The sequence below is a fragment of the Mirounga leonina genome, unplaced genomic scaffold (genome assembly GCF_011800145.1).
Source record: "Mirounga leonina isolate KUSES-001 unplaced genomic scaffold, KU_Mleo_1.0 Mir_177, whole genome shotgun sequence".
NCBI classification, from domain to species: domain Eukaryota; kingdom Metazoa; phylum Chordata; class Mammalia; order Carnivora; family Phocidae; genus Mirounga; species Mirounga leonina.
Genome location: NW_023270459.1, coordinates 2,713,068 through 3,001,425, shown reverse-complemented (window position 1 = coordinate 3,001,425; position 288,358 = coordinate 2,713,068). Strand labels below are relative to the sequence as shown.

General features: G+C 37.7%; 6 protein-coding genes across 17 annotated transcripts; 4 read left to right on the top strand and 2 right to left on the bottom strand.

Annotated features, from left to right (window-relative positions):
* Nucleotides 1-31,719: 31,719 nt before the first annotated feature.
* LOC118022885 (zinc finger protein 420-like) lies at nucleotides 31,720-91,754 on the top strand. The gene is given in 4 exon segments (XM_035023856.1): nucleotides 31,720-32,795; nucleotides 46,629-46,854; nucleotides 46,947-47,431; nucleotides 90,321-91,754. Coding segments are annotated over 4 exon segments (3,159 nt in total). The 5' UTR covers nucleotides 31,720-31,772; the 3' UTR covers nucleotides 91,746-91,754.
* Nucleotides 91,755-99,924: 8,170 nt separating this feature from the next.
* LOC118022882 (thymosin beta-4-like) lies at nucleotides 99,925-101,207 on the top strand. Its single transcript, XM_035023853.1, has 2 exons — nucleotides 99,925-101,086; nucleotides 101,134-101,207. Exon 1 carries the CDS (start codon nucleotides 100,872-100,874, stop codon nucleotides 100,998-101,000), a length of 129 nt encoding a protein of 42 aa, XP_034879744.1. The 5' UTR covers nucleotides 99,925-100,871; the 3' UTR covers nucleotides 101,001-101,086; nucleotides 101,134-101,207.
* A 17,939-nt stretch (nucleotides 101,208-119,146) lies between these two features.
* Nucleotides 119,147-159,664, top strand: LOC118022796 (zinc finger protein 420). Of its 3 annotated transcripts, XM_035023609.1 has the most exons (5): nucleotides 119,147-120,415; nucleotides 121,784-121,834; nucleotides 133,866-133,954; nucleotides 135,456-135,585; nucleotides 156,550-159,664. In XM_035023609.1, exons 3-5 carry the CDS (start codon nucleotides 133,946-133,948, stop codon nucleotides 158,478-158,480), a joined length of 2,070 nt encoding a protein of 689 aa, XP_034879500.1. In that variant the 5' UTR covers nucleotides 119,147-120,415; nucleotides 121,784-121,834; nucleotides 133,866-133,945; the 3' UTR covers nucleotides 158,481-159,664. The 3 variants fall into 3 exon arrangements, with proteins under 3 accessions (XP_034879500.1, XP_034879501.1, XP_034879499.1); XM_035023610.1 differs by lacking the exons at nucleotides 119,147-120,415; nucleotides 121,784-121,834 and having other exon boundaries at nucleotides 133,453-133,954; XM_035023608.1 differs by lacking the exons at nucleotides 119,147-120,415; nucleotides 121,784-121,834; nucleotides 133,866-133,954 and having other exon boundaries at nucleotides 135,309-135,585.
* Nucleotides 159,665-171,250: 11,586 nt separating this feature from the next.
* ZNF570 (zinc finger protein 570) lies at nucleotides 171,251-195,535 on the bottom strand. 5 transcript variants are annotated; one of them, XM_035023697.1, is made up of 6 exons: nucleotides 195,355-195,535; nucleotides 194,432-194,617; nucleotides 189,346-189,472; nucleotides 188,919-189,014; nucleotides 175,678-175,707; nucleotides 171,251-173,189 (listed from the first exon to the last, which is right to left on the bottom strand). In XM_035023697.1, exons 2-6 carry the CDS (start codon nucleotides 194,462-194,464, stop codon nucleotides 171,832-171,834), a joined length of 1,644 nt encoding a protein of 547 aa, XP_034879588.1. In that variant the 5' UTR covers nucleotides 194,465-194,617; nucleotides 195,355-195,535; the 3' UTR covers nucleotides 171,251-171,831. The 5 variants fall into 5 exon arrangements, with proteins under 5 accessions (XP_034879588.1, XP_034879589.1, XP_034879590.1 ...); XM_035023698.1 differs by having other exon boundaries at nucleotides 194,432-194,613; XM_035023699.1 differs by having other exon boundaries at nucleotides 194,432-194,515.
* Nucleotides 195,536-207,081: 11,546 nt separating this feature from the next.
* Nucleotides 207,082-268,967, top strand: ZNF569 (zinc finger protein 569). Of its 6 annotated transcripts, none has more exons than XM_035023623.1 (6): nucleotides 207,082-207,177; nucleotides 208,863-209,016; nucleotides 224,486-224,543; nucleotides 257,519-257,645; nucleotides 257,961-258,056; nucleotides 265,723-268,967. In XM_035023623.1, the coding sequence occupies exons 2-6, from the start codon at nucleotides 209,012-209,014 to the stop codon at nucleotides 267,543-267,545; spliced, it is 2,109 nt and encodes a 702-aa protein (XP_034879514.1). In that variant the 5' UTR covers nucleotides 207,082-207,177; nucleotides 208,863-209,011; the 3' UTR covers nucleotides 267,546-268,967. The 6 variants fall into 6 exon arrangements, with proteins under 6 accessions (XP_034879514.1, XP_034879515.1, XP_034879517.1 ...); XM_035023624.1 differs by lacking the exon at nucleotides 207,082-207,177 and adding an exon at nucleotides 207,269-207,341; XM_035023626.1 differs by lacking the exons at nucleotides 207,082-207,177; nucleotides 208,863-209,016 and adding an exon at nucleotides 255,611-255,675 and having other exon boundaries at nucleotides 224,484-224,543.
* On the bottom strand, nucleotides 262,898-263,651 carry LOC118022922 (P antigen family member 3-like). The gene is given in 2 exon segments (XM_035023890.1): nucleotides 262,898-262,988; nucleotides 262,990-263,651. Coding segments are annotated over 2 exon segments (336 nt in total). The 5' UTR covers nucleotides 263,235-263,651.
* Nucleotides 268,968-288,358: the final 19,391 nt, after the last annotated feature.

The window sequence follows — 288,358 nt, the reverse complement described above, 5'->3', positions numbered from 1 at the left end:
AAAACTTTAGCTAGACTAAGAAAAAAGCAAAAAGGGGCACCTGGGGGGCTCAGATGGTTAAGTGTCTGCCTTTGGCTCAGGTCATGATCTCCAGGTCCTGGGATTGACATCGGGCCTGCTCAGTGGGGAGTCTGCTTCTCTCTCTCCCTCTGCCTCTCCCCCACCCCCACTTGTACTCTCTCTCAAATGAATAAATAAAATCTTAAAAAAAATAAATAAAATTATTCTAACAACACATTATATATAAAAAAAGAAGAAAAGCAAAAGGGCCCAAATAAAATCAGAAATGAAAGAGAAAACATTCCAACTGATATCACAGCAATACAAAAGATCATAAGAGACTACTGTGAACACTTGTATGCTAACAAATTGGATAATCTAGAAGTGGATAAATTCCTAGAAACATATGACCTATCAAGACTGAATTACGAAGAAATAAAAAATCTGGAGAGACCAATTTCCAATGAAGAAAAGCCCAGCACCAGATGGCTTTGCTGTTGAATTTTATCAAACATTTGAAGAATGCCAATTCTCAAACTCTTACAAAAAATTGAAGAGGAGGGAACATTCCCAAGCTCATTTCAAAAGGTTAGCCTTACCCTGATGCCAAAACCATACAAGGACACCACAAGAAAAAAATTACAGGCCAATAATCCTGATGAATATAAATGCAAAAATTCTCAAGAAAAATATTAGCTTACTGAATTCAGCAGGACATTAAAAGAATCATACACCATGATCAAGTGGGATTTATCCCTGAGATACAAGGATAGCTCAACATATTCACATCAATAAATGTGATATACCACATTAATAGAATGAAGAATAAAAATCATATGATCGGACTCCTGGGTGGCTCAGTTGGTTAGGCAACTGCCTTGGGCTCAGGTCATGATCCTGGAGTCCCTGGATCGAGTCCCGCATCGGGCTCCCTGCTTGGCAGGGAGTCTGCTTCTCCCTCTGACCCTCCCCCCTCTCATGTGTTCTCTCTCATTCTCTCTCTCTCAAATAAATAAAATCTTAAAAAAAAAAATCATATGATCATCTCAACAGACGCAGAAAAGCATTTGACAAAATGAAACATCCCTTAATGGTAAAAACACTCAACAAATTTGAGTATAGAAGGAACATTCCTCAAACAATAAAAGCCAAATATGACAAACCCATAGCTAACATCATACTTGACAGTGAAAGGTGGAAAGTTTTCCTTCCAGTTCAGGAATAACACCAGGATGTCTACTCTCACCACTCCAATTCAACATAGTACTGGAATTTCTAGCCAGGGCAATCATATGCGAAAATAAGTATAAGGCATCCATATCAGAAGGGAAGAAGTAGAATTGTCTCTGTTTAGATAATATGATCTTATATAGAGAAAATCCTAAGGACTCCACCTTAAAACTGTTAAGAGCTAAGAAAAAACTAAAGTTGCAGGATATAAAATCAACATACAGAAATGAGTTGTGTTTCTATACACTAGCAACAAAATACCTGAAAAATAAATTTTAAAAAATCTTATTCACAATAGCATCAGAAATAATAAAATATGTAGAAATAAATGTAACCAATGAGGTGAACAATCTGTGTGGTGAAAAATACAAGACTGATTAAAGTAACTGAAGAAGACACAAGGGCGGGGGGGAAAGATGGCGGAGGAGTAGGGGACCCTATTTCAACTGGTCCCCAGAATTGAGCTGGATATCTACCAGACCACTGTGAGCACCCACGAAACCAGCCTGAGATGTAAGAAGATCTGGATCTTTAAAAACAGAATATCGCAGGTGGTTGGTTTTGAGGTATGAAGCAGGGAGCCCTGATTCTGCGGGCAGATATCGGAGGATAAACGGCAGCAGGAGGGTGCCTGGCCGTGGGGATCCTACACAGCCATTGAGCAACAGGCTCGCACGCTGTGGACAGGGCACAGACTCACAGACCGGTAGCAGTGGGGAAAGGACTTTTGGGCAGCCGCTGGGACAGAAAGCCAGAGAGGCGGGGTTGCGGGCGTGCACGAACTGGGAGCGGCTGGCGGTTTTAGAAGCACAAAGGGCAGAGACATGCCCCGACCTGGAGGCAGGACTGGGAGTGCTGCAGATGGGTGCACAACGCAGGACGCTGCAGTTTATAGCACGGACAGAAGCAGAGACGGTGTGACCTGGAGAGCTCACTGAAGAACAGACTGCGATCTCTCTGCTCTGAGGCAGAGGGTTGGAAACGGTCTCTTCTGCTCTGACTCGCGCAAGAGACGCAGAAAGCCCCCAGGGAAAGCCGCCAGAGAACAAGAGCTCCAAAGACTGATTCCCACTGAGCCCATCCCCCGCCACAGGGGGGCAGGGCAACTCCACCCAAACAGGGTTGCCTGAGTAACAGCGCGGCAGACCCCTCCCGCAGAAGACAGGCTGGGAAAACAAGAGGCCAGCAACCCTAAGGTCCCAAGAAAACAGGTGCATCTTGCTTGGGTTCTGGTAAATAATTTGGACGCTATACATTCCCTCAAACACCCATCAACAGAATGACTAGGAGGAGGAGCCCCCAAAACAGAAAAGACTCAGAGATTATGACTTATGCTGCAGATTTACAAATGGATGCAGATATAACCAAGATGTCGGAGATGGAATTCAGGCTAGCAATTGTGAAGACAATGGCTAGAATGGAGAAATCAATTAATGGCAACATAGAGTCTCTAAGGGCAGAAATAAAAGGTGAATTGGCAGAACTTAAAAATGCTATCAATGAGATCCAATCCAATATAGATAATCTAACAGCTAGGGTAACTGAGGCAGCAGAACGAATAAGCGACCTGGAAGACAATATAATAAAAAGGGAAAAGAGGAGGCCAGGGAAAAACAACTCAGAGTCCATGAAAATAGAATCAGAGAAATAAGTGACACCATGAAGCATTCCAATGTCAGAATAATTGGAATCCCGGAGGGAGAGGAGAGAGAGAGAGGACTAGAAGATGTATTTGAGCAAATCGTAGCTGAGAACTTCCCTAATCTGGGGAATGAAACAAACATTCGCGTCCTAGAGGCAGAGAGGACCCCTCTCAAGATCAAGGAAAACAGGCCAACACCCTGGCATGTAATAGTAAAACTTGCAAATCTTAGAACCAAGGAAACCATCTTAAGGGCAGTTAGGGGGAAGAGATTCCTTACGTACAGAGGGAGGAACATCAGAATAACGTCAGACCTATCCACAGAGACCTGGCAAGCCAGAAAGGCCTGGCCTGGCAAGACATATTCAGGGTACTAAATGAGAAGAACATGCAGCCAAGAATACTTTATCTGGCAAGGCTTTCATTTAAAATGGATGGAGAGATGCAGAGCTTCCACGACCAGCAGAATTTGAAAGAATATGTGACCACTAAGCCGGCCCTGCAAGAAATATTAAGGGGGGTTCTATAAAAGGAGAAAGACCCCAAGAGTGATATACAACAGAAATTTACAGGGACAATCTATAAAAACAATGTCTTCACAGGCAACATGATGACAATTAATTCATCTTTCAATAATCACTCTCAAGGTGAATGACCTAAACGCTCCCATAAAACGGCACAGGGTTGCAGATTGGATAAAAAGATAGGACCCATCCATATGCTGCCTACAAGAGACTCATTTTGAACCTAAAGATACATCCAGACTGAAAGTGAAGGGATGGAGATCCATCTTCCATGCCAGAGGACCTCAAAAGAAAGCTGGGGTAGCAATTCTTATATCAGACAAATTAGATTCTAAACTAAAGTCTGTAATTAGAGACACAGAAGGACACTATATCATTCCTAAAGGGTCTATCCAACAAGAAGATCTAACAATTGTAAATATGTATGCCCCCAACATGGGAGCAGCCACCTACATAAGCCAACTGTTAACCAAAATAAAGAGTCATATTGATAACAATACATTAATTGTAGGAGACCTCAATACTCCACTCTCAGCAATGGACAGATCATCTAAGCAGAGAATCAACAAGGAAACAAGAGCTTTGAATGATACGTTGGACCAGATGGACCTCATAAATATTTACAGAACATTCCACCCTAAAACAACAGAATACTCATTCTTCTCGAGCGCACATGGAACTTTCTCCAGAATAGACCACATACCGGGTCACAAATCAGGTCTCAACCGATACCAAAAGATTGAGATTATTCCCTGCATATTCTCAGACCACAATGCTCTAAAACTGGAACTCAATCACAAGAAAAAATTTGGCAGAAATTCAAACACTTGGAAGCTAAAGACCACTCTGCTCAAGAATGTTTGGGTCAACCAGGAAATCAAAGAAGAACTTAAACAATTCATGGAAATCAATGAAAGTGAAAACACATCGGTCCAAAACCTATGGGATACTGCAAAGGCGGTCCTAGGGGGGAAATACATAGCCATCCAAGCCTCACTCAAAAAAATAGAAAAATCCCAAATTCACCAACTAACTCTATGCCTTAAAGAACTAGAGAAAAAGCAACAAACGATGCCTAAGCCACGCATTAGAAGAGAAATAATTAAAATTAGAGCAGAAATCAATGAATTAGAAACCAGAAACACAGTAGATCAGATCAACGAAACTAGAAGTTGGTTCTTTGAAAGAATTAATAAGATTGATAAACCACTGGCCAGACTTATCCAAAAGAAAAGAGAAAGGACCCAAATTAATAAAATTATGAATGAAAGGGGAGAGATCACGACTAACACCAAGGAAATAGAAACAATTACTAGAAATTATTATCAACAACTATATGCCAATAAACTGAGCAATCTGGATGAAATGGAGGCCTTCCTGGAAACCTATAAGCTGCCAAGACTGAAACAGGAAGAAATTGACAACCTAAATAGGCCAATAGCCAGTAACGATATTGAAGCAGTGATCAAAAACCTCCCAAAAAACAAGAGTCCAGGGCCTGATGGATTCCCTGGGGAATTCTACCAAACATTCAAAGAATAAATAATACCTATTCTACTGAAGCTGTTTCAAAAAATAGAAACAGAAGGAAAACTTCCAAACTCATTCTATGAAGCCAGCATTCCCTTAATCCCCAAACTGGGCAAAGACCCCATCAAAAAGGAGAATTTCAGACCGATATCCCTGATGAATATGGATTCCAAAATCCTCAACAAAATCCTAGCTAATAGGATCCAACAATACATTAAAAGGATCATCCACCACGACCAAGGGGGATTTATCCCCGGGATGCAAGGGTGGTTCAACATTCGCAAATCAATCAATGTGATAGAACACATTAATAAGAGGAGAGAGAAGAACCATATGGTCCTCTCAATTGATGCAGAAAAAGCATTTGACAAAATACAGCATCCTTTCCTGATTAAAACTCTTCAGAGTATAGGGATAGAGGGAACATTTCTCAAGTTCATAAAATCCATTATGAAAAACCCACAGCGAATATCATCCTCAATAGGGAAAAGCTGAGAGCCTTTCCCTTAAGATGAGGAACACGTCAAGGATGCCCACTCTCGCCACTATTGTTCAACATAGTACTAGAAGTCCTAGCAACAGCAATCAGACAACAAAAAGAAATAAAAGGTATTCAAATTGGCAAAGAAGAAGTGAAACTCTCTCTTTTCGCAGATGACATGGTACTTTATGTGGAAAACCCAAAAGACTCCTCCCCCCCCAAATTACTAGAACTCATACAGCAATTCAGTAATGTGGCAGGATACAAAATCAATGCACAGAAATCAGTTGCTTTCTTATACACTAACAACGCAACTGTAGAAAGAGAAATTAGAGAAACGATTCCATTTACAATAGCACCAAAAAACCATAAGGTACCTCGGAATAAACCTAACCAAAGAGGTAAAGGATCTATACTCTAGGAACTACAAAACACTCTAAAGAAATTGAAGAAGACACAAAAAGATGGAAAAAGATTCCATGCTCATGGATCGGAGGAATAAACATTGTTAAAATGTCTATGCTACCCAGAGCAATCTATACCTTCAGTGCCATCCCGATCAAAATTCCAATGACATTTTTCAAAGTGCTGGAACAAACAATCCTAAAATTTGTATGGAATCAGAAAAGACCCCGAATCACCAAGGAAATGTTGAAAAAGAAAAACAAAGCTGGGGCATCACGTTGCCCGATTTCAAGCTATATTACAAAGCTGTGATCACCAAGACAGCATGGTACTGGCACAAAAACAGACATATAGACCAGTGGAACAGAATAGAGAACCCAGATATGGACCCTCAACTCTATGGTCAAATAATCTTTGACAAAGCAGGAAAAAACATGCAATGGAAAAAAGACAGTCTCTTCAATAAATGGTGCTGGGAAAATTGGACAGCCACATGCAGAAGAATGAAACTCGACAATTCTCTAACACCATTCACAAAGATAAACTCAAAATGGATGAAAGACCTCAATGTGAAACAGGAATCCATCAAAATCCTAGAGGAGAACATAGGCAGTAACCTCTTTGACATCTCCCACAGCAACTTCTTCCAAGATACATCTCCAAAAGCTAGTGAAACAAAAGCAAAGATGAACTTTTGGGACTTCATCAAGATAAAAAGCTTCTGCACAGCAAAGGAAACAGTCAACAAAACAAAGAGGCAACCCACAGAATGGGAGAAGTTATTTGCAAATGACACTACAGATAAAGGGCTGGTATCCAAGACCTATATAAAGAACTTCTCAAACTCAACACCCAAAAATCAAATAATCAAGTCAAAAAGTGGGCAGAAGATATGAAGACACTTCTCTGAAGAAGACATACAAATGGCTAACAGACATATGAAAAAATGTTCATCATCATTAGCCATCAGGGAAATCCAAATCAAAACCACATTGAGATACCACCTTACACCAGTTAGAATGGCAAAAATGGACAGGGAAAGAAACAACAAATGTTGGAGAGGTTGTGGAGAAAGGGGAACTCTCTTACACTGTTGGTGGGAATGCAAATTGGTACAGCCACTTTGGAAAACAGTGTGGAGGTTCCTCAAAAAGTTAAAAATAGAGCTACCCTATGACCCAGCAATTGCACTCCTGGGTATTTACCCCAAAGACACAGATGTAATGAAAAGAAGGGCCATATGCACGCCAATGTTCATAGCAGCAATGTCCGCAATAGCCAAACTGTGGAAAGAGCTGTGATGCCCTTCAACAGATGAATGGATAAAGAAGATGTGTCCACATAGACAATGGAATATTACTGAGCCATCAGAAAGTATGAATACCCAACTCTTACATCAACATGGATGGGACTGGAGGAGATTATGCTAAGTGAAATAAGTCAAGCAGAGAAAGTCAATTATCATATGGTTTCACTTATTTGTGGAACATAAGGAATGGCATGGAGGACATTCGGAGAAGGAAGGGGAAAATGGGGGGAGGAATTGGAGGGAGAGATGAACCACGAGAGACTATGGACTCTGAGAAACAAACAGGGTTTTAGAGGGGAGCGGGGAGGGGGGATTGGTTAGCCCGGTGATGGGTATTAAGGAGGGCACGTACTGCATGGAGCACTGGGTGTTATACGAAAACAATGGATCGTGGATCACCACATCAAAAACCAATGATGTATTGTATGGTGACTAACATAACAATAAAATTAAAAAAAAAAAAAAGACACAAATAAGAGATATCCCATGTTCATGGATCAGAAGAATTATTATTGTTAAAACGTCCATTCCATGGGGCGCCTGGGTGGCTCAGTCATTAAGCGTCTGCCTTCGGCTCAGATCATGATCCCAGGGTCCTGGGATTGAGCCCCACATCAGGCTCCCTGCTCGGCGGAAAGCCTGCTTTTCCCTCTCCCACTCCCCCTGCTTGTGTTCCTTCTCTCGCTTTGTCTCTCTCTGTCAAAAATAAATAAATAAAATAAAATAAAATAAAATAAAATAAATAAAATAAAATAAAATAAAATAAAATAAAATAAAATAAAATAAATAAAATAAATAAAATAAAATAAAATAAAATAAAATAAATAAAATAAAATAAAATAAAATAAATAAAATAAAATAAAATAAAATAAAATAAATAAAATAAAATAAAATAAAATAAAATAAAATAAATAAAATAAAATAATAAAATAAAATAAAATAAATAAAATAAAATAAAATAAAATAAAATAAAATAAAAAAATAAAATAAAAAAATAAAATAAAATAAATAAAATAAAATAAAATAAAAAATAAAATAAATAAAAAAAAAAATAAATAAAATAAAATAAATAAAATGTCCATTCCACCCAAAGCCATGTATGGATTCAATGCCATCTCTATCGAAATTCAACTGGCATTTTTCACAGAAATAGAAAAACAATCCTAAAATTTGTATAGAGCCACAAAAGACCATGAATAGCCCAGGTAATCCTGAGTAAGCAGAACAATGCTGAAGGCATCATACTGCCTAATTTCAAACTATACTATAAAGCTATAGTAACTAAGACTGGTTGGTACTGGCATAAAAATGGACATATATTCCAATGGAACAGAATTGAGAACCCAGAAATAAGCCCTTGCATATACAGTCAGCTAATATTTGACAAGGGAGCCTAGAATATTCATTGGGGGGAAAGATAGTTTCCTCATTAAATAGTGTTGGGGGCGCCTGGGTGGCTCAGTCGTTAAGCGTCTGCCTTCGGCTCAGGTCATGATCCCAGGGTCCTGGGATCGAGTCCCACATCGGCCTCCCCTCTCTGCGGGAAGCCTACTTCTCCCTTTCCCACTCCCCCTGCGTGTGTTCCTACTCTCGCTATGTCTGTCTCTGTCAAAAAAATAAAATCTTTAAATGAATAAATAAATAAATAGTGTTGGAAAAAATGGATATTCACATGGGAAAAAAATGAAATTAGACCCATATCTGTACCACCCACAAAAATTAACTCAAAATGGATTAAAGACTTAAACATAAGAACTAAAATCCTAAACCTCCTAGAATAAAACAGAAAAAACCTCTTTGACATTGGTCTTGGTAATGATTATTTGGGTATGGCACCAAAAGCACAAACAAAAGCAAAAATAAATATATGGTACTAAATAAGTGAAAGTTTCCTGCACAGCAAAAGAAACAGTCAACAAGATGAAAAAGCAACCCATGGAATGGAAAAAAATTTTTTGCAAATCATATTTCAAAATAAGTTAATATTCAAAATATATAAACTCATACAGCTCAGTAGTTAAAAAAAACCCAATAAATCTAACTAAAAAATGGGCAGAATCGAGGAGACACTTTCCCAAGGAATACATAAAATAGGTAACAGGTACATGAAAAGATGCTCAACACCACTAATCATCAGGGAAATGCAAATCAAAACTACAGTGAGATATTCCCTCACACCTGTTAGAATGGCTATTACCAAGAAGTCCAGAGTTAGGGGCGCCTGGGTGGCTCAGTTGTTAAGCGTCTGCCTTCGGCTCAGGTCATGATCCTGGGGTCCTGGGATCGAGCCCCACATTGGGTTCCCTGCTCTGCAGGAAGCCTGCTTCTCCCTCTCCTACTCCCCCTGCTTGTGTTCTGTCTCTCGCTATGTCTCTCCCTGTCAAATAAATAAATAAAATCTTAAAAAACAAAAAAAGTCCAGAGTTAACAAGTGTTGGTGAGGATGTAGAGAAAACTAAATCCTTGTGCACTGTTGGTAGGAATGTAAGTTTGTACAGCTACTATGGGAAAGAGTATAGAGGTTCCTTAAAAAATTAAAAATAAAACTTCCGTATGATCCTGCAATCCCACTTCTGGGTATATCAAAGGAAATAAAAACAGATATCAATGAGATATCTATACTTCCATATTCTTTTTTTTTAAATGCTATATATATTTTTTAATGCTATATTTCTTTTCTGTTTCAAGTTTTTATTTAAATCCTAAGTTAGTTAACATATAGTGTAACATTAGTTTCAGGAGTAGAATTTAGTGATTCATCACTTACATGTAACACCCAGTGCTCATCACAATAAGTGCCTTCCTTAATACCCATCACCCATTTAGCCTGTTTCCCTGCCCACCTCCCCTCTAGCAACCCTCAGTCTGTTCTCTATACTTAAAGAGTCTACTTTATGGGGGTGCCTGGGTGGCTCAGTCATTAAGCATCTGCCTTCAGCTCAGGTCATGGTCCCAGGGTCCTGGGATGGAGTCCCTCATCGGGCTCCCTGCTCAGCGGGAAGCCTGCTTCTCCCTCCCCCGCTCCCCCTGCTTGTGTTCCCTCTCTCTCTGTGTCTCTCTCTGTCAAATAAATAAATAAAATCTTAAAAAAAAGGAGTCTACTTTATGGTTTGCCTCTCTCTTTTTTTTCTTTCTCCTATGTTCATCTCTTTGGTTTCTTAAATTCCATATATGTACACGTCCATATCCTTGCAGCATTATTTACAATAGCCAAGATATGGAAACAACCTGAGTCAGTCAATGGATGAATGGATAAAGAAGAAGTGGTATATATACAGTAGAGTATCATTCATCTGTGAGAAAGAAGGAAATCTTGCTATTTGTGACAACTTGGATCAACTTTGAGGGCATTATGCTAAGTGAAATAAGCCAGAGAAAGAAAAATACTATAGAATATCACTCATATGTGGAATCTGAAATAGGTGAACTCATAGAAACAGTATAGTGGTTGTTACCACAGAGTGATGGGGGATATGGGGAGATGTTGGTCAAAGGGTACACACTTTCTGTAATAAGATGAATAAGTTCTAGGGATCTAATGTACAGCTTGGCGACTAAATACTATATTATATACTTGAAAGATGCTAAGTGAGTAGATAGTAAATTTCTCACTGCAAAAAAGAAATGGTAATTATGTTACATGATGGAGGTGTTAGCTAACCCTGATGCTAATCATTTCATAATATATGTGTATCATATCAATATGTTGTACACCTTAAACAGTATTATAGTCAATTATATTAATACAATTGGAATTAAGTTTAAAAATTTACAATCTATACAAAAATAAAATCACATATCTTGAATTAATAGGGAGAAATTATATTTTATGTATATGTGTATGGCCTTTCTTATGTTGAGGTATTTCTTCACTATACCCCCCTCATTAAGAATTTTTATCATAAATGGATGTTGAATTCTGTCAAATGCTTTTTCTGCACCTCTTGGGATGATTATATGATTTTTATCCTTTATTTTCTTGAGATGGTGTTTCTCATTGATTTTTGGATGTTGAGCTATTCTTGTATCCATGGAGTAAATCCCACTTGATAATATTTGTGAATTTTCCAGTGTTCTTCTTGTAATTGATTTCTAGTTTCATAACATTGTGGTGAGAAAAGATGGTTGATATGATTTCAGTCTTCTTAAATTTATTAAGACTTGTATTGTGGTCTACCATATGATATAGGGAATGTTTCATGTGTGCTTGAGAAGAATGTGCATTCTGTTTCTTTTGAATGGAATGTTTTGTATGTCTGTTAAGTCCATCTGGTTTATGTTTAAATCTTTAATCCTTTTTCAGTTATTTTTTGTATATGGTGTAAAACAAAGGTCCAGTTTCATTGTTTTGCATGTGGATATCCAATTTTTCCAACACCACTTATTGAAGGAGACTATCCTTTCCCCATGTTATATTTGTGGTGCCCTTGTCAGAGATTACTTGACCGTGTATGTGAGGGTTTATTTCTGGGCTATTCTATTCCATTGGTTTATGCACATGTTTTTGTGCCAGTACCATACTGTTTTGATTACTGTAACTTTGTAATGTGTTGTGAAGTCAGGGAGCTTAATATCTCCTGCTTTGTTGTTCTTGCTCAAAAATGCTTTCACTATTCAGTGTTTTTTTGTGGTTCAAATGAATTTTATAATTGTTTTTTTCCTATTTTTGTAAAAAATGCCATTGGTATTTTGATAGAGATTGTACTGGCTGTAATTTCTATGTATTTATAAATTTTCCCATTTTCTTTCTATTACTGATATATGGTTTTATTCCATTGTAATAGGGAAAGATGCTTGGAATAATTTCCAACCTTCTTAAATTTATTAAGACTTAGGGGCACCTGGGTGGCTCAGTCGTTAAGCGTCTGCCTTTGGCTCAGGTCATGATCCCAGGGTCCTGGGATCGAGCCCCGCATCAGGCTCCCTGCTCAGTGGGAAGCCTGCTTCTCCCTCTCCCACTCCCCCTGCTTGTGTTCCCTCTCTCACTGTGTCTCTCTCTGTCAAATAAATAAATAAAATCTTTAAAAAAAATTATTAAGACTTGTTTTATGACTGCATGTGATGTATCCTGAATAATGTCGCATATATGCTTAACAAGAATGAGTAATCTGCTGATGTTGGGTGGCATGCTCTGTATACGTGTGTTAGATTCATTTAGTCTATTTTGTTGTTCAGTTCGTTTTTTTATTGGCTTTCTGTCTGGATGATCTATCCATTAATGACAGTGGGATGTTGAAGCCTCCAATGATTATTATATTGCTATTTTTCCCTATAGATCTGTTAATATTAGCTTTATATGTTTAGATGCTTTGATATTAGGTGCATATATATTTATAATTGTTATATATTCTTGTGTATTGTCCCTTTTATCTCTTGTGAACATTTGTGTCTTAGTCTATTTTGTTGATATAAGTATAGTCTCCCCTGCTTTCTTTTGTTACCCTGTGCATGAAATATCTTTCTTCACCTCACACTTTCAGCCAATGTGTGTCCTTAATTCTGAAGTGAGTCTTTTACAGACAGCATTTATTTGGGTCTTGTTTTTCTTTTTCTTTTTTTCAGTCTATGTTTTTTCAGCCACTCTATGTCTTTTGGTTGGGAAGTTTAGTCCATCTACATTTAAAGTAATTATTATTTTTAAATTATTTTATTATTATCATTGAACACTACATCAAAAACTAATACTATATGCTGGCTAACTGAACATAATATTTAAAGTAATTATTAATAGGTAAGGACTTCTTTTAATTTTGTTAATGTTTTGTCTGTTTTGTAGTTCTCTTATTCCTCTCTTGTTTTCTTCATTGTAGTTTGATGATTTTTTGTGCTGATATGCTATAATTCTTTTCTCTCTAAGTTTTGTTTATCTACTATAAGTTTTTCCTCTGTGGTTACCATGAGGCTTAAATCAAATAATTTATAGTTATAACAGTTATTTTAAGCTACTAACAACTTCAATTGCATACATAAACTCTACACTTTATTCTCTCCATACACACTTTATGTAATTGATGTTAGATTTTGCTTTTTTTATATTGTATTTCCATTAGCAAATTTATGTGGTTATGGTTATTCTATTTTTTTTAAAGATTTTGTTTATTTATTTGAGAGAGAGAATGAGAGACAGAGAGCATGAGAGGGAGGAGGGTCAGAGGAAGAAGCAGACTCCCTGCCGAGCAGGGAGCCCAATGCGGGACTCGATCCAGGGACTCCAGGATCATGACCTGAGCCGAAGGCAGTCGCTTAACCAACTGAGCCACCCAGGCGCCCTGTTATGGTTATTCTAATACTTATTATATCTTTTAACTATTTTACTGGTGTTAAAATTTACATGGCACCATTACAGTATTGCAATATTTTTTCTTTGTCTTTTCCAGTGAGATTTACATTTTCATGTGCTTTTTAAAATTAGTTTCAGAGGTAGAATTTAGTGATTCATCGGTTGCATATAATACCCAGTGCTCCTTACATCAAGTGCCCTCCTTAATGGCCATCACCCAATTATCCCTTCCACACACACACATCCCCTCCCCTCCAGCAACCCTCAGGTTGTTTCCTAGAGTCTAGCATTTCTTATGGTGTGCCTCCCTCTCAATTTTCATCTTATTTTATTTTTCCCTCCCTTCCTCTATGTTTATCTGTTTTGTTTCTTAAATTCCACATATGAGTGAAATCATATGGTATTTGTCTTTCTCTGACTGACTTATTTTTCTTAGCATTATACCCTCTAGTTCCATCCATGTCATTGCAAGTGGCAAGATTTCATTTTTTGATGGCTGCATAATATTCACACACACACACACCACATCTTCTTTATCCATTCATCTGTTGATGGACATCTGGGCTCTTTCCATAGTTTGGCTGTTGTGGACATTGCTGCTATAAACATTGGGGTCCCTGTGCCCCTTCGAATCATTATGTTTGTATCATGTTGCTTTTTAATATCATTTCATTAAAACTGTAAAACTTCCTTTAGCATTTCTTGTAAGTCAGGTCTTACAGTGACAAAATTTGAGTTGTTATTTCTTGGCACATGGCTTCTTCATAGATTCACACCCACCTATTGCTGCTGGGGTGTGTGTGTGTGTGTGCATGTGTGTGTGTGTGTAAGACTATTTTTTTAGAGCAGTCTTAGATTCACAGCAAAATTGAGAAGAAAGTACAGATGTTTCCCATATATTCTCCTGCCGTACATGCATAGCTGCCCCCATGATCAACATCCCTCACCAGAATAGAACATTCATTATAATTAGTGAGCCTACATTGCCATATCACTATCACCCAAAGTCCACAGTTTCTATGAGGGTTAGCTCTTGGTGTTGTACATTCTGTGGTTTAGGACAAATAGATAATGACACATGTCCATTGTTACAGCATCCTATGGAGTATTTTCACTGCCTTAAAAATCTGTGTTCTGCCTATTCATCTCTCTCCCATTGCCACAACTCCTGGTAATCACTGATATTTTTACTGTCTCTATAGTTTTGCCTTTTATAGAATGTCATATAATTGGAATTATACAGAATAAAGTCTTTTCCTTTTGGCTAAGTCTTTCACTTAGTAATATTCACTTAGAGTTCCTACATGTCTGTTCCTGTCTTGATAGTTCATTCCTTTTTAGTACTGAATAATATTATATTGTCTTAATGTACTATAATTTATTTACCCATTCATCTACTGAAGGACATCTTGGTTGTTTCCAAGTTTTGGCAGTTGTGAATAAAGCTGCTATAAACATCCATTTGCAGGTTTTTGTGTGGACATAAATTTTCAACTCCTTTGGGTAAATACCCAGGAGCCCAATTTCTTTCTTTCTTTCTTTCTTTCTTTCTTTCTTTCTTTCTTTCTTTCTTCTTTCTTTTCTTTCTTTCTAAGATTTTATTTATTTATTTGACACAGAGAGAGAGAGCACAAGCAGGCAGAGCAGCAGGCAGAGGGAGAGGGACAAGCAGGCTCTCCGCTGAGCAGCGAGCCCAATGCGGGGCTCAATCCAGGACTCTGGGATCATGACCTGAGCTGAAGGCAGCCGCTTAACCGACTGAGCCACCCAGGCGCCCCCAAGAGTCCAATTTCTTGATCATATATTAGAAGTATGTTTGATTTTATAAGAAACCACTGAAGTGTGTGAACCATTTTGCATTTCCGTTAGTAATGAATGAAAGTTCCTGTCACTTTCCATCCTCACCAGCATTTGGTGTTGTCAGTGTTCAAGACTTTGTCCATTGTAATAAGTGTGTAGTAGTATCTGATTGTTATTTTAGTTTGCATTTCCCTGTTGACTTATGATGTGGAGCATTATTTCATGGGCTTATTTTCTATCTGCCTATCTTCTTTGATGAGATTTCTATTAAGGTTTGGCCCACATTTTTAAATGTGGTTGTTTATTTTCCTATTGAATTTAGTGTTTTAAAAAATATTTTGGACAATAGTCTTTTATCAGATGTATCTTTTGCAAATATTTTCTCCCACTCTGTGGCTTGTGTTCTCATTCTCTTGAAATCATCTTTCAACAGAACAGTTTTTAATTTTAATGAAGTCCAGCTTATCAGTTATTTCTTTCATGGGCCACATCTTTGGTGTTGTATCTAGAAAGTAATCACCAAACCCAGAGTCTTCTAGATTTTCTACTATGTTAACTTCTAGGAGTCTGATAGTTTTACATTTTACATGTAGATCTGTTGCCCATTTTTAGTTAATTTTTGTGCAAGGTGCTCTATCTAGATTCATTTTTGCGTGTGGATGTGTAGTTTTTCCAGCACCGTTTGTTTAAAAGTCTGTCTTTGGTCCATTATATTTCCTTTGCCCCTTTCTCAAAGATTGGCAATTATATTTATGTGCAACTGTTTCTGGACTATATTGTTCCATTGATCTTTTTTTATTGAATAAATTTGACATGTAATATTGCCTAAGTTTAAGGTGTACAGTGTATTACTTTCATACATTTATATATTGTAATATGATGGCTAATGTAGCAATATCTATCACATAATTATAGTATAATATGTCTATATTCATTATTCTATGCATTGGATTTCTTTTTTTTTTAATATTTTATTTATTTATTTGAGAGAGAGAGCACATGAGAGGGGGAAGGGACAGAGGGAGAAGCAGACTCCCTGCCAAGCAGGGAGCCCAATGCGGGACTCGATCCAGGGACTCTAGGATCACGACCTGAGCTGAAGGCAGTCACTTAACCAACTGAGCCACCCAGGCGCCCTATGCATTGGATTTCTGTGGCTTATTTACTACTGACTGGAAGTTTGTACCCTTAAACATCATTGTTCTTATCCACCCCCACCATTCCCTTGTACCCATTTTACTCTGTTTTTTACACATTTAGTTTTTTTAGATTCCACATAAAAGTGATATCATACAGTACTTGTCTTTGACTTACCTCACTTAGAATAATGTGCCCAAGGTCCATCAATGTTGTTGCAAATAGAAGGATATCCTGGGGCACCTGGGTGGCTCAGTCGGTTAAGCGTCTGCCTTCAGCTCGGGTCATGATCCTGGGGTCCTGGGATCGAGCCCCGTGTCAGGCTCCCTGCTCAGTGGGAGGCCTGCTTCTTCCTCTCCTACTCCCCCTGCTTGTGTTCCCTCTGTCGCTGTCTCTCTCTCTATGTGTCAAATAAATAAATAAAATCTTAAAAAAAAATAGAAGGATATCCTTTCTCGTGACTGAATAATATTCCATTGTGTATATGTACCACATCTTTTCTATCTGTTTATTTATTGAGGGGTATTTGGGTTGGTTCCATATCTTGGCTATTGCAAATAATGCTGCAGTAATCATGGGATTGTGTATATACAGTCAAAATCCTGTTTTCATTTCCTTTGGCTGTATACCCAGAAGTGGAATTGCTGGATCATATAGTAAATCTATATTTAATTTTTTGAGGAACCTCCTTATTGTTTTCCATAGTAGTTGGATCAATTTACACTTCCACCAACAATGTATAAGGGTTTACTTTTCAGCACGGTCTCACCAGCACTTGTGATCTATTCTGGAGAATGTTCCATGTGCACTTTAAAAGAATGTGTATTCTGTTGTTTTGGGATGGAATGTTCTATATATATCTATTATGTCCATCTGTTCCAATGTGCTGTTAAAGACATTGTTTCCTTATTGATTTTCTGTCTGGATGATCTGTCCATTGATGTAAGTGGGGTGTTATAGTTCTTTACTATTATTGTATTACTATCAATTTCTCCCTTTATGTCCATTAATACTTGCTTTATATATTTAGGTGCTCCAATGTTGGGTGCATATTTAGAATATTATATCCTCTTGTTGGATTGATTCCTTGATCATAACATAATGCCCTTCCTTTGTCTCTTGTTACAGTCTTTTTTTTTTTTATAAGTCTATTTTGTTTAATATAAGTATTGCTACACTGTTGTTATTTTTTCCACTTCCATTGAAGTGCAACAGATTTGTCGATATTAACTTTCAATCCTGGGACTTTACTGAATTCATTTATCAGTTCTACCAGTTTTATGGTGGAGTCTTTAGGGTTTTCTATATATAGTATCATGTCATCTGCAAAGAATAAAAGTTTTATTTCTTCCTTAACAATTGGATGCTTTTCGAAATAAGTCAAACAGAGAAAGACATGTATCATATGATCTCACTGATATGAGGAATTCTTAATTGCAGGAAACAAACTGAGGGTTGCTGGAGTGGGGGGTGGGGTGGGAGGGATGGGGTGACTGGGTGATAGACACTGGGGAGGGTATGTGCTCTGGTAAGTGCTGTGAATTGTGCAAGACTGTTGAATCTCAGATCTGTACCTCTGAAACAAATAATGCAATATATGTTAAGAAAAAAGAAGAAGAAGAAGAAGGTAGCAGGAGGGGAAGAATGAAGCGGGGGAAATCGGAGGGGTAGACGACATGAGAAACGATGGACTCTGAAAAACAAACTGAGGGTTCTAGAGGGGAGGGGGGTGGGAGGATGGGTTAGCCTGGTGGTGGGTATTGAGGAGGGCACATTCTGCATGGAGCACTGGGTGTTATGCACAAACAATGAATCATGGAACACTACATCTAAAACTAATGTTGTAATGTATGGGGATTAACATAAGAATAAAAAAAAAACAATTGGATCCTTTTATTTCTTTTTGTTGTCTGATTGCTGTGGCTGGGATTTCCAGTACTATCTTGAATAAAAGTAGCAAGAGTGGACATCCTGATCTTAAAGGAAAAACTCAGTTTTTCCCCACTGAGGATGATGTTAGCTATGAGTTTTTCATATATGGCCTTTATTATGTTGAGGTATGTTCCCTCTAACCCTAGTTTGTGAGGTTTTTTTTTTATCATAAATGGACGTTGTACTTTGTTAAATGCTTTTTCTACATCTAATGAAATGATCATATAATATCTATCCTTTCTCTTATTGATGTGATGTATCACGTTGATTGGTTTGTGAATATTGAACCACCCTTGCATCCTGGGAATAAATCCCTCTTGATCGTAGTAAATGATTTTTTTAATGTATTGTTGGATCAACTTTGCTAGTATTGGTTGAGAATTTTTGCATCTATGTTCATCAGGGATATTGGCCTGTAGTTCTCTTTTTTAGTGGTTTCTTTATCTGGTGTTGGTATCAGGGTAATGCTGGCCTCATAGAATGAATTCGTAAGCTTTCCTTCCTCTTCCATTATTTGGAGTAGTTTGAGAAGAGTAGGTTTTAACTCTTCTTTAAATGTTTGGTATAATTCACCCGTGAAGCCATCTGGTCCTAGACTTCTCTTTGTTGGGAGAGTTTTGATTACTGATTCAATTTCTTTGCTGGTAATCAGTCTATTCAGATTTTCTATTTATTCCTGATTCAGTTTTGAGAGGTTCCGCTCCCTTTCTCTTCCTTCCTTCCTTCCTTCCTTCCTTCCTTCCTTCCTTCCTTCCTTCCTTCCTTCCTTCCTCCCTCCCTCCCTCCCTCCCTCCTTTCTTTCTTTCTTTCTTTCTTTCTTTCTTTCTTTCTTTCTTTCTTTCTTTCTTTCTTTCTTTCTTTCTTTCTTCTTTCTTTCTTGGAGGTTATATGTTTCTAAGAATTTATCCATTTCTACTAGGTTGCCCAATTTGTTGGTATGTAATTTTTCATAATATTCTCTTACAATCCTTCATATTTCTGTGGTATTGATTGTTATTTCTCCTCTTTCATTTCTGATTGTTTAAGTTCTCTTTCTCTCTCTCTCTATCTCTCCCTCTGTCTCTCTCTTCCCCTGGCCCTCCCTCCCTCCCTTTGATGAGTCTGGCTAAAGGTTTATCAATTTTGTTGATCTTTTCAAAGAATCAGCTCCTGGTTTTATTGATCTGTTCTACTGTGGGGTTTTTTGGTTTCTATTTCATTTATTTCTTCTCTAATCTTTATTATTTCCTTCCTTCTGTTGGCTTTGGGTCTTGTTTGTTCTTTTTCTACCTCCTTTAGGTGTAAGGTTAGGTTGTTTATTTGATATTTTTCTTGCTTCTTAAGGTAGGCCTGTATTGCTATATACTTCCCTCTTAGGACCATTTTTTCCTGCATCCCAAAGGTTTTGGACTGTGGTTTTCATTTTAATTTGTTTCCATGTATTTTTTTATTTCTTCTTTGGTTTCCTGGTTGACCTGTTCATTATTTAGTAGCATGTTGTTTAACCTCCATGTATTTGCGGTCCTTCCAATTTTTTTCTTGTGGTTGACTTCAAGCTTCATAGCATTGTGGTCAGAAAGTATGCATGGTATGATCTCAATCTTTTTGTACTTGTTGAGGCCTGATTTGTGACCTAGTATTTGATCTATTCTGGAGAAGTCCCATGTGCAGGTGGAAAAAATATGTATTCTGCTGCTTTAGGATGAAATGTTCTGAATATATCTGTTAAGTCCATCTGGTCCAGTGTGTCATTCAAAGCCATTGTTTCCTTGTTGATTTTCTGCTTAGATGATCTGTCCATTGCTGTAAGTGTGGTGTTAAAGTCCCCTACTATTATTGTATTGTTATCAATGAGTTCCTTTATGTTTGTTATAAATTATTTTATGTATTTGGGGACTCCCATGTTGGTGCATAAATATTTGTAATTGTTAGTTCTTCTTGTTGAATTGTCCCCTTTATTATGATATAGTGCCCTTCTTCCTCTCTTGTTAGTCTTTGTTTTAATTTTTTAAAAAGATTTTATTTATTTATTTGAGAGAGAGAGAATGAGAGAGAGAGCATGAGATGGGGGGGGTGGTCAGAGGGAGAAGCAGACTCCCTGCTGAGCAGGGAGCCTGATGAGGGACTTGATCCGGGGACTCCAGGATCATGACCTGAGCCAAAGGACCCCGCTTAACCAACTGAGCCACCCAGGTGCCCCACAGTCTTTGTTTTAAAGTCTTTTTGTGGGGCTCCTGGGTGGCTCAGTCAGTTAAGCATCCACCTTCGGCTCAGGTCATGATCCCTGAGTCCTGGGATCAAGCCCTGCATTGGGCTCCCTGCTCAGTGGGGAGTCTGCTCCTCCCTCTCCTTCTGCCCCTCTCCCTGCTCATGCTCTTTCTCTCCAATAAATAAATAAAATCTTAAAAAAAATAAATAGTGTCTTGTTTATCTGATATAAATATTGTTATACTGGCTTTCTTTGGACAGCCATTTGCATGATAAATGGTTCTCCATCCCTCGTTTTCAATCTGCACGTGTCTTTAGGTCTAAAGTGAGCCCCTTGGGAGCACCTGGGTGGCTCAGTTGGTTAAGTATCTGACTTTGGCTCAGGTCATGGTCTTGGGGTCCTGGGATCAAGCCCATGTTAGGCTCCCTGCTCATTGGGAAGTCTGCTTGTTTCTCTCCCTCTGCCTACAGTCCTCCCTCTGCTTGTGCTCTCTCTGTTTCTCTCTCAATTAAATAAATAAAATCTTTAAAAATAAATAAAATGAGTCCCTTGTAGGCAGCATATAGATAGGTCTTATTTTTTTTATCCATCTTGACACCCTATGTCTTTTGATTGGAGCATTTTAGTCCATTTACATTCATAGTAATTATTGATAGATATGTATTTAGCGCCATTTTATTACTGGTTTTGTCATTGTTTCTGGAGATTTTCTCTGTTCCTTTCTTGGTTTTGTCACTTTTGGTCTTTCCTTTCCACTCAAAGAGTCCCTTGCCGGACTGATTTAGTGGTCATGAACTCTTTTAGTTTTTGTTTGTCTGGAGAACTCCTCCTATTCCGAGTGGTAGCCTTACTGGATACAGTATTCTTGGCTGCAGATTTTTCCCATTCAGCATGTTGAATGTATCATGCCATTTGCTTCAGCTTGCTAAGTTTCTGTTGAGAGATCTTCAGCTAGTCTTATAGGTCTTCCCTTATAAATTAAGGACTTCTTTTGTCTTGCAGCTTTTAGGATTTTTTCTTTATCACTATATTTTGCAAATTTAATTATAATATGTCTTTGTGTTGGCTTGCTTTTGTTGATTTTGATGTTAGTTCTCTGTGCCTCTTGATTCTAGATGTCTGTTTCCTTCGCCAGATTAGGGGAGTTTTCAGCTTTTTTTCTTCAAATAACTTTTCTGCCCCCTTTTCTCTCTCTTCTTCTTCTGGGACTGCTATAATACAAATGTGATTACATTTGATGGACTCACTGAGTTCCCCAAGTCTATTCTTGTGTTGCATAATTCTTCCTTCTCTCTTTTGTTCAGCTTCATTACTTTCCATTACTTTGTCTTCTATATCACTAATTCATTCCTCTGCTTCTCTCAGCCCACTGTTCATTACATCAAGCATGTTTCTAATCTCATTTATTGCACTCTTCATCTGTGATCAATTCCCTTTTAACTCTTTATCTCTGTGGTAAGGGTCTCATTGATGTCTTCTATTCATTTCTCATGCCTAGTAGTATCCTTATGATTGTTGCTTTAAATTCTCCATCAGGCATATTATTTATATCTGTTTCATTTACATCCCTTTCCCTGGCCTTATCTTGTTCTTTCATTTGGGATAAATTCCTCTATCTTTGTGCTTTGTCTAGGTCTCTGCCTTCTTGTCCATTGTTAGAAAGCCAGTTATATCTCCTTCTCCTGAAAGTAATGACTTTCTGAAAGAGGTCATGTAGTGCCTAGGGCCTGGTGCTTCAGGGAGGTCTCTGGGGTGTGCTGAGTATGCGCTGCTGTTGTGTTTTGGCTGCTTTATCCTTCAGGCCAGTCATCTGCAGAGGCTCTCCTTGCCTGCTGTGAGCAGTGTTTGGCCCCTGGCCTCAATGTAATGAGTTTTAATTAGGTGTCCTCTGGTGTGCTTGTGAAATCAGACCTGGCACTACTTCCACCAGAGCTGATGTCTTACAGAACTCTCTGGTTGGGAGACATGGTGTGGTCAGGGGTCTGTGCTGGTCTTCTGCGGGAGGGACCTGCTGTACTAGGACTGAGGCAGACATGACTGAGAAGGGCAATCTCTCCCGAGCACAGGGGGTAGGACTTGGTGTTTTCAAGTTAGGCAGCCAGTAGTAGAGCTGTGGTGCTTCCCACGGTTGGCTCTGTGTTTATGCTGAGGGGCAGGGGAGGGAAATGGTACCGGCCATTTGTTTACAGAGAGGTGTCTCTGTGAATGCTGTGTCTTATTGATGCACTCTGAGAAGAATGAATAATCTCCCCATTCTGTGCCCCAGGTGTTCTTCAAGTCACTGTTTCCATGCTGTCTGTTCCTGCCTTGTTTGCCTGCCTTCTCTCCAGGAGCAGTATGGTGCCCTCCAGGCTCTATCCCAACCAAGCCTGCTGACTTTTAAAACTCCAGGCTTTAAGCCCCACTGATTGCAAGAACTCCTGAAATTCAGCCCCTCTTGTTTTCCAAGCCAATGGCTTTGGGGAAACTTTCTCCTTATGTGTTCCCTTGTGTGCTCCTCTCTCTCACCCTTCTTTATAATCATGGCTCCCTCCCCTCTGCAGCACCAGTGATCTGTTTCTCCCATGAAGCATGTCTCCACACTTCTACCTTGTTCAATATGGCCTCGTTTCTCCCTTTAGTTGTGGAGTTTGTTCTGTCAGTCTCCAGGTTGATTTCTGGATATTTAGGATGATCTGATAGTTATCTACTGTGTTCATGGGACCAGGTGAGCCTAGGATCCTCCTACAGTGCCACCATCTTCCTCTGTCTGTGATTCTATTGAGAGTTTTATCATGAATGTTAGATTTTGTTGAAAGCTTTCTCTACATCTATTGATATGGTCATGTGATTTTTTTTTTTTTTTGTCTGTTCATGTGATGGATCACATTAATTTATTTTCAAAGTTTGAACCAGCCTTTTGTACCTGGGATAAATCCCATTTTGTTATGGTGAATAATTCTTTTTATATATTCTTGGATTCAATTGCTATTATTTTGTGAGGATTTTTACAACTATGTTCATGAGAGATACTGGTCTGCAGTTTTCTTTTTTTTGTAATGTCTTGTCTGGTTTTGGTGTTAGGGTAATAATGACCTCAGAATGATTTAGGAAGTAATCCTTCTGCATTTATCTTCTGAAAGACATTATAGAGAATGGGAACAATTTCTTCCTCAATTGTTTGATAGAATTCACCAGTGAATCCATTTGGGCCTGGTGCTTTCTGTTTTTGAAGGTTATGAATTATTGACTCAATTTGATTTATACATTTATACCTATTCAGATTGTCTACTTCATCTTGTATGAGTTTTGGTATATTGTATCTTTCAAAGAATTATTCCATTTCGTCTAGTTATCAGATCTGTGGGCATAGTTGTTCATAGTATTATTTTATTATCTTTTAATATTTATGCAATATGTAGTGCTGTCCCCTCTTTCATTTCTGATATTAGTAATTTATGTCTTCTGTATTTTTTCTTAGTTAGCCTAGCTAGAGGGCTTATTTATATTATTGATATTTTAAAAATATCTTTTGGTTTTGTTGATTTTCTATATTGATTCCCTGTTTTCAATTTCATTGAGTTCTGCTCTCTTATTATTTTTCTTTTTCTGCTTCCTTTGGATTTAATTTGTTCTTTTTCTAGTTTCTTAAGGTGAAACTTAGATTTTTGGTTTCAGATCTTTCTTCTTTTCTAATATATACATTAATTGCTATAAATTTCTGTCTGAGCACTGATTTTGCTGCATCCCATAAATTTTTATAGTCTGTGTTTTCATTTTCATCTAGTTAAAATATTTTTAAATTTCTCTTGAAAGTTCTTCTTTGACCTATCTATTAGAAGTGTGTTGTTTAATCTTCATATATTTTGGGACTTTCTAATTACCTTTCTGTTAATCAATTTCTAGTTTAATACCTTTGTTATTTGAGAGTAGACATTGTATGATTTCTATTCTTTTAAGTGTTAGGGTATATTTTATGGCCCAGAATGTGGTCTATCTTGGTGAATGTTCCATGTGAGCTTGAATAGAAGGTAATATATTTTTTTAAGATTTTATTTATTTATTTATTTATTTGAGAGAGCGAGAATGAGAGAGAGAGAGAGCACATGAGAGGGGGGAGGGTCAGAGGGAGAAGCAGACTCCCCGCTGAGCAGGGAGCCCAATGTGGGACTCAGTCCTGGGATTCCAGGATCATGACCTGAGCCGAAGACAGTCTCTTAACCAACTGAGCCACCTAGGCGCCCAGAAGGTAATTTTTTTTAATAATGCAAGTCCAGGAGTCCCTTGTGGAAAAGATTGACAAGTATCACTTTTTACCTGTCCTACAAGTGACGAACTATGATACATTTGTAGCAAATTATAACTTACTACTAATCTCAATAAGAGAAAAACATTAACCTCATTAAGAATTGGCCAGAATATTAAAAAAAATAATTCATACTATAAGAACTGCAGTAAGAACTAGGCAGAAGTAATCAACTTTATAATATTATAAAAATAATTATCAGTATAATTTGAAATATAAATGAGAACTTCCATTTTTACTACTCATATTGGCAAAGATATAGAAATTAGGTATTAACTATACCAGCTATAGTGTGGGGAAGAATATTCTCACACCCTCCTGGTAGGCAGGGTGAATTGGTAGGTACTGCCTCAATAGGGGTCAATTGGAAATTTCTTTCCAACTTTAAACTTCAGGTAGGACTACATCAAACTAAAAAGCTTCTGCATAGTAATGGAAACAGTTGATAAAATGAAAGGGCAATGTATGGAATGAGAAAAAATATTTGCAAATCATATATCTGATAAGCCATTAATATCCAAAATATATAAGGATTTCTATAACTCAACAGCAAAAAACCCCCAAATACGCTGATTTATAAATGGGAAAAGGACCTGAATAGACATTTTTCCAGGAAAGATATACTAATGGCCAGCTGGCATATAAAAGATGCTTAACCTCACTAATCACTAGGGGAAGTTGAAGATTGCAATGAGATATCATCTCACACCTGTTAGGATGGCTTTTACCAAAAAGATAACAGATAAGTGTTGGTGAGGAAGTGGAGAAAAAGGAACATTTGTACACTGTTGGTTGAAATATAAAGTGGTACAGCCGCTATGGAATACAGTGTGGAGATTTCTCAAGAAATTAAAATTTGAACTACTATATGATTCAGCAGTCCTACCTCTGGATATATATCCTAAGAAATCAAAATCAGTATACTGAAGAGATATCTGCACTACCATGTTCATTTTCACTGCAACATCATTTACAATAGCCAAGTTATGGAAACAACCTAAGTGTCCACTCACCAGTGATGAGTGATGAATGGATAAAATAGATGTGAGACATCTTTATAGACATCTAGATAGATAGATAGATAGATAGATAGATAGATAGATAGATAGATAGGCAGACAGTGAAATATTATTCAGCCATGAGAAGGAAGGAAATCCTGCCATTTGCAAACACATGGATGGTGTCTAGAAGACATTATGCTAAGTGAAATTAGCCAGAGGAAAGCAAATACTGTAATGATCTCACTTATATGTGAGATTAAAAAAAAAAGTCCAACTCACCCAAACAGAATAAAGTGGAGGTTACTAAGGACTGGGTTGGAGGAGATAGGGATATGCTGGTCAAAGAGTACAGCCTGTGTTTTGTACTTGAAATTTGCTGAAAGAGTAGACCTAGGGGCGTCTGGGTGGCTCAGTTGGTTAAGCATCTGCCTTTGGCTCAGGTCATGATCCCAGTGTCCTGGGATCAAGCCTTGCCTTGGGCTCCCTGCTCAGCAGGGAGTGTGCTTCTCCCTCTCCCTCTGCCCCTCCCCTCTGCTTGTGCTTTCTCTCTCTCTCTCTCTCTTTCTCTCAAGTAAATAAATAAAATCTTAAAAAAAAAAAAGTAGACCTTAAGGGTTCTCACCACACACACACACACAGACATACACACACACACAAGGTAACCATGTGAGGTGATGGATGTGTTAATTAACCCAATTGTGGTAATCATTTCACAAAGTATACATATGTCAAATCATCACGTTGTATACCTTAAACATATAGGATCCATTTGTCAATTATACCTCAATAAGCTGAAAAATCTGTTTTAAATAAAAGAATAATGTACTACATGTTGGCTAATTGAATTTAAATAAAATAAATAAAGAAAGAATAAAAGAATAAAAAACAACAAAAGAGAAAAGGTACATAGGAGATACATATTTGATTCTTTGCTTCTCTAGAAATGTATTACACAGCCATACATTTGTGTGAATTTTGGCTGGATAAATGACTCTAGTCAAGGGTTCATTCTCAGTATTGCAAAATTTGTTACATTTTTAATTTTGTTTTGTTTCTTCATTTCAGGGCACTGTTGAGCAGGGCAATGTGTTTCTATTTTCTGGTACCTTTCACATGACCTGCTTTCTGATTGTTGAAAATGTCAAGATCTTCTTTATATTCTTATTATTCTAAAATTTTATCCTCTGATACACTTCCAAGAGTTTACCAATTATTTATAACTTGATTTTTCAGGGGGGAAAGGGAAGCATAAGTGTACTTCTCTTTACTGAGAATATACTATATACCAGTTAGCTGTTTAATTGGATATTCCTCTTAATTAGATTTAGTATGTTTTTAAATGAGAATGGATCTTGGAATTCCCTCATTGTGCACAGGAGTTTTTATCTGCAGGGGTTGGGTTGTGTGAGGCCTGCTCATTGATTAACACTAACTCTAGTTTTCACCCACATCACAGGTATTGAGCCCAACCTGTTTGTGATCCATTTCTCTCCTTTCCTGTAAAACTCTCCTTTACTTCTTCTTTTATGTTTCTCATCTCTCCTTCTACCTTGAAGTCATTTATTTTCATTACACGAGTATAACTCAGGATTTTTGTTTCAGGGATTTGTGCTATTCAGGGATGTGTCTATAGACTTTTCTCAGGAAGAGTGGGAATGCCTGGACTCAACTCAAAGGAATTTGTACAAATATGTAATGTTGGAGAATTATAGCAACCTGGTCTCAGTCGGTAAGTATACCTTTCTCTAAAAACTCTAGAGCCCTTTGGAGTATATGCTTCCCCTGAGAAGATTTTCTCAACTCCTTTCATATATCCTATGCGTTTCTTCTCCCTATTCCTAAAGACATGCTTGAGCTTTGTAGAGTTGGGACTGTGTAGCTTCATTGGGCCTAAGGCCAAAACTCCACCTTCTCTCCTTTTTTGTGGCCCTGCCAATTTATTTGCTGATCATAGGATAGGATTTGTGTCCTGGGACACCTACAACATAAAAAGTCTCCTTTCTTCTCTTATGAGTAGGTCTTTGCATTCCCAAGCCAGATGTGATCTCTTTATTGGAGCAAGGGAAGGAGCCTTGGAGTGTTTTTGACAGTGAGCTGACAAGAGGCCTGTACCTAGGTAAGTGATTGATGATTATACAAAGGAAGAGGAATGTAGGATATAAACCAGCTGCTCAGTAAGGAGATCACATCTTTGCGATGTTTGGAGGAATCTCCCCTCAAAGGCCTACAACTATTAAGAAAAGTAAACTCATCATGAACTTCCAAATGCCCACACCTTCACCTTCAACCTTTTTCATGTATGCATGAGTCTTTAATGACCTTCTTGTTTTCTGGCACAAAAATATGTTTCAGTCTCATCTTGTATTTTTCTTTCCCCAACTTGGAATTAGCCAGTTCATTAAGAAGCCTTATTTTCTCGGGGTGCCTGGGTGGCTCAGTCGTTAAGCGTCTGCCTTCGGCTCAGGTCATGATCCCAGGGTCCTGGGATCAAGCCCCGCATCGGGCTCCCTGCTCTGCGGGAGGCCTGCTTCTCCCTCTCCCACTCCGCCTGCTTGTGTTCCCTCTCTCGCTGTGTCTCTCTCTGTCAAATAAATAAATAAAATCTTAAAAAAAAAAAAAGAAGCCTATTTTCTCTTAATAGGGAATGGTGTTCATTGACCAATATCAGTGTTCAGTGCACTCATTGCTACTGGATTTTCATTGCTTTTATATCTATTAAGTACAAAGAGACAGGGAACATATATTTTATAAGTGAATCATACTAATAACTGTAATTGAAGTCCAAAAGACAAGATTCTGTCTCACTTTTCTACATCTCAGTTTTGTAACTTTTTCTTGAACAGTGGAAAACCCTATTTCCCACAACACGAGTATATTTGTTCAAGCCTTCTGTTCCAAATGCCACAGAATACTTTCAAAATTAGAATACCAGCACAACTACTGACTGAAAAACCTACCTGAAGTCATGTTCAAGATTTATTACAGTTTCCTTTTCCTTTTTCCCTTAGAATAGGTTACACCAAGGATTTCCAGAGTACAGTTCGTAAAGTTGCTAGATTAATTCTTTTTTGTGCATTTTCAACTTAATATACCTATCTTTTTTTAAAGTCATATTAAGTATTATGACCTATTTTTTTAAAGATTTTATTTTATTTATTTGACAGAGAGATAGAGAGAGAGCACAAGTAGGCAAAGTGGCAGGCAGAGGGAGAAGGGGAAGCAGGCTCTCCGCTGAGCAGGGAGCCCAATGTGGGGTTAGATCCCAGGGCCCTGGGATCATGACCTGAGCCGAAGCTAGCTTGCTTAACCAACTGAGCCACCCAGGTGCCCTTAATACACCATTTATCTTAACTGTTAAGTTTAGATTATTTTTAGTTTAGAATTGGAATATATAAAACATTTATATGCTTTAAAAGTCAATATAAAAATATACTTAGAGAAGTTATGTTTGCAACCCTATCTGCTTCATTCATTGCCATCCTCACTCTAGGTATTTGGTGGTAGGGGGAGGGGGTTGGTTGAGGTAGTCTGGTTAATCCTTTCTGCCTTTATTTTTTCAGAAATAGAGCATGTTCACATTTATATTCCCAATTCTCCTTCCCTCTTGTACATAGGATAGTATTCTCTCTGCACTCTTTTTTTTTTTTAAAGATTTTATTTATTTATTTGACAGAGAGAGACACAGTGAGAGAGGGAACAAAGGCAGGGGGGAGTGGGAGAGGGAGAAGCAGACTTCCCACGGAGCAGGGAGCCCAGTGCGGGGCTCGATCCCAGGACCCCGGGATCATGACCTGAACCGAAGGCAAACGCTTAACAACTGAGCCACCCAAGCGCGCTCTCTGCACTCTTTTTTACTGTCCTGTTTTTTTTTCTTTTTTGATTGAGAGAGAGAGAGAGCGCATGCGCGTGTGCACATGCAAGTGGGGGGAGGGGCAGAGGGAGAGAGAAAATCTTAAGCAGGCTCCACTCAATGTGGAGCCTGATGCTGGGCTCCATTTCATAACCCTAAGATTGTGACCTAAGCCGAAATCGAGTCGGATGCTCAACTGAGCTACCCAGGCACCCCGTTCTGGTTTTCTTTTAATAATTATTAACAAGTTGTTGTGGAAATCATTCCATATAGATACGTTGGCAAAAATAAAAAAGATGTATAAAATTGACTTAATCTTTCTTGGTGTTATGTGTTGATTTTTGCCATATCTCATTAATTATTGGAATTGTTAATAGTAAAGTTTCCAAGCAGACAGTCACAAAATTTGTAAATATTTTCAGTTTTGTTTCTTGCTTTTCTGTGCTTGCAATTTTGATACTCCTTTTAGTCTTATTGCTGTGGCTGCACTATTCAGGAAGTGTTCAATAGAAATAGCACTACTATGTGTTTTCATCTTTTTTCATGATTTTTATGAGCATGACTTTTTCTTCTTTTTAAAAAAAAAATTTTTTTTAAGATTTTATTTATTTATTTGAGAGAGAGAGAATGAGAGAGAGCATATGAGAGGGGTTAGGGTCAGAGGGAGAAGCAGACTCTCTGCCAAGCAGGGAGCCCGATGCGGGACTCGACCCAGGGACTCCAGGATCATGACCTGAGCCGAAGGCAGTCGCTTAACCAACTGAGCCACCCAGGCACCCTAAAAATTTTTTTTAGTTTTGGAATAATTTTATATTTACCAAAAAAGTTGCAAAAATAGTATAGAGAGTTCCTATATTCCTCACCTAATATCAATTTCCTCTACATTTTTGTGGCATATTTGAATTTACCTCATCCCCATCATTTTAATTCCCTCCAACATAGTATATCTGTCATAAACTTCATGATTTATCCTTTCTTTGTTTTGCTTAATGTGAGCCCTTATGTATATATCTTCATATATCCCCTTTCTTTTATAAATGGTAGCAGCATATACATAGTTTACTCCTTCCTACCTGTTCTTCTACTTTAAAAAGTCATGAAGATCATTCAATAGGAATATATAGATACTTCTCATTTCTTTATTAAGTTACTTAGAACTCTATTGTGTGCATTTACGATACTGAGTTCAAGTAGTATTAAGTTGGTGGCTATTTGGGTTTGTTATAGTCATTTGCTCTTACACAAATAGTTCTGTAGTGGATAACCTTCTGCATAAATCTCTTCAGATTCTTTCCAGAAAGTATAGTTTGGGTTCCTAGAATTGGGATTGCTTGCTCAAGGGATAAATACTTATATAATTTTGCTAGAAACTGGCAAATATCCCCGTATGGTAATTGTACCATTTTTATTTGCTACACTGAATGTGTGAAAGAGGTTACTTGCCTATAGCCTTCTAACAGATTAGGTTATCAGATTTTTGGGTTTTTGCCGAAGTATACTTTGAATTTATTCCAAAATTTAAGAATCATTGACTTCGTCTTTTTCTGATCCCCTTCCCCCATGTCTTTCTATGTCTCTCTTCAATTTCTATACTTTATCTCTCAAATTGCACCACCATATAAGAACTGTAAATCCTATTTACATTATAAACATTGATGTCAATGTAATTCTGCCTTTTCTAAGTTTTGTGTCTTCTCCCTCCCAAAAAAGTGAATGTTTTTGTGTTTTCTTTCAGAATATAAATCTAGGTGTGAGAACAAGAAATTATCTCTGAAAAAGGGTAACTATAAAATAGATTCATCCCAGTGGGTTATAATGGAAGGATTTACAAAGCATGGACTTAAACAGGGATCTCAGGAAAGACATTTTAGCCAAATCTCATGTACCTCTGAAGACATATCCCCTTTCATTCAGCAAACATCTCTCCCTCTACATCGAACATTTAATACCAAAGAGAAATCTTATGAATGCCAAAAACATAAAAATGCCTATGGACAGGACTCAAAACTTACTACACATCAAGAAGGTCATAATGGCGAGAAATTCTATGACTATAAGGAATATGGGAACACCCTTAGTAGAACTTCAAAACTTAGTTCATATCATTCAGTGCATATTGGTATGAGACCCTATGAATGTGAGGAATGTAGGAGGTCTTTGAATAGTGACTCGGACTTTATGCAACATCAGATAAATTTTACTAGGGAGAAATCTAATGAATTTAGGAAAAGTGGGAAGGCCTTTACTAATGCCTCACAGTTTTTTCTACATCATAGCATTCATACAAGTGAGAAACACTTTAAATGTAAGGAGTGTGTTAGAGAATTTAGTAATGGTACAGCCCTTATTCGTCATCAGAGGATTCATACTGGTGAAAAACCTTATGAGTGTAATGAGTGTGGGAAGGCTTTTAGTACTAGTTCAATATTTAGAGTACATCAGAGGATTCACACAGGTGAGAAACCCAATGAATGTAAAGAATGTGGAAAAGCCTTTCGTCATTCCTCATACCTTACTCAACACCAAAGAATTCATACCGGTGAGAAACCTTATAAATGTAAGTATTGTGTTAGAGCATTTAGTAATGTTTCGGCCTTTATTCGGCATCAGAGGATTCATACTGGTGAGAAACCCTACAAATGTAAGGAATGTGGAAGAGCCTTTAGTACTGGCTCAATCCTTACAGCACATCAGAGAATTCACTCAGGTGAGAAACCCTATTTATGTAAGGAATGTGGGAAGGCCTTTCGTCAGTCTTCAGACCTTACTCAACATCACAGAATTCATACTGGTGAGAAACCCTATGAGTGTAAGGAATGTGGAAGGGCCTTTCGTCGTTCATCAGAACTTTCTCGACACAAGTTAATTCATGCTGATGAGAAATTGTATGAATGTAAGGAATGTGGAAAGATATTGAGTAGAGATTCAATACTTATACAACATCAGAAAATTCACACTGGTGAGAAAGCCTGGGAATGTAATGAATGTGGAAGAGTTTTTACTTGTGCAACATACCTGACCCGGCATCAGCGAATTCATACTGGTAATAAACCATATACTTGTAACAAATGTGGAAAAGCCTTTCTTCGTTCTTCAGACCTTATTCTGCATCAAAGAATTCATACTGGTGAGAAACCCTATGAGTGTAAGGAATGTGGGAAGGCTTTTGCAAGAGGCTCAAATCTTAATCGCCATCAAAAAGTTCATAATGGTAAGAAATAGTATGAAAGTAAGCTTTGTAAGACCTTTAAGCATGTCTTTCAGGTAACATGACATGAAAGAGAAATCTTAGAAATGTAATAGGAGAAATCCTAAAATTTATTGGTAAGAAAATATAGAAATATAATTAATATGAGAATGCCTTATGTGTTTCACAGTTTAACTACCATAAGAATAAAATGAATATTGGAAGTTCTCTATCAATAGCTCATTCCTTTCTAAATTTTAAAAACTTTCTAATCATGAGTGGAGAAAAGTGAAAAATCTTTTTTGTTGCATTTTTCATATTTTAAAATACTTTAAATCCACTTTATTTTTTATATAGCTGTAAGTAGTTCGGTTTATGCATAGCTAAAATACTATATTATTATGTTGTACATTAAATTTTTGAATTTATTTTGTTCTCACCAAAACTCTTATTACAGCACAACTTATTCAGTAACTATTTTCTGAAGCTATTTATGCACAGTTTTGTGACATTTTATATTTTTAATGTTATAAGCTTGGATATAATGAGTCTTTTTATACCCCGACATCCAATTTGGAAACTCTTTACTTGATCTTTTTATAATAAATTTATACCTGCATATCTTTGCATCTGTACCATTTTATTTATTTATTTATTTATTTTTAAAGATTTTATTTATTTATTTGACAGAGAGAGAGACAGTGAGAGAGGGAACACAAGCAGGGGGAGCGCGAGAGGGAGAAGCAGGCTTCCCGCCGAGCAGGGAGCCCGATGCGGGGCTCAATCCCAGGACCCCGGGATCATGACCTGAGCCGAAGGCAGATGCTTAATGACTGAGCCACCCACGCGCCCCTGTACTGTTTTATTTAAAATATCATTACTTTAAGGGGTGCCTGACTGGCTCAGTCAGAGGAGCATGCAACTCTTGATCTTGGGGTTGTGAGTTTGGTCCCCCATGTTGGATGAAGATGTTACTTAAAAATAAAATCTTTTAAAAATAAAATATCATTACTTTAAGATATATATTTTAATATTGATAAAGTGATTATTTGTATATATAAATTAATATTTTTATTTCATAAATGTGATATTTTATTGTAATAATTTTCTCTAAATTTTTTAATTCTACAAAGAAGCCAATAAAGTTAGCTTTCATCCCCCAAAGGGGCTATAACTATGGTCAAATTGTTGGAACAAATCCTTTTATAATTTTTTAAAGCAAATGTAATCATATTATTCAAATTGTCTCATAAATTGTCTTCTTAATGACAAGATATGTCATATAGGACATTCCATGTGATTAAGTGCATTAATAATGTTAATATATATGACTGTACCATTATTTTTACCAAACAGCTATGGTCAAATAATATGACTGACTCCACTTTTTTTGTTTGTAAGGAATGCCATGTTTAGCATCCTACTTGGCACGCTGTACTTGGTTGTCTTCTCTTCATTGTTTTTGAAATCTCTGCATACCTTTTGACATGTACATATTTTAAACATGACAGATTAAACTGGCTTCCTTTTTGACCATACTGTACTATGCCATTTTTCTCTCCTTCCCTCCATGTTACTTATCCTTGTGGACTTTTTCCTAATGATTTTGCCCAAATATAATGTAGGGACATTTAATTTTTTAAAAAATAATTCATTTCCATTTCAACATATTTATATTAAAAACACATTCCTATATGTTATTATAGTTTATGTGAAATGGCATGGCTATATTCACTAGTATATGTGGGTTTGGTAAGGATCAAATGAGTTAATTTACACAAATGCTTATAATTAAGACTTTAACATGCTCAGTAAATATAATCCATTATCAATATTATTTTTTTCCTTTGTCTATTTTATTATTTATGGAATGGCTCTTAACTATGGTGTATATTTTATTTAATATCAGAAATTTAATATTGGAGAAGAATGTTAAGCCTCTAGTGAATATAGCAAAGTCATCATCATTCATTCCTTCTTGGGCGTGAGATGATCCATCCTGAAGAAAAAAAACATAAGAATATAATGAATAATGCTTTTATTCGTATCTAACCTTGTATGTTGAATCCTAAAATTTATGTCAGCATGCAACATTATTGAGAATATTATTGCCCACATTATTTGACTGATTAAAAAATAATATTGGATTGTAGGAACATCTGACTCTTGATCCAATGCATGTTTAAGCCAACATTTGTCTAAGGATGAAATATGAACAAACTGCAATTTTTTGAACATAAAGGTTGCTGAGTATCCTACACAGCAAAACCTGTGGGAGGTGGGCAGAATTACTCACAGAACTTATAACTCTAAATCCAGACATGTAAAAAAATAAAAATAAAAAAATAAATCCAGACATGTATTACAATAATTAATACTTGAAATCTGGCCCTGGTGCTACAGGGATGTAGAGGAAGCTTCCATGTATCTGGGACTCAGACTGCCTCTAGAGTGGGGTTTAGCTTGGCTAGTGCTGGTGTCTCTGGAGGTATGATACAGGTGGATCTGAGAAGTTTGGAACAACTGCGAACTAGAATCAACAGCTTCTACTGGGAACTATGGCCACTAATAGGGCTTATCACTTTTCTATTGCTGCATAACAAATTGCCACAAGTTTGGCAGCTTAAAGTAATACACAATTATTATCTCAAAGTTTTCATGGGTACATGTGAGGGCCTGGCTTAGCTGGGTCCTTTGCTCAGGGTCTTACAAGGTGGCAATTGAGGTGTCAGTTGGGGATGGTGTCTCACCGAAGGCCCAGGGTCATCCTCCAAATTTACATGTTTGTTGGCAGAATTAATTTCCTTGAAGCGATAGTAATGTTGGCTTGTTTCTTCAAGGGCGGCAGAAGACATTTTTACTTCTGTCTCTGACCTATAGATCTTTTAAAAGGCACATCTCTCAGAATCTGCCCATTCAGGATAATCTCCCTTTTGACCCACTTAAACTGTTTAGGGACCTTGATTATATCTGCCAAAATCCTTCACCTTTGCCATATAACTTAACATAATTATGGAAATGATATACCATCACACCATCATTTTTGCCACATTTTATTCATTAGAAGCAGCGCATGGAGGTGTTAGGGTTGAAGTATGGAGATAAGATACTACTTCAGTGGCCTCATTGCTTGTTTTTGAGGCAAGGGGAAAGCAACCATCTTTTCCTTCGTGAAAGTGGGAATACAGCACACAAAACAACAATTTTTGTTACTGGGTCCCTTGGTTCTTGTCCCAGATGCACCAAAGAATTGGGAAACCTGAGACCAGAATGGGGAGATAGAGTTTATTGAGTAGATAAGTGTAGAACACTCGAGAGAAAGCGGGCTAGTCCCAGAGCAAGAGTGGCAATGGCCCCGAGAAGCTCTAGCTGCATCCTTTTAAGCCTGTTTTCTGCATAGGTAAATTTGGCTTTGATTGACAGCTGGTGGTTATAGAACATTCTGGCTTCTGTGCATGTGCCTACCCATGATGCAGTCTGTCATAATTGTATTTATTTATAATTGTATTTATTTACAAATGTATGAGTTTCTAGTGAGCTTTTGCTGTGAACTTAAAGTTACTTAACGGAAAGTTGCACCTTTTGTGCTCATGCTCAGTTCTTGGACGTCTCCTTGTGGTTTTTGAGCCAGCTCTGTGGCTAGGCCTTTCCTGTTTTGTTAGCCCTTGGTGGTGGCTCTGAAGGTGTGGCTGTTAACTCTTGGGGGTGGCTCCGAGGGTGTGCTCAGCATCTGCTTAATCCCTCCTTGCTCATGCCTAACCAACTGCCAAACACTTTTAAGTAATTCTTATCTCAAAGACAGTCCCACTTTTCATCATCTTTGACATCTTTACTCTTCAGTGTCCAATACATTAACCAGTAGACACATGTAGTTACTTAAATTTAGATTTAAAGTAATAAAATTTAAAATTCATTTTCTCTGTCTCATAGGCACGTTTCAAGTGCTCAACAGCTGCATGCAGCCAGTGGCCATTGTATTGGGCAGCATATTATAGAACATTTCTGTCGTTGCAAGAAATTATACCGCACAGTCCTATGACATAAATGACCTTTCAGTTATTGAATTATAGGAGAAAACTTGGTGTTCATTGGCTCTGTTGCATACCCTGCAGTGATACCCACAGACAGAGTTGGCACCAGTTATTTTGTGGCTTCATCTAGATCCAGGAGAAAAAAAGTTGTATTTTATCACCCTTTTGCACATTAAACTATGATGAGAGACCAATCTGAAGTTGCCTTGGTAGAAAATTAACATAGAGAAGTCAACAAACCCATGTCCAAATATTCTTTTTTTTAATTTTTAAAAATATTTTATTTTTGCGAGAGAGAGAGCATGAGGGAGGGGATGGAGGGCAGAGGAAGAATCAGACTCCCCACCGAGTGGATGTGAACTCTGGGATCATGACCTGAGCCGAAGGCAGACGCTTAACCCACTGAGCCACCTAGGTGCCCTCATGTACAAATATTCTTAAAAAATAGAAGATCCAATAGAAAAAAAAAAAAAAACTGCTTTTATGGTAGTCACAAAAAAAAAGCTATCAAGAAATAAAATTAAATAGAAATGTCCATAATCATTATGGAAAAATACTAATCCCTCCTTGCTCATGCCTAACCAACTGCCTAACACTTTTTAAGTGTGGAAAATAAAAATTTTCCAAAGCAATCGGGAAATGAAAAAATAAAAGGATATAACATCTGGGATTGCAGTACTGACATCGTTAAAAAATCATAATTCCTTAGCTTATAAATGTGATGCAATCTCAATTAAAAATACCCAGCAATTTTTTTAGATATATGAGCTAATTCTAAAGTCTATATGGAAAAATAAAGAAATCAGAATAACCAGTACAATTCTGAAAGAGGAGAAGAATTGGATAATTGGAACCATCAGATATTAAGACATACTATAACTCTATAATAATTAGGAGTATAGCTCTAGCAAAAATATAATAGAACACTAGAACTACTTAAAAGTCCAGCTATAGATCCAAACACATAGGAAAGATAGTATATGATAATGAAGGCATTTTGGATCATTTAATACCCTTTGAATCTTGAGGAGTTGGATGTATTATATGTATATGTTACATAAAGGTTTTTCAACAGATGTTTTTAGTAGCCACATGGCAAAGATAGGACAAATTTGTATCCATATTTATTCAAACAGTCTGAAAGCGCCACTCCATAGTTTACTCAAAAACAAAAAGAGAAGATATAGCTTTAAATAGGACTGTTGACTACAGCCTTAAGGAAATAAATTAACATCAGGAATGGGAAAAAGGTGACATCAAGTGGCCTCTGATATGACACATTAAGAAGGACACAATATCACCCATGGAGTATTCTTGTCAAAATATTTAGCCTAGGGGCCCCTGGGTGCCTCGGTCGGTTAAGCGGCTGCCTTCGGCTCAGGCCATGATTCAAGGGTCCTGGGATGGAGCCCCGCGTCGGGCTCCTTGCTCAGCATGGAGCCTGCTTCTCCCTCTCCCTCTGCCTGCCTGCCGCTCCCCCTGCTTATGCTCTCTCTCTCACCATCTCTGTCTCTGTGTCAAATAAATAAAAATAAATTTTAAAAAATATTTAGCCTGAAGGTCAACAAGACTTATATAATTATCTTTTATTTAGCCTATGCAAAAATTAATCAACCATGGACAAAAATTTTAAATCATTAAAAAAATCAGTCTTGGGTCGTAATCCGTTTCTAGTCTCTGGTTGTCACTAAACTTTTTTGACTCTGGTTTTCAAAGTCTATAGAAGAGAGTAATGATTCCCCAGATGGGATCGAGTGAGCCAAGGGCATTGGCAGCCTTCTGCCACTCAGGCAGTGGTCACTAAGTAACATTAACTTCTGATTAGCAACAGTACTCTGGAGAACACCGACCCATCCCACAGCGCTGGTTCACCAAGGAGGGCAGCTGGCCCTAGGCACAGGCAGCAAGAGCCGCCGTGGCGCTGTCAAGGGTAGAGAGCGCTCAAAGGATTCTGGAGGTTGTAGTTCAGGCCTCGCGAACGCCTCCAAGTCGCGCAGGCGCACATGCCATTTGGTAAAGTGGAATCAGTTTTGTCTTTGGCCTTGTCGATACCATTGCTTGTGGGGTCCGCTGAGCTCCAATCCCTTCTTCGCACCGGGGCGCCGGACTTCTTGGGGCTGAAAGGCTCACTGGTCCGAATGGGCATAAGCATAACCTTGCGATTGAAGGCCTTATATCCGGTAAGCTTGTGCATTTTTCGCCGCGGAGTTAGCAAGTTGGGCTCAGTTATCAGCGAGCTGCACCTTTAACATCTGGAGGTTGATTTACGTGTGGGGGCGACCGGGATTGACCAGCTGTGCTTCCGGGAGCCACCGCCTTCTTGAGGACAGAGGCGCCCTCGGGTCTTTGATATGGGACCTGAATTGGGGCACGTCTCTGGCTCAGGGTCTTGTCTGAGGCGGGCTTTTCTGCTGTAAGTCTAGTCTCCGGAGTCCTGCTCCTGGAGGGACAGAGGAATGCTCAGAGCAAGGTGGTGCGGGGTAGGGGGCATTCGTGCCCGCTTCTCCAGACACTGCCAGCTTCCCAGAGGCCATTCTGCTGCAGCCGGAGCCTTGGTCTCGGGCGGAATTAGTCCATTCTCTCTCCCATCCCTGTCAGTGTATCTGTGTGAAGTGGAGAGAGTTGACAATGGGGAAGCAGGGTAAAGGACTGCCCTTTGAACCGGGTTGTTCTGGGAACCGAGGCCAGCGTTGGTCTGCTAGCTCTGCAGTGTCAGGACTCTGCCCTTTTCCAGAAGGGGAGCCCCGAGGACGACTGCGCTTCGGGCAAGACTGAAAGCCATGACCCGAGGTGATGCTTCCTGAAACACAGTGAGCATTTGCCTTCCTTATCCTACCCTTTATTGGGTAAGAACATCTCTTTCAGGACTTCCTGACCATTTCCTTCCATCCCGTCTACTCAGCTGTGTTGCCTAGGGGCCCCTTCCGAATGGCAACAAGTGTTCACGACTTTTTTTCTATAAATCGTTATCTTTTTCCACGTGGGGTCAGGAATGTTGATTGAGCAGAAGTGCACAGGGAGGAAAATGAGGATATTATTTGCTAAATGAATCTGTTTTACCTGGACTGTGATGTGATGAGGTCAAGTTGAGCACTTGAGTGGGAGCTCATATCTGGAAAATCATGATCATCACAGACTGTAAGACAAAATGAGAGTTGGTGTTGTTCAGTCTTCATTTGACCTCAGCCTCTTTGTGAATCTTCATCAATTTTCATCAGATTTTTGGCAACTCAGGAACCAGGAACATTTATTACAGTTTAGTGATGCCTGGTTACAGGTTGAATTATACCAGAGCCTAAGTAGTTTGAGAACCTTATTGTTAGAGCCCAGACCGACAGACCTTAAAGGTCTTATTAGTGCCAAATACCAAAATGAGAAGAAAGATTAAGCCAACTAACTGCCTTCAATATTTATACTGGTATTTCCAATTATTCTCATTTTACTATTTGTGGAGGAATCAAGTGTAGTCATTATTCCTTGGCTTCTGTGTGTGTTGGAGTGGTAAATTAGCTTTTCCCCACTAGGGTTATAACATGATTTTTACTTAACTCTATAGTATATATATGTAGTTATTACTATGTAAGTATTAGAGCTGAGCCAAGTAGTATACTAAGCAGACATATTATTTCTAGAGTAATTTTTTTTTCCTGGAGCTAGTTATCTTTTTTTTTTTTAAGATTTTATTTATTTTTCTGACAGAGAGACACAACGAGAGAGGGAACACAAGCAGGGGGAGTGGGAGAGGGAGAAGCAGGCTTCCCGCAGAGCAGGGAGCCTGATGTAGGGCTCGATCCCAGGACCCTGGGATCATGACCTGAGCCGAAGGCAGACACTTAATGACTGAGCCACCCAGGCGCCCCTGGAGCTAGTTATCTTTTAAAGTTATTTGCTCAGTTTTCCACATTTGTGTTGCTAACCTATCAAAATGTGTAAACATCACTGTCACATGACTATCAATAATATTTTCCATACTGTCACAATCATCAGTCATTTAGTTCTTCAGTACTTTCTTCTGGTTTCCTTTGTGTTACTGCTCCTGTCTCCATTGGTTATGCTGCAGACTTGCTACACAGCTGTCATCCTGGTACTTTTCTTTCACAGTAACACTGACTCTTTTGTTCTCTTTCTCCTGTGACTCTTATTTCCCATCATCTGGATGCCTAATATACCTCTTGATGGTTTACTCTATAGATTTTATGGAGCACAACCAGTTACTTCCAAGCAAAGATGCATAGAAGCAGGAGGGGAATCTTTTGAACCTTTGCTTGTCTGGACTCTAAACTGGTTCTCAACCAGGAACAATTTTGCTCCTACCCTCACCCCTCCAGGGATATTTGGCAACATCTACAGATACTTTTGGTTGTCAAAGTTGGGAGGAGAGTGCTACCAGCATCTAGTGGAGGTCAGAATTGTTGCTAAACATCCAACAAACAGTGCACTCGACAGCACCCCCCATGACAAAGAATTATTCAGCCCCAAATGTCAACATTGCTAAGGCTGGGAAACTCTCCTCTAAACATGTCTTTATACCATTTTCTTCATTCTAACAGTGATATTTAGAAGTACATTACTTTTCTGATACTTTATATATAACCTCTTTTTTTCTGTCTTAATTTTTTAAAGGATATTCTCTTAATTTCTTTTATTCTCAAATTTTATTCTAAGATATTTTGTAGAGGTGGGTCAACAGTAGGCAGAGGGAATTACCTATTACTGACAATTATATACCAGATGTTATTAGACTAGATGATGGCTTATACTATTTCACATAATAGAGAAACTCTACTTAGCTGGCCTTTGTACATCCCAAACCTGCTTGGATACTGGAAATGTCCCTACTGTGATTGGGTGGTTTGATCTATCTTCAGGAACTGGAATGTTTGAGAACATAAATTAAATCATACTGACATTCAGACCTCCAGACCCAGCCTGTTTGTTCTATCTGTCCTTTCCTATAAACACTCTCTTTATCACCTGTATTTTCACCTTTTTCTTTTCTCCTCCCATTTAAAAGCTTTTGTTTTTATTATAACCTTAATACACAGATTTATTTTTTCAGGGACTGGGGTGATCAAGGATGTGTCTATAGACTTTTCTCAGGAGGAGTGGGGATGCCTGGATTCTGATCAGAGGGATTTGTACAGAAATGTGATTTTGGAAAGCTATAACAACCTGATCTCAGTTGCTAAGCATACCTGTCTCTAAAAATTCAGTCTTCCCTCTGGGATATTTGCTCCTCCCCTTGTGAATTTCTTAGCTCCTTTCAAATATCCTGTATATTCCATTTCCCTGTTGCCAAAGAGAAAGCTTAAGCTCTGTAGAGTTGAATATGTGCAGCTCTACCGGGGCTGAGACTGAAGCTCCATCTAACCTAAATAATGACCTTTCGTCTTTGAAGCTATTCCTAGCTTGTTGAGAGTTGATTTTTATGATTAGATGTTCAATTTTGTCAAATTATTTTCCCTATCTTTAGAAATAATCTTTTTATAATGGCAACCTTGTGTTCCTAGAATAAAATTAACATGGTCATATTGGTTTATTTTATATGACATTGTAGGATAGAGTTTGTTAACATTTTATTCAGATTTTGCATATCTATTTGGTAACTTAGATTGGCCTATAGTTTTCTTTCCTCATACAATTTTTGGTTCATTTTGTTTAAAGACTTTATTAGCTTCATTAAATGAGTGTAGGAGTGTTTCTTCATGTGTATATACATATACATACACGTATATATGTATATACATAGTTGTAGAAAATAATTTCAATGAAAAGTTGCAAGAATCAGAGAACTCCTTTATATCCTTTATCTAGACTCAGCAGTTTTCCAATTTTAATATTTTAACACATTTACTTTATCATTCTTTCTCTCCCCCTCCCCCATCCCTGTCTCTTTCTTTTTTTTTATTAATTTTTTTTTTTTTTTTTTTTTTTGAGAGAGAGAGAACACATGAGAGGGGATAGGGTCAGAGGACGAAGCAGGGAGCCCGATGCGGGACTCGATCCCGGGACTCCAGGATCATGACCTGAGCCGAAGGCAGTCGCTCAACCAACTGAGCCACCCAGGCGCCCATCCCTGTCTCTTTCTTGCTCCACACCCACATACACTCATACATATCATTTTTTTCCTGAACCATTTAATAATAGATTGTAAACATCATGGCCTTTTAGTCCTTAATACTTCTTTGTGTACTTCCAAAGAACAAGAATATTCTCTTACATTATTAAAACATCACTAGTAACATTTAAGAAATGTCACATTGGTAAAATATTTTTATTTAATTGACCATTCACATTCCAGTTGTGTCAACTCTCCCAATAATGTCTTTAGGGCATTTTCTCTCCCCATTTAGTACAGGATTCAGTCTGTTTTGGCTTTGCATTTTACTGTCTCTTTACTTTTCTCTTAAGTTGCAAAAGTTTATTAGACTTTCATTGTTTATAATTACATGATCATTTTTTGAAGAATAAAGTCCACTTTTTTTTTTTTTAAGATTTTATTTATTTGACAGAGAGAGACACAGTGAGAGAGGGAACACAAGCACGGGGAGTGGGAGAGGGAGAAGCAGGCTTCCCGCTGAGCAGGGAGCCCGATGGGGGGCTCGATCCCAGGACTCTGAGATCATGACCTGAGCCGAAGGCAGACGCTTAAGGACTGAGCCACCCAGGTGCCCCTCCACTTTCTTTTTTTAATAGAATGCTCTTCATTTAGCTTTTCTGTATTATCTTATGATTAAGTTCAAGTTATTCTTCTCCTGTCAGGATACCAAATATGTGATATTTTGTCCTCCTCAGGACATCATATCTAAAAGTATATGATTTGCTTCTGCCCCTCATTGATTATGTTAATTTTGATTACCTGTCCCAAATATTGTCCACTTTCTCTATTGTATAGTTTTTATTTTTTCTGCAACTTATCGGTCATCTGTGGGGAGGCACCATGGTAATATTGTATTCCTCATCAAAAGATGAGGCCTCATGGTTTTGTATTTTTTGCAAAGGTTTACAATTAATTAATTATTTTAGTGCCTAAACCACCCAGGTTTGGCAAGTCAGAACCCCTTCCAGGTAGCTCTAGGTCTTTCCAACATGCTGACATAATTTTTTAAGTGCTCACTTACTTTTTGGTACAAAAAGATGTTTAAAAGTCTTTTTCCTTTTAAAAACCCTTTTCAAATATTTTTGGGAAATATGTTGTATTTGTTTGCCAGAGTTGTGAAAGAGAATCTTTTCTATGCTTCTCTCCTGGCTTCCATTGACTTGCTGGCAATCTTTGGCATTCTTTGTCTTTTCCTGCATCACGCTGATCTTTGTCTTCATCTTCACATGTTCTCTGCATGTGTGTGTTTCCAGATTCACTTTACAAGAAGACTAGTCATATTATATTAGAGGCTCATCCTACTCCAGTATGATCTCATCTTAATTTAACTAATTTCCACATAAGGTCACCTTCTGAAGTAGGGGCATGGTAGTGGTGGTGGTAAGGACATCAACATATGGACACAATTCAACCCATAACATTTTCATGCGTATAAAAATTTTGAAACCAAATTGCACAGTCTGAGTAATAATACAGTGAAGACCCATCTTGTTACTCTGTTAGTTTAAGAAATAGAACATTGCAAGTACCTTCTAGGCCCCTTCTGTGCTCAATTACAGTTACTGTTTTTTCTTCACTATGGGGTTTGAAATAAAATTGACTGTGGTACACAGCTTGGTATCTAGTCATGCAAGTTCTCACATCCTGCTTCTTTGTTGGAACTATGGGTTATGATCCACTGGTGCTATACAGGTAGATTTCTGAATTTTGAAATGATCACCAATAGTTCTACTTGGAGTGTACCAAATTGATTATAAAACTAAAATCATGTTTAATTTGTTTTTGGTAGTTTGAGGTTTCTTTTGATTTTGTTTTATAATTATATGGAATATTTCCAAGATTCCAATGGCAAATCCATAAAATAGTGTATATTCAGGGAAGTCTAGTTTTTATCCCAGTCTATTGTACATTGCTCTCCATCTCTCTCTCCAGTGAGTTTACCCTTCCATTTTTTTTCTAAATAAAAGCAATTGTATATATCTTCTTAACCTCCCTTTCTTATTTTCATGGCAGCATGCTATATACAATTTAGTCCACCTTCCTTTTCTCACTTAACAGTATGTCCGGGAGATAACTTCAGGGAGGTATAAGGATTTTCATCCATTCAGGGGTGCCTGGGTGGCTCAGTTGGTTAAACATTTGCCTTCCGCTTGGGTCATGATCTCAGGGTCCTGGGATAGAGCCCCACATCAGGCTTTCTGCTCAGTGGGGAGTCTGCTTCTCCCATTCCCTCTGCTGCTCCCCCTGCTTGTGCTCTCTAACTTGCGCTCCTGCTTGTGCTAACTCCTGCTCTCTTTCTCTCTCAAATAAATGAATAAAATCTTTAAAAAAAGGGTTTTCCTCATTCCTTTTTATAGTTGGAAAATATATTCCACTTAGTAGATGCACCATAGTTTTTCAGCCAGTTATCTGAGAATGGACATTTGGGTTGGTTCCAGTAATTGTTATTATAAATTGTGCTTCACTGAATGGCATTGTATGTAAATCTTTTAAAATTTATGTCAGTATATCTTGAGAGTTGAGTCATGTCACTCAGATTGCTAGTTTATAAAAGGGTAAGTAAATATGTAATTTGGTTAGGGAATGCTGAAGCCTCCTCCACAGTGGGTATACCATATTGTCATCCAACTAGTAATGAATGAGAGAACCTGTTTCTCCTTAGCTTCCTGAAAGAATATGTTGTCAAACATTTAGATTTTTGCCATTCTGACGGTTGAAAAATGTTACCTCCTTGTAGTTTTAATTTGTTTCAAAATTTGGAAATTATCCATTTAAAATTTCCTAATCACCTCATCATCCAGTATGACTTCCCATCAATTCATGTGCTTTGTGCATTTATCAAATTCCACCAGTATATTTGATCACTGTATAAATCATTTACATCTCATATACATTAATTTCAAATTAATTCCCCTATTTATACCATAAAAGTTTCGTTTCTTCCAGGGGGGAAAAAGTGAATGTTTTCTATTATGCTTTCTTTCAGAACATGAATCTTGGTGTAAAACCAAGGAATTATCTCTGAAGAAGGAAGTTTATGAAATAGAATCACCCCAGTGGTTTATATTGGGAAGTCTTAAAAAACATGGACTTGAGTGTTCCTGTTACAGAATGACTGGGAATGTAAAAGAAAGACTGACAAAAAACAAGGATCTCATGAGAAAAATTTTAATCAAGTTATTTTCAACTATGAAAATATATACATTTTCAGTCATAACACATCTCCATATCAAAAATCATATATGGAAGAGAAAGACTATGAATGCAAGAACTGTGAGAAAGCTTTTGTACATGACTTACAACTAATTACACATCAGAGAATTGATACTGGCCAGAAGTTCAGGAACCATAAGGAATATGGGAAGGTTATTAGTAGAGGTTCAAAACATACTCAACATCAGATCATGTTCACTGGTGAAAACTGAACATAGGGAATGTGATAGGGCCTTATACTGTGCACATACTGTATTCATACTAAGGAGAAAATCTATGAAGGTAAAGAATGTGGAAAAGCCTTTGGTACTGGCTTAGTATTTCTATCACATCAGGGAATTTACACGTGTAAGAAACCCTGTCTAGTTAAGGAAGGTGGGATTTTTTTTTATCATTCCTCAGACCTTACTTATCATCGGAGACTTCATGCGAGTGAGAAACCTTATCAATGTATGTTATGTGGAAAAGCCTATAGTAGTAAATCAGCCATTACTCTGCATCAGAGAATTCACACTGGTGAGAAACCATATATATGTAAGGAGAGTGGAAAAGCCTTTCAAAGCAGTTCAATACTTACAGAACATCAGAGAATTCACACTGGTGAGAAAGCTTATATGTGTAAAGAATGTGACAAAGTCTTTCATTATTCCTCAGATCTTAAAAGGCATCAGAGAACGCATACTGGTGAAAAACCCTATGAATGTAAGGAATGTGGCAAGGCCTTTAAGAGTGCATTGTATTTTTTTTATACATCATAGAATTCATACTGGGGAGAAACCCTATGAATGTAAAAACAGCTAAGGCATTTGGAAGTTGCTCAGCCCTTAACTGACATCAGAGAGTTCATACTGGTGAAAAACCCTATATATGTAAAGATTGTGGAAAGGCCTTTTGTAGCAGCTCCAAACTTACAGAACATCAGAGAATTCACACAGGTGAGAAACCATATGTGTGTAACGAATGTGGAAAGACTTTTTGTAATAGTTCTATACTTACAGAACATCAGAGAATTCACACTGGTGAGAAACCACATGTGTGTAAAGAATGTGGAAAGGCCTTTTATCACCCTTCACGCCTTAGTCAACATTGGGGAATTCATATGGGTAAGAAACCCTACGAATGTAAGCAATGTGGGAAAACCTTTAGTAGTAGCCCTGCCATTATCCGGCATCAGAGGATTCATACTGGTGAGAAATGCTTTGAATGTAAGGAGTGTAAAAAGGCCTTTCATTGTTCCTCAGAACCTTCTCAACATCAGAGAATTCAAAATGGTGAAAAACTTTACGAATGCAAAGAATGTGGGAAGGTTTTTTACGTAGTTCAAATCTTAATATTGGAAAGATCATGCTGGTAAGACGCTCTGAAAATAATCTATGGGAAAGGCATTTAATTATGAATTTCATCTAATTTGAGATAGGACTTCATGCTGGTTAGATCCTATAATTGGTATGAAGAGCCTTTTATTTGTTTTTTACAGCCTAAATTGCCTAAGAATATAGTAAATATCAGAAGATCATCAGAAGTTCACTCCTGAATATCAGGAATTTATGACTGTGAAGGAAGAAAACGAAAACTTTGGTGCATGTCAACCTTAAATATCAGAGGATTTATCAAGGAATAATCCTAGAATTTCATTTTACTTTTCCTAATTTAACTCTAGGTATTTTTGCCTTACTTATATTTACTGGTCATTAAAATTGTTAATTGTGCTTGAGGCGCCTGGGTGGCTCAGTCGTTAAGCGTTAAGGGTCTGCCTTCAGCTCAGGTCATGATCCCAGGGTCCTGCTCCGCAGGAAGCCTGCTTCTCCCTCTCCCACTCCCCCTGCTTGTGTTCCCTCTCTTCTTGTGTCTCTCTCTGTCAAATAAATAAATAAATAAAATCTTTTTTAAAAAAATAAGGGGCGCCTGGGTGGCTCAATTGGTTAAGCAACTGCCTTCGGCTCAGGTCATGATCTTGGAGTTCTGGGATCGAGTCCCGCATCGGGCTCCCTGCTCAGCAGGGAGTCTGCTTCTCCCTCTGACCCTCCTCCCTCTCATGCTCTCTGTCTCTCATTCTTTGTTTCTCAAATAAATAAACAAAATCTTTAAAAAAATAATAATAATAAATAAATAAATAAAATTGTTAATTGTCCTTACAGTTCTGGATTGACTTCTTTTTTGCCAGGATTTTGAACCTATCACTACTTATCCTTTCCAGTTGCTTTTCCTGCCATTTTGGTGATATATTCTAATTTATATAAGTTTTTTTTATAAAGTTAAGTTTCAGGGCAACAATTTAAATATCATTCATATGTGTATGTTTATATATGTATATACATATTTATATATCTGTAATTATACCTGTACCTTCTTTGTTATTTTTACTTTTTTTGTATCTTAATACAAATAAAACTGTACTGCCTTTTTTTTTAAACATTATATTTATTTATTTGAGAGAGAGAGAGCACAAGCAGGGGGAGCTGCAGGCTGAGGGAGAGGGAGAAGCAGGCTCCCCACTGAGCAGGGAGCCCAATGCAGGGCTTGATCCCAGGACCCTGGGATCATGACCTGAGCTAAAGGCAGATGCTTAACTGACTGAGCCACCCAGGCGCCCCTATACTGCCTTTTTGAAGAGAATTCCTTTTAATATTAACATTTTATTGTAAATTTTTCAGATTATTTCAAAAAGCACAAAGAAACCTTTATTTCTGTCAACTGTTAGAATACCCACTCTCAAAATTATCAACACAAATCCTTTCAGTAATGTTTAAAAGAAACTCCATTTCATAAATTACTTTTTCTATGGTAAAATGTATCATGAACAGTTTTCCAAGTTATTAAATATTATAACACTGTCCTTATTGGAATAGAGTTAGTGTTTATCTCTGTGGCTCTACTATTATTTTGATAAAATGTTTGCCTTCTAAATTTTGCCTTATAAACAATGCTTCTTTCAACATCCTGTTTGCATTTTGTATACTTGTCTCCTTTTTCTATTTTTTATTTCTGAAATAATCTGTGGATGTCTTATACATACAAAATTTTAAACATTGCAGAAAAACTAAACTCCCGTTTGCCTATTTCCCTTTCCCTAGTTTCTCCCCTAAATTTACTACTGTTGGCAGTTGTGTTGATTTCATCCTTAATAAAAGGGTAACTTAGATGAGAATCGAATCAGTATTCAGATATTTTGGCTACCCAATGTGTTCTCTTATCAGTCAGATAATGTGTTCTATATTATACTTTTTGTAATAAACCTCATTATGCTGTGACAGTTGTGATCTCAACCATCCCATAGAACTTTATATACACTTTCTCTCTGGTATAAATGTTATGATCAGCATAAAGATTGAATTCTGTAGGAAGAGCTTATTACATCTTAACATCTTTATTTTGGTTTTAAGTTTTTTCTTTTCCAATATGGAGTGTCTCTTATGGTTAAGCACCATTCCATAAATAAAATAGATGAAGAAAATACTAACATTTACTAAACAATTCACTAGTTACATTCATGCATTCATAACTCATTTACTCCTCATTACACACCGATGACAGTTATCTTAGTCATCCCATTTTGCCATACTTGAAGTGAAATACATAAGATTGAAAGCAGTATTATGTTTCTACTGAATATGTATATTAATCTTCATATCTATATATAGATATATACATTGTATGTATAGTGTTTGTGTGTGTGTGTTTAATTGCATTTAAAAAGGCTCTTGAAAGAAGGGGTGGGGCAGAGTCCCAAACTGACTCCAACAAAGGGCTCAATAACACAACCCTGAAATCGGAACCTGAGCTGAAACCAAGAGTTGGATGCTTAACTGTCTGCATCAACCAGGCACCCCACAAATGGTGTTTCTTAAAAGATTAACAATGTAGCAATTTTGGCAAAAAAAAGATAAGCATTAGGACTGAGAAACTGATGTTGCTACAAATTATAGATTTTATGGGTAAGAGATACACTCTTTTTGCTAATAATTTCAAAAAAGTAAAATGCATGATATTCTTCAAAAACAAATCTCCAGAACTCAGTCAAGAGAAATATAAACATCCACTAGTCCAATAAAAACTAAATAAATTGCCCATAGCTAAAGAAACCACCTGATCTTTTTTTTTAAGTTTTTATTTAAACTCCAGTTAGTGGGGCGCCTGGGTGGCTCAGTCGTTAAGCGTCTGCCTTCGGCTCAGGTCATGATGCCAGGGTCGTGGGATCGAGCCCCGCGTTGGGCTCCCTGCTCCAAGGGAAGCCTGCTTCTCCCTCTCCCACTCCCCCTGCTTGTGTTCCCTCTCTTGCTGTCTCTCTCTCTGTCAAATAAATAAATAAAAATCTTTAAAAAAAATAAATTCCAGTTAGTTACATACAGTGTAAAATTAGCTTCAGGCGTACAATTTAGTGATTCATCACTTATATACAATACCCAGTGCTCCTCACAAGTGCCCTCTTTAATCCCCATCACCTATTTAACACATCCCCCCACCCACCTCTCCTCTGGTAACCATCTGTTTATTCTCTATAGTTGAGAGTCTATTTCTTGGTTTTCTTCTCTCCTTTTTTCCCTATGCTTCTTTGGTTTCTTAAATTCCATGTATGAGTGAAATCATATGGTATTTGTCTTTCTCTGACATTTCACTTGGCATACTAGCTCCAACCACATCATTGCAAATGGCAAGGTTTCATTCTTTTTCATGGCTGAGTAATATTCCATTATTTATATTTTTATATATATTAATATATAAGTGATATACATATATCACTTCTTTATCCATTCATCAGTTGATTTGGGCTCTTTCCATAATTTGGCTATTTTGATAATGCTGCTATAAACGTAGGGGTGCACGTATCCTTTCAATTTATATTCTTTGGGTAAATACCTACTAGTGCAATTGCTAGATCATAGGGTAGCTCTATTTTTAACTTTTTAAAAAGATTTTGTTTATTTATTTGAGAGATAGGGAGAGCATGAGTGGGGAGGGAGGGGCAGAGGTAGAAGGAGAAGTAGACTCCCTGTTGAGCAGAAAGCCCAATGCAGAGCTCGATCTCAGGACCCTGAGATCATGACCTGAGCTGAAGGCAGATGCTTAACCAACTGAGCTACCCAGGTGCCCCTCTTTTTAACTTTTTGAGGAATCTCCATACTGTTTTCCAGAGGGGCTGCACTAGTCTGCATTCCCACCAACAGTGTAAGAGGGTTCCCCTTTCTCCACATCCTCACCAACACCTGTTGCTTCTTGTGTTGTTGATTTTAGCCATTCTGATAGGTGTGAGGTGATATTTCATCGTAGTTTTGATTTGTATTTCTCTGATGATGAGTGTTGTTGAGCATCTTTTCATGTGTCTGTTGGCCATCTGTATGGCTTCTTTGGAAAATGTCTATTCATGTCTTCTGCCCATTTTTTAAATTGGATAATTCGGTTTTTTGGCTGTTGAGTTGTTTAAGTTCTTTATATATTTTGGAAACTAACCCTTTATTGGGTATGTCATTTGCAAATATCTTCTCCCATTCCATAGGTTGCCTTTTAGTTTTCTTGATTGTTTCCTTCGCTGTGCAGAAGCTTTTTACGTTGATGAAGTTCTAATCATTTATTTTTACTTTCGGTTCCCTTGCCTCAGGAGACATATCTAGTACCTGGTTTTTTTTTTTAAGATTTATTTTTTTATTTTAGAGAGAGATAGAGAGCACACACAAGCAGGGGTAGGGGCAGAGGGAGAGAGAGAAGCAGACTCCCCACTGAGTAGGGAGCCTGACACAGGGTTCACTCTCAGGACTCTGAGATCATGACCTGAGCCAAAATCAAGAGTCCAATGCTTAACCAAGTGAGCCACCCAAGTGCCCTGTACCTGATCTTTTTTATAGGTAAAATTCCCAAAATTCTGAGGAGCTCCTCCTAGTTTATCTAAACGTCAAGTTTGACATTTAATTTTATGACTCTTGCATAACCTTGATTTTACATTTAAAGGGCAAGACAAAACTTCCGGTAACAAATATGAATATTTGTGTAACATCCTGAATAAATTGGTCATTTCAATTCACAAATCTATTCAGGAAAATCTAGGTGATTGTTCATTCCAAAAAAGTTGAACAATATTTCTATACTTTAATAAAGTCCAAAAGGTTCTTTTTAAAAGTGTTGATCCAGGGGCGCCTGGGTGGCTCAGTCATTGAACGTCTGCCTTCGGCTCAGGTCATGATCTCAGGGTCCTGGGATCAAGCCCTACATCGGGCTCCCTGCTCGGCAGGAAGCCTGCTTCTCCCTCTCCCACTCCCCCTGCTAGTGTTTCCTCTCTCACTGTGTCTCTCTCTGTCAAATAAATAAAATCTTAAAAAAAAAAAAAAGTGTTGACCCATTTGGTATAATTTTGTTTTTACATCGTACATTTTCTTTGGGGCACTTGGCTGGCTCAGTTGGTGGAGCATGTGGCTCTTGATCTTAGGGTGATGAATTTGCACCACATGTTGGGTATAGGGATTGTAAAGTTTCATTTAGCATTTATTTAGTTCAGGTTTCCTGCTAGTCAATTATCTCAGCTTTTCTTTGTCAAAATAAGTACTTAATTTTTGGAAGATATTTTTGGGGCATAAAATTCTCAGTTGACAGAATATATATATGGTCTCTAGTGGTTCTGTTTTACTGGAGAAGCCTGTTTTACATCCAAGCTGTAAACATCTTTGTGGGGACATTGTCTTGCCTTCCACATGCTGCCAGTTTTGCAAAGTGGCTGTAGTATGTTGAATTCCCACTAGCAATGTATGAGAATTCTATTTGGTTCATATCCCATCAACAATTGATAATGTCTTTTCAATTTTATTTATTTTTCTTTTTTAAATATTGTATTTATTTATTTGGTTGGGGGGGGGAACTGCTGAAAAGGGAGCCTGCACAGGGCTCAATCCCAGGACCTGATCATGACCTGAGCTGAAGGCAGATGCTTAACTGACTGAGCCACCCAGGTGCCCCTGTCTTTTCAATTTTAACTATTTTACTAGGTATGTAGTAGATTAAATTGCAGTTTTAATTTGCATTTCTCTGAGAAGTACTGACCTTTAGCATCCTTTCCTGTGCCATTTAAATATACTCTTTAGTGAAGTGTCTGTGCAAGCCTGTTGCCCACTTTTATTGGGTTGTTTGTCACCTTTTTCTCATTGATTTGTAGGAGAGTTGTTTTTATATTTATAATACAAGTCTATAATGTATTACAAAGGCCTTTTTCAAGTCTGTGGTTTAACTTTTCACTCTCTTCATTGTGTCATTTGATGAATGATATTTCTTCATTTTAATGAAGTCCTACTTACTTTTTCTTTTATGGATTTGTAAACCATAATAGGACATACTTATTATGTTCTGTTTAATAAATCTTTCCTTTTCCCAACAACATGAAGATGTTTTTCTACATATGTATTCTTTTAAAGTTATATTATCTTAATTTTACAGCTAAGTGAAAACTTCACATTAGGCATTTTGTCAAAGAAAATCTTGCATTAATTTTGTGTACTATGTAAGGTAAGGATAAAGATTCTTTTTTTCCCTTGTGGATGTTTAATTGTTCCAGCACCGTTTACTGAAAAGACTATCCTTTCTCCACTGAGTTAATGTGGTATTTTTCTAAAAAGTGGCTATCTTTTTATTTTTTTTATTTCATTCCCTTTGTCCATGTTTTATCCTTGTACAAATACAACACTGTTCTGATTACCATAGCTGCAGTAGGTAGAATTCTAAGAAGGACCCCATGATAAACACTCCCCGCTATTACTTCTTTGATAATGTTATAATACATGGCAAAAGAGATTTTGTGAATGTATTTAAAGTGATTAATCAGAGACCTTAAGATAGTTTATTTGGGCTGGCCTCATCTAATCTAACACGAGCCCTTTAAAAACAGTGTTTTCTAGGGGCGCCTGGGTGGCTCAGTCGTTAAGCGTCTGCCTTCAGCTCAGGTCATGATCCCAGGGTCCTGGGATCGAGCCCCGCATTGGGCTCCCTGCTCGGCGGGAAGCCTGCTTCTCCCTCTCCCACTCCCCCTCTGCTTGTGTTCCCTCTCTCGCTGTGTCTCTCTCTGTCAAATAAATAAATAAAATCTTAAAAAAACAAAACAAAACAGTGTTTTCTCTGACTACTAGCAAAAAAGGAAGTCAGAGAGATGTGTTCTAGCTGGCCTGAAAGAAAGCAAACATACATGTTGTGAATTGCCTGTGGGGGCCATTTGGAAAATATCTGAGAGTGGTCTCCAGCTCACAGCCTAAGGAAATAGGGACTTCAGTCGTGCAACACAAGGAACTGAAGTCTGCCAAAAAGAGTGAGCTTGGAAGTAGATTTTTCTCCAGATCCACTAAGAACTAAGGCCAGCTAACACCTGGATTAAGCCAAAGGGGCCAGGTGACTGAATGGGGTATCCCCAGTTGCTGAGGAGTCAGTCCTAGACTGCAGCTAAGCAGTTCAATATTTTTATAATAACTTTTGTTTTGTTTTGTTTTGTTTCAGCTCTATTCTGAGGGGTGGAGGTTGGGAAGAAAGCCCCATACTTCACCAGAACCTGAATGGTGATGAGAAACTATCACAAAACAGTCTCCCAATGTCTGACATATAGAGGCATATGGGAGATGATCTTGTAGCAGCTCCTTAATGGTTTCCCTTTCTCTCATGTTTGGGGAGAATCATAAGACATTCTGCCAAGACTCAAATAAGCTATATTTCTAGCCTTTGCCTGCATGGGTACATGCAAGGTGGCCATGTTGCCATGGTGGGGCTGTTCCCTACAATACTACCCTCTGACCTTTCAGTATCCAGCTAAGCATTCTCAGGATTGCAGGCTACCCCATGGGCTACTCTAATTAATTTTACAGATAGGGGCTTGGACCAAATATGTTCCGTTGTCTTAAGCAACATAGTGACCACAACTACAACTTCCAGTTTGGGGCCAAGTCAGCTAAATATGCCCCAGCTGCTATCAGGATCAACCTTAGAGAGCCGCATTACTTTCTAAGGTGAAAATGGGTTGCTCTGTTTTTCCTTATTCATTGATCAACTGTAGCAAGAAATGTTAGAAATTGCCCACATATCGGCTGTACTGGCCGGCAGGAAGTCCAGGGCAATACAATTGTCATTACCACTCATCTTAGAGTGTTTAGAACCATCAACAGTCTGAAAAACAAGAAAAGAGTCTGAGAACAGGTTAAAGAAAATCATATCAGTGTCCAGAATGATAGCCTTGTTCTGTCATCTCAAGCGGAGGCTCTTACTTTCTGAAGTCAGTAGTTGCGTTTATCACTTACTGGTCAACAGTTAAGTTGAGGTGATGATGGCAGTTTGAGATAAATTGGCCAAATGCCAGGCAGGGATAAGAGCTGAGAAGGATCACTGGTCCTTACCTCTACCCAGACCTCAAAGGGTCTAAAGTGCTCTCTCCCCACAGAGAGTTGTTCCTTTTTTTCTACAACTATATGATTGGTCCCCCACCAGTCTCTGCAGCAATCACTTCATTCTTTTTCCAACCTTCCCCATGTCTTACACCACACAACTGGTCCCCGAGTGCCTCTGTGGTTTCTTTCTATACCTTGGACCATCCTAGAACAGCGTCCCCACCCTGATGTGTATGCCAGCAAACATTACCTTAGCAGTCATCACCTCATATTCATGATCATTGTCATCAATATCCATAATTGCCAAATCCAATAAGGACAGCCAGTAGACAAAAGAAGTACTAGGTTAGAGTTTCCCAACCCCCTGTTCTCCAGGGGTAAGTGTGGGAGGAAAAAATGTAGAGCGAGAAGTTGTTTATGTGGATTGAGTTCTTAGAGCCAACTCGACCTCTTCCCTCCTCTTCCTTATAATCAAACATTTTATTATTTATTTATTTAAAATTCAATTAGCCAACATATAGTACATCATTAGTTTCAGGTGTAGAGTTCATACACATTCTATTTATTTATTTTATTATTTTTTAATTTAATTAATTTATTTTTTTATTCTTATGTTAATCCCCATACATTACATCATTAGTTTTAGATGAAGTGTTCCATGATTCATTGTTTGTGCGTAACACCCAGTGCTCCATGCAGAATGTGCCCTCCTCAATACCCACCACCATGCTAACCCATCCTCCCACCCCTCTCCCCTCTAGAACCCTGTTTGTTTTTCAGAGTCCATCGTCTCTCATGGTTCATCTACCCCTCCGATTTCCCCCGCTTCATTCTTCCCCTCCTGCTACCTTCTTCTTCTTTTTTTTTTTCTTAACATATATTGCATTATTTGTTTCAGAGGTACAGATCTGAGATTCAACAGTCTTGCACAATTCACAGCGCTTACCAGAGCACATACCCTCCCCAGTGTCTATCACCCCGTCACCCCATCCCTCCCACCCCACCCCCCACTCCAACAACACTCAGTTTGTTTCCTGCGATTAAGAATTCCTCATATCAGTCATACACATTCTATTTAAATGAAAATTACCATTTTGGGGGAATTGCCACATTTAGAGCCCAAATTGCCTGTCTAAAGTGTGTGCTCCACGGGGAGTGGGGCTTGGTTGTCCGATTATCTTTTCCAATTTCTCTTTTAAGAGTCCATTTCATCTTTCAACAGCACTTGCTGCCTAGGTATGCCATGGCCATGAAAGTTCCAATGAATATCCCCCATTGCTGCCTACTGCTGCATATTTGTCATTGTTGTTGTAAGGTGGCACTGTTGTCTGACTGGATATGTTTAGGGAATACAAATAGATAACAACATAACACTGTCCATCTAAAACCCCTGAATAGTATGGCTGCCCATCTGCTCTGTGGACAGGGATGGAAGTATTGGACTCTGAAAAGGTGTCTATTGTCATCAACACTCAGCAGTACCCGTAGGTGGAGGGAAGAGAGCCCATATGGTCTATTTTCCAGCACCGGCCAGGTTTGGTATCCTTGGTTATTGGTCCCAGAGTTCTCTCTGCTACTCAACTGCATAGCTGACAGCCTGGGCATATTTGCTGGGCTTTCTTGACCTCATGTGCTGGAATCACTGTGTCTTATTTTTAGGCTTAGTCACGAATGATAAATTCTCATGCCCTGTGTGATGGTGTGTCCAGGTGGCTATGGTCCTTACCTGGGTCCTTATCTGATCATCTTGTGGATTCTGTTGATGTTCATCTTTGTAAGGTCCTTTACCATGGGCATCCACATGGTCACAAACAGGATGTGGGTCTCGTGCAGTCTGCTATCATAATGCTTCATCCCCAAAGAGGCTAAAATTTGATCATTCAGTTGTCCCACTGCCAGGCACCACACCACATTGCCAGTCCATTGGCTACTGCCCATGAATCAGTGAAAATGTCACAAGGTGCATTTGGGGGAATATTTTCCAGGGGAGCACAACAGCCTACAGCTCCTCCCATTATGCAGAATTCTCTTAGCCACACACAGTTTTAAGCAGTTTTCTTTGAGGCTGCCCAGTGGCAGTGGTCTACTACATCCTTAGCTGGTAAGTACATGAACCAGGCCCAGGAATACTCAGGAATGTTAGTGTTCCAAAGCTCCCAAGAAGTCCAAAGTGCTGGGCCAGACACCGCATCTGACACGGCTGCATCTACAGTGTGACAGGGCCTCTTTTGAGCGATCCGATACGATGAGTTCAGCAAGATTCTCATCCTCGTGTGAGGTATGGAGAGCCTCCAACACCGGAACAAGCCAGCAGATGTTGTGCCTCATTTTTGTTTGCTAGAGGTATTAAGATCAACAGTTTTTCTTTAACAAGGTCAGGGCTTTTTCTCTGAGCATCAGCCCACACGGTTCCCAAGTGGCTTACTTGCGTGGTTAGCCCAGGTATCTTGTTGGGATGTTAATCTTCCAGCTCTGGTTCATATATTGACTCATCTCATGAAAGGCAGTCTAGGGGCGCCTGAGTGGCTCAGTCGTTAAGCGTCTGCCTTCAGCTCGGGTCATGATCCCAGGGTCCTGGGATCGAGGCCCGCATCAGGCTCCCTGCTCGGCGGGAAGCCTGCTTCTCCCTCTCCCACTCCCTCTGCCTGTGTTCCCTCTCTCGCTGTGTCTCTCTCTGTTAAATAAATAAAATCTTTAAAAAGAAAAAAAAAGAAGAAGAAAGAAAGGCAGTCTACACGCTGTCTTTAGCCCTTTCAGTCAGAATAATGCCATCGATGTAAGGGTACCAAGACATATCTGGTGATATTTCAGCTTTTTTTTTAGGGCTAAGCCTATCCACTAGTGATAAATTATAGAGAGTTTAGGATAACCTATGGCAACATGATAAAATAAAGGTAATTAAAACCTGTGAAGGCAAATTGGCGCTAATCTTCAGGAGGCAATGGGATGCTGAGAAAGCATTAGCAATGTCTACAACTGCAAAACAAGACCTTCGGTCTGCATTATGGATTCTATGATTGTTAAATCTGGAACTGCATGTACCAGTATATTACTGCCAAATTGAGCTTGTGGGAGTCCATGGTGACGTGCCAAATAATATCGGCTTTTCCCCCGGTCACTGAGGGCTGTTATGTGATATAGTGTCTTTAAACACCTCTGCCTCCATTAGCTATTTGATCATTATAGTGACCTCTGACCCCTTCTACTCCCCTGATCCCCTTCCCTGGTCTCCTGTACGGCTTCACAGTAACTATGTGACTACACTGGAGAGGTCTCATAGGCTCTGGGTTGTGTCCTTGTGCCACAACCATTATTCTAATTGTGGCATTTCCCCATTGGGAACATCCCTTATGATCAAGAGAATTATTACCTATAATTAACACATCTATTTCCACAATACATTCAGCAATATCAGTCACAACCACCTGAGTTGATACTGGCCCAAAAGAACCCACCTATAAGTTTATACTGTCAACTGGAAAATTATTTCTAAATCCAGTTCAAGTAATTTTTCTGACCATGACCAAGGGCATTTCCTGGCATCATAGTAACTTAGGTTCCAAGTCCATAAGTGCTTAAAATGTTTGGCAAACTTGGTCACTGTCAAGTCCCCAACATACTTTGACTAGTGCATGTGGTTTGGGTCCCTCCTCAGGAAGGACAGACCTTTGCCTTTTTTTTTTTTTTTTTTTTTATTCATGAGAGAGCGAGAGAGAAAGGCAGAGGGAGAAGCAGGCTCCCAAGGAGCAGGGAGCCCGATGCGGGACTCGATCCCAGGACCCTGAGATCATGACCTGAGCCGAAGGCAGACGTTTAACCATCTGAGCCACCCAGGCGCCCGACCTTTGCCTTTTTGTTACTCCTTTTTGTTACTCCTTTCCTTTTTGTTCTTTTTTCTTTTTCTTTTTAGAGAGAGAGAGTGTGTGTGCGTGCATGTGCACAAGCATGCACAAGCAGTGGAGGGGCAAAGGGAGAGGGAGAGAATCTTTTTTTTTTTTAAGATTTTATTTATTTATTTGAGAGAGAGAGAATGAGAGACAGCAGGAGAGGGAGGAGGGTCAGAGGGAGAAGCAGACTCCCTGCCGAGCAGGGAGCTCGATGCGGGACTCGATCCAGGGACTCCAGGATTATGACCTGAGCCGAAGGCAGACGCTTAACCATCTGAGCCACCCAGGCGCCCAAGAGAAAGAATCTTAAGCAGGCTCCACACTCAGCACAGAGCCAAAGCAGAACTCCATCTCTTAACCCTGAGATCATGACCTGAGCTGAAATCAAGAGTTGGAGGCTTAACCAAATGAGCCACCCAGGCACCCCTCCTATTTGTTCTTAAAGGGTACGGTAAGGTTTGGAGAGGCAATATTGAAGGCGTTGTATCAACATCAATATGTACAACACAGACCTCTGCAAGGGGATCCTCTTGGTCCTTTTCTTTGTCCACAATAAATGCTAAAGCTGGTTGGGTATCTTTGCCTGTTACAGAAGATATACAAATGTATACATCAGGGGAATTCAAATTAAAACAACCATACACCCACCAGAAAGTTAAAAAAAAAAAAGGCATACAATATTACGTGTGTTAGGATGCAGAACAATTGGAACTATCATACAGAGCTGGTGGAACTGCAATTGGGAAACCACTTCAGAACACAGTTTGGCAGTATCTACTAAAGCTAAATATATGTGTATCCTATGACCCAGCAACGCCCCTCCTAGATATATATGTAACCAAGACGACACGTATACAAAGCAAAAGACTACAAACAAGAATGTTCATGGAGCACTATTCCTAGTAGCCCCAAGCTGAAAACAAGCCAAGTACCGTCAACAATGAGAATAAACAAACTTTATAGATTAATCTCACAAACGAAATATTTGTCAAAAGAAGTCAGACTAAAGGGGGGAAAAGTGTATACACAATATGATAACATTTATGTAAGGTTCAAAATCAGGCAAAACTAATCTATGTTGTTGTAAATCAGATGGAGACTTTACAGGAGGCAGGTAGGGGACTTCTGGGATGCTACACGAGTACACAAGTCTGAGCAATCTATGGAAATGTATCCAGCTTTACTCTAATGATTTGGACACTTTTTTGTGTGTTACATTCAAAAACTGTACTTTAAACACCCAACTTATTTTTTATTATTTAAAAAGAAATCGTGAAACAGTCTCAGGCATAGCAACACAACCACACCCGAGGTGATAAACCGAAGCAGACGCACTCAGACCAGCACTGAAGCGTCACTTTCCCCCTCTCCTTCCCCACAAGCCTGGCTGCAGTTAGGGCCCAGGCATTCCTCTTCTTGTCAGACTCCGATCGCCCCCGACCCCCGCAGGTCTTCTGGACTCTGCGGCGGCACCTCCCGCAGCCTGCTCCAAGCTGCGGCTGAGGGTTCCTGACCGCCCCGCTCCGCCCTCCAGGGCTCCTAGGTCACACTACAAGTCCCAGAAGTCTCCGGGGCGGAAAATAAACTTCCGGCTGAATGCGAGTTGGGCTGCCGGGTGCGCAGCCGGGACTGCGCAGTCGCAGTGCTTCGCCGTAGAGAGTGGAGGAGCAGGGGTCGAGGGCTGGCGCCGGGGGAGGAATACTCGGGTCGAACCTCTTTGGGGGTCTTTCGTGTTCTGGACTACACTTTCCAGAGGCCTCCGGGAGTGACGTCACTTCCTTCTAAGGTGGTCAGCGCTGTTGTGCCGGAGCGAGCTGCACAGCGCCCCGGCGCGGGAAGCGCGGCCCGTGGGTTCGTTCAGGTCTGGCGGAACGTGAGGGGAACGCCGGGGAAGCTGAAGGTGAGGCGTGTCTGAGCCCGGGGACCGAGGCCGGCTGTGTGCGGAGCCTCAGCCATTAACACGTCAGAGTGTGTGTGTGTGACGTAATGTGCCTGTGGGACTGCATGATTATGTGTGACCACATGAAGGAGTGGTAATTGTGTCTCCAGCTGTGTGAGTGCTTGTGTAAAGCTGTGAGATCGACTCCTCCTTTACTTGTGTCATTGACTTTTTATGAGTTCGGCCCCTCCCAACTGTGTCTGGCTGGGAGCCGAATTGGGGGGGGGGGGGGGGGGAGGGAGCAATGATAGAGAAATGGTCACCCTGAGGCCAATTGTGGGTTTGAGGGTTTCTGGAAGCTTGTGGTTGTGGGGTCTCTGTGGCTGGCTGCGTTGCGGAAACCCAGATTGGCCTGTCGGTGGCTGGAAAGGCCAATACTCAAGAGTTTTGACTGGAAAGGAATCAAATTCCTTTTAAGGAAGGCCGGCCACTGGGGAAGGAGGCAGACTCTTGTCCAAAGGCCAACTCAGGTTTCTTCCTGGCCCAGAGATTTTTATTTTTATTTTCTTTTTTTGTTTTGTTTTGTTTGTTTTGTTGTTTATTTTTGGCCCAGAGATTTTTAAAGGGGTTTAATCGGTTAAGGGAGCGCGGTGGTCTGTGACATTTCTTGATGACACGCAGACTTGATGCCAGCTATAGAGTTAATCTTGGTCCTTGGAGGTTGTACAAGAAATTCTAGTTCCTTGGTGCTCTGCTTTTTGCTGGATTGTGCGAGAAGGTCTTGTTCCTTCGTACCCAGGGGTTGTTCAAGAATACTGTTTTTTCTGAAAAGGAGGGCAATATCTACAGATGCGCAGAGGGAGGTCAGTAAAATCATTTGTGTGACCTTAAAAAAGAAAAACATTTTGCTAAAAGATTTCTGGGCTAATCAGAGAACTGAAGGGACTTCAAACAGACTTGCTGGCCTCTGTGGCCTGGGAAGGTTCCCGTCCTTTATTCCTGAAGGCCAGTGGTCTGCCTGTCTCAAAGAAAGCAAACTAGTTCTGTCACAGATCAAGGGACTTAAGTCAGCAAGCAAGGAGTGTGTTAACTTGAAGCAAGTAAGCCTTAAGACTGGCTGGAGTGCTGTTACAGCTGCCCCCTCTCCTTGTAGTCATGGGGGCCCAGGCTCCCTGGAAATGTCCCTGTCTGATGTGGGAAGATAGAAAGGTGAATCCCAGATTAAAGATTCCAGATAAAGAAATTTATCTCCAAGTCACAAACCTGATTTCATATTGAGATTTAAGAGCCAGAAACAGGGGGCACCTGGGTGGCTCAGTCGTTAAGCGTCTGCCTTCGGCTCAGGTCATGATCCCAGGGTCCTGGGATGGAGCCCCGCATCGGGCTCTCTGCTTGGCCGGGAGCCTGCTTCTCCCTCTCCCACTCCCCCTGCTTGTGTTCCCTCTAGCTGTCTCTCTCTCTCTCTCTCTGTGTGTCAAATAAAAAAAATAAAAAATAAAAAAAAAATCTTTAAGAGCCAGAAACAGCCCCAAGTTCAGGGGAGAGCCTGAGAAAAAAGGAGGAAAAAAGCTGGGGTTGTAAGATTCCAGTCTCTTCCCTCAGGAAATCACCTGGGGAGACTTGTGGGGATTCTCCACTTCCACTTTGGTTCTCAGAGAGGGCAGCATTGCTCAAGTCTCTCACTGACCTTCCTCTGGATGTTTATTTAGTTCAAGAGGGGTGGGAGTGGGGTGGAAGTAGTTGCTTGTTTCTAACAAGTTAGTCTGGGCTCAGATAAAGGCTTGGTGTCTCACGATTCTTTATGTCTTACCAATTAATGGACTTGTCTTACACAGGTGACCAGAGACTAAGGGAAGAGCCGCTGTTGGACAACTGAGAGTTTTATCCAAGGTAAGCTGTTATTCTTTCTTCTGTCTCTGAAGTGTTTTCTGGTTTTTCACCATACGGGAACATGGCTTTCTTTCTTTTGAAACTCCATAACAAGGATCCTTTTACTGTTCTGCTCTTTGGGCCTGGCTATTCCAAAGAATAATGGGGCCAAGAAGGAATGGACCCAATGAGGTTATTCCACTCCATTTTGTTCCTTATGACCTGAGGTACACATATTCACTGGGCAAACATTTCAATTCCATTTTTATACTTAGTCTTTTTCTAAGATTTTTGAAGGAATGGAATACATCTCTCAGAGTGGAATTTGAAAGCCTTGACTTTGAGTATTTTCTTTTCAATTTCATTGTTTAAGAGATCATCTTCTAAGTATTTAAAAGGTTCAGAAGAGTATACAGTGAATTCTTCTTCCCAGCCCTGCCCCTAAATATGAGCTTTTCCTCCTTAGAAAGCAACCAGTGTGCCTAGGTTCTTGAGTACTTCCAGGGGAATTCTATATATCCTTTAGTACATGATTGACTTCTTCACTTTATGGCTGCACGATATTACATAATTCCATAATTTTAAGAACTAACCCTTATTAATGAACTTTCAGATGGCTATTAGTCTTTTGCTGTTATAAACAATGGTGGGATAAATATCCTTGAATATATGTCATTTAGCCTATCAATGAGTTTGTTGGTAGAATGAATGCTAGTTTTTCAACAGTGTTTATGTGGACTTTAAATTTTCATAGTTTTTGCTATGTTGTCCCTTGTATTATCACTTTTCTAACAATATTTTCTGATTTTATGTTTTATTCAAGGTATTTTGCTGGTTGTTGGAAAGTTTAAGGAAATTATTAATATGCTGTTACAGGGTTTTTCAAGCTGTGGTGTTGTTACCTGATTTTTGTGTGTGGTAAAATCAGTTTACTAAGCCCTGATCAGCATTTTCCTTAACTCTTCATTGTAAAAAATTCAATCATGTACAAAAATAGACAAAGCAGCAGTGAACATCTGTGCACCACTTTGCTCAGTTTCAGTAATGACTGACTCATGGCTGATCTTGTTTAATCTGTACCTCTACTTACCAAGGATTATTTTGAGGCACGTACCAGAAGCTGTATCGTTCCATCCATAAATATGTATATCAATGATGGTCTTTTAAGAACTTAATCAAATACTATTAATCTCCATAAAAAAATAAATAATATTTCCTTAATATCAGATTTCCAAGTTAGAGTTTAGATTTCCCCACAGGGCAAATAACTTTGTTTTTAATTTTAAGATTTCTTTGAATCTGGGCCCAAATAAGATCCATGCATTGTGATTGGTTCATAAGTCTTTTTAAAGTCTTTTTAAAAATCTATAGTTTCTTATTCTTGTTTAATTAAGAGAGAGAGAGAGCAAGCATGTGAGTGGGGGAAGAGGCACAGGAAGAGGGAGACCAAATCTGAAGCCGACTCCCTGCTGAGCATGGAGCCCGACACCAACTCCAGGCTCTATCTCACGACCACCAGATCATGACCTGAGCTGAAACCAAGCGTCAGATGCCCAACCGATTGAGCCACCCAGGCGCCCCTCTTTCTTTTTCTTTCTTTCTCTCTTTCTTTTCTTTTTTTTTTAAAGATTTTATTTATTTATTCATGAGAAACAGAGAGAGAGAGAGAAGCAGGCTCCCAAGGAGCAGGGAGCCCGATGCAGGACTCGATCCCAGGACCCTGGGATCATGACCTGAGCTGAAGGCAGACGCTTAACCATCTGAGCCACCCAGGCGCCCTCTCTCTTTCCTTTCAACGTATTTCTTGAAGAAGCTGGGTGATTTGTCCAGTAAAGTTTCCCACAGTCTGTCATCATTAACATGTTCTTCTATATTTCTCTAGTTCAAGGTTAGATCTAGAGGCTTCATCGGGTTTAGTGTGTTCCCTCCATTTCCACTCCCCCCTTTTTTTGGCAAAATGACTATATTGATCCTAGTGTATACTTCCATGAAGAGGCACATAATGTCTGCTTGCCTCTTTTTGTGATATTTTCTATTATTATTTCATTAGAGATTGCTAAATAGTTATAGTCTAATTAATTATATCTCTATTAATTATATAAAGTGAAAATTCCCTGTATGAACTGATTGGTTATCTTGAGGTACAGATTCCTTAAGGTAGGCAAGACAGATTTTTTTTCTCCTAACTTAACAGTTTTCAAAATGAGGAAATAATGAATCATAATGAAATAATGGTTTGCTAGCATTCTCTCCTGGGGAACAGTGATTGTTATTTTTTACTATCATTATAACTGTGGATTTTGATACTTACGTGTTTCAATCTGTTGCAGTTATTTATGTATACTTAAGTTAGTATTGTGCCATATTTGACCATTTGGAGCCTTTTCAGGTTGACTCAGGGGTCCTTTTGACTTGATCTTAGTAGTCATTGCTAGCTTTCTTGGTTTTCAGTAGATCTTCTTAGTCAGGAATCGACAGACTGTCTGCAAAGGACTATCTAGCTAATGTTTTAGGTTTATGGGTCATACATTCTCAGTTGCAACTACTCAACTTTGTTGTAGAGTGAAAGCAGCCATAGAGAATACATAAGCAAAAGGATGTGGCTAAGTTCCAATGAAACTTTATTTCCAAAATGAGACAAGGGGTGTACCAAATAGGAGCAGAGTTTAAAAGGTGAAATTCAATATCTGATTTAGTGCACGCTAATAGAGATGATTTCATTTTTACAGAGAGTAGGTGCCAGCTGTAATTTTTAAGCAAGCACTGCCCACATACCTGCCTTCTAAACACACACTTAATGGACATCAAATTTCCTGTAACACCCATGAAGGAGAAATGCTATTACTTTGTTTCTAAACAGTTGTCAGATTTCTAGTACTATTTCAAATCAGACCCTCACCTTTTATGTGAAAAGGCCTCTTATAAATTTGATAGCTTGTTCAGGAAAAAGAAATGGGTAGATGGAATTTATTGGAGTTAAATTTGACTTTAGAAAAGGAAAAACAGAAGACTCATAGTGTTATTTTATCATTATGCATTTCTACCCTCTGTTCCTGAGCTCATTGGCTGAATAATGCCCCAAATAGGACTTGTCCTATGGCAGGGATCCGGAGTACCTGAATTGTATTGAATTAAATTTAATTGAAATTGTAAACATAAATTGTAAACAAAACCAAAAATCAAGAATTATTACCCTGTTAGAGGTTCTTGTCCATTTCCTGATTCAAGCCTCCTTCATATTAATGGGAAATGGCATTTCAAGACTATATTCTAGGTGCTAGGATATTCATTGCTACAGGGTTGATCATTGTTTCTGTGGCTTTACAAAGCTGGTATATATGTATCTTTTAGAAGATTAAAAAATAAATGTCACAACCCCAAGGAGCCTAGACATATGAGAGTTAATGTAATGTGTTCTGGATGAGATCATGGAACAGAAAAAGGACAGTTCTTTATTCCACACTTTATAAAATATGGAATAAATACTATGATTCTTCCACACTTTATAAAGAACACTCAAAAATAATACTCAGTGATTTGATTACTGAAAACAGTTTTCTGTTTTTGTTTGTTTCTTTGTTTATTATAATCTTCTTGTTCTTTAAGGTATATTCCACTGGGGATATGGAATCAATTACTGTATGCTAGAGTCATTTGGAATAGTTCTTCTTGAGATGTGCCACAAATTGGAATCAAAGATTTGTTTTAATTTTTAGAGATTGCTCTTTTAAAATTTAATTTTTTCCTATAATTATATAAAGTATTTATGTGGCCCCAAAGTCAAATATGCAAAACAAGGTTTAATTTCATCTCTTCCTTCAAAAAGTAGTCACTTTTTTCTCTTATAGTTTATTCCATCTTTTAAAATGTACTGTAAGAAAGCACATTAGTGTGCTTTAGATGTATTTATATTTATATATACCACAAGCAACAAAACAAAAAGTAGATAAATGGACTTCATTAAAATTAAAAACTTTTGTGCCTCAAAGAACACTGTCAAGAGAGAGTCAAAGACAACCCAAACACATTATGGGGCAAAATTATTGCAAATTATTTTTCTGATGAGGGACTTGTGTCCAGCATATATAAAGATACATTACCACCTAATAATAAAAAGTTAAACAACCCAATTAAAAATGGACAAAGTATCCTGAATAGCATTTCTTTAAAGGAGATATACAAATTGCTATTAAGCAAATGACAAGGTACTCAACATCATTAGCCATCAGGAAAATACAAATCAAAACCACAGAGCAATATCACTCACCCTGACTGGAATGGCTACAATAGAAAAGATAGACTGTAACAAGTGTTAAGAAGGATGTGAAGAGGGGCCCCTGGGTGGCTTAGTCAATTCTTGAGTTCTGCTCAGGTCATGATCTAAGGGTCAAGAGATGGAGCCCTGCGTAGGCTCTGCCCTGAGCATCAAACCTGCTTGAGATTCTCTCTCTGCTTGCCCCTCTACCCCCTACCCCCACTCCCGTTCACATGCATGTGCTCTCTCTTAAAAAAAAAAAAAAAGTGAATAAATTAGAACCCTCACACACAACTGGTGAGAATATAAAATATACAAAGAATATCACTATAAAGAGAGAATATAAAATGGTGTGGTTGCTTTGGAAAATGTCTGGAGGAATGGTGACCAATGGTTGCAGGCTTTCTTTTGGAATAATGAAAATGTTCTAAAACTGTGGTAATGGATTCTGTGAATATACTAAAAACCATGGACTCGTACACTTAAAAATGTGAATTGTATGGCATGTGAATTAAATCTCAACAAAGTTGTTTAAAAATGTATGCCCTTAAGGAAAAATCAGGAAAAAAGAATGATGTCCCTATTTTTATCCAACATTTATTTCAGATTGTAGGCACTGCACTAAGACTAGAGGAAAAAAGTAAAAAGTCTAACCATTGAAAAGCAACAAAAAATTGATTAGCAGATAATTGTCTACAGGGAAACAACAAAATGTGGAAGTATTCTAAAATTAGAAATTATTAAGAAAAGAAAAATCAACAAAATATATAAATAAAAAAGTTCAACAGCACTTATCTTTTGGGATGTTCCTAGCTTTATTTTTTCCTTTTTTACGAAAGATTTTATTTAGAGAGAGAGCGTGTGCATGTGATTGGGGGGAGGGGCAGAGAGAGAGGGAGAGAGAATCTCAAGCAGACACAGAGTACAGATCCTGATGTGGGGCTTGATCTCATGACCCTGAGATCATGACCTGAGCTGAAATAAAAAGTCAGACGCTTAACTGACTGAGTCACCCAGGTGCCCTGCTAGCTTATCTTTGAAAGGAATTACTAGGAGTAGGACAACTGGATCACTGGTTAAATGCTTCTATAATTTCCTGGTTATTGCTAAATTCCCCTCCTTTGAGGTTGTACATTTACTCAATCAGCATTTTATTACTGGATTTCCCATAGGTCGTCCAGCAATATACCGGCAAACTTTTGGATATTTTCCAGTGACATTGTTCTCTCAGTGTAATTTTATTTTATTTTATATATATATATATTTTTTTTTTTTTCATTTTAAGATTTATTTATTTGACAGAGAGAGACACAGCGAGAGAGGGAACACAAGCAGGGGGAGTAGGAGAGGGAGAAGCAGGCCTCCTGCAGAGCAGGGAGCCTAATGTGGGGCTCAATCCCAGGACCCCGGGACCATGACCTGAGCTGATGGCAGACGCTCAACAACTGAGCCACCCAGGCGCCCCTCTCAGTGTAATTTTAATTAACATTTCTGTAATAGTGAGCAAAGTTGAACATCTCCTTATATACTTTAGTGTATTTGCATTTATTTTACTATGAACTGTCCATTTCTTTTGTCCATTTTTCTGTAGGAGTATTACTCCTTTTCTGCTTTTAAGGCTATTTTATGTAATATTTGTTAACCTTTTCTATGTAATATAAGTTCCAAATGCCTTTTCCAGGTTGTCATTTATCTTTTGCTAATGGTGTTTCCCCAATTAAAATAATTTTTTTTTGTAGTTAAATATCTATCTTTCCCTTATTACCTATAGATTTGGCTTACGGCAGGTAAGTTTCTCTAACTCCTGAATTTTAGAAAAATCCAGGCATTGCTGCTGCTTATATGATTTCAATTTTTATATTTCTTTCTTTTTTAGGTTTTATTTATTTGAGAGAGAGACAGAGATAGTGACAGAGAGCACAAGCGGGGAGGAGAGGGAGAAGCAGGCTCCCTGCTCAGGGAGCCTGGACTCAGGGCTCAATCCCAACCTGAGCTAAAGGCAGATGGTTAACTGACTGAGCTACCCAAGCACCCCTCAGTTTTTACATTTCACAAGCAGCTTGATCTGGAGCTTAATCTGATATATTGTGAGGAGTAGTCCAGTTTTTTCATTTTTCAAATGACTACTTATTCCATCATCACCTTTTTAAAGGTCCATATATTCCCCACTGATACAAGATGCCACCTTTATCAAATATGACATTTCCAAATATTTGGATCAGTTTTTATATCTCACAATTTTCACTGGATTTTCTCTTTATAATTTTGAAAGAATTGAAAGAAATTAAGAGGGCTTATATCTTCCCAAATATCCCCTAAAAACCATATGAATCAACAAGGAAACAATTAAAACTGCATATAACAGCCTATGCCTATAGCCTTATTCAAAGCTAGAGGTTACTATAAACTTCAGTTTCTATGTAAGTGGAGAAATACATACCCCAAACAGGCAGATCAACTCTGGTGTCCATACTAGACTGAAGAGTTAGGGAGAGAAAAGTGAGAGATACATTGTAGTGTTGGAAAATGGATAACTTAATCCCATGAATATAGAGGTCCATCTTGAGTGGGAACATACTGACAACATGACTGACCCTGTTAGAGTATTGCCTTTTGATTGAAAGGAAGATTCTTGAAAATGGTGAGATGAAAGATGGCACTCTTAGGAAATGCCCACTCCTTGAGGAGAGGGAAAGCAATATAAAAAGAAAAGGCATGCTTTCAAGGATGATAGTGAAAGGAAAAAAGGAATCAAGTGTTGGAAACTAAATGCTTTTCAGAACCAAAAGAATGTCACAGATTCAGAAGTGACAGAATTTATGTAGCCAAGAGTTTGGCCTTGCCAAAGAGAGGTCTGGTCATTTTACTACTTTTGGGAGGTAATCTCTGGGCCCTTGGAATGTGATGCCTGAATCTTTGTTTGCTTGGAAGCCTTAGGTCGCACAGTATAATCTAACAATGTGATGTAGGGTAGGGACTGGCCACACCTGTATAATGTTAGGGTAATGGTTGGCCATGTGAGAAAGGACAACAGTGTGACCAAGAGTGGGGGCTTTGGGTCACAGGATATCAATTGACCTGGAGACAGATCAATGACATAGTCAATGAGCCATCCCCACATCTGGAGCTCTCATAAAAACTCAAAAATTGAGGCTCAGGTGACTTTCCGTGGATGGCAATACTCCATGCATTTCATCACACATTGATGTCAGGAGAGTAACACATCCTGACTCCATGTTTGGTATTTCTCCTGAAATTTGCCCTATGTGTTTCTTCTCTAAGTTGATTTTAATTTGTATCTTTTTTCATATAATAACTTCCTATGTAACTGTGAGCATAATAGCTTTCAGTGAATAGGTATGAATCCTAGTGAATTTTGAACTTGAGAGTAGTTTTAAACTCTCAGTTGGCCTTAGCTGGTTTGGGGAGCTTATAGTTCGTGTCAGAGTTGAGGGTAGTCTCGGAGGGATTGTGCTCTCTAACTTTGTAATTAGTCAAAACTCTTATAAAATCCTACTCCCAAAAAGAATCTATTACTAGGAACATTGCACATCACAGTATCAAAGAAGAAAATGCCCTTGAACTGGGATTTCTATTAAGTTATCCCAAATCTCACATCCTTCTCTAATGATATCTGTTTATGCTGGTACAGAAAAAAATCTAAGACTTAAAAAAATTAACAGAAAATAGTAGGAAAAAAATATATATGCAAAGCAGTCAGTAAACAAAAAGAAATATAAAGCATCCACATCGGCAAAAAAAAAGTCAAATTTTCACCCTTTGCAGATGACATGATGCTCTATGTAGAAAACCCAAAAGACTCCACCAAAAAATTGCTAGAACTGATAAAGGAATTCAGCAAAATTGCAGGATATAAAATCAACACACAGAAGTCTGTTGCATTTCTATACACTAACAATGAAGCAGCAGAAAGAGAAATCAAGGAATCAGTCCTGTTTACAACTGCACCAAAAACCATAAGACACCTAGAAATAAGCCTAACCAGAGGTAAAAGATCTGTACTCTGAAAACTATAGGACACTTATGAAAGAAATTGAGGAAGACACGAAGAGATGGAAAAATATTCCATGCTCATGGATTGGAAGAACAAATATTGTTAAAATATCTATTTTACCCAAAGCAATCTACACATTTAATACAATCCCTATCAAAATATCATCAGCATTTTTCACAAAGCTAGAAGAAGCAATCCTAAAATTTGTATGGAACCAGAAAAGACCCCAAATAGCAAAAGTAATGCTGAAAAAGAAAATCAAATCTGGAGGCATCACAATTCCAGACTTCAAGCTGTATTACAAAGCTGTAATCATCAAGACAGCATGGTGCTGGCACAAAAACAGACACATAGACCAATGGAACAGAACAGAGAACCCAGAAATGGACCCTCAACTCTATGGTCAACTAATTGTCGCCAAAGCAGGAAAGAATATGCAATGGAAAAAAGACAGTCCCTTCAACAAATGGTGTTGGGAAAATTGGACAGCCACATGCAGAAGAATGAAACCGGACCACTTCCTTGCACTATACACAAAGATAAATTCAAAATGGATGAAAGATGTAAATGTGAGACAGGAATCCATCAAAATCCTAGAGGAGAACACAGACAGTAACCTTTTGGACATTGGCTGTAGCAGTTTTTATTAGATATGTCTCCTGAGGCAAAGGAAACAAAAGCATAAATGAACTATTGGGACTTCATCAAAATAAACCTTCTACACAGCAAAGGAAACAATCAGCAAAAGTAAAAGTCAGCTTATGGAACAGGAGAAGATATTTGCAAATGGACATATCTGATAAAGGGTTAGTATCCAAAATCTATGAAGAACTTATCAAACTCAACACCCAAAAAACAAATAATCCAGTTAAGAAATGGGCAGAAGACATGAATAGACATTTTTCCAAAGAAGACATGCAGATGGCTAATAGACACATGAAAAGATGCTCAACATCACTCATCATCAGGGAAATACAAACCAAAACTACAATGAGATATCACCTCACACCAGTTGGAATGTCTAAAATCAACAACACAAGAAACAATTGGTGTTGGGCAAGGATGTGAAAAAAGGGGAACCCTCTTACACTGTTGGTGGGAATGCAAACTGGTTTAGCCACTCTGGAAAATAGTATGGAGATTCCTCAAACGTTAAAAATAGAGCTACTCTATGACCCAGCAATTGCATTATTAGGTATTTACCCAAAGGATACAAAAACACTGATTCAAAAAAAGGGATGCATGCATCCCGCTCTTTATAGCAGCATTATCAACAATAACCAAATAGGGAAAGAGCCCAAATGTCCATTGATTGATGAATGGATAAAGAAGATGTGGTTTATATATCCAATGGAATATTTCTCATTCATGAAAATGAATGAAATCTTGCCATTTGCAACAAGGATGGAGCTAGATAGTATTAGGCTAATTGAGATAAGTCAGAGAAAGACAAATACCATATGATTTCACTTATGTGGAATTTAAGAAACAAAACAGAGGAACATGGGGGAAAAAATGAAAAAGAGCGGCTAACCAGAAAACAGATTGTTCGCTATAGAGAACGAACTGATGGTTACTGGAGGGAAGGTAGGTGGGGGGATGGGTTAAATGGGTGGTGGGTATTAAGGAGGGCACTTGTTGTGATGAGCACTGGGTATTGTATGTAAGTTATGAATTACTAAATTCTATACCTGGAACTAATAATACACTATATGTTAACTAACTGGAATTTAAATAAAAACTTGAGGAAGAAAAAAGCTAAAACCTTAAAACTCTTAGAAGGAAACAAAGGATATCTCCATTACCTAGGTTAGATAATGGTTTTTTTATATGACACCAAAAGCACAAGCAACCAAAGGAACAAAAATTATATAAGTAGGATTTTAGCAAATTTAAAAACTTTTGAGCTTCAAAAGACACCATGAAATAAGGGAGAATATAGCCCACAAAATGGGACCAAAATGTGCAAATTGTATGTTCAATAAAGGAATTCTATTTTAGAATATATGAGAAATTATTACAAGGCAACAATAAAAAGACAACCAGGTTTTTAAAATGAGCAAATAATTTGGAAAACATATTTTTCCAAAGAAGGGATAGAAATGGTCAATATCATCAGGGAAATGTAAATCAAAATCGCAGTGACATACCACTTCAAATTCACAAAAATGACTATAACCCCAAAAGGTGGTGAGGATGTGGAATAACTGGAACTTTGACAGATTTTTGCTGGAATTGTAAGATGATGCAGCTGCTTTGGAACAGAATTTGGCAGTTCCTGAAAATGTTAAACAGAGTTACCATATGACCCCACAAATTCATTTCTAGGTATATCTAAGAGAAAAGAAATATATGTCCACACGAAAATATGTAGCTAAATGTTCTTAATAGCATTATTTATAGTAACAAAAGATGTAAACAATGCAACTGTCCATCAGCTAATGAATGGGGAAAAAAGATGCTCTATCCATACATCGGAATGTTATTTGGCGATATATAGGCATGAGGTTCTGGTCCATGCTGAAACATAGATGAACCTTGAAACATTATAGTATGTGAAAGAAGCCAGTCACAAAAGACACAAATTGTAGTTTCATTTATACAAAATGTCTATCTAGAATAGGCAAATCTATAGATACAAGGAGTAGATTAGTGGTTGCCAGGATCTGGGGAAATGAGAATGGAATTGCTAATGCCTATGGGTTTTATTTTTGGATAATGAAAATATTCTAAAATTAGATAGTGGTGATGGTTGCACATCTCTGTGAATTTGTTAAAAGCCATTTACTTGTATTTTAAAGAGTATGAATTTATGAAATGTGAATTATATGTCAGCAAAGCTGTTAGAAAAAGAAATATAAGGAAGATGCTAGAGCTGGTGGAGTGGAGAATGGTGGTGGTGGTGGTGGTGGTTAAATTCACAGACCTGTTTGTTCATCAACTAAATGTTAATGTGTATAAGGCATCGAGCACATGGTATGTGCTCAGTGGAAATTATTTCTTGTACAGCCACTATCTTAAACCATCTTTAGCCTGACACTTAGAGGCAGAATGATGTTAAGCAGTATTATAGGGAGGTACTGCCTCCAGAGTTCCTGAATTCAGCTAAGGCCATGATTCAATGCAATAGGCAGTTGTTTTCTGTTAGAGAGTGTTTGGATTTGTTCCTTGGTTACTGGGTGAGTGTAGTGAGACTTCATGTGGCCTAGATGAAGCCTGTGCTTTGCATTCAGCATGCTTTCTTGCACTGGAATGTGAGAATGAGCCAGGGAAGCACTTGAGGTAAATAGTGTGTTGAGACTGGGGGAAAGAGGCAGATCTTAGTCATGGAAAGTGTTTTTCCTAGGAATTGGCCTACATAGATAACAGATGATTTCAAAACCTGAGGGCCCCATCAGTGTCCTTGAGGTGGGAACCACTTGGATAAATCTGGATCAGGGTCCCCTAGGTTATAAAAGATGAACTGCTAAGGCCAGGTCAGGGAACCCTAACAACATCATGGGGATTTTTAGCATAAAGTAATTCTTCTACATCTCTGTTTTCTGGAATTGGGGAAGGGGTGAGATTGTTTAGGCTTCTGCAGATCTTCTCAGTATATATTTTTGGGTGTGGAAGGGTCCAGGCACCATGAAAAGGGGAGGAAATACTTAGTCATTTAGAAGTAGGCCTCTTTTCATGGTTTCCTTTTTCTTCCCTGTCTTCTCAGGACTGCACTTCTCCATGAGGAGAAGCCAGAGGAGGACTCATAAGTTGCAATTCTAAGCCATGCCTTGTGTGAGTTCATGTTTCTTCTTCCCCTTTATATCAAACAGTCATTGTTTTCTTTTTTTTTTTTAAGATTTTATTTATTTATTGAGAGAGAAAGAATGAGACAGAGCATGAGAGGGGGGAGGGTCAGAGGGAGAAGCAGACTCCCTGCCGAGCAGGGAGTCTGATGCAGGACTCCATCCCAGGACTCCAGGATCATGACCTGAGCTGAAGGCAGTCACTTAACCAGCTGAGCCACCCCGGCGCCCACAGTCATTGTTTTCTAGGATATGAATATTCAGTATTCTTATCTCTAGACTTTCTGCTTCACCAAGTGTTTGCTCTCCTGCTCACTCTCATTCTAGTGAATGATGGGAATGAGTCCCAGGTCTTTCTCAACTGCCCTTCTCTTCTCTAACAGTGTTTTAGGGATCCATTTGCAAATCACGAAATGTGTTTGAGTGACATCTCCTGTCAGAATGTTGTTTGATGAGATGGTATTACACGTGAAAAACTTGGCCTTTCTCATTAACCTGGATTTTCTCATGGATTAAGATGGAAATTGGTGTTAGTTTCAGAATGTGGTGAGATCTGCTCTGTGAAGCTTTTAAGATTGGAAATGTGATCAAATGCAGGATTGAGAACAGAGAGAGAATTGTGTCAGGAATTAATACAGTGACAAGGTCCATTTTGAATTTGAATAGTGTGAGGGTAGCTCATCTTTCATTAGCTTTCTGTTGCTCATAATAAGCAGAAGCACAGTGAGCAATGATAAGTGGTAATATGATCAGCCAGATGATTAAATGATTAAAAGTTGAAGATTTTAAGAACAGAGCTGTGAAGGATGTTAGAGGAGGAGTGCAAACTATTGCAAAATAAGAAAATGATTATAATCATAATATGGAATATTATGTAGCTTCAAAAAATGATATCTGTGAAAGGATTTGCCAGGACTAGGGAGAAAGAATATTATTACTAAATTATTCTGAGACTTAACTTGGAAAGAAATTCTGAAATCATGTGTAAATCTTATTTTCTAAGATAAACATTTTAAATGACATTTTGGAATGTGCCCATCATGTTTATTTTTTCTTTTCTCTTCCTCCCTCTCGCCTTCCAGCCCTCCTTTTTCTCCTTCCCTCCTTTTCTTTCTCTTTTCAGTTCTTTAAAGGGACAGGGGAAGAAGGAACTTTCAATTTATTTGAGGATTTGCATGTGTTATATGCTAGTACACATTATTTCATTTAATCACAAAAATACACTTACCTGGCTTTTGTTCATTCCCATTGCTGTTCCCAAGAGGCTTTGTGATAGAGTAATAGGAATGTTCAGGAATTGTTTAGGTGCTCTGTATTTCCCACTCACTTCCCTTCTATTACCTACCCATGTTAGCTTCAACATATTTGTTCACTGTTTTGGCCCCTTTATGTAATACTTTTCTCCTCCTCTTATTACTGTGTGTGTGTGTGTGTGTGTGTGCGCGCTCCTCTCATTACTTCTAAAAAATATTCCTTTATTTTGCCTTTAACACTTGGGCTTGTCATTTCAGAGGTTGGTGTTGTTCAAGGATGTGGCCGTAGACTTCTCTCAGGAGGAGTGGGAGTGCCTGGACTTGGAACAGAAAGATTTGTACAGAGATGTGATGTTGGAAAACTATAGCAACCTGGTCTCACTGGGTAAGTTTGTCTGGTCCCAATAATTCGACTATAGTCTTTGTGAAATTTGGGAAATATTTCAAGTACCTAGCTGAATTTCAGAACCCTAGTCCCAACTAAGTTATTTGTGGCTTATAAACTTTAAAATGGACAGTTCCATTGAGTACCTTTATCTTCTCTGTTCTTCAGATATCCTTCCTCTAAATCTTTTTTAAAATATTATTTATTTATCTGAGAATGAGAGAGCAACAGAGAGAGAGCACGTGAGTGCACGAGGTGGGGGAGGGGCAGAGGGAGAGGGAGTAGCAGACTCCCCACTGAGTAAGGAGCCCAATGCAGGGCTCAATCCCAGGACCCTGAGATCATGACTGCAGCCGAAGGCTGACACTTAACCTTGAGCCACCCAGGTGCCCCTCCCCCCCCCAGTCTTTCTGTAATTGACCTTACTTGATGAACAGTGGACTCAATTTTAATTCTGGGCAAGCAGAGTATAATCATATCTTTTCCCATTCTTTTAAGCAGGATTTTCCATTTCTAAAGCAGATGTGCTTTCCTTATTGAAGCAAGGGAAAGAGCCCTGGAAGGTTGTGCAGGATGTGACAAGAAGTCAGAGTTCAGGTGAGTCAGAGATGGTCAGACAAGGGGAGGCCATTGTTGAGAACAGTCAAATCGCTTAATTTGTTGGCTACAACTTTGAGATGTTAGCTGAGAAGACCAAACCAAGGCCTGTGGAGTAGAAGCTTGAATACTGGAAGGCAAAACGGTTTTAGCATCAGTTACCAAAGGAAACCCCTTCTTCACCCCAATTACTACTTCCTTGTTTTTCTTTCACATTCCCCTGTATTTTCAAACTTTGTTTGAATAGCCCTCCTCCAGTGATAACAATTTTACCTATATTTTTCATCCAGTTAGTGAGGGAGAATAAAAGTTGAAAATGAGGTCAGAGAGGTGGTGGGGCTAGGTCACGTAGGGACCTGTATGCCATGACAAAGAATTGGGATTACATTGAAACTGCAATAATGATTGGCTGATATAAAGCAGGAGCGTGACATGATTAAACTTGTTATTTTCAAAGACTACTGTGGATACTGTATAGAAAATAAAATGGGAGCAAGAGTGAAACAGAAAGACCAGTTGGAAAGCCATTTTTTAGTCCAGATTAGAAATTATGGTGTCTTAGATGAGGGCAGTAATAAGTGAAGGTGACATGAAGGGGTCAGATTCTGATCAGATTTTAAAGGCGGTGCCTCTTGCTGATTAGTTGGAAGTGATGTGTGATGAAAGAGAAATCCAGGATAACTTACTAGATTTATGCCTGAGCAATTGGACATCTTTTTCTTAGTTGGGAAAGACAGGTGTTCACGAATTCTGTTTTGTTCATGATACTTTAGGATTATCTATTAGAACTAGGAAGAAATCAAGAAAGAACCTGGAAAGAAATAATGTATGTATAAGTAGAATTTAAACCTTAGACTTGGAAGAAATAATTTATGAAGTTATATAATAGTTTAAAAAGAGAAGGACCCTAATCCAGTCTGTATTTTAGTTAGAAAGAAGGGGAAGGTCCAGCAAAGGAGACTGAGAAGGAATAGTTAGTGAGCTAATAGGAAAATAAAGAAAATGTTGTATCTCAGAAGCCAAGTGGAAAAAAGGTATTTAAGAAGGGCAGCATCTGATGTAATGTATGGTGACTAACATAACATTAAAAAAAAAAAAAAGAAATGATGTTCTCAAAAAAAGGGGGGGGGCAGCCCTCTTTCTTATAAGGGAACATGAGTAAGTTGAGGACTGAGAATTGATCATTGAATTTGGTAATGAGGGAAAAGAAAGCTGTACATTGGTTCAGATAGAAGAGAAGAGAGGGGAATGGGAGGTAATATAGTATTATAGTATAGGGGATGATTGGAAGAACTGTAATTACTTAGACCAGAGTTTTAGTGGCAGCTTTTGTCTTAAGCAAATTACTTTACCAGGCTTGACTCCCTCGTCCCATTTCCTCATAGTTTAAAAGGAAAAGAACACCTAACTGATAAGATGGTTGAGAAGATTTGGAATATTGAATGCAATTATATTATTCTAAGTTCTCAATAAGAGATAAATTTATGGAAGAAAAATTAGTACAAATGGGATAACTATAGTGCTGCATTTTGAAGTGTAGACAGATTTCAAACTAGAACCTTGTGAATAGCTCTAGTCAGAAAGCTGGCAGACATTCTAGGGGCCACTCTATGCTGTGACTACCATACAATCACGTTTTTCCTGATGATTTCTTTTAACTAAATCTCTCTTGATTCTGTGTGCTCTCATATCCACTAGCAACCCTTTAAGCCTATACTCCCTCTGATCTGGGCTATTGCAGTACCCTTCTAACTGGTTTTGACACAGTAGCCAGAGTAATATTTTTAAAAAATACAAATCAGATCACACAATGGATAAAATCAAAACTAGAAAGCCTTACCTAACCTGGCTTCTGAAGGTTTTTATAACCCTACCTTAGATATCTCTCCCCTTTCTCATTGGACTCCAGCCACAGGAGCCTTCATTCATTATCTCAGATACATCTAGTATCTACATGTCTAGTACCTGTGCTCCACCCCCTTATGTCACTCACTCTGCCTGGAATGCCCTACTCACCTGACTACCTGCTGTGCTTCTTTAGGTCTCAGCCTATATATCATTATATCCTGAGAATTCTTTCCTGATCAAATTCTCAGTAATGATCTTTTAGGTTTTCTTACAGTCATTTCCAAGCTATAATTTTATAATAGTAAGACCATCACTCTTTGGCTGCAACACATCTGTAAAGGAGATCTGCAGAACTCAGTGTGCCTCTGATTTAAGTGAGCCTTCAAAATCTTGTGTGCTCTTGGTAAGACCAGCCCCTGACAGGCCTCCAGCAGAATTTAAGGGAAACAAGATCACTTCCTGTACTAACATGGCAGTATTTTTCTTACCATTAGAACTGTTTTCTTAGAGACCAATTCCCATTAACAAAATTACCCACATTCCCCTAAGAGGTTTTTTAGGACCAATTCCTGTTTGTCTTACACCTTCAGTTACCTCACTCAGGTCCGGAAGTCCAAGCTTTCCAGGGCACCAATCAGCAGCTGAACTCTTTCACCATATATTTCCAGTCAGACTTAATTCCCCACTCTTTCTCAACACCCAAATCTCTTCCATCATACTGTTTGAAACTTTTTAAGAAATATCCCATATTGGGCACCTGGGTGGCTCAGTCGGTTAAGCGACTGCCTTCGGCTCAGGTCATGATCCCAGGGTCCTGGGATCGAGTCCCACATCGGGCTCCCTGCTCTGCAGGGAGCCTGCTTCTCCCTCTCCCATTCCCCCTGTTTGTGTTCCCTCTCTCGCTGTGTCTCTCTCTGTCAAATAAATAAATAAAATCTTTAAAAAAAAAAAAAAAGAAATATCCCATATGATCTTTAGACTCTTTGACTACTCCTTTCACCTTTTGGCTTTAAGTGAGCACTTTAGCTGTGCCATGAATATACAAATTTCCCTTAGAGTACTTGATAATGGTTCTTGCTTTGTCTTATCCCACAGTCCATTATTTTCCATTATCAAAGTCCCCAGCTCCTTTAAAGCACTTCAGAGACTGAACCACCCAGTATGTGTTCTTGTCATATCATTTACCAATATCCTCTCCTTGAATAGACTGAAGATCAGAACTCTTGGCCCACTGACTTTCTCTTCTCCACTATACCTCTCACCATCGTTGGTGACTTCTGTATCCTTACAATAATACATCTTGGGACGCCTGGGTGGCTCAGTCAGTTAAGTGTCTGCCTTCAGCTCAGGTCATGATCCCAGGATCCTGGGATCGAGTCCTGTATTGGGCTCCTTGCTCAATGGGGAGCCTGCTTCTCCCTCTGCCTGCTCTGCCTGCCACTCCCCCTGCTTATGCGCGCGCACTCTCTCTCTCTCTCTGACAAATAAATAAAATCTTAAAAGAAATAATACATCTTAATTCTCAATTCCTTAACCTCATTTCAAATGATCTTTCTCCACCAAATTCCTTCACTTATTCACTCCCCTAAGTGATACATAAACCTTGTAATTAACCAGCCCCAAATCTGTTTCAAACATTCACTCTCTTTGACAGCTACTTTTTTTTAATGGGTTATTTATTTATTTTAGAGAGAGAGAGAGAGAGCATGCGAGCAGGGAGAGGGGCAGAGGGAGAGGGAGAATCTCAAGCAGACTCCCTGCTGAGTCTGGAGCCCAAATGGGGCTGGGCTCGATCCCGCCACCACCAGATCATGACCTGAGCCAAAACCAAGTATTGGACTCCCAACCAGTTGACACATCCAGGTGCCCTGACAGCTATTTTTTTAACTTTTCAACTAACTTATTCTTGTACTACCACCTCAACCACATAGTGTAATGTCTTCCATATTAAAAAAAACTTGTTCTTGATGTTACATTTTCCATTCTGTTACTTTGCCCTCCTTGATAGCCGTGAATTATCTATACTTCCTCATCTCCCATTCTCCCTTGCCTCTTTCAGCTACAGGTATAGCCATTGCTGGGTAACTTTTCTCTTCCTTGCTGGATAATTTTAAGGCATGCCCAAGAAATTACTTAATTTAAAAATTAGATTAACAGATTTAATACTTTAGACATAGAATAATCCCTTTGATCTCTAATTGATGCCAGACTCATTTAATAATTTTGGTATCTCTTAGTCTAATTTTTTATATGGATTGCCATCTCCTCACTTCTTGTTCTACCACACTGGGCCAACTTAAACTTCTTCAGTTGAAAGGAGAAGAATACAAAAATCAGGTTCCAAATTTGCTCTGGGTCCTTACAGGGAGCATTAGGGGAATCCTAATTATTTACAGAATTTTCATTTAGGGAGTATTGCTAACATTTAAAAAATCAGCCCCATGATTTTTAAAAATTTATAGTGAAATATACAGGAAAGTGCATTAAACATACGTATAGTGTGATGAATAACCACCCATGACAAGAAACAGAATGTTGCCAGGACTCCAGAAACACCCTCTGAATATATATACTTATGACCTATGTATACATTTCAGAAAGTATTATTTAATTTTGCCCATTTTAGAATTTAGGTGAGTGACATCATATTGTACGTATTCTTTTGTGTCATGCTCCTTTCATTTATTATTATATTTGTGAGAGTCGTCCATATTGGTGGCTCTAGTTCATTCATTTTTGTAAGAATTCCATTGTTTGAATATACCAAAATTAACTCTTGGTTATTAACTTTCAGTATATTCTTGGTTAAAATTTGGGTCATTTCTAATTTGGCTCTTATAAATAATGATGCGATAAATGTCACTTGACATGTTTACTCCTATACCTGAGCATGAGGTTCCCTGGGATATCTAAGAATAAAAGTGCCGGGTCAGGGCGCCCGGGTGGCTCAGTTGGTTAAGCGACTGCCTTCGGCTCAGGTCATGATCCTGGAGTCCCAGGATCGAGTCCCGCATCGGGCTCCCTGCTCGGCAGGGAGTCTGCTTCTCCCTCTGACCTTCCTGCCTCTCATGCTCTCTGTCTCTCATTCTCTCTGTCTCTCAAATAAATAAATAAAATCTTTAAAAAAAAAAAAAGTGCCAGGTCAGAAGATATGTGTATCCTTGATTTTACTAGATAATGTCAAGCTGTGTTCCAAAGTAATTATACCCATGTACACCCCTACCAATAGTATATGAGAATTTGGTGGCACCATATCCTTGAGTGCAGATTTTAAAAGTTTTGCGAATCTCGTGGGTTTGTATCTGTCATTGGAATTTTATTTCCATCTCCTTGATTACTAATGAGTTTGGGCTGTTTTTTTATATACTTATTGGCTGTTTAGAACTTTTCTTTTGTAGATTCCTGTTCATGTCTTTGGCTTATTTTTCTCTTGATTTGTTAATTTTTCTCTTACTGATTAGATGGGTTTTTTAAAAATATATTGTAGTTACTATATTTGTGTTTCAGATATCTTTTGCTGTGTGGCTTGGCTTTTCACTCTTTTTCTAGAATCTTTTGATGAATAAAAGTTCCTAATTTTAAAGTAGTAGAATTATTAATTTTTTCCTTTATGATGGATATTTTTTGTGAGGTATTACAAAATATCCTTCAGGTAGCACCTGGGTGGCTCAGTTGATTGAGCATCTGATTCTTGATTTCAGCTCTGGTCACAATTTCAGGGTCATGAGATGGAGCCCTGGTCTGGGCTCCATGCTGAGCATGGAGCCTACTTAAGATTCTCTCTCTTCCCCCCAACCTGCTAGCCCTCTTTCTCTCAAAAAAAAAAAAAAAAAAAAAAAAAAAGTCCTTCTGTACCTTTCATTCATGAATATATTCTTCTATATAAGTATTTTAATTAAAAAAAATTTTTTTTTAATTTTTAAAATTTTTAAAGATTTTTATTTATTTATTTGACAGAGAGAGACACAGTGAGAGAGGGAACACAAGCAGGGGGAATGGGAGAGGGAGAAGCAGACTACCCGGCACTTGATCCCAGGACCCTGGGATCATGACCTGAGCCGAAGGCAGACGCTTAACAACTGAGCCACCCAGGCGCCCCTATATAAGTATTTTTAAATAGCTTTTTAGTGTTGACTTCCACATTGAGATTTTTATCCTACCTATAGTTGATTTTTCTCATGGTCTGTCAAATAGGGGTCTGGTTTTTTGTAGTTGTCTTGGCAAGATTAATTGTAAATTTTATTTTCTCCCCACTAAAGTGCTGCTTTTATAATTATAATATAAATATAACATAAATAATATAATAAAATATACATAATATATATTATACATGTAAAAACATATAATATAAATATAATTATAAATATAATTTCCTTTTTTATGTGGGCATATTTTTGGACTTTATATTTAAGCCTGTGATAATACCACATTATTTTAATTATACTTGCTTTTAATGCATCTTGCTACCTAGTGGGGAAAATATTTTCATCTTCTCTTTAAGAATGTCATCACTCTTCATGGTCTCATGTCTTTCTAATTAGCTTGACAGCCTTCTCCCTTTAAATGTGTTGGGATTTTGATTAAGATTGCATTGAATCTACAGGTCATTTTGGGAGAAAATTGACATATTTACAATATTGAGTTTTCTCATTATGTTTCCTAATAATGTCCTGATCACAGCTGTAGACAAAGGAGAAGTGGCCATTGTTACACCTCCCCAGTTGCTGCAAGTCCCTCCCCCTCTTGCTGAAGTGACTTCCAGGGGATTTAACAGGCTGGCACCCCTTTATTCATTGTGTTCATTTTTCTCTTTCCCACTTGGGAGCCAGATATTAAAGACTAGGACATTCAAAAACAACTGCATATATGGGAAAGTTAGAAAGGGACCATGGTACCCAGACAAAGGCTCAGAAAAGACCTCAAGACCTTAAGTTTATACCAGAGGGCGGTCCTCAGCACCGAAGCCTATAACGATCAAAACAACAAAAACAGTAACAAAAATTAGCAAACCCTGGGGAAGGGAGAGAATCTGATTTCTAGAGTTACCACATTATTATTAGAATTATGTAAAATGTCCAGTGTTCTAACAAAAAATCATAAGACATACAAAGAAACAAGGAAAATATGGCCCATTCAAAGGAAAATAAACCAACAGAAACTGTTCCTGAAAAAGACCTGATGGCATATATACTAGACACAGAGGTTAAAATTAACAACTGGCTTAAAGATAGACAACTAAAGGAAGGAAGATGTGGAGAAAGTTGCTAAAACTATATATGAACAGAATGGAAACATCAGTAAAGAAATAGAAAACCTAAGAAGATGCCAAAAAGAAATTCTGGAGTTAAAAAGTACAAAAACCCAAATGAAAAATTCACTAGAGGGATTCAAAGACAGGTTTGAGCAGGCAGAAAGAATCAGCAAACTTGAAGATAGGACAACAGAAATTATTCAGTCTGAGGATTCGAAAGAAAAAAGGTTGAAGGAAAATGAACAGAGCTGAAGGGACCTGTGGGACACCATGAAGCAGCCAAACATGCATTGTGGGAGTCCCAGAAAGAGGAGAGAAAAAGAGACAATATTTGAAGAAACAATAGCTGAAAATTTTATGAAAGACAAACATACAAACTTGTAGAAGATAACAGAGGGAAAAATCTAGGTGATTTTGGGCACAGAATGAGTTTTTATATAAACACCAAAAATATAATCATGAACAAAAAAAGTTAAAAATTGGTGCTCATTAAAATTATAAACTTCTGCTGTGTGAAAGTTATGAGAATGAGAAGACAAGCCATGAACTGGGAGAAAAATCTTTGTTAAACAAATATCTGGTAAAGAACTTACGTATAAAATATACAAAGAATTCTTAAAACTCAACAATAACAAACAACCCAATTTAAATGAGGCCAAGAGATCTGAACAGATGCCTCACTAGAGAAGATAAACTCATGGTAAATAAGTATATGAAAAGTTGCTCAGTGTCATATGTCATTAGGGTATTAAAAATTTAAACAACCATGAGACATAACTATACATTTTTTAGAATGACTAAAATCCGAAACACTGATAGCTCCAAATGTTGTCAATAATGTGGGGTAACAGGAATTCACTTTCACTGTTGGCAGGAATGCAAAATGGTACGGCCACTTTGTTTTGTGTGGTTGTATGTATTGTTTTGTTTTAGAGAGAGTATGAGCAGGGGAGGGGGGAGAGGGGCAGAGGAAGACAATCTGAAGTAGACTCCACGATGAGTGCCAAGCCCAATGTAGTGCTCAATATCATGACCCTGAGATCATGACCTGAGCTGAAATCAAGAGTCAGACACTTGGGCGCCTGGGTGGCTCAGTCGTTAAGCGTCTGCCTTCGGCTCAGGTCATGATCCCAGGGTCCTGGGATCGAGCCCTACATCGGGCTCCCTGCCCAGCAGGAAGCCTGCTTCTCCCTCTCCCTCTCCCCCTGCTTGTGTTCCCTCTCTCACTGTGTATCTCTCTGTCAAATAAGTAAATAAAATCTTAAAAAAAAAAAAAAAAGTGACACTTAACTGACAGAGCCACCCAGGTGCCCCTTGTACAGCCATTTTGGAAGACAGTTTGGCACTTTCTTATGTAACTAAACATAGTCCTACTGTATGATCCGGTAATTGTGCTCCTAGATATTTACCCAAATAAATTGAAAACTTTTGTTTTACAAAAACCTGCACATAAGTGTTTATAAAAGTTTTCCAAAACTTGAAAGCAACCAAGATGTCCTTCAATAGGTGAATGGTTCATCCATACAAAGGACTATTATTCAGCAGTGAAAAATAAATTAGCTATTGAGTCATGAAAAGACATGAAGGAACCTTAAATGCTTAGCAACTTGTTAAGTGAAAGGAGCCAGTTTGAAGAATTTACACACTTTATGATTCCAACTATATCACATTCTGGAAGAGGCAAATAGTGGAGTTAGTAACAATCAGTAGTTGCCTGGATTTGGGGAGGAGGAAGGGCTAGGTAGAGTACAGGGGATTTTTATATATATAATTATATATATAATTGTGTGTGTGTGTGTGTGTGTGTGTATATACATATATATATCTTCACATCTTCTTTATCCATTCAACAGTTGATGGACATTCGGGTTCTCTCCATAGTTTGGTTACTATTGATAATGTTGCTATAAACATTGGAGAACATGTACCCCTTCAAATCTGTATTTTTGTATCCTTTGGGTAAATACCTAGTAATGAATGCAATTGCTGAATCATAGGGTAGTTCTATTTTTAACTTTTTGAGGAACCTCCAAACTGTTCTCCAGAGTGGTTGCACCAGTTTGCGTTCCCACCAACAGTGCAAAAGGGTTCCCCTTTCTCTGCATACTCACCAACACCTGTTGCTTCTTGTGTTGTTAATTTTAGCCATTCTGAAAGGTGTGAGGTGGTATTTCATCGTGTTTTGATATGTATTTCCCTGATGATGAATGATGTTAAGCATCTTTTCATGTTTCTGTTAGCCATCTGGATGTCTTCTTTGGAAAAGTGTCCATTCATATCTTCTGCCCATTTCTTAACTGGATTATTTGTTTTTTGGTTGAGTTTGATAAGTGCTTTATAGATTTTAGATACGAACCCTTTATCAGATATGTCATATGCAAATATCTTCTCCCATTCCATAGGCTGCCTTATAGTTCTGTCAATTGTTTCCTTCGCTGTACCAAAGCAATTCTGAAAAAGAAAAAACTGGAGGCATCACAGTTCTGGATTTCAAGCTGTATTACAAAGCTTTAGTCATCTAGACATGTGGTACTGACACAAAAACAGACACACAGATCAGTGGAACAGAATAGAGAACCCAGAAATGGGCCCACAACTATATGGTCAGCTAATTGTAAGCTTTTTATTTAACCCTTTTAAAGATCTTACCTCTGTGTCCATTTTCTCCCATGCCAAGAGTCCTGGTTATCATGAACACTAAAAATGATAGGATTGGAATATCATATTTACTTATTTTATTCTACATTATACAAACAACTCTCTAAAATAAGATCAACATTACTACCAACAGTATGATTACTCAGAACAGTTTGAGACAATTGTTTTGGCAATTCTTTTTTTTCCGCCCCCTTGTAGGATGTATTTCACAGTCAAATTACTATGTTTGAAAGTTATTTGAAATAGTTTCCTTGTGTGGTTATTCCAATAATTGTAAATACTGTTTTTTTTTTAATTCAGTATTTTCTACTTTTAAGCTGTTCTTGTTATAATTTGTTTTATAATTACAGAAAATATTTATATACCTCCAAAGTCAAATTTACAAAACAAGTTGTATTGAAAGAAGTCTGACTTCTATCCCTGCCCCTCCACCTGTTCCTTCCCCACCCTACAATCCATCCCCCCTTTTAAAAAATAAAAACAAATGTATGTTATACATGCATACTTCCTCTTCCTGTCTCTCCTTCCTAAGATAAAAGGCATAACTCTACATACTTTTGTCCACATTTCCTCACAATTAACAATGTATTTTTTTAAGATTTTATTTATGTATTTGGGAGAGAGAACAAGCGGAGGGGAGAGGCAGAGGGAGAGGAAGAAGCAGCCTCCCCGCTGAGCAGGGAGCCTGATGTGGGGCTCGATCCCATTACCCTAGATCGTGACCTGAGCCAAGGCAAAAGCCTAACCAACTGAGCCACCAGGTGCCCCTATATTCCCTTTCTTAACTGCTGCATGGTATTCTGTAATGTGGCTAAACCATGAATTACTTCCATCAGCCACTTACCAGTGGACAATTGGGTAATTTTTAATCTTTTGCTGTAACACATTATGCTTCAGTGAAACCCTTTTGCAGCAGACTTTTGACATTTTGCTAATGCAATTTTGGGATTGATTTCACAGAAGTGGAGTTGTTAGATCAAATCATACATGTAATTGTGCTAAATACTGCCATATTTCCTTTCATAGGGTTTCTATCATTCATATTCTTTTTTTTTTTTTTAAAGATTTTATTTATTTATTTGAGAGAGAGAGAATGAGAGAGAGCACATGAGAGGGGGGAGGGCCAGAGGGAGAAGCAGACTCCCTGCCGAGCAGGGAGCCTGATGCGGGACTCGATCCCGGGACTCCAGGATCATGACCTGAGCCGAAGGCAGTCGCTTAACCAACTGAGCCACCCAGGCGCCCTCTATCATTCATATTCTTACTAGCAATGTATATAAGTACCAATTTCCTTACAGCCTTGCTAACAGTATATGATGTCACATTTGGAAATTTCCTATTCTAAAAGGTTTCATAGCATGCCAGTGTAGTTTTTTAGAACTACTGAGATATATTTCACATGACATACAGTTTACCCATTTATAGCAAACAGTGATGATTTTTATGTATTCACGGTCTCATACAGCCATCACCACAATTTTGGATATTTTTATCACCCCAAAAAGAAACCAGTATCCAATAGTAGCCATTCCCCATGTTTCTCTGTCTACCCCTCAGCCCTGTGCAGCTATTGCTCTGTCTGTATGGATTTGCCTATTCTGGACAATTCGTATAAAAGGAATCATACAATATGTGGTCTTTTGTGACTGGCTTATTTCACTAAGCATAATATTTTCAAAGTTCATTCATGTTGTAACATGTGTCAGTATTTTTATTGCCAAGCATTCTATTGTAAGGATATACCATATTTTATTTATCCATTCATCAGTGGATGTTTGAGTTATTTCCACCTTATGCTTATGATGAATAATGTTATGAACATTGTATTCAAGTTTTTTATATAGACATGTGTTTTCAGTTCTCTTGGCTCTATACCTATGAGTGGGATTTCTGGGTTATGTGGTAATTCTATGTTGGACACTTCTGTTGGGCATATAACTTGGAGTGAAATTGCAGGGTAAAATGGCAACTCTATGTTAACTTCTCGAGGAAGTGCAAAACTGTTTTACAAAGCAGCTGTACCATTTTGCATTCCCATCAGCAAGCTATGAGACTTCCATTTTCTCCATATCCTCACTTCTGTGTAGCTTTAATTTGCATTTATCTTATAAGCAAATTTGAGTATATTTTCATATGGTTGAAAGCTATTTACATTACTTTTCTATCAACTGTCCATTTTCCTAATCCATTTTTTTATAGTGCTGGTGCCCAGTTTTATATAGTAGTCTTTTTCTTTTTAGTCTAATTTTAGAAACTGTTTATATATTAGGTATATAATAGGCATAATGCAACTTTGCAAATATTTGTCATTTTACTTACCCTATCCTGTTTTTGACATGCCAACTTTTTTTTTAACTATATTGTGGTCATTTTTATCAAATTATGATTAGGAAATTTTTCCCCATTCCTAGTTTATGGAAGAAGTCTCACTCAAGTTTTATTCTAATTATTTATATGTTTTCATTTCTGTAAGTATGGACATCTGATCCACTTGGAATTTGTCCAACTGTACGATATGAGGAATTAATAAAATTTTATCTTTTTTCTATATGTCTACCCATATGTTTATAATTTCATTTATTAAAAAGAGTTCATGTTTTTCCTACTGATTTGAGCTGCCAGCTTTATTGTATACTAAATTTGCACTGTTTCTGGATTTTTCTTTTCTGCTTCATTGGTTCCATTGACATGAGTATGATGTTCAGTTTGAGTCTACTCTTACTACCTTAGAGGTTTTATTTTTCAAGGAATATGAAAGTAACATTTACTTTCTTGTTACCTTACAGACTGGGAATCCAGGTGTGAGACCAAAAAGCTGTCCTCAAAGAGAGGAATTTATGAAATAGAATCATCTCAATGGGAGATAATAGAACAGCTCACAAGACATAAGTGTGAGTGTAAAAGTTTTCAAGATGATAGGGAATGCAAAGACCAGATTGAAAGTCAATTAGGAAATAAAGAGGGACTTTTCAGGCAACTTTTAATCACTTGTAAAGAAATTCCCAATTTTAGCCAGACCACATCCCTTACATTAAAACGAAGAATTCATTTTCTGGAGAAATCCTATGAATGTAAAGCATGCAGAAAATACTTTATCCGTGGCTTTCAACTTACAGAACATCAGAAGGGTCATTCCAATGAAAAATTCTGTGAATGTAAAGAATGTGGAAAGGCCTTTATTTGGGGCTCAGAACTTACTTACCATCAGAGAGTTCATGTTAAGAAACCCTATGAATGTAAGGAATGTGGAAAAGCCTTTATTTGTGCCTCACAGCTTACTTATCATCAAAGAATTCATACTGGGGAGAAACCTTATAAATGTAAAGAGTGTGGGAAGGCCTTTATTCGTGGCTCTCATCTTACCCAACATCAAAGAATTCATACTGGTGAAAGACCCTATGAATGTAATGAATGTGGTAAGGCCTTTTTTCGTGGCTCTCAACTTACTTACCATCAGAGAGTTCATACTGCAGAGAAACCCTATCAATGTAAAGAATGTGGAAAGGCCTTTATTCGTGGCTCCCAACTTACTGAACATCAGAGAATTCATACAGGTGAGAAACCTTATGAATGTAAGAAATGTGGGAAAGCCTTTAGTTATGGCTCACAGCTTACTCTACATCACAGACTTCATACTGGTGAAAAACCCTATAAATGTAAAGATTGTGAGATGTCCTTTATTCGTGGCTCACAACTTACTGAACATCAGAGGATTCATACAGGTAGGAAACCACATGAATGTAAGCAATGTGGAAAGGCCTTTAACTATGGCTCACAGCTTATTCGACATCAGAGGATTCATACTGGTGAGAAACCCTATGAATGCCAAGAATGTGGGAAATCATTTATTCGTGGCTCCCAACTTACTGAACATCAAAAAATTCACACTGGAGAAAAACCTTTTGAATGTAAGGAATGTGGGAAAGCCTTTATTCGTGGCTCACATCTTACTCAGCATCAGAGGATTCATACTGGTGAGAAACCCTATGAATGTAAAGAGTGTGGGAAGACCTTTATTTATAGCTCACAACTGACTCAACATCAGAGAATTCATACAGGTGAGAATCCCTGTGAATGTAAGCAGTGTGGGAAGATCTTTATTTGTGCCTCACAACTTACTCTACATCAGATTTCTCATTCTGGTAGGAAACCATATGAATGTAAGGAATGTGGTAAGGCTTTTATTCGTGGCTCACAGCTAACTTACCATCAGAGAGTTCATACTGGTGAGAAGCCCTATGAGTGTAATGAATGTGGGAAAGCCTTTATTCGTGGTTCACATCTTACTCAGCACCAGAGAATTCATACCGGTGAGAAACCATACAAATGTCATGAATGTGGGAAGGCCTTTAATCGTGGCTCACAACTTACTCAACATCAGAGAATTCATTCTGGTGAAAAGCCTTATAAGTGTAATGAATGTGGTAAGGACTTTAGACGTCACTCACACCTTACTCAACATCATAAACTTCATAATTGAGAAAAACTTTATGAAAACACAAATTTTTTAAATCTTTTATCTGCCCATTGGCACTCAGCTTTGGAATATCAGATAATTCAAATCATGAAAGTGGGAATCCTTTACTTTCACTCATAGGTAATGACTCAGAAAATTCAAACAAGGAAAGGCTAGATTAATATAATGGAGAATCAGTTTCCATCATATTTCAATCTTTGTTAGGCATTAGTGAATTCATACGAGAGTACAACCATAAAATATAGGGTTTTCTTGTTTGGCATCGTTCTCTTGTTTAGCATGATCTGAGTCCCACTGTTTACTACATGTGTGTTCCTTTGGGAAAGTTAGTTAACCCCTGTTGCTTTAGTTTTTTCATTTATTAAACATTAAATATTCTCATTATAATGATTTAAAGACATAAATACATATAAAGCCTTGAAGCAGTGTCTAATAACTAGATTATACTTAATAAACATTAGTTATTGAAATTTTATTATTCAGTATTTAAAAAAATTTTGTTTTCCTTCTGGGTTCGAGTCATCTTTCTTTTTTCTCAATTGAAGTGTAGTTGACGTACAATGTTATATTAGTTTCAGGTATACACCATAGTGATTTGACAGTTCTGTACCTTACTCAATACTGACCACAATATGTGTGGTTACCGTCTGTCTTTATACAACATTGTTACAATATTATTATTGACTATGATCTATTAACTGTGCTGTACTTTTCATCCCTGTGATTTACTTACTCTGTTTTATTTTTTTAAAAGATTTTTTATTTATTCATTTAACAGAGCTAGAGAGAGAGCACAAGTAGGCAGAGTGGCAGGGAGAGGGAGAAGCAGGCTCTCTGCTGAGCAGGGAGTCTGATGTGGGGCTCGATCCCAGGACCCTGGGATCATGACCTGAGCCGAAGGCAGTCGCTAACTGACAGCCACCCAGGCGTCCGATTTACTTATTTTATAACTGGAAGTTTGTACCTCTTAATCCTCTTCACCTATTTCACCCACCCTCAAGCCCCTGCCCCTCTGGCAACCACCAGTTCTATGTATTTATGATTCTGTTTGTTTTGTGTTTCAGATTCCAGATATAAGTGAAATCAGATGGTATTTGTCTTTCTCTGTTGACTTATTCCACTTAGCCTAATGTCCTCTAAGTCCATCCATGTTGTTGCAAATGGCAAGACCTCATTCTTTTTTAAGGGGGAGGAAAGAAGGGATCCTCCCCCTGCCTTTAGCTAATATTTCCCTGTATATATATATATACTACATCTTCTTTATTTATTCATCTATTGATGGACACTTAGGTTGCTTCCATGTCTTAGCTATTGTAAATAATGCTTCAGTAAACATTGGGGTGCATATATCTTTTCAAATTTGTATTTTCATTTTCTTTGGGTAAATACCCAGTAGTTGAATTACTGGATAGTATGGTATTTCTATTTTTAATTTTTTTGAGGAAGCTTCATACTGTTTTCCAGTGATTGCATCAGTTTACATTCCCACCAACAGTGCATTGAGGGTTTCCTTTTTTCAGTATTTTAATTGTATATTATTACAGAATTCAAATGAGAGGAAGACTTTACAAATACAGTACACAAGGTAACACTTTAATCAGTCTTACTAATCATCAGATAAATGATTTTGGAACAGAACATCCTAATACAATTAATGTGAGGTTATACCTTGTTCTGAACATTAAAATTCTTATTAGAAGGAAACCCTAAGGAAAATGGCTGTTACAAATAAAGCTACATATGAACATTTGTATATAGGTTTTTGTGTGAATATAATTTACATTTCCCTGATATAAATGCCTAAGAGTGCAATTTCTGGGTCTTAGAGTAAATGCATGTTTTCTTTTATAAGAAATGGACATATTATTTTTCAGAATGGCTTTACCATTTTACATTCACACCGGGAGCATATGAGTGACTTTCTCAGTATTTGGTGTTGTCATCACTTTTTATTTTAGCCATTGTGATAGGTGTGTAGTGATGTCTCTTCGTGGTCTTAATTTGCATTCCCCTAATGACTAATGATGTTGAATACTTTTTCCTGTGCTTGTCATCTGTATGTCCATTTTGGTGAAATGCCTGTGTCTTTTACTCATTTTTGAATTTTATTTTTTATTGTTGGGTTTTGAAAGAGTACTTTCTATATTCTAGATGATACTAGTCCTTTGCTATGTGGTTGTGAATATTTTTCCTGAAGCATAGCTTATTTTTTTTAACCTTTTAATAGGGTCTTTTGAAGAGCAGAAGTTTTCAGTTTTGATAATGTCTACTTTATCAATTTTTCCTTTTATGGCTTTGCTTTGGTGTCAAATCTAAGGACTCCTTGCCTAGCCCAGATTCCAAAGATTTTTCCTATGTTTTTGCATAAATTTTTTATAAGTTTATACATTTTACACATAAGTCTATAATCTATTTTGAGTTAATTTTTCATGTATGTTGTATGCTTTAGCTTAATGTTCTTTCTTAGTTTGTTTTGGCTAATGGATGTCCATTTGCTCAAGCATCATTTGTTGAAAAGACTGTCTTTCCTCCATTAAATTGCTTTTGTACCTCTGTCAAAAATCTATTGAATATATGTATGTATATCTTACTTCAAGGTGTTCTATTTCCTTCCATTGATCTATGTGTCTGTCCCTGTGCCAATATCACACTGCCTTGATTACTGTCATTTTATAGGATGTCTTAATGGGATTTCTCCTACTTTATTCTTTTTCAAGCTGATTTACCTATTCTTAGTTTTTGCCATTTCATATAAATATTAGGATAAACTTACCTATATCTACAAAATCTTGCTGAGGTTTTAATAGGAATTCTGTTTAGAAATAATTTGTATCTTTAGTAAATCTTTTAAGATTTTATTTATTTGACAGACAGCACAAGTAGGCAGAGCGGCAGGCAGAGGGAGAGTGAGAAGCAGGCTCCCCGCTGAGCAGAGAGCCAGATGCAGGGCTTGATCCCAGGACTCTGAGATCATGACCTGAGCTGAAGGCAGCTGCCCAACCGACTGAGCCACCCAGGCGCCCCTTTAGTAAATCTTTTAATCCATGAATCTGGTATGTCTCTCCATTTTTAGGTTATTGTTGTTAGTTTGTGTTCTCCAAAATATTCAGGTAGTAACTCCCAGTACTTATGAGTGTGACCTAATTTGGAAATAGGGTCTTTGCTGATGTATTCAAGTTAAGATGGAGATCATATTGGATTAGATTACTAATTACTCTGATGGCTCGTGTCCTGATAAGAAGAGGGAAATATGGACACAAACACACAGGGAAGGCCATGTGAAACCAGAGACAGATTGAATGATGCATCTACAAGCCAAGGAACACCAAGAATTACTAGTAACTACTAGAAACTAGAAGGGAAAGAAGGGATCCTCCCCCTGCCTTCAGAGAGAGCATGACCCTGCCAATACCTTAATTTTGAACTTCTGTTCCCCAAAACTATAATAGATTTTTGCTGTTTGAAAACACTAAGCTTGTGGTAGTTTGTTATGGCAGCCCGAGGAAACTAATGTCATCTTTTAAAAAAATTTTTATTAGGATTTGTAATTTTTGGCATACAGATCTTATACATGATTTATAGTGTATATACTTAAGTGTCTCACTTTCTTTGGAAAAGTTCTAATTGGTGTTTTTAATTTCAACTTTTAACTATTCAACATTAGTATATACAAATTATATAAATGTATATCTGTATGTTGATCTGGTAATCTGTGACCTTGCTGCAAAACTCACCAACTCATTCTGGAAGGTTTTGTTTCATTTTTTAGTAAATTCCTTGGGGTTTTTTCTTTTCTTTTCTTTTCTTTTTTTAAAGATTTTATTTATTTATTTGAGAGAGAGAGAGAATGAGAGAGAGCATGAGAGGGAGGAGGGTCAGAGGGAGAAGCAGACTCCCCGCCGAGCAGGGAGCCCGATGCGGGACCCGATCCTGGGACTCCAGGATCATGACCTGAGCCGAAGGCAGTCGCTTAACCAACTGAGCCACCCAGGCGCCCTCCCTTGGGGTTTTCTACATAGACAATCATGTCATCTATGAACAGTGACAGGAAAGTCTGTGTCTTTTATTTCTTTTGTTTGCCTTATGCTGGCTGTAACTTTTAGTGGTATGTTGAATCACACAGGTGAGAGCAGACATTCTTGCATTTTTCCAGATCTTAGGGGGAAACATTGTCTTTCACCATGAAGTACAAAGTAAGCTGTAGGCTTTATGTAGATGCTCTTTTTTATTTTTTTTTTAAGATTTTATTTATTTATTTGACAGAGAGAGACACAGCAAGAGAGGGAACACAAGCAGGGGGAGTGGGAGAGGGAGAAGCAGGCTCCCCGCAGAGCAGGGAGCCCGATGCAGGACTCGATCCCAGGACCGTGGGATCATGACCCGAGCTGAAGGCAGTCGCTTAACCAACTGAGCCACCCAGGCGCCCTAGATGTTCTTTTTTAAATTGAAGAAGTTCCCTTCTGCTCTTGAGAGGCTTTTTAAAATCATGAAAGCATATTGGATTTTATCCGGACACATGGTATGATTATATGATTTTTTTTCTTCAACCTATTTATATGGTGGATTACATGGATTGATTTTTGAATATAAAACCAGTCCTTGTATACCTGTAATAAATTCCATGTAGTCATGTTTTCTAATTTCTTTTTGGAATTGATATGCTAACATTTTGTTGAAGATTTTTCTAAAATTACGATGTTCTATCATTGTCATTTTCTTTCTTTCTTTTCCTCCCTCCTTTCCTTATTTCTTCTAGTCTTTGTCTCACTTTGTATTGTATAATGTTGGCCTCATAAAATGAATTGGGAAGTGTTTTTCTGTTTTCTGAAAAAAGTTGTATAAAATTTGTGTTCATTTTTCAGATGTTTATGAAAATTTGCAAGTGAAACCATTTGGGCCTGAAGATTTTTAGGGAGCTTTACAATTATAAATTCAGTTTCTTTAATGGTTATTCAGTCATTTGGCTACTTGGGATATCTGTTTCATCATAGTTGAGATTTGGTAGCTTGTGGTTTTTGAGAAATTTAGGCTAAGTAGTCTTACACTTAAAATTTTCCAGCTTCCTCCCCCAATAAAATTTTTGAAGCTCATTCTCTGAGGCTGGTAGCATAGCCATAGTGTCAAAATTAAACAAGACCAGATTCCCTTATAATGATAAATATTCTAAATAAAACATAAGTAATCTCTACCAGACAATTAAAAGAATACAAAGGAATACCGCTCCCCAAGAATGTCCAAGATTTAATCTGTTCTAGATTAATTAATTACATTTTAAGAGTTTAGAAATTATATTTCGAAGAGATGATTATGATGGAAAAATTATTTGCAGCCTCAAGTCATTTTAATTCTCTCAGTGAATGGTTTTGAAATATGTGTTTTTCAAGGTTCTTTGAGAGTGGCCTAATTTACAGGACCTTATGTACAAAATTTAAGTTAAAAATTCATACAGTATTATTACCTGCAAAAGTTCATTGAAAATACACTACCTGCAAAAGTTCATGTGCAAACACACTGTATAGACATTTTGGCTGAATAGCCAAGTTTTAAAATTAATATTTGCTTTAAGACCAATGCACTAGCATAGAATCAACTTCTGGCATTCAGAAAATCTCAATTTAAAAAATGTTTATGATAGACTTTGTTAAATGATTTCAGGGATTTTTTTTCATCATGAAATTTTGAGGTCCTTTATTTGATATTTTGCTTTTAATTATTTCTTACAATATGAGAATTCCCAAATAGGACTTACTGTTGAGATAATAGCCAAGGTGAAATTAAAATAACATTAAGATTTTTGCTTTTTTTAGTTGTTCAAATTATCAATGCTAGTGTCCCAATAGTTCTACAAAGATTTCAGTTATGATCTAATTTATTAATTTGCCTTTTTGTTACTTGAATTATAAATTCATTGACTCTGAAAAGGCATGAAGTTCTTCTTAAAGTTGTCTAGCGAAGACACATTCTCCTAATATTTTTATTGTTATGTCTTATTGTTTAACAAATTTTAAACTATTGATACCTACAACTTAAATGTCCTGTTTATGTGCAACTTGCCAAATTAAGAGTTCAAAGGTTAGTCATTACATACTAAATAAATATTAGAGGATCATAATTCATGTGTATTTAGCAATATTGCTATGGAGTCACAGCAGCCCTTTGTTGTTACCTGTACCACCAGCCTGTTTTGCTCAGGTTTTGTAATTTATTATATCATAAATAAACCTTTCACCAGTAGAATGCATGATTGTCACATCTGAAAAATATTTTTATAATGATGTAACAGTAATGTACCGTGTGCTACCTTAAAATTATTTGTTTTGAATTCTTTTACTCAGGACCATATCTCCATGTTAATTGAATTCCACAGATAATATGTTAGCCTAAAATTTCCTGTAGTACATTTCAAGTAATACTATGATTCAGATGATATTAGGAAAAAAGATTCTATGGTTGAAAAAGACTGTAAATCGTGGCATATTTCACATCACTTTTTGGAGCAGTAAGTTCATTTTATTTCATCAGGGCTATAATATTTCAGTAAAGCAATTTTTTAAAACTTTAACCCATCATGTGCCAAACGTACTTGACCCTGAATCCCTTCTTATAATGCCTGTTAATATCTTTTGCATATGAACTATTTTTGTAAATGCTGCTCTAGCTACGAGAAATAACCTCAGAGGTAGAAACTCTAAAACATTATAGCTGGAGGCCAGTTAAGTTTATGAGAGGGCAAGTTTCTTTCTCTGTAAACCAATCCCATTCTTTTTCTACATATAGGACCCTTGTCCTCTTAAAAAAGGGAAATTCCTCCATGTAACAATCTCCCTTCACAGTCCCTTCTTACTCTTCCCTCTACCCCAATTCTTAGTTCAACTTAATGAGATATTAACAAAAAACCCCAAGAAAACAGGTTTGTGGAATTTTAAAGACATGGTAATGAAATAAATGGCTTTAACTTTGATATATTTAATCCATAAATCAAGTTCTAGAATTGGAGATTCTTTTCTAAGATGAATTTTATGACAAATAGAGGAATAAAGATGGTCAAATGGGCCATTATGCTATTACTTTGTTCTCTAACAGTTTTTTACTTATTCTCAAAAGAAGTTAGAAATTAAATGTATTTTTCATGTAGTTTTTCTTTCCATATTTGAATTGCCCTTCTGAAATTATATAATGCATTTACCTGCAAAACAAGAAATTATAACAAATATACATAAAAGAAAATCTGGCTTCCCGGGGCACCTGGGTGGCTCAGTTGGTTAAGTGTCTGCTTTTGGCTCAGGTCATGATCCTAGCGTCCTGGGATCAAGCCCCGTGTCCCTCAGGTCCTGCTCATTGGGGAGTCTGCTTCTCCCTCTCCCTCTGCAGCTAGCTCTCCCTGCTTGTGTTCTCTCTCTCTCTGTCAAATAAATGAAATCTTTAAAAAAATAAAATCTGACTTCTTAAACTAACATGTTAAAAGCGTCATGAGTACTTTTCTGTAGCTTTATGTTTAAATGTACATGTTTATACATGGTTCTTTTTTTTTTCTTGGTTGTTTGTGAATATTTATATATTTAAACAGGATCACTGTATGGACATCAATCTGCAACTTTCCTGTAACATACATCACGGACATCTTTCCAGGTACATATAAATCTAACTTACTCATTTTAGTGTTAGTAGCTGCAGAAGACTACATATGGAGAGGTATTAATGTTCAGATTGTTTCTCTGGTGATGAACATTCATGTTGTTTTCACTTTATTGCTATTTCAAACAACTGTCAATGAATATCTTTAAACATAAATATTTGTATATGTTTTTATTTCTGTAAGATTCTTACATCAGGTTTGTGGAACAGAGAATATGTGTATTTTTCAAAAAGATTCATTAGAGAGAGAGGGCGGGGGGAGGGGCAGAGGGAGAGAGAATCCTCAAGCAGACTCCCCACTGAGCGGGGAACCTGACGTGGGGCTCAATCCCAAGACCCTGAGATCATGACCTGAGCCAAAATCAAGAGTCAGACACTTAACCGACTAAGCCACCCAGATACCCCTTTATTTTTTTATTGTAATAGTAACATTACTTTCCAGATAAAGCACATTCAGTCCCATCAACAATGTTTGAGTTGCACATTTTCCTACTAATTTAATAGCACTTGGTGCTCTTTGTCAGTCTTTTTTTTTTTTAAATTTTTTTTTTTTTTTTTTTGTTTTTTTTTTATTTAGAGGGAACAGGGAAGGGAGATAGAGAGCACAAGTGGGGAGGGGAGGGAGAAGCAGGCTCCCCACAGAGCAGGGAGCCCGATGTGGGACTCGATCCCAGGACCCTGGGATCACGACCTGAGCCGAAGGCAGACGCTTAACCAACTGAACCACCCAGGCGCCCTTTGTCAGTCTTTCTAATGAAAAATATGTCATTGCTTTAATCTGAATTTATTTAAATATAGGGTAGACTGAGCATGCTTTCATTTGCTTACTGGTCATCTGAATTTTCTGTAAATTACCTGTCAATAGTGCACAGTTTCTAGTATTTTTCATTAATTTGTAGAAGTTTTTTGTGTTTATGGCTATTTATCATATGGGTTACAAAAATAATTTCTTAGTCTATCTTATACTTTAATATAAAGTTTGTTTTTTACTTTTATAGCATCAAATGTAATCTACATAGAATGTTTCCTACACCCCAAGATTATTCACATTTTCCTAAATATCTTTTAATATTTTTTGTATTTTAAAGTCTTTTTTAGCTAAATTTCCCCAGGAACTTTTTGTACTGAAGATTTCTAAAAACCACAGGAAAACTAAAATAATGGTGAAACGTCCATCACATCCTCGACTGACTTAGTTAACATCCTGCCACATTTTATCTTTATTAATGTTACATTTCACTCCTAAATACTTCGTGCATAACCTAAAAATAAGGAGATTGTCTTAATTTTAAGAGCATGGCATTAGAAAATTAATAATTCCATTAATTTCCTAAAGTGTCTCACAACTGGTTTAGGGACACCTGGGTGGCTCAGTTGGTTAAGCGTTTGCCTTTGGCTCAGGTCATGATCCTAGGGTCCTGGAATGGAGTCCGGCATTGGGCTCCCTGCTCAGCGGGGAGCCTGCTTCTCCCTCTCCCGCTCCCCCTGCTTGTGTGTGCTTTCTCTCTCTGACAAATAAAAAAGTCTTTGGAAAAAAAAAGATTCGGCAGCGGCCACTGTGCCGACCGGACTTCGCTTGCTCATGCACCTTGCTCTGCTTCCTCTGCAACCATGTCTGACAAACCCTACATGGCTGAGATTGAGAAATTCGGTAAGTCGAAATTGAAGACAGAAACGCAAGAGAAAAGCCCACTACCTTCAAAAGAAACGATTGAACGGAAGCAAGCAGGCAATTCATAATGAGGCATGTGCCGCCAATATGCACTGTACATTCCACAAGCATTGCCTTCTTCTTTTAGCTGTTTAACTTTGTAAGACGCACAGAGGTTGGATCAAGTTTAACCAACTGAGCCACCCAGGCGCCCCTTACAAGGTTGGATCAAGTTTAAATGACTGTGCTGCCCCTTTTCACATCAAAGAACTACTGACAACGAAGGCTGTCTGGCTGGCAGGGAAGGAAAAGAACTTGCATGTTGGTGAAGGAAGAAGCTGGGAGGGACGACTGTGAAATCTAGAGTAAAAATCATGCTGGTCCAAGGTGTCCTGCAGGCTGTAAAATGCAGTTTAATCGGAGTGCCATTAGTTTGTTCACATGATTTTAATTATTGGAATGCACAATTTTTTAATTGCAATAAAAAGTTTTAAAACCTGAAAAAAAACTGGCTTATAAAATGTTTTTCTAAGTAAGGATCTGATCAAGGCTCTCATCTTATAATCTCTTAACTGAGAACAGTCACCACCACCACTTTTTTAGTAATTTTTTTGATACAACCATTTTTAGAATCTAGGCTTGGTAGAATGTCAAACTTTTAGGATTTGTCTGTTTCCTCATGAATAAATACAGAAGCAGTTTTGGTAAAAATAAAAATGATACGTACTTATTTTAGCAAAAGATATACTATGCCTAACATAAAGCATTAAATGTGTCATTATATAAGTAAAATAAGTTGTCCCAGTATTGCTGGATATTACTATTGTTATTGCTAAATTTGTTCACTGATTGAGGTAGTGACTACTAGACCTTTCCATTATAAACATAATTTTTAACTTTCTAATTAGTATGCAGTGAGTGGGATGGATAAACTCTTTTGAATAGTTCAAAAAATTTGACAAGGCACTCAGGTATTATGTAGAATAAATACATATTAACATGACTTCATATTTTTATAGTAAATATATGAAAATTAATGATAAATGTCAAAGATCCATTGTTTCTCAATCCTATCCCTATTGTAGATTTAGTGTGTATAATTCCAGGCCATATACAGGTATCTGTCATTTTTTCAGATCTAATTTATTCTCTAAATGTGTTGGATGGCTAATTTTTAAATGGCAGGAGCCTGTATTTTATTTCTTAGTACTGTGTATCTCATTCCCAAACTCCCCTTTTCTTTTCTTTTTTTTTAAGATTTATTTATTTGAGAGAGAGAGAGAGAAACAGCATGAGAGGGGAGAGGGTCAAAGGGAGAAGCAGGCTCCCTGCTGAGCCAGGAGCCTGGTGTGGGACTCGATCCCAGGACTCCAGGATCATGACCTGAGCCGAAGGCAGTTGCTTAACCAACTGAGCCACCCAGGCGCCCCCAAACCAGGACTCCGGGATCATGACCTGAGCTGAAGGCAGTCACTTAACCAACTGAGCCACCAGATGCCCCCAAACTCCACTTTTCTTAATGCAACTAAGATACTCTATCACCTAGAAAATAATCCACTAAGAACTCATTAACATAAAGCATTTAATAAACATTATATAATTCTTTAACAAAAGAAAATAGTGTTTTTCTTTTATAATGCAAGGGGCATGTTCTCTAGTAAAACCCAACAAAGAGGGGCGCCTGGGTGGCTCAGTCGTTAAGCGTCCCTGGGATCGAGCCCCGCGTCAGGAAGCCTGCTTCTCCGTCTTCCACTCTCCCTGCTTGTGTTCCCTCTCTCACTTTCTCTTTCTCTGTAAAATAAAATCTTAAAAAAACAAACAAAGAAATAATGTTAAAAATACACTCTAAATTAAAGATTGGTAGTGCTCCTGGGCACATAGCAGAAGTGAACTGGAATCCATGAAGGGTACATGCTTGGAGAAATGATAGTGATAATGTACAACATGTTTAAACAGTAGAAGCAGAAGTCTCAAACAAATGGGGAGGTTAGCTGAGATGTGACCACAATGGACTCTACATCCTCTCAGAATGAATTTGGGGTAAAAATTTGTAAACATGGTGAATATTTGGGTAATGCATGTTCAAAAAATGAGAGATAAGGTATGTTACCTATCAACATGTTATTTTGCATAGTTTATAATTTCCTCAAATAATATTACCTTTCCATAAATTTCCTTATTCATTTTGAGACCTATTTAGGCTGAAATATACAGATAAATTTCACTTATTTAAGATTTATTTATTTGAGCGCGAGAGTGCGCACACACGAGCAGGGGGAGGGGCAGAGGGAAGAGGGAGAAGGAGACTCCCCATTGAGCAGGGAGCCCAACACAGGGCTCAATCTCAGGACCCTGAGATCATGACATGAGCTGAAGGCAGACCATTAACTGACTGAGCCACCCAGGAGCCCCTCTAAGTGGCTTTCTTTTACTAGACCTAGGGCCACATCTAGTCCTTGGGAAACACTCATGCATTCTTGTTCTGGATACACTTTGAGATTGTTGGCTGATAGTAAAGCAGCACTAGTTCAACCCTTCTCATGATATTTAGATTTCTCCAGGAAGTCAGACAGCACCCCACTTTGTTCCCAGCTCGTAGTAACCTTAGTGTCCCCTCCCAATAAGCATAAGAGATGGGCAGACATTCTCTTCTATCTTGAAAGATGTAAGACTCAGCACACAAAGAGCTTTCCCCAAATTCTTTGGTCTCCACAATCTGATGCTTTGAATGTACTGAACATGGTATATGGGAGTTTCGTAGCTCGTTTTTGGCAACTTCCTTTTTGAATCCTATCAGGTACTCTATTTTACAACTTTTAAGATCTGGTATCTCTTTCTCTTCAATTCTGAAGACTTAGAGTCTCAGCTAACATTTTTTTCCCTTAGTATCTTATTTAGTATCTTATTTTTTTTTAAGATTTTATTTATTCATTTGAGAGAGAGCACGCACAAGCAGGGGAAGAGGCAGAAGGAAAGGGAGAAGCAGACTCCCTGCTGAACAGGGAGAATGATGTGGGGCTTGATCCCAGGACCCTGCCAGGGATCATAACCTGAGTCGAAGGCAGACGCTTAACCATATGAGCCACCTAGGCGCCCCTTTAGTATCTTATTAAATATCTTACTACCCATAGGTATTTGGTATCTACCACACTCAGGTCAGAAATGTTTCTACTTCTTCTCTACCACAATGCTGTAGTCAATATCCCTGTTGATGTCTTCTGGCTCATATGTGGAGAAGTGTTCTCTTGCATAGTGGAGAAGTAGGATAATTTTGTATATATGTTTCCAACTGTATTCTCTACAATTCTATACATTTTTTTCTGCATGATTGTACCAAAAAGCACCCACTAAACAACAAAATATTACTTCAATTCTCATCATTTCAAAAACTTGTAGTGTTTCAACTTGCCTTTCCCAAATTTTCAATGAGGTTGAGAATTTTAAAGCTTTCCCAATCTGTTCCCATACTTCACTAAACAAAGGTCTCTACCCCATGTTGCCAATCTTTCCACTTCCTTTTCTCCCACATAAACACACCAGTCAATCTCAGCTTTTTGTTTTTGCTGTTATACCTCAGATCTTGTTTTACAGTTCAGTGATGTCTTGAGAATCGATTTTTCTAGAAGGAGCTAGCAGCCCATGCAAGCTTACCATCTGTCAGTTATTGGAAGTAACACCCTAATGAGCAACCTCCACCCCTTTACATCCCAACACTGGTAAGACTGGTATTTCCTATTCCTATTTTTGGCAGTCTCCACAAATAGCCAAGGACTCCTAGGTCACCCTTAATCCCTCAGACTTTAACTCACGTGGCTCTGTATGACCCCCTTTACTCCGTTTTCCTCCCTTGCCTAACTCTAGAAACCCTGTGCTCTCTGATACTCACACTGTTATCAACGTAATTCCCCATGCCCTCAACAATTTCTCTGTTTCTCTCTTGTTCTAACTGAAACCTGGCTCATATTATTCCCTAAAGACTCTGCTTCCTGGGGCTCCTGGGTGGCTCAGTCATTAAGTGGCTGCCTTCAGCTAGGGTTGTGATCCCAGGGTCCTGGGATCGAGCCCCACATCGGGCTCCCTGCTCAGCGGGAAGCCTGCTTTTCCCTCTCACACTCCCCTTGCTTGCGTTCCCTCTCTCGCTGTGTCTCTCTGTCAAATAAATAAATAAAATCTTAAAAAAAAAAAAAAAAAAGACTCTGCTTCCACTGTATCCTTCCCGGATGGTGGCTGTTTTCTTTTCATATCCATCATGCCAGTGGGCCTTGGGGCACAGGGGGACTAGCTCTTGCTACTCATTTTTGCTTACAAATGATATTCTAAAATATTTCTACTTTTTAAAATTGCCTAGCTTTGATTCTCAAGACATCAGATACCAGCATCTATTAATGCTCTATGAGTCATCTCACATATTCCTTAAGGATTTTAGCTTCTGGTTCACTGTTAGTCTTTTCAATACTACTTCTGTCATTTTAATATATATGATCTTTCCAATAGCCTTTACACTCAGTTATGTGACCTCCTATCTTCCAGTGTTTTTGTCATCTGTCTTACCTTAGTAACTGACTCCCAGATTAATACCTATATCTGAACAATATCAGTAACTCTAATGCCTCCATCAACTCCATTTCAACTATATAACTCTTTGGACATCATCTCCATCTTTTTAGCTCACTTGCTCTAAAACTCCCTAATTCCAAAAATTCTTGAATCCCACCTAGATCTACATTCCATTGAATTTTTTAAGTTTTTTTTAATTTAAATTCCAATTAGTTAACATACAGTGTTACATTAGTTTCAGGTGTACAGTATAGTGATTCAACAATTCCATAATGGGCTAGTGTTCATTACAAGTGCATTCCTTAATCCCCATCAGCTATTTAGTCATCATCCACCTCCTTCCCCTCTGGTAACCATCAGTTTGTTTTCTATAGGTAAGAGTCTGTTTCTTGGTTTGTCTTTTTTCCCCCTTTTGCTCCTTTGTTGTTTAAATAAACACGAGTAAAATCATATGGTATTTGTCTTTTCTGTTTTATTTCGCTTAGCATTATACTGTCTACCTCCATCCATGTTGTTGCAAAGGGCAAGATTTCATTCTTTTTTATGGCTGAATGATATTCCAATGTAACTCTATATAGATATACCAAATCTTCTTTATCCATTTATCAGTTGATGGACACTTGGGCTGCTTCCATTATTAGCTATTGTAAATAATGCTGCTGTAAACATAGGGGAGCATGGATCTCTTTGAATTAGTGTTTTTGTATTCTTTGGGGAAATACCCAGTAGTGGGATTACTGGATCATAAGGTAATTCTCTTTTTAACTTTTTGAGCAATGTCCATACTGTCTTCCAGAGTGGCTGCACCAGTTTGCATCCCCACCAATGGTGCACAAGGTTTCCTCTTCCTCCACATCTTCGCCAACACCTGTTGTTTTGTGTGTTGTTGATTTTACCCATTCTGACAGGTGTGAGGTGATTTCTCATTATAGTTTTGATTTGCATTTCCCTGATGATAAGTGATGATAGCATCTTTCCATGTCTTTTGGCCATCTGTATATCTTTGGAGAAATGTCCATGTCTTCTGCCCATTTTTAAATTGGTTTGTTTTTGGGTGTTGAGTTGTATAAATTCTTTATGATCCATTGAATTTTACAACTTCTTCACTGTCCTCCACCCTCTCACATTCTCACTTCTCTATTTAAATTGTGGTCCATTATTTTTGGTCCTTGTGGTTGGTCCTTGATTTTTATTGCTTACTGTACTTAGAGAAAAACACATAACCATAAAGACATAATAAAATTATACACTAGCTGCATAACCAATTAGTTTTACACAGTATATATCTCATTAAATATGTAGGAGAAGTTTGACCATAATTTCTAACAAAAAGGAGTTATATCTAATCTTACTCTTTAATTATTCAAAAAAGTCAATCATATTTTGATACATGTGCACACATACATATTTATTAAGGAATTATCATACTCAGTCTTTTACCAAAAAACCCTTGAATTTTTAGCCATGTGCTAAATTGCATTATTACAAATTAAGTCAGTAAAACCCTGCCATAAGTGGAGTCCAGAAATTCAGTTACCTAAAATGGAGGTTTTAGCTATTGTGAGGTCAATGAAATCTAGCATTTTTAGTTGCCATGTATTATCTCAAAGAGCACAACATAGAGCTAATAATACTCTGTTCTGACAAAGTCCCAAATGATCATGAATCTATTATTTTTTTACCTCTTTCCTCACAAAAAGAAAAACTTTTTAGCCTATTCCCCTTGAAAAGGAGGCTGGGTAGAAGATAGTACCCAAATGCCAATTGTTATATCCAGTGCTTATCCTTGGACATATTAAGGTGGACTTTTGTCATTAAAAAAATCATATTTATCTCATTTTATAACTTAGAGAATGAATAAACTATATCAGACAGCATAATTTTAATCTTGAAGGCTTTCTATCTTACAAAGTATTTTAGAATCTATTTTTTAGTTTTTGTAAAATTCTTTAATACACATTAACACATTATTGGAATGAAAAATGGAGTTACTTCCTGTACTAGAAAATAAGTTTGATTTGGCTGATTGGCTTGAAAATGCGAATTTACTTGGCTCCAAGATACACAGGGGATGCTTTCTGTAAAGTGGATATGGCAAGTCTGCAACTTCAAGGTTTTGATGACAATATTTTAAAAATATATGACGAAAGCATTTTAATCCAAAAATATTATATTGACAAAGACATAATAACAATATTTCAGTGTTCCCAAGCCTTTCTAAACTAGGTTCCTTCTAAGAAAAAGAGTTATAAGGTATAACTAATAGTCATTTGAGAAATACTGATTAAAGCTTTTTGGTATATTTTACAGAAAGAAAACAGATGACTGGATAGCACATCTTTTTGCAAGTCAGTGGCTTCCAATTCTTTGCTCACAACAAAATCAAAGGACAACTTACTAGAGTAACCCACTGATTATTAAAACTATTTTTGATCATAGAACATTAAATGATTATTTTATATATATCCAAGAAAGAGTTGGGGGGGTTAAAAGTGATGTTATGCTAACAATCCCTTCTGTTCTTTCATATTTATATGAACATGTTTTCTGGGTACTTTCAACTATAAAAACAAAAAAACAGGATTGGAATTAATGCCCAATAATCTCATTCGCGTTGGGATGCTGGGTGGCTCAGTTAAGCTTCCGACTCTTCATTTTGGCTCAGGTCACGATCTCAGGATCATGAGATCGAGCCCTCCTCAGGCTATGTGCTGAATGTGCAGCCTGTTTAAGATTCTCTCTCTCCCTCTCCCCCTCCACCCTCACTAGCACTCTCTCTCAAAAATATAAATACATACATACAAATGGTAGTGATAGAAAGCACTCATGGGGAGCTTGGCTGGCTCAGTCAGTAGAGTATGCAATGCCTGATCTCAGGGTTTTAAGTTTGAGCCCCACATTGGATGTAGAGATTACTTAAAAATAATACCAATAAAAAAAGGAAGCACTCACATCTTATTCCCTACATTAATGGTCATGCTTCTCAGTTTCATTTTCAAGTACAATGTTTGCTGTAGTTCTTTGTAGGTATAGATTTCACACCAATGGCCTTTTCCTTCAGTATGAATCTATTTGTGTTTCACAAATTTTGAGTTTTTGCTGAAAGCTTTTTTCATTTTCATAGTGTTTTGTTGCAGAGTGAATTTTTAGATGAACTATGAGATGTGAATTTCTACTGAAGAGTTTCTGACACTCAAGGCATTCCAAGGGTTTATACTGACTATGAATTTGTTGCTGTCTAGTGAAGTGTAACTTCTGGATGAAAGTTTTCCCACATTTATTACATTGATAGGGCTTCTCACCTGTATGTGTTCTCACATATGGAGGAAGGGCTGAAATTTCAGAAAAGGTCTTCCCACGTTCATTACACTTAATGTTTTTCTCACCAGAATGACCTTTCACACATACATTAAGAGATGCTTTCTGAGAATGCTTTTTGAGGCCATACCACATTCATTATATTCCAATGGTTTCTCACCTCTATGACTTCTCATATATATATAAGTTATTCATTACTTCAGCCAACTTAAAGGTTCATCATCTACTCTATGTGACAGAGGAGCTCATATACTGGGAAATGACAGAGATGGAATTGTAGAAGAGATGGTCATGTAAGAACACAATTTTGGACATATAAAATTCAAGTTTTGTTGGTAGGTAAAGGGACTTATTTGACTGTTAAATATTCTAATCAGAGGCAAGCAGGGACTAGAATAGAAGAGAGTAATTTGATAATCATCCATCTATAATTGGTAGCTGAAGCTACTGTAGTGGGATGTGATAATTCATTAAGGCTATACAGAATGGATAAGAAACTAGGGGTGGAGAAGCTTTTTATCTTGATGAAGTCCCAAAAGTTCATTTTTGCTTTTGTTTCACTAGCCTTTGGAGATATATCTTGAAAGAAGTTGCTGTGGCCCATGTGAAAGAGGTTACTGCCTATGTTCTCCTCTAGGATTTTGATGGATTCCTGTCTCACATTGAGGTCTTTCATCCATTTTGAGTTTATCTTTGTGAATGGTGTTAGAAAATGGTCGAGTTTCATTCTTCTGCATGTAGCTGTCACGATTTATTGAAGAGACTATCTTTTTTCCATTGCATATTTTTTCCTGCTTTGTCAAAGATTATTTGACCATAGAGTTGAGGGTCCATATCTGGGTTCTCTATTCTGTTCCATTGGTCTATATGTCTGTTTTTGTGCCAGTACCATGCTGTCTTGGTGATCACAGCTTTGTAATATAGCTTGAAATCAGGCAACGTGATGCCCCCAGCTTTGTTTTTCTTTTTCAACATTTCCTTGGCGATTCGGGGTCTTTTCTGATTCCATACAAATTTTAGGATTGTTTGTTCCAGCACTTTGAAAAATGTCATTGGAATTTTGATCGGGATGGCACTGAAGGTATAGATTGCTCTGGGTAGCACAGACATTTTAACAATGTTTATTCTTCCGATCCATGAGCATAGAATGTTTTTCCATCTTTTTGTGTCTTCTTCAATTTCTTCCATGAGTGTTCTGTAGTTCCTATAGATCCTTTACCTCTTTGGTTAGGTTTATTCTGAGGTATCTTATACTTTTTGGTGTCCATATATACAATGGAATATCACTCAGCCATCAGAAAGGATGAATACCCAACTTTTACATCAACATGGATGGGACTGGAGGAGATTATGCTAAGTGAAATAAGTCAAGCAGAGGAAGTCAATTATCATATGGTTTCACTTATTTGTGGAACATAAGGAATAGCATGGAGGACATTAGGAGAAGGAAGGGAAAAATGAAGGGGGGGGAATCGGAGGGAGAGAAGAACCATGAGAGACTATGGACTCTGAGAAACAAACTGAGGGTGTTAGAGGGGAGGGGGGTGGGGGGATGGGTATTAAGTGATGGGTATTAAGGAGGGCACGTACTGCATGGAGCACTGGGTGTTATACAAAACAATGAATCGTGGATCACTACATCAAAAAACTAATGATGTACTGCATGGTGACATAACATAATTAAATTTAAAAAAAAAGAAACTGGGGGTGGGGTGGTCAACAAAATTCTAGAAACAATCACCACTAAGAAACAAAGGGAAATGATTCATTGTTGGAACATCGTTTTTAAGTTGTCAGAGAATTTTAATTGCCATCATGAGAAAATGATATGATGATGCTGAGGAAGATAGTTCAGATTTCTTAAAAAAAGTTATGAAGACCAGATTTTAACTTCCCCTCTCATAAAACTAACCACCACCACCACCAACAACAAAAAACCCAAAAACCTAACTTCCAAAAGAATGTGGAATAAGAAAAATCTTCATCTGTAATGGAAATAAGAAGGCATCCACATATCCCATACTTTGAAGACTTTCTAACAAAAATAATACAAATGGGATAAGATAGATATTACCAAGACCTAAGTTAGTACTGCTTCTGACAAAGAAATGAGGCAAACATCAATTGAACACATAATGGCACCAATCACATGTAACAACTCATTAATTCTCAAAAGCCACCATCTAAGCAAGGATTTTGTCTCATTTTTAGGCGATAAAACTAAGTAGTGACAGTTTAAGTAACTATAACTAGCTCATGGTCACACATAAAGTGATGGAGCCAGGATTGAAACCCTCTTACCTCCACGAAGTCTGCTTAACCTCTGTACTATTAGAATTAATTAACGGGGACACATAGAATTGTTTTTCTCCCAGGATATGGAAAATGACAGAAGAAACAGGAATGAGGCAATAAAGAACTGTTTGATATATTTAAGTATTAACTGATGAAGAAATGTTCTAGAAGGCATAGGAAAAATGGGATCAAGAATAGAAAAGATAATCAGTATCTTTGATAGGAGAAACTCCTCATTTTTTGAGACCAAAGTAAAGAGGGTATAGGGAAAACTATGGATCACAATTTCAAAATTATGCCAAAGCAAGTTACTTTGTGCCCATGAAAACTGTTTATTTTCCTCTGAGAAGTTAATTAGCTTATAAATGAAAGACAAGATAAAATTATGTAATGAATTTTGCTAATTTTATATCCTAATTTGTTTTTCCTTTGAAAGTCAGATTTAAATTTAAAGCTTAATTCTAAATTAACTTATTTCTTCTATATATTTTAATTGCAGTTTTCTCCTGGTCTTACTAATTTTTATTTTTTCCTGACTGATTTCTATCCACTTAGGGTTTTTCATCTTATTGTTGAGATTATTGACCTACTTTCTCTGCAGTGCAGAATAAAATAGTAAAACAAACCCACATCATTTAAAACTCACTTGGGACTTGATCATTTCTTCCTGGAAGAGAGTAGAATCCTGAAATGGCCAAGGTGGGTGATGGGTGAAAAGAAACCATGAAAAATCAGGCTTACTTAGTAGCTCCAGACAAGTCATACTAGAAATCTCCAGTTAAACAAGGTCAAGCATCTTGTGGGGGAACCATCTTAAGATTCATCAAAAGCCAAGAATAATCACAGTTTGGAGGCATCAATATATACAAGCATGACAAAAGCCTATGGAGCTTCAATGTGAATTTTAAAAACTATTTTAAGGTTAGAAATATAGGGATAACTGGGTGGCTCAGTCGTTAAGCGTCTGCCTTCAGCTCATGATCGCAGGGTTCTGGGATCAAGCCCCGCATCGGGCTCCCTGCTCGGCAGGAAGCCTGCTTCTCCCTCTCCACTCCCCCTGCTTGTGTTCCCTCTCACTCTCTCTGTCAAATCGATAAATAAAATCTTAAAAAAAAAAGATTAGAAATATAATTCACAAGGTATTTTTAAATATCATCCCATACTTTTTTTTTTTAATACATCTATCCAATCACAAACTTAGAGAAAAGTTGAAAATTTAGTACAAAGAACTTTTTTTCCCTGAACGATTCGAGAGTAAATTGCTGACCTAATGCCACATCACCCCTGAAGATGCTAGGTATTTCCTACAAACAAAGACATGTCCCTATGTAACTGCAATACAATGATCAGAATCAAGAAATTAACATTAAGGGGCACCTGGATGGTTCAGTTGGTTAAGCATCTGCCTTCGGCTCAGGTCATGATCCTGGGGTTCTGGTATCAAGCCCCATGTTGGGCTCCCTGCTCAGCGGGGAATCTGCTTCTCCCCTGCCCCTCTCCCCCTGACCTTCCCCCTGCTTGTGCAAATCTTAAAAAAAGAAATTAAGATTAATACATTACTACCATCTACCTTAGATCCCATCCAAGTTTTACCAAGTGTGCCAATGTCATTTGTACTAAAGGATCCAGTTCAGAGTCACACACTGTGTTCAAATGTCCTGTCCCTTTAATCTCCTTTAGTCTGAAACAGTTTTTGTCTTGCCCTGACTTTTATAATCTTGACACTTTTGATGACTATAAGTCAGTCTTTGGAGAATGTCTCTCTAATTTGGTTTTCTTTGATGTTTCCTCATGATCAGGTTATGCATTTTGAAAGGAATGCCAACAGAAATGATGCTGCATTCTTCCCAGGGCATATCAGGGGACACATGATGACTTGCCCCATTACTGGTGATATTCTTTTAATCAATTAATAAGGTATGTCTGCCAGCCTTCTCCACTATAAAATTACTCTTTTCCCCTTTGTAACTAGTAAGGATTTTATGGGAGGGGTAATCTGAGACGATATAAATGTCCCATCCTTCAGCAAAATTTCAATTTATTAATTTATATCAGCATAGCCTTGTGATTTCCTATTTCATTCAAAGCTTATAATCTATTACTGTTATTATTTATATTAGTATTAGGTTTGTTCCAGATTTGTTAAGTGGAAACCCCTTCAATCTGACTTCTGTGTCCTTTTTTTTTTTTTTTTTTTAAGATTTTATTCATTTGAGAGAGTGAGAGAGAGCATCAGCAGGGGGAGGGACAGAAAGAGAGGGAGAATCGCTAGCAGACCCCACACCCAGTGCAGAGCCCGATGCGGGGCTTGATCCCAGGACCCCGAGATCATGACCTGAGCTGAAATCAAGAATCAGACAGTTAACTGACTAAGCCATCCAGTCACCCTCTGTGGCCTTTTAATAACCAGTCCCTATCGTTCCCTTACTTTCACATACAAGATGTTCTAGGTTCATCTTGTATTTGCTCTGCCTCAAGACTGGAATCAGTCATCTTAAAAGAACCCTGGTTCCTATTAGTGAGGAAAATGGTATTTGGAGGCCATGATCTGGGTACTAGCATGCTTACTGCTACTGCAGTGTCACTGTTCCCAGGCCCACTTAGAAGTGAACAGATCTAATGAATATACACATAGATTGAATACACACATTTATATCTACACTTATTTTTATATCTATGTATCTGTAATGAAAATAAGTTTGCACGATACAATTCTAATCTAAAACCACTGAGTTCATTCTAGTTGTATCCCTTTTCATAAGTGTAACTCCTTTCCCTGACAAAGAAATGTTCATTTTATTATCCTTAAATATATAGTTATGTATATACAAAACATATTTGATTAATCTTCCTGGAAGTAATCACTACCCCATTGTCACTGCCATACTCTCCCTGGACAGATACTCCTCACAGTTCTGTAGGGCCATCATGGCTTTACTGATGTGTATGCCTACCTTGCTTAGTTCCACCTAATGGCTTTAGGATTAAATTGTTAGGAAGAGAAAGAAAAGTAAAGACTCTTTCCCACCTAGGTCAGAGAGATGTGTTGTGAAAAGTACTAAACCCCCTGTTGCTGGCTTTAAAGATGGAGGGAGAGGGCCATGAGCTAAGGCAGGTGGCAGCCTCTAGGCTGGTAACAGTTCTCAGCTTACAGCTAATAAGAAAATGAAGATCTCAGATCTATAGACATAAGTAAATTTTGCCAATAACCCAAATAAGCAGGAAACAGATTCTCCCCTAAAGCCTCCAGAAAATAACACAGCCCTGCGGATATTTGATTTTAGTGTGATGAGACCCATACTGGACTTCTGACCTACAGAACTGTAAGATAATAAATTTGTGTTTTTTTCAAATCATGAAATTTGTGGGAATTGGGTCACTGCAGCAGGGGAAGACTAATACAACAGTCATTTAATTTTCAACAAAGGACCAAGACTTCTACTGTTGAAAATACAATTTGTAACAAAATGATATTGAAAAAAAATTGATATCTATATAGGAAAGAAAAGAATCTCAACCCCTATCTAACACCATGAACAAAAATTATTTCAAAATAAGTCCTAGACCTAATATAAAAAACTGCAATTATAAAGCTTTCAGAAAAAAACATAGGTAACTATTTAAATATTTTTCAAACTTGGCAGCAGACAAGTTTCATAAGTCACACAAAGCAGTAACTATAAAAAAAATTGATAAATTAAACATTATAAAAAAGCCTTTTGCTCATCAAAAGACACTATTAAAAAATGACCAGGAAATCCAATGGCTAGGAGAAATATTCACAAAACATCTGTCCGATAGAGGACTGATATCTAGGTTATATTAGAATTTATATAACTCAACAGTGAAAATATGATCAATTAAAAATGGACAGAAAATTTGAGCAGAGGAAATGTTCAAATGGCTAATAAGTGCATAAAAAATGGTCAACATCAACAGTCATTAGGGAAATGTCAGTTAAAACCACTATGAGACACTACAGAACACAATATGAGATACATATCCAGAATGATAGCACTAAATGTTGGTGAAAATGTAGGGAAACTGGAACTCTCATACGCTGTTGGGAGTGTAAAATGGTACAACTATTTTGGATAAAGTTCTGGCAGAAACTTATAAAACTGAACTTACACCTATACACTGCATCCAAACAATTCTGCTCCTAGGTGTTTATCTAAAAGATATGAAAAAATACATTCATAAAAAGACATATCCAAGAATGTTTATAACTGCATTATAATAGCAAAATACGTGGAAATATCCCAGAAGCCCATCAAGAGGAGAATGGATAAAGAAACTGTGATTAGCCATACAATGGAATTCAACTCTGTAATAAGAACTATTTAGGGGCGCCTGGGTGGCTCAGTCATTAAGCGTCTGCCTTCGGCTCAGGTCATGATCCCAGGGTCCTGGGATCGAGCCCCACATCGGGCTCCCTACTCCGCGGGAAGCCTGCTTCTCCCTCTCCCACTCCCCCTGCTTGTGTTCCTGTTCTCGCTGTCTCTCTCTGTCATATAAATAAATAAAATCTTAAAAAAAAAAAAAAAGAATTATTTAGATACACCATAAGCACACACACATATCATAACATGGATGAATTTTAACAACATTATCCTGGAAACTGACTGGGAAGGAGCCTGAGGGAATTTTTTTTTTTTAAAGATTTTTATTTATTTATTGAGAGAGAGAGAGAATGATAGAGAGCATGAACAGGGAAGAGAGTCAGAGGGAGAAGCAGACCCCCCTACTGAGCGGGGAGCCCGATGCGGGACTCGATCCCAGGACCCTGGGATCATGACCTGAGCCGAAGGCAGTCACTTAACCAACTGAGCCACCCAGGCACCCCGAGGGAATTTTCTAGTGTGATGATATTTTCTTTGATAGGATTTTGGTTTGTACAGTGTATGAATTTGACAACATTCTTCAAATGATAAATTTAAGGTAAGTGTGGTTCACTGTTTATAAATCTTACCTTAAAAACTAACAAAATGTTGGGGCGCCTGGGTGGCTCAGTCATTAAGCGTCTCCCTTCAGCTCAGGTCATGATCCCAGAGTCCTGGGATCGAGCCCTGCATCGGGCTCCCTGCTCGGCGGGAAGCCTGCTTCTCCCTCTCTCACTCCTCCTGCTTGTGCTCCCTCTCTCGCTGTCTCTCTCTCTGTCAAATAAATAAAATCTTAAAAAAAAAACAACAACAAAATGTTGAACTTTAATTAGTAATATGCATGCTAAAGTGTTTAGGAGTAAAATATACTGATGTCTGCAATTTACTTTGAAATACATAAAAAAATGGGCCAATTCATGGATGAATACATGGCTGGATAGTTAACTATTTGATAAAGCAAATGTAGCAAAGTATTAATTGTAGTATCTAGGTGGTGAATACATGGGTATTCATTGTATAATTCTTTTAGTTTTCTATGTTTGGAAATTTTCATAAGAAAATGTTGGTGAAAATATAAAAAAAACCCTATCAACCCAAAATTCTGTATTCAGTGAAAATATCTTCTTAAAAATGAGGGGATTTTAGTTCTCTTCCTGTAAGCGGCCTGAGGTGATCTCTGAAAATGGTTACCTATTCACTCGACCCAGAAAACCCCATAAAATCATGCAAATCAAGAGTTCAAATCTTCATGTTGATATTAAAAACACTGGTGAAACTGCCCAAGCCATCAAGGGTGTGGATATCTGAAAAGCCACCAAGTCTCTAAAGGATGTCACTTTACAGAAGCAACATGTGCCATTCTGTCACTACAATGGTGGAGTTGGTAGGTATACCTAGGCCAAACAGTGGGGTTGGACACAGAGTGCTGAATTATTATTGTACATGCTTAAAAATGCCGAGAATAATGTTGGACTGAAGGATTTAAATGTAGCTTCTTTGGTCATCAAGCACATCTGGTGAACAAAGTCCCCAAGATGCAGTGCAGAACTTACAGAGCTCCAATTAATCCATACATGAGTTCTCCCTGCCACATTAAGATGATCCTTACTGAGAGGAGATTGTTCCTAAACCAGAAGATGAAGTTGCACAGAAGAAAAAGATATCTCAGAAGAAACAGAAGAAACAAAAACTTATGACCTGGGAATAAATTTAGTATAAAATAAATGGAAATAAAAGTACACATACATGCATATATGCACATGTGTGCATGCACACACACATATAACTAAAATATACTACAATGATAGCATTTAAATTAGTAGAAGCAATGATTGGTTTAAAGTATTCTAACATCATTATACTGCTGGGCAGGAAAATTGGGAAGTTTAGACTTTGAAAACTTAAGTATGTCCTGCTAAGTTAAAGATTAATGCAAATGGAATATATACCTTCCAAAAGAGGAGGACATAAAAGAAAGGAGAGGATAACAATCTAAAGAAGGAATAAAGGGGGGGAAATGAAAACATTAAAAAGTTACATAGAGGGTGCCTGGGTGGCTCAGTCGGTTAAGCAACTGCCTTCGGCTCAGGTCATGATCCCAGGGTCCTGGACTGAGTCCCACGCTGGGCTCCCTCTGACCCTCTCCCCTCTAATGCTGTTTTTCTCTCTCTCTCAAATAAATAAAATCTTTTTTAAAAAAGTTACATATAACATATATAGTGATGTGATAAAATGGTAGAAATAAATACAAATATGTCAGTAAATGTCTGACTGGATAAATAAAATATAATTATATGCTATTGTCAAGATATACATTAAAATAATTATACAGAAAGGCTGAAAATAAGGGAACAGAAAAAACATCAGTCAAAATACTAATCAAAAGAAAGCTGAAGTAGCTATATTAATATTGAATAAAATAGACTTTAAATAAAAGCATTATTTTAAAAAGATCAGCACATAATGATGTTTAAATCTCCAAGAATTTATATAAATTCTAAATGTATGTGTTACTAAAAATACATACATTTAAGCCAAAATTAGTGAAATGACAAGGAAAAATAACATCACAACCACAATGGGAGATTGTGCATATTTCTTTTAGTAACTGATATTTAAGAGACAAAAATCAGTATGATTATAGAGGATTTGGACAAAAAATTTACAAACTTTATCTAATGGATACATTTAAAAAATATACTATACTAATAACTGCAGAAGACAAATCATTTTTTAGGACATACTGAATATTCAGAAAACTTAGACATATATTAGGCCATAAAGCAAATCTGAAAAAATTTCAATGGACCAATTTTATATAGACCAACTCCACTGCCCACAAAATTATGTTAGATATGAGTCATCAAAGGATAATTAGAAAAAAATCTATATGCTTAAGAAAGATTCTTCCAAATTATTTATGGGTGAAAAAATCAGCACAAATTTAAAAAGAAGTATTTAAAACTGAATGATGAGTCTACTACATATACCAAAATCTGTAGGATGCAGCCAAAGTAGTACATAAAGGAAAAGTTATAACCTTAAGAATTTATAAGTATAAAAACTAAGTACCCAACTTAAAATGTGAGAAAAAATGGCAGAATAAACTGAAAGAAAGCAAAGAAATAATAAAGAATAAAAAATAAAGGGAATAGTAAAAGAGTTATATAGTGAAGAGGATTAAAAAGGTCCCAAATAGGTCTTTGTGTTATACTAAAATTATAATACTATGTTAATTAAGAATATGTATATATAAGTATATACTGCAGGGAATAATAAATTGACCAACAGAATTGAATAAAGAGCCCCCTAACAGTCCCATATATATATATATATATATATATACATATATATATATATATATATGATAACCTAATTTATGACTGTTGGTAAGATGGGAAAGGATAGCCTTTTTATAATGTGAGACAATTGGTATACACACAAACACACAGATTGCACCCCACTTTTGTCCTACAGAAAGAGATCGATTCCAAGAGATTTTATAACAAAAAAAATGTGTAAGGCAAAACTATAAAGCTTTAAGAATATAGAAAACGAAAAATTATGACCTTAGTATAGAGGAGAATTAAAAAAAAAAAAATTTAGAGAGCACACACACATTCGCCTGCGCCTGTGTGGGGGAGGGGCAGAGGGACAGAATGCTCAAGCCAGCTCCCCTGGAGCCTGATGCAGGTCTCCTTCCCACAACCCATGAGATCATGGCCCGAGCTGAAACCAAGACCTTCATTTTCTCTCCATGAGCCAAGGTCAAATCTTCTTATATATAAAGTTATTTAATTATTTTATTAGTCGATGGCCTCTCAACCTTACCCAATAATGTCCCCATAATAGAAGAGAATGGATGCCCACTTTGCGGGGATGTGCCAGAGGAAATAAGCAGTTAAGCTAGGACTGGCTTTGAAATCATGTTTCTTGACAACGAAAAAAACTGTTGATTTTGCGTTCTTCCCCATAACACGTATATTTGATCCAACAGAAAAATCATGTCTAAATTATTTGCCAGATAAATTGATAACCTTTTTTTCCCGATCAAATTAGCGTCCAAGAAAGAAATAACTTGACCATCCATCGGGAAGACCTCCCGCTCTTCTGGAAGTCAAACTCCTACAGACACTCTGAAATAAAGGCAGGAGAAAAGCACATTTGCGTAACAGATCATCACCACTCACGCAACCACTCTCAATTATGAACACAAAACAAACCAAACAGCAGAGGTCCCTTCCTCCATCAGACAATCCCACAGTTATGTCACTACCAGGCCGCTTCGAGTACGAACCACCTCACACCAAGGGCATGGAGAATCACACCAGGCAGAAATACAACCACACATCCAGCCGCCGAGGGACTCCCAGTCCGCCCTACAACGTCTCCCGTTGTCCCACACACTCCAAAGGGCCTGGCAAGGCACACAGGCGGTCTCTTTGAGTCTGAGGCTCTGTCTGATCCCTGGCTCAGCTCCAGCTCCTCCCCCGCACCTGCCCGCCTGATGGTCCGTCCCACCTTCTCCGGATCTGGTAAGACCCTGGGACAACTCAAAGCTGGCAGTCTCCGGTCACAACCCAGGAGCGCGCGCCCGACGCCTGCGCACTGAGCGCAGGCGGGCACTCCCAGAAACACCCGCGGCGCGGCCGTTGCGCGAGCGGGTTTTAGCCGCGGAGTCCAGGAACCTCGCGGAGGGTTAGTAAAGCGCACATCCTAGCGTCCTGGCCGGCCAGCCTACAGCCTTCCCGGCGTTGGACTACATTTCCCAGAGTCACCGCTTCCCCAATGCGGCTTCATTTCCGTTTGTTCGCGCGATTTGGGGACCTCGCGTGGGGAGGACAGCGTCTGTGGAGAAGCTTGGCCCGGCTCCGGCTGGGCGGGCGAACCCGAAATCGGGGCTTGGACCCCGGGCGCCAGATCCTGGATCCTGAACCGCACCTTTTGTCTAGGTGAGGATGTCCGGTATGCCGGGGCGGAAGCGTCGCTGGAATTGCGTGTGTGACGGTCTCCTGCCGTTTTGTGTTGTGAGACAGCCTGCCTGTTATTGGTGTGGGCGAATGGATGTGTGCGACTGTGGTTTTGTGTGTAAGCGTTTGTGTGAGGGTGAGTTGTGACTCTGAGAGTGTAGTAATACTGCTGTGACCATGTGTTTGTGACCGCGTGCTTAACTGACTGGGAATGTGCCTATGTGACAGTGTGATTGTGTGTGTACCTCGTATGTGACTGGGGGTTTGCTTGTGACTGAGCTGTGTGACAGGGTGTTTGGATGTACTTGGGTCACTTTGAGGTTGTGTATGCGACTGTGTATTGTATTACTGAAGTTTGTCTGTGACTTTGAGGTGTTATGAGAGTGTTGCTGTGGCACGGTGTTTGTGACCACTTGTTTTTTTGACCTGGTACTTGGTTGTATTTTTCTGATTGGATGGCTGTGTGTATGCCGTATGTGTGACTGTTGGGACTGTGAGTGTGCCGCTTTCATGACTGTGTGAAGAGAGTAAAAGTGCTGCTGTGAAAGGGTGTTTTTGGCCATGTGTATCCCTGACAGGGTGCTTGGATGTGCTTGAGTGATTGTGTGTATGCTCTGTTTATGATTGAATTTTGTTTAAGATAAAAGGTGGTCTGAGGTGTAATACTAATTTGGCGATGGTGACTCTGGCTGTGTGACCATGGAAACGTGTGTGACTTTGTCTAGTCATTTGTATATTTTATAGTCTGTGATCTTATGGGAGTTTAGTGAGGTACAGAGATAAAATTGGGTTTTTGTATTTTGGGGGTTCATTCTGGGACTGAGTCTGCCTATGTGTCATGAGTCCCATGTGGCTTTGTCCTCACAGAACTTGACTTCTTTCTCTTCTGACCTCAGTGGTCCCCCTTCACACATGGCCTGTATTGCTTCATATCTGTATCCATTCTTAGTTCACACTGGGATTGTAGATGTAGGTTTCCTTTTGGCTTCCAGGTGTCCTCTCACCTTACAGCCTTAAGAATGTTGAATGCAGAAAGGTGACAGGAAGGAAAGAAGTCAGAAGTTTGAGCCCCTGAATGAAGACTGAGTACCTGTAGTATTTCACTGCAGGGCTCTATCTCCAGTGGACAGTTTTGAATCCAGCAGTAAATTCTTGCCCAAGACAGCTGTGGTCTTGGACCTTCTTTCTGAAACAAAGTGCAGAACTGTTCTACTCTCCTTCTGACTTTCCTCTTGGGTAAATGAGGGGTAGATTGGGGGGCTGGGTGGGTAAGAGCATGTGTTCTAATATAGAGTATATCCTAAGAAAGGTTTACTATCTCATGATTCCATTTTCTTTTCCTGAGAGTAGAGCCCAGAGGAGGAAAAAATGGCTGTTATACATTCAAAAGCAAAGTCCAAGGTGAGTAGATGTTTCCTCTGTTTCCCTAAATGCCTTTAGTTTTTCAGGATGTAGGAATCTTTGTTTTCTCTTTGAAATTTCCTACTTAAGCTTTCTCAAATGATGGAGGTGGCAAGGCAATTTTCTGTAGATTGGGAGCAGGGAATATGTGCAGTTAATTGTGGTAGATACTTCCCAACAGTAGTTAAATTGAGGAAGAATGGATTTGAGACTCATAAAATTAAAAAGGAGATGATATTGTGTTATTTCTGACACAGCAGCATTCTTTTTTAACTTTTTCTGTTCGGTAATTTTTTTTTTTAAGACAGAGAGGGACTGTGGGGTGGGGAGGGAGGGGGAGAGGGAGAGAGAGAGAATCTTAAGCAGGCTCCATGCCCAGCTCAGAGCTTGAGGTGGGGCTCAAACTCAGGATCCTGAGATCATGACCTGAGCTGAGATCAAGAGCCTGACATTTAACCAACTAAGCCGCTCCAGGTGCCCCTGTTTGGTAATTTTCAAACGTGCACAAAAGTATAATGAACCATCATAGGCCCAACTCAAAAGTTATCACTTGCCAAACTTATTTATTCTGCCTTCAATTTGAATTCCTTCCTAATTTTCCTTTTGATTTCCTCTTTTGACTTATGGTTTATTTAGAAATATGTTAGTTTTCAGGTATTATGAGGATCTTCCAGAGATCTTTTTGTTACTCATTTCTAATTTCATTCCATTGTGTTCAGAGAATATACTTTTTATGACTTGAATCCTTTAGAATTTATTAAGAGTAGTTTTGTGACCCAAAATGTGTGGTCTTAGTAAATGTTTGGTGTGCACTTGAAAAGACTGTATTCTGCTATTGTTGGGTAGAGAGTTCCATAAATGTCAGCTAGGTAATGTAGGTGTGTAGTCTTGTTGAAATCCTCTGTACCTTTACTGATTTTCTGTCTGTTGCATTTATTTCTTTCTCATAATTTCTGTAAGTTTCTCCTTCATGTATTTTGAAGCTCTGTTATTAGATACATAAAAGTTTCAGGTAATACATCCTGTTGGTGAATTGATCCCTTTATCATTATGAAATGGTCTTCTTTATCCCTGGTAGTACTGACGCTCTGAGCATCTACTTTGTCTTATATTTAATGTTGCCATTCCAACTTTCTTTTCATTAGTGTTATCATGAAATATCTTTTTCTATCCTTTTATTTTTAACCTATTTATGTTCTGTTGTTGGAGTGCATTTCTTGTTGGCTGCCTTTAGTTGGATCTTGTGTTTTTATCCCGTTTGACAACTTCTGTCTTACAATTAAGTATACAATTTATATTTAGTGTGATCATTGATGTGGTTTGGGTCAAATCCATTGTCTTGTCCCATCTGTTCCCTATTCTCTTTTCCTTCTTTTCTGCCTTCTTTTGAATTGGGAGAGAGAGTTTCAAACTAACAATACCAATATTTTTACTATCTGAATACAGAAAAACAAGACTTCAATAGGATATGACCTTTCCTACAGTTAGGCTCATTTGTTTCATTTTGCTTTCTACTTTTAGTGATTGTTTTTCCCCCACTTTGATTTAATTTTATTTTAAAATTATATAAAATATTTACTTATCTCCAAAATCAAAACTAGAGAACAAGGTGAATTCAGAGAAGGCCAGTGTTCATTCCTGTCCCCTTCAGCCTGTTTCCTTTTTCTCTGTGTAGATAATAACTACCTGTACTTTTCTTTGGTGTATTCTTCTATTTTTCTTTTAAATGAATATGTTTATGTGTATGTGTTTGTATGTATATGTATGTACACTTACATGTATACATGTATTTTTTACATCTCCATTTCTAACTAAAAAAGGAGTATTCTATGTACACTACACTACACCTTTTTCTTCCCTCACATGTTTAATGTATCCTGGAGATCATTCTTAGCAGCCTACAGACATTATTCTTACTCTGTTTTATAATTATCTATTCTGTTGTGTGGGTGTAAGAGTTTATTCACCTAGTCTTCCATGAGCGGGCATTTGAGTTTTTTCCCCCAGTATTTTGCCATTATATAATATAGCAATCAATAACAGTGTATATGGTTTCTATTTGTAGATGTTTATCTTTGGGGCAAATTTCTAGAAGTGGCCTACTTTTAGTTTATTTTAATGTTTCTGGTATAAATTCTACCTGAATCACAACTCTTGCATAATAAATGGGTGCATTTCTTTATTTTTCCCCTTCCCCATCTTTTTCTCCATTACCCAAGTTAAAAAAAAAAAAAAGAAAAGGTCTTAGATTTATCTTTTTATTGTTATTCTTTTTTCTCAGATTTTATTGAGACTTTTTTTAACAGTTGCATGTCCTTTTTTTAAATTTCACAAAGCTATTATTTCCTTGTTTTCTGATATCAAAGTAGTGCATGTTTGTTGGTATGACTTAGAAAATACAAAAAAAAATGATGAAGAAAATAACAGTTACTCAAAAAACCTCCTTAGACTGAATCATGGTTCATATTTGGAATCTATCTTTCAAGTCTTTTTTTCTTTAACTTCTTATAGAAAAATTCAAACATGTATGAAACTAAAAAGTATAATGCTTCCCCATATATCCTACCCATCCCTAACCTTCAACAAATATCAATTTATAACTAAACATGTTTCATCTATAGATCCACTACTCCCTCTCACCACCAAAAAAATGGATTATTTTGAAGTAAATTCCAGATATGTATTTCATCCACAAATATTTTATGTGTATCTAAAGATAAGAACTTTTTACTTAAAAAACTTAACCATGGGGTCCCTGGGTGGTTTAGTCGGCTAAATGTCTGACTCTTGGTTTCAGTTTAGGTCATGATTTTGCGGTCGTGGGATTGAGCCCGGTGTCTGGCTCTGAGCTCAGTGTGGAGTCTGCTTCAGATTCTCTCTCTCTCTCCCCACTGCTCGCGTGCACTCCCTCTCTCTCAAATAAATAAATCAAATCTTAAAAAAAAAAATAACCACAGTATCATCATTATAAAAAAACCCACCTTTAATACTTTCTTAATGTTATGAAATAGCAAGTCAGTGTTCACATTTCTCCCATTGTCCATAAATATTTGTTAGAATTAAGATCCAAACAGTGTCGATTTAGTGTAATAGTGTGATATATTTCTTAATCTTTCTTTCTCTTTTCTTGCAGTTTATTTGTTCCAGAAACAGTTTTCTTCAGAGTTACCTGTATTCTGGATTTTGTTGATTGTATATGTGTGGTGTCATTTTACATGTTCCTGTATTTCTTCTAAACTGGTATTTAATTCTAGAGGCTTGATCAGGTTCAGATTTTTTTGTGGTTTTGCTTGTTTGCACTAATCTTTCATACATAATGGTGTGTGCTGCATAACATTTGGTTGTTTTCCTTTATGTGATATTAGCAGCCATTGTATCTTTACTTGGAATTTATTATTTTATCAGAGTTACAAAATGATATTCTAGTTCTCTTATTTCTTATGTAATTATTAGTTGGAATACTTCTGTAAAGGGAACCATCCTTTCATCAGTGTCTTGGTTACTCTGAAGTATAGCACCTGTAAAAAAGGTAGAATAAAAGCTTGCTTTTACTCATTTTTCAGCATCTTCCAAAGTTTATCCTAAGTTACCCTTTTAAATTATTATCATGAACTTGAAGATTTAAATATATTTGATAAGTTTCAGTCCATAGCAGTTACTGTTCTTATTAATACTCAGATTGTTCATCTTTGTTGAACAGATTGTTCATCTTTGTTTCATCGTTTTGTCTGGTACTCTGTTGGCAGTGAAGTGATTCCCTACATCTGTGCTGATCCATCTGACCCTCTCTAGGTACTATTCCATGAGGGAACATAGAACTGTGGGGGAGCCATTGCTTTCTTTGGGTTAGCCTCTTTTTGTACTAAGTGATTAGTAAGTGATTAAAAGCTTGACTGTTACTTTCATTTTGGCTTGTCTTAGTTTTTCTGACAACTGATAGTTCAGCTCTTTTCAGCTCATCTTTTGACAGTTTGGTGTGGTATTCTTGACAGTTGGGTGTGGTATCAGTTTTGTCAAGGTACTTGATAGTGATGTATATAAATCCTCTCTATCATTACTGCCATTTTATCTACTTGTTTTGTTAGTTGCTGAGAGAAAGATGTTAAAATTTCCAAATCTGACTGTGGATTTGTCCATTTCTTCCTTTAGTTCTTTTAGTTTTTGCTTCATATATTTTGGTGCTTTGTTGTTAAATCTCTACACATTTAGGATTTCTGTGTCTTCTGGATGAATATATCCTCTTTGTTTCTTGTACTAGTCTTTGTCTTGATCTCTGTTTTGTATTAATACAAGTACATAGGCTTTCTTTTGCTTAGTATTTGTATGGGTATATCTTCCTCCACCATTTTACATTCTTCTTTGTTTTTTAAGTTTTTATTTAAATTCCAGTTAGTTAACATACAGTGTAATATTAGTTTCAGGTGTACAATATAGTGATTCAACACTTCCATACAACACCTGATGCTCATTTTGACAAGTGCCCTCCTTAATTCTCCATCACCTATTTTATCAGTCTCCCCACCCACCTCACTTCTGGTAACCATCAGTTTGTTCTTTACACTTAAGAGTCTCTTTCTTGGTTTGCCTTCCTCTTTTTGTTCCCCTTTGTTTGTTTGTTTTGTATCTTAAATTCCACGTATGAGTGAAATCATATGGTATTTTTCTTTCTCTGACTGACTTATTTCGCTTAGGATAATATTTTCTAGCTCCATCCGTGTTGTTGCAGATGGCAAGATATCATTCTTTTTGTGGCTGAGTAATATTCCATTGTGTCTGTATACCACATCTTTATCCATTCATCAGTTGATGGATACTTGGGCTATTTCCATAATTTGGCTATTATAAAACATCACGGTGCATGTATCCCTTTGAATTAGTATTTTTGTGTTCTTTGGGTAAATACCTAGTAGTGCAATTGCAAAAGTCATAGGTAGTTCTATTTTTAACTTTCTGAGGAACCTCCAGACTGTTTTCCAGAGTGGCTACACTAGTCTGCATTCCCACCAACAGTGCACAGGTGTTCCCCTTTAACCACATCCTAGCCACCACCTGTTGTTTCTAGCATTGTTGATGTTAGCCATTCTGACAGGTATGAGGTGATATGTCATTGTAGTTTTGATTTGTATTTCCCTGATGATCAGTGATATTGAGCATCTTTTCATGTGTCTGTTGTCTTATATTAATACAGGCACAGAGGTTTTCTTATGCTTAGTATTTGTATGGTATATCTTCCTCCACAACTTTACCTATCTGTGTTTTTATATTTAAAGTACATTTCTTGTAAAGAACGTATAGTTGAAACTTACTTTTTTTTTGTTGTCTTGACATTATCTTTTAATTGGAATGGTTGGACTATTTACCTTTAAAGGAATTAGCATTTAGTTTAATCCCTGCTGTGGACAGGAGCTCCCCAAATATCTGTTAAGGAGTGCTTGACACATTTTACAGTTAGTTCATTTAAATTTCCTTGTGTCTTTAGCTCTGTGATGAATTTAAAGGAAACTATGATTTTTTTTATCTTATCTGAAGTATTTTTGGTTGTTAAAATGGGCACAATTATATATTGAACTTTCCACATCTGGAAGAAGTAGAATTTTTAATTAGATGTTTATTGAATAGCTGTATCATTGATTCTTTGTAGGGCAATGGTTCTCCCTAGAGGATGTTTTAGAAATACATCTGTGTGCTTCTGAATGTTAAAATAACTGAGTTGAGGGTGAGGTCGTCTAGCTATTGAAGGACTGACATGATGGATCTTGATTATAGGGTAGATGATTTTTCTATAAAGGGATAGACAGTAAATACTAAGATTTCTGGGCCAGATGGTCTCCATTGGTTATTTGACTCTGCCACTGTTGCGTGAAAGTAGGCAAAGATAATTTATAAACAATTGAATGTAGATGCGTTCCAATAAAGCTTTATTTACAAAAACAGTTGGTGGGCAGTAGCTTGCTAACTTCTAATCTAGATGCTCTGCAGTACACAGCAAATAATTGTTCTATGACCTGCAAAATGAAGACCATACCTGGGGAAAAAATTTGTTTATAATAATCTGGGTCTAGAACTTCTCACATAAAGCATTATTTTTGCATGATTTTTACAAACTGCTTAATTTATCTATGTTACTATTACTGCATGGTTTTACTCTTAGTCTTCCAGGAATGCTTGAGAATGATTGAGAAAAGACTGTACTTTTATTCAGAAATTTACTGTGACTTTTAAAGTCACAGCCCTGATGGTAACACTGCTTGTGATATTTTCCTTACCAGTATACTTGTAGAAGCCTACATTTGTAGATAATGAATTTCATTGAGTCTATACATACCCAAACACATCACACACACACACATACATATACACATATATAGACTTTATTTCAAAATGTCAAGTATAAGTAAAAGTTGTCAACAATACTTAGGTGAAGACTTCTGGGAAAGATGCCAGAGTAGGAGGGCCCCAAGCTCACCTCGTCTCATGGATACAAACTAGGTAACACCCACATCAGTGTGAATAACCTAGAAAATGACCTGAAGACTGGCAGAACAGACTCTCCACAGCTAAATATAAGGAATAGGCCACATTGAAGAGGGTAGGAGGGTAGGGACTCAGTTGGGAGCTAAATGGACCCACAGGACTGTCTACAGAAGAGAGGGACTCTACAGGCATGTAGAGGGGAAAACAAACAGATCCCCACACCAAGCACCCCAGGCATGGGAGCCCTTACCGGGAGATGTGTCCCCTTAGGATTTGGCTACCACCCCTTCCCCTCTGCCCCTCCCTCCACTCACTCTTGTGCAGGTGCGTAATCTCTCTCTAAAATAAATAAAATCTTTTTTTTTAAAGATTTTATTTATCTATTTGGCAGAGAGAGAGACAGCGAGAGAGGGAACGCAAGCAGGGGGAGTGGGAGAGGGAGAAGCAGGCTCCCCACTGAGCAGGGAGCCCAATGCGGGGCTCGATCCCAGGACCCTGGGATCATGACCTGAGCCGAAGGCAGATGCTTAACCGACTGAGCCACCCAGGCGCCCCAGTCTTTTTTTTTTTTTAAGTGAAGGGATAGAAAAACAGTTGTCATACAAATGGAAGTGAAAAGAACACTGGGGTAGTAATACTTAATAGGACAAAATAGACATTAAAACAACAAAGACTGTGACAAGAGACAAAGGACACTAATGATAAAAGGAACAATCCAACAAGAATATATACCAGTTGTAAATACTTATGCACCAAACTTGGGGACACCCAAATACATAAAGCAGCTAATAACAAACATAAAGGAAAAGGAAGTAATTGATAGTAATACAGTAATAGGAGACTTTACCATCCCACTTAAATCAATAGATCATCCAAAAGAAAACCAACAAGGAAACAGTGGCTTTGAAAGACACATTGGACCAGATGGATCAAATAATACATTCAGAACATTCCATCCTAAAACAGCAGAATATACTTCTTTTCAAGTGCACAAGGAGTATTCTCCAGAATAGATGACATACTAGGCCCCAAAACAAGTCTCAACAAATTAAAAAGATTGAAGTCATACCATGCAATTTTTCTAACCACAATGCTATTAAACTAGATATCAACCATAGGAAAAAAATCTGGAAATAGCACAAATATGTGGAGATTAGATAACATGCTACTAAACAATGGATGGGTCAAGCAAGAAATCAAAGAGGAAATAAAAAAACACATGGGGACAAATGAAAATGAAAATACAATGATCCAAAATCTTTGTGATGCAGCAAAAGCTGTTCTAAGAGGGAAGTTTATAGCAATACAGGCCTAACTCAAGAAGCAAGAAAAATCTTAAATAAAAAATCTAAGTTACACCTAACACAGCTAGAAAAAGAACAAACAAAGCCAGTAGAAGGAAGGAAATAATAAAGATGAGAACACAAATAAATGAAATAGAAACTAAAAAAATCAATAGAACAGATCAGTGAAACTAGAAGCTGGTTCTTTGAAAAGATCAACAAAACTAATAAACATTTAGACTCATCAGAAAGAAAAAAATGAGAAGACTCAACAAAATCGGAAATGAAAGAGAAATAATTGACACCATAGAAATACAAAGAAGTGTAAGAGGGGCGCCTGGGTGGCTCAGTTGGTTAAGCGACTGCCTTCGGCTCAGGTCATGATCCTGGAGTACCAGGATCAAGTCCCGCATCAGGCTCCCTGTTCAGCAGGGAGTCTGCTTCTTCCTCTGACCCTCTCCGCTTTCATGTGCTCTCTCTCTCATTCTCTCTCTCAAATAAATAAATAAAATCTTTAAAAAAAAAAGTGTAAGAGAACATTATGAAAAATTATATGCCAACAAATTGGACAACCTAGAAGAAATTGAGAAATTCCTAGAAACATAAAACCTCCCAAAACTGAATCAGGAAGAAACAAAATTTGAATAGACCCAATTACTAACAATGAAATTGAATCAGTAGTCAAAAAACTCCCAACAAACAAAAGTCCAGGACCAGATGGCTTCACAGGTAAATTCTACCAAACATTTAAAGAAGAGTTAATACCTGTTCTTCTTAAACTACCCCAAAACACAGAAGAGGAAGGAAAACTTCCAAATTCATTCTATGAGGCCAGCATTACCCTGATACCAAAACCAGATAAAGACACCATTAAAAAAAAAAAGAACTACAGGCTAATATTTCTATTGAACATAGATGTAAAATTCAACAAAATACTAGCAAACTGGATCCAACAATACATTAGAAAAATCATTTACCATGATCAACTGGGATTTATTCCTGGGATTCAAGGGTTGTTCAATATTCACAAATTAATCAGTGTTACACATCACATCAATAAGACCAAGGATGAACACCATATAATCATTTCAATAGACGCAGAGAAAGCATCTGACAAAATACAACACCCGTTCATGTTAAAAACCCTCAACAAAGTAGGGTTAGAGGGAATAATACTTAACGTAATAAAGGCCAAACGTGAAAAACCCACACCTAACATCATACTCAATGGCAAAAACTGGGAACTTTTCCTGTGAGATCAGGAATAAGATAAGGATGTTCGCTCTCATCACTTTCATTCAACATAGTACTGGAAGTCCTAGCCACAGCAGTCAGACAACAAAAAGAAATAAAAGACATCCAAATTGGCAAGGAAGAAGTAAAACTTTCACTATTTACAGATGACATGGTATATATAGAAAACCTGGAAGACTCCACCAAAAAATTACTAGAACTGATAAATGAGTTTAGTAAAGTCACAGGATACAAAATCTATACAGAAATCTGTTGCATTTCTGTACACTAATAATGAAGCAGCAGAAAGGGAAGAAAACAGTCCCATTTACAATTGCACCAAAATGAATAAAATATCTAGGAAAAACCTTCACCAAGGAGGTGACAGATCTGTACCCTGAAAACTTAAAATTGATGAAAGAAATTGAAGACAACACAGATGGAAAGATATTCCATGCTCATGAATTGGAAGTACAAATATTGTTAAGGTGTCCATACTGTCCAGAGCAATCTACAGATTTTTTTAAAAGATTTATTTATTTATTTGAGAGAGTACACAAGCTGGAGGGGGGCAGAGGGAGAGGGAGAATCCTCAAACAGACTCCCCACTGAGCATGGAGCCTGATTTGGGGCTCCACCCAGGACTTTAGATCATGACCTGAGCCAAAATCAAGAGTCATACGCTCAACCGACTGAGCCACCCACCCGACTGGGCCACCCAGCCACCCAACATCCCCAATCTACAGATTTAATGTAATCCCTATCAAAATACCAACAGCATTTTTCACAGAACTAGATTATAAATTATAAACTAGATTATAAATCCTCAGATTTATAAGGAACCACAAAAGACCTCCATTAGCCAAAGCAATCTTGAGCAAGAAGAACAAAGATGGAGGTATCACAATTCTGGATTTCAATATATACTACAAAGCTGTAGTAATCTACATAGTGTGATACCGGCAGAAAAACAGACATATCAGTGGAACTGAATAGAGGGCCCAGATATAAACCCACGATTATATGGTCAATTAGTCTTGACAAAGGAGGCAAGAATATGCAATGAAAAAAGTCTCTTCAACAAATGGTGCTTGGAAAATTGGACAGCTGCATACAAAAGAATGAAACTGGACCACTGTCTTACATCATACACAAAAATTTAAAAATCAGTTAAGAACCTAAATGTGAGACCTGAAACCATAAAAATCATAGAAGAGAGCACAGACAGTAATTACTCTGACATCAGCCATAGCTACACACTTTTAAATGTTTCCTGAGACAGGGGAAACAAAAGCCAAAATAAAATATTGAGATTACTTCAAAATAAAAAGCTTCTGTATAGCCAAGGAAACACTTACCAAAACTAAAAGACAGTCTACTGAATGTGAGAAGATATTTGCAAATGACATATCTGATAAAGGGTTAGTATCCAAAATATATGAAGAACTTAAACTTAATCCAGCAGAAAAACTGAATAGTCTGATTAAAAAATGGTCATAAGACATGAACAGACATTTCTCCAAAGAAGACTTACAGATGGTGAACAGACACATGAAGAGATGCTCATCATCAGGGAAATGCAAATCAAAACCACACTGAGATATCACCTCACACCTGTCAGAATGGCTAAAATCAAAAACAGCGAGGATGTGGAGAAAAAGGAACCCTCGTGCACTGTTGGTGGGAATGCAAACTGGTGCAGCCACTCTGGAAAACAGTATGGAGGTTCCTTAAAAAGTTACAAATAGAACTACCCTACAATCCAGACTCTTAATCTTAGGAAACAAACTGAGGGTTGCTGGAGGGGAGGGGGGTGGGGGATGGGGTGGCTGAGTAAAGGACATTGGGGAGAGTATGTGTTGTGGTGAGCGCTGGGTGTTGTGTAAGACTGATGAATCACAGACCTATACCCCTGAAACAAATAATACATTATATGTTAATTAAAAAAAAAAAAAAGAACTACCCTACGATCCAGCAATCGCAAAACTGGGTATTTACCCAAAGAATACCAAAACACTAATTTAAAGGGATACATGTACTCCTATATTTATAGCAGCATTATTTACAATAGCCAAGATACTACCATATTATCCAGTAATTCCACTACTGGTATTTACCCAAAGAATATGAAAACACTAATTTGACAAGATACATGCACCCCTAGGTTTAGTGCAGCATTATTAATAATAGCCAAATTATGAAAACAGCCCAAGTGTCCATTGATAGATGAGTGGATAAAGAAGAGGTGGTATATGTACATATATATAAAATGGAGTATTACTCAGCCATTAAGAAAGAATGAAATATTGCCATTTACAACATGGATGGATTTAGAGAGTATAATGCTAAATGAAATTAGTCAGAGAAAGGCAAATACCGTATGATTTCACTCATGTGGAATTTAAGAAACAAAACAAGAAAAGAGAGAAACCAAGAAACAGGCTCTTAACTATAGAGAACAAACTGTTGGTTATTAGAGGTGAGGTGGGTGGGATTATGTGTGAAGTAGGTGAAGGCGATTAAGAGTACACTTACCATGATGAGCACAGAGTAATATATAGAATTGTTTAATCAGTATATTGTACACTTGAAATTAATATAACACTGTATGTTAAACAGTTATACTGGAATTAAAATTTTAAAAATAGAACTTAAAAAAATGCTTACCTGAATATTGTCATCTTATAAATCTGAATTTTTGTAAATAGTTGTAAGCATAAGTGTTTAATTAGTTGTGCCTTTTAATTTGTGTAACAGTTGGTCATTATCTCTGTTTTTGGCGTAATGTATATAAATGTGTCATATTATCTATATATTTTATTTCAGAAATGGTAGAGAAATTGTCGTAAATATTATCTTTTTGTATATAGAGAGCATTGAGTTTGATCAGGATAATAACCACCACCTGTGTTTCTCCCGCACAGTGTCTTTTGGTGATGAGAGCAAGAGACAGAAGAGGAGAGCAAGAAAGACAATTCTAACTTACTTATTTGGAACTTTGCAAAAAGCATGGTCTCATGGTTCTGTTTTCTTCTCTCCAGCTCTGCCTTTTTCAGGCTCTGTGCTTCTCTAAGCTAGGAACCCAGAGGAGGATTGATCATTTCTTGCAGCGCTAAAAACCATGGCTCAGGTAAATTGGTGTTTTTTTGTGCTCTAGTCACTTTTTTTTTTTAAGATTTTATTTATCTATTTGACAGAGACACAGCGAGAACAGGAACACAAGCAGGGGGAGTGGGAGAGGGAGAAGCAGGCTTCCCACCGAGCAGGGAGCCCGATGCGGGGCTCAGTCCCAGGACCCTGGGATCATGACCTGAGCGAAAGGCAGGCGCTTAATGACTGAGCTACCCAGGCACCCCTTTAGTCACTTTTTTACAGAGTATTTGTATGTTTGCGTTCCTTATTTCTGAAATTTCCTTCCTAACTGATCCCACTCAAGAATGTGCTCCCCAGCATTTCATTCTTATAAGTGATAAGAGTCTTCCCCCAGTTTGTCTAATTTAACCTAACATAATTATTCAAAAATAAAATTTTGAGCATCTCTGACTAGGAGCACTGATATGACAAAAGCAGATTCCCTGATTTTATAAGATGGAGATGTTTGTTAAATTGCACCACACATGAGAAAACTTTGAACTTTTCTTTAGACCTCAGTTTCCTGGTTAGACAATATTATTAGTTTTGACTGGACTCAGTCTCCATACCTGGCAAAAGCTTATGTTTTGTGAGCTTTTAAGATTGATTAGGAACATGATTAGAGACTGAGAGAGATCAGGGATCTTCCCTGGGAATCCATAATTAACATAAAGCAATAATATAGATAATTTTGAGAGTCAACATTATGAGTTAATCTTGTATGCATAAGTTTAGATATATCCTTATCTTTTTGTTGCTTAGAACAAGGAAAAGTTACATTTATAAGTGATAAATAGTAACAAGAAAGATCATCATTCACATGCAAAAGTTGTTGAAAATTGTAAACTCCCAAAAGTGAGAAATGCTTATGAGATTTTTATGTAAGCTAAAATGCTCAAATATGCACACTTAGTAAGTCAGACATAGTCATTATATGGAGCTATTTTGCAGCCTATTAAAAATATATACTAAATTATTGGTGAGGAAAATGCGTATGATATATTCTGATACGATGATGAACTGAGATTTCAATCAATTCTTTAATTTTATACAAATCTTATAAGGTACAGATTTTATAAGATTTTGTAGAAAAACTTCCCCAGTTATTTTTCTTATTTCTTAGAGAATAAGAGAAACTTGCATTTATTGAGAATGTATGACATACAAGCTACAAGCATAATTGAAGAGTGAATATACAGTATTGTACAGGTTGCCTGTGTGTGCTTTTTCTTTTAATTGGGACATTGCATCTTCTTTATTTAAGTTCCAGACTTATCTGTATAATGAAATGTTCTATATACAGGAAATATCTACAGCAACAGGAATAAAAGGAATGTTGACACGTCAGAAGCATTGATTTCTTTAGTGTCTCATTTATGTCAGTGGCCTTTTGCTGTTTGCTCTGTTGCCTCCTTTGTGGAGAGCTCACCCATCATCTCCCTTCCATTGAAAAAATATTTTCTTTATTTCCACAACTAGTATTATATTTGTTGTTTCAGAGATCAGTGATGTTCAGGGATGTTGCCATTGACTTCTCTCAGGAAGAGTGGGAATACCTGGACTCTGCTCAAAGGGATTTGTATAGAGATGTGATGTTGGAGAACTATAGTAACTTGGTGTCACTAGTAGGTAAGGAAATGTACCCCTAGTATTTAAGGATTTACCTATGGAATGGCTGCTTTTTCTGATTGTTTTTAAGTAATTAACTGAATTGCCTGTTAATATTCTGAAAAGAATGTTTTTAAATTACTGGAAATAGTAGTATTTCAGAGGGCATATATAGCTTCTCCATTCTGCAAGTATAATTATCTATCTTCTGTCTGTCTTCCTTCCTGTCTTCCTTGATAATCAAGGAGATAGATTTGAATTCTGAGACACTTGGAATATTGTCAGAAAAAAACAGGCTATGCATTGTTACAATTTAGATCTGCCAAAGGAGCTCAAAATATTTTTTAAAAATAGATGCAGAAATGTATGGTTTTTCTGACAAGAGAAGAGCTTATATTATTTATATAGTAATAGGGTAGATCAAGTCAGGTCAACACAATCCATTACAACAAATACATTCTTTTATTTGTGTTTTGTAATTTAATATTACATTTTAAGAACTTTGTATTTTACATTGAATGAATGTGCCATAACCACCTTTTATTGGAAAAGAGCTCAGGAAGAACGTGTGATTGTCTAAGAAGTTTATTGGTTTTTTTCCTGTAGACAAGAGACAGCCTATATCAGTTAAAACTTTAACAAGTGATTTTCCAACATAATGATCACTTTATTCTTTGGACTCTTCAAGTCCCTGGAATGAAACTGTCTCTTGCCCATTCACTCTTTCCTCTGAAGGCTTTATGAAGTTATTGATTGGTATACTGCCTTTCAGAGCCCAGGTCATGTGGAAAAAAAACTTCTGACTTGAAAAGAAAAGCAAGGGCTTTTCAGGACAATCTCTCTAAGGAATCCCACCTAATCCCTACTTCTTCCTTTTGGTCTTTTATGATAGTCCTTCCCACTGCCAAAGGAGGGGCTCTTCCTTTTCTCCAGTGACAACAACCCTTTTATATAAACTTGAGAGTCCATTCCTTTCTAGAGTTTTTGAAAATTTAGACTTATATCATTTTCTCCCTTCTTTAAAATGTACTCATTCATTCAAGAGCCTATTCTTTGCCAAGGACTGAAGTAGGCATTGGAGAAATGATCTAGATAAGGTTGGTATTCTGCTACATTCTCATGGAAGAAATAAAAGTAAACAAGGAAATAAAAACATATGTGTATTTGTGTGCATATATATGTACATATATACATTTATTTAATAAATATAACAGTTGCAAGTAGTAATGAATATGAATAAAGGTAAAGGATAGGCAAATGAACTAACTGGGGAGTATGAGTGTGCTATTTTAGATAGGTAGATTATTTTTTAAAATTTTTTTTGAGAGAGAGCATGAATGGTGGGGGGAGGGACAGAGGAAGAGGGAGAGAAAGAATCTCAAGCAGACTCCTTTCTGAGTGTGGAGCCTGATGCGGGGCTCAGTCTCACAACCCTGAGATCATGACCTGAGCTGAAATCAAGAGTCAGATGCTTAACCAACTGAGCCACCCACGGGCCCCTAGATAGGAAGATTTTCAAAAACTTCTCTAAGGAGGTAATATTTGAGCGAAGTCTTGACTGATGTAAGGGTATGAGTCAGGCAGTCTATGGGGGAACAGTATTCCAGGCAGATGGAGTAGTAAGTGAAAGGGCTTGGGTGGTGTTAACTTAGAAGGAACAGAAAAGCATAATTAAAGAAGAGTGAATGATAGACTAATAAGAAGTAAATATAGTTAAGCAACTCAAGAAAAGGAGTCCACATTTTATTTTATTTTTTGAGGTGGTGCCCTCTGACTTCTGGCCAAAGAAAATGTACATCCTTTCTAAAGGGAAGTAAGAGGGCTTTAGAATTCTCAAAAATTAAGGTCAAGAAAAGAGGAGGGCACAAAGATCATCAAACCTACAAGGAAACAGGTCATAGGTGAGTGATAGATAATCTAAAGAAACAACAGATTACATGGCGAATGATTTCACATATTGGTATTAGATATAAATGTAAAATGTTTGTGAAATGTTTAAAGAAAAAAGCGAAATTACAAAAATGACAAAAAGTAAGAGATTTTCATAAAGGATCTGATATGAAAGAGAACCAGATAGAACATTTCTAAAGGTTCTGGTTAGATCTTTTTTAAAAATGATCATTAATAGATTGATAAATTTGCATGAAAATTGTTTTCTTTATTAAAAGACATGAAGAAAGTAAAAGACATTGGGTGAAGATATTTGCAGTTCATATTGATAATAGTAAAATTAATACCTAGGATATAAAAGCTTTTATAGATTGAGAAAAAGGTAAATACTTTTTTTGAAAACTTGAAAACGACTTATGCTCTGAGAACTATAAAACATTGATGTAAGAAATTCAAGACAACACAAATGGAAGGATATTCCCTGCTCATGGCTTGGAAAAATTAATAATTGTTAAAATGTCCACACTACCCAAAGCAAACCACAGATTCAGTGCAATACCTAACAAAATACCAATAGTATTTTTCACAATACTAAAACAGTCCTAAAATTTGTATGGAATCACAAAAGACCCTGAATAGCCAACAGAATCTTGAGAAAGAACAAAGCTGGAGGTACAACAATTTCAGATTTCAAGATCTACTACAAAACTGTAGTAAACAAAACAGTATGTACTGGCACAAAATAGACACATAGATCAATGGAACAGAGATCCCAGAAATAAACCCATACATATATCATTAATTAATCTACAGCAAAGACAGCAAGAATATCCAATTGGGGAAAAGAGAGTCTTTTGAATAAATGGTTCTGGAAAAACTGGACAGCTACATGCAAAAGAATGAAAACTACACCACTTTCTTACACCATACACAAAAATAAACTCAAAATGGGTTAAGACCTAAAGGTGAGGCCTGAAATCATAAAACTAAAAGAATAGGCAATAATCTCTTGGACATCACTCTTACCAACATATTTATGGATATGTCTTCTCAGGCAAGAGATGCAAAAGCAAAAATAAACTATTGGAACTACATCAAAATAAAAACCTTTTGTACACCAAAGGAAACCCATGAACAACATGAGAAGACAACCTACTGAATGGGAGACGGTATTTACAAGTGATACATCTGATAAAGGATTAATATCACTATGTTAAAAAAAGGAAATACAGATAACCAATAGACATGAAAAAATGCTCAACCTCATTAGCAATCAGTAAATACAAATTAAAATCACAGTGAGATAATTATTTCACATCCCCTGGAGGGGCAAAAACTAAGTGGTAGTACCAAGTGTTTACAACTTTTGGTGGCAGAAGTTCTATATACTTCATTTTCACAATAGCCAGAAAGTGAAAATGACCCAAATGTCTGTTGACTGATGAATGAGTGAATAAAATTTGGTATAATTTTACAATGGATAATTATTTAGCAATACAGTAGCCAAAATGTGGAAATAACCCAAATGTCCACCAACTGATGAAAGGATAAATAAAATTTGGTTTATCCTTAAGATAGAATATTATTCAGCAATAAAAAGCAGTACTCGGGGCGCCTGGGTGGCTCAGTCGTTAAGCGTCTGCCTTCGGCTCAGGTCATGGTCCCAGGGTCCTGGGATCGAGCCCCGCATTGGGCTCCCCGCTCAGTGGGAAGCCTGCTCCCTCTCCCACTCCCCCTGCTTGTGTTCCTGCTGTCGCTATCTCTCTCTCTGGCAAATAAATAAATAAAATCTTAAAAAAAAAAAAAAAAGCAGTACTGATACATGCTACAACATGGATTAACCTTGAAAACATGCTAACTGAAAGAAGCCAGATACAAAGACTATTACATGATTCCATTTTTATGAAATGTCTACAATAGATGATCTATAGATAGATAAAGTAGATTAGTGGTTGCTAAGTACATTTGGGGTGGGAGGTGAAAGTGAATGGAGAATGAGAGCAGGGAAATTGGAAATGACTACTAATAGGTATAGGGGTTTTTTTTGAGGTGATAAAAATATAAAATTAGATTGTGGTGATTGTTGCAGAATTTTGTGAGTATTCTACAACTCATTGAATTGTATACTTTAAATGAATGAACTATAGGTATGTGAATTATATTTTAACAGATCTGTTTTTTTTTTTTTTAAAGATTTTATTTATTTTGACAGAGAGAGACACAGTGAGAGAGGGTACACAAGCAGGGGGAGAGGGAGAGGGAGAAGCAGGCTTCCCGCCGAGCAGGGAGCCCGATGCGGGGCTCGATCCCAGGACCCTGGGATCATGACCTGAGCCGAAGGCAGACGCTTAATGACTGAGCCATCCAGGTGCTCCTGTTTTGTTTTTTTTTAAGTGCTCCATACCTTTCTGATGGCAATATTAATTGACATAACCACTTTGAAAAAAAAAATGTGGAAATGATTTCCAAATTTGTATGCATAGCTGGGTTCTTTTAAAAATTCCAGATCCCTGGCCACACTTCAGATCAATTAAATCACAATCTCTGGGCATGGGACACAAATATTATTTTATGAAGCTCCTTAGGTTGTTCAAATGTTCAGACATGTTTGGTAACCACTACAATATATTATCTGAGAATTTTTTTCTTATTTGAAGGTTCACTCCATTTAACTGCTATTGCTAGTATGCCTGGATTTATTTCTCCCCTATTTTTTTTTTATGTGTGGCTTTTTTTTTAAATTTTTTTATTCTTATGTTAATCCCCATACATTACATCATTAGTTTTAGATGTAGTGTTCCATGATTCATTGTTTGTGCATAACACCCAGTGCTCCATGCAGAATGTGCCCTCCTCAATACCCACCACCAGGCTAACCCATCCTCCCACCTCCCTCCCCTCTAGAACCCTCAGTTTGTTTTTCAGAGTCCATCGTCTCTCATGGTTTGTCTACCCCTCTGATTTCCCCCCCTTCATTCTTCCCCTCCTGCTACCTTCTTCTTCTTCTTCTTTTTTTCTTAACATATATTGCATTATTTGTTTCAGAGGTACAGATCTGAGATTCAACAGTCTTGTACAATTAACAGCGCTTACCAATAAGAGCACACACCCTCCCCAGTGTCTATCACCCAGTCACCCCATCCCTCCCACCCCACCCCCCACTCCAGCAACCCTCAGTTTGTTTCCTGAGATTAAGAATTCCTCATATCAGTGAGGTCATATGATACTATTTCTCCCCTATTTTATGTTTTTTTGTTTACTTTTAATCTTCTCTACTTCCTTTTTTATTTCTTAATCAGGATGGATATAGCTTTTTGTTTTAGTTAATTCCATTTCCCCCCTTGTTTAATATGGAAGACCTATACTATTTATATGCCTTTAGTGGTTATCTTTAATTTTTTATCACATATACTGTATTTCTTTTCTTTTTTTTTAAGATTTTATTTATTTATTAGAGGATGAGATAGAGCATGAGAGGGGGGAGGGTCAGAGGGAGAAGCAGACTCCCTGCTGAGCAGGGAGCCCGATGTGGGACTCAATCCCGGGACTCCAGGATCATAACCTGAGCCGAAGGCAGTCGCCTAACCAACTGAGCCACCCAGGTGCCCTACTGTATTTCTTGTAATATAAATGCAGTTTTGTAGTTTTTATTAATTGCAGTGATGTTTGAAATACATACATATTTAATGAAAATTGACTATTTTATTAATTATTAAATGTATTAATTAATGAATGAAGGCACTCATTCAGTCCACATACAGTATTTGTTTGCATACTGCTTTGCAGAAGTCTTTTATTCCCAAGTTTTTATTTAAATTTCAGTTAACATACAGTACAACACTAGTTTCAGTTGTAGAATTTAGTGATTCATCACCCCCATATAACACCCAGGGTTCATCGCAACAAATGCCCTCCTTAATATCCATCACCTATTTAACCCATCCCCCTGCCCACCTCCCCGCCAGAAGCCATCAGCTTGTTCTATATAATTAAGAGTCTGTTTCTTGGTTTGCCTCTTTTTTTCCCCCCACTATGTTCATTTGCTTCTTAAATTCCACATATGAGGGCGCCTGGGTGGCTCAGTTGGTTGAGCGACTGCCTTCGGCTCAGGTCATGATCCTGGAGTCTCAGGATCGAGTCCCACATCCGGCTCCTTGCTCAGCAGGGAGTCTGCTTCTCCCTCTGACCCTCCCCACTCTCTTGCTCTCTCTCTATCTCATTCTCTCTCAAATAAATAAATAAAATCTTAAAAAAAAAAAATTCCACATGAGTGAAATCATATGGTATTTTTCTTTCTCTGACTGACTTATTTTGCTCAGCATAATACACTCCAGTTCCTTCCACATCACTGCAAATGGCAAGATTTCATTCTATTTGATGGCTGAGTAATATTCCATACACACACACACACACTTACACACACCACATCTTCTTTATCCATTTATCAGTTGATGGACGTTTGGGCTGTTTCTATAATTTGGCTGTTGTTGATAAGCTGCTATAAATATCGGATGCATGTATCCCTTTGGATCAATATTTTTGTATCTTATGGGTGAATACCTAGTAGTGCAGTTACTGGATCGTAGGGTAGTTCTATTTTTAACTTTTTGAGGAACTTCCATCGGTTTTCCCCAGTGGCTGCATCCATTTGCATTCCCACCAACAGTGCATGAGGGTTCCCCTTTCTCCACATCCTTGCCAACACCTGCTGTTGGGAAAACTGGACAGCAACATGCAAAAGAATGAAACTAGACCACTTCCTTACACCATACACAAAAATAGATTCAAAATCGATTAAAGACCTAAATGTGAGACAGGAAACCATTAAAATCCTAGAGGAAAACATAGGCAATAACCTCTTTGACATCAGCTGTAGCAGCTTCTTAGTAGGTATGTCTCCTGAGGCAAGGGAAACAAAAGCAAGAATAAGCTGTTGGGACTATATCAGAATAAAAACCTTCTGCACAGTGAAGGAAACAAACAACAAAACTAAAAAGCAACCTACAAATGGCAGAAGATATTTGCAAATGACCTATCTGATAAGGGGTTAATATCCAAAATATATAAAGAACTTACCAAAATCAACACCCACAAAACAAATAATCCAGTTAAAAAATGGGCAAGAAGACATTTTTCCAAAGAAGACATACAGATGGCTAACAGACACATGAAAAGATGCTCAACATCACTCATCATCAGGGAAATACAGATGAAAACTACAATGAGATATTACCTCACACCAGTCAGAATGGCTAAAATTAACAACACAGGAAAACAGAAGTCTTGAATAAATCATATGCCTCAGTCTCACACTTGGGATTTCATGACTAACCAGTTGAAAAATAGAAAGGATTGTGTCTACCTTGAAATAAATTGGAAGCTGTTGTGACAGTGAATTAAGGTTCTATAAAGAGATGAGATACTGACATCTCTTATGTCACAATATCATCATTGTCACAAAATTCTTATCAGGAGCATACCATCAGTGTATACTTTTTTTCTGTACTTTTACAAACACTACATACCTGTGATTCCTGGTGAGTTTAAATATTTCAGGAGTATTTTCTGCCTGTTTTGGTCCTTTAATCATTATCATTATTGTTTGTGTCACTTAATAAATACCTACTTAACAAAGGCTAAAGTTAATATCTCCTTTGTCCCAGAACAATATAAAAGATACATGAACGGTCTTAAATGCTTTAACTTTGATTAGTCTTTCCCATCTATTATGTTGTCTGGTGTTTCAATTCTGTTTTCTTTTTAACCCCCAAAATGGGCATTATTTTTGTCTTATAATGACAGTGTTTGCTTATAGATTTATTCACTTGATTATCCTTTTATTTGCACACTATTCCTCCTCTATTATACCTTCCCCCTGAGATCATTTTATTTGTCATGAAATACATTAGGCAAGTCCTATTGTTAGTAAATGCTCTGTTTTTATTTTTGTTGTTGCAAAGTAACCTTTGTTTCACTTTCATTCCTGCTTGATGACTTAACTGGGTATAGAATTCTATACTGACAATTATTTTTTTCTCAGCACTCTGAAGATATTATTCCACTGTCTTCTGGCTTCTATTGTGCTCTTGAGAAGTCTGCCTTCTGTCTCATTATTGTTCCTTTTGTAAGTAATCTGTATTTTCTCTCTGGCTGCTTTTAAGATTTTTCCTTAAGATTTTAATATAATTGATTATATTGTTTTATTTCTAGAACTTTGATATTTTCTTCCTCCCCTAGATCTTACTTTTTTTTTTTTGCTTCTGTTTAGTTCCTTTCTCATGGTTTTGACTTTATAATTTACATTTTCATATATTTCAATCATTTATATTGTATATATATGTTTCAACATTCAATAATTGTAGAGAACAGGTCTAATTCTACAGCTTCTTACATTCATGTGGGCTCCTGTGTAAATCATTTTTTTCTTCCTTTTCATTGAGAGCCTAGGCCAAGACTGAAATATTTCTTGTAATTTCCTTTGAGGTCCCGTGGATTTTACCAATGTTGGTTCATGAGATTGACTTAGTGTTCTTGTGCTCTCATTGTCTAAGTTTGTTATTTTAGTTAACTATGTAAAATGACTTGGGTGTATTTCCAAATTTTTGTATGTTCAACAATTATGTATGATTGGAATTGTGTGTTCTTTAATGGCTTGGATAATCTTGCCAGTGATACCATCAATCATTGGTATCAATGGCCTTTTAGGAGCATAGACGTTGAATTCAAATTTAAAATTCTTATGTGTGTTTTTTTTTAAGATTTTATTTATTTATTTGACAGAGAGAGAGACAGCGGGAGAGGGAACACAAATAGGGGGAGTAGGAGAGGGAGAAGCAGGCTTCCCGCTGAGCATGGAGCCTGATGTGGGGCTCGATCCCAGGATCCTGGGATCATGACCTGAGCCAAAGGCAGCCGCTTAACCAACTGAGCCACCCAGGTGCCCCCAAAAATTCTTATGTGGTTATTGATGTATTCTCAGATTTTCTTTCTTCGTGGATCATTTTTTATTAATTTCATCCATTTTATTTAGTTTTTCTGATTTACTGTTGAGTTATGTATAGGTTTTTCTCATAAGCACTTTTCTTGATTTTGGGGATTTATGTTATTCTTTTTCCTTTTCAATGTTTTGGATTTGTGCCCAATCTGATTTTTTCCCCCAACATGTCATATTTTTGTATCATTTACTTAATTTGGAAGGAATGAATGGACTTATAGCCATTTCTGTTCTTTCTAAATTCTGGTTTACTCATTTTCTCATTTTTAGGTAGCTAATTCTTGTTTTGTTTTGTTTCTTCCTCTTCTTGAGTTGAAATCTTAATTCTTTTGTTTTTAATTATTTCTTGTTTTCTAATAAATGCATTTAAAGCTGTAAATTTTCTGTGGATACATAAGCTGAATATCAGGATTTCACACCAAGTTGCTCTTTTGACATTTAGTTCTAAATTTTAAGTTTAATTTTTATTTCCTTTTATGACAAACATTATATAGAAGTATCTTAATTATTTAATTCTGGGATTATGTTTTGTTTGTTTTTACAATTTCTGATTTTATTTTAATGTAATAACATGCTATTAGTTTTATCTGTCTACCTATCTTATTATGTTCCAGCCTTCTTAATCCATATTTCTTCTCAGTCTGTTTATATTACTGTCCTAAAAAGGAAAAGAAAAAACTATTTCCTTTTACTCACACAACACTTCTGACACCAGATGTGTGGATTTTCCCACACCAACCTCCAGTTCTTGGTAGACACCAGCAGGAGGTCCTATAATTCAACTTAATTCTGACACTAACTTTCCAGAGTTAGCACAGACCTCACTGGTTAAGGGCTCAGTCCCACAGGACTGCCTCTTACCGCAGAGGCCAGTTGTAAGTCCCAGGTTGTCACCTGTATCTATGGCTAAAAATCAGAGGTTCCCACAATACCCTCCTCAGGTTTAATAACATGCTAGAATGGCTAAGAGAACTTAAGAGAAACATTTATCAGTTTATTACAAAATATACAACTCCGGAACAGCCAAATGGAAGAGATGCACAGGGCAAGTGTTTTTGTGCTCGTCTCAGCTTATCAGTAACCACTAATGTTGTGGCTGGATCAGCTCTTGTGGCTCTTATTATGATTGCAAGATGCCATTTAGCAGTAACCATCAGGAAACTTTGAAAAAGTTAAGATTTGTGACTTAGAGGACTTGGAAATTACACAGCAAACCCTGGACCACACAGTGATGTCATAGGTAGAGAGAGTGCACAGGCCTAGGGTTCTGCTTCTGTTAAGGTTGAGAGTGAGGGCCTAGGGTTTCTGGGCTCTTTATTGTTGAATTGAAAATAAAAGCAGGAACTTAAAGGGTGGCAAAGAGAAAACAACAAGTGGTCCAAATGGTTAGTTACTGACATCAACCAAGATCTCTAAAACAAAGGAGTCTCAGTGGAGGGAGGCAGCATGGCTCTTTATCTGCTGTGGCTTGTAATATGTTTGAGATAGTCATCTTTGAAATGGATGCCTCTTTGTAGTGGATGCCTCAGCAATCAAAGCTTAAGTCAGGCACTCACATTATAAACAAAAACAAAAACATGTCAGGACTTACACTCTAGCAAGGTAGGGAGAAGGGGTGTAGAGCTCCCATGCTGTCTCCTGGCACACCACCCTCTCAGCACTTGGATGTGTTCATTAACCCAGAAGCTCTCTGAACCCCAGTTAGGGTTTTTCATGGAGGCTTCATTATGTAGGCATGATTGATGAAATCATGGGCATTAGTAACTTATTCATTGTCCAGCATTTCTGCCCTCCAGAGGTGGGGAGATGGGGCTGAAATTTCCAACCCACTGATCACATGGTTGGTTCCCCTGGCAACCAGCCCACATCCTTAGGGGCTTTCCAAAATCACTTCCTTAGCATAAACTCAGCTGTGGTTTGAAAGGGACTTGTTATAAATAACAGAAGACATTCCATTTACCTTTATCACAGAATTCCAAGAGTTTTAGGAGCTTTGTGCCAGAAATCAGGAACAAAGACCAAATATGTTATTTCTTATTATTTTACAATATCACAGTTCTCTACTATGATTTTGGATTTATTCCTTTTTCTATGTCAATTTTTGTTTACTTCAGAGCTAAGTTGTCACTTGCATAATCATGACTTCTAATTTCTCTTGCCTTACTCTAAGATGATTGCCCTGAGCTAATTTCACTAAGGTAACAGAAGTAATCAGAGGAGAACTTCTACAAGCTTCTGCTGCCCCATCGATCTGTCTCCCTACTCTATAATCATTGGGCCTCTTTCCCTACTATAATAAGTGAACTTTATGTGCCTTTATCTAAGGCCTACCTCCACTTTTATACTAAATGCCACTCACTTCTCATCTCTTTAGGGACATTGTTGGAGCAATGTTCTCTGTTAGTCTCCTGCAATATCAGCTTGTCAGTATCTATTCCAATCATTTTCATCTGCACACAAACATGTAATTTCCCCCATCTTAAATGGATAAACAGAAACAAATCTCTTCACACCCATATTTTCCTCTTGATATGGCCCCATTTCTCTGTTACTTTTTACAACAAAATTCAAAAGAGTTTTCCATGCTCCATATCTCTAGGTCATCTTTTAAAACTGCTTCAGTCAGAACTTATCCCCATTATTCCAACAAAACTATCTTGTGAAGATCAGTAGTAACCTCCTTATTGTTAAAGCCTTTGTTAAATTAGAAGTCCCCATTTACCTCCTCTCTCAACATTTGACGAAACTGATTATTCCTATTTAAAACACTTTCTTCACTTGGCTTCTGGGATTCCACACTCTCCTAATCTTTTTCTTTCCTCACTGGCTACTCCTTTTTAGTCTCCTTTGCTGGTTACTTCTCATCTACCTGACCTCTAAATGTTCAAGTATCCCAGTCTCAATCCTCAAACTTCTTTTTTCTTTTCTTCCCTTCCCTTCCCATTATCTTCTGTACCCAAAGACTCTCCCTGGGTGATCTCATCAAATCCCATAGCTTTAAATGTCATCTACTTAACTGATAATTCTCAAATTTATATATCTAATCTAAATATCTCCCCAGAACCCCATACTTGTACATATACCTTCCTACTCAACATCTTCTTTACAATATCTAATAGTTCAAAACCAAACTCTTGATATTCTCTCTCAAACCTGTTCCTACTACAATGAGAAGTTCTCAGTAAATGGCATTTCTACTGTTCTGGATGCCCAGGCAAAACACTTAGAATTTTCTTTGACTTCTCTTATAGTACATGCCCAATTGATCATCAAAGCCTCTTCATCACACCTTCAAAATATATCCAGAATCCAATGACATCTCACTTTCTCCACCCCTTCCTCCAGAATCATCTGGTCCAAGCCATGTGGATTATTGCTATAGCCTCCTAGCTTCCATCCACCCATCTTCTGTACTTTCCCATTGACTATCTGTTGTTTTTAAAGATTTTTACAATTTATTTATTTTAGAGAGAGAGTGCAAGAGAGAAGGAGAGTGTGTGGGGGAGGGGCAGAGGGAGATCATCCCCATAGGGCATACTACCCACCAAGCGCAGAGCCCGAATTGGGGCTTAGTCCCACAACTCATGAGATCATGACCTGCGCCGAAACCAAGAGCTGGATGCCCAACTGACTGAGCCACGCAGGCACCCTGACTATCTGTTGTTTTTTAAACAACCAGAATGATTCATTTTTAAAGAAAAGTCATATTGTCATGTTGCTTCTCACAACCCTTCAGTGGCTCCCCATCTTAAAATAAAAGTCAAAATTTATTAAATGGCTAAGACTAAGATTTCCTTGTCATTTTCCTTTGAAACCAGGGAATTTTTTTCCTCTCCCTCTGAACTGCAGACTTTGGATGGTTATAATTTTCTGAAGAGGTTTATTACTAATCTGACACATTGTCAGTCCAGGGCCTTATCTGAGATTTTTTTTAGACCATTAAGTTTCGTATGTAGGCAATTGAAGACAGCAAATGTCCCAAGGGTAGCTGTGGCTTGAAAGTATGTTTACCTTTCTAGTTTCTGGTTCTTCATTGTAGACTCTGTAGATCTAGCTTGGCATTCTTCTGGAAGGTTGTTTCTCAGGTTTTATTCAGTATTTATTGGTGTTCTTCAGGAAATCTGATGCATTATTTACTGTTGTAGTCCTAATATACAACAGTCCCATTACAACCTCAAATTTCCTTATGTTGGGGGCACCTGGGTGGCTCAGTTGGTTAATCAAACAACTCTTGGCGAAACCAAAAACCTGAGCCGAAAGCTCAGGTCATGATCTCAGGGTCATGAGATCAAGCCCTATGTGGGACTGTGTGCTCAGTGTGGAGTCTAGTGGAGATTCTCTGCCTGTCCCTTTCCCTCTGCCCCTCCCTCTGCTCGTGCTCTCTAAAATAAATAAATAAATAAATAAATAAAATCTTTTTAAAAAATTTCATCATGCTGTCCCTTATTACAACCAGTGACCTGTTTTCTATCCCTATAATTTTGCCTTTTCCAGAATATTATATAAATGGAATAAAAATATATAGCCTTTCTGGTCTGGCTTTTTTCACTTAGTAAAATGTATCTGAGATTTATCCGTATTATTCCATGCATCCGTACTTTCTATTTATTCCTGAGTAGTGTTCCATTGTAGGGAAATGCCAAAGTTTGTTGGTTCATTCACTTTTGAGGGACATCTGGGTTTCCATTTTTTTAATTTTGCATATAATTGACACAAATGTTGCATTAGTTTCAGGTGTACAACATAGTAAAGTAATATGACAACTTTTTTTTTTTTTAAGATTTTATTTATTTGACAGAGAGACAGAGAGAGAGAGTGAACAAGCAGGGGGAGTGGGAGAGGGAGAAGCAGGCTTCCTGCTGAGCAGGGAGCCTGATGCAGGGCTCGATCCCAGGACCCTGGGATCATGACCTGAGCCGAAGGCAGATGCTTAACGACTGAGCCACCCAGGCTCCCCAATAATATGACAGCTTTATACATTATGCTATGTTCACAAGTGGAGGTACCATTTGTCTTGATTGGAATGTTTTAGTCCATTACATTCAAAGTGATTGTTGATAGATATGTATTTATTGCCATTTTATTACTTGTTTTGTGGTTGTTTCTGAAGACTTTCTCTGATCCTTTCTTGTCTTTCACTTTTTCGTGGTTTGCTGGTTTTCTTTAGTGATGTATTTTTATTTCTTTTAATTCTTCTCATACTTATTAGTGACTTTTGCTGTCTGGGTACCATTAGTTTTGTCTACAACATCTGCATGTGGCAGTCTATATTAGGTTAACGGTCTTAAGTTTGAATTCAGTCTTTACTCCTCTCCTCCCCACATTTTAGGTACCCAGTGTCATATTTTACATCCTTTATTTTGGGAGTTCCTTGACTGAATTTTTACAGAAATATTCATTTTTACTGCTTTTGTGTTTTCTACCTTAATACTGTCATTTTTGTTCTTTACTTTCCACTCAGAGGGTTCCCCTTAATATTTCTTGCAGGGCTGGGTTAGTGGTTACAAACTCCTTTAGTTTTTATCTGAGAAACTCTCTATTTCTCCCTCTATTCTGAATCAAAAACTTGCTGGATAAGGTGTTCTTGGCTGGAGGTTTCTCCCAGTTCAGCACTTTGAATATATCATGGCACTCCTTTCTGGCTTAGAAAATTTCTGCTGAAAAATCTGCACCTAGCCTTACGGGGTTCCTTTGTATGTAACTTTCTTTTGACTTGCTGCTTTTAATATTTTTTTCTTTATCACTATTTTGCCATTTAATTACAGTATGTCTCGGTGTGGATTTCCTTTTCTTGATTTTGTTGGGGGTTCTCTGTGCCTTTTGGATCTGGATATATCTTTCCTTCCTGAGATTACAGAAGCTTTCAACTATAATTTCTTCAATAAATTCTCTGCCCCCTTTTCTCTCTTCTTCTCAGACTCCTATAATGCAAATGTTACTATATTTGATGGAGTCACTGAGTTCCTTAAGTCTCTTCTCATTTTGTGTAATTCTTTTTTCTCTTTTGTTTAGCTTGATTACTTTCCATTACTCTGTCTTCTAGTCATTAATTTGTTCCTCTGCTTCATGCAGCCTTCTGTTTATTCCACCAAATGTGTTTCTCATTTCACTTCTTGAGCCCTTCCTGTTATTCCTTATCTTTGTTAATGGTCTCACTGATGTCTTCCACTCTTTTGTCAAGTCCAGTGAGTATCATTAAATTCTCCATTAGGCATGTTACTTATATCTGTTTTGCTTAGATCTCTGGCCATGGCCTTGTCCTTTTCCTTCATTTAGGACAAATTCCTCTGTCTTCTAATTTTGTCTGAGTACTCTATGCCTGTTTCTCTGTGTTAAGAAAGTCAGCTATGTCTCCTTTTCTTGAGGGTAGTGGCCTTACGAAGAAGAGTTTCTGTTACGTCCTGCAGTGTAGTGTCCCTGTTCCCCAGGGCCTGGTGCTTTAGGGAGTTTCTCCAATGTGTGCTGCGTGTGTTCTGCTGTCATGTCCCGGCTGCTTTATCCTTCACGCTAGTCATCTGCAAAGCCTCTTTGCCTGTTGTGAGCAGCGTTTGGTCCCTGGCCTCAGTGGGATGCATTTTAACTAGATGTGTTCTGGTCTGCTTGTGAAATGAGACCTGTCACCATTGCCACTGGAACTGAGGCCTCACAAAACTCCTGGGTCAGGAGACACAGTATTAGTGGGGGTTTGATCCAGTATTCTGAGGAAGGGGACCCACCAAGGGAGACAGGCAAGTGTTACTGGGAAGGGTGGTTCCACTGTAGCTTGGTGGAGCTGGGGCTTGAAAGCAAGTTGAGTAGCTAGTGTTGTCACTATGCTGGTTCCCACAGGTGGCTGTGTTTATGCTGAGGGATGGGGGAGGGGAATGGCACCTGCTAGTTCCTTTGTTCCTTGAGGGGTCTCTCTGTGATTGCTGCCTCTCAACTAACCTCCCCACTGTGTGCCCCAGGTGCTCTTCAGATCACTATTTCCACACTGTATGTCTGCGGGCTCTTTGCCCTGCCTCTTCTCCAAGAGCAGCCCCAGTGTCCTCCAAGCTCTCGCAGAGCCACACATGCCGACCTTTTAAACTCTAGGCATTAATCCCCACTGGTTGCATGAACTCTTGAAATTTGGACCCTTTCACTTTCCAAGCCAGCTGCTATGGGGATTCCCTGTGTACTAGTCTGTCTCTTACCCTTCTCCATGTCTGCAACTCCCTTCCCACTACAGCAGACACAATCCATTTCTCTCCCAAGCTGTATCTCCAGACTTCCTAACTTCTTTGATGTGTCCTCTTCTCTACCTTTAGATGTGGAGTACACATCTTCAAATCGATTTCTGGGGTACTTAAGATGATTTGATAGTTATCTAGTTGTCTTCATAGAACAAGGTGAGCCAAGGGTCCTCCTACTCTGCTGCCATCTTCCCCCACTCTATATTTTTGTTTTTTTGAGGAGCCTCCACATACTGTTTTCCACAGTGATTACATGAATTTACATACCCATCAACAGTGTATGAGGGTTTCCTCCTCTACATCCTTACCAACACTTATTATTTCTTGTCTTTTTGTTTTTAGCATCCAACAGGTGCAAGATGATGATAGCTCATCGTGGTTTTGGTTTGCATTTTCTTGATGACGAGTGATGTTGGGCATCTTTTCATGTGTCTGTTGGCCATCTATATGTCTTCATTGGAAAAATGTTTATTCAGGTCCTCTGCCATTTTTTAATTGGATTACTTTTTGGTTCAGAGTTGTATAATTCTTTATATATATTGGATACTAACCTCTTATTGGGTATATTTGCAAATATCTTCTCCCATTCATTAGGTTGCCTTTTTGTTTTGTTAATGGTTTCCTTTGCTGTGCAAAAGCTATTTTGATGTAGTCCCAATAGTTTATTTTTGCTTTTTGTTTCCCTTGCCTTAGGGGACATCTAAAAAAAAAAAAAATGTTGCTATGGACAATGTCAGAGAAATTACTGCCTGTGTTCTCTTCTAGGATTTTTATGGATTCAGATCTCACATTTAGCCCTTTAATCCATTTTGAGTTTGTTTTTTTGTATGGTGTTAAAAGACTGTCCAGTTTCATTCTTTTGCATATAGCTGTCCAATTTTCCCAGCACCATTTGATGAAGAGACTGTCTTTTCCTCATTGTATATTCTTACGTTCTTTGTCATGGATTAATTGACTATGTAAGTGTAGGTTTATTTCTGGTTTCTCTATTCTGTTTTATTGATACATGTATCTGTGCCAGTACCTTTCTATTTTGATTACTACAGCTTCATAGTCTATCTAGAAATGTGGAATTGTAATACTTCCAGCTGTATTTTTCTTTCTCAAGTTTGCTTTGGCTATTCAGGGTCTTTTGTGATATAATAAAAATATTAGGATTATCTGTTCTAGTTCTGTGAAAAATTTTGTTTGTATTTTGATAGGGATTGCATTAAATCTATAGATTGCTCTGGGTGGAATGGACATTTTAACAACATTTGTTCTTCCAATCTATGAACATGGAATATTTTTCCATTTGTTTATGTCATCTTGAATTTCTTTCATCAGTGTTTTATTGTTTTCAGACTACAGGTCTTTTGCCTGTTTGGTTAAGTTTATTCCCAGGTATTTTATTCTTTTAATATAATTGTAAATGGGATTGTTTTCTTAATTTCTTTTTCTGCTACTTTATTATTACTGTATAGAAATACTACTAACTTCATGGTATAAGTTCTTTTATTCTGCAACTTCACTGGATTCATTTATTACTTCTAGTAGTTTTTTAGTGGAGTCTTTAGGATTTTTTATGTATAGTATGTCATCTGAAAATACAGTTTAACTTCTTTACCAGTATGAATGCATCTTTGGTTTCTGATTTTTGGGTAATTGTGAATAAAGCTGCTATAATCCTTGGTGTACAGATGTTTGTCTGGGCATAAGTGTGAATACATACAATTATTAATGCTGGATCATATGCTAAGTGTATGTTTACCCTTATACAAAACAACCAAACTCTTTCATCATGGTTATGCTGTTGTACATTGCCATTAGCAGCATATGAGATTTTTTGGTGTTCTTTTTCTGGATCTTATTTCCATACAGCATACTGTTCTTCAGTAAAATTCCTGGAAATTTATCACTCCAGATTGCTTTCCTTATATTCAGTAATTGCTTTTTTCTCTCCAAAATCTCCAAATAGTATTCCATAAGTTTACAGAAACTTTTCATCATGTCTTTAACCTGTATCAATGCCCAAGAAATTATAGAATTATTATTCTGGTATTTGCCTTGGATACAAGAGTGAGTATAAGAACACATGAGACAGGGCATAAAGAAGGCAGACTGTGAAGTAAAGATAAGTAAACTAAGGCAACTTGGTATTGTGGTTGAAAAGGACAGGGAGAACTAATGAAGATATCTCTGGCTAGTACCTAGGAAGCAGTATGAAAGAGGCAAGGCAATTAGAAAAGTATGATCACTTTTTCCATTTTAATATTAGATTTTGTATGGAAATACTTTTGTTTCCATTTGTAAGGAGGTGCTGGGAAAGCCATAGATCAGTAGTTTCCAGATATCTACACTTAAGGTTAGGAGAAATTTACTACAAAGGGATAGCACAAGAGTATTTAGGAATGAAAGAAGTGTTGTATCATTACTTTTGTAGTGGATACGTGACTTGAGCCCTCATAGATCTGTTTCTTTTGTCTTTATTCTTCTGTTTTTCAGTTAAGTTGTCTATGTACCCTCATCACCTGGTTATTTTTTATTGAGTGCTAGACATTGTAAAGAAAAATTATGAAAGTAATCTGAAGCCTTGGGTGAATCTTCAGTGAAGATTTTAATACGCTTTGTGGCAAATAATCTTAAATTACTTTAGTCCAGATTTCTTGGTTGAGTTGATTCAAAGATGGTTCAGACTTCGGACCCTGCCCAGACTGGTCTACTGTTTCTCCCTTATTCCGTATTTTTGTAGCCCTCAGGGTTCCCAACTCTAAGTGTGACTTTATAGAGGGCCCTGTTCTCTAGTTATTGCCCAAACCTTAAGAAATAGTCCAATACACCACTTAGTTTTTCCACGTCTCAGTTGTCTTTTCTTGAACTTGTAGGACCTCCATGAGTGGAAAAGTGGCCTAAAATGATTAGCTTATTTCTTTGAATTTTCATGTTTTTCAACTTTCAGCCCACCGACTCTTTATTACAATAGCAGTTCTCTAGTGCCTTCAGTCATGTGCCCATAATATCTTGTCCAATTTGTGTAATTGCTCTCATCAGGAAATTTGTTTTAAATTACCTAGTCTTCTGTTAGTAGAAATGGATATTTACGATATATGAACTGGTATTTAAATTGAGACCTGAAGGATGAGAAAAAGTCAGTATGTCATGCACAGTAGTCCAAAGACATCAAACAGGCTCTAGTTAGTTGTAAGTTGAAATTGGCTCTTTAGTTTTTTCAGAGCTCAAAGGAATCTAGTATGTTTGGCAAATAATGAGCAAAACTGAGAAGGCTCGTGGAGAGAAATCAGATAAGTTGGGACTGCACCATGGAGTGCTTTGTCAAAGTCATGGCAGGCATTTGGATTTTATTCTACGTTTAATTTGGAAGCTATTAAGTTTTAGGCAGAGATAGCAAATCATGATCTGAATCAGAATCAGTTTGTAGAAAGTATTAAAACTAGAGATCACCATGCTCTTTTTCTGATGCACTAGATTCAGATCAGTTAGTCTGGTGTGGTATCTGGGCATCTTTAATTTTATCAAAGTCCCCAGTGATTTTGACCCCACCCCACCCCCCCCCGCCCCAGTTTGAGAACCATTGGCTTAAAAATGTTTTCTCTCCCCTTACTTTCTCAGTAGCTTCTCTGGTGCTCTTTTTACATGTTAGTATGTAAGATCATTCTATGATAATATTTTTTTGAAACCCTAGGCAGGAATATATTACTGCATGCAGCATGAAATCAGTTTACTGGGTTTTGACTATCTGTGAGTGTGTGTGTGTGCATGTGTGAGTGAGAGGAGACTTGAATAGCATAGAAAAAATAAAACAGGGTAGATATTGTTTAATGAAACTGTATGGGCCAGGTTGTGATGTGAAAGGTAAGTAGGTATTAGTATAGGTCATAGTAAATATCTGAAAAGCACTGATGTAAGCCAGTTATTTCTTGTGAGTATTAGTTACCTATATCAGATCCTCAACTTAAAACTCTTGTCCCAATAATCCCATTGTGAGTTGAAAATTTTGTAAGTTTAATACACCTACCAAACATCAGAGCTTAGCCTATCCTACCTTAAACATGCTCATAACACTTACAAGTCTATAGTTCAGCAAAATTATCTAACATAAAGCCTATTTTATGATAAAGTGTTGAATACCTCATATAATTTTTTAAATACTATACTGAAACTGAAAAGCAGAATGGTTGTATGGGTACAGAATGGTTGTAAGTATATCAGTTGTTTACCCTCATAATCACGTGGCTGCCTGGGAGTTGTAACTTACTGCCACTGCCCAGGATCATGAGGGTATTGTACTGCATATTGCTAGCTCAGGAAATTATCAAAATTCAAAATTTGAAGTACAGTTTCTATATGTTGCTTTTTTATTTTTTTAAGATTTTATTTATTTGTCAGAAAGAGAGAGAGAGCACAAGCAGGGGGAGTGGGAGAGGGAGAAGCAGGCTGCCCGCTGAGCAAGGAGCCCGATGTGGGACTCGATCCCAGGAATCTGGGATCATGACCTGAGCTGAAGGCAGATGCTTAACTGACTGAGCCACCCAGGCGTCCCTGTATGTTGCTTTTGTACTATCATAAAATCAAAAAATTTTAAGTTGAACCATCATAAATTGGTTACCATCCATATCTATTTTCTTTTTTTTTTTTTTAAGATTTTATTTATTTATTCATAAGAGACAGAGAGAGTGAGAGGCAGAGGGAGAAGTAGGCTCCCCGCTGAGCAGGGAGCCCGATGCGGGACTCGATCCCAATACCCTGGGATCATGACCTGAGCCGAAGGCAGACGCTCAACCATCTGAGCCACCAGGTGCTCCCATATATATTTTCATATATAGTCTTTTCTACTATGGGTTCTCCTGAAATGATAACAGGAATTTTTCATGTTCTCTTATCTTTCAGACTTGCCTTCAAGGAGTGTAAATAAGGATTTATCTCCAAAAAAGGACACTTATGAAACAGAATTATCCCAATGGGAAATGAGTGCCAGGCTTGAAAACTGTGACCTTGAGGAGTCCAGTTCCAGAGATTATTTGGAAGTCAGAGGCACATTGGAAAAGCAACAAGAAAATCAGGAGGAATATTTCAGGCAAGGGATGATCATATATGAAAAAATGTCCATTTTCAATCAGCATGCTTACTTATCTCAACATCCTAGGTGTCATTCTACTGAGAAACCCTATAAATGTAAGGAATGCGGGAAGGCTTTTAGACGAGCTTCACACCTAACTCAACATCATAGTATTCATACTGGTGAAAAACCCTATGAATGTAAGCAATGTGGGAAGGCCTTTAGTCGTGATTCACAGCTCATTCTTCATCAGAGACTTCATACTGGTGAGAAACCCTATGCATGCAAGGAATGTGGGAAGGCCTTTACTCAAAGCTCACAACTTATTTTACATCATAGAATTCATACTGGTGAAAAACCGTATAAATGTGAAGAATGTGGGAAGGCCTTTATTCGTAGCTCACAACTCACCCGACATCAAAAAGTCCATACTGGTGAGAAACCTTATGAATGTAAAGAATGTGGGAAGGCCTTTACTCAGAACTCACAACTTACTCTACACCAGAGACTTCATACTGGTGAGAAACTCTATGAATGTAAAGAATGTAGAAAGGTCTTTACTCAGCTCTCACAACTTATTCTGCATAAGAGAATTCACACTGGTGAAAAGCCTTATGAATGTAAGGAATGTGGGAAAGCTTTTATTTGTGGCTCACAGCTTTCTCAACATCAGAAAATTCACAATGGGGAAAAGCCATATGAATGTAAGGAATGTGGAAAGGCCTTTATTCGTGGCTCTTTGCTTATGCAACATCAGAGGATTCATACTGGTGAAAAGCCCTATAAATGTGAAGAATGTGGGAAAGCCTTTATCCGTGGCTCACAACTTACTCAACACCAGAGAATTCATACCAATGAGAAGCCCTATGAATGTAAGGAATGTGGAAAGACCTTTAGTCATGGCTCACAACTTACCCAACATCAGAGAATTCATACTGGTGAGAAACCCTATCAATGTAAGGAATGTGGAAAGGCTTTTAATCGTGGCTCACTCCTTACTCGACATCAAAGGATTCATACTGGTGAAAAACCCTATGAATGTAAAGAATGTGGAAAGACATTTAGTCGTGGCTCAGAACTTACTCAACATGAGAGGATTCACACCGGTGAGAAACCCTATGAATGTAAGGAATGTGGGAAGTCTTTTATTCGTGGCTCACAGCTTACTCAACATCAGAGAATTCATACTGGTGAGAAACCGTATGAATGTAAAGAATGTAGAATGGCCTTTACTCAGAGTTCACATCTTTCTCAACATCAGAGACTTCATACTGGTGAAAAACCATATGTATGTAATGAATGTGGGAAGGCCTTTGCTCGTGGCTTACTCCTCATACAGCATCAGAGAATTCATACAGGTGAGAAACCGTATCAGTGTAAGGAATGTGGGAAGGCCTTTATTCGTGGTTCACAACTTACTCAACATCAGCGAATTCACACTGGAGAAAAGCCTTATGAATGCAAGGAATGTGGGAAGGCCTTTAGTCATGGCTCTCAACTTACTTTACATCAGAGAATTCATACTGGTGAGAAGCCCTATGAATGCAAAGAATGCAGAAAAGCATTTACTCAGAGCTCACATCTTTCTCGACATCAGAGAGTTCATACTGGTGAGAAACCCTATCAATGTAAGGAATGCGGGAAGGCCTTTACTCGTGGTTCACAACTAACTCAACATCAGAGAATTCATATCAGTGAGAAATCTTTTGAATATAAGGAATGTGGGATAGACTTCAGTCATAGCTCACAAGTTTATATATGAATTATCTGATTCTTTGTGATTAAGATAGCCTTCTCTGGTCACTAATCCATTATTATCAAAGAATTCCTAAAATGTGAATATGGGAGCATATTTGCCTCGTAAAGTTCAGCATCAGTGAATTCTAATGGGGGAAGATAACTATTAATGTAATCTATGTAGAAAAACCTATCATTACTGGAAACCTCTTAAACTTTAGCATATTATAATAGAGAATAATTCTGTTAATATAGTAAATATATTGAGGCCTTTAGCTGTAGAATATGTCTTTTTCAACATTACCCTGTCTCTACCAGCTATTTTCCTCATGACATTTATCATAATTAACCTCTGCTTTGGTTTAATCATTTGTAAGATAGGCCTAAGAATAATACCTTCCTTGTAAGATTCTTGGAAGTATTATGTGAGACATTTCATGTAAAGCTCTTAGAGCAGTGCCTTGAACATAGCATATCACAAGTATTAGCTATCATTATTACTAGTACGATTTTAGAGAATTTGCATGAGAAGAGGACACTTAGGAGTATAATGAATATTAAGAAATCTTTCATTAACACTTGACCCTGACTCTTTGAGTGAGGGGCACTGTATGCTGTAATGAATATGAGAAAGCTTTCATTCACATCTCATCCCATATACTAGAAGAGAAAATTCATACTGTTGGGGGAAAAAACCCACAAAACATTGTAGATTTAATCAGTGGTTTGTTGAAGAGAGGTAAAGTGAATTGTAACAAAGTCCAGAACTCATATGTCCTATCATTTTTTTTACCACAATTAAAGAATATTATTTAGAAATGAATAACAATGGATAGCCAAAATAAAATTTCCTACTAGGAAATTTCTAAAAACTTGAATGTACAGCTTTTGAATTAAACTAAAAATTAACCAACATTACTATTTTTCAGTGAAACATGGTGACAGTCTGTCCGGGACTGTTATTTCCCTACCCAATATCCATTTTTCCTTTAGAATTCTTGACTGAAAAATCATCTCAGCCCCTCTTGCAGTTCAACAAGATGGAAGTGGTATTTGTACATGTAGGACATTTAAGAATACCTTTTCTCTCTTTGTATTTCTTTGTTTCCCTACCTACAATGTGGACATTTAATTTGAGAATGGTTATCTGGGTACTAAGGATGATGGAGCAGAAATACAGAATGAGTTTACACCTGTACTGATTTATGGAACAGTTGTACCAATTCTGGTCTGCTTGCCTCCTGTATTTCTTTATATAAAATTAAAATAAACTTATTTGTTGATGTTGTTTTCATTCTGTTATTGACACTAAAATGTATTAAGGTTATAAAATTTTGTACCCAGAAGTGGAGTGCTGTGGGTAAAAGAAATCTCAAGTTTGGCATTGACTTTGTGCCATCATGAATGAGAATTAACCCACTTCAGGCTAGAAAACTAAAGATTTTTGCTTTCATAGGACATTTGGTCTGTCTCCCTTCCAGTCTATCTTACAAGGCAGATTCTTCACCAGTTAAGACTGTAATGTTAGTAGAAATGGTAGGAGTGATTCAGAATGTGTGTTGGGTGTTTCTTGTTGCTTTTGGTAATGTCCCGTGAAAGATAAATTTGGTATAGACTTAGCTGCAGAGGCTACTAGCAGAGATTGAAAGCAATATTGCTTTGTTAAGAGATGCTATCTCTCCCTACAGGCATTCAATCCTGTACATTTGACAGTACATTTTTTAGGTGTTTGGGATATATCAATGAGCAACTCTAGCAGGAGGAGATAGAATAATAATAGAAAAATTACAGAGTATGTTAGAACATTAGTGTTATGGAGGAAAGGTCATTCAAAAGTAGCTAAGGAATATGAAAATTTATGAAATGGACTGTAGATAAGGAAAGATTCAATTCAAGATTTGAAGATGTGAAGGAGTAAGTCAGTGGTTATCTACGGGAAGAGCACTGCAGACAGGAAAAGCTAGAACAAAGGCTCTACAATGGGATGATGCTGGTATACTTGAGAAACATCAAAGAAGCTATTGTAGAGGTCTGTGCAAGGGCGTTAAAATTGAGGAAGATGGAGAGATAATAGGGCCACATCTTGTAAGTCACTAAGCATTTTGTAATTTTTTCTGATGGAAATGGCAGCCACTGGAGTGTTTTGAGCAGGGGATGTGATTTGATAGGCTGCTATTGTGTTGTTAAAAGAAAAAACAAGTAAATGGGCAAGAGGCTATGGCCTCTTAATTCAGATGAAAGATGATGTTGGCTCACACCATGGTGGTAACAATGGGGAGAAGTTGTTCAATTCTAAATATAGGGTAAATGTGAGCAAGCAAGATTTGTTTAAGGGTTGGATATCAGGTGAGAGGGGGTTCTGGGGTGACTTTGACTCACAGGTTTTGGTCTCAAACAATTGGAAAGATGGTATTCCCATCATCTGAGATGGGGAAAGCTGCAATTCCATCAGGTTTGTTGGGGAAGTTTGGGAGTTCAATTTTGAACATGTTGAATTTGAAGTATCTTTTAGACAAAATGATAATATTGATTAGGCACTTGGATGTTTTAGCTTGTACTGTTCTGGAGATTATATGAATTTGGTAGGTATTGCCTATACTTACATAAAACCAGAGGCAGAATAAGATCATTAAAGACCTGGGTATAGATAAAGACTGATCCACAGTGCCTTCTAACATTAAGAGTTCAAGGATAAAAGGACAGACTAGCAAAGGATGCTAAGAAGGACCAGTGGGATGGAAGGAAAAACAGAATAGTGTGGCATTACAGAAGCTGAATGAAAGTGACTCAAAGGATGATCAATGGTTGTAGATACCATTAGCAGATGACATAATACTAGAGAATACTTGAGAATTGACTTGAACTTATCCATGTTGTTGATCTTGAGAAGAGAAGGGGTATTTTTGTTTGTTTTGGAGTGGTTGAATTAAGAAACTGTTGAAAAATAGAAATTGGAGACAATGAATATAGACACAACTGCTTGGTGTTTGCTGCAAACTGAAGCAAAAAAACAAACAAAAAATAGTTAATTAGTGTGGCAACAGGAATTGGAGTGTCTCCAGGATGGGAGAAGTAATAGCAGTTCTGTATGCTGGTTGGAATAATACAGATGGGGGGAATAATTCATAACAAAGAAGTGAGAATTACTGGAGCAATGACCTTATGTCAGTGAGAGGGGATAGAATTTAGCAGATGGAGGGATCATTTTGGGTAATATGAAGAGTTTATTCCTGGCAATAGTATGGCAGAATATGGGGTGCTGGGAAGTAAGTAGATGAGGTGGGAGAAGTTTTGTGAAGTGTTCTGATTCCTTCAGTGATTCCATGAGTGTTAAGGTTAGCTGAAAATATGGGGGATGAGAAGTTTGCGGTCCAAAAGAAAAGATATGAAACATCACCAAAGTGAGATATTTAATGTGAAATATGATTGCCTAGCAACATTAAAGGGATAGAAAAAAGAAAGTACAAAGGGGCCAGTAAGCAAAAGAAATCAGGCTTAAAACTGTATTCACACAAGATCTCTGACATTGTAATTAAACAGTAGCAAATACTTTGAAAGCCTATTGAGTTTTTGAGGGAAATGTACTACTGTTAATGAAACCCAATCCTGGCCTGCAACAGTGTATGACTCAAATCCCCCAAACAGTTCCCAGGCTTTGGAACAAATCCATTAGGAAATGACCCACTTGTGTAATTTTTCCAAGGATATATATGAAATTGTATATTTCTAGCTATGTAAGCTACTAGCAGAGATTGAAAGTGATATATGTATATATAGAGACAGCGAGCGAGCTAGGATGTAGTTTCTCTTTTTTCATTTGCTTTTTAAAAATATATAAAAATTGTATATTTTAAAAACCTGCCTTGCTTTTTTCACTTACATATTTTGGCAATGATTCCAGTTGCTATTGCTGCATAACAACCACTCCAAACTTGGCTTAAGATACAATAATAGTTTATTTAGCTCACACATCTATAAGGATATGGACAAGGCTTGGCAGCAACTGCTCATCTCTAATTGACATAGCCTCAGGTGGGGTGGCTTGAAAGCTTGATGGCTGAAGGCTGGGATCATCTGAAGATTCACATGCTCACATGTCTGGCAGTTGATTCTGGCTGTCAACTGGACCTTAGATAGGGTGGTCAGCCAGAATACCTACATGTGATATCTCTGTGTGGCTGCTTAGCATGGTGTCTTGGGTTCCAAGAATATGCCCTAAACAACAAGGTCAAAGCGCATGTAATTTTTATGATCTAGCCTCAGAAATCACATAACCTCACTTGTGTCATAATTGGTTGAGGCAGTTACAGCTCTGTGAAAGAAGTGTCACATTTTAAGAAGAGCTTGTAGGATAGGATATACTGTGGCCTGTTTGGAAAATGCAATATGCCATAAAGATCTTCCATACCTAGCCTGGGAAGTTGCATAATCTCACTTCTGCCATTCTCTGTGTAGACAGCTACATCTTGATAGGAGAGTGTCACGTTGTAAGTAGAGCATATGGGGTAGGATATACTTTGGTGGGCCTTTTTGGAAAATATATTCTGTCTCAGAGATCCTCTCCTACATGAAATTACCTCATTTTTATGGTGGCATATTGCTATAACTATATATTCTTTTAGTGATACACCATAATTTTGGCAGACTGCCAGAATTTTCAGTTTTTTCTTGGGTGCTTGGCTGCCTTGCTAGGTACCAAATTTCCCATTCTTCCTTGCCAATTGTGGCCCCATGGCTAAGTGAAACATTATCAGAAGTGATACATAATTTCCCTCTCATCTGCTCAAAAATTTCCATAAGAGTAGGCTGCCTGGGTGGCTGAGTCAGTTAAGCATCCAGCTCTTGATTTCGGCTCAGGTAATGATCTCAGAGTCGTGAGATTGAGCCTTGTGTTGAGCTCCATGCTCAGCAGAATCTGTCTAAGATTCTCTCTCTCCCTCTCCCTTTGCCCCTCCCCTCTTCTTTCAAATAAATAAATCTTTAAAAAAATTTCCATGTGAGTATAGAAATAACTCCCAATACATTATTAATTACAGTTAGTGTAAATAATGCAACTATGAAGGATATATTTTACTTCCAGTTCTGGACCAAGATGGAGTATAAAGAAATATGAAGCTATTGTAAAAGAGTAACTATAAGATATAAAAGAACTCTGAAAAGTACCTAAAGACCGAAGTTGAGTATCCAGGGAAGGATAAATTTTGAAGATGGGCCCCATCTCTAAACCTGGGGTTCAGATTTCATCATAGAAGGTATGGTTTCAGCCCCACTGAATGGTGGAGAATTTTGATGGGGTGCCAGGGCTAGAGCTAATCTATACTTGTTGAGCAAGCAGGAAACAAACCTTTGGGACACAAATGAGTTGCAATATTAATAGTAGGGGACTTTAACACACTTAGATCAATGGATAGATTGTCCAAACAGAAAATCAATGAGGAAACAGTGACTTTGAAAGACACATTGGACCAGGTGGATCTACAGATATATTCAGAACATTCCATCCTAAAACAGCAGAATACACATTCTTTTCAAGTACACAAGGAAAATTCTCCAGAAGAGATCATATATTAGGCCACAAAACAAGTCTCAACAAATTAAAAAAACATTGACATCATACCATGCATCTTTTCTGGCCACACCACTATGAAACTAGAAGTCAACCACAAGAAAAAATCTAGAAAGAGCACAAATACATGAAGGTTAAATAACATGCTACTAAACAATGAATGGGTCAACCAAGAAATTAAAGAGGAAATAAAAAATACATGGAGACAAGTGAAAATGAAAACGGCCCAAAATCTTTGAGATGCAGCAAAAGCTGTTCTAAGAGGGAAGGTTATAGCAATACACGCCTACCTCAAGAAGGAAGAAAAATCTCAAACAACCTAACCTTCCACCTAAAGGAGCTAGAAAAAGAACAAACAAAACTCAAACAGTAGAAGGAAGGAAATAATAAAGATTAGACCAGAAATAAATAGAAACTAAAACAATAGATCAATGAAACCAGGGCTTCAAACTAACACTAGTCCCTCCCATTGGTACATACCTTAGATCACAGCCCATAGCTTCACAAATAACTTCCTGATAGGACTTCCCCAAATGGCCCTTGTAATAAACAGTTTCCCCTGCTTCCCAGAGCCTTCCCCTTGTGTGGCCCTTCTATAAGACCCCCATGAAGCTTATATAAACCCCACTGTTTTTTATTTGAATTAACCAATCTGGCCTTAGCATTAGAATCCTAAAACACACTACCTACAGACCCTAATGAAAGCATGTGCCCTAGGTCCTGCTGCACTTTCTGTCTGCATTCTGCCTGGACCTACCTGCGTTGTCCCTGGAGGCATGCTGTGTACTTCCTCCCAGACCTGTGAGTAATAAACTCTATTTCAATTTCTTTTTGGCCTTGTTGAACCCCAGCTCACCAGCCAACATTGTGGCACTCTACTTCATAAATATTAATTTAACAAAGTTAAAACAGAGGTATGCTAGTAACAACTCCCTCAGCTTTTGTTTACCTGGAATATCTTAACTTCTCTTTCATTTTTGAGGTTAGTTTTGCTAGATATAGATCATCTGTCAGGGATTTTTTCTCTTTTGGAATGTTGAATATATAATTTGATTTTCTCCTGACTTCCATGGTTTCTGATGAGTAATCAGCTATTAATTTTATTGAAGCACCTTTGTATGTAGCAAATTGATTGCCTCCTACTGCTTTCAAGAATCTTTGTCTTTGCTTTTCAATAATTTAATTGTAACATTTCTCAGTGTTGATCCCTTTGAGTTTATCATGCTTGCAGTTGATTGAGGGTCTTGAAAATGTGTATTTCATGTCTTCATCAAGTTTGGGAAGATTTTGGCAGTCATTTCTTCAAATATTTTTTCTGCCTCCTTCTTCCTCTCTTCTGGACTCCCTATTATGCATATAATGATGTGGTTGATGGTGTCATATAGCTCTTTTTTCATTCTTTTTGTTTCTAGTCTTCAGACTAGATCATTTCAATTGCCCTATTTTTAAGTTCACTAAGTTTTCTGCCTCCTCAGATCTGCCCATTGGACTCTAGTGAATTTTTCATTTCAGCTATTGTACTTTTCAGCTCCAGAATTTCTTTTTGGTTCCTTTTTATAGTTTCTATCTTTTAATCAACTTTCATTTTTTTCATATATTGTTTTCTTGATTTACTTTAGTTTTTTGTCCAGTGTTTTACTTAGCTCATTTAGCATATTTTGCATAGCTGGTTTAATGTATTTGACTAGTAATTTCAATGTCTTCATTTCCTCAGTGATAGTTTCTGTCAGATTCTTTTTTATATGTGAATGGTACATACTTTCCTGTTTTTTAATGCTTTCTAATTTGTTGCTGAGATGTAGACATTTTGAGTAGTATAATGTTTTAAAGTTTGGAAATCAGATTATTTCCCTCCTTGGGGATTGCTGATTTCTGTTTGTTGAGGACAGCAGCCATTCATTATTTAGTGACTTCTCCAAACTATTTTTGCCAAGTTTGTATTCCATGTTGTGTCTCATCACTGAAGTTTCTGTTACATTATCTCTGAGGTCAGGCAGAGATATTGATTAAAAGTTCAAGAAAATATAACAGTTATAATCATATGCATTGTCTTAGCTTGGGCTTCTATTAAACAATACCATAAACTGGGTGTCTTAAGCAACAGAAATTAATTTTCTTACAGTGCTAGAGGCTGGAATTTGGAGATCAGGGTTCCAGCTGGTCAGTTTCTGGTGAGAGCTCTTTTTTTTTTTTAAATGAGAGCTCTTTTATTGGATTGCAGATGGCTGCTATCTTGCTGTGTGCTCACATGACCACTTTGTCCAAATGCAGAGAAAGAGGATTAAGCTCTCTGGTATCTTTTCTTATACGAGCACTATTCCTGTCATGAAGGTTTGTCCCTCATGACTTTATCTAACCCTCATTATCTTCCAAATGCCCCATCTCCATTACAATAGGGGTTAGGGCTTCAACATATGAATTTGGGAGAGACACAAATATTCACTCTATAATATGTATCTAACAACAGAGCTGCAGAATATATGAAGCAAAAAAATGACATTATTGAACATACAAATAGTTATACAATAGTATCTGGAGTCTTGACTACTCCACTTTCAATAATGAATAAAACAATGAGTCACTAAATTCTACACCTGAAACTAATATTACACTGTATGTTAACTAACTGGAATTTAAATAAAAACTTGAAAACAAAACAAAATAATGAATAAAACAATGAAATGGAAGATCAGTAAGGAAATAGAAGACTTGAACAATACCATAAGTCAGCAGACAAAACAGAATACTCAACCCATTAATAGCAAAACACTGATTTTTGTCTTAAGTGCATTTTGAACATCCTTCAGGATAGAACAAATAATTAGCCACAAAACAAGTCTTAATACATTTTAAGAGACTGAAAATATACCACATATCTTTACTAATTACACTGGAATGAAACTAGAAATAACAGGACAATGGGAAGATTCATATATATGTGGAAATTAAGCAACACACTTTTTGAAGTATAATTAATATGCAATTAGTTCTGTTAGTATCAGGTATACAAACATATGGATTCAACAATTCAATACATTACTCAGTGCCCACCACACTAAGTGTAGTAACCATACATTATTACAATAGTATTGGCTGTATTCCTTATTTTATATTTCTCATCTCTGTGACTTTATAACTGCAAATTTGTACCTTTTAATTCCCTTTGTCTATTTAACCCACCCCCACACCCATACCAGCCTTCCCTCTAAGCAAATACCAGTTCATTCTCTGTATTTAAGAGTCTGGGTTTTTTGGTTTGGTTTGGTTTGGGGTTTTTTTTTGAAACAACATACTGTTAAGAAAACTAGACTAAATAAGAAATCCAAAAATGAAATTATAAAACAATTTAGGATAGGGGCGCCTGGGTGGCTCATTTGGTTGAGCGACTGCCTTCGGCTCAGGTCATGATCCTGGAGTCCCGGGATCGAGTCCCACATTGGGCTCCCTGCTCGGCAGGGAGTCTGCTTCCTTTTTTTTTTTAAGATTTTATTTATTTATTTGACAGAGAGAAATAGCACAAATAGAGCGGCAGGCAGAGGGAGAGAGGGAGAAGCAGGCTCTCCGCCGAGCAGGGAGCCCAATGCGGGGCTCGATCCCAGGACCCTGGGATCATGACCTGAGCCGAAGGCAGCTGCTTAACCGACTGAGCCACCCAGGCACCCCAGGGAGTCTGCTTCTCCCTCTGACCCTCCCCCCTCTCATGTGCTCTCTCTCTCTCATTCTCTCTCTCAAATAAATAAATAAAATCTTAAAAAAAAAACAAAACAATTTAGGATAAATGAAAATTAAACACAACTTACCAAAAGTTATAGGATGTAGTGGGCCCAGTGGAATGAAACCAGAAAACAATAGCAGGAGAAGTGGAAAATCCACAGATGTGTGGAAATTAAAGACTTTTAACCAGTGCATCAAAGAATAAATCACAAGAGAAATCACAAAAGATCTTGAGACAAACTGAAAAACATAACATACCAACACTTACAGAATGCATCCAAATCAGTGCTAAGAGAAATTTATTGCTGTAAACATTTATATTTTAAAAAAGAAAGATCTCATATCAATAACTTAACTTTATATAATATGGAATTAGAAAAAAAGAACAATTTAAATCCAAAGCTGTCAGAAGAATGGAAATAATAAAGATGAGAGCACAGATAAACATTATAAATAAAGATCAACAAACCCAGGAGTTGGTTCCTTGAAAATAACAGCAAAATTGAAAAACTTCTGGCAATTGACTATTAAAACAGACAAGAGAGAGAAGACTCAAATTACTAAAATCAGAAGTGAAAGTTAGGGACTTTACCAATTTTACAGAAATAAAAAGGATTATAGGAGAATACTATAGCAATTGTAGGCTAAGCAATCTAATAATCTTAATGAAATGGGGAAACTAGAAATATACCCCTAGAAATACACAACTACAAAAACAACGCAAGAAGAAATAGAAAATCCAAACAGACCTATAAAAAAAAAAAGGAAATTAAATCATTAAGCAAAAGCCTCCTAACAAAGAAAAGCCCAGGTCCAGATAGCTTCACTGGTGAATTCTTCCAAACATTTAAAGAATTAACACCAATCCTCCTCAAACTCTCCCAAAACTTGAACTAGAGGAATCACCTCCAAACTCATTCTATGAGGTCAATATTACCTTGTTATTAAAGCCAAAAAAAAAAGAGGAAAAAAAGGGGGCACCTGGGTGGCTCAGTCGTTAAGCGTCTGCCTTCGGCTCAGGTCATGATCCCAGGGTCCTGGGATCGAGCCCCGCATCAGGCTCCCTGCTCAGCGGGAAGCCTGCTTCTCCCTCTCCCACTCCCCCTGCCAGTGTTCCCTCTCTCACTGTGTCTCTATCAAATAAATAAATAAAATCTTTAAAAAACAAAAAGTTGGTGGGGAGACAATACAAGGAAAAAAAAAAACTACAAGCCAGTATCCCTTGTGAATACAAATGAAAATAGATACGAAGATCCTCAACACAATACTAGCAATAATAACATGCTAGTGAATTCAGCAACCTAGTAAAAGAACTATATGCTATGACCAAATGGAATTTATCCCAGTCCTGTGAGGGTGGTACAACCTGTAAAAATCAATGTAATGTTAGGCACCTGGGTGGCTCAATCAGTTAAGCCTCCAAGTCTTGATCTCAGCTCAGGTCTTGATCTCAGGGTCATGAGTTCAAGCCTGGCATTGGGCCCCACACTGGTGTCGAACCTACTTAAAAAAAAAAAATCAATGTAATGTGCTACATTAAAAAAATGAAGAGAAAAACTATATGATCAATTATGTGTCAACTTCTCTCTGAAGAGAATGGTGAATATGGATGGGAATACCAGTGTCATGCCTGAGGTATAGTAAGGAAATAACTTGACAAAAGCAAATATTTAAATGTTCTTTATTTTTTTTTATTATGAAAGATACAGAGAATAAGAACCTATCTATAAACCAACAATCAGCTCTATCAATTTATAAGAATTGGCCATATTTGCTTATTTTTTAAAGAAGTAAATGATTAAAAGATATCTCCCTTTGCATCCTTTTCTCAATCTCATTTTTCTCCCCCTGCAGACAGATGTCACCACTGTTTTGGATTTAATTATTATTTCCATGAATGTTGTAACATTAAATCTATATGGTATTTAGCCATATACCCATAGCATCAATTTGCATATTTTCAAACTTTATATAAGTGGTACCATCTCATACAAAATACTCTCTAGTTCAATTTCATTAATATTGTTTTAACATTTATTCATGTTTGTTTTTTGTTTTTTGTTTTTTTTTTTTTTTGGATTTATCCATGAAGTATCTCTACTTCATTCCTTTTAACTTGGGCTATAACTTACATTCACCCTAATGGTTATTTTGATTGCTTTAAACTTTTCATTCTCAAATAATGCTGAAATAGACTTTCATGTACATCACCCTAAACACATGAGGAGAGACTATAAGAGGTTTAAGTATGGAACTGCTGGGTTAGAGAGTAACCACATTTTCAACTTTACTAGATATTGCTAAATTATCCTAAATACAACTACTTCCAATAACACTGTATGAACATTCCTACTGCTCCACATCTTTCCAATAATTGGCTCTGTAACGCTTTTGCCAATATGATGATTTTGAAATACTTCACTGTGGTTTTATTTGCATTTCCCTTACTGTAATGGATACAATTATTCTAATAAACCCAAATCCATCCTTTATTTACAGGTATAAACCATCTTTATCATATGCAGAATTTCTACAAGTAGGTCAGATTCAACAATTTTCTTGCTGTCTTAAGAATTCACACTTCATAGATGAATTTCAGAACAAAGTTGTGAAATTAAAGGGCAAAAAGACCTGAGGAATTTTGGTTCTAATTGCAGTGAATTTGTAAATTAGGAATAACATAACATTATTATCCTGAGTCTCTTCAGCCTAGATTATATGCTACTCCTCAGTTTATTATTCTTCATTTTGCTGAGTCTAGAGAATCTATTGTTTTATATTTAACTAAACAATTTGAATTTCAGGTTTTAATTAACTTTAAATAACTCCATGAGGACATAGTCTTAGTATTGGTCACTACTGTCTCCTTATATCTAAAACAGTGTCCAGCAAACAGTAGCTACTCAATATTCACTGAATGAGTGGAAGCATATATTTCAAATATGTAAAAGCCTATATATATTTGTCTGTAACTTTTTTCCCTCAATCCCCTTTTCATTTCAATTTTACAGCCACTGGTTAAAAATTTTACAAACTTTATACTTTTTCTGTGGTATGGAACAATTTAAATACTTCTTAAATTTACCTAGATTCACCCAATACAATTGCCTGGGCCTGGTGCCTTTTTTTTTTTGGAGTTAATTGTGATACTCTGTTCTTTTTCTTGATCTAAATTGAGTTCTATATTCCTCTCTGTGAATCCTCATTTTCTTTATATTGATTGGTTTATCCAATTCTCTTTAGAAACTTCCTAAAACTGGTTGTAGGTGTAGGTCTACTACTTGTGTCTATATTGATTACTTATCTAGAGTATGAAGACTCCCACTTAAGTTTCTAAAATTTGGGGGTTTTGACCTGCTGCTTCCCAGGGATGTTCTCCTTTGTCCACTGAGGAATCTTGTTCTAGCTGTGAGGAGTAAGTGAGTTAATGTATGTTGAGTATGTAGAACAGTGCCTGGTGCATAGTAGGCACTCAATACATGTTAGCTATTATGATTTATTGAGTATCTGCTATGTTTGATGTGCTATGTGAAGCACTTTACATGCAAATTTATTAATATGCATCAATCTACAACAGACACTATTTCATTTAATAATCACATTTCTACAATACAGTATCCTTTATTATCCCTATTTTAAGAATTAAAGAAAACCCTGAGGTTTAGATAAGTCAAACAAATTACTCAAAGTCACATAATACCACAGTAGTGGTAGAGCTATGATTTTCCAGAATCTAAGCTCTTAGTCCTGGGAAGTGCCTAGTGCTCAGAGGAGACTGGAATAAAATAAGGCTGAAAGGTAGAGAACCAGATAATGAAGTGCCTCATAGACAATTTTAAGACTGTGGATATTAGCTTAAGAACAATAGTAAGCCCCAAAAAAGTTTTAATTGGAGGCAGTGATGTATTCTTACACTCAAAAAAATCAGCTTGGGGCATGACAGGAAATGAATTTAAAGGGACCAAAAGTTGATACAGGAAGACCTGTTAGAAAGCTACAGCATGGTGATGCAGGTGAGATGAATCTTAGACTAGGGCAACAACATTTGAGATAAGAGAAAAGAGTATAAATTCTGGAAATATTTATGAGATAGTGTCTAGAGGACTTGGTGATTGACTGGATTGGGTGGTGAGAGGGACTCCCCAAGATGGATTCTCTGATGATGAGCAAGGTGTGCATGCTGCCTGAAAGTTTTCTTGCATTCCTTACATTCATAAGGTCTCTCTCCAGTATGAATTCTCTGATGTTGGGCAAGGGATCCACAGTAACTAAAAGCCTTTCCACAAACGTTACATTCATAAGGCTTCTCTCCAGTATGAACTCTCTGATGTTGAGTAAGGGATGAGTCATTGCTAAAAGCCTTCCCACATTTAATACATTCATAGGGTTTTTCTCCAGTATGAACTCTTTGATGTTGGGCAAGGTAGGCAATCTGGCTGAATGCTTTCCTACATTCTTGACATTTATAAGGTTTTTCTCCAGTATGAATTCTCTGATGTTGAGCAAGATGTGAATTCTGGCTGAAAGCCTTCCCACATTCCTTACATTCATAGGGTCTCTCTCCAGTATGTATTCTCTGGTGTACAGTAAGGTATGCACGAAGGCTAAATGCTTTCCCACAGACATTACATTCATATGGTTTCTCACCAGTATGAACTCTCTGGTGTTGAGCAATGGATGATCTATTGCTAAATGCTTTCCCACATTCAATACATTCATAAGGTTTCTCTCCAGTATGAACTCTCTGATGTTGAGCAAGGTAAGCAAACTGGCTAAAGGCTTTCCTACACACCTTGCATTCATAAGGTTTTTCTCCAGTATGAACTCTCAGATGTTGAACAAGGTGTGCATTCTGACTGAAGGCTTTCCTACATTCCTTACATTCATAGGGTTTCTCTCCAGTATGAATCCTCTGATGTTGAACAAGATTTGATCTCTGGCTGAAGGCTTTTCCACATTCTACACATTTATATGGTTTCTCTCCAGTATGAATTCTTTGATGAAGTGTAAGAGATGAGCTCTGGCTAAAGACTTTTTCACAGTCATTACATTTCAAGAGTCTCTTCTCTGTATAGATACTCTTGGGCTTAATGGTCATTAAATTTTTTTTAAAGCTTTTCTTATGTGTATCATGCTTATGTACTTTCTCCTCTTTGGTGATTATCTGTTGTGTATGAAGCAGTGTGTTCGGATGGAAACTTCCCCAAGATTTGTTATATTCTTGTGCTCTTTTATTAACGAGGGTTTCTTCATGAGTGATTGTCTCTTCCTTGAAACATGCTTTCTGATTTACTGGCTGTCTCCCAAAATGGCCCTCGCATTTCCATTCTTCTCTCAAACTGGAATACTCAAGGCCATAGCTTGTGAGTTTTTCTGTTATCTTCTGTGATGATTGTGCTTCATAAATGTCCTGCTTTGAAGTTAATTCTTCAGTCTCACACATAGATTCCCAGCCTGAAAAACAGTAATTAAAAAAATGTCTCTTCTATCATGTACCAGAAGGAACATTTGTGGAAGTACATTCATAAAGTGAAGTATGTGAATTTAATAATTAATTAATTAATTAATTAATTAATTAAATAAAACTACAAAAACATTTGCTTTTGTAATTCTGATGTTTGCAAGAAACTGAAAATAGGTCACACAGAAACTTGAGGAGGAATGAATAGAATTTTAAGAAAGTCAGTAAGGTAAATCTCAGGTCAATAAGGAATTATAGAGGGGGAAGGACTTGGTTATAATTTTATGCATGTATGAATAACATAGGCAGTGAAATAACCTCCATTTTTATAGTTGCTTCTTTCAAGAATATTCATTGAAACTTGTGCCATATATTCTCCTAAATGCTTTTGATATTATAGTAAACAAAACAAAGATCCTTACCTTTGTGGACCTTATATTCTTAGGAGAGATAGGAAATAAATGCTAAATGAGTAAATTGAGTGCTACAGAAAATGAAAGGCAGGGTAAAAGAGATTAGGAATGTTGGTGAAGCAAGAGGTAGGAATAATTAGTAAGTTAACATTTAAGCAAAGATTTGAAGGAAGTGAAGAAGTTTGTCACTTAGTTATATGGAGAAAGAGCATTCTAGGCAAAGGAAACAGACTAAAAGTAGAAGCATGTTTGCTATGTTTGAAGAATAGCAAGAAGGCCAGTGTTGCTGGAGAGGTGTAGTAGATGAAGTCAGGAGAAAAAAGATTATTTAAGCTTTATATGCTTTCTAAGGAATTTGGCTCTTACTCTGAGTGGGATAGAGAACTACTGAAGTGTTTGTGGAGTAGAGGAGTGGTATCTATTTACAATTTAATAAATATACTGAAAGGTGGCAAATAGGGAAGAAGCAAGGGGACCTATGATTTTAGTAATCCAGGTGAAGATGATAAGTAACCAGACCAAGGAGCTATCAATGGAGGTATAGCGAGATGGTCAGATTCTAGGTATATATTGTAGGAAATGCCAAGAGGATATCCTGACAGATTGGATATGAAATGTAACAAAAAAATGAGATAAGCAAGCCATCAAGTTTTACGGTCTGAGCAATGGCAGGATGGATTAGCCATCAGCAGTGAAAGGGAAGGCCATTGGGCACAGCAGGTTTAGGTGGAGAGATATGGAAGATCTGGAATTCAGTTTTGAATATAACAAATTTAAGGTTTTTTTTTTTTTAAGGTTTTATTTATTTATTTGACAGAGAGAGACACAGCGAGAAAGGGAACACAAGCAGGGGTAGTGGGAGAGGGAGAGGCTTCCCGCAGAGCAGGGAGCCCGATGTGGGACTCGATCCCAGGACCCTGGGATCATGACCTGAGCCAAAGGCAGACACTTAACAACTGAGCCACCCAGGCACCCCAGTTTTTTGTTTTTCTTGATAAATGTACTTGAAGCTGTACTACTACCCTCTACTACATAGGTTGTGTCCTACAATTTTGGCAGTTAGTGTTTTCATTGTTATTCATTTCCACGTTTTGTAAATTACTTTAGGTGTTCTTTTTTTTTTTTCTAAATCCTCTATATTCCTGGAAGGAGTGTCACTGTTATTCATAGTGAGCCCCTTGAACCACATCTGCTAGTTTGTAACTATAGTTTATGACTCATGACATGCCCCTATATAGTTTTTGCTAATGTGATGATTTAGGATGGAGGCTAGCCATGCCAGAAAGACCAACCACGTGACTTAAAGGGTTGGTGCTTTGAGCCACCATGATATCAGTTTGACTTTTGGGAAGGGAATGAGGCTGGTGATTGAATCATGTTGGGCACTGGGCAATGACTCACTCAATCATGCCTACATAATGAAACCGAAACACAAACAACCCTGTACAATGATGTTCTCTTGAGAGCCTATTCTTTTGAACACTGAAATGTCTGGAGGCCCCCTTCGTGTTTGCAGCTCTCGCAGACCTTGCTCTTGGTGTCTTTACTTTTGGCTGGTTCTTTGTATCTTTTGTTAAAATAAAACTGTAATCATAATATAGTTCTTTCCTGACCTCTGTGAGTCACTGTTGTGAATTATCAAATGTGAGGGTTACTGCAGGTACTCCCTTAGCAGTAGCCAGCATGTCAGAAATGAGTGTGGCCCTGAAGATCCAAACTTGCAGTTGGTGTCTGAAATAAGCACACTCTTGTGTAGACTGTTCTCTCAGATTTTACAGTCTTACTGACTGTAAGAATTTTTTTAAATCCTAAAGTATATCAAAAAAGTAAACATGTATCTAGGATAGACTATGTGTTGTCCATAAAAGATGCATTAATAAATTTTAAAAGATTGAAATCATACAAATTATCTTTCTCAATCATAATAAAATGAAACTAGCAATAAATAGCAAAATGAAAACTGGAAAAAATCCACAAATATGTGGAAATTAAACACTTAAACAACCAATGGGTCAAAGAAGATATCACAAGCTATCTTGAAACCAATGGAAATAAAAATATAACATACCAAAAATTATGGGATGCATCAAAAGCCGGGCTAAAAGGGAAATGTATAGCTGTTAATGTAAGTTGACTGAATCAGTAATCCAAAATCTTCTAACAAGAAAAGGCCTAGGACCACATAGTGTCTGTGGTGAATTCTATCACACATTTAAAGAATTCACAAATCCTCCTCAAACTTTTCCAAAGAAATGAAGAGGAGTGAAGACTTCCAAACTCCTTCTATGAGGCCATCATTACTCTGATACCAAAGCCAGACTAAGAGACCATAAGACAACTAGAGACCAATATCTCTTATGAGAATTGATGTAAAAAACATCAACAAATACTAGCAAACTGAATTCAACACCATATTATATGGATTATACACTGTGACCAAGTGGAATTTATTGCTGGAATGCAAGGATGGTTCAGCAAAAATTAATGTAACACACATTAACAGAATGAAGGAAAAAAACATGATCATTTCAATTGGTGCAGAAAAAGCATTTGACAAAAATCCAACACCCTTGGGGCGCCTGGGTGGCTCAGTCATTAAGCGTCTGCCTTCGGCTCAGGTCATGATTCCAGGTCCTGGGATCGAGCCCCGCATCGGGCTCCCTGCTCGGCGGGAAGCCTGCTTCTCCCTCTCCCACTCCCCCGGCTTGTATTCCCTCTCTTGCTGTGTGTCTCTCTCTGTCAAATAAATACATAAAATCTTAAAAAAAAAAAAAAATCCAACACCCTTTCATGATAAAAACACTCAACAAACTGGCAATAGAAGGAAACTACTTCAACATAATACAAGCCATATATGAAAAGCCCATAGCTAAAATCATATTTAATGGTGAAAGACTGAAAGCTTTCCTCTAAGATTTCCAGAAGCAAGGCAAGAATGCATACTTTCACCACTTCTAGTCAATATAGTACGGATGTTCTAGCCAGAACAATTAGTCAAAAAAAATAAATCTTAAAAATCCAAATTATAAAGGAAGAAGTAAAATTATGTGTTTGTAGATGACATTCTCTTGTATTAGAAACACTAATGACTCCACATGCCCCCACCACCCATTAGAACTAATAAACAAATTCGGCAAAGTAGCAGGATACAAAGACAACACACCCAAATCAGTTGCATTTCTATACATGAACAATGAACAATCTGAAAAGGAAATTAAGAAAACAACTCTATTTACAATAGCATAAAAAAGAATAAAACAGGAATTAATCAAGGCGGTGAAAGACTTGTATAGTGAAAACTACAAAACATTGCTGAAAGAAATCAAATAATATGTAAATAAATGGAGATATCCTGAATTCATGGATTAGAACATTAATATTGCTAAGATGTCCATACTACCTAAAGCTATCTACAGATTCAGTGCAATCCCTATCAAATCCCAATGATGTTATTTTTTTTCCATAAATAAGAAAAATTGATCCAAAAATTCATATGGAAAATCAATAGACCCCAAATAGTGAAAATAATCCTGAAAGGGAAGATCAAAGTTCCAGAACAAATCTGGAAAAGGAAGAACAAAGTCTCACACTTCCTGATTTCAGAAATTTCTACAAACTACAGTAATCAAAACAGTCTGATACTGCCATAAAGATAGACATACAGACTAATAGAAAATAGAAAGCCCCAAAATAAACCCTCACATGTATAGTCAAATGACTTTGGTAAGGGTGCCAACATATATGAAAAACCCAGCTATTATCATCCTCAATAGGGAAAAACAGCGCTCTTCCACTACAGTTAGGAATAAGACAGGGATGTCCACTCTCACCACTGTTATTTTTTTTAAAGATTTATTTATTTATTAGAGAGCACAAGTGGGAGGGGCAGAGGGAGAAGGAGAGAGAAACTTAAGTAGACTCCACACTGAGTGCAGAGCCCAACATGGGGCTCTATCTCATAACCCTGAGACCATGACCTAAGATGAAACCAGGAGTCGGACACTTAACTGACTGTACCATCCATATGCCCCTCTCACCACTGTTATTTAACATAGTACGGGAAGTCCTAGCCATAGCAGTCAGACAACACAAAGAAATAAAAGGCATCCAAATCATTAGGAAGAAGTCAAACTTTCAGTATTTGCAGATGATATGATAGTCTATATAGAAAATCTAAAAGACTCCACCAAAAAATTGCTAGAATTGATACATGAATTCAGTAGAGTCACAGGGCAAAATAAATGTATAGAAATTTGTTGCATTAGTGGCTAAGAGACATATGAAACAATGCTTAACATCACTTATCATCAGGGAAACACAAATCAAAACCACAATGAGATACCACCTCATACCTGTCAGAATTGCTAGACTAACAACTCAGGAAACAACAGATGTTGGCAAGAATGTGGAGAAAGGGGAACCCTCTTACACTGTGGGTGGGAATGCAAACTGGTACAACCACTCTGGAAAACAGTATGGAGGTTCCTCAAAAAGTTAAAAACAGAACTACCGTACGACCTAGCAATTGCACTATTAGGTATTTATCCAAAGGATACAAAACTACAAATTTGAAGGGATACATGCACCCCAATGTTTACAGCAGCACTATCAACAATAGCCAAATTATGGAAAGAGCCCACATGTCCATCGACTGATGAATGGATAAGGAAGATGTGGTATATATATATATAATGGAATATTACCCAGTCACCAAAAAGAATGAAATCTTGCTATGTGCAATGACAGGGATGGAACTAGACTGCATTATGCTAAGTGAAATAAGTCAGAGAAAGACAAATACCATATGATTTCACCCAAATGTGGAATTTAAGAAACAAAGAGATGAACATAGGGGAAGGGAAAATAAAATAAGATAAAAACAGAGAGAGAGGCAAATCATAAGAGACTCTCTCTCTCCCTTTTTTTTTTAAGTAGGCTCCATGCCCAGTACAGAACCCAGTGTGGAGCTCAAACCCACAACTGTGAGATCAAGACCTGAGCCAAGATCAAGAGTCAGATGCTCAACCGACTAAGCCATCCAGGAGCCCCAGGAGTCTCTTAACTATAGAGAACAAACTGAGGGTTGCTGGAGGACAGATGGGTGGGGGAGATGGGCTAAATGGGTGATGGGCATTAAGGAGGGCACTTGTGATGAGCACTGGGTGTTATATGAAAGTGATGAACCACTAAATTCTACTCCTGAAAGTAATACTAGAGTATATGTTAACTAACTTGAACTTAAATAAAATCTTGGAAGGAAAAAAAGAAAGAAATCTGTTGCATTTCTATATACCAATAATGAAGCAGCAGAAAGAGAAATCAAGGAATCAAACCCTTTGACAATTGTACCAAAAACCATAAAATACCTAGGAATAAACCTATCCAAAGAGGTGAAAGACCTGTACCTAAAAACTATAAAACACTGATGAAAGAAATTAAAGATGACACAAAGAAATGGAAAAACATTCCATGCTCATGGATTAGAGGAATAAATATTGCTAAAATGTCTATATTACCCAAAGCAATCTATAGATTTAATGCAATCCCTATCAAAATACCAACAGCATTTTTCACAGAGCTAGAACAATCCTAAAATTTGTATGGAAACACAAAAGACCCTGAATAGACAAAGCAATCTTGAAAAAGAAAAGCAAAGCTGGAGGCATCACAATTCTGGACTTCAAGTTATATTACAAAGTGTAGTGATCAAGACAGCATGGTACTGGCACAAATATAGACATACAGATCAACAGAACAGAATAAAAAATCCAGAAATGAACCCACTACTATATGGTCAATTAATCTTCGACAGAGCAGGAAAGAATATCCAATGGAAAAAAGACAGTCTCTTCAACAAATGGTGTTGGGAAAACTGGACCATTTTCTTATATCATACACAAAAATAAATCCAAAATGGAGGAAAACCTAAATATGAGACAGGAAACCATTAAAATCCTAGAGAAGAACATGGGCAGTAAGCTCTTTGACATCAGCCATAGCAACTTCTTACTAGATATGCCCTGAGGCAAGGGAAACAAAAACAAGAAAAACTCTTGGGACTTGATCAAAATAAAAAACTTGTGCACAGCAAAGGAAACAATCAACAAAACTAAAAGGCAACCTACCAGAGATGATATTTGCAAATGACCTATCTGATAAAGCATTAATATTCAAAATCTATAAATAACTTACCAAACTCAAAACCCAAAAAACAAATAATCCAATTCAGAAATGGGCAAAAGACATGAATAGACATTTTTTTTCCAAAGAAGACAAACATGATAAGGGTGTCAAGACCATTCAATGGGGAAAGGACAGGCTTTTCAACAAATGGTGCTGAGAAAATTGGATATCCACATGCAAAACAATAAAGCTGGGCTCTTTCTTTACATCATATACAAAAGTTAACCCCAAATGGATCAAAGACCTAAATGTAAAACCTAAAACTAAAATACTTTTAGTTGCAAACATAGGGAAAAATCCTCATGACATTGAATTTAGCAATGATTTCTTGGTTATAAGATCATAAAGCATAGGCACCAAAGGAAAAGTAAAACTGAATTTTAAGAAAATTCAAATCTTTTAGGCACTAAAGGTTATAATCAACAAAGTAAGAAGGCAACCCACAGAATGGGAGAAAACATCTGCAAATCATGCATCTGAAAATGCATATATATCCAGAATATATAAAGAACTCCTACAACTGAACAAGAACACAATTAAAAAATAGGCAAAGGACTTGAACATTTTTCCAAAGAAGATATACAAATGGCCAACAAGGATGAAAAGATGTTCAACATCATTAATCATTAGGGAAATGCAAATCAAAACCACAAGATGCTACTTCATACTCATTAGGATGGCTACTATTAAAAAAGAAAGAAAGAAAGAAAATAACAGGTGATGATGAAAATGTGGGGAAATTGGAACCCTTGGCACTGTTGGTGAGAATGTAAAATGGGAGAGCCTCCGTGGAAAACAGTATGGCAGGTCCTCAAAAATTAAAAATAAGATCCAGCAATTTCTCTTCTAAGTATATACCCAAAAAAATTGAAAGCAAGGTCTCAAAAAAGTATTTGTGCTCCTATGTTCATAGGAGCATTATTTACAATAGCTAAAGATGGAAGCAACCAAAGTATCTGTCATTAAATGGATGGATAAACAAAATGTGGTATATACATACAATCGAATGTTATTCCATTTTTAAAAAGGAGGAAATTGTGACACATGCTACAACATGATTCAACTTTGAAGACATTATCCCATGTAAAATAAGCCAGTCACAAAAAGACAAATGCTGTATGACTCCACTTATATGAGGTATGTAGAATAATGAAATTCATAGAAAGAAGGTGGAATGGTGGTTGCCAGGGACTAGGAAAGGGGAGAATGGAGAATTACTGTCTAGTGCATATAGAGTTTCAGTCTTACGAGATGAAAAGAATTCTGTGGAAAGATTCTGGTGATTGTAGCAAAACAATATGAATGTACTTAATGCTACTGAACAATATACTGACATCTCAATAGCAACAATAGAAGCCAGAAAAGTATGGAGTGGTATCTTTAAGGTACTGATAAAACTAGTAACTGTCAATTTATGCGTGCATATATTTAAGATTCTTACATGCATGAAAGCAAAATAAGTATACAAAACAAATGAAGAAATTAATAATAACAAAATAGTTTGTATAAATAGTATATTTATTGATAAAGGAATTAATACAGGAAGAAGTTCTGGGATATAAAAAGGAATGGTGAATGAAGAAAATGAAACATGGGTAAATCTAAACAACACTAACTAAACAAAATAATGGTCTAATTTTGTAACTTCATAAAATAATCATTTATGGGATTAAAAGAAATAACTGAAAAGAGGGTAAGTGAAATTAAAACATTCTAAGGTTCTTATATTTTTAAGGGAGGAAAATAAAGGTAAGGATTAACTTTAGACTTTGTTAAGGTGACTATAAACGTTAACTTTTTTTTAAAGATTTTGTTTTTCAGTAATCTCTACACCCAACCTGGGGCTCAAATTTACAACCCTAAGATCAAGAGTCACATCCTACTGCCTGAACTAGCCAAGGCACCCCATAAATGTTAAATTTTCTAAGCTAACTAATAGAAGAATAGAAATAGACTGTTTAACTTTCAAATTAGCAGATGGAGTAAAAGTCAAGAAACAAGGAAAAAATAGGAAAAGAATTTATAAAAGAAAATGAGATGTGGAAATAAGTCCAGTTCTATTAGTAATACCAAAATACGTAATTGATCATTTAGTTGAACAAAATATGTATCATCATTTAGTTAAAAGATACAGATTATCAAAGTAGACTAAAAAACTCTTTAGCTATATATACTCTTTACACGAGACAAACACAGAAAGTAAGGGAGTATAGGGATAGAGAAACTACACCAAGGAAGTATTAACAAAAGAAGGCTAGTATAGCTAATATCAAGCAATATACTTAAGGGAAAAATCATCACTAGATTTTAAGAGGGTAACAATAATATATGGAAGAATTTACCAGAAAGATAAAACAATTCCAAAAACATGTGACCTAATAAAATAGTTTCAAAATATAAAAAATCAGTAGTCAGAATTACCAAAAAAATTTATGTATTCATCATCAGAGTTTTTTAACATGTCTTCCTATAATTGATTTCGCAGAGATTTTTTTTTAAAATCAATAAGGATACAGAAGATTTGATAGCAAAATTAATGAGCTAATCCAAGGAACATATATCAAATGCTGTATATTGCACAACCAGAAACATATTATTTCCTAGGACACACCAACTATTTACCAAAATTAACCACTGAGACATAAAATAAGTTTTAAAGAATTTGAGTTAAATAGACCATATTCTCTAACCACAGTGCAGTTAAACAAAAAACTTGAATTTGGAACCTAAAAATTCCAAGTAATTCATGGGTCTGAAAAAAACTTAATGGAAATTAGAAAATGCTTAGATATACATGATAACAAAAATGTAACCTACCAAAATATGTGAAATACAGTCCTTAATATAGTCTTAAAAAAAAAAATTTTTATTTCTAAGTAATCACTATACCCAGGTATAGGGCTTGAACTCACAATCCCAAAGAGTCACATGCTCCACTGAGGGAGCCAGTCAGGTGCCCCTATTCCTAATAGTCTTAAGTGCTTATAATAGAAAAGAGAAAGCCTCGGGGCGCCTGGGTGGCTCAGTTGGTTAAGCGACTGCCTTCGGCTCAGGTCATGATCCTGGAGTCCCGCGATCGAGTCCCACATCAGGCTCCCTGCTCGGCGGGGAGTCTGCTTCTCCCTCTGACCCTCCCCCCCTCATGCTCTCTCTCTCATTCTCTCAAATAAATAAATAAAATCTTAAAAAAAAAAAAAAGAGAAAGCCTCAAAAACAATGAATTATCTAACTTTAAAAGTGAAAAAAAAAGTAGGGATAGCATAAACAAACATAGGAAGAATTAAATAATAAAGAAGAGAAATAAATGAAAAAATTTTAAAGATTTTTATTTATCTATTTGACAGAGAGAGAACACAAGCAGGGGGAGAAGCAGGCAGAAGAGATGGAGAAGCAGGCTCCCCACTGAGCAGAGAGCCTGATGTGGGGATTGATCCCAGGACCCTAGGATCCTGAGCAGAAGGGAGATGCTCAACTGACTGAGCCACCCAAGCACCCCCATGAAATTTTTAAAAAGATAAATTAGAGAGGATCAGTGAAGTGAAAAACGTCTGAAAATACAAAAAAAAAAAAAAAAAAAAAAGATAAATCCATGGAAAAATTTGTTTCTCCCTTTTTGGAAGAAAAAAGAGGTCATAATTATTTATATACACTGCCAACTTTAGATAAGAGAAGATAATGGACAACTTCAATCTAATAAATTTGAATATTTACATAGGTCATAAAAATTCTTAGAAAAATACTATAACTCCATGATTACAGGAGAAACAGGATCTTATAACAAATTGAGTTAGTTGTTTAAATTCTTTTCATAAGAAAAAAAATCACAGGCCAAGGTGAACAAAGTTCTACCATTCAAAAAACAAAGAATTTTTATTTTACACAAATTATTCTAAGGAACAAAAAAGAGGAATACCCACCAATAAATTTTATGAGACTAGTATCTTGATTCCAAAATCTGACAAGAAGAGTACACGAAGGGAAAACTGAACATCAGCCTTACTCACTGATTAACGTAGATGCAAAAAACCTAAACAATATATTGCAAACAACAAGTAGCCATAAATGAAAAAGATATAAAGATGGGTTTGCCTCAGGACTACAAAGTTAGTTCAACATTAAAAATGTAATATGGGGTGCCTGGGTGGCTCAGTTGGTTAAGCGACTGCCTTCGGCTCAGGTCATGATCCTGGAGTCCTGGGATCGAGTCCCGCATCGGGCTCCCTGCTCGGCGGGGAGCCTGCTTCTCCCTCTGACCCTCCCCCCTCTCATGTGCTCTCTGTCTCTCTCATTCTCTCTGTCTCAGATAAATAAATAAAATCTTTAAAAAATAAATAAATAAATAAAAATGTAATATGTAGGGGCGCCTGGGTGGCTCAGTTGGTTAAGCAACTGCCTTCGGCTCAGGTCATGATCCTGGAGTCCCGGGATCGAGTCCCGCATCGGGCTCCCTGCTCAGCGGGAAGCCTGCTTCTCCCTCTGCTTGTGCTCTCTCTCTCTGACAAATAAGTAAATAAAACCTTAAAAAAATTAAAAAAAAAAACGTAATATGTAATTCACCACATTAACAGATGAAAAACTAAAAACCATCTAATCATCTACAGAGAAAAACATTTGTTAAAACTCCAAAGCTTTCTATAATGAAACTCTAAAAAACAGAAACAAAAAGATATCTACCAAAAACCTTTAAAAGTCAGGGTTATTTATAACAAAATATGAAAGCACTCTTTCAAAATATGAAAAGCACTTTTAAGACCAAAAGTGAACAAGAATGCCTGCTATCATCACACAACAAAATGAAATAAAAAGCATCCAAATCGATAAGGATGCCTTCACTATTAGATGACATACTATATGTAGAAAACTCAAAAGACTCCACCAAAAAATTGCTAAAACTGATAAACAAATTCAGTGGTGATTATAAGTGTTGCAGGATACAAAATATACAGAAATCTTTTGCATTTCCATACACCAAAAATGAAACAGCAGAAAGAGAAATTAAGAAAACAGTCACATCTACAATTTCACCAAAAGTAGTAAGACACCTAGGAATAAACCTAACCAAAGAGGTGAAAGACCTGTGCTTTGAAAACTATCAAACACTGATGAAAGAAATTGAAGATTACACAAAGAAAACATCCCATGCTCATGGACTGGAAGAACAAATACTGTTAAAATGCCTACATTGACCAAAGCGATCTATACATTTAATGCAATCCCTATCAAAATACCAACAGCATTTTTCACAGAAGTAGAGCAGATAATCCTAAAATGTGTATGGAACCAATAAAGACTCCAAATAGACAAAGCAACCTTGAAAAAGCAAAGCAAAGCTGGAGGCATCACAATTCCAGACGAGTTATATTACAAAGCTGTTATAATCAAAACAGTATGGTACCAGGGGCACCTGGCTGGCTCAGTTGGTGGAGCAGGCAACTCTTGATCTAGGGATTGTAAGTTTGAGCGCCATGTTGGGTGTAGAGATTACTTAAAAATAAAATCTTAAGGGCGCCTGGGTGGCTCAGTTGGTTAAGCGACTGCCTTCGGCTCAGGTCATGATCCTGGAGTCCCGGGATCGAGTCCCGCATCGGGCTCCCTGCTCGGCAGGGAGTCTGCTTCTCCCTCTGACCCTCCCCACTCTCATGTGCTCTCTCTCATTCTCTCTCTCAAATAAATAAATAAAATCTTTAAAAATAAATAAATAAATAAATAAATAAATAAAATCTTAAAAAAACCAACAGTATAGTATCAGCACAAAAATATACACATAGATCAATGGAACAGAACAGACAATCCAGAAATAAAACCACAATTATATATATGGTCAATTAACTCTGACAAAGCAGGAAAAACTATCTGATGGAAAAAAGACAGTGTCTTCAACAAATGGTGCTGGGAAAACTAGAGAGCAACATGTAAAAGAATGAAACTGGACCACTGTCTTAAACCATACACACACCAAAAAACCTAAAAATAGATTAAAAATCTAAATGTGAGATCTGAAACCGTAAAAATCCTACAGGAGAGCACAGACAGTAATTTATCTGACACTGGCTGTAACAACTTTTTTCTAGACAGGTTCCCTGAGGGAAGGGAAATAAAGGCAAAAATAAATTATTGGGACTACATCAAAATAAAAACCTGTACAGCAAACAATTAACAAAACTAAAAGTGAGGGGAGAGGCAGAAAGAGAGAAAGAAGCAGACTCCCCACTGAGCAGGGAGCCTGACTCAGGGCTCATTCTCACAACCCTGAGGTCATGACCTGAGCCAAAATCAAGAGTCAGATGCTTAACCAACTGAGCCACCCAGGCACCCCTCAGGAACATAATTTTTTTTTTTTGAAGATTTTATTTATTTATTTGACAGAGACACAGCGCAAGAGAGAACATAAGCAGGGGGAGTGGGAGAGGGAGAAGCAGGCTCTTCGCTGAGCAGGGAGCCCAATGCGGGGCTCGATCCCAGGACCCTGGGATCATGACCTGAGCCGAAAGCAGACGCCTAACGACTAAGCCACCCAGGCGCCCCAGGAATGTAATTTTGAGTTAAAAAAAAAAAAGAATTACATGCACCATATATTTTCACATGTAAAAAGTTGAAAATACACAAATATAATGTTTTGTTTAAGGGTAATGGCACAACTATTAAGAAAAGTCAAGAAAAGGGCGCCTGGGTGGCTCAGATGGTTAAGCATCTGCCTTCGGCTCAGGTCATATCTCAGGGTCCTGGGATCGAGTCCCGCATTGGGTTCCCTGCTCAGTGCAGAGCCTGCTTCTCCCTTTCCCTCTGCCACTCCCTCTGCTTGTGCTCTTCTATCTCTCTGTCAAATAAATAAATAAAATCTTTAAAAAAAAAAAAGAAGAAAGAAAAGTCAAGGAAAGATAAGCAAAATTGTAGAATAATGGTTTCCCCAGTAAGGGGTGGGGATGGGCCATGGATAGGGAATGGTTTATCATCAGGCAGGGGCCCTCAAAGGCCTATAATGGCATTGACAATTTTCTCTTTTTTTTTTTTTTTAAGTCATCTCTATACCCAACATGAGGCATGCTCTACCAACTGAGCCAGCCAGGCACCCCCAAAATTTTCTATTTTTTAAGCTAAGAAGTAGGTACATGAGTTTTGTTCTTTTTTTTTTTTTTTAATATTTTATTTATTTGACAGAGAGAGACACAGCGAGAGAGGGAACACAAGCAGGGGGAGTGGGAGAGGGAGAAGCAGGCTTCCCGCAGAGCTGGGAGCCCGATGCGGGGCTCGATCCCAGGACCCTGGGACCATGACCTGAGCCGAAGGCAGGCGCTTAACGACTGAGCCACCCAGGCGCCCCCATGGATTTTGTTCTATTATTATTTTGTTCTATTATTATATTATCAATATATATATTGATATATAGATATAGATATCCTAATATACATTCATGCATGTGAGATTTATTTAGTAATAATAATTAATAAATAAAATTTAACCATATATTCTTTGACACTACAGTTCCACATCAAACATTGTTCTTAAAAAGCTGAACAAGGACATAAAAGACTGGGGAGAAATACTGGAGGGGGTGAGTTGGGGAGTGGTATTAACAGACATATTGGGCACGTGGGTGGCTCAGATGGTTAAGCGTCTGCCTTCGGCTCAGGTCATGATCCCAGGGTCCTGGGATCAAGTCCCGCATCAGGCTCCCTGCTCCTTGGGAGCCTGCTTCTCCCTCTGCCTCTCTCTCTCTCTCTCTGTCTCTCATGAATGAATAAATAAAATCTTAAAAAAAAATTTTTTTTTAAAAACAGACATATTTACAGTGACCCTCATTTTCTTTTGAACTTTAGTCTTCCATTTTACCTTAATGCTTCCTATGTCTATCTAAAAATCCTTCCTATGCCACAAACCTAAACTCTTCATTTCTTCTGTCTCAAATGTTTCCTAGCTTCTCACCTGTGTTTTTGTTAGAGACCATCTTCTCCATTACCCAGACTCCTTGGCCTCTCACCTTTCTCTGGGCTTCCTTGTGTCAGCTTTTCACATATGCCATTTATAGCTAATACTGTATCTCTGCTACTAGGCCATCAGTTGTTTGATAACTTCTACAAATATGTAGCACTCTAGCATTTTGCGGGTACTCTGTTTAAAAATTCAATAAATGTTGATGAAAGGAATGAAAGAATGAACTTACCATTCAGAGAGAAATGAGGCATTTGGAGATACACTACTACAACAACAATAGCAACTAACAGCCTTTGAGTTCACAATATGAGAAAGGAACTGTTTTTTTGGGGTTTTTTTTAAAGATTTTATTTACTTATTTGACAGAGAGAGACACAGTGAGAGAGGGAACACAAGCAGGGGGAGTGAGAGAGGGAGAAGCAGACTTCCCGCTGAGCAGGGAGCCCGATGCGGGGCTCGATCCCAGGAACCTGGGATCATGACCTGAGCCGAAGGCAGACGCTTAATGACTGAGCCACCCAGGCGCCCCGAGAAAGGAACTGTGAAAGCACTTTAAAAGTATATCCCATTTTACAGATGACAAAATAAAAGTACAGAGAGGTTAAGTAACTTGCCCAAAATTTTACTGCATGTAAGTGTCAAGACTTGAACCTGGCACTTTAGTTACAGCTGTCTGTACAACTCAAAAGTTTATCAGATTAGGAAAAGTTTTTTATTTATTTTTTTTTAAAGATTTTTTATTTATTTATGTATTAGAGAGCGAGAGAGAGAGAAACAGCATGAGAGGGGAGAAGGTCAGAGGGAGAAGCAGACTCCCTGCTGAGCAGGGAGCCCGATGTGGGACTCGATCCCGGGACTCCAGGATCATGACCTGAGCCGAAGGCAGTCGCTCAACCAACTGAGCCACCCAGGCGCCCAGGAAAAGTTTTTTAAAGACTGGAAGAGACTTACGAAACTGGGAAGGAATGTGACTCAGAATAGATAAATGAGTTCTTAGAAAGGAGGGAGCAAAGTATTAAAGGAGGGACAGTGAAGAATAACAAATTTGGGAGAACACTCTAAAAGGCCTCAAGTTTCTAGTAAGACCTAGAACATCTGAGAACATGCCAACAAAGAAGAGTGAAGAGATGCCTCTAAGTCAAGCTGAGCCGTCACCTCCAGAGGTTTTTGCCTGCCTATTTCCTCTTCACTCACCTGAGCACAAGCCTTTTGCCAGCTCTCTCTTCACCATCCAGGGCTCTTTCCCTTGTTCCAACAATAATATCACACTGGGCTTAGAAAAGCAAAGTCCTGCATGTATGAGAAGAAACAATTTGGTCATGCTGTAGATATCCCAGAACTCATAACCAATCCTTTGATCAACAGGGAAGGGGGAGTTTACAGTAAGACAGGGATAAATGTGTAAAGGATGTGTATTCAAAATATAGGAAAGCTGAAGCTTCCAACACAGATTAATAACAGACCCGTCCACTGGCAACTTTATAAATATTAAACCATTGCTTTAGCACAGCAAAAGACATCCAGCCAAGCACTGAGGATGCCATCCAAAGATTCACAGTGGTGGTAGCAAAGAGGCCCTTATGTGTAGAAACTCAGTTTTACACGGACAAGATATTCTTACCCAGGGACACCAAGATCCTATAGTTCTCCAACATCACATTACTGTACAGATGCCTCTGGGAAGAATTTAGACAGTCCCACTCCTCTTGGGAGAAATCTACAGCCACATCTCTGAAGGTTACCAACTCCTGAAATAAAACAAATAAATGAGTGAAATAACTTCATCTCTTACCATATTCACCTTACTTGTTCTGCCCTAGGCATACGGGGCTCTCCCTGACATTACATCCTCAAACTAAAGATGTCAAGCATGTTTCCCCTCAGGCCTTTTGTACTTCTCAAATCATTCTGTACAAAAATAGCAAGCTCTTACTCCTGTTCCCTATTTCCCTAACCCTCCTTTATTGTTCGGCATGGCACCTAATTATTTTGTTACTGTCTGCTCCCAGCCTCCACTAAAATGTGAAGTCCATGAGGGCAGAGTACATTTTTGCTTTGCTCACTGCTATATCCCTAGTTATAGGACAGTATTTGGCACACATGACGCATTCAAATATTTGCTGAATAAACTGAATTAATGAATGAATGGTTTGAAAAGTTCAAGAAACTATGGATCAAAAATGAGACCAGGGCGCCTGGGTGGCTCAGTTGGTTAAGCGACTGCCTTCGGCTCAGGTCATGATCCTGGAGTCCCGGGATTCAGTCCCGCATCGGGCTCCCTGCTCAGCAGGGAGTCTTCTTCTCCCTCTGACCCTCCTCCCTCTCATGTTCTCTGTCTCTCATTCTCTCTCTCGCAAATAAATAAAATCTTAAAAAAAAAAAAAATAAGACCAGAAAAGTGCTGGGGTGCCTGGGTGGCACAGTCAATTAAGCATCCCACTAGTGGGTGTTTCTGCTCAGGTCGTGATCTCAGGGTCCTGAGATCGAGCCCTGTGTCAGGCTCTGTGCTCAGCGCGTAGTCTCTCTCTCCCTCTTCCCCTCCCCTTGCGCACATTCTCTTTCTCTCTCAAATAAATAAATAAATCTTTAAAAAAATGAGACCAGAAAGTGCTTGCTGTATCTCTGAAAATTGTGCTAGACCAAGGAGAGCAAATCATCAATTCTATTAAAATTCAAATACTTTAATTCAGAGTACTTAAAATTTTGTATAAAGAAATGGGTGTTCTGCTCAGAATACTGCTTCTGCCTGTAGGCTGGGCAAAGTTCTTAAAAACTTGGAGCTATGCTGTGATTCAGCTGGATTCTAGGTTTCTATAATGTGACCACCTGCTGATGAAAATTAACGTCTGTGTGTGTCTGTCTGCTCAGCAGGGAACCTGTTTCTCCCTCTCCTCCCCACTCATGCTCTCTCTTACTATCTCTGTCGCTATCTCTGTCTCTCTCTCAAATAAATAAAATCTTTAAAAAAATTCTTTATTTCTTTCAAAGTTATTTTAAAAAAGTGTTTTACAATACTCAGTAACTTTTTTCTTATTTATAATTATATGAAGTAGTTTGTGAGTTTCTTCATCTCTGCCCTACCAATAATATAACAGGAACATTTGTTGCAGAAATGTTCCTGTTAAGAGTTTGGTTCATATGCCATATATGCTTGCAAAAATGTTTTCCTTACCTTACATACACATATATAATAAATGTATAACTATTTTTTAATATGTGACATGCATTTTTCTTTTTTTTCTTTTTTAAGATTTTATTTATTTGACAGAGAGAGACACAGTGAGAGAGGGAACACAAGCAGGGGGGAGTGGGAGAGGGAGAAGCAGGCTTCCCATGGAGTAGGGAGCCCGATGTGGGACTCAATCCCAGGACCCTGGGACCATGACCTGAGCTGAAGGCAGTTACTTAGCGACTGAACCACCTAGGTGCGCATGACATTCATTTTTCAATGATTCTTTTAATGAAAGTTAATGAAAATAATGACAATGTCAACATAATGAGATTAAATTATTACTTTAAAATATCTGACCTCTGACAAATGATCTCTTAAAATATTTGACCTCTCTCTATACATACAATGGAATATTATTTAGCCATAAAAAAATGAAATCTTGCCATTTGCAACAATATGATGGAGCTAAAGAGGATAATGCTAAGCAAAATAAGCTAGTCGGAGAAAGATAAATACCATACGATTTCACTCATATGTGGAATTTAAGAAACAAAGCAAATGAACAAAGGGGAAAAAAAAAGAGATAAACCAAAAACAGACTCTTAACTATGGAGAACAAACAGATGGTTACCAGAGGGGAGGTTGGGGGGAGCAGATAGGTGAAATAGGTGAAGGGGATTAGGAATGCACTTGTCTTGATGAGCACCAAATAATATATAGAACTATATATTATTATAGAACTAATATATAGATCACTATATTATACACCTGAAAACTAATATAGCACTGTAAGTTAACTACACTGGAATTTAAAAAAAATTAAAAATAAATTTTGATCTCTAACCAAATACTTGGTTTCAAAATCCATTCATAATTGTAATCAAACCAGGATGAAGAAAGTCAACAGTTCTCTTCACCTTTCTGCCCTCATAGAAACATGTTTCCCAGCTGAGAGGACTGACTACTTCCCTTGAATCCCTGTCATGTGGTGACTGTCTTATTTCCCACATTCCTTGTACCACAGCACCTGGAGGTAAGGCAGGTGATCTCTTTGCTCCTTACCTTTGTTTCTAGACCATTACCCCTCCCACCTCCCTAAAAGACACCTAGTTTTAAATGTCATGAAATTAGACTCTGTCATCCCTCCCCGTTTTAGTTGTCTACCAATTCCTGGTAGATACCAATACTCTGTCATTCCTTGAACACTTCAGCGCCTGGCTCACTGTCACTCTCTCCAACGCTACTCCTATCACACATAATCTTTGGTCATTTCAATATCTGTATAAATAATCCAACAACCAGGCTTCTCAGTTCTGTGTCCCTTCTCTCCTCCAGTAGTCTTGTCCTCCACACTTCAATAGTCATTCACTTCCAATGCCATGCCCCAGACTTTGTCATTACCAATAAGTAGCAAACCCTCCCTAATCTCAACTCTCCCACTCTGACTTCTAACTCCTATATTCCAACTTTTGCCCTCTGGTACCCCAATTAGGATAATTCTTTGACCCCACTAGAACCTACAAATCACTGACTTACCACGTTTTCACTGTTCTCAATCCCACATCCTCTCACTTCCTAGCATAGCCATTTATTATTAATCACCCCCATGCATATACCCTCAACTTCCCTGCCCTTACCCACCTGGTTAAACCACTGCCATCTTCAGCATACTCTATTTCTGTACCCTGAACAGCTGTACTTTGCTGGAGAAAATCACACCAATCATGCTAACTGGTCTCAATTTAAATTCATGACACTAACTTCAAAAAGGCCAAAATGCCTATATGATACATTGGTCCAGTCCATTCATGTCCCACTCCCCTAAATGACCATTCCATACTTTCCCTCTCTCCTCACATCTTCAATACCTTTTTCCTCATCCTTACTAATAATCTTGCTTTCTGTTTCACTCAAAAAACAAAATCCATTCTAAGAGAATCTCCACAAACTCCCACAATATCTACACATCTATCTGCACTGTCCCAATATACTTTAACTTGCTCCTATTACTAGTCTATATGAACAGCCACTTTCTTAGCAAAGGCCAACCCCTCCACTTGTCCACGAGACCGCAGGTCCTCTTCCTCCTCAAGCAGTGTTCCAGCAGTCCCCTCTTCACTTCTCTTCATCTTCAAATTTCTCTTTCTACTGAATCTCAAACATCAGAATACAGCTATAAACCCATCTTGAAAAAACCTTGGTGACCACACTTAAGTTACCACAGCTAAACTATCTGAAAGAGTTGTCTATACTTTCTATTATTTCTATTCCTGCCGTGAAAAATCATATAATACGACATGTGTAACAGAATCACTTTGCTCTGTTAAGAATAGACTAAAAGAGAGGAAGGGTAGAAGTAGACAGAAAAGTTAGAAGAGCATAGCAATAATCTAGGTGAGAGATGACAGTTTGGACCAGAACAGAAGCAGTGTGGTAGTAAAAGTGGTCAACTTCTGGATATGTTTTGAACATAGAACAAACAGAACTTCATGATGGAAAACTTTTAGCTTGAGCACCTGAGGTAGGGAAGTACGTAGAAGTTCCCTAATTGGTTTCCCTGTTTCTATCCTTGTCCCAATCAGTTTATTCTCAATAGCAGCCAGAGTGATTCTATTAAGTGAGAAATAGATCATGTCACTTCTATGCCCCCAAACTTCCAATGGGTTGTTTCACTAAGTTTGAGACATTTGAGTTTGAGGTATCATTATACAACCAAATGAAGATGCTAAGTAGGTAGTTGGATATACAAGTATGGATTTCAGGAGAGAGGTCTGGACTATATATAATCTGGTGGTTGTTGGCATAGAGATGGCATTTAAAGCCATGAGACAGAAGAAGATTACCAAAGGAGTGAGTATAGGTGAAGAGGACCAAGGACTAAGCCTTCTTACTTAACAGGTGCTCAATAAAAATTGTTGAGGGAATGAATATTTGGGCAGAGACTATAATGAAGAAGTTAGTCTGTATCTTGGGGAACAGCATTCCAGGCAGAGGGAACAGCAAGTGCAAGGCTATGAGTTAAGAATGTACTCAGCTCAGGGACGCCTGGGTGGCTCAGTTAGGCAGCTGCCTTCAACTCAGGTCATGATCTCAGGGTCCTGGGATCAAGTCCTGCATCAAGCTCCTTGCTCAGCGGGGAGCCTACTTCTCCCTCTGCCTGCTCTGCCTGCCACTCCACCTGCTTGTGCGCTCTCTGACAAATAAATAAAATCCAAAAAAAAAAAGAATGTACTCAGCTCAAAAAAAAAAAGAAGTGCTCAGCTCACTACAAGGAAGTTAGAATGGCTAGAACTGAGTTACAAATGGAGTGATTAGCTGAGCTCAGAAAGATAGTCTGGGACCAGATTATGTATGGCCTTGCAGGCTAAGGCAAGGACTTCAGCATTTATCCTGAATGAGGTGGGAATCAACTGCTGGAGGGTTTTAACAAGTGACATGATTAGTTACCCAGAAAAGTTTCAGCAAAAGCAAAGTTAATGTCTGTTTGGTTTAAAGAGCAGGAAAATATTTCAGGAAATAGGAAACACCAACTCACCTGGTACATGGCTTTAAGAAGTCCAACAGCCATTCTTTCCTCTTCTTGGCTCTTCTCTTGGGAAATGGCAGTGTCCTCAGATGACTGAGATGGGGAAGAGAACACGAAAAACTAGGGTTTCCTTGCAGCATCCAGAATCGCCAGCCTAGAATTTTTCGGCTTCTCTTTCCTTCTGCTGCACCCTTCCTTCCAATAGAGAGAAAGCATACTGGAGACCTAGAAATTTGTTTGCATGCAATTTAACTCATGTCTAAATCACTTCCTAATTTATTATTTTAGCAATAGATTTTCCTAGATTTTTACAAATAAAGACTACAAGGAATGTAATCATTTACATAAAGGCACACAACTAATGAGTAACAGTACCCAGATCAAACAAAGGTCTTCCCGACTCCAGGCTTTCTCCTCTCCAACAGACCAGTGGTTCTGAAACTTGGTGGCACACTGGCATCACCTGGCTAGCTTCAAAAGATATTGGTGGCACACAGTCTCACTCAGTCCCCCCACATACTCATTCTTAAAAAAAACTACAGCGCCAGCCACGGTCTTACACACAGAACAATCAGCGGCCATGGGTATGAGCTGTCTCACACCGTCACGCTCTCCCACAGCCCCAAGTCTCAAAAACTAAGGTATCACAACGGACGTTTACATTCACACAACCCCAGTCACAAAGAGGCCGTGGGTACTGGAACAACGGGGGACACAATACCCTCCCACCCCCACTCACAGTCGCACACTCCGTAGCATCAACCATCGACTCGCTCGCACCCACAGTCACAGATACGACGTGCACAGGCACATCGGATGACAGTCTCAACACTGTGTGACAACCAGCCACCATCTCGCACCTAGAGTCTCACCGAGGGCCCGGGCACCGACGTCCGGGTGACCCACAGGCCACTCCTCAGCCCATTCCCTACCTGCAAAAGTGAACTGCGGGAAGATCCCGTCCCCGCCCCGAAGGCTCTGGCTATCTCAATTCCGGCCCACCTCCTGCCCTGAGAGTCTGATGGGAACCCACCCCCGCGGGCCCGGAAAGAAGCGACTGGGCCTCCGGAGGACACAAAGGGGCCGCCGGCCCAGTGCTCGCAGGGGCCACTGGGAAATGTAGTCCAGACCAGAAAAAGCGGCGCGGCGGAACCCGACTGCCCCGGCGCGGCGCCGCTGGGGCTGGGTAACGCCGCCCCCTCTGCCCCGGGTCCTCCCACGCCGGCCTCTCTCTGGCCCTACAGAGGGAACCCAAATCTCACTTCGGGGCCTGGGTCCGTCAAAGGAACCGGGTCGAGCGTCAACTAGACGGACTGGGATTGAAGTGCGCAGGCACAAGTGCTTGGTCCACCTCCCTTTGCAACGGGGCGGAGAACTTAGAGGCGCCGAGTAGCCGCAGGGGGTGCGGTTCGTGTGTGCGCGTCCACACAAATGGGGTGAGGGGCGAGCTCCTACCCGAAAAAAGTGTGTAGGACGGGGACAGCAGAGAGTAGAGTGCGCAGGGGCACTATATTTCCACCCAGTCTCGCCTTCCCTGGTGTTTTTGGTTCGGCAATGGGTTACCTTGAAGATCGGAGAGGAGAATGTCACCTTTTGCATACGGTTCTTGTATTTGTGATTTGGTGATTATGGGTGTGAATGTGTCCCCCCTTCCTAAAATGGCTCTTCTGCTGGGTATCTTCAAAGTTCTCTTATTCTGTCCTTTCAGATACAAATGTCACATCCCCAAAAAGGCCTTCCCTGATCACACCTCTCTGGCCGCCTTGATCTGATCTATACTACCATAGAACAATAGTGTTTATATTTTAAGTTTTTATTTATTGTCTCCCCACAAGTTCTGTCACATGACTGTAATTTTGTGAGTTGGTATGTGACTCTTTGATTCTGTCACTGTGTGTGTTTCTGTGTAAAACTCTGGGTGTCAGAGTGGGCATGCTGGTTTTCTGTGACCCTGTGTAAGATTGTGTTATTGTGTAACATTTGTGATGTTATCTGTGAGAATGTGTTATAATAGAAAGGGACTGACTGGTGGAGAGTGGAGTAGGAATGTAATAGGATAGTGTGTGTGACAGGTCCTGAGCATTAGTCTAATGGATGTGGTTGTGTGTGAAATTTTTCTCTGTGGTATCTGATTAGAAAGCACCTACTGTGTGCCAGATGCTCTTCAAAGTGCTGGGATAGACACAGACAAAATAAACTTCAAAAAATAGCTAATAGAATACTACTGAGCAGAAGGACAACCTCAAGAGGCTAAATATTTGTATAATTGAATAACAGAAATCTGGATCTACACAAGAGAATGAAGAACATTAGAGATGATACTACAGGGTAAATATGTAAGACTTTTTTGTTAATTAAATCTCACCAAAAGATAAATTACTGTTTAAACAAAAACAAAAACCGTGTAGCTTTGGATGTATATGCAAATCATATAACAATAGTACAGAGGCCAGGAGAAGTAAATGGAAATAAACTATCCTAAGGTTCCTACATTCTTTTTTTTCTTTAAGATTTTATTTATTTAGGGGCACCTGGGTGGCTCAGTCGTTAAGCGTCTGCCTTCAGCTTGGGTCATGATCCCAGGGTCCTGGGATCGAGCCCCGCATCGAGCCCCGCATCGGGCTCCCTGCTCGGCGGGAAGCCTGCTTCTTCCTCTCCCACTCCTCTTACTTGTGTTCCCTCTCTCACTGTGTCTCTCTCTGTCAAATAAATAAAATCTTAAAAAAAAAAAAAGATTTTATTTATTTACTCATCTGAAAGAGAGAGAGAGCAGGGGGGAGGAACAGAGGGAGAGGGACAAACAGACTCCATGCTGCATGCAGAGCCCAATGTGGGGCTCCATCTCAGAACCCTGAGATCATGACCTGAGCCAAAATCAAGAGTCGGATGCTTAACCAACTGAACCACAGGTACCTCTAAGGTTCCTACATTCTATGTGAAGCAATATAGTATCACTTAAACAAACACTATAATAAATGAAAGATGTACACTCTAAGCCCTACAGCAACCACTAACCTAACAAAAAGTTGTAGCTGATAATCCAACAAGGGAGATAGAATGGAATCAAATTATCATAAATCACTCAATCCAAAAGAAGTCAGAAAGAGAAGGGAACAAAAAACAGATGGAAGGTTTATATCAATAATCAGACTAAATACAATTTATCTGAACATCAATTAAGAGGCACAGAGTTTCAGATGGCATAAAAAAGCATGACTCAACCATATGCTGCCTATGAGAAATTTAATATAACTCTACCAATAGTTAGAAGTACAAGGATGGAAAAAGATACACCATGCTAATGCTGTGTAGAGAAAGCTGGAATGACCTTGGATTTGGCAATGGATTCTTAGATATGACAACAAAAGCACAAGCAACCAAAGAAAAAATAGATATACTGGACTTCATCAAAATTAAAAATATTAACAAGAAAGGACATTATCAAGAAAGTGGAAAGACAGCCTACAGAATGGATAAAAATATTTGTAAATCATGTATTTGACAAAGGTTTCATATATAAAGAACTCCTAAAGCTCAACAAGAAGACAACCCAATTAAAAGATGACCAAACACTTGAATATATATTTCTCTAAAGAAGATAAAAATGGCCAATAAACACATACAAAGATGCTCAATATTATTAGTTAAGCAAATGCAAATAAAACTATGAGATAACACTTTATACCTACTAGGATCAGTATTATCAAAATAACAAATGTTGATGAGGACATGTAGAACTTGAAACCTTTGTACGATGATGGTGAGAATATAAAATGCTGCAACTTGTTATAGAAAAGAGTTTGGCAATTCTTCAAAAGCTTAGCATAGATTTACCATATGACCCAGCTATTCCACTCCCAAAGGAATTGAAAGCAGGGACTTGAACAGATACTTGTATTCCTTTTTTTTTTTTAAAAGATTTTATTTATTTATTTGACAGAGAGAGACACAGAGAGAGAGGGAACACAGGCAGGGGGAGGGGCAGGGGCAGAGGGAGGAGCAGGCTTCTCACTGAGCAGGGAGCCCAATGTGGGGCTCGATCCCAGGACCCTGGGATCATGACCTGAGCCGAAGGCAGATGCTTAATGACTGAGCCACCCATGCACCCCAGATACTTGTATTCCAGTGTTCATTATAGCATTATTCAAAATAGCCAAAAGGTGGAAACAACCCAGTGTCCATCAAAAGACGAACGGATAAACAAAATGTGGTATGTACATACAATGGAATGCTACTCAGCCATAAAAAGGAATAAAGATGTGATAACATGCTACTATATGGATGAACCTTGAAACAATTATGCAAAGTGAAATAAACCATACACAAAAGGACAAATATTGTATTCTGTTTATATGAAATATTTGGATTAGGCAAATTCATAGAGGAAGAAAATAGAGGTTACCAGGGGCTGTGGGGAGGGAGGAATTGAGAGTTGATTGCCTAGTATACTTAGTGATTACAGAGTTTCCATTTCAGGTGATAAAAATTTTGGAAATAGACAATGTTGGTTATTGTACAACATTGTGAATGCACTTAATTGCACACTTAAAAATTGTTAAAATGGCAAATTCTGTTATACATTTTATAGTAATATAAAATTTAATAATTTAACATACCAAAAGTTGAATTGTACACTTTAAAGGGTGAATTGTATGACATGTGAGCTATATCTCAATAAAGCTGTTAAAAAAAAAAAAAAACTGGAGTAGGGGCGCCTGGGTGGCTCAGTCGTTAAGCGTCTGCCTTTGGCTCAGGTCATGGTCCCGGGGTCCTGGGATCGAGCCCCGCATCGGGCTCCCTGCTCTGCGGGGAGCCTGCTTCTCCCTCTCCCACTCCCCCTGCTTGTGTTCCCTCTCTCGCTGTATCTCTCTCTGTCAAATAAATAAAATCTTTAAAAAAAAAAAAAACTGGAGTAGCTGTATTAATATCTACAAAGTAGATTTCAGAACAAAAAATATAGGGATAAAGAAGATCATTCTATAATAACGAAGGTCAGTTAATCAAGAGAAAATAACAATCATAAATGTTTATGCACCCATCAAAATACATGAAACAACAACTGATTAAACTGGAAGGAAGAGATAAGTACACAATAGTAAGTCAGAGATTCCAATACCACTCTCAGTAATTGCCAGAAGAAGTAGACTGAGAAAATAAGCTAAAACATAGAAGATTTGAAAAACACTGTCATTTGAGCTAATTGATATTTACAGAGCACTACAACCAACAACAGCAAAAAAAAAAAAAAAAAAAAAATCCTGTTTTTCAAGTGCACATGGGGCATTTACAAAGATAGAATATATTCTGAACCACAAAACAAACTTCTTTCCAAAATGAAACTGAATTAGAAATCAATAGCTGAGGGGCGCCTGGGTGGCTCAGTTGGTTAAGCATCTGCCTTAGGCTCAGGTCATGATCTCAGGGTCCTGGGAGTCTGCCCCACGTCGGACTCTCTGCTTAGCGGGGAGTCTGCCTCTCCCTCTCCCTCTGACCCTCCCCCCTGCTCATGCTCTCGCTCACTTTCTCTGTCTCTCTCAGATGAATAAATAATAAATCTTTCTTTAAAAAAAGAAATCAGTAGCTAAAAAATATGTGGTTAATTCTCTAACATGTGGAAACATATACATTTTTAAATAACCCATGGATTAAAGAAGAAATCAAAAAGAAATTAGAAAGTATTTTGACCCAAAAGAAAATCAAAACATATAAAAATTATGGGATGCCACTGAAGCAGTATTCAGGGGGAAATTTATAGAATCAAATACTATGTTAGCAAAGAAGAAATCAAAGTCTCAAATCTAAGACTTCATTTTCCACTTTAACATACTAGGAAAAGGAAAATTAAACATAATGTAAGTAAAAAACAAAGGAAATAATAAATATCAGAGCAGAAATCAATGAAATAGAAAACTGAAAAATAAAGATAAATCAGTGGAACTAAAAGGTAATTCTTTGAGATTAATAAATATGATAAAACTAGCCAGACTGATCAGGAAAGAAAGGGAAATAACAAACTACGCATACCAGGAATGAGAGAGGTGACATCACTACAGATTCTACAAATATTAAAAGGACAACATAGTATATCATAGCAACTTTAATCCAATAAACAACTTAGATGAAATAGAAAGATTTCTTTTTTTTTTTTTTAAAGATTTTATTTATTTGACAGACAGAGCGAGAGAGGGAACACAAGCAGGGGGAGGGGGAGAGGGAGAAGCAGGCTTCCTGCCGAGCATGGAGCCCAGTGCAGGGTTCGATCCCAGGACCTCATGATCTGAGCTGAAGGCAGCCGCTTAACAACTGAGCCACCCAGGTGCCCCGAAATAGAAAGATTTCTTGACAGACACAAACTATTAAACCTTACTAAAGAAAGCAGTTAACCTGAAAAACCTTACATCTATTTAAATAAATTGCATTTGTAATCAAAAACCTTCCTACAAAAAAAAAAAAAAAACCAGTCCCAGATAGCTTCCCTGGTAAATTTGATTACACATTTCTATTTAATTTTAATTTCTAGTAAACATTTAAAATTCTCTTAAGCATTTAAGGAAAAAAATGATAATTCTATATATACTCTTTCAGGATACCAAAAAGATGGAAAAATCTTCCCAACTCACTCTAGGAGTTATCTAGACAAAAATATTAGCGCCCCACCCCCCAAACTACAGACCAACATCCCTCATGAACCTATTAATAAAACTTTAGCAAATTGAATCCAACAGTATATAAAAGTGATAATGCGCAATGGCCAGGTGGTGTCTACCCCAGGAACCTAAGATTGGTTTAAGATTTGAAGCCCAGTGTAATTCACCATATTAATGAACTAAAGGAGAAAGTCAATATTAACATCTCAGTAGATGCAGAAAAAGCATTTGACAAAAATCAACATCCATTCTTGATAAATACTTATCAGAAAAAGAAAAAAACCTTTTTTTTTTTTTTTAAGATTTTATTTATTTATTTGACAGGGAGAGAGAGAGCGAGAACAGGAACACCAGCAGGGGGAGTGGGAGAGGGAGAAGCAGGCTTCCCGAGGTGCAGGGAGCCCTATGCGGAACTCGATCCCAGGACCCTGGGATCATGACCTGGGCCAAAGGCAGACACTTAATGACTGAGCCATCCAGGCACCCTAAGAAAAAAAGCCTTCTTAACTAAATGAAGGCCATCTAGCAAAAGCCTTTTAGCTACCATTTCACCTAGTAGAACAACACTGAATACTTTCCCTCTAAGATCAGGTACATGACAAAGATATCCCCACTTCTATTCAATCTTGTATTTAAAGTTTTTGCCAGTGAAATCAGGAAAAGAAATAAACAGCATACAGATTTGATAATGTAATGAAGAGTCTAATTCCATTTTTTGGTGTTTGCTCATAGCTCTTAAAAAAAAAAACCCCAAATTTTTTTTTTTTTTTAAACAAGACACTTGACACAAAGGGAAAACTATCTAGGATTCATTTCTTTTATAGTAATTTATCCTATCTTAAAGACAGATTGCCTTACATGTAACAGCTATGTACAAAGAAGTTATAGGGGCGCCTGGGTGGCTCAGTCGTTAAGCGTCTGCCTTCGGCTCAGGTCATGATCCCAGGGTCCTGGGATCGAGTCCCACATCAGGCTCCCTGCTCGGCAGGAAGCCTGCTTCTCCCTCTCCCACTCCCCCTGCTTGTGTTCCTGCTCTCGCTGTCTCTTTCTCTGTCAAGTGAATAAATAAAATCTTTAAAAAAAAAAAGAAGTTATAAAATTATCCTTGGTTTAACAATGATAAATGAAAAAACATTAAAATTATCCAAACAAGGTATACAAGGATTTTTGTTGTTCTGTTTTTTGTTAAACAGCAAAATAACTTACAGAATATAAAGATAAAAGCTGAAGAGTATAGCACTAATGGAAAGGGGGTATTTTCACAGAACCAGTATTTTTCTCCATCCCATCTCCATTTGATGTTAATCAAAACATACCATCAGCCATTTAGTTTTTTTTTTAAAGCAATATGCTCATGCACATACACCAGTTCCTTTATGTACAATAAAGGAATAAGGAAGAGGAAAATGAAAGACTAGAGAAAACCATACGGTAGTAGTTAAAATGTGGTGGAACCAGATTGCATTTTTCTAATTGAGAATTTCTTCTTTGTCTGGAGAAACAGTTCTGGAGTAACGTAGCAGATCCTTTTTTAGTAGGCATCCCCTGTCTGCTGCTAGAACACATCAATTATGTTTTAATCCTCCATTTCCAACTGTGCAGATGAGTCTGTTTCACTGATTGGCTGCCTGCCTGTCAAATCAGAACCTAATTCACCTCGTTAACAAACCCTATTGTTCACAATAGGCTTTCATTCGTTTATTAAGTATTGTATGCCCTCTTAATCTTAAAATTGCACCCACGGGACCATCCTGTTCTCCCACCTCAAATGAATATGATCATTGTTCTTGGTCTTGACTCCTTCAATGCGCTGTTTGCCAGCCGCGGTGAGGTCTTGAGTCTCCTCAGCTGCTGCTTCACCAGGTGTGCACTGAAGGAACATGCAAGCAGCCCCAGGAGTGGCAGAAACTCCTGGCTTTTTTTTTTTTTTTTAAGATTTTATTTATTTATTTGACAGAGAGAGACACAGCGAGAGAGGGAACACAAGCAGGGGGAGTAGGAGAGGGAGAAGCAGGCTTCCCGCAGAGCAGGGAGCCCAATGTGGGACTCGATCCCAGGACCCTGGGATCATGACCCGAGCTGAAGGCAGTCGCTTAACCAACTGAGCCACCCAGGCATCCGAAACTCCTGGCTTTTAAGCCTCACTCCTTTCTCTTGTGCCCCACAAGCTCAGGTGCTCCCTCCTTTGGCACTTGCAGGAGATTTAAACCACACAAGCCTCTGCCGTAAAAACTCCCTGCCAATTTCAGTTCCTTGCTTTTGCAAACCACTTACAGACTTTCTTGGGAAGCCTGTCCTGCTTTTCTAGGAAGCTTCATTATGTCAGTAATAAAACTTTCCATAACCCGCTTGGTGTGTGTGTGTGTGTGTTCATCAGTCTTAACATCCCAACCAAATTTTGTGGGTGGTACCTGCAGATTGGAAAAGAAACGGGTATCACTATTCGCAACAGATAGGAATAGGTACCGATGTTTTTCACAGGTGACAAGATCACCTATGTAGAAAATCCAATGGAATCTCCAAAATTCTAGTAGAAACACTAAAAGACTTTAGCAAAGTAATAGGCTATAAGATCAACATACAAAAACCAATTGTATTTCTATATGCTGGCAAGGAACAATTGGAAATCGAAAAATTTTTTTTAAAGATTTTATTTATTTATTTGAGAGAGAGAGAATGAGAGACAGAGAGCATGAGAGGGAAGAGGGCAGAGGGAGAAGCAGACCCCCTGCTGAGCAGGGAGCCCGATGTGGGACTCGATCCCGGGACTCCAGGATCATGACCTGAGTCGAAGGCAGTCGCTTAACCAACTGAGCCACCCAGGCGCCCAGAAATCGAAATTTTTTAAAATGCCATTTACAATAGCATCAAAAACTCTGAAATAGGGGTAAATCTGACAAAAGATTTCATTACCTTTATGTAAAAAACTACAAAATATTCCTGAGAGAAAGAAGATCTAAATAAATGGAGATATATACTGTGTTCATGGGTCACAAGATTCACCATTTTAAAGATGTCAATTCTTCCCAAATTCATCTGTATTTTCAACACAATCTCAATATCTCAGGGTTTTTTTTATTTTATTTCTGTTTTTGGTATAAATTGACAAATTCCTTCTAAAACCTTTCCTAGGTGTTTACCTAAAAGAAATGAAAATTTATATTCACACAAAAAATTGTACATGAATGTGTATAGCAGCTTTAGTTATAATGGCCAAAAGTTGGAAACAATACATGTCCTTCAATAAGTGATTGACTAAAGAAAGTGTAGTATATCCACATGGAGTACTACTCAGCAATAAAAAGGAATGAATTACTTAAACATGTAACAACATATCTGAATCTCCAGGGAACTAAACTCCATGAAAAACCAATGTTTAAATTACATATTTTATCATTCCATTTATCTAATATTCTTGAAAGGTAAAATTACAGAGATGGGAGAACAGATTAGGGTTGCCCAGCCTTAAGGAGGCGGCTGTGGGCAGAAAGGAAGTGGGTGTGGCTACAAAAGTACACATGGAGTATATTCGTGATGATGAAAATATTCTAAATCTTGACCATATCAATGTCAATATCCAGGTTGTGATATTATATATAATTTTGGAAGATGTTACCACTGGGAGAAACTGGATAAAGGGCACATGGGATCTCTGAATTATTTCTTACAACTGCATGCAAATCTAGAATTATCTCAAATAAAAAAATTGAAATTTTAAAAAAGCCAGGCCAAAAAGAAAATAAATTCTAAAGTAGTAGACCAAAACCCAAATACATTAAATGTAAATTCACTAAATATGTCAAATTAAAGAGTAAGATTGTCATTATTTTTTAAATAATGCTGTTTAATAACAGACACACCTTAAAAATAAACCAGGTTAAAAGCAAAAGAGTAGAAAGAGATAAACCATGCACTAACCCAAAGAAGGGTGGTGAAACTATAGTAATATCAAAATAGACTAAGATAAAAAAGCAATTATTATAAATAAAGAGTAAATTCCATAATACCCTGTTGGATCAATCCATAAGAAAAGTTATCACAACTCAAAATATCTATCATCCATGAGAGAGATTCAAAATATGTAAAGCAAAGTTAACAGAAATAAAAGGAGAAATAGACAAATCTACAACTATAGAAAATCAGGAAGCTGGAGGGACATAGAAAACTAACTGTTCTTTTATCATCTCAACAAAATGATAAGCAAAAATAATTCTTTAAGTAGACAGAAAAAAAATTACTGGTAGAGACAAAAGACAAGCAAAACTTATTGGGGGACATGTTCTCTCTCATGTAGTGTTTGACTGGGACTCTCTTGTCCCTCCCCAGACACAGATTCACACTACTCGGAAAAAATGCCCTTTATCATCTAGTGAAAGACTATCTTCTGCATCCTAGAGGTAACATAGTCATATGGCCTTTTTTTTTTTTTAAGATTTTATTTATTTGACAGTGAAAGGCACAGTGAGAGACAGAACACAAGCAGGGGGAGTGGGAGAGGGAGAAGCAGCCTTCCCGCTGAGCGGGGAGCCTGATGTGGGACTTGATCCCAGGACTCTGGGATCATAACCTAAGCCAAGGGCAGACGCTTAACGACTGAGCCACCCAGGCGCCCCATCATATGGCTTTTATATAGCTTCATGGTAAGCTTCTGAGTCAGAAGCCTCTCCCATACCTTCAACAACCACAAGCCTCTGATACTTAGCATGCTGTAGTCTGCGGCATTTTGTTCTCTTTGCCAACATACCATGGCAGAAAAGCATTGGGCTAGTGTTTACATAGACATTTTCTCCATTTTAGTTTCTACTGCAAAATTATTGCAGAGTCTTCAACTCTCATTGTCAACTGTTTTTTAATTTTTCTGAAGTCAGAGCCGAACCCACATGAAATGCTGAAAAAAAGAATGAGATCTTTAGGGCAGAAGTGACATCTAGTCTGGTTTGCCAGATTTTTAGGTTTTTGCTCCTGGTTCTTTCCCTGCTTTGTCCCGTACACTTTTCACTCCCGATGTTGCGGCTACTTAGAATTCCATTTGATGACTCAATGTCTTTGCCCTCTTCAACAATATCTTTCTAAATTACCAGTATCACCTTTGTCCATGTGACACACACCGAATGTGGACTAACACAGAATTAAAAAGCTTGGGTGTTTCAGTAATACGGATTCACAAACCTCTAAAATTCCTCCCATTTATTATCTTGGCGGCTGTGGTTTATCGGGGTAACCTTTAAGTTTCAATACTGTAACAGGGGCCAGTCAGAAAAGCAGAAACACAAAGAATTAACACAAGCACACTGTCTCTGAAAAAACTGCGGGGTCGGAATCAAACGGTCACAAGAACATACAACGCGACCATGGTCACACAAATGGTCGCAAATTCGCACGACCCCCAAAGTCACTGGAGCTCAGAGTCTCTCCACTCCTTAGACGCCCTACCCCAAGCTCCACGGCCAGTACCTCCCGTACACGGTCACACAACGCCACGCCTCTCTTTTCTGACTGCCGCCAGAAGCTTGAGGCTCAAGCTGGTCCGGCCACAGGCCCCTGATTTTTTCCCACACCTTCACTCCCCTGAAGTCCAGGTGGGGCCTGGACCGGACGGAACCAAACCGACTCAGCGGTGCTTCCTTCACGGATCAGGCACCATAACCCGGGAACAGGAGACCCAGCCAACCACAAGGAGAAAGAGACTTTTCGCAGAAAAGTGACTTGGCCGTGGAGGCCTCTGGGAAATGTAGTCCGTAGCCTGAAAGTTGCGAACATTTCCAGATTCTTCTCAGCACCAAGTTGCACTCCCGGGCTCCGAGTGGAGTGCCGGGCTCAAGCGAAGCAGCTGCAGCAAAACTCAGCTGAACCTCCTCGGCAGACCCGGGCGTGCTTAGCCGCAGCGGCAGATTATTCCGGCTACTCGCCGGCGGAAAAGCCGACCCGCCCCCTTGAGCCGCAGGGGCCTCTGGGAAGTGTTGTCCGGCGTCTAACGGACCGAGGCTCGTGCTGCCCTCAGCCGCAGCCGGCGTTGACCTCAGAGGCGTCTCTGACTCGGTCCGCACCGGCGGGGCCGCTTGGGCGGCGTTGAGCTGTGGAACTGGGCCTGTGTCCGCGGGCTGCGTGGTGAGTCTTCGGAGGCCGCCAGCTCCGTGTCTGGGACCCTTTGTGCTGGTTGGGAGTAGGGGCCTGCGGACCCCGTGCCTGTGTTGTTGGAGGAGGATGCCGGCAGGGCTGTGCCGGTGCGGATGGTTCCCTGAGGCCGACGGGGGAGTGGCGCGTGAAGGACTGTGAGTGTGGGGAGTGATAGGACCGTTTGCCAGACATTTGTCTGTGACTGAGTGTGGCCGTGAGAACGTGTGTGGGAGCGCATTTTGGGGGTGTGCTTTTCCTTTTATGTTTCATTATGAACGTGGATGCGAACGTGCGTGATGTGGGTTCGTGAGTGCATGAGAAACTCCGTGATGAGAGGTAGAGCACGGTTGCGTGTGTAGATTTGTGCGGCTGTTTGTATCAGGGCTTCTTTGCTTTGCTTTATGGTCATTGGAAATGCGTTTTTATGAGAGCTATCAGTGCCCCCAACACTTTTAGTATTTATTTGTCTTAAATTTTATTTTTGTGTATTAGCTACGTTGTTTTGTGTGCGTACTAACTTCTTGCTCCTTGCCCCCGACTGCCCGCCCCAAATCGCAAAATGCAGAAAAGCTCAAAGAAAACAGAAATCATTCATAAGTCTGCCAGCAACTATCAAAATTCACTTCCCATCTTTCCCCCCCTCTGCGAATACATACACATGCTTTCATATATTAATATGTATGTGTATAATAGCTTGGAAATTAGTATTACACTATACGTACACTTCTGTAACCTACCTTTGTCATTTAATAATACACAATATCTTTCCATCTAAATAGTTATAAATTTATGTCGTCATTTTAAAGTTTTTCATGCTATACATTTTAATACATTTCCTGTTGATGGGTAATTTGTTTTTTCCAGTTTCTTGCCATTATGAACAATGTGTTTATCAGCAACTAGTTGTCACATGTTATAATGCACTTTTCTAATTTGAGGGGGAGGGGGAGGCTCCTAGAAGTGGAACTGATAGGTCAATATGTGCATATTAAAGACTCCCTAAGTCTAGGGGTGCCTGGGTGGCTCAGTCGTTAAGCGTCTGCCTTCGGCTGGGATCGAGCCCCACATCGGGGTCCCTGCTCAGCGGAGAGCCTGCTTCTCCCTCTCCCACTCCCCCTGCTTGTGTTCCTTCTCTCGCTGTCTCTCTCTCTGTCAAATAAATAAATAAAATCTAAAAAAAAAAAAACAAAAAAAAACTCCCTAAGTCTATCCAATTATTCTCCTGTAAGGTTCAAATAATTTATTATTATTTTTTTAAAAGATTTTATTTATTTATTTGACAGAGAGAGGTAGAGACACAATGAGAGAGGGAACACAAGCAGGGGGAGTGGGAGAGGGAGAAGCAGGCTTCCCGCCGAGCAGGGAGCCCGCTGCGGGGCTCTATCCCAGGACCCTGGGATCATGACCTGAGCCGAAGGCAGACGCTTAACAACTGAGCCACCCAGGTGCCCCTAATTTACATTATTATTGGCATAGTATAAGATTGCCTGTATTCATACACCCTTGGTAACAATGGTTATCTACTATTAGTAATCTTTGCTAACTTCATAGATGTAAAATTAATTTGCAGTTGTTTGGTTACTATTGGTCAAGCATTTTAAAAATCTTTTTGTGTGACTTATGTATTTTCTAAAATATTTTTCTAAAGCAGTATTGTTTTCAAATTTATTTTCTAGGTTCTTCAAGTATTCATTTATTCATCAACACACCATTTATTGAATGCTGTCTGTGTGACAGGAACAATTCTAGATGCTTCAGATACAGCATTGAGCAAAAGAGAAACTCTGCTGTCATGGTACTTACATTGTTGTGGGCCAGATAATAAATGAGGTAAGTGAGTTAAATATAACATACAAGGACATCTAGAATTAGAGAAGGGAATTAAGAGTTTAGATGGGGTAGCCAGGGAAGGCATCCTGAAAAGGTAATAATAAAGATTTGAAGGAAGTAAAGGAGCTGTTCACGCATATAATTGAGGAAAGGTTATTCCAGGCAGCGTGAACAACAGTTACAAAAGTTCTGAGGTGGGAACATACCTGTTAACAGCAAAGAGGTTGGTGTGACTGAAATAGAGCAAATGAGATGAAGACTAGTGAAATGAGAGAGGGTAAATGGAGGAAAGGAGGGCAGATCAGGTTGGATCTGGATAGGCTATATTATGATTTTGGCTTTTACTGTGAATGAGATGGGAAGCTGTTAGAGAGTTTTGATTATGGGAGTGATATTATTTGCTTATGATATAAGTGGATCACTTTGGCTGCTCTGATAAGAGTACTACAGGAGGAAGGATGGGGTGGGGGGCAAGGGCAGAAGCAGAGAGACCAGTTAGGAATACAACACAATAATTACAATAATCTAGGGAAAAGATGTCAATGACTTGGACTAGAGTAGTAAAAATGGTGAGAAGTCATCATGCATTAGATATAATTTGAAGATAGAGATGATACAATTTGCTGATGGAAATCTGATGTGGAATGTGTGACAAGATGACATAATATTTTTTAATCTGAGCAACTTCAAGAATGGAGTTATCATTAACTGAGAAAGGAACGAAAGTAGGAAAAACTGACTTGGGGCATAGGGAGATAGATTTCAGTTTGGAATTTGGTGTATGAAGCATGAGGTGTCCACTAGATATTCAAGTAGAGATATTAAGTTGGCAGTAGGATATCAAGTCTGAAGTTCAAAAGAACGATCTAAGATCTAGGCTGAAGACATAAATTTGGGAATTATCAGTATATAGATGATATTTAAAGCGAATGGACTGAATGAAATCAGTTAGAGGGTAGGGTAGGTAGAAGAAGGTAGAGGTGAAGGACTTACCTCGGGGTCACTCCAACAAAGTCTGGGAAATGAGAGGAACCAGCAAAAAGGACTGAAAGGAACTAGCTTGAATGGTTGGAGGGAAGCTAGGTGAGTTTGATATACTGGAAACCAAAGGAAAAATGTGTGTTAATAAGAACTGTGTCAGTGCTGCTGATAGGCCAAGTAAAATGGGGACTGAGAAAGGGATGTTGACATTAGCAACATGAAAGTCGTTGGTGATCCTGAAGAGCAGTTTCAGCAGAGTATGGGGCTAAAGAGAGAAATGGAGAAAAAAAAATGGAGATACCAAGTATAGACAACTCAGGTTTTTCTTTAAATGGAAGAGGGGAGGGAAATGGAGGGGTAGATGGAGTTGGATTTAATCAGAGTGTTTGTTTCATGAACTAATTAGGAATAATGTGAGAGGCAAGAGTGTCTAAGTTGGCAGGAATTAATTAAATTGATTGTGAATTTTAGGCCAGGTAGGTAGAAAAGTCAGGATAGGAAGGTGAGGGACAGTGGAAAATTGGTAGAACGAAGGAAGTTTCTGATGGGGTTGGAGAATTGTTCGGTTGAAATACTAGAGGAGGGCGCCTGGGTGGCTCAGTTGGTTAAGCGACTGCCTTCGGCTCAGGTCATGATCCTGGAGTCCCTGGATCGAGTCCCACATCAGGCTCCCTGCTCGGCAGGGAGTCTGCTTCGTCCTCTGACCCTACCCCCTCTCGTGTTCTCTCTCTCTCATTCTCTCTCTCTCAAATAAATAAATAAAATCTTTAAAAAAAAAAAAAAAAAGAAATACTAGAGGAAGTAAGGCAGAGAGGAGGGTATTTTTCCCTTTAGTTGTCAAATGTTTTCATAATAGAACAATCCTTCTTTTTACCACCATACCAGTTTAAGAAAACATGGAAGATTATTAGCTATATTTCAGTAGGGGTTACAAAATGATGGTATTTGAGTTTTATATCCCTTCATTTACTGGCTGGAATATTTTTTAAAGAAAAAATTTCTGTCATCAATTCTTTGGTTACCTTGAGGAAAGTTTTTACAAGAAAAGCAGAATAAATTGATTCTTTCCCTTTATAGGTTTCAGGCTATTGAATTGGTTCCTTAGCATTTTCCAGTGAGTTATTATTTTACTGTTATATATGCATAGATTTTAACATATTTGGTATGATTCAAACCATTGTGGTTATTTTCTTTGTGAAGCTCAAATTTTCCCATCTTTGGTTATCTCTTTGAGATGGTTTATAAGTCTTTCCAACACATCTCCAGAAGTCTTTGATAGTGTTCTACATTTCTGGTATGAAAGGTTATTCCAAGATCATTTTGAACATTTCCTGCCCTAGGCATGGAATCAAGCATTTCTTTATGGTGCCCTGATTCCTTTTATTGGGAAATGATATTTTGAGACCACAGTTACAGGCTTATTGTTACTGGCACGGTCATTGTTTCTAACTTTTTTTTCTTGGTGGACAGAGCTAGGAAATACATTATTTTTATTTTTTTTTAATTTTTAAAAGATTTTATTTATTTACTTTAGAGAGAGAGAGAGAGTGTTGGGGGGAGGAGCAGAGGGAGAGGGACAAACAGACTTCGTGCCGAGCACAGAACCTGACTCGGGGCTTGATCCCACCACCCTGAGATCATGACCTGAGCTGAAATCAAAGTCGGATGCTCAACCGACTGAGCCACCCAGGCACCCCCTTTTTATTTTTTAACAGTTTGATACATTTTATCCATCTAGGGTGTATAATTCACCCTAGATGGTGTATAAAATAATATTTAATTTATACACAAGGTGTATAAAATAATAAACCTTGAATTTAAAAAATTCACAGATACACCCATTACCATAATGTAATTTTAGAGCACTTTTGTCCCTACTAAAAGAAATACCCATTAGCAGTCAGTGTCCTGTTCCCCTCCCTCATCCCAGTTTAATCAACCACTAATCAGCTTTCTGTCTCTATAAATTTGCCTATTCTAGACATTTCATATAAATGAAATCATACAATATGTCATCTTTTGTGACTGGCTTCCTTCACTTGGCATGTTTTCAGTGTTCATTAATTTTGTAGCAGGAAATATATTCTTAACTTAATGAGTTCATATTGCTATTTCAAATTCTAAAAGTTTAGAATTACCCGATTTTTACTTTGGTTTTATTTTTGTATGTTTTATTTGCTCGTCTATCCATCCATGTTTTTATTTCTATGGTATTGGTTGTTATTTCTCCTCTCTCATTGTGATTTTATTTATTTGAGTCCTTTCTCTTCTTCTCTCAGTAATTCTGGCAAGATGTTTATCAATTTTATTAATTTTTTCAAAGAACCAGCTCCTGGTTTCATTGATCTGTTCTATTGTTTTTTGTGTCTGTGTCATTTATTTCTGCTCTACTCTTTATTATTTCCTTCCTTCTGATGGCTTTAGGCTTCGTGGTGTTCTGCTTTCTTGCCTTTTTTTTTTTAAGATTTTATTTATTTATTTGAGAGCGAGAAAGCATGAGAGCGGGGAGGGTCAGAGGGAGAAGCGGGAGCCTGCTGCGGGACTCGATCCTGGGACTCGATCCTGGGAGTCCAGAATCAAGACCTGAGCCAAAGGCAGTCGCTTAACCAACTGAGCCACTCAGGCGCCCTCTGCTTTCTTGCTTCTTAAGGTAGGCCTGTATTGCTGTATACTTCCCTCGTAGGACTGCTTTTGCTGCATCCCAGGGGTTTTGAACCATTGTGTTTTTATTTTCGTTTGTTTCCAAGTATTTTTTAAAAATTTCTTCTTTGATTTCCTTGTTGACCCATTCATTGTTTTGTTTTTTGAAGATTTTATTTATCTGTGTGCGTGATCACAAGTGGGGGAGGGGCAGCGGGAGAGGGAGAAGCCGACTCTGCACTGAGCAGGGAGCCCGACACGGGGCTCAATCCCAGGACCCTGGGATCATGACCTGAGCCGAAGGCAGATGCTTAACCGACTGAGCCACCCAGGCACCCCGACCCATTCGTTGTTTAGTAGCATGTTTAACCTCCATGTATTTGTGGTCTTTCAAGATTTTTTCTTGTGGTCAACTTCTAGTTTCATAACATTGTCAGAAAAGGTCAAGAAGTCTTGTTTATATTCTCTTTTGCCTCTACCATCTTGTTTCTCTCTACTCTTTTTTTTTTTTTTTTTAGTAACTTTTAAAAATGTTTTAGTGTCACATTTCATTTTTTAATATGAGCAAATATGCTTAATGTGTGTATATTCATGCCATCCCTCTTAGATAAATTTTAGCTTACAGTTTCCATGTTTTTTAAATCTCACTGTTCTCAGCTCATCTTAAGTTTGAAGATTGGCTTGACAAGTTGAATAAAAAACGTTTTTTGAATTGTTATTGGAATTATATTAATTTTATAGATAATGGGAAAAGTGTTATCTTTGTCATGCTCACTTCTATTTTTAAGCATGGTATTTATTAACACTACTTTTATGAACATCAATAAATTGAATAAATTTTCTTGATTAGGCTCTTACACAGCTTTTGTTTGCAATATTCCTAGTACCTTAGTGTTTTTCTTGCTTTTGTGATTGTGAATAGGTTAGTTAAAATGCCACACAGATCTCCTACTGTGTTTAATTCACCTCTCCTGTTTAAGCATTTACTTTATAACCTTTAACTATTTTCCAGAGTTACTGTAAGGTTGATTCTGACAGGTTTTGCCAGCTCTTTCAGTTTCTGGGCAGACATGGAAGCCTAGAGTTTCCTACTCTTACATTTTTGCTGATGTCACTCCTATTCCTTTACTTTTCACCTGTCTGAATGTTTATATTTAAAATGTGTTTCTTGTAGGCACATATAGTTGGGTCTTGGTGTAAGTAGGCTCCACGCCCAGATTGGAGCCCTACATGGGGCTTGAACTCACGACCCTGAGATCTAGACCTGAGCTGAGCTCAAGAGTCGGACACTTAACTGACTGAGCCACCTAGGCACCCCAGGTTCTTGGTGTTTTTATCCACTTAACAATCTGTTTTTTCATTGGTGTGTTTAGACCATTTAGACTTAATATGATTATTTATATAGTTGCATTAATATCAACCATCTTTGTAACTGTTTTCTGTTTGCTCCATTTGCTATTTCTTTTTTTTCCCTTCCTTTGACTTCTGTTTTTCACTGAGCATTTTGTATGTTTCCATTTTGCCTACTGTTTTACTATATCATTTATCCTTTTAAGAAGAAAATTGGTGTTACTCTAGAGTTTACAATATATATTTTTAACTAATCCAAGTTCACTTTCAAAATGCTATAGTAGTTTGGATATAGTGCAGGGAACTTTATAACAGAGTACAGTTGACCCTTAAACAACGTGGGAGTTAGGGGTGTCAAGTCCTGAGCAGTCAAAAATCCACCTATAATTTTTGACTCCCCCAAAACTTAACTACTAATAGCCTACTCTTGACCAGAAGCCTTACTGACAACACAAACTGTTGATTAACACATTTTTTTTTTTTTTAAGATTTTATTTATTTATTTGACACAGTGAGAGAGGGAACACAAGCAGTGGGAATGGGAGAGGGAGAAGCAGGCTTCCTGCAGAGCAGGGAGCCCGATGTGGGGCTCGATCCCAAGACCCTGGGATCATGACCTGAGCCGAAGGCAGACACTTAACGACTGAGCCACCCAGGCGCCCCAACACATTTTTTTTTTTTAAGTTATCTGTATTATACACTGTATTCTTACAGTAAAGTAAGCTGGAGAAAAGGTTAAGAAAATCATGAGGAAGGGCGCCTGGGTGGCTCAGTTGGTTAAGCGACTGCCTTCGGCTCAGGTCATGATCCTGGAGTCCCTGGATCGAGTCCCGCATCGGGCTCCCTGCTCGGCAGGGAGTCTGCTTCTCCCTCTGACCCTCCTCCCTCTCATGCTCTCTGTCTCTCATTCTCTCTGTCTCAAATAAATAAATAAATAAAATCTTTAAAAAAAAAAAAAAAAGAAAATCATGAGGAAGAGAAAATACATTTACACTACTGTACTGCATTTACTGAAAAATATCCCTATATAAATAGACTACACAGTTCAAACCTGTGTTGTTCAAGGGTTGACTGTATTCCCAAGTCCACCTTCTCATTCCTGTGACATTCCTGTCATCATTTCACTCATGCATGTGCTATAATCACCTAATGCATATAAGCACCTAATCACCTAGTACAATTATTTCTTTAAATAAACATATTTTATATTTATTTATTTAAAGGTTTTATTTATTTATTACGGAGAGAGTGCATGAGCAGGGGGAGGGGCAGAGGGAGAGGAAGAAGCAGACTCCCCACTGAGCTCAGTCTCAGGACCCTGAGATAATGACCTGAGCCAAAGTCAGATGCTTAACCAACTGAGCCACCCAGGCCCCCCAATAAACATTATCTTTTAGATAAATTAAAAATGAAAGAGCCAGAAGATTTTATTTTACCTTCATTATTTCTTCTCTGATGTGCTGCTTTTCTTTATGTAGGTCCAAGTTTCTGACCTATATCATTTTTCTTCTGCCTAAAGAAGGCAGACACTTAACTGACTGAGCCACCCAGGTGTCCCTATTTCTCCTTCACCTTTTTTAAAGATGTTTATTTAAATTCCAGTTAGTTAACATACTGTGTAATATTAGTTTCCTTCACTTTTGAAGGGTAATTTCCTCGGTTAGTGAATTCTAGGTTGGTGGGATTTTCTTTTAATACTTTAAATATTTCACTCCACTCTTGTTTTGCTTATATGGTTTCTTATGAGAATTCTGCTGTAATTCTTATCCTTGTGGCTGTATCCATAAGTTGTTCTTTTTCTCTGGCTTCTTTGATCATTTCTCTCTCTCTCTCTTTCTCTCTCTCTCTTTTTTTTTCTTTTGGTTTTCTTTAATTTCTGCATGATATGCCTGTGTATGGATTTTTGGTATTTACCCTGCTTGGTGTTTTTTGAGCATCCTAAATATGGGAATAAAATAGATCCAGAGAGGGAGAGATCTCTCAGTCAAGGGATAAAGTAGTTCTTTTTTTTTTTTTTTTTTTTTTTGACAGAGAGAGAGGGAACACAAGCAGGGGGAGTGGGAGAGGGAGAAGCAGGGTCCTGCAATTTCAAAGCAATAGAAGTCATTTAAAACAGCTAAGCAGGGTCCTGCTTCTCCCTCTCCCAGGACCCTGGGACCATGACCCAAGCTGAAGGCAGGGGCTCGATCCCAGGATCCTGGGACCATGACCCGAGCTGAAGGCAGATGCTTAACGGCTGAGCCACCCAGGCGCCCCAAAGTAGTTCTTAATTTGACTTCTTTAAGGACAAGAAGGAATTGGTTTAGTGAATGATGGAGCTGATCAGTAATCAGGACAGGGTTTCCAGGTGGTGGGGAAATGATATACAGTGGCTTTTAAAGGGAACAAGTGCTTTTTTTTCTTTTCTTAGCTTTTTTAAAAAAATTTTTTTAAATGTGAGTGTAGTTGATAAATGCTCTCTACTTTTAAAGAAAGACACATAATTATAAATGGCACATCCTGCATGTGATTTAAACATTTGTTGCCAAATGGAATCCACAGACACATGAAAGTAGTGGAGTGAAGACTGGGGAAAAGTTGGGGTGGTGGTGGAAATAAAATACTCAGTTACCACCATGGAGCCAAATCCCCCAGTGTGCAAGTTAGCTCAGGCTATCTAGAGAATTGCTGTGTAAATGTAGCCAGGGGTAGGGCTTTCAATGATTTTTGGATATTAGGCAAAATTTGGATTCAGGCAGTCATAGATGGTGATGGTGGTGGTGGCGATGCCTAAATTGTTATGTGTATTTTAACTGTATTGGAGCTCATTTTAGGAGGTAATAATACATGGTAGTTCAGAAATTGAACAAATTGCTCTATATCACAGTAAGTTCTTTGCAAAGGAGGAAGAAAAATAACATTTGCAATGACTAGCACATCTTGTCTGAGATGTTACAACAACTATAGCACAAAGGATGGGAGGGAGGAATTTGGAATGGATCATTATAAATTTACTCTAGTACAAGTAAAGCAGTGTAGTATATTGTAAAACTTAGGGAAACCACTAACATTTTTTTAAAGAGGTACAAATAATAATTCAGTACAAGAGAAAAATGGAATAATAAAAAGTACTCAAGCCAAGCCAAAGCAGAAAATGTGGGGACAAAGAAACGGAACAAATGGAGCAAATAGAAAACAGCTAAGATGATAGATTTAAATCCAGCTATACCAATGATTATGTTAAATGTTGATCTAAACACACGAGTTAAAAGATAAAGATGTTTAGCAACATTGGATAAAAGATCTCCTAAATGCTGTTTACGAGAAACCCATTTTAAATATAAAGATTGATGCATTGAGAGGAAATGACAGAGAAAAACATATCAAAGATATATGAACCAAAAGGAAGATAGAGTAGCAATTTTAATATTAGACAAGTAGATTTCAAAACAAGGAATATTATCAGGGATGAAAAGAGACATTATGTCATGATAAAGGGGTCACTTCTCTAAGAAGACATGACAGTTCCAAAATGTAGGTGTAGCTAACAAATGAAGCAAAACCTGATAGAACTGAAAGGAGAAATAGACAGATGCACACTTATAATTGGGAGCTTTAAAGCTCCTCTCTCAGTAATTGATGAAAAAAGGAGGCAAAAGGTCAGTAAGGTTATAGAAGACCTAACAAACATTTATCAGCCAACATTCAAGTGTTTAATGTCAATTTTTTGGTGTTCAGATGTTAATGATCTTTATAGAACACTCCACCCAACAAGAGCAAAATATGTGTCTTCCTCAAGTACACATGAACGTTCACCAAGATAGATCATACTCTGGGCCATAAAACAAACTTTAGTAATTTCAAAGCAATAGAAGTCATTTAAAATGTGTTCTCAGACCATTCCAGAATAAAGCTAGAAATCAAGAACAGAAAGATATCTGGGTCATCTTCAAACACTTGGAAATTAAACAACATACTTCTAAATAGCCCATGAGTCAAAGAGGAAATCTCACAGGAAATTAAAAAATATTTTGAATGGAAATGCAACATATCATAACATGTGGGACAGCTAACTCAGTACTTAGAGGGAAATTCATAGTACTAAAATGCTATAAGTAATTAGAAAAAGCTCAAATCAGTACTGACTTCCACTTAAGAAACTATGGGAGAAAAGGAGCAAATTAAACCCAAAGCAAATAAAAAGAAATGGATATTAAAGACTACAGCAGAATTCAATAAAATTGAAAACAAACAAATAATGGAGAAAATCAATGAATCAAAACTAGTCCTTTGAAAAGATCAATAAAATTGTTAAACCTCTGGATGGTCTGACCATGAGAAAAGGAGACAAAACACAAATTGCCATTTTTGGAGTTGAAAGACAGGGTCTCACTCACCTGACCTTGAAAGGGACACTAAAGGAATACTACAAATACTCAAAGTCCATGAATTCTCCAATGGACCCACAACTATATGGTCAACTATCTTCAACAAAGCAGGAAAGAATATCCAATGGAAAAAAGAAAGTCTCTTCAGTAAGTGTGTTAGGTAAATGGGTACTTTTTTTGAAAGACACAAACTACCAATATTTACTCAATAAGAAATAACCTGAATCATTGTATTATTAATGAAATTTGAATTTGTTGTTTAAAAACCTATGATACAAAAGTAACAAAATTAAAAACAAGTGAGACTACATAAAACTAAAAAGCTTATGCATAGCAAAGGAAACCAACAAAATGAAAAAGCAGTCTATTACAGGGGAGAAAATATCTGCAAATCACATACCTGATAAGGAATTAATATCCAAAATATATAAAGAACTCATAAAACTCAATAGCATAAAACCCCACAATATCCAATTTTAAAAATGGGCAGGAGATCTAAATAGACATTTTTCCAAAAAAGGCATACATATGGCCAACAGATACATAAAAAGATAAAGTGATATTCAGTGATTAGTGATCTTCAGTGATTAGGGAAATGCAAATCAAAGCCACAATAAGGTGTCACCTCACACCTGTTAGAATGGCTATTATTGAAAAGATAAGGAATAACAAGTGTTGGCAAGGATGGAGAGAAAAGGAAACACTTATGCATTGTTGATTGGAATGTAAATTGGTAGAGCCAGTATGGAAAATAGTATGGAGGTTCCTCAATAAAAATAGAAATGCCATATGATCCAGCAGTACTACTTCTTGGTATTTATCTGAAGAAAACAAAAACACTAACTTAGATATTTGTAACCCCATGTTTGTTGCAGCATTATTTATGATAGCCAAGATATGGATGCAACGTAAGTGTCCCATTGATAGATGAATAGGTAAAGAAAATGTGTGTGTGTATGTGTGTGTGTGTGTGAATGAATGTATACATACATACAATGGGATATTATTCAGCCATAAGAAAGAATGAAATCTTGGGGCGCCTGGGTGGCTTAGTCGTTAAGCGTCTGCCTTCGGCTCAGGTCATGATCCCAGGGTCCTGGGATCGAGCCCCGCATCGGGCTCCCTGCTCTGTGGGAAGCCTGCTTCTCCCTCTCCCACTCCCCCTGCTTGTGTTCCTGCTCTCACTATCTCTCTCTGTCAAAAAAAAAAAAAGAAATCTTGCCATTTGTGACAACACGGATGGACCTTGAGGGCATTATGCTAAGTGAAATAAGTCTGTGAAAGAGAAGTACTGTATGATTTCACTTATATGTGAAATCTAAAAAAAAAATAGACAAACGCCACCCTAAAATACCAAGCTCATAGATAAAGAGAACAGACTGGTGGTTGCCAGAGGCAGAGGGTAGGGTAGAGGATGAGAGAAATAGGTGAAGGTAGTCAAAAGGTACAAACTTCTGGTTTTAAGTCCTTGGGATGTAATGTACAGCATGGTGACTATAGTTAACAGTACTGTATTGCATATGTGAAAGTTGCTAAGAGAGTAGATCTTAAAATTGTTTTCACACAATAAAAAAATTCTTGTAACTATATAAGGTGTTAGATATTAACTAGACTTATTTTGGTGATCCTTTCACAATGTACTCAAATATCGAATCATTATATTGTACACCTGAAACCTATATAATGCCATATATCACTTATACTTTTTTTTAAGATTTTATTTGACAGAGGGAGTGAGCACAATCAAGGGGAGCAGGAGAGGGAGAAGCAGGCTTCCCACTTCGCAGGGAGCCTGATGCAGGGCTTGATCCCAGGACCCTTGGGATCATGACCTGAGCCAAAGGCAGACAGACCCTTAACTGCCTGAGCCACCCAGGCGCCCCTCAATTATATCTTAATAAACAAAAAGACTTTCTAAAAAGGAAACTACACACCCGGATAATTTCACAAGTGAAATAGCAAACATCTAAGGAAGAAATCATAACAATAGTATATAAACTTTTCCAGGAAGTAGAAGAACCAGAACACTTTCCAACTCATGTTATGAGACCAGCCTTACCCTGATATCAAAACCAGACAGAGACATTACAAGAAAAGAAAACTGCAGACTAGTATTTCTCATGGACTTAGAAACAAAAATCCTCAACATTGAATTGAAAAATTGAATCTACCAATATAAAAAGGATAATATAACATGTCTAAATAGGTTCATTTTGGAAATACAAGGTAATTTTTTTAAAGATTATTTAAGAGAGAGAGCATAAACAGGGAGAGAGAATCCTCAAGCAGACTCCCCACTGAGTGGGGAGCTCAACACAGGGCTCAGTCCCAGGACCCTGAGATCATGACCTGAGCCAATATCAAGAGTTGGCCACTTAACCAACTAAGGCACCAGGTGCCCCAAGATAAATTTTAAATTCATTATTTGAAAATTAGTTACTGTAATTCACCAGAAGAGACTAAAGAAGTATTGTATGATCATCTTGATAGATGAAAAAGAAGCACTTGACAAAATTCAGTATTTATTAATGAAAAAAATAATTCTCAGCAAATGAACAGCAGAAGGAAATGTTCTTTACTAAAGATCATTTTAAAAAAACAAAAACAAACCAAATCCTAGAGCTTATATTATACTTAGTGCTGAGATAATGCTTTACTTCTAAGATTGGCAACAAAGTGAAGATGTCCTCTGACACCACCATTGTTCACCATTGTATTGGAAGTCCTAACTAGTGCAATAAAGCAAGAGAAGGACAAAGGCATACAAATCAGAAAGGAAGAAATACAGCTGTTTCTATTGCAGACAACACAATTATTTAGATAGAAAACCTCAAAGAACCTACAAAAAAGTTCCTAGACCTCTTAAGTGAATTTAGCATGGTTGTAGGATACATAATCAGTATATAAAGTTAAATCATTTTTATATTCCAGCAATGAGCAATTGGAGTTTAAAATAAAAATTTATTGGGCGCCTGGGTGGTTCAGTTGGTTAAGCGACTGCCTTCGGCTCAGGTCATGATCCCGGAGTCCTGGGATCGAGTCCCACATCGGGCTCCCTGCTCGGCGGGGAGTCTGCTTCTCCCTCTAACCCTACCCCCTCTTGCGCTCTCTCTCTCACTCTCTCTAATAAATAAATTAAAAAAAAATAATAATAAAATAAAAATTTATTAACACACCCCAAAATAAAATACTTAGAAATAAATCTCACAGAATATGTGTAGGCAGGGGCGCCTGGGTGGCTCAGTCGTTAAGCAGTTGCCTTCGGCTCAGGTCATGATCCCAGGGTCCTGGGATCGAGCCCCACATCGGGTTCTCTGCTCAGCGGGAAGCCTGCTTCTCCGGGAAGCCTGCTTCTCCCTCTCCCACTCCCTCTGCTTGTGTTCCCTCTCTCGCTGTCTCTCTCTCTCTGTCAAATAAATAAAATCTTAAAAAAAAAAAAAAAATATGTGTAGGCACTATATGCTGAAAACAAAAAAAACTGATGAAAGGAATAAAAAATAAGTGGAGAAATATACTATATTCATGGATTGGAAGACTCATTTTTTTCATTTCTCTTTAATTTGATCTATAGATTAAATGCAATCCCAATCACATTCCTAGCAATCTTTTTTATAGATATCAATGAAGATGGAGGTGGAACCCAAAATGTAAGGCAGAATGAGACAAATTTATTTACTTGTACTATTATATAAATGTAGGACATAACTGTGTTGAAGGTGACAGAGAAGAAACCCTTGTTAAAAGTTCTCATTTCTTTTCCTCATTTGTAAGTCCTTAACAAAATATAAAGTCATTTTTGTTGAACCATCCAGTTCACATACTGTTGCTATTAGAAATACTTTTTTTTTTTTTAAAGATTTTATTTATTTGAGAAAGAGACAGAGCAGAGCAGGGGGAGGGGAAAAGGGAGGGTTAGAGGAAGGGGAAGGGGCAGAGGGAGAGAGAATCTCAAGTAGATTCCCCCCTGAGTGGGAGTCCAATGCAGGGCATGATCCCAGCACCCTGAGATCATGACCTGAGCCTGATGTGGGGCTCAGTCCCAGGACCTTAAGATCATGACCTGAGCTGAAGTCAGACACTTAACTGACGAGCCACCCAGACGCCGCTGCTGCTATTAGGAATTCTATGATGAAATCCATCATGGGGCACCTGGGTGGCTCCATTGGTTAAGCATCTGCCTTCAGCTCAGGTCATGATCTCGGGGTCCTGGAACAAGCCCCACATCAGGCTCTCTGCTCAGCGGGGAGCCTGCTTCTCCCTCTCCCTCTGCCTGCTGCTCTGCCTGTTTGTGCTTTCTCTGTCAAATAAATAAGTAAAATCTTTAAAAAAAAAAAATCCATCATTAGGTGCTTCAAAGAAATAAACGGAGTCATTTTTTCCCCACTTTCTGTTTCTTGCCTTGAGAAATTTAATGATTTAGGGAAAGAGGAAAGAGAGTTGGGGGAGTCCTAATTGGTGTCCGCTCTTAAGGTAGTTGATGACTTCAATTCACTGTAAGCAATTGCTCTTAATATAATAATTCCTTTTTTATCTGTGCCCACATAGACCCATGCCCATTACTAGAACTGGAACAGTCCTGACAACAGAAAGTGCTGGTATACACCCCCAGGTCCAAGGGGCTGCTATGTTCAGGAGATAATATGCAGAAAAAATAAATAAAATATCACAAATTTTTCCATAACCCTTCTCCCCTAATAAATACCTTAACTCCTGTTAGCCAGTATTGTGTCACATTGTAACTCATAGCTGCAAGGGATGCTGGGAAAGTGTGTAACTGGAAAAGGGGAATAGGATTACTTTCACTGACCTAGATCAATCATGATTCATCCTTGGGAGGAGGTATATTGCCCTGTGAAAAAAATTAAGGTTTAGTTTTCAAGGAATAAGGTGAGGACAATGGCTATTGTTGGTAACATTATCTGCCACATATGGCTTGGAATATGCTGATTCTCTATCCTTAGCAAGGTATCAAATTTTCTTTACAGGATTTTGCACTGTTGTTGCTGGGGAACTACTGAGACACCCATCTTATTCTGCTGTCCTCTTTTAAAGATTGATTATGATGGTTCTAAGAATGTGGGGTTCCCAGGGTCACAGTGCTTATTAGTGGTAGAGAGACTAGAAAGCAAATCTCAGGTCACTGTTCTTTTCCACTATAATTCATCTGTTCTAGCGATTTTTTAAAAAGATGCTTTAAGAAAAAACTTGAAATGAGTGACAAAAATCAATTACAAGCCAACAACAACCAAAAAAAATTTTTTGCTGAATAAATTAATAGATTAATTTTCCTTAATCAAATTAAAACTGGGAAAGGGACTGTGCGTGGGGACAGGGGAGGACATCTGTGTTGTTCATTATACACTGTCGTATTGCTTGAATTGATTGCAGTGATACGTGTTTTCTTGATTAAATTTTATTTGGGGGAAAATATGTGAATTCTCTTTTAAAAAACGAAATAGTGCTACTAGACTTGTAATAATATGAAAAACTATACCCTGTTTCTGTTTTCCCCATCCCTAATTGCTGATCCCAAAGAGAAGCACTTTGAGCTCCTAAGTGTGATTTCTTATATTTCTTCAGTTTTTCCAAATCATGTTGTTATTTGACACTTTTCAGATTTATATATATATATTTTACTATGGCAAATAAGAATTTAACTCTCTTACCACCACCAATATCTCTGATACACATCACTCAGACACAAACTTCTCCTTACTCCTTCCTTGAAATATATTACCATTTTGGTTAAATTCCCATTTAGTTGGTAATGTCTCAATACTTTAAAATACCTTAGTTATTTTGTAAATTTCATAATTTTCTTGGTTATGTTCTTTCATGAAGCTATATATCTTCCTGTTCCTTATGAACTGTTTTTTTTCTGATACAGAACTATTGACAAATTCATGGGACATCTCCTACATATGAACTTTTATTCTTATCCACCTTATGCCTAAGCTACGCATGATCATACCAGTCATCCTTATACCTATCAGCACCTCTGGTATGAATATTCTTGGCCTTTCTGATGGATCCAAGAATCATTTACAGGGTGACCTTTAGTCCACCTTGTGGGTGCAGGTTCTGAAACCACAAAGCATGCCTGGTCTAATGGCTTTTCTTCTCTTCCCCAGTTCTGCCTTTTCAAGCCCTGTCTTTTACCAGAAAGAAGAGGAAATGACTGAATCCCAGGTAAATTTTAAGTAGTATATTTGTTCTCTGCTTTATTCTACAGTGTAGTTTAAAAGAATTATAGTAATTCATATAGTAAATTGGAAAATCCTCTATAGTTAAAGCTTTTTCAGAGGAAATAGAGTTGGAAGATTAAGACCAGGAAAGAGTTAAAATATGGTAATGCAGGAATGCCTGGGTGGCTCAGTTGTTAAGGGTCTGCCTTAGGCTCAGGTCTTGGTCCCAGGGTCCTGGGATTGAGCCCTGCACTCCTGCTTGGGCTCCCTGCTCATGCTCGGCAGGAAGCCTGCTTCTCCCTCTCCCACTCTCCCTGCTTGTGTTCCCTCTCTCGCTGTCTCTCTATTTGTCAAATAAATAAATAAAATCTTTAAAAAATATATATGGTAATGCAGAAAGGTGTTCATTCAGAGAGATAAAGTTGGGCTTCAGTTTTCAATTTCATTATTATAGGTGAAACAAACCAGAGCAAAAAATTCATTACATAATTTGCATTATAAATAAAAATGAACTTTTCCATTTAGGTAGTTTTTATTTGAGGACAATAATTTGCATTGTAAATAAAAATGAACTTTTCTTAGGAGAAGTAAGCTTTTCTTTGGTACCTAGGGCAGTAAATATAGTGTGACCTCTTATAGTTGACAAACCCAGCTATTTTGATGGTCTGTTTTGATAAAGGATAAAATAAAGAATATATGTTAAAATAGCCAGCATTGGAAAGAATGCAAATGAAGATTATCAGAAAAAGGAATAAATTATCCCTTTCGTGCAATGGAAGACCACACAACAATTAAAAAAAAAAAATGACAGATACTGGTTACTCACAACAATATAGATAAATTTCACAAACACTGGAGTGAGAGAAGCCAGAGACAAAATAGATGGTTCCATTTATATGTAGTTTGAAATCTGGGAAAACTAATCTGTGCTAGAAATCAGGATAGTAGTTACCCCTAAAAGGATGTTAACTGGGAAGGGATATGAGAGAATCCTCTGGAGTGCTGAAAATGTGGTTATTTTGACCTGATTACATAAATATTTAAATGTATAAAAGTGTATCATGTTGTACACTTAAGATTAATGCATCTTAGGGGTGCCTGGCTGGCTCAGTCAGTAGAGCACGTGACACTTGATCTTGCGGTTGTGAGTTTGAACCCCACGTTGGGTGCAGAGATTACTTAAAAATAAAATCTTAAAAAAAAAATTAGTACATTTTACCACATTATTCTATATGTGTCATACATAATTTTAAAGAATACTAGAATATCTGAAGAAATAGATATGTGTCTCTCAAATGACCCTATATAATTATATTTTTCAATGAGTATTTGCTATAGATTGGGCCACAGTCTAATAATTTCTGGTAAATTATTATAATTTTAGGCACTGAAATGTGAACAGAGAATGTTTTATTTGGTTTACTGGTGTGTTTCCAACCCCTAGAACATTCTATGCCTGGTATGCATAGTTTTTGTGAATATTTGTGGTTTTAGTGACTTGAATCCATGGTTCCTTGTTTATTTTACTCTTAAAGTAAGTGATATCAGGACGCCTGGGTGGCTCAGTCTGTTAAGCATCTGCCTTCAGCTCATGTCATGATCTCAGGATTCTGGGATCAAGCCCTGCATCGGAGCCCCCGCATGGGGCTCCCTGCTCAGCAGGGAAGTCTGCTTCTCCCTCGGCCCCTCCCCCCTGCTTATGCCTTCTCTCTCAAATAAATAAAATCTTAAAAAAAAAAAAAAGTTGATGTCTGCCTCCTCTTCAAGGATAATTCCTTTTCCTCAGAACTTCATCCTTCATACTTCCTTTGGAATCTTTCTCTTTACAGATTTATCCTGCACTCTTAGCTATTAAACATATCTCACTTTACTGCTATTTCACCCTCAGCTCAAAGCTTTCATATACTGAGATATACCTTTCTTTGATTATGTGTCCCAATTAGCAGCTTCTCTACTTATCCAGTTTTTTCTTCAAACTCAGTTAATTTTCAAAGTGAACACACTGTGTAACTTACAAAAGCAATAGATCAAGAATTAGAACATTACCCTAACAGCCATGAAATTTCTTCTGCACCTTTCCAAGGTCATCACCCCTATCCCAGGGCTAAGCACTATTCAACTGCTATCACCACAGATTATCTCTGCCTAAGTTTGAACCTTATTAATGTATACACTCTGTGTCTGGCTTCTTGTGCCTAATACTATGTTTGTCAGATTCATGTTGAATTATTGCATGTAGTTGGTAGTTTGGTTAATTTCATTGCTTTATATTATTCAATTATGTGAATAAAAGACAATTTTATTTATCCATTCTATTACTGATTGCCATTTAGGTAGTTTTTATTTGAGGATAATTACAAATATTATTGCTATGAACTTTCTTGTAGATGTCTTTTGTTGCACATATGTACACATTCTTTTGTATATAAACCAAAAGTAGAATTGCTCAGTTATAGGTCACATACATAGGTTACCTTTTATTGATACTGCCAAGCAGTTTTCCAAAGTGGTTGTCCAAAATTTCACTTTATAAGAAAGGAAAAGTCTGTGTTAATATCAGGTAAGATAAAAGTCAAACGTAGGCTTTAAACAAACAAAAAGAACAGTGTTTTAAAATGAGTGCAATAGATAATAAAGATAAATAGTTTAGGACTGCTTCCTTATCAAATAACCTGCAGCAAATTTACTATAAGGAACACTGAAAATAAGAAGATACATATCAGTAGGGAAACTTTCATCTGTCTTAGCTCATGCTAGATGAGCTAGACAAAAAATACATATATATCTACCAATAATAATTTGATAGAGCTAATAGATTAAGATAGCTTATAGCCTGGAAACCGTTACTATCTCTTATTTGGATATTGAAATAACCTAGAAACTGACCGTGTATTGGGTGTGAATAAAATTCAATAAATTTCAAAAGTAGAGGGGCGCCTGGGTGGCTCAGTTGTTAAGTGTCTGCCTTTGACTCAGGTCATGATCCCAGGGTTCTGGGATCAAGTTCCACATCAGGCTCTCTGCTCAGCAGGAAGCCTGCTTCTCCCTCTCCCAATCCCCCTGCTTGTGTTCCCTCTCTCACTGTCAAATAAATAAAATAAAATAAAATCTTTAAAAAAATTTTTTTTCAAAAGTAGAAACTATACATGGCAATAGTTCCACAATGCAATTAAATATGAAGTTAATAATAAAAGATTCAAAAAGAAAAACATTCACATGGAATTTTTTTAACTAGCCTAAGCAACTCAGATCAATGGGGACATAAAAATTTGTTACAGAACATCTTAAAAAATAACAGAAGAAAACCCAGAGGCTGAAAAAATATTTAATAAACATAAAAGAATACACCATTCTAGTAGGCAGTGAAATGTGTGCTCAGAACTCCCCACACTCCAGCACATTAAGGTGGAGTGAGATAGGCAGTAGTTAGGATACTGTACCTATCCTAGAATGCCTACACCATTCACTGCCTAATTCTAGTAATTAGAAACAAAATGAGAAAATTAAAAAAGGAATTGGTAAGAATAAAGTTCAAGTCAGTGAGTTAGAAAAACACAAAATAGAACTAATAAAGAGCTGCTTCTTCCTCTGTCTCTCTCGTTTTTCTTCTTTATTATTTTAAAATCTAGGAAGAGGGAGGGAGAAGTAGAATAAGCAGCCACATACCCAGCTCCCCAAATTAGCATGTTTTAATATTTTGTCATTTTGCCTCAGGATTTTTTTCAACAAAATAATCAGAATATTACAGATACTTTGTCCCCAGAGGCAGTCACTCTATCTATATCCATAGAGTTCATGGTTTTATATTTTTACCACATAAATTTGTATATATGAACACTACTTAATATTGCTCTGTGTTTTAGATTTTTAAATAACTGGGAACCTGATGGACTTAGTTCTGCAACTCATCTTTTTTTTCCACTCCACATTGTGTTTTCAGACCTATTCATGTTAATATATGTCTTTTTGACTTTATGTCCTTTCCCATTGTTTTGATTTCCTGTGTCAATCCCACTCTATCTTAATTACCATATCTATATTATAATAAGTCTTGATCTGATAATGCAAATGAATCCTCCATCTTTTTCTTCTTCAGCATTGTCTTAGCTGTTTGTAGCTATTTATATTTCCTTATAAATTTTAGAATTAGTCTATTTCCACAATTAAAACTGCTGAGAATTTGACACTGAGTTATGTTTACAAATATATTATCTGCATATGAACAGTTTTCTTCATTTTAAATCCTCATACCCCTTTTTTTTCTTGCCTAATTATGATTGTTAAACGTAGTAGAAGGTTGAATAGATGTGGTGGTGAGTGATCTTTGTCCCATTCTCAGTCTTAGGGGTATATATTCAGTAATTCATGAGTAAGTATGATAATATGGTGTAGGTATTTTTGTAAATACTCTTCTGGTTCAAGGAAATTTCCTTTTATTCCTAGTCTGCTAAGAGTGTCATAAATTGGTGTTAAGTTTTGTCAAATACTTGTATATATAATCTTGATCAACATTTTCTCCGTTTTTCTGTTAATTTGGTCAATTACAAAACTAACCAGGTTAAACTAACCCTGGTGGGTGTATACCCACTTGGGTATTTTTTTTTCCTGGAGAGTGAATACAGTAATTTATAATAAGGTATATTTGACAGATATCAGAACTTTTTTTTTTTTTTAAGATTTTATTTATTTGACAGAGAGAGACACAGCGAGAGAGGGAACACAAGCAGGAGGAGAGGGAGAGGGAGAAGCAGGTCCCCTGCGGAGCAGGGAGCCCGATGCGGGGCTCGATCCCAGGACCCCGGGATCATGACCTGAGCCGAAGGCAGACGCTTCAACAACTGAGCCACCCAGGCGCCCCCAGAACTTTCTTGAAAGCAGAATTTTGTAGGTTGACTTCTGGCATTAGAAGGTAGGGTGGAACCAAGATATACGCGACTTGCAAACTTATTTTATTTAGCAGAGTTCCTGTAGCGCCTACCACAAGTACTCAGTGAATGCTCTTTGGACAGAGATGTCCAAAACTATGAAGATGAATTTTGCCCAATGCCAGTGCTATTCTAGTAAAATCAATTTTGTGCTTATAAATTCTTTAGAGAATTTGAACATTGTCTGACTCTCATTTACCTCCTCACATCTTACTCCATATTTTTTTGTCCATTAACTTTATTCAGTGATTTCATATGTATAAGGGTCACAGAATTACTCATACTACACTGAGATGTGCATTAAAAATATAGTTTATTAAAAATATGTTATATTCTTTATGAGTTCTGTTTAACAGAATGAAAAAAAGCTAGTTTTAAAGTAGTCTGGTTCAAAACTTAGTACATTGTAAATTGTTTCTTTGAATAATTATTCAGTCATTTAGATTCCCCTCTGTACCCCCATCCTCTGTTAAGGTGGTGTCTGAGGTATGGAAAAAGATCTTTATAACTTGGGGAGGAGGATAGTCCCTGGTCCCTTCATGAATGTGAGCTGGCTGGTATCCAGTGAATCTGCTTTAGCTGGCTCCTTTTTTTGGCATTCTGTAGCTGAAGAATTTGTGTTATGTTTCATCTCAGTCATGGTACAAGAGCCTCTCCTTTTCAACTGTCCTCCTTTGGATCTTGCTCCCTCCATAGATTTCTTGAGTCTCTGTCATGTCCTTCAAAGAGTTCCTGGATTCCATATATCCTGCAACCTATGGGGCCCCCTTGTCTTCTGCAAGGGCCCTATCACACCCTACTCAGGATGTATCCTACAATGGGAACCAAAGGCTACTTAACGTCCTTCCAACTTGACAATGACACTTTGCCCTCCTAACTACTGCCTATCTCACTCCACCTTAATGTGCTGGAGTGTGGGGAGTTCTGAGCACACATTTCACTGCCTACCTCTCTACATCCATGGTCTTTCTTTTCTCTCCCAGGCCTCCAAGGGGAAGGAGAAGGTTTTCCTCTTCCAATTTACCCTCTGTCTTTTCAATAGAACTAAAATGGAAAAAGGGCACAAGAAATAAGGAAACCTAATATAACTACACATATTTGAAGTCTGTGAGTGCCAGTGTGAAGCCTGACGTAGTATAAAAGAAGGCCATGGAAGGGCCCAGGGTATTGATGACAAAGTGGATCTATTCAGAAGTAAGAAAATTAGGCACTAGAGAAAGAATATCCCATTTTGTGCTTTTCTTGCCATATTATCTGTTTTTCATCTGGAAATAATAGGTTCATTTCTCCAGAAACATAGAGCAGAGTGCCTAGGAAAATTAAATTGACAAGCCCACTGCGTAATCTGCATTTGGCTAAGTCCTTTACTTGAGCTACTCATTTTTTCATGAGGATTTTAACCTATGTTTGGTGTCACTTCCTTTGAGTCTGAGGAACTTGCTTTATTATTTCTGGTGAGGCCGCCTGCTGTGAATTCTCTGTTTTTGTTTATCTGGAAATATATTTCATATTCCTTTTCTTAAGGTGAAATTCACAGAATATAAAATACTTTAAATCGAACGATTCAGTGGCATTCACTGAGCCATTCACAATGTTGTGCAGCCACCATCTCTATCTAGTTCCAAAACATTTCATCACTCTAAAATAAAACCCCATGCATTAAGCATTTACTCCCCCATCCCATTCTCCCCCAGCCCTTGGCAACCACCAATCTGCATTATGTCTCTATAAAATTGCCTATTTTGTATAATTCATTTAAGTAGAATCATAAAATATGTTACCTTTTCTGTCTTGCTTATTTACTATAATCATCTTTATTTTTGAAAGATCACTTTGCTAGATATATGATTATTAGTTGAGGGACACCTGGGTAGCATAGTTGGTTCAGCGTCTGACTCTTGGTTTCGGATCTGGTCATGATCTCAGGGTTGTGAGATCAAGCCCCACCTTGGGCTCTGCACTGAGCGTAGAGTTTACTTGGGACTCTCTCTCTGCCTCCCTTCCGTCCCCCCAACCCCCGTGCATGCACGTGTTCTTTCTCTCTGTAAAATAAATAAATTTTTTTTATTATGTTAGGTTAATCACCATACATTACATCATTAGTTTTTGATGTAGTGGTCCATGATTCATTGTTTGCATATAATGCCCAATGCTCCATGCAGAACGTGCCCTCTTTAATACCCATCACCAGGTTATCCCATCCTCCCACCCCCCTCCCCTCTAGAACCCTCAGTTTGCTTTTCAGAGTCTGTAGTCTCTCATGGTTCGTCTCCCCCTCTGATTTCCCCCCATTCATTCTTCCCCTCCTATCTTCTTCTTTTTTTTTTTTTTTTAACATATAATGTATTACTTGCTTCAGAGGTACAGATCTGAGATTCAACAGTCTTGCACACTTCACAGTGCTCACCATAGCACATACCCTCCCCAGTGTCTATCACCCAGCCACCCATCCCTCCCACCCCCACCACTCCAGCAACCCTCAGTTTGTTTCCTGAGATTAAGAATTCCTCATATCAGTGAGGTCATATGATACATGTCTTTCTCTGACTTATTTTGCTCAGCATAATACCCTCCAGTTCCATCCACGTCGTTGCAAATGAGAAGATTTCATTCTTTTTGATGGCTGCATAATATTCCATTGTATATATATACCACATCTTTATCCATTTGTCTGTCGATGGACATCTTGGCTCTTTCCACAGTTTGGCTATTGTGGACATTGCTGCTATAAACATTGGGGTGCACGTACCCCTTCGGATCCCTACATTTGTATCTTTGGGGTAAATACCCAGTAGTGCAATTGCTGGATCATATGGTAGCTCTGTTTTCAACTTTTTGAAGAACCTCCATACTGTTTTCAAGAGTGGCAGCACCAGCTTGCATTCCCACCAACAGTGTAGGAGGGTTCCCCTTTCTCTGCATCCCCGCCAACATCTGTCATTTTCTGACTTGTTAATTTTAGCCATTCTGACTGGTGTGAGGTGATACCTCATTGAGGTTTTGATTTGGATTTCCCTGATGCTGAGCGATGTTGAGCACTTTTTCATGTGTCTGTTGGCCGTTTGGATGTCTTCTTTGGGAAAATGTCTGTTCATGTCTTCTGCCCATTTCTTGATTGGATCATTTGTTCTTTGGGTGTTGAGTTTAAGAAGTTCTTTATAGATTTTGGATACTAGCCCTTTATCTGATATGTCATTTGCAAATATCTTCTCCCATTCTGTCGGTTGTCTTTTGGTTTTGTTGACTGTTTCTTTTGCTGTGCAAAAGCTTTTTATCTTGATGAGGTCCCAATAGTTCATTTTTGCCCTTGCTTCCCTTGCCTTTGGTGATGTTTCTAGGAAGAAGTTGCTGCGGCTAAGGTCGAAGAGGTTGCTGCCTGTGTTCTCCTTTAGGATTTTGATGGACTCCTGTCTCACATTTAGGCCTTTCAGCCATGTTGAGTCTATTTTTGTGTGTGGTGTAAGGAAATGGTCCAGTTTCATTCTTCTGCATGTGGCTGTCCAGTTTTCCCAGCACTCTTTGTTGAAGAAACTCTCATTTTTCCATTGGATATTCTTTCCTGCTTTGTCGAAGATTAGTTGACCATAGAGTTGAGGGTCCATTTCTGAGTTCTCTATTCTGTTCCATTGATCTATGTGTCTGTTTTTGTGCCAGTACCATACTGTTGATGATGACAGCTTTGTAATAGAGCTTGAAGTCCGGAATTGTGATGCCACCAGCTTTGGTTTTCTTTTTCAACATTCCTCTGGCTCTTCGAGGTCTTTTCTGGTTCCATACAAATTTTAGGATTATTTGTTCCATTTCTTTGAAAAAAGTTGATGGTATTTTGATGGGGATTGCATTGAATGTGTAGATTGCTCGAGGTAGCATTGACATCTTCACAATATTTATTCTTCCAATCCATGAGCATGGAACGTTTTTCCATTTCTTTGTGTCTTCCTCAGTTTCTCTCATGAGTATTCTATAGTTTTCTGAGTACAGATTCTTTGCCTCTTTGGTTAGATTTATTCCTAGGTATCTTATGGTTTTGGGTGCAATTGTAAATGGGATCGACTCCTTAATTTCTCTTTATTCTGTCTTGTTGGTGTATAGGAATGCCACTGATTTCTGTGCATTGATTTTATATCCTGCCACTTTACTGAATTCCTGTATGAGTTCTAGCAGTTTTGGGGTGGAGTCTTTTGGTTTTTCCACATAAAGTATCATATTATCTGCAAAGAGTGAGAGTTTGACTTCTTTGCCAATTTGGATGCCTTTTATTTCTTTTTGTTGTCTGATTGCTGTGGCTAGGACTTCTAATACTATGTTGAATAGCAGTGGTGATAGTGGACATCCCTGCCGTGTTCCTGACCTTAGGGGGAAAGCTCTCAGTTTTTCCCCATTGAGAATGATATTCGCTGTGGGTTTTTCATAGATGGCTTTTATGATATTGAGGTATGTACCCTCTATCCCTATACTCTGAAGAGTTTTGATCAAGAAAGGATGCTGTACTTTGTCAAGTGCTTTTTCTACATCGATTGAGAGGATCATATGGTGCTTGTTCTTTCTTTTATTAATGTGTTGTATCACATTGATTAATTTGCGGATGTTGAACCAACCTTGCAGCCCAGGGATAAATCCCACTTGATCGTGATGAGTAATCCTTTTAATGTACTGTTGGATCCTATTGGCTAGTATTTTGGTGAGAATTTTTGCATCCATGTTCATCAAGGATATTGGTCTGTAATTCTCCTTTTTGATGGGGTCTTTGTCTGGTTTGGGGATCAAGGTAATGGTGGCCTCATAAAATGAGTTTGGAAGTTTTCCTTCCATTTCTATTTTTTGGAACAGTTTCAGAAGAATAGGAATTAATTCTTTAAATGTTTGGTAGAATTCCCCTGGGAAGCCATCTGGCCCTGGGTTCTTGTTTGTTGGGAGATTTTTGATGACTGCTTCAATTTCCTTAGTGGTTATAGGTCTGTTCAGGTTTTCTATTTCTTCCTGGTTCAGTTTTGGTAGTTGATACATCTCTAGGAATGCATCCATTTCTTCCAGATTATCTAATTTGCTGACATATAGTTGCTCATAATATGTTCTTATAATTGTTTGTATTTCTTTGGTGTTGGTTGTGGTCTCTCTTTCATTCATGATTTTGTTGATTTGGGTCATTTCTCTTTTCTTTTGGATAAGTCTGGCCAGGGGTTTATCAATCTTGTTAATTATTTCAAAGAACCAGCTCCTTGTTTCGTTGATCTGTTCTACTGTTCTACTGTTCTTCTCGTTTCTATTTCATTGATTTCTGCTCTTATTATTTCTCCTCTCCTGCTGGGTTTAGGCTTTATTTGCTGTTCTCTCTCCAACTCCTTTAGGTGTAGGGTTAGGTTGTGTATTTGAGACCTTTCGTGTTTCTTGAGAAAGGCTTTGCTATATACTTTGCTCTTAGGACTGCCTTTACTATCCCAAAGATTTTGAACAATTGTGTTCAGTTTTCATTTTCATTTGTTTCCATGAATTTTTTTAATTCTTCTTTAATTTCCTGGTTGACCCATTCATTCTTCAGTAGGATGCTCTTTAGCCTCCATGTATTTCAGTTCTTTCCGACTTTCCTCTTGTGATTGAGTTCTAGTTTCAAAGCACTGTGGTCTGAAAATATGCAGGGAATGATCCCAGTCTTTTGGTACTGGTTGAGACCTGATTTATGACCTAGGATGTGATCTATTCTGGAGACTGTTCCATGGGCACTAGAGAAGAATGTGTATTCTGTTGCTTTGGGATGGAATATTCTGAATATATCTGTGAAGTCCATTTGGTCCAGTGTGTCATTTAAAGTCTTTATTTCCTTGTTGATCTTTTGCTTAGATGATCTGTCCATTCAGTGAGGGGGCTCTTAAAATCCCCTTCTATTAGTGTATTGTTGTTGATGTGTTTCTTTGCTTTTGCTGTTAATTAGCTTATATAATTGGCTGCTCCCATGTTAGGGGCATAGATATTTACAATTGTTAGATCTTGTTGGATAGACCCTTTAAGTATGATATAGTGTCCTTCCTCATCTCTTATTACAGTCTTTGGTTTAAAATCTAATTTGTCTGATATAAGGATTGCCACCCCAGCTTTCTTTTGGTGTCCATTAGCATGGTAAATGGTTTCCCATCCCTTCACTTTCAGTCTGGGGGTGTCTGCGTCTGAAATGAGTCTCTTGCAGACAGCATATTGATGGGTCTTGTTTTTTTATCCAATCTGATAGCCTGTGTCTTTTGATTGGGGCATTTAGCCCATTTACATTCAGGGTAACTATTGAAAGATATAAATTTAGTGAAATTGTATTGCCTATAAGGTGACTGTTACTGTATATTGTCTCTGTTCCTTTCTGGTCTATGTTACTTTTAGGCTCTCTCTTTGCTTAGAGGACCCCTTTCAATATTTCTTGTAGGGCTGGTTTTGTGTTTGCAAATTCCTTTAGTTTTTGTTTGTCCTGGAAGCTTTTTATCTCTCCTCCTATTTTCAGTGACAGCCTAGCTGGATATAGTATTCTTGGCTGCATATTTTTCTCATTTAGTGCTCTGAATATATCATGCCAGTCCTTTCTGGCCTGCCAGGTCTCTGTGGATAGGTCTGTTGCCAATCTAATGTTTCTACCATTGTAGGATCTCTTCTGCCGAGCTGCTTTCAGGATTTTCTCTTTGTCTCTGAGACTCGTAAGTTTTACTATTAGATGTTGGGGTGTTGACTTATTTTTATTGATTTTGAGAGGGGTTCTCTGTGCCTCCTGGATTTTGATGCCTGTTTCCTTCCCCAAATTAGGGAAGTTCTCTGCTATAATTTGCTCCAATATACCTTCTGCCCCCCTCTCTCTTTCTTCTTCTTCTGGGATCCCAATTATTCTAATGTTGTTTTGTCTTATGGTATTGCTTATCTCTCGAATTCTGCTGTCGGGATCCGGTAGTTGTTTATCTCTCTTTTTCTCAGCTTCTTTATTTTCCATCATTTGGTCTTCTATATCGCTAATTCTCTCTTCTGCCCAATTTATCCTAGGAGTTAGAGCCCCCATTTTTTTATTGCACCTCATTAATAGCCTTTTTGATTTCGACTTGGTTAGATTTTAGTTCTTTTATTTCTCCAGAAAGGGTTTCTCTAATAACTTCCATGCTTTTTTGAAGCCCATTTAGTATCTTTAAAATCATCATTCTGAACTCTAGTTCTGACATTGTACTGATGTCCATATTGAGTAGGTCCCTGGCAGTCAGTACTGCCTCTTGTTCTTTTTGTTGAGGTGATTTTTTCCATCTTGTCATTTTGTCCAGAGGAGAACAGATGAATGAGAGAACAAAATGCTAACAGGGTAACAATGTCCCCAGAAAATATACTCTAAACAAATCAGAAAAGACGGGAAAAGTAAGGGAAAGAAAGAAAAAAAAAAAAAGATAAAAACAGAACAAAACCAAAAAAACAATATGATCAAATATGATCAGGATGGTGCATAGATCAGTGCCACACACTAGATTTTGGGTGTATTTTGGTCTGTTAGAAGAAAGTGCCTCCCAAAATTTTAAAGAAAGGAAAACTTATGTATGTACAAAAATAAGGGTTGTATGATGAAGGGATGGAATATGATTGTAAAGATGAAAATTATAAAACATTTTATAAAAGGAATTGATAAGTTGTTTGAAAAAAGAGAGAATAGGATTAAAAAAAAAAAAGAATGTGATCAGGCAGGAGACTAGAACAAAGCCATACAGTAGAGATTTAGGGTATATTTTGATCTGTTAGAAGAAACTGTATCTCAAAATTTTAAAGAGAGAACAACTTATGTCAAAAATAAGGGTAACTACTATGAAGGGATAGAATATGACTCTAAAAATGAAAAATGAAAATGTTTTTTTAAAAAGGGATTGATAAGATGTTGGTTGAAAAAGAGAAAAGAGGGCGCCTGGGTGGCTCAGATGGTTAAGCGTCTGCCTTCGGCTCAGGTCATGATCCCAGGGTCCTGGGATCGAGTCCCGCATCGGGCTTCCCGCTCCTTGGGAGCCTGCTTCTCCCTCTGTTTCTCTCTGTCTCTCATGAATAAATAAATAAAATCTTTAAAAAAAGAAAAAAAAAAAGAAAAGAAAAATTCAAAAAAAAAGTTTAAAAAAAATAATTAACTTTGAAAGACTAAAGAATCATGGTAAAAAAGCCATGAATTGTATGTGCAGTATTCCCTTAGCGCTGGAGTTCTGCCGTTCTCTTTGATCGGTAAACTTGGTCTTGACTGGCTGTTCTTGCTGATCTTCTGGGGGAGGGGCCTGTTGCCGTGGTTCCCAAATGTCTTTGCCGGAGGCGGAATTACCCCCCCCTTGCGGGTCCCGTGCTAAGTAATCTGCTTGGGTTTGCTCTCTGGAGCTTTTGTTCCCTGCAAGCTTTCCGTTGGGCTTTGGAGGACGAGAGTGAAAATGTCGGCCTCCCAGTCTCCACCCCTGAGGAGCCGAGAACTCAGGGCCCCACTCCTCAGTGAGTCCCAGATAAAAGCAGTCAGTCACTTCCGTCTCCCCGGTCTCCAGCCGCACTCGGTGCTCACCCAGCCTGTGGCCTTTGACCGAGTGCTTCTATCTCTGGTGCAGGACCCCGTGTGGAGTCTCCAAACCCAGCAGATCCATGCGGTGCGCTTTCACGCCGCTCCTCCTGCGGGAGGAAGGGGAGTCTCCCTGGATCTGCCACTTGTTGGGTCCCTGCTGGAGGAGCAGTGGCCCGACTGTGCCGCGGATCACAGTTTATGGCAACTCCGAGCTGAGAGCCTGCGCCTCGGCTCTGTCTCTGCAGCCGGCTTCCCCGCTCCGATACCTGGGAGCTCTGCCACACTCAGGCACCCCTGGTCTTTCTGTGACCCTGAGGGTCCTGAGACCACACTGTCCCGTGAGGGTTCCACCCCCCCACTTAGCCACCGGAGTGACGTCCCTCAGCGGTGCCAACTTCTAAACGTTGTGATTTTGTGCTCGCTGCTTTATCACTTGCCAGAAGCGGCGGACGGAGGCCCCCTCCCCCACCGTCTATCCTCCCAAATATCTAATATCGCCTTGGATTCACTTCTCCACACGTCCTACCTTCCAAAAAGTGGTCGCTTTTCTGTTCAGAGAGTTGTTGCTATTCTTTTCTTTGATCTCCAGTTGAGTTGTTAGGTGTTCAGAATGGTTTGATCCCTATCCAGCTGAATTCCTGGGACCAGACGAAATCCAGGTCTCCTCCTCTGCCATCTTGCTCCGCCCCCCAAATAAGTAAATTTTTAAAAAAATATTATTACTAGATAGTGTTTTTTCTTTAAGCATGTTGAATATACTGTCTCATTGTCATTTGGCTTTCATTGTTTCCGATGAGAAGTCAGCTGTTAGTTTTATTGTGGCCTGTAGATAATGGATTATTTTTCTCTCGCTGCTTATAAGGTTTTCTCTTTATTTTCAGCATTTTTAAAGTTTTATTTTATTTTTATTTTATTTTAAAGCCGGTATAACATACAGTGTTATATTAGCTTCAGGTGTATAATACAGTAATTCAGCAATTCTGTATACTACTCAGTGGTCATTATAAGTGTACTCTTAATCCCCTTCACTTATTTCACCCATCCCTCCTATCCACCTCCCCTCTGGTAACCATTAGTATGTTTTCTATTGTTAAGAGCCTGTTTCTTGCTTTGTCTTTTTTTTTTTCCTTTGTTTTGTTTCTTAAATTTCATACATGAGTGAAATCATATGGTATTTGTCTTTCTCTGACTTGTTTCACTTAGTATTATACTGTCTGGTTCCGTCCATGTTGCTACAAATGGCAATATTTCATTCTGTTTATGGTTAAGTAATATTCCATTGGGTGTGTGTGTGTGTGTGTGTGTACTACATCGTTTTTATTCATCTGTCAATGGGACACTTGGGTTGATTCCATAATTTCGCTATTATCAATAATACTGCAATAAACATAGGGGTGCATATATCTTTTTTAATTAGTATTTTCTTAATCTTCGGGTAAATACCAGTAGTGTAATAACTGGGTCATATGATAGTTTTGTTTTTAATTTTTTGCCAAACTTCCATACTATTTTCCACAATGCCTGCAACAGTTTGCATTCCCACCAACAGTGCATGAGGGTTTCTTTTTCTTTACATTGTTGCCAACACTTGTTGTTTCTTGTGTTGTTGCTCCCAGCCTATTACTAAGGCCACAGTCTGATTGTTGTGCGTGGTTATCATCCCCTCTCACCAGGGCAGAGGTCACTTTGGAATGGTGTTGGCCCCTATGAGGGCTGCTTACACACTGCAGGCTTGTGGCACTGCTTTGGATGGGCTCTCCTAAGAGCATATTGCAGGGGGGGAATGCACAGAAGTGGGTAGGAGGAGTTCAGGATGCATGCTGTTAGCAAGGTTTGCCCGGGTCTGCTGTGTAAGGGGACCTGGAGCTGAGGCCTGGCTGGAAGGAGTGTGTCCACAGAGGCATGTGGGAGCAGGGCATACTGTTAGCAAGTTAGGTAGCCAGTGTCGCCACTGTACTGGTTCTTGCTATTTCTGGAGAAGCCTCCCAAGGATCCCTGCCTCTCTAGCACATGCTCTGAGATTAGTAAACAAATCTCCCTCCCATATACCCTGGGAGTTTTTCAAACTGCTGTTTCTATGTTATATCTCTGTGGGGCTTTTTATGCTCTTTATGGGTGGGGGCTCAGTTTCCTCTCACCGACCTCTCCCAGAGCTGAGCCTGCTCATTTTTAAAGTTTCAGGATTTGAGTCCCACTTACTTTTTTTTTTTTTTTAAGATTTTATTTATTTATTTGACAGAGAGACACAGCGAGAGAGGGAACACAGCAGGGGGAGTGGGAGAGGGAGAAGCAGGGAGCAGGGAGCCTGATGCGGGCCTCGATCCCAGGACTCTGGGATCATGACCTGAGCCAAAGGCAGACGCTTAACCGTCTGAGCCACCCGGGCTCCCCTTGAGTCCCACTTACCGTAAGAACTTCTGAGTCTTAGCCCCTTTGGTTTTCAAAGCCAATGTTCTGGGGAATTCATCTCACTGGACCTCCGCAGTATTCCTTTCCCCTCGAATACAGTCCCGTGGGCTGTTTAGTTCCTGACCATGTCTCCATCCTTCCTACCCTCTTGGATGGTGCCTCTTCTCTATATTTAGCTGTAGCGAGTTGTTCTGACATTTTCTGGGTTACTTACACTCATGTGAGTTGTATTTGTAGGACAGGTGAGCTTAGGGTCCTCCTGCTCCACCATCTTCCCTGGAATTCTACTTTTAGCCTCTTGATTATGATGTGTTTAGGTTTGTATCTGCATGTTCATCCTGCTTAGGGTTCATTGAGGGTTTTGGATTTCTGTATTAGGGAGTTTTTAAAAATCAAAAACTAGGAAGTTTTCAGCCATTTCTTTCAATATTGTTCTGTTCTTTCCTCTCTGATGTTCATATATGCATATGTTCATGTGCTTATTGCTGTTTCACATTTCTCTTAAGTCTGCATTCATTTTTAAAATTTTTCTTTCTTCCTTAGATTGCATAGTTACTTTGATCTGTTTCTTTCTAAGCTTGTTGATTTTTCTTCTGCTAACTCAGATCACCGTGCAACTCTGACAAAGCCTTAGCCAGGCCAGTGGAAAGTTGCTGACCAAAGCTTTCTCATTAGAAGAGTCTCATATCAGGTAGAAATGGTTCAGGCTTTAATACCTCACTGTTAGTCTTAGCTGGGAGTAGCTTGGGAAGATCATGGTCTCAGCATGAACTCAGTAGTAGAAGCAAAGATGAACAGCTGGAGGATGTTCACCAACTATGCTTCTCAAAGCTGGTTCTCTTGAAGGGGATCTAAGCACATACCTCCATGGTTGCTGCAAAGATAGTACTTTGAAATGTACCTGTCTGGCATGAGCATTTTTATCTGTCTCTGTAGATTTGCCTATTGACGGCTTATGACAGCAATTCTAGATAACAGATGCTTAAACAAGACAATTTTATTTGTCCCTCATGTAGAAGTTCAGGTACCAACAAACAGATTTAGTCCTCTATCTCCAAGGAATAGGGAACCAGAATCCTTCTATATCATTGCTCTTTCTCATTATCCTCTAATAGTTGGCTTCTGCTTCATTGACCCAAATGACTAGATTTGCCTGGTTATCACATTTCCTTACCATTCCACAGGAAGTAGGAAGACAGAAAAGGTATCACCTCATCCCTTTAATCTCACCAGTAGTTGCACATATTTCTACTTTCATCTCATTATCTAGAATATGACTGTATAAAAATATGTAGATTCCAGGAATTGAAGAATGATTAATTTTTTTCAGGAGGCCATGAGCCCAGCCAATACTTTGGAAAAGAGGAAGAATACATCCTGGGGTAGAAGAGTAACATTCTATGCTACAGTGGCACACTATCACACTATTTCTTCTTTTTCTATTTTCTTTTTTTTTTTTTAATAATTTTTTTTTTTAAGATTTTATTTATTTGGCAGAGAGAGACACAGCGAGAGAGGGAACACAAGAAAGGGGAGTGGAGAGGGAGAGGGAGAAGCAGGCTTCCCCCCGCCGAGCAGGGAGCCTGATGTGGGGCTTGATCCCAAGACCCTGGGATCATGACCTGAGCTGAAGGCAGACGCTTAATGACTGAGCCAGGTGCCCCGTTTTTCTATTTTCTATTTCTTCTTTTTCTTTTTAGATCATGTATATTTCATACTTCTTTTATTATTGGAGTATAATTCACAAGCTATTTCAGTTTTCAAGTGTATAGCATCTTGATTCAGCAATTCTTACATTACTCATTGTTCCCTATGATAAGTGGTTACCATCTATCGCTGTACAAGAATATTACAAAATTATTCACTATATTTTTTTTTTTTTAAAGATTTTATTTATTTATTTGAGAGAGAGAGAGCATGAGAGGAGGGAGGGTCGGGAGGGTAAGAGGGAGAAGCAGACTCCCTACCGAGCAGGGAGCCCGATGCGGGACTCGATCCAGGGACTCCAGGATCATGACCTGAGCCGAAGGCAGTCGCTTAACCAACTGAGCCACCCAGGCGCCCTCACTATATTTTCTATGCTGTACTTTTCATCTTTGTGACTTACTCATTTTATACCTGGGAGGTCATACCTCTTAATCCCGTTTATTCCCCCCACTCACCTACCCTCTGGTAACTACCAGTTCCCTGTATTTGAGTCTTTATTTTGGGTTTTTTTATATGTTCATTTGTTTTGTATTTTAGATTTCACATAGAAGTGAAATCAGCTGATATTTGTCTTTCCCTCTCTTGCTTATTTCACTAAGCATAATACCCCCTGGATACATTTATGTTGTTGCAAATGGCGAGATCTCCTTTTTTATGGCTGAGTAATCCATCATATATGTATCTATGTATATATATCACATTTTCTTTATCTGTTCATCTATCAGTGGACACTGATATCTTGGCTATTATAAAGAAGGCTGCAGTAAACATAGGGGTGCATATATCTTTTTGAATTAGTGTTTGCATTTTGCTGTCCATTTTTCCCAACACCATTTGTTGAAAAAACTGTCTTTCCCATTGGATATTCTTTCCTGCTTTGTCAAAGATTAATTGACCATATAATTGTGGGTTCATTTCTGGGTTTTCTGTTCCATTGATTGTGTGTTTTTGTGCCAGTACCATACTGTTTTGATTATTGCAGCTTTGTAATATAACTTGAAGTCCAGAATTGTGATGCCTCCAGCTTTGCTTTTCTTTTTCAAGGTTGCTTTGTCTATTCTGGGTCTTTAATGATTCCATACAAATTTTAGGGTGTTCTAATTCTGTGAAAAAATGCTGTTGATATTTTGCTAGAGATTGCATTACATGTAGATTGCTTTGGGTAGTACAGACATTTTAACAGTATTTGTTCTTCCAGTCTATGAGCATGGAATATTTGTTTCTTTGTGTCATCTTCAATTTCTTTCATCAATGTTTTATAGTTTTCAGAGTACAGGTCTTTTCTCTCTCTTGGTTAGGTTTATTCCTAGGTATCTTAATTGTTTTTGGTACAGTTTTAAGTGGGATTCCTTGATTTCTCTTTCTGCTGCTTCATTATTGAAGAATAGAAATGCAACAGATTTCTGTAGATTTTGTATCCTGTGGCTTTACTGAATTCATTTATCAGTTCCAGCAGTTTTTTGGTGGAGTCTTTGGGTTTTCTCTCTATATAGTATCATGTCATCTGCAAATAGTGAAAGTTTTACTTCCTCCATACCTGTTTGGATGCCTTTTATTTCTTTTTGTTGTCTGATTCCTGTGGCTAAGACTTCCATTACTATGTTGAATAAAAGTGGCGAGAGTTGACATCTGTCGTGTTCCTGACAGTAGAGGAAAAGCTCTGTTTTTCCTCATTTAGGATATTTGTTGTGGGTTTTTCATATATGGCCTTTATTATGTTGAGATATGTTCCCTCTAATCCTACTTTGTTGAGGAATTTTAGTGTGAATGGATGCTGTACTTGGCTCAAATGCTTTTTCTGCATTTACTGAAATAATCATGTGGTTCTTACCTGTTCTTTTATTAATGTGATGTATCATGTTGATTGATTCGTGAATATTGAACCATCCTTTGCAACCCAGGAGTAAATCGCACTTCATCGTGATGAGTGATATTTTAAATGTATTGTTGGATTCAGTTTGCTAGTATTTTATTGAGAATTTTTGCATCTATGTTCATCAGGGATATTGGCCTGTAGTTCTCTTTTTTAGTGATGTCTTTATCTGATTTTGGTATCAGGGTAATTCTGGCCTCATAGAATGAATTTGAAAGTTTTCCTTCCTTCTCTACTTTTTGGAATAGTTTGAGAGGAATAAGTGTTAACTCTTCTTTAAATGTTTCGTAGAATTCACCTCTGAAGCCATGTGGTCCTGGACTTTTGTGTGTTGGGAGTTTTTTGATTACTGATTTGATTTCTTTTCTGGTTCTTTATCTATTCAGGTTTTCTATTTCTTCCTGTTTCAGTTTTGGTAGTTTATATGTTGGAGGAATTTATCCATTTCTTCCAGGTTCTCCAATTTGTTGGCATATAGTTTTTCATAATTCTAATTATTTGAATTTGTGTGGTGTTGTTATTTCTCATCTCTCATTTGTAATTTTATTTGGTTCCTTTCTCTTTTTAATTTTTTCAAAGACCCAGCTCCTGGTTTCAATGATCTTTTCTATTGTTTTTTTAGTTCCTGTATCCTTTATTTTTGTTCTAATCTTTATCATTTCCTTTCTTCTGCTGGCTTTAGGCTTCATTTGTTTTTCTTTTTCAAACTCCTTATGGTATAAGATTAGATTGTTTATTTGAGATTTTTCTTGTTTCTTGAGGTAGGCCATTTATCACTATAAACTTCTCTTTTCTAACAGCTTTTGCAACATCCCCTAAATTTTGGACTGCTGTGTTTTCACTTTCATTTGTCTTCATATTTCCTCATTTGATTTTTTTAATTTCCTCATTGATTTCTTTGTTGACCCATTGGTTGTTTAATAACATGTTGTTTAGCCTCCATGTGTTTGTTTTTCCCAGGTTTTTTTTTTTTTTTTCCTATTTTCATACTATTGAGGTTGGAAAAGATGCTTAATGTGATTTCAGTCTTTTTAAATTTATTGAGACTTCTTTTGAGTCTAAATGTGATCTGTCCTGGAGAATTTTTCATGTCTCCTTGAACATAATGTGTATTCTGTTGTTTTGGGAAGTAATGTTCTGTATATATCTATTAAGTCCATCTGGTCTAATGTGTCATTCAAAGCCACTGTTTCCTTGTTGATTATCTGTCTGAATGATCTATCCACTGGTGTAAGTGGGTTGTGGTTGTTAAAGCCTTTTCTACTATTGTATTATTATCAATTTTTCCCTTCATGTCAATTTCTTTCATATATGTTTTGGGTGCATAGATATTTACAGTTGTTATATACTCCACTTGGATTGATCCCTTTATCATTATGCAGTACCCTTCTTTGTCTCTTGGTAGTCTTTAAGTCTGTTCTGTTTCATGTAAGTATTGCTACCCTAGCTTTTTTTTTTTGCGGGGTGGGGAGGGCTTCTATTTGCATGGTATATGTTTTTCCATCTGTTCACTTTGAGTCTCTTTGTTCCCTTAGGTCTGAAGTGAATCTGATATGCAGCATATAGATAGATACTGGGTTTTTTATCCTTTTAGTACCCTGTGTCTTTTGCTTGGAGCATTTAGTCTAGTTACATTTAATAGGATTATTGGTAGGTATGTACTTAATACCATTTTGTTAATTGTTTTCTTATTTTTGTAGCTCTTCTGGTTTTTCTTTTCTTGCTCTCTTCCCTTGTGGTTTGATGGTTGCTGTTATGCTTGGGTTTTATTCCCTTTATTTTTTGTATAGGTATTATATTGATTTTGTAGTTACCCTTTGGGTTCATATATAACATCTTTTGTGTATAGCAGTGTATATTAAGTTGTTGCTTGAGTTTGAACACATTCTAAAAGCACTAAGTTTTTACTCCCCCTCCACATTTTATGTATATGATGTCATATTTTACATCTTTTTCTTTTGTGTCCCTTGACTAATTTTCATAGATATAATCGATGTTGCTACTTTTGTGTTTTAATTTCTGTACTGGCTTTTTAAGTGATTAACCTACTACCTTTATTATATGTTTGCTTTTATATGTGAATTGTTTTCTTACATAATTTCCTCACTTCTAGTTTGGCCTTTTCTTTCCACTTAAAGAGTTCTCTTTAACATTTCTTGTAGAAATGGTTTAGTGGTGATGAACTCCTTTAACTTTCTTTTTTTTGGTCTGGGAAACTCTTTATCTCTCTCTCTCTCTCCTTTTTTAAATTTTTTTATTATGTTAGTCATCATACAATACATCATTAGTTTTTGATGTAGTGATCCACGATTCATTGTTTTCGTATAACACCCAGTGCTCCATGCAGTATGTGCCCTCCTTAATACCTATCACCAGGCTAACCCATCCCCCCACCTCCTTCCCTCTAAAACCCTTAGTTTGTTTCTCAGAGTCTATAGTCTTTTTATTCTGAATGATAACCTTGCTGTGTGGATTATTCTTGGTGTAGGTTTTTCCCTTGCAGCACTCCAAAATTTCACGCCACTTTCTTATGGCCTGCAAAGTTCCTGCTGAAAAATCAGCTAAGCCTTATGAGGTTTCCCTTGTGTGTAACTCTTCTTGTCTTTTGCTGCTTTAAAATCTCTCTTTATCAACTTTTTGCCTTGTAACTGTGTGTCTTGGTGTGGACCTACTTGGGGTCATCTTGTTTGGGGCTCTCTGTAGCTCCTGAACTTGGCTTTTTCCTTCCCCACATTAGGAAAATTTTCAGCTATTATTTCTCCAAGTTTTCTGCCCCCCTCATCTCTCTCTTCTCCTCAGATACCTGTAATATAAATGTTATTTCTCTTAATGATGTTGCAGAATTCCCTTAACCTATTATTCTGCATCTGCTTCTTTCTTAAATCTCTCTTCTTCACTTTTCTTCTTCCTTCCTCTTCCTCTCCTCCTCCTCTACCTCCTTCTTCACATTATTATTATTTTGCTGTTCACCTTGTTTCATTTCTCCCAGATCATTGATCCATTCTGCATTCTCTAATCTGCTGTTAATTCCCTCCAGTATATTTTTTTATATCAGTTGTTGAATTCTTCAGCTCTGACTGGTTCTTTTTCATATTTTCTATCCCTTTACTGAATTCTGAGTTCATCCACTTTTTTTTTTTTAAAGAATTTTATTTATTTATTTGACAGAGAGAGACAAAGCGAGAGAAGGAACACAGCAGGGGGAGTGGGAGAGGGAGAAGCAGGCTTCCCGCCGAGCAGGGAGCCCGATGCGGGGCTCGATCCAACACCCTGGGATCATGACCTGAGCTGAAGGCAGACGCTTAACAACTGAGCCACCTAGGCGCCCCTGAGTTCATCCACTCTTAATGTCCAGTCAGAATCTTTATGATCATTACTTTGAATTCTTTATCAGGCATATTGCTTATCTCCATTTAGTTTAGCTTTTTTACTCTGATTTTGTCTTGTACTTTCATTTGGGACATATTCTTCTATCTCTTTTTGTCTTACTTTCTGTGTATGTTTTTTGTGTATTAGGTAGGCCAGCTACATCTCCTGATCTTGAAAGTTGAGGACTTACGAGAAAAGGTCCTGTGGTTCCCTGTAATGCAATCCTTACTGGTGACCAGAACCAGGTGCTCCAGTGGTGTCCCCTGTGTAGGCTTCATGCTCTTTCCTGTTGTGCCTGAGCTGTATTTGCCTTCAGCCAAGCCAGTTGCAATGATCTGCTTTGATTTTTTTTGAGATTTTATTTATTTATTTAATAAGAAAGAGCATAAGCAGGGGGAGTGGCAGAAGGAGAGGGAGAAGCAGGCTCCCCACTGAGCACAGAGCCTGATGTGGGGCTCAATCCCAGGACCCTGGGATCACGGCCTGAGCCAAAGGCAGACACTTAACCAGCTGAGCCACCCTGGCACCCCCTGCTTTGCTTTTTGTGGGCACACTGAGCAGGATTTGCTCCCTGAGTCATTGAGGGACCTGGCTGCCACCAACATGGGCTTGTTGGTGGGTAGGGCCAACTCTTAGCCTACCTGTCTACAATTAGCCTATCACAGTTGTAGGTGCACTGAAGGGCGGGGTTTGCTCCCTGTACAACCAGCTAAGAGACCCTGCTGCAGGAACTGCATGTGCACTGGTGTGTGGGGTTATTGGTCCTCCTCCCCAGGGCAGGAGTCAGTCGGAGCGGCACAAGTCTGTCCATGGCTACCTGCCAGAGTGTCGAGGTAGGAGCTGCTTTAGAGGGATGCATGCTGAGGTGGATGAGTTGGATGGGGAAGGTTGGCATGTGGACATCAGGTGGGGGCACACAGTGCTAGCAGGCTAGATGGAGAGGGTTAGTGTTTGTCTGCTTCATTATTTATGTTTAAAACATCAACTTTTAGGGACGCCTGGGTGGCTCAGTCATTTAAGTGTCTGCCTTCAGCTCAGGTCATGATCCCAGGGTCCTGCGATGGAGTCCCGCATCCTCTCTCTCTGACAAATAAATAAAATCTTTCTAAAAAATGTCAACCTTTAAATATGAAGATTTATGTATATAAATTCTAGATTTCTCATTTTAAGACTATATTTTCATGTTTACAAAATTATTTTAAGTATTTTCAAGATTATTTTAATGATTTCTTTTTGAATTCTCTCACTCTTCAGCTGGGTGCAGTTAGGATTTTCTTGCCAAATCTGTGGTGTTGGTTTTTTATTTACTAGTTTATTGATCCATCTTAGGAGAAATCTGAGGCTGAGGCAGTATTATCAAGAATTCATCTTATATGCTTCTGTCCTTCAGTGTGATTAGTGAAACCATTTTGCTGAAACCAGGTTTCTGCATTATGTTTATTCCTCAGTCCTACTTCTTAACCAGGTCCTTTGTTCGGGCTTAGTTTGGTCATTATCCCGGTTAAGGGGAATTCCCAACAACTCCCTGAATTTCAGGGTCTTAAAAATTTGATATTTTGCTTTCTTTTTTAAATAATTTTTTCTTCAGCTTCATTGAGATATAATTTACATATAATACTGTGTTAGTTTAAAGTGTACAGTGGTGGGGTGCCTGGCTGGCTCAGTCAGTAGAGCATGCAACTCTTGATCTCAGAGTTGTGAGTCTGACCCCCACATTGGGCCCAGAGCTTACTTAAAAGATAATAAATGGTGTTGATTTGATGTACTTGTGTATTACAAAATTATTACCTCCATAGGATTAGCTGACAATTACCATTTCTTTCTGTGTTGAGAACATTTAAGACCTACTCTCTTAGCAACTTCCAAGTATATAATACAATGTTCTTAACTGTAATCACCTTGCTCTGTACATTAAATACCTAGAAATTATTTACCTTATAATTAGAAGTTTATACCCATTGGACCGACATTCCACGTTTATACCCATTCTCCCACTTCCCAGCCCCTGGTACCACCACTCTACTCTGTTTCTAAGAGTTTGGCTTTTTAAGAGTTCACATATGAGTGAGATCACAGAGTACTTGTCTTTCTCTGTCTCACTTCACTTAGCATAATACCCTCAGGATCCACCCAATGTTGCAGATGGCAGGACTTCCTTTTCTCATGGCTAAGTAAACTCTGTGTGTGTGTGTGTGTGTGTGTGTATGTGTACATACCACATCTTTCTTTATTCATCCATAGATATTTAGGTTGTCTCCATATCTTGGCTATTGTGAATAATGTTACAGTGAACATGGGAGTGCAGATATTTTTTCAAGATTCTGATTTTATTTCCTTTGGATATATACCCAGAACAGAATTGCTGGATCATATGGCAATTCTATTTTTAATTTTTTAAGGAATCTGCAAACTCTTTTGCATAGTGGCCGTATCACCGAAGTGCACAAAGGGTCCCTTTCTCCACACGCTCATCAACTCTTAATCTGTTGTCTTTTTGATGATAGCCATTCTAACAGATGTAAGATGATACCTCATTGTGGTTTTGGGGTAATCATCATTTCTCTTATGACTAGTGATGTGATATATCTTTTCATATACCTTTTGGCCATTTGTAGGTTTTCTTTGGAAAAATGTCAATTCAGGTCTCTGGTCAATTTTTAACGAGATTGTTTGATGTTTTGCTATTGAAGTGTATGAGTTCTTTGTATATTTTGGATATTAATCCCATATCAGATACATGTTTTGCAAATACTTTCTCCTATATTCTATTGATCACCTTTTCACTTTCGTTTATTGTTTCCTTTGTTGTGTAGAAGCTTTTTAGTTTGGTCTCGTCTCTATTTTTGCTTTTTGTTGCTTGTGCTTTTGATGTTGTATCCAAAAACTCATTGCCAAAACTAACGTCAAGGAGTTTTTTCCCCATGTTTTCTTTTAGGAGATTTATAGTTTCTGGTGTTATATTTAAGTTATTAGTAACCCATTTTGAATTAATTTTAGTGCATGTTGTACTAGGGGTTCATTTTCATTCTTCTGCATGTGATTTTCCAATTTTCCCAGCACCATTTATTGAAGAGGCTATCCTTTCCCCATGAGTATTTTTTACTCCCTTGTCATATTAATTGACCTTGTATGCATGGGTTTATTTCTGTACTCTTGATTCTGATTGGCCTATATGTCTATTTTTATGCCAGTACCATACTGTTTTGATTATTGTAACTTTGTATTATAGTTTGAAGTCAGGAAAGGCGATTCCTCCAGCTTTGTTCTTTCTCAGGATTGCTTTGGGTATGTGGGGTCTTTTATGGTTCCATACAAATTTTTTTTTCCTGGGTCTATGGAAAAAAGCCATTGGATTTTTTTTTTTTTTTTTTGAGTACTAAATCTGGTTTTATTTACCCAGGCCATGTGGTACTTTCCTTAGTAAACTAAAGAATTTATAGACATTGGGAATTGAGGTTTTATTGTGTAAACTTAGAATGTGCAGTCATGAACACATAACAGAAATAACGTGGAGGGAAATGGCTACGGTATTGTTCCCATAAATTCTCCCAGGACCTTTGCACATTGGGACTTTTGATAGGGATTTCACTGAATCAGTAGATGGCTTTGGGAAGTATGCACATTTTAACAATATTAATTCTACTGATCCATGAACATGGGATATCTTTCCATTTGTTTGTGTCTTCTCCCATTTATTTCATCAGAGTGTTGTAATATTTACTATACAGATCTTTCACATCCTTGGTTAAATTTATTCCAAAGTATTTTATTGTTTTTGATAGTATTACGAATGGGATTTTCTTTATTTCATATTTTTACAGATATCTTGTTAATGTATAAATGTAACTGATTTCTGTATGTTGATTTCATATCCTGCAACTTTACTGAATTCACTGATTAGTTCTAACAGTTTTTGGTGGAGTCTTTAGGAGATTTTTTTATATGGTCATATCGGCAAACAAAGACAGTTTTACTTCTTTCTTTTCTCTTTGGATACCTTTTATCTCTATTTCTTGCCTGATTGCTGTGGTTAGAACTTCCAGGACTGTGTTGAATAGGAGTGATGAGAGTGGGCACTTTTCACCTTGTTACTGACCTTTTACCATTAAGTATGATGTTACCTGTAGGCTTGTCATTTATTCATTTATTATGTTGAGATATTTTACTTGAATACTCATTTTCTTGAGAATTGTTATTGTAAAATGGTATTTTTCTCTACCTTCTTTTTTCTGCACCTATTGAGATGATCATATGGTTTTATCATTCTGATAATATGGTGTATCACATTTATCGATTTGCATATGTTGAACCATCCTTGCATCCTAGGAATAAGTCCAACTTGATCATAGTGTATGATCCTTTTAACACGCTGTTGAATTTGGTTTGCTAATATATTGCTTTGCTAATATATTTGGCTTCCTATTATATTGGCCTATAGTTTTCTCTTCTAATGTCCTTATATGGTTTGGTATATCAGGGTATAGCTGGTTTCATAAAATGAGGTTGGGAGTATTCTTCAGTTTTTAGAAAAATTTCAGAAAAACTTTTGCCAGTTCTTCTTTAAATGTTTGCTGGAATTCACCAGGAAAACCATCCAATCCTGGCTCTTCTCTTTTGGGAGATTTTTGATTACCGATTTAATCTCTTTTCTTGTTATGGGTCTGTTCAGATTTTGTTTCTTCATTATTTGGTTTTGGTAGGTGGTATGTTTCTAGGAATTTATTTTCTCTAGGTTATTCAATTTGTTGGTGTATAATTGTTCATTTTTATATATAATTGTCTCTGGTGATCCTTTGTATTTCTGTGGTATGAGTTGTAATTTAGTCTTCTCTTTCAGTTCTGATTTTGACTCTTCTGATTTTTTTATGTCTGTCAGAAAAATCCTAGCCCTTAGTTTCATTGATCTTTTCTGTTGTTTTCTTGGTTGGTGTTTATTTCTGCCCTGGTCGTTATTTCCTTACTTCTGCTAACTTTCAGCTTGGTTTGTTCTTTTTCCTAGGTCCTTCAAGTATACAGTTATGTTTATTTATGATCTATGTTTTTTTCATAATGTGGGTATTTACTGCTTTTAACTTCCTTTTAGTACTAATTTGCTGTATCCCATACGTTTTGGTATATTGTGTTTCCATTTTCATTTCAGGTATATTTTAATTTCCCTTTTGATTTCTCCTTTGACCCCACTGATTGTTGGGTGTGGTGTTTAATTTTCACTTATTTGTGATTTTTCTAGCTTTCCTCCTGTTATTGTTTCCTAGTTTCATTCCATTTTGGTCATAAAAGATACCTCATATGATTTCAGTCTTCTTCAGTTTACTAAGACTTGTTTTCTGACCTATCAAAAGATCTGGGGAATGATCACTGTACATTTGAAAAGAATATGTATTCTGGTGCTTTTGGATGGAATATTCTGTATATGTCTTTTAGGTCTATTTGTTCTAAAGTATAGTTGAAATCCAGTGTTTCCTTATTTGATTTTCTATCAGGATGATATATCCATGATTAAAAGTGAAGCCCCTTACAATTTTTACATTGTCGTTGAGTTCTCCCTTCAGATGTTAATATTTGCTTAATATTTAGGTGCTCCAATGTGTGTGTATATGTATTTATGATTGTTATATCTTCTTGATGAATTGATTTTTTTTTTATCATCTTATAATGACCTTCTTTGTCTCTTGTTAACGGTTTTTGGCTTAAAGTCTGCTTTGCCTAAGTATAGCTACCTCTGCTCTCCTTAGGTTTCCACATGTGTGGAGTATCTTTTATCATGACTTCTCTTTGAACCTATGTGTGTCCTTAAAACTGAAGTGAGTCTCTTGTAGACAGCATATAGTTGGGTCTTATTTTTTATCCATACAAACACTCTATGACTTTTGATTGAAGAATTCATCCACATTTGGAATAATTATTAATAGGTAAGAACTTACGTCATTGTATTCATAGTTTTCTGGCTGTTCTTTAGTTCCCCTGTTGTTTTATTCTCTCTTGCTGCTTGCTTTTGTGAATGATTTTATGTAATGGCATGCTCTGATTCCCTTCTTTTTATCCTCTGTGTATCTGCTGTAGGTTTTGCTTTATGGTTACCATGAGGTTTACATAAAACACTTTATGGATATTCTATTTCATGCTGGTGACAACTTAACTTTAATCACAAAAATAATCTACTTTTTACTCCCCTTTTTAATGTTTTTGATGTTGCGGTATTGTATTCATTAACAAGCTATTGTAGCTATCGTTAATTTATAAATTTTTTTATTTTATTTTTTTATTTTTTTATTTTTTTTTAAAGATTTTATTTATTTATTTGAGAGAGAGAGAATGAGAGACAGAGAGCACGAGAGGGAAGAGGGCAGAGGGAGAAGCAGACCCCCTGCTGAGCAGGGAGCCCGATGTGGGACTCGATCCCGGGACTCCAGGATCATGACCTGAGCCGAAGGCAGTCGCTTAACCAACTGAGCCACCCAGGCGCCCTATAAATTTTTTTATTTAAATTCAATTAGCCAACATATAAGTATGTCATTAGTTTTTGATGTTCTTGTCCTTTAACCTTTATACTAGAGTTAAGTGTTTAACACACCACCATATTACAGTATTAATGTTTTCTGAATTCATCTATATATTTACTTCTACCAGTGTGTTACATACCTTTGTCTTCATGTTACTAATTAGTGTCTCATTTCAGCTTGAACTTCTTTCAGCATTTCTTGGGAGATAGTTCTAGTGGTGATGGACTCCCTCAACTCTTGTTGGGAAAATCTTTCTCTCTTCTTCATTTCTGAAGGACAACTTTGGTGGATAGCGTATTCTTGGTTTGCAGATTTTTTCCTTCAGTACTTTGAATACATCATCCTGCTCTCTCCTGGCCTGTAAGATTTCTGCTGAAAAATCTGTTAGCCTCATGGGGGTTCTCTGTAAGTTACAAGCTTCTTTTCTCTTGCTCTTGTTAAGATTCTTTTTGTTTTTGATTTTTATGTGTCTTGGAGAAGATTTTTAGAATTGTTTGGTGACCTTTGAGCTTTATGAATTTGGATATCAAAATCTCTCCAGATATGGAAGTTTTTAGGCATTATTTCTTTAAACAGGCTTTCTGTCCTTTTTCTCACTCTTCACATTCTGAGATTCTCATAATGTGAATATAGTTTCATTTGATGATGCACCAGAATTCATATAGACTTTCTTCACTCTTTTTCTCCTCTGACTAGGTAATTTACAGTTCCTGTCTTCTTACTCACAGATTCTTTCTTCTGCTTAATCCATTGTGCTGTTGATGCTCTTTAGTGCATTTTCATTTCATTTATTGTATTCTCCAGAATTTGTTTGGTCCTTTTTTTTTTTTTTTAATTTTATTATGTTGTTAGTCATACATTACATCATTGGTTTTTGATGTAGTGTTCCATTGTTTGGTTCTTTTTTTATGATTTCTCTGTGAAATTTATCATTTTGTTCATGTATGTTTTCCTAATATCATTGTTATGTTTCTGCATTTTTTTGTAGCTCTTTGAGTTTCCTTAAAACAGCTATTTTGAATTCTTTATTGGAAAAATCACGTTTCCATGTCTTTGAGATCAGTTACTGGTAGATTATTCTGATCCTTTTGCAGTATCATGTTTCCTGATTTTTTCATGTTTCTTGAAGTTTTGCATTGCTATCTTCGCATTTGAAGTAGCTCTCCCCTCCTCCAGTCGTTAACTACCTTCAGGAGAGAAATAACTTCCATCAGCACTGCTAGGGATTCTGAGGCTTTTTCAGAACTTCTATCAATACACCTGCCCCACTATTCTTGATCTCTCTTGTGGCAGAATTCTTAAGCTTGTATGCCTTTTCTTCATCCTGTAGCACACCAGGGTGCTTGCTGACAGCCTCTTTTTTGTTTTTCCAAAGGTGGCACTAAAGCTCACGTTTGTGGTCTCTCCTTGGCCTGCATTCAGACTGGCTCTCTGCTACAGGTGGGAGTTTGTGGGGGTGTGGTCTGCAGAGCTCTGAGGGTGCCCATGGGGGAGGGGATCTGTAGGCAAAGTACATGGAGCAGCTCATGAGCAGGCTTCTTAGTGGAGTTTGCAACACAGTAGGATCTGGATGGATCCCTTTCATGCCTTATGAGACTCCTATCTGCTATTCAACCAGATTCATTCTACCCTCCAGTCATGCAGGTCAGAATTCAGTACTCTAGATGGGGTGAGACAGAAGTGAGCCACTTTGGCACTGTCCCACACAGCTAGGAAACCGAGTGCTCACTCATACATTTTCACTTTCCTCCACAGATAAGTTCATTGGCCATGAACATCTCTCATGGTCCTAAGCTGTGCTGCCTTGGGAGATAGGTGATGTGAGTAAAATCAAACTGTTCCTCTTACCCTCTGTGATGGGTCCAAACTCATATTTTTCACTCCCAGCAATACATTGGAACTTCTCTGCTGCAGACTGGATTTCCACAAAAGTTCTCTTATCCATGGATGATTGTCTAAGACCGTTTTTTCCAAGGGTTCTGGACCATCGCCAAGAGGGGTAGAGTTGGTTCATGGATCATTACAGAATCCACACCTGGGGCTGAGCTCTTATATGCCTGTTACCCAATGCATGAGTAGGCGAGTCTCCTCCTTAGTCTCTTGGTGTATGGTGCTCTATCCGACAGCTCCCACAAAGGTACTTTTGTCCATAGATGGAAACCAAATTGTTGATGAGGCAGGAAAACAAATGGGGGATGTCTTATTCAGGCATATGGCCTTTGGTTTCTTAAACCAGTTTATTTCAAAAACCTTGATATTTATTAGAAGGGATTCCAAAAGAGGATTTCAATCCCACAGCCTACTCTGAACCCTTTGTGTTAGTAGATGTTCATGTTTATAGGGTCCTTTTATTTATTTTTTAAGACTGTATTTATTTATTTGACAGAGACACAGCGAGAGAGGGAACACAAGCAGGGGGGGTGGGAGAGGGAGAGGAGAAGCAGGCTTTCCACCGAGCAGGGAGCCCGATGGAGGGCTCAATCCCAGGACCCTGGAATCATGACCTGAGGTGAAGGCAGACGCTTAATGACTGAGCCACCCAGGGCCCCCCTTTTATTTATTTTTTAATATCTTATTTATTTGAGAGAGAGTACAAGCTGGGGAGAGAGGGAGAGGGAGGAAGAGACTCCCCGCTGAGCAGGGAGCTCGATGTAGGGCTCGATCCCAGGACCCTGGGATCATGACCTGAGCCAAAGGCAGATGCTTAACCAACTGAGCCACCCAGGCGCCCCTCATAGGGTCCTTCTGGACCTACGAATAAATTCTTAAAAACACTGATTGTGAATTAGCTCCTGGTGATTTCTCTTTATCTCACCCAGTCTCTCATAGAAATTCCTCAAAGGGTAGGAAATTTGGACAGATCTTTTTTCTGTTGCTGTTGAAGATTTTTTTTCTTATGTTTATACTCTTGAACATTTCAGTTTTTAATTAGGAAGATTGCATTATATTTCTATATATAAATCATATTGCTCTCATGAAACTTGTCACCAGCATCTCATTTCTGGAACTTATTCTAAAGCTTTCTTGATACTGTTTTCTCATGGTTCTAGTTGTAATTCTAGTTCAGACCATTTAAAAAACTTTCTTAATCTTTTTTTTAATTTATCTGTTATTTGTATGATACTGTCCTTTTCAATATATGGGAACTTTGTTCAGTCATATCCCATTTTCATGGCTTCAGACACTTACAGGCTTATGAACAATACAGCCTCATTTTTCTAGATTTCTCCTGATATAATGAATAGTACATCCAGCTGCTACTGTACTTCAAATTGTGCATTTCATTCCCTCCCTGCTTCTGCTTCCATCCAAATCCAGTTTTCATTTTCTCCTGCCTCAATGAGTCACAGGCATCTAGTGAGTTCCCAAACCAGTTGAGTAAAGTTGTATATTCCTCCCTTTTCCACACTCAGTATAAATTGGTGCCCAAGATCTCTTTAACCCATGGTAGGTATTAAAGATACGTGCTTGCTGATTCTGTGAATGAACATAAACTGATAGAATATTGCTAATATGTTGTTGTTGTTTTTAGAAAATAACAAAACCAGGTAAATTTTTAAATAACCTCTTACCTTTGGATACTATGAGAACATGGTTCAGTATGTTTTGTCCACATCGTTTAAAATGGATGACTTCAGATTGAGTAGGAGTATGTTGTTACAGGGAACAGTGACATTCAAAGATGTGGCTATTGACTTCACCCAGGAAGAGTGGCAGCAGTTGGATCCTGCTCAGAGGAACCTGTACCGGAATGTGATGCTAGAAAACTATAACAACTTAATCACAGTGGGTAAGGGTAGTTTCTTGTGTAACTCAAAATCTGGGAGTAAAGTACCTCCCCCCCCCCCCCAATTTCTGAAATGTGTGGAACCTTTAAATGTTAGAGTGAGTTTGGCCTTTAAGTGCCTTTACTCACATGAATGTGGGTGCTGCAGCTTTCAGAACAAAAGGTCATCCTTATGTTTCAGGGGCAGTATCCCCACAAACCATGTCCTTATCATTCAGAAAGCCTGATTTCCCTGGGCCAGTGTCATGACAATTCTTGAATGATTTTTTTGTTCCTGGTATTTATGTGCCCACATTTTATGTTACTTCCCTCTGACAGGCTGTCCATTCACCAAACCTGATGTGATTTTCAAGTTGGAGCAAGAAGAAGAACCTTGGGTGGTGGAGGAAGAAGTGTTAAGGAGACACTGTCCAGGTTAGTTAGGGAGGGAACAGATGGGTGAGGAGGGGCCATGACTCTTTAATGATTAATCAGTGACTAGTTGACCCCTCTGAAATGTTCTTCAAAGATATTTTCCTAAAGACTGTAGACTTTTAAGTGATAATTTGTGTGAATAATTTATTAACCTAAGATGTCTTTTCTAGATAACATTCTTCTTTCCACAGAACTTAAAGGACTAGTTGGCCTTCTTACCTGTGTGCTAGATACCAACATTTCCTAATTTCCAGCTTTACCTTGACAATCATTTTATTATTAGCATCTTCAGTCTCTCTGCCCACCTTGTTACATAGGATCCTTTCCTTTTGCATTCACATATTCACATAACCAGTTCAAATAAACTGTTATGTTGAAGACTTTCTCTTCTTTGTTATAAATGCCTTAGCATTATATTTTGTACTCGTAGTCACATTTCCCACTGTATTTTTGGCTTTTGCTCTCATACTTCAGTAATGGCTACAGCTGTTTTACTCAATAAATTTTAAAGTCAGTGATACTTTTCTGATAGTTTTCTGCTACATTTGTCATGTATTTGTGCACACAATTGTCTGCATATTTATATACACACATATACCTACATACATATATATATACATGCATACACATATAGACAGTATGTATAAACACACACACATGTATATTTCTAATTTGGTAGATATTGCCAAATCTTTTTTTTGCCCTCCAAAGAAACTACATTTTTATTTCTATCAGTGATTTCTGGCAGCATAGTCTTAGCATTTTTAAAAACTTTCCCAATTTGATAGGTGAAAACAATTCATTTTAGTTTGGAATTTGTATTTCCTTTATTATGAGTGAAGTCAAGGATGTTTTCATATGTTTAAACTCTGTCTATATTTTTCTTTATAAACGACTTATGTCTTTTGCCCCCTTTTCTGTTGAATTCTTAATTTGTATGAATATACTGATGTGATTATGTAGCCTTTTTTCTGTTGTATGTTTTTCCAGTATTTTTTCACAGTTGGACATTCCTCTTTGAAGTACTTTTGCCACCTTAAGTTTTTTTTAATGTCCCTTTAGCTAAAATAATCTTTTCTTACAAGAGATTATCCTATGATTTTTTTCCTTTATGTATATAGGTGAATTATGTCTACATACTTTTTAGTAGTTACCCATCCTCACATTTTTGCCATGAATGTAAATAACTGTTCCAGCTTTTTCAGGCTTTGAATTCATTGTTACGCTGGTTTCATAAATAGAATTTAAAACCATTTCTTCTTGTTCTGGAATACTTATAATAGCACATAACTCCCTTAAAATTTTGGTTTATCTTACTTGTTCACCTTTTTGGACCTTGTGGATTATTGAGGGAAAATGCTCTCGGACAGCTTTTATCCTTTGTTACTTTGTAACTGTTCTTTGTAGATGTTTTGTCTCTTTTGGCATTAGTTTTTGGTAACAGGTTATATTGTTCTAGAAAATTACCCACTTAATTCTGGTTTTCAGATTAATTTTTACAGAGTTGAACAACGTAATTTCTGTAAATATTTAAGTTTGCTCTGTATCTGTAAAGGTGTTTACCATATACTGATGTTCCAAGGTAGTCTGTTATATTTAACAACTTGTTTCATCTTTATTTTCCAATCTGTTGGTATAAAATTTCCCATAGTGTTCTCTTATTTTTGTCTTCATTAACTCTGCAGACTTCTTAGCCAACAACATCAGATATTGGCTTTCCTTCATTCTCTCTACTCTCTCCTTCTGGGACTCCTAAAGATAGAGGCTAGATCTTTTTTCCTCCATCTTTTTTTTTTTTCATTTCCTTTACTATTTTCTGCCTCTCTTTCTGTGTTGACTTCTCAGTAATTACCTCAGATACATCTTTAGATTTGCTCATTCTCTCTTCAGCTGTGTTTATTCATCTTTTTATCTCATTTGCTTAAAAAAAATTCAGTAGTACTATTTTGTATTTTTAGAAATTCCTCCCCTTTTTTGTTGTTGTTTTTTTGTTGTTGTTTTTGGCGCTTTTTTCCCCCTACATCTTTCTGGCCCTTTCTATTGATTTCTGTGGCTTGCTCATGTTTTTGTTTTTATCATTTGCTTCTTTAAAAATATTCTATATAGCTCTTCTGTTTTTTGTATCTGACAATTTTTTTTTTAAGATTTTATTTATTTATTTGAGAGAGAATGAGAGAGAGAGAGAGCACGAGAGGGAAGAGGGCAAAGGGAGAAGCAGAACCCCTGCTGAGCAGGGAGCCCGATGTGGGACTCGATCCTGGGACTCCAGGATCATGACCTGAGCCGAAGGCAGTCGCTTAACCAACTGAGCCACCCAGGCGCCCTGTATCTGACAATTCTAGTATTTTAAGTCCTTGGTTAAATATCTTGTTTTGATGATTTGCTTATTGTACTTGATTCTTCACATGCTTGATGACTACTGATTGTGAATTTGGCATTTTTAAACCCTTTTTTGCAGTAATCTTACTGTCCTAAATTGGGGTTGCATTCTTCTGAAGATGAATCACATGTGCTTCTGGTAGGTGCCAACAGGCATTACCAAGTGAAGACCAGCTGACCTTCTTTGAATGTCCTGGCTTTTTGTAGCAACCTCAGTTGATCTTTTTCCTTATTCCTGGCTTGAGGCTTATGCTTCAGTTAATAGGGCTTTCATTTGCCTAGGTAGTCAAGTCAGATTCATCTTCCAGCTTGCTTTCTAAATCCGTCTTGCAGACCTGATTTTGGCTAATACTTGTTTATTTTTGTTTTTCTCATTTTTTAGTGTATGATACTCAGGTGTGGTTGACGGAGAGTATTGTGGTATTCTTGGAGATTTATGCTGCTTTCTACAAGCCCAGTAATGCATCAAAAAAAAAATTTTTTTTTTAAGATTTTATTTATTTATTTGACAGAGAGACAGCAAGAAAGGGAACACAAGCAAGGGGAGTGTGAGAGGCAGAAGCAGGCTTCCCACTGAGCAGGGAGCCTGATGTGGGGCTTGATCCCAGGGTCCTGGGATCATGACCTGAGCCGAAGGCAGATGCTACCCAGGCACCCCACATCAAAATTTGTTTTACCATTATCTTATTTTTCAGTGTGAGGTTATCATACCATAACTTCAATATTAAAAGTACTATCTAGTCTCTTCCCCCCCCCCCAACTTGCATGGTATTCTTTGTTTTGCTTGTTTTTATTTTTCTCTTCCATTTCTTTCCTTGGTTCTGCCATTTTTGTTCCCTATCCCTTTCTGTTTTCTTATTGTTTCTTCCTCATTTATTTATATTTATATTTTGAGCTGTTGATGTATAGATTTATTTTCATTAAGCTTTTCCATTTATGGAAATAGTCAAAATTTTCATTTACTGTGTGCCATAATTGTTTGACCTGGTGCCTTTTGTCTGCTTTCTTTATATCATGTTTCTTTTATGTTTCTTCACTTGTAATACTTTTTATAGATCTGAGTTTAGCACCTTCTCATTTTTAGTGGTAGGCTAGTTCTTCCTTGACTTGCTTTTTTTAAAAAGGGTAATGTTAGGGAAAGAAAATGAGTACTCTGATCTACAACAGGGATCATCAGCAAACTATGGTTTGTAGGCCTGCCACTTATTTTTGAAAATAAAGTTTTATTAAAACATAGCCACACCCAGTCATTTACATCTTGTGTAGGATTGCTTTCACATTATAATGGCAAAATTGAATAGTTGCATCAAAGATTGTGTGACCCACAAAACCTAAAATATTTACTATCTGACACTTTAAGAAAAAGTTTACCAATTCTTGGTGTATATGAATGCATTTGTTCTTCATACTGAAGCCCTTTATTCTACATGGTTTTATGTATAAAAGTATGTTTAGGCTTTATTTTTCCTCATCCAAAAAGGAACTGCAGCTGCAACGTTTCTCATAACTCTGAGGTCAGTCTTTGTCTTTATTTTCACACTACCACCCCAACAGACTTCTTCCTAAAAAAGTAAATGTTATGGTGCTTCCTTGTTCAGTCCTGGCTGGGATATCTTGGGATAACAAGTCTCCTGTAACCAGTCTACACTCCCAAATTTCATTGTTGTAATCATGGGATAATTAATTCTAACCTTCAAGGTGTGATATCCATTTTGACACTGTCAGCTGATTGTTCTGCCCAAGATCAGCATGACCAGCTATCTTTTAGAATCCTTCTTCCCCTGTTCCAGCCTTCACTGTATTTGTCAACACTAACTCATTTATTATAGTTGGGGTTACAGCCACCCCTAGGATCATTCAAGAGTCAATGAGAATTCATTCCCATTATTTGTAGAAGGGAAAAGATATCAGCTGCTTTTCCATTCCACCATCTTAAAACATGGAGTCTTGTGTCACATATGATATTTTGATTGTGCCCTTGGAATTTTCATTTTTCTTTGGATGGTACTTTGACAACCTAATCTTAACTTCTTCAACATCATTTGCTTAATGGAACTTCTCTTTTTCCCCTAAGTGATCCAAAAGGTTAGTATTCTGCCTTCTTTTCTACATTTGCAATCTGTAACCAAGTCTCTAACTTTATCTGCTTTACAGTTGCACAGGAATTTTCCTTCCTTTATTATTAGTCTGGCAGAGAGGGAGAACAATCTCCATTTTCCAGTCTTGGAGCTCAGCAGGAACAGGGAACTGAATGTTATCCTTCAGTATGTAGGCTTGCACTTACTCTGTGCTTGAGCCAATTCTTTTATTTTGTATCCTCTGCCTCATGTCCCTGACTGATAGCATTTCTGCTTCCGTTTCTTTTTTTTTTCTTCTTTGGACAAAACTGCAAAACTTTATTGAGAGAATTTTAGCCACTTTTCAACACAAGAACTGCCCACGTGGCTTCAGCTTGTCTTCGTTTAAACCTGTGGTTTCCATTCACCTGCCTCTGGCATCTCAAGGGGCTCTAGATTTGCAAGTCCCCTCCCTTTGACAGCAGGACCATCTCCACGCTCACGCCATCTTCTCACCAGCCAGTTCCTTTTGATTAAGTTCTGAGGCAGGCCCTTGAACCACAGATGCTCCTTCTTTTTTCTCTTGATCAGGTATAATATCCTGATGCTTAGTCGGTGGCTCCTCCCCTTGAGGTTGCTCAGCCTGAGGCAGCTGGGCAACCACAGGCCCAACTGGCTGCAAAGATTTTTCATCATCTCGTCTTGCTCTAGGTCTGAATGTTGACCTTACTTGCCAATTCATATTTCACACAGTTGGGTCTCACACACCAAGAACAAATCCAGATGGCAAGACGTGACCTGCACAGTTCTGCACCCAGACCACACCACCTCTGTTTCCATTTCTTAAGAGAGTGATCTTCCATCTCCTTTTGGGTAGTCTTTGTTAGTTTATGCATTTTTCTTTGTTTATCTCACATTGGTGTGATTTGGGGTGGGATGAAATAAATGCATATATTTATTATACCATATTTAAGCTCAGTTTCTCCCTCTTTGTTTTCCCTTGCTCACAGTACTTACTCCCTATCCAGTCATGCTAAGTAGGCTCTTCCCGTTTTATGTTCCAACTCTTTGATCCAATTTTTACCTGCCCATTGTTTGTTCTCACTTTATTACTGCAGTATTCAGAACAATTTTATTTACTTTTTAAAATACATAATACATCTCTGAAGTACAAAAGGATACATATTGAAAAGTAGCTCTTCTCTTACACATTTCCTCTCTAAGGTGGCAACCCGTAGCATCATTTTCCTTTGAGCTGTTACCTGTATTTTCAAACATTTTTATTGAAATTACTTTGCTAGGTTAGCTTGTGAATAAGTGTCATTTTTGCTGTTGAATGTTCTTTTCCAGCAATGTGATATACATTTTTTCTTAGTTTCCTAGGGCTGCCATAACAAAGTACCCCAAACTGGGTGGCTTAGAATAACAGGAATTTATTCTCACAGTTCTGGAGGCTAGAAATACTAAATCAAGGTGTTGGCAGGCCATGCTCCCTCTGAAACCTGTAGAGGAAAGACCCTTCCTTCCCTCTTTCAGCTTCTAGTAGCCCTAGACATTCCTTGGCTTTTGATGGCATAAGGTCAGTCTTTGTCTTTATTTTCACATAGTGTTCTCCCTGTGTTTCTGTTTGTTCATGTTGCATCCTTTCTATAAGAACACCAGTCAGATTATGAGTTACCCTACTCCGGTATGACCTCATTTTAACTAATTCCATCTTCAGTGACCCTTTTTCCAAATAACTTCACGTTCTGAGGTACTGGGAATTAGGATTTCAACATATCTTTTTTGCAGTACAAACAATTCAACCTGTAGCACCTTTCCATTTGGTCAAATCTGTGTGTGCATTTTAGTTTTCTGAAGATCTTGAATTCCCATATTTTTCATATTTTTTGTTGCGATTGTAAGTATAGTCTTATGTTTTCTAAATAGTTGTTTGTATATATGAATGCTATTGAAACGAAGTATTTCTGATATATAGTGACTTTAATGACGTTTTTATCTTTTATAATAATTTTTCACTTTTGATTTTGCAGGTAAATTGTTTTATTGTTGACAAAAATGTTAATCTTATCTTTCCTTTCCATGTTTTTCTACTTCTGATTTCTTTCTCTTAATGCACTATGCAATACTGTAATAATAGTGGTGATAGTACTTATGTCAGTTCTTTGGGATTTTTCCCTTTTTTTGGCTGGGGGGGTGGATTTTTTTATTAAATATGGTGCTCATATTTAAGTTGCACAGTACTTTTTCTCAAGTTAAGTAAGTATTCCCATTTTTTTGAAGTTTTCTTTATGGAAAATAGATGTTTAGTTTTATCATTTTAAAAAATGTCTTTGGAAATGATTACTTGATTTTTTACTTTGACCTTTTAATATATTTGCTTATAGAAGTAGATTTTTCTAATAGTAAAACATACTTTTGTATCTATAAAAAAAACAGCACCTACTCAAGTATAATGTAGCTTATATTTCATGTGTTCTAGGTCACTTTTTTTTCCTTCTGGGTTATTTTGATATTTTAGGTAGAAACTTACCTTGGTATTCATAAGTAAAATTGGTGTGTAGTTTGCTTTTTTGATTGTTATCTTTTTCAGGTTTTGGTATTAATGTTATGTTTCACACACAAAAAATTGGAAGTTCTCTTTTTTATAACATTTTGCAAATCATGAAAGCAAATGTCCCCTAAGTGTTCAAAGTCCCATGTGAATCTCTCTGAGCCTTTTTGATTTGTTTGTTTTTATGGGATTGCTTTTTCATTATTTGTCTCTTTATTTTGTGGAAGTTGGTTCATACAGGTTTCCTGCCTGTTACAGGTTCAGTTTTGGTAATTTGCATTTTCCAAAAAATTATATCAAGAAGTTTGTAACAAAGTTTATTTTAATAGAAAAAATGATTTTTAACTTCCTATTTTTGTTTTTTCCTATCTTACTTTATTTGTACATTCTGCATTCTCCCTTTTATTTACCCAACAGTTCATCTATTTTGTTTCAGATCCCATTTTTAAACACAATCAAAGCTATTTATATTCTTATTTTCCTCTACTACTATTTTTCCTGGGATCTCCTAAAGCTTAGAAAACAGGAGATCTACGCACATGAAATTTGCTTTATAATGGGAAACTAAGCCTTAAGCCAAGAATCAATCCCATGATAGCATATTTTCTGAAATTTTCTTCATTTTACAATATTGGAAAGATTTTTCAAGTGATTATTTATTTGCAATCTGTTTTAGGAGAAATGTGGGGAATTGATGAACAGAAAATCCAGGACAGACTTTTGACACAATTTGAAGATAAATTCACAAAAACAATGACTGAAGAAAAAGTGAATGAATGTCGTAAGAAATTTGCAAATGCATTTCCTCTTAACTTGGACTTTTTTCCTTCCAGTCACAATCTCTATGAATATGACTTGTTTGGAAAGTGTTTAGAACATAATAATTTCGACTGTCATAATAATAATAGAATCTTTATAAGAAAGGAACATTCTGAATATAATGAATCTATAAAATCATTTTGCATTAATCCATCCCATCTTGCAGTAACCCCCTTTAAGTGTAATCATTGTGGGAAAGGATTCAGTCAAACCTTGGACCTCATCAGACACCTGAGAATTCATACTGGAGAGAAACCTTATGAATGTAAGAAATGTAGAAAAGCTTTCAGCCAGAAGGAAAAACTCATTAAACATCATAAAATTCATAGTAGGGAGCAGGCTTATGAATGTAATGAATGTGGGAAAGCTTTCATTAAAATGTCAAATCTCATTAGACATCAAAGAATTCACACTGGGGAGAAACCCTATGCATGTAAAGAATGTGGGAAATCCTTCAGCCAGAAATCAAATCTCATTGATCATGAAAAAATTCATACTGGAGAGAAACCATATGAATGTAATGAGTGTGGGAAAGCATTCAGCCAGAAGCAAAGCCTCACTGCACATCAGAAAGTTCATACCGGGGAGAAACCTTATGCATGTAATGAATGTGGTAAAGCCTTCCCTCGAATTGCATCCCTTGCTCTTCATATGAGAAGTCATACAGGAGAAAAACCTTATAAATGTGATAAATGTGGAAAAGCCTTCTCTCAGTTTTCCATGCTTATTATACATGTAAGAATTCATACAGGTGAGAAACCCTATGAATGTAATGAATGTGGAAAATCCTTCTCTCAAAGTTCAGCCCTTACTGTACATATGAGAAGTCATACTGGTGAAAAACCTTATGAATGTAAGGAATGTAGAAAAGCCTTCAGCCACAAGAAAAACTTCATCACACACCAGAAGATTCATACTAGAGAGAAACCTTATGAATGTAATGAATGTGGGAAAGCTTTCATTCAGATGTCAAATCTTGTTAGACACCAGAGGATTCACACTGGAGAAAAACCCTACATATGTAAGGAATGTGGCAAAGCCTTTAGCCAGAAATCAAATCTCATTGCCCATGAAAAAATTCATTCTGGAGAGAAACCCTATGAATGTAATGAATGTGGTAAAGCCTTCAGCCAAAAGCAAAACTTTATTACACATCAGAAAGTTCACACTGGAGAGAAACCTTATGATTGTAATGAATGTGGTAAAGCCTTTTCTCAAATTGCATCCCTTACTCTTCATCTGAGAAGTCACACAGGAGAAAAGCCTTATGAATGTGATAAATGTGGGAAAGCCTTCTCTCAGTGCTCATTGCTCAATTTACATATGAGAAGTCATACTGGTGAGAAGCCCTATGTATGTAATGAATGTGGAAAAGCTTTCTCTCAAAGAACTTCTCTTATTGTGCACATGAGAGGTCATACAGGTGAGAAACCCTATGAATGTAATAAATGTGGAAAAGCCTTCTCTCAAAGCTCATCCCTCACTATACATATACGAGGTCATACAGGTGAGAAACCCTTTGACTGTAGTAAATGTGGAAAAGCCTTCTCTCAAATCTCATCTCTTACACTTCATATGAGAAAACATACAGGTGAGAAGCCTTATCATTGTAATGAGTGTGGTAAGGCTTTTAGCCAAAAGTCACACCTTGTTAGACACCAGAGAATTCATACTCAGTAGAAATAGAAACACTATGAATATTGTGAAGATAGAAAAGCCTTCAGAATTACCACCTCCTTTCACAATACATAATCGGTTCTAGAGCAGAAAACTATGAATGTGGAAAGCCTTTGGAAGAAGTCACATAATTGTGAAACATGAGAATTCTTACACAACGTGACAAATTGTGTAATGAATAAACTGAACATCAAAAACCTTCATAGACCTCTATTGATATTTATTCAGCATTCTTATTAAAATATGAAACGAGATATCTGCTACCAGCATATCAGCATCACAGTTGAGCTCCTATCCTAGCCACTGTATTAAGAAAAAGAAGATTGGGGGGAAAAGAGAGAAACTATAGAAATATCCTCTTACACAAGAAATAGTTAATTCAAAAATGTGTTGATATAAAATGTCTAAGGTAAACACAACAGTAATTACAAGACACACACATATAAAGTTACAAAACATTTTGAAGGGCACAAAATAGGACCTGAAATTTTGAGAAAAATAACATTGTCTGAAAACACATTTCAAAAATATAAATTCCTAAGTCTCTAAGGTACTTCCACTCAAAAGTTTTCACTAAATTTTAAGAATTTCACAAACTGATTTAAACTTTTATATGAGAATATAAAGGACCACAAATAGCTGAAACAAGTGAAAAACAAAAGAGAAGACACAGTCTACCAGATAGCATCACATATTTATTTAAAGCTGGTGTGTCTAAATAATGTGTTCCTGTTAAGTAAATAAATCAGTGGAAACAAAACAAGGATTGAAGAAAGATAATGGAAATTTTGTGTATGGTATTGCTGTTGAAGTCACTGGAGAAAGAATGGCCTATTGAATAAATGGAAGAGTCATATGAACAAAAATGACAGCTCTCTACTCTATACCATATCCAAAAATAAAATCCAGGTAGATTGAAGACCAGAATATAAAAAGCAAAATTCTAAAAGTCTGATGAAAATGAAAAAGATTGATTACTTTAGAGTAACTGGATCACTCTAAAAACACATAAATATGAAATAGTCTTTTCTACTTTGGTGTATTGCCTTCAGAGGCACGCAGATATGGGCACGAAGAGGTACATCCCTATGTTCGTCGTGATTTATATTACAAAATTGGACAACAAATTCTTATTAGTAGAAGGATAGACTAATACCATGTAATAATTGCCATGATAGAATGCAGTATTTAGAGAGAAGGTACAAATTTAACATATAGTTACATAGATCACAGTATAAATATTGAGAGGAAAAAAAGCAAAATGTACAGTAAAAAGATGTAACATTTGTATTAATAAAATAATGCAAAGAACAGTACTGTGTATTGGTCATAGATCCATTTATGACATTGGTTGCCTTTCAGGAAGTGGGAGAGGTTTAGATGGAATTGTTATATTTATCTGTAACATTTCTTTAATAAAAGAATGAAAGCAAATATGCTGGTAACAAATCTGGTTGTTAAGATTATGTTGCTATCTTTTGTAGTCTTTCTTGCCTTTATTTTCCTATTTCTCTAAGAATCAAATGGGTGAAGGACACGACCTATAGAAACAACTTAAAAATGGATTATGATCAAATACTAACATTTATAGAAAATTATCTTTAATAATACACAAACCAAACTGAATTAAGATGATACTTTGCTTACCCTCTCCTCACAATGTTAATTCAGATAATAAAAACCAGCAGTATATACATAGCATTTACTTGATGCAAATTTAAAATTTTTTATTTCAAACACAAATTCTCTAGTTGAAAACAGTGAAGAAGCAAAAGAAATAGTCATTTGTTGAGATAATTAGCTCTCCATCTGGAAAAAAAAAAAATCACCTACATTTGGCTTGCTTTCAAATTGAGAGACCATTCATACATGTAAAACATGATTAATATTCTGACAGTGTCAAGCCAAGTATAGATGCCTGCATCAGAGCAGACGGAATTTTAGCATATCTCCGCAAAGCTTTATTTGGTTTCTGGATCCTTAAATGAGGATGCAGATGCTGGTGATTTTAGACGTGTGAGGTATGTGCCCAGTGGATATGAAAGCTCACTTCCCTGTACCACATCTAAAATGTTTTATATTTAGACCTTGATTTCAAATATTTATGGAACTCAGATTTCCTTTTCTGTGAATAGCTCATTCATATATTTTGTCTGTTTTCTACTGGGACTTTCAAAAGATGTTTTAAGTGGAGCACCCGGGTGGTGCAGTTGGTTGAGTGTTGAACTCTTGGTGTCAGCTCAGGTCATGATCTCTGGGTCCTGAGATCGGGCGCTGCGACAGGCTCTGTGCTCAGCTCGGGGTCTGCTTGAGATTCTCCCTCTGCCCCTCCACCCCTCCCCCCACTCTCAAATCTTTTTTCTTAAAAAGATGTTTTTATTTAGAAATAATTATAGATTTATAAGAGGTTGCAGAAATAATACCCCACAGTACTGTTTAGTTTGTGTATCCTACATCCAGTTTCCCCTAATGTTAACATTTTACATAATTAAAGTACTATATCAAATTTGATACTGGCACAATCTGTACATGTTATCAGATGTCAGTGGTTCTACATGCACTTGTTTATGTGTCCATGTAGTTCTATATGGTTTTATCTTGTGTAGATTTCTCTGCCATCACAATCAACATACAGAACTTCCACCACCACAAAGATCCCTTGTTCTGTCCCTTTGTTGTCACACCCTTAACCCCTTCCTCCCCCTGCTTCCCACTCCTAATCTTTGGCGAGCAGTAATCTCTTCTATAATTTTGTCATATCAAGACTTTTATAGGGGTGCCTGGGTGGCTCAGTTGGTTAAGCGTCTCTGGATTTTAGCTCAGATTATGATCCCAGGGTTGTGAGATTGAGCCCCATGTCAGGCTCTGCACTGGGCATGGAGCCTGCTTAGGAGTCTCTCTCCCTCTGCCCCTCCCCACTGCGTGCCCGTGCTCTCTTAAACAGAGCTTTATAAATGGAATCAGGGGTGCCTGGGTGGCTCAGTCAGTTAAGAATCTGGCTCAGGTCATGATCTCAGGGTCATGAGATTGAGTCCCATGTCAGGCTCTGTGCTGAGCACAAAGTCTGCTTGAGATGCTTTGCCCCTCCTTCCCCTTCCCCCTCTCTCTCAAATAAATAAAATCTTAAAAAATAGATGGAATTGTTACTATATAACCTTTTGAGATTGGTGTTTTTCATTCAACATGATTACCCTGAGATAAATCCCCGTTGTTCCAGATACATTAATTTTTTTTTTTTAATTTCTCAGTATTTTTCCATGGTGTGGATATACCATAGTTATCTCTAACCATTGAGCCTTTGAAAGACATTGGGTTTCCAATTTTTTTTTTTAAGATTTAAAAATTTTTTTTATTAGGGAGAGAGTACAAGCAGGGGGAGTGGCAAGCAGAGGGAAAGGGAGAAGAAGGCTCCCCGCTTAGCAGGGAGCCCTATATGGGGCTCGATCTCAGGACCCCAGGATCATGACCAGAGCCAAAGGCAAATGCCTGAGCCACCCAGGCGCCCTCCAATTTTTGGTTAGTACACAAACCTGCTATGAACATTAATCTGCCACTTTATTGGTTGGTCATTCCCTATTTTGTTCCTCTGTCCTTTTCATGCCTTACTGTGGGTTACTTTAGTATTTTTTAGAATTCTACTTTAGAGTTCTTGAGTGTATCTCTATGGATTTTTTAATATTTGCTCTAGGTATTACATTATACATATATAACTTCCATAGTCTACTTGTGTCAACATTTAACCAGTTCAAAACCTTATCTCAACTGAGATTCTTTGATTTCCCCTCACTTTATTATATAATTGTATCAAATATTTCCTCTATATACCTTAAGAACTATATGAGACAGTGTTACCATTTTTGCTTTAACCATCCAGCATAATTTAGGAAGCTCCACAGGAGAAAGAAAAATCTATTAAATGTACCTTTATCTTTACTTTTTCTCTTCTTTCCTCATTCCACATGTTCCATATTTCCTTCATTTCTTTTTTGCTGAAAGAACTTCCTTTAGCTACTCTTTTAGTGTAGGTCTCCTGGTGACAAATTATCTTAGTTTTCTATCATCTGAGTAGGTTTTCATTTCACCTTTGTTCCTAAAGGATACTTCTTGCTGATGGAAAATTCTGATTGTTCAATCTTCCAGCACTTGAAAAAGGTGCCACTTCATTCTGGCCCTCACATTTTCTACTAAGAAATCTCATTTGGGGGAGCCTGGGTGGCTCATTAGTTAAGCAGCTGCCTTCAGCTCAGGTCATGATCCCAGGGTCCTGGGATCAAGCCCCTGTCGGGCTCCCTGCTCAGTGGGGAACCTGCTCCCTTTCCTCTGCCTGCTGCTTCCCCTGCTTGTGCTCTCTCTCGGTCAAATAAATAAAATCTTTAAAAAAAAAAAAAAAAACCTCTCATTTGGACCATTCTTCTATATGTAATGTGTTGTTTCTCCCTAGCTGCTTTCAAGAATTGTTTCTAGTCTTCAGTTTTCTTAAGTTTGATTATCATGTACCTTGGCATGAATTTCTTTGGGCTTACACTGTTGAGAGTTTGCTCAGCTTCCTGAATCTGTAGGCTTACATTTATTGCCACAGTTGGGGAATTTTCTGCCATTATTCCTTTGAATGCTTTTTCAGCCTCAAACTTTTTATCCTTCCCTTGTAAGACTTAGCATATTTTCCCTCTCTGTTGTTCATAATGGGTAATTTATCTTGTTCTATCTCCAATTTCACCGATACTTCCTCTGTACTCTCCATTCTGCTCTTGAGGACATCCACTGAGTCTTTTGTTTTCTTTACTGTATTTTCATTTCAAAATATTTCATGTCCTTTATGTTTTTCCTTGAGGTTTTTTCCACTTGGCTTAAGTATGTACATAATTTTTTCACTGAAGCACTTTTATGATGATTGCTTTAAATTCCTTGCCAGATAACTCCAGTCACCTTGGTGTTGATGTCTTTTGATTGTCTTCTCATTAAATTTGAGATTTTCCTGCTTTTGATACGATGAATGATTTTTTTTCTATCATGGACATTTTGTGTGCTGCATTCTGAGACTCTAGATCCTATTTAACCTCCCTTTTTGCAGGCAGTCACCCTGTTTAGGCATAGCTTGAGGGTCCAGGTGGGGGTGGATGCTTGGCTCCCTACTGAGGCCCACTGACTCAACTCAAGCAAAAGTGGAGCACTGATGCCCACCCTGTTTTCAATGGATAGGGGTGGAAGTTCAGTTTCCCATTCAGCCCAGCTAAAACGGGAGTGTGAAGAATGGAGAGGAAATAGTGATAACTAGCGCCACCTTGTTGCTAGAGCTTGTTGGATGGGAGTAGAAATTCAGTTCATTGGGCTCTGATAAAGGGGAGGATGAAAAGTTGATTGCTTTTTTTAATTAAAATGACCAGAGCCACAAACAAGCTGAGTGGTGGTAGGATTTGAATCTCTTGAGCAGAAGATATACAAATGTCCAACAGTTACATGAAAAGATGTTCAACATCACTAGTAACTAAGGAAATGCAAATCAAAACCACAATGAACTAACACTTCACTCCTGTTAAAACTGCTGTCACCAAAAAGACAAAAGATAAATGCTGGCAAGGATGTGGAGAAAGGGGAGCACTTGTGCACTGTTGGTATTGAGGTTGGTTCAAGCCACTATGGAAAATAGTATGCAGATTCCTCAAACAAAAACAAAAACAAACTACCATATAATCCAGCAATTCTGTTTCTGGGAATACATCCAAAGGAAACAAAAACACTATGTTAAAGAGGTATCTGCACTTCCATGTTCACAGCAAGATAATTTACAATAGCTAAGATGAGGGAGCAAGCTAAGTGTCTACCGATGGATGAATGGATAAAGAATTTGTGGCACGTGCACACATACAAGGGAATATTCAACCACAAAAAAGGAAATCCTGCCATTTGCGACAACACGGATGGACCTTGAGGGCATTACACTAAGTGAAGTCAGTCAAATGAGAAAGACAAATACCATATGCTCTCACTTATATGTGGAATCTAAAAAACAAAACACTCAGAGATCAATTTTGTGGTTACCAGAGGCGGTGGGAGGGGGAATTAAGGTGGCCAAAAGGTACAAACTTAATTAGATAAATAAGTACTAGGGATGTAATGTACATCATGATGACTGTGGTTAACACTGCTATATGGTATATTTTAAAGTTGAGAGTAGATCTAAAACTTCTCATCCCAAGTTTTTTTTTTTGTACCTATAGAAAGATTTCAAAATATATTTAAGTTAGATCGTTATGTTTTAAAACTTACACAGTGAAGTATGTTGATTATATCTCAGTAAAACTGGGGAGAGGCAAGAATGCCAGTTAACTAACTTAATAATTTCTGGGTAGGTGTAGATATTTTCAGTAGATACTTTTAAAACAGCTTCATTTCCCTGTTCTTTCCTTACTAAAATCAAATAAAAACCCAACCAGAAGATGACAACAACAATTTATGATTTGCAAACATATTTTCCCATTGTATATGTTGTCTTTTCATCTTTTTGATAACGTCCTTTCACAGATAATAGATTATGATTTTTTTTTGACTCCAATTTGTCTTTTCTTTCTTTTGCTTCTAGGTTGAACTCTAAATCCATTGACAAATCCAAGGTCAGGAAGATTTACCCCTATTTCCAAGAGTTTACACTTTTCATTTTTTTCCCCTTCTTATTAAATTGAATAAATGACATACAATATTAGTTTCAGATGTACAACATAGTGATTTAATATTTATATACATGACAAATTGGTCACCACAATAATCCAATTATTGTCACCATACAAAATTTTTATAGTATATTGACTATATTCTCTGTTGTATATTACATCGTGTGTCTTATAACTGAAAGATTGTACCTCATAAAACCCTTCACTATTTTGTTCAAACCACCTGCTCCCAACTAACCATCAGTTTGTTCTCTGTATCTATGAGTGTCTGTTTGTTTTTTCATTTGTTTTTTAGAAGTCACATATAAGTGAAATCATACAGTATTTGTCTTTTTCTGTCTGACTTCACTTAGCATAATATCCTCTAGGTTCATCCATGTTGTTGCAATTGGCAACATTTTGTTGTTGTTGTTGTTGTTTATAAAAGCCATTCTGATAGATACAAGGTAATATCACATTGTGTTTTTTACTTGCATTTCCCTGATAGTTAAGTGATGTTGAGCATCTTTTTATGTGTCATATTCCTTGGAAAAATGTCTGTTCAGATTTTCTGCCCTTTTAATCAGATTACTTTTATGTTGAGTTGTATGAGAACTTTTTAAATATTTTGAATGTTAACTGTTTATTGGACATACTACTGGCAAATACATTCTCTCATTCAGTATGTTGCCTTTTCTTTTTATTGATGGTCTCCTTTGCTGTGCAACAGCTTTCTTATTTGATGTAGTCCATTTGTATATTGTTGCTTTTGTTGTCCTTGCCTAAGGAGATCCAAAAATATATTGCGAAGACTGGTGTCCGAATTTACTGCCTATGTTTTCTTCTAGGACTCTTACGGTATCGGGTCTCAAATTTAAGTCTTTAATCCATTTTGAGTTTATTTTTGTATACGGTATAAGAAACTGGTCCATTTATGAAAGAGACTGTCTTTCACCATTGTGTATTCTTGCCTCCTTTGTCATAGATTAATTGACCATATTAGCTTGGGTTTATTTCTGGGCTATCTATATTGTTCCATTGATGTATATGTCTGTTTTTGTGCCAGTATCATTCTATTTTGATTACTGTAGCTTTGTAGTATAGCTTGAAATAAGCACAATACCTCCAGCTTTGTTGTTCTTTCTCAAGATTGCATTGGTTATTTGAGGTGTTTTGTGGTTCTCCTCAAATGTTAGGATCATTTGTTCTAGTTTTGTGAAAAATGCCATTGATATTTTGATAGGGATCACACTGAATCTGTAGGTTGCTTTGGGTATAAATTCTTCCAATCCATGAGCACAGTATCTTTCCACTTGTTTGTGTCACCTTCAATTTCTTTCATCAGTGTCTTATAGTTTTCAAAGAACAGTTCTTTCACCTCCTTGGTTAAATTTATTCCTAGGTATTTAATTCTTTCTAGTGCAACTGTAAATGAGACTTTTCTTAATTTATCTTTATGATAATTTTTATTAGTATATAGATAGGCAATGGATTGTTACTAATAAATACTAATTTGAGATTTTTCTATATTCATTTTGTATCCTGCAACTTCACTGAATTCATTTATTCTAATAGATTTTTGGTGGAGTCTTAGGGTTTTCTATATACAATATCATGTCATCTGCAAATAATGACAGTTTAACTTTTTCCTTTCTGATTTGGATGCCTTATTTATTTTTCTTACCTAATTGCTATGGCTAGGATTTCCAATACTATGATGAATAAAACTGGTGAGAGTGGGAATCCTTGTCTTGTTCTGATCTTAGAGAGGAAAGCTATTAGCTTTTCTCCACTGAGTATGATGTTTGCTGTGGGTTTATCATATATAGCATTTATTATGTATTTATGTACATATCCTGTATAAACACTTGGTTGAGAGTTTTTATCATAAATATGTAATGAATTTTGTCAGATTGGTTTTTCTGGATCTATTGATGATCACAAGATTTTTATACTTTGTTTTGTTAATGTGTATCTCATTGATTGATTTGCATGTATTGAACCATCCACTTGACCATGGTGTATGATTCTTTCAACATATTTTTGAATTCAGTTTGCCAATATTTGTGTTGAGGATTTTAGCATCCATGTTCATCAGGGATAATTGCTGCTAACTACCTTCCTCCCTCCCTCCCATCCTCCCTTCCTTGTCTGGTTTTGGTATCAGTGTAATGCTGGCCTCACAGAATGTTTGGAAGCTTTCCTTCCTTTTCTTTCTTTACCTTGGGCCTATATTGGTATAAACTTCTCTTAGAACAATTTTTGCTGCATCTCATGGATTTTGAATATTGTGTTTTCATTTTTATTTGCCTCAAGCTATTTTTTTAATATCCTCTTTGATTTCTTCATTGACCCATTGGTTGTTTAGTAGCATGTTGTTTTGTCTCCACATTTGTGTTTTTCCAGTTTTCTTCTTATCCTTAATTTCTAGTTGCATACATGTGGTTGGTAAATATGCTTAATATGACTTCAGTCTTTTAAATTTATTGAGACTTGTTTTCTGCCCTAACATGTGATTTATCCTGGAGAATGTCCTATTTCCACTTGAGAAGAATGTGTATTCTGGAGTGGAATGTTCTGTATATATCTGTTAAATCCATCTGTTCTAATGTGTTTAAGGCCAATGCTTTTTTTATTAATTTTCTATCTAGGTGATCTACCCACTGATGTAAGTGAGGTGTTAAAGACCCCTACTCTTATTGTGTGACTGTCAATTTCTTCCATTGTGTCTATTAATACTACCTTTATATATTTAGGTACTCCAATGTTGAACACATAAATATATACAAGTGTTGTATTTTATTGGATCAATTCATTTGTTATGTAATGCACTTGTCTCATTACACCTTGGTTTTAAACTATTTTGTTAAATAAGTATTACTACCCCAGTATTATTTTCATTTCCATTTGCATAGAATCTTTTCCCATCCATCTGCCTTAGTCTGTTTCTTTAGATCTGAAGTGAGTCTCTTGTGGGCAGCATATAGGTTCTTCTTAATTTTTAATCCATTCAGCCACCTTATCTTTTGATTGGAGCATTTATTCCATTTACATTTAAAGTAATTATATATGTATTTATTGCCATTTTGTTGTTTTTTTGTTTTAGTAGTTCATTTCTTCTTCTCCTTCTTCCCTGTGACTTAATGACTTTCTTTAGTGTCCATGTTTGGATTCCTTTCTTTTTATTTTTGTAGATTGCAATATACTTTAGATTGGTGATCTCTTAAGTTCAAACACATTCTAAAAGCACTACATTTTTTTCACCACCCCCCTCACGTGTAATAAGTTTTTTGTCATATTTGACATTTGTATGTATCTCTTAAATAACTGTTGTAGGTATGATTCATATTACTTTATAAGCTTTATAAGTGGCTGGTCCACTACTATATGATCACCTTTGCCAATGAGATTTTCTCTTTCATATATTTTCTTATATCCAGTTGTGGCCTTTTCTGATTAAAAAAGTCTCTTTAATATTTCTTATGAAGCTCATTCAGTGGCAAACAATTCCTTTAGCTTTTGCATATCTGGGAAACTCATTATTGCCTCTACAAAGGTTTTTATACTTTTCTTATTTAACTGTAGTTGACACACAATGTTACATTATTGTTCAGGTGTACAACATAGTGATTCAGCTTCTCTCTGTTATACCATCTGGCACCATACAATGGTATTACATTATCACTGATGAGATTCCCTATACTATGCTTTTTATTCCCATGATCTATTCATTCCATAACTGAAAGCCATATCTTCCACCACTCCCCTTCATCCTATTTTACCCACCTCTCCTCTGGCAACGATCACCTTGTTCTCTGTATTTATAGGTATGATTCCATTTTTATTTCTTTTTTTTTTTTTTTAAGATTTTATTTATTTATTTATTTGAGACAGAGAGAATGAGAGATAGAGAGCACATTAGAGGGGGGAGGGTCAGAGGCAGAAGCAGGCTCCCTGCCGAGCAGGGAGCCCCATGCAGGGCTCGATCCAGGGACTCCAGGATCATGACCTGAGCCGAAGGCAGTCACCCAACCAACTGAGCCACCCAGGCGCCCCTCCATTTTTATTTCTTTATTCATTTCTTTTGTTTTTTAGATTCTACATATGAGTGAAATCATATGATATTTATGTTACTTGGTCTTATTTCACAGCATAATATCTTTTAGGTCCATCCATGATGTTGCAAATGGCAAGATCTAATCTTTTTGTGGCTACATTATATTCCATTGTGTTATTCCATTGTACCACATCTTCCTTATCTGTTCATCTATTGATAAACACTTGCTTCCATATTTTAGCTATTCTAAATAATGCTGCCATAAACATAGGGATGCATATATCTTTTCAAATTACTCTTTTCATTTTCTTTCAGTAAATACCTAATAGTGGAAATATTGGATCATATGGTATATCTATTTTTAATTTTTTGAGGAACCATGATATTGTTTTCCACAGTGGCTGTACCAATTTCCATTCCTACCAGTAGTGAGTGCATGAGGGTTCGTTTTTCTCCACATCCTTACCAACACTTATTATTTTTTTGCCTTTAGTTTAGTCATTCTGACAGATATAAGATGATAGCTTATTGTGGTTTTGATTTTTTGATAATTAATGATGAGGAGCATCTTTTCATGTGTTTGTTGGCCATCTTCATATTCTTTTGAAAAATATTCAGGTCATTTGCCCATTTTTTTCATCAGCTTACTTGTTTTTAGGTTGTTAAGTTGTATAAGTTCTTTATGTATTTTAGATATAAACCCCTTATCAGATATATCATTTGCAAATATCTTCTCCAATTCATTAAGTTGCCTTTTCTTTAGTTAATGGTTTCCTTTGCTGTTCAAAAGTTTCATTTGGTATACTCCCAATTGTTTATTTTTGGTTTTGTTTCCCTTGCCTTAACAGATCTATCTAGAGAACTTGTACCATGCCCGGTGGCAGAGAAATTACTAACTGTATACTCTTCTAGAATTTTATGGTTCACAGTCTTATATTTAGGTCCTTAACTCATTTTGAGGTTATTTTTGTGTATGGTTTTAGAAAGTGGTCCAACACCTGGGTCCTTCCCATGAGGTAGCCACATGAACAGTTTCCTATTTATCCTTCCAAATATATCTTATGCATGCACAAAAAAAAAAAAAAAAGTGGTCCAAGTACATTCTTTTGCAGGTAGTTGTCCAGCTTTCCTAACACCATTTATTAAAGAGACTGTCTTTTCCCCCATTGTAAATTCTTGCCTCCTTCATCATAGATTAATTGGCCATATAAGTGTCAGTTTATTTCTGGGCTCTCTGTTCCATTGATCTATTTTTGTATCAGTTTCATACTGTTTTGAATATTATAGCTTGTAGTATATCTTGAAATCTGGCATTGTGTTACCTTCAGCTTTGTTCCTCTTTTTCAAGATTGCTTTGACTATTCTGTCTTTTGTGGTCCCATACAAATTTTAGCATTTGTTCTAGTTCTGTGAAAAATGCTGTTGGTATTTTGATAGGGATTACATTGAATCTGTAGATAGCTTTGTGTAGTATGGACATTTTAACAATATTCCAATCCTTGAGCATGGAATAGCTTTCCATTTGTGTCATCTTCAGTTTCTTTCATCAGCGTTTTAGGGTTTTCAGAATATAGGTCTTTAACCTCCCCATTTAAGTTCATTCCTAGGTATTTTTTCTTTCTGGTGCAATTGTAAATGGAACTGTTGTCTTAATTTTTCGTTCTGCTATTTTGGTATGACCATACAGACAACCTATTTCCAGGTATTAACACTGTATCCTGCAACTTCACTGAATTCATTTATTCTAATTGTGTGTGTGTGTGTGTGTGTGTGTGTGTGTGTGTGTGATCTTTAGGGATTTCATGTACATTATCATGTCATCTGCAAGTAGTGACAACTTAAATTGTTTCTAAGATGGATGACTTTTATTTCTTATTCTTCTCTAATGACCTAATCCTAGAAGAACAGAAGAAAAGCTCTATTTTCACCATTGCGTATGATGTTACCTGTGGATTTTTCATATGTGGCCTTCACTGTATTGTGGTATGTTCCCTCTAAACCTACTTTGTTCAGAATTTAATCACGAATCATGTTCAATTTTGTCAAATACTTTTTCTGCATCTATTGAGATAATCATATGATCTTCATCCTTCATTTTGTTAATGTGGTGTATCGCTTGATTAATTTGCAAACACTGAACCATCCTTTTATCCCTGGAATAATTCCCACTTCATCATGGGGAATAAGCCTTTTAATGTATTGTTGAATACAGTTTACTAATATTTTACTGCAGACTTTTGCATCTATGTTCATCAGAGATATTGGCTCTTTTCTTGCTTTGGGGTTTTTTTTTCGGTGGTTTCTTTGTCTGGTTTTGGAAGAGTAATGCTGGCTTTGTAGAATCTATTTGGAAGCTTTCCTTCCTCTTCCACTTTATGAAATAGTTTCAGGAGAAAAGGTACTAATTCTTCTTTAAATGTTTGGTAGAACTCCATGAAAAAATATTTGATACAGGACTTTTATTTTGGGTAGTTTTTTAAATTGCTGATTGAATTTTATTACTAATAATTGGTCTGTTCAGATTTGCTATTTCTTCCTTATTCAGTTTTGAAAGATTGTATGTTTCTAGGAATGTATCTCTTTCTAGATTGTCAAATAGGTTGACATATAATTTTTCGTAGTACTCTTATAATCCGTTGTAGTTCTATTTTGTTGGTTATTCTCCTCTTTCATTTTTTTTTTTTAACTGGGTAATTGCAATATTTATTGCCTTTATGCTCAGCTTTCCAGATAGCCTCTTTCAGGGCTCATGCTAAATACAACCTCTTTCATTTCTGATTGTATTTATTTGGATGCTTTCTCTTTTTTTCTTGATGAGTTTGGCTAAAAGTTTATCAATTTTGTTTCTCATTTCAAAGAAATAGCTCTTGGTTTCACTGATTGTTCTTTCTTTTTTTCTTTGTTTACTCTCTACATCCTTTATTTCTGCTCTCTTTATTTCCTCCTCTCTACTCACCTTGGGCTTTGTTCATTCTTTTTCTTATTCCTTTAGGTGTAAGATTGAGATTTTTCTTGCTTTTGAGGTAGGCCTGTATCCCTAGATGTCTCCCTCTTAAAACTGCATTCACTGTATCCCAAAGATTTTGAACCATTATGTATTCATTTTCACTTGTCTTTATGTATTTTTAAAATTTCTTCCTTGACCAATTGCTTGTTATGTGACATGTTGTTTAGCTTCCGTGTGTTCATGTTTTTTCCAGTTTTGTTTTTTTTCTTGTGATTTCTAGCTCATAACATTGTGATCAGAAAAGATGCGTGGTATGATTTCAGTATTCTTAAATTTCTTGATACTTGTTTTTTGGCCTAACATGCAATGTATTCTTGAGAATGTTCCATGTGCACTTGAAAAGAATGTGTATTCTGTTGTTTCTGGATGGAATGTTCTGTATATATCTGTTATGTCCATTTGGTCTAATGTGTTGTTCAAAGACACTGATATCATGATTGATTTTCTGCATGGCTGACCTATTCATTGATATAAGTGGGGTGTTAAAGTCCCCTCCTACTATCAAATTACTAGCAATTTCTCTATGTCCATTAATAATTGCTTCCTGTATTTAGGTGCTCAAATGTTGGGTGCATAGATATTTACAATTCTTATTATATCCTCTTATTGGACTTACCCCTTTATCATTATGTAATGACCTTCCTTTTGTTACAGTCTGTTTAAAAGTCTGTTTTGTCTGATATTAGTATTATACAAGTTTTTAAACTTCTGTTTGCATGGTAAATGTTTTTCCATCCCTTCATTTTCACTTGGTAGGTGTGTTTAGATCTGAGCTGAGCATCTTGTAAGCAATATATAGGTAGGTCTTGTTTTTTTTATCCATTCTGCCATCCTGTGTCTTTTGAATGGAGTATTTAGGCCATTCACATTTAAAGTAATGATTGATAGGTATGTGCTTTATTGCCATTTTGTTGTTGTTTTTGTAGTTCTTCTCTATTCTTTTCTTCTCTTGCTCTCTTTCTTTTGTAATTGATGAGTTCCTATATATAGTGTTATGTGTGTGATGTAACGTGATCAAGGAGAATGTTTCATGTGGAGTTGAAAACACTGTGTACTCTGTTCTTTTTGGATGGAATGTCCTGTAGTTGTTATGTCTATCTGGTCTAATAATTTGCTTAAAGACATTGTTTCTTCATTGACTTTCTGCCTGGTTAATCTATCCATTGATGTAAGTGGGGTGTTTAGGTCCCCTCCTGGGGCACCTATGTGGCTCAGTCGTTAAGCGTCTGCCTTCGGCTCAGGTCATGATCCCAGGGTCCTGGGATTGAGCCCTGCATCGGGCTCCCTGCTCGGTGGGAAGCCTGCTTCTCCCTTTCTCACTCCCCTTGCTTGTGTTCCTTCTCTCACTGTGTCTGTCAAATAAATAAGTAAAATCTTTAAAAAAAAGTCCCCTCCTATTATTGTAGTACTATCAATATATCCCTTTATGTCTGTTAATATTTGCTTTACATATTTAGTGCTCCAATGTTGGATTTTCTGTTGGATTGATTCCTTTATCATTATGCTTTTTTTTTTTTTTGTCTATTTTGTCTGATATAAGTATTACTACCCCAGCTTTTGCTTTGCTCCCATTTGTCTGGTAAATGTTTAACCATCCCTTTACTTTTAGCCTGTATGTTTCTTTGTCTGAAATTAGTCTCTTTTTTTGTTTGTTTTTGTTTTTTTTAAAGATTTTATTTATTTATTGGAGAGATACAGAGAGAGCTAGAGAGCACAAGTGAGGGAGAAGGAGAAGCAGGCTCTGCACAGAGCAGGGAGCCCGACGTGGAACTCAATCCCAGGATTCTGGGATCATGACCCGAGCCAAAGGCAGATGCTTAACGACTGAGCCACCCAGGTGTCCCTGAAATGAGTCTCCTGTAGATAGCATATAGCTGGGTCTTGGCACTTTTATTTATTTTTTTAAAAGATTTTATTTATTTATCCATTCATTCATGCATTCATTCATTCATTCATTCATGAGAGACAGAGAGAGAGGCAGAGAAGCAGACTCCCCACAGAGCAGGGAGCCCGATGTGGGGCTCGATCCCAGGACCCTGGGATCACGACCTGAGCTGAAGGCAGATGCTTAACTGACTGAGCCAATCAGGCGCCCCAGGTCTTGTTTTTTTGTTTTTGGGTTTTTTTTTTTAAACCACCATATGTCTTTTGAGTGGAGCATTTAGCCCATCTACATTTAAAGTAATTGTTGAGAGGTATGTGCTTATTGCCATTTTGTTGTTTTCTTGTTTTTGTACTTTTCCGTGTTCCTTCTTTCTTTGTGATTGGTGAGTTTCTATAGTGTTTAGCTTTCTTTTTGTTTCTTTTTTGGGTATCTATTATAGGTTTTGAGTCCCTGGTTACCACAAGGTTCATATATAATATCCTAAGTAAATGGCAGCATATTCTAACTTGATGGTCATTTAATGTCAAACACATTCTTTGAAATCATCTTTTTTTTTTACTCCCTCCTCCAGGTTTTACTGTATATGCTGTCATATTTCACATCTTTTATTCATAATTTTCCTACCTCTATAGTCATTTCTTTTCCCCTTGAAGAAGTTCCTTTAACATTTCTTGTAAGGCCAGTTTGGTTGTGATAAACTCTAATGTCTGTCTGTCTGGGAAACTCTCTCTCCTTCAAAAATGAATGATAATCTTCCTGGATTACAGGGTTTTTTCCTTTTAGCACTTTGAATATATCATACCACTCAATTCTGGTCTGCAAAGTTTCTGCTGAAAAATCAGCTGATACCCTTAGAAGGTTTCCCTCATACATAATGTTTTGCTTTTCTCTTGCCACTTATAAAATTCTTTTATCTTTAACTTTGGCATTTTAATTTTTATGTATTATAGCATGGACCTCCTTGGGTTCATCTTGTTTGGAACTCTCGTGCTTCTTGAACCTGGGTATCTATTTCCTTCCCTAGGTTAGGGAAGTTTTCAGCTGTTTTTTCTTCAGATAAGTTTTCTGCCCCTTTCTCTCTTCTTCTGGGACCAATATAATGTAAACTTTTTTTCATTTGACGTTGTCCAAGAGATCCTTAACCTACCTTCATTTTAATTTTTTTAAATTTCCCACCTACCCTCTTTTATTTCTCTACACATAAAGCATTTCACAAAACCTGAAGCAGAGGGGTCATAAAAATTCTTTTTTTCTTTTTGCCATTCACCTTCAGTGATTCCCATTATCCTGTCTTCCAGATTGCTGATCCGTTCTTCTGCATCCTCTCTCTAATCTGTTGATTCCCTTTAGTGTATTTTTCATTTCAGTTATTGTATTCTTCAACTGTGATTGGTTCTTTTTTATGTTTTCTCTTTTTTGAAGGTCTCACTGAGTTGTTCTACTCTTCTTTCCAGCCCAGTGAACATCTTCACAGTTATTACTTTAAATTTTTTGTCAGGCATATTGTTCATCTCTGATTCACTTAGTTCTTTTTCTATGGTTTTGTTGTGTTGTTTTTTTTTTTTTTAAAGATTTTATTTATTTGAGAGAGAGAGAATGAGAGACAGAGAGCATGGGAGGGAGGGGGGGTCAGAGGGAGAAGCAGACTCCCTGCCGAGCAGGGAGCCCAATGCGGGACTCGATCCTGGGACTCCAGGATCATGACCTGAACCGAAGGCAGTCGCTTAACCAACTGAGCCACCCAGGTGCCCTGTTGTGTTCTTTCTTTTGGAGTATATTTCTCTGTCTCCCCATTGTGCTTGACATTCTGTGCTTGTTTCTACGAGTTAAGCAGAACAGCTACTTCTCCTAAACTTTAAGGAATGGTTTCATGTATGGTCACCCCTGTAGACTGTGTGTACTTGGTGACTTTCACTGGATGGCTGGAACTGTGGCTTGCATGGGCTGGGGATTGTGGAGTACTCTGTTCTGGGGCTGCCCTGGCCAGATGGCTGGGACTGAAGTGGACATACACTGGGGTGTTCCTGAGGCACTCCACATAGAGTGTTCCCTGGCAGGAAAGCTGATATAAGTGCAAAGTGAGGTGTCCTGGGACCCTACGCACAGAAGGCCCCTTGGTAGGATAGCAGAAGCTGAGTGGGTGTAAACCAGAACTCCGCACAGATGATGCCTTGCAGGAGTGGCTAGTATGTTGCGGTGGGGTAGTGGCCAGAGGGGAGTTTGGGGTGCCCTGCACTTGGGACACTCTGCTAGGACAGCCAAAGCTAAACTTGGTGCGAGCCAATGTGGTTTCTGGGCTCTCTGTGCAAAACGTGCCATGGCAGGATGGCTGAAGTTAAGTGGTTATAAGCTGGAGTGTCTCAGTGTGCTTAGAGCATGGGGTGCCCTGGCTGAGGCAAGCGCAGGCAGCAGCGTGGTGGGGCACTCCATGCAGGATGTGGCCTGGCAGGGTGGCTGCAGCCACAGTAGACATGCGCTGGGGATTCCCAAGGTACTCCACACCAAGGCACCCTACCAGGGCAGCTAGATCCAAGGCAGATGCCAGCCAGGAGTCTCCGAAGCTGTCTATTGCCAGGGGTGCTCTAGCAAAGAAACCGAAGCTGACTTGGTGAGGGCCTGGAGTGTTGCAGGGTCCAATGTGCCTGTATCACCCCAGTGCAAGGCTGGGGCTGCAGTGCATGTTAACCAGGGGTGTCCTGGTGTGCACTGCCCAGTGGCTGCCCTGGTGGGATAACTTGGACTAGTGTGGGCCATGAGCCTGTGGCTTACTGAGGCATCAGGCTACAGGCTAGTTAAGGTACCTGTACCATTGACTGGTCCGTGCTTTCCGTGTGGAGGGGGAGCATAGATCATGTCCATCATCAGCCCTTCCCACCAGGGGAAAGTTCCCAGCAGCTCCCTCGTTATTTGGTGGAGTTCTAGGAGTGGCTCCATGCTGCTTGTTCTTTCAAACCAGAGCTTTTTTTTTCTGTTCCTCAGTGCAACCAGGGCTGGTGTGGGCTAGGGATCCCCAGTGTTCTCTGAGGCAGCATGCCTGTTAGGGTGCCCAGGCTCTATTCCTGTTCATGTTTTTAAGCTGGAGGGGGAGTGTAAACCAAGTCCTCCAGTCCCTCCCACCTGTAGTTTTCCAGCAGTCCCCCACCCCCACCACCATTTGGTGGAGTTCTAGGGCTGGCTTTTTTATATGCTAGTTGCTCTTAAACGGTGGCCTTTTTTTCTCCTGTGCCCCAGTGCATCCAGGGCTGGTGTGAGCGAGGGGACCTGGCCTGAAGTGGCAGGCCAGCTATGGTGTCCAGACCCTGCTCCCATCTGCACTTTCAAGGTGGAGGGAGGAATGTAAACCTCCAGTCCCTCTGACCCCACCCCCCACAATTGTCCCAGCAGCTTTTCTGCCATTTGGCAGAGTTGTGGGGCTGGCTCTTTTATAACCTAGCTGCTCTTTTAAACCTGTGCCCAAGGATAGATGGACGAATCTGTTCCCACTCGCTCAGTTCTATCCCTCCCCACTGCAGTTCACAGCAGTGGGGATGGGAGTTCCGTACATTACCATGTCTCCCATCTCTCTTGCTGTTCTCTTTTGCCATTCTATATTTTGTTGTGTAGAAGCTGTTCAGTCAGCCCTCAGTTCTTCTTTAGGAGGAACTGCACTATAAATAGGTATAATTTGGTGTGTTCTCTGGATGAGGGGAGGTCAAGGTCTTACTTCACCATCTTAGACCAGAACGCTCCTCTTCAATTTTGAATGATAAACTTGCCAGGTAGTATATAGTTGGTTGTATGTGTTTTTTTCTTTTCAGCACTTCAAATACATTGCACCATTCCCTTTGGCCTGAAAAGTATCTCCTGGGGGAAAAAAAATCAGCTGATAATCTAATCTTATGGGGGTTTCCTTATACATAATGAGTTGCTTTTCTCTTGCTGTTTTTAAGATTCTCTTTATCTTTAATTTTTGACATTTTAATTATGTGTCCTGGTGTAGATCTCTTTGCATTCATCTTGAGACTCTTTATGCTTCCTGGCCTTGGTGTTTCATTTGCCAGGTTAGGGAATTTTTCAGCTATTATTTCTTCAAGTAAGGTTTCTGCCCTTTCTCTCTTCTTCTGGGACCCTTATAATGTGAATGTTAGTATATCTGACATTGTCCCAGAGGTCCCTTAAACTATCTTCATTTTTAAAAATTTTTTTTCTTTTTGCTGTTCAGTTTGCAAGATTTCCTCTATCCTGTCTTCCAGATTGCTGACCTATTCTTCTGTATCATCTGCTATTTATTCCCTCCATTTTTCATTTGTTATTGTATTCTTCAGCTCTGATTGGTACTTCCTTATATTTTCTATCTCTTTAAGTTCTCACTGTGTGCATCCATTCTTCTCCTGAGTACAAAAACCATCTTTATGACTATTACTTTGAACTCCTTATTAGGTTCACTGCTTATCGCTATTTTTATGAGGTTTTGTCTCATTCTTTCATTTGAAACATATTTTTCTGTCTCCTCATTTTGCCTCTTTGTTTCTATGTATTAGGCAGTTCAGCTACAGCTCCCAGACTTGAAGGAATGGCCTTAGGTGGAGATGCCCTATGGGGCCCTGAAGTGCAATCCTCCCTGGCCACTAGAGCCAGGTGCTCCAGGGATATCCAGTTTGTGGGTTTTGTGCACTCTCTTGTCCTGGTGGAACCTTACTGCTGCATATGTGCTGGTAGGTAGGGCTGGCCCTCAGCCTGGCTGAAACTGCTGTGGGCATGCTGGTAAGCAGGGTTATAATCCTGTTGGCTGCAAGGCCTAGCCAAAGTGCAGGATTGTGTGGGGCTCTCAGCAGCCTATGCCCTCTGGCATTAGCAGTCTATAGGGAGGATTAAAGAATGGCACCTGCCACAGCAGAATCATCAGGGCAGAACAAGAGAGCAAAAATAACTTCCACCAGTGTCTCAGTCCCCAGGGAAAGGCCCAGGTTCCTTTTGCCTTTCCAACAGATGCTCCAAGATTAGTAAGTGAATCTCCTTCATGTATGATCTATGCACTTTTGATCTGGTGTTTTTCTACTGGTTTCCAGGCCAAGTGAATCTGTGTAAGCCCTTTAAGAGTAAGTTTTTCTTTATCTACATTTCTGTAGTTTCCCTAGACATATTCCCTGTTGGTTTTCAAAGCGAGGTGTTTTGATCTCTTCTCTCTCCTGAATCTCTTGTTCCTCTGATAAAAGTTCTGTACCTTTGAGATACCTCCCA

Coding starts and splice junctions, on each gene's coding strand:
- LOC118022882 (XM_035023853.1), top strand. CDS start 100,872: ATGTCTGACAAACCCTACATGGCTGAGATTGAGAAATTCGGTAAGTCG.
- LOC118022796 (XM_035023608.1), top strand. CDS start 135,333: ATGTCAGTGGCCTTTTGCTGTTTGCTCTGTTGCCTCCTTTGTGGAGAG. Junction 135,586..156,549: donor TAACTTGGTGTCACTAGTAG/GTAAGGAAATGT, acceptor CTTATCTTTCAG/ACTTGCCTTCAAGGAGTGTA.
- ZNF570 (XM_035023697.1), bottom strand. CDS start 194,464: ATGGCTGTTGGACTTCTTAAAGCCATGTACCAG. Junction 189,015..189,345: donor TAGGATCTTGGTGTCCCTGG/GTAAGAATATCT, acceptor TCATACATGCAG/GACTTTGCTTTTCTAAGCCC. Junction 173,190..175,677: donor GATGCATCCCATAATTTTTG/GTATGTTATATT, acceptor ACTGTTTTTCAG/GCTGGGAATCTATGTGTGAG.
- ZNF569 (XM_035023622.1), top strand. CDS start 257,447: ATGGTTCAGTATGTTTTGTCCACATCGTTTAAAATGGATGACTTCAGA. Junction 257,646..257,960: donor TAACAACTTAATCACAGTGG/GTAAGGGTAGTT, acceptor TCCCTCTGACAG/GCTGTCCATTCACCAAACCT. Junction 258,057..265,722: donor GTTAAGGAGACACTGTCCAG/GTTAGTTAGGGA, acceptor AATCTGTTTTAG/GAGAAATGTGGGGAATTGAT.